The 288,358-nt window shown below is 44.3% G+C and overlaps 1 protein-coding gene and 2 pseudogenes across 7 annotated transcripts; 2 read left to right on the top strand and 1 right to left on the bottom strand.

Annotated features, from left to right (window-relative positions):
• The first annotated feature begins 3,695 nt into the window (after window positions 1-3,695).
• LOC141735424 (BDNF/NT-3 growth factors receptor-like) lies at window positions 3,696-215,116 on the top strand. Of its 7 annotated transcripts, none has more exons than XM_074568144.1 (17): window positions 3,696-4,533; window positions 4,856-5,244; window positions 32,462-32,536; window positions 32,779-32,850; window positions 37,353-37,402; window positions 42,427-42,495; window positions 50,632-50,786; window positions 62,386-62,522; window positions 65,246-65,378; window positions 66,863-67,162; window positions 78,272-78,304; window positions 127,199-127,387; window positions 161,695-161,825; window positions 175,906-176,147; window positions 183,783-184,017; window positions 209,609-209,767; window positions 210,611-215,116. In XM_074568144.1, exons 7-17 carry the CDS (start codon window positions 50,672-50,674, stop codon window positions 210,794-210,796), a joined length of 1,860 nt encoding a protein of 619 aa, XP_074424245.1. In that variant the 5' UTR covers window positions 3,696-4,533; window positions 4,856-5,244; window positions 32,462-32,536; window positions 32,779-32,850; window positions 37,353-37,402; window positions 42,427-42,495; window positions 50,632-50,671; the 3' UTR covers window positions 210,797-215,116. The 7 variants fall into 7 exon arrangements, with proteins under 7 accessions (XP_074424245.1, XP_074424244.1, XP_074424246.1 ...); XM_074568143.1 differs by lacking the exon at window positions 3,696-4,533 and adding an exon at window positions 4,583-4,752; XM_074568145.1 differs by lacking the exon at window positions 3,696-4,533 and adding an exon at window positions 4,583-4,752 and having other exon boundaries at window positions 4,859-5,244.
• A 9,343-nt stretch (window positions 215,117-224,459) lies between these two features.
• Window positions 224,460-227,989, bottom strand: LOC141735626 (uncharacterized; annotated as a pseudogene).
• Window positions 227,990-263,552: 35,563 nt separating this feature from the next.
• Window positions 263,553-268,381, top strand: LOC141735627 (beta-1,3-galactosyl-O-glycosyl-glycoprotein beta-1,6-N-acetylglucosaminyltransferase 4-like; annotated as a pseudogene).
• Window positions 268,382-288,358: the final 19,977 nt, after the last annotated feature.

Here is a 288,358-nt window from a genome sequence, read left to right on the forward strand (position 1 = left end):
ATGGATGTGATTAACAAAATAACAGCTATGTCCCCACCTACTAACAAAAAGGAAACACAAGCCTTCTTAGGTGTTGTGGGTTTCTGGAGACTGCATATTCCAGGTTATAGTCAGATTGTGAAACCTCTTTATGAAGTGACTCAAAAGAAAAATGAGTTTACGTGGGGTCCTGAGCAATGACAGGCCTTTGAGCAAATTAAACAAGAAATTGTGCATGCAGTAGCCCTTGGAGCAGTCCGAACAGGACAGGACATTAAAAATGTGCTCTACACTGCAGCCGCGGACAATGGCCCTACCTGGACCCTCTGGCAGAAAGCACCAGGGGAGACTCGAGGTCAACCCCTAGGGTTTTGAAGTCGAGGATACAAAGGCTCCGAGGCCAGCTATACCCCAACTGAGAAAGAAATCTTGGCAGCATATGAAGGAGTTAGAGCTGCTTCAGAGATAATTGGTACTGAAGCACAGCTCCTCCTGGTGCCCCAATTACCAGTGCTGGGCTGGATGTTCAAGGGTAAAGTTCCTTCTACTCATCATGCCACCGATGCTACCTGGACTAAGTGGGTTGCCTTAATCACTCAGCGAGCTCGAATAGGAAACCCAAATCGTCCAGGAATTGTAGAAGTGATCACAAACTGGCCCAAAGGCAAAGACTCCGGAATGCCACTAGAGGAGGTGGTAGCTTGTGCTGAGGAAGCCCCACCATATAATGAACTCTCAGATAATGAGAAACAGTATGCTCTGTTCACTGATGGATCTTTTTCTATTGTAGGAAAACATCGAAGGTGGAAAGCTGCTGTATGGAGACCTACACAACAAGTCACAGAAGCTGCTGAAGGAGAAGGTGAATCGAGTCAATTTGCAGAGGTAAAAGCCATCCAGCTGGCCTTAGACATTGCTGAAGGAGAAAAGTGGCCAATACTCTATCTCTATATTGACTCATGGATGGTGGCCAATGCTCTGTGGGGGTGGTTAAAGCAGTGGAAGCAGAGCAACTGGCAGCGCAAAGGTAAACCCATCTGGGCTGCTGAATTATGGTGAGATATTGCTGACCGGCTGGGGAAACTAGTCGTGAAAGTACGCCATATAGATGCCCATGTACCCATGAGTCTGGCCACTGAGGAACATCAGAACAATTCGCAAGTGGATCAGGCTGCTAAGATTTTCCAGACAGATTTGGACTGGGAACATAAAGGTGAACTATTTTTAGCTCGGTGGGCCCATGACACTTCAGGTCATCAAGGAAGGGATGCAACATATAAATGGGCTCGTGATGGAGGGTTTGATTTAACCATGGATGCTATTGCACAGGTTATCCACGATTGTGAGACATGTTCCAAAATCAAGCAAGCTAAACAGTTAAAACCTTTGTGGTACGGGGGACAACGGTTAAAATGTAAGTATGGGGAAGCTTGGCAAACTAACTATATCACACTCCCTCAAACCCGCCAGGGTAAGCGTTACATGCTTACAATGGTGGAAGGAAGCACCGGATGTTGCACTGAACACTAACAGTGCTCAATAAGTGTTTTTCAGGATAACATAGATCAAGTGGCGTCCAAGCAAACTCTTTGAGGTGGAAATGCTACCCGTGGGCACAAACCACAATTAATTTCATACCATCTTTCCTGCCCTGAGAATCTACTATGATAGATGAAATCCTGCAGCTATGAACTATACGGACTTAACCAACTTTTTTGGAGAAAGTTCAATTATAAATGAGTGACCTGTGTGTATCTGTATATATATGTATGTATTGATTTGATAGACAAAAGTAATAGTGAACTGAGCATAGAGAAAATGGTATGGAATAAGGGGTGGAATGTCCTGGTTTGAGGTAGAACAGAACCAATTTTCTTTTCAGTAATTTTACTTTTCAGCAATTTTACTTTTCAGCAATTTTACTTTTCAGCTAAGCCTCTTCTAACTCTCTGAAACTGTCTGAAATTAACAGCATATTGTAGAGAAACTGTTCACTCTCAGAGTGATAAGACTTATGTTTATAGTGAATACCAAGGAATGGTATGCAGAGAGGCTCTTGCTTATACTTATTGCTATAACAACCAAGGTCAGCTAACTTTGTTATTTGTCCCGTTGGAGGGTCTGAAGCAGAAAAAGTGTAAAGGGGTCGCATCTGCGACCAACAGGGGTATTCCATCCCATCTGCCCCATGCTCCATATAAAAGCTGAGGGATCAAAGGGTCAGCCTTCTTTCTTCAATGGCCGGCGTCTGAGGAGGACCCTGTCTGTTCATCTGCCTTTGATCCCGATCTGTGCATTCCTGATTCCAGATCCAGAATCCAGTTCCCACCCGTCGCTGAGTCCAGTCTGGGATTTCCCCAGTGCCTGCGGGTGATGTCATCCTGGGAGCTTGATACAGTTTTGCATGTACTGTATCTATTTGATTATTTCCTTTTTATTTTATTATTAATATTTCATTGAAGTAGTTTAGTGCCTTCTAAACTCATAAATCTCTTTATCTCTCCTCCTCTTCTCCTTGAAGAGAGAGGTGGGGGAGAGCATGTCGTCCATCATTGGCCAATCCGGCCTAAATCACGACAATGGCTCTGTGTTTATCTAAAAGTGCAGCAAGAAGTTATCATGCAAACATACTTTATGAATTGAGTTGTTTTCTTGTTAGAAAATTATATAATAGCTGGAATGACCAAAAAGGAGGAACCTCTCTCTACAGACAGAATTTGCACAGCATGCGATGGAAGAAATTCATCCAGGGTCTGTCCAATTCTGCATGAACATGGGGTTCCAAGCATCTAAATGGATGTGAGATTTACTTGTTATCTCTATTCCTCTTCTTATTCTGTCTTATTAAAACAGATATTTTATTAAGCCATTTGTTGTCGTGCCTTTCTTATTGAGATCCAGAAAGAACACCCCCCCCCCCTCCGGTGCAAAACACCAGCAAATATTGGGGTGGTTGAATTCCCCCATGAGGAACAGGGCCCACAAATGTGAGGCTACCTCTAGCTGTTTGTAGAAGGCCCCATATACTTGTTCTTACTGATCAGGCAACGTAAAGCAGACACCCACTACAATGTTGCCTGTATTGGTTTGCTTTTTAATCCTTAGCCATAAGCTCTCGGTTCATCATCCATCCCTAGACAGAACTCCATGCATTCCAGCAGCTCTCTCACATAAAGGGCAACTCTCTTGTTCCTCATCTCTGTCTTCATCTGTCCTTGTCTCCCTCTCTCACCTCTGCTCTCCTTCTCATGCTGTCTCTCCCTCTCTCCATCTCTCTCGTGCTCTCTAAGTCTCTTTCTCTCTGTCTGTCTCCATCACCCCCCCATGTGTCGCTTTCTCTCTCCCTGTCTGTCCCCCCCTCTGTTCTCCCCCTTTCTGCCCCGTCTCTCTCCTCATCTCACTCCTTCCCTCTCTCTGTCTCCTTCTGTCTCTCTCTCGCTGTCCCTAATCTTCTTTCTCTCTCTGACTGTCTTCCTCTCCCTACATTTCTCTCTCCCCATCTTTCTCGCTCCCTCTCTCCCCATCTCTATGTCCCTCCCCTTCTTTCTCTCTCCATCTCTCTTGATTTCCCTCCCCATCTTTCTCTGTCTCTCTCCCCCTTCCTCCTCTCTTGCTTTCCATGTCTCTCTCCCCCCATCTCACTTCCTCTCTCAGTGTCTTTCTCCCCCTCCCTTTCTCTTTCCTTCTCTCTTCTCTCTGCCCCCGTCTATCTCCCTCTCTCGCTTAATCTCTCCCTTTCTAGATCTCTGTCTCTCTTGCGGGGTTTTCCCTCCCTCTACACCTCTCTCTTCCATTGTTTCTGTCTCTCCATCTCTCTGTCTCTCTCTCTCCCCATCTCTCTCCCTCTCTATGTGTCAGTGTCTCTCCATATCTCCCTCCCTCCCTTTTAATTTGTCTCTTTCCCTCTCTCCATCTCTCTCACCCCCCATCCTCCCCTCTCTGTCTCTCCATCCTCTTTCCCTCTGTCTCCTCTCCTCTCCCTCTCGTTCTGCTTCTCTTCCTCCTGTTTCCCCTCTGCCTTTCTCCACCTGTCTCAATCTGTATCCCATTTAATCTCTCCCGCTGTCTCTCCTCCATCTTTCCCCCCATCTCTCTCCTCCCTCTCTTTCAATCTCGCTCTCCCCCTCCCTTGTCTCTCTTTCTCCATCTCTCTCCCACCATCTCTTTCTCTGCCCCTCTTTCTGCATCCCTCTGTCTCTCCCTCATTGTCTCTCTCTGCCACCTCTCTCTCCGTCCCTCTCTCTTTCCCTCTGTCTCTGTCTTTCTCCCTCTCCTCCTCCTGCTCTTCGTCTCTGTCTCTCTCTCCGTCTCCCCCCCCTTTCATTTTCTTCTCTCTCACTTTCTCAGTTCCTCCCTCCTCCCCGCCTTGTTGCTTTTGTCTTTCTCTGACCCTGTTTTTTTGTTGGTTTGGGTCTTTTTAGATTTCAGGCTCATTTTGCGAAGTTTTTGCCCATCTTTACGTCAGCCTCACATCACTTTGCCGGCAGTTCCCGGACTTGCACTGGAGCAAGAGCCGCGGCTGCTTTATTATCAAGCCGGAGGGAGGAGGATACGGTGCGTAAAGCGTCAAGCACAGCGCCCCGCGTTCCGCTTCCGCCGCGACCTACGCGGTTTCTTCCATTCCTTCTCTACCGCGGGCAGCGGTCGGCTGAGCCCCCGCAGGCAGAAGCGCTGCCTCTGCCACCTGTCTTGGCCGCTCTGCGCGTTTTGCAGCATCATCGGGAACCGCCGCGAGTCAGGCGGCGCCGCTGTCCGCCCGTGGGGCCAAGGCAGGTACTAGGGCGGGACGCATCACGCCGTGCCGTGCCGTGCCGTGCCGTGCCATGCCGGCGGCCCCTCTCGCCTCTTATCACCCCTTTCTGTCTCTGTCCTGCAGCAGCACCTGGTCCCGCCGCCCCGCAAAGCCTCCCGGGCGGCTGCGGTGCGTCCATGTGAACCCTGGCCGCGGGGTGCTCGCCCGCGGTTCCGAAGGCTGCGCACCCTCCGGTCGTGCTCCCCGGAAGTGGTGGTAGGTGGAGGACGTCGAGGCAGCTCTGGAGTGAGCGGGGGCGGCATGGCGTCCTGTTGGTGAAGACGGCCGGGGCCCGGCTTGGCGCGGCTATGGGGCTTGTGTTGCCTGGTGCTGGGCTCCTGGTGGGGCGCGCTGGGCTGCCCCGCGTCCTGTCACTGCAGCTCCTGGCGGATCTGGTGCGCGGAGCCGGCGCCAGGCATCATCTCCTTCCCCGTGCCGCAACGGAGCACCGAGGGCGATAACGTCACCGAGATGTGAGTACAGCCCGGCCCTAGCCCCGGGCGCGGAGGTGGCGGGGATGGAGCCGCCGGAGCGACGTGGGGCCAGCGGGCAGTGGGGAAGTTCCCTGCGCTGAAATGCACTTGCTCCGCGGACTGATGTTCTATCTGGAAGCCTAAAAGTCCGGTGTGATTTAATTTGGACTTGACTTCCCAGAGATATCATTTCGAACCCATTTAGATGATAAATCCTAGTTGCTCGCGATGCGTTTTCCTGGGAGCGGTACGGGCAAGTGAAACGGCACAGCGGAAGGTCAGCGCGGAGGTCGCGGGTCCGCGGAAATACCTGGGGTCGCAGAAGCGCGCAGCCGAGCTGCCGCCCCCGGCCCTTGCATCTGCCGGGGGGTGGGGTGGAGTGCGCGCCACCCAAATCTCGCTTCTGCATCGGCAGATATGGAAAGGGTTTTTTTATTTCTCTTTTTTTTATATATATATTTTTGCTCCTTCCGTTTATTCCTGCGAATGGAGAGTTTGGTGGGTGGCCTTCCCCCCTCTCAGATCTCCACTTTATATTCTTTTTCTATTTAAAAGAGGGGGGAGGGGGAGGAGAAAGCGATGCAACACATTCTGATAGAAGGAAGAGCAAACTAGCTTCTCTGCTCTGGCCAAGAGAAGAGTCTGCTTTGCTCCCTAATAAGGTGGTTGGAAGGAGAAAATACTGTTTGCAGGAGAATGAACATTGTGCTGTCTCTCAGCAAGTGTTGTAGCATTAGGAAACCCTCATTAGTAGTGAGGAAAATGGAAGGGGTTTTTTGTTGTTTTTTTTTTTCCCCCCCTCTTACCCATGTGTCATTTCCAACCTTGTTTGACTGCAAATTATTTCAGTAAAGGAATCCAGTAGCTTTTTGTGTTTGGTCCTGCATCCTTTTTACAGCTCTGTGGAATCTACATACTTTGCCTGAGAAAAGCTGCAAAGACTTGCTGAGCAAAAATTTGGGATACCAGATTTGTAGATGATAGATATGGGGAAAAAAAAACCCTCTACAGCTATTTTGTCCATTTCCATCTTCCCCAGCACCTGCTGTTTCTGCATTGTTTCCCATTACATTTTTAATATAAAAGATAACAGAATATTTTCCTCCAAAATATATACAGATTTCTAACTTTCTCCCTTCTCCTTCTTTCTCCTCTTTTTCAGTTTCCTTTAGAAACAATGTGGAAATGTCATTAAATTTGGTGTGACTTCAGATTAATTATAGCTCTTGGGTTACCTTTCTGCAGTTTCTTATAGTCAGTTTGCTGCATTTCCCCATGTATGTGTAGGTAAAAAGCTTCTTCTACTCATATAGGGCCTACCTTTGGTAGATTTTTTAGGACCTGAGAGAATGAACTAATCTTTCTAAGTTGTTACAACCGTTATTGTTTCAGATGTTTGTTTAATATTCTGTGGATTGCTTAATTAAAAAAATTGCTTCAAGCTATGCATCATTGCTCATTTTTCTAAGCTTTGCTACTCGTTATCCAGTATGTTCAATTTGGAGGTAACTCAGCAGTTTCTTCCTAGAACTTGAGCTCTGTTTAAAAGATCAGAGAAAAAATGCATATGTAAATATATATGTTAGACGTGATCAACTTAAAATGTGTCCAGTCATTTTGCATTGATATTTTTAGGTTTTATTCCTTTCTGTGTTTTTTCAGCATCACTGTTTATCTTTACATTTCTTTTCATTTTTTACTATATCATTCTGTGACATTGCATGTTGTGTTAGATGATCTAAAAATAATTTGGACTACTGAATTTCTCAGGAGATGCTATTGCACGTATTTAAGATGCTCTTTTTTAACATAAAGCATGAAGGCCTTTTAATTAGTTCGTAGACATAAATTAAAAATTGGATTCTTGCAGCTGCCACATTATTTCATTGTGTAAACTCAGCAAATAATAAATATGTAAGGAAGCATTTCTAATATGGTAGATACAGAATGTGAAAACATATTTTTTAACACTGCATATCTTGTTTATTCTAGCTAAGCAACCAGTTTAAGAGGCTGTAGCATGCATTTTATTTAGGAAGCCTGAGGCCTGATTTTTCTTTTATATGTTCTGTAGTTACAGGAACACAATTCCATTGATTTATAGTGGAATTACTCTTGGAACAAATGAGAGTGAGAAGAGTATAAGACACTTAGTTTCTTGTAATATATTCCTTTATATTTCCTGAATGTCTTTTGAGACCAATCCTTCATTTATTGCTTATGTCCTGCTCTTGATTGGAGTGGGTCCCAAAACATCCACCGGCTCCCTGGGAATGTTGCCTGAGTAAAGATCCACATCTGGGAAGAAGGCCATGTGCACTGGGAATTTTGCAGGTGGGATACTGCATGGTTGGGTTGGGCATGTGAAACCCATGGTGGTACAAAGGGTTGGCCGTGAGCCAGGTGGATGACACTGAGCAGGCAGGGTATGAGTAGGCAGCAAGGGTTTCCCCTTGGCTCCAAGAAGTGGGGAGAGAAAGCTGGAGTGATGCTGGTAGGAATAACAGCTGCAGTTTCCCATGCATTGAACAGCCTCCACCACTTGGTACCTAGGTGCCTTGGCTCTATTTTGGCCCATAGATAAATAGCACTTTAGAGCTTAATAAACACTCTCTTTCCAATCCAGGTATTACTTTATTCCTAGTTGGATCACCATCCAAATTCACTGAAATCAGCAGAAAGACCTCCAGAGCACTTTTGCATCATCCCTGTGAGACTCAGCTGATGAAACTTGGTATGGAAGGACATAGGAGTACTTCTGCCTGGTGCTTTTCTTAGTTATCTTCCTCACTCTTCCCCTTCCTAGTTGTTTTTGCACAGTTTTCTCTTCTGATGGATAAAAGACATATTTCCAAAATCCTGTGCCTCTAATAGAATCATAGAATCATTTAGGTTTGAAAAGACCCTTAAGATCATCGAGTCCAACTGTAAACCTAACACTGCTAAGTCCACCACTAAACTATGTCCCTAAGCGCCACATCTACAGGGATGGTGACTCAACCACTTCCCTGGGCGGCCGGTTCCAGTGCTTGACAACCCTTTCAGTGAAGAAATTTTTCCTAATATCCAATCTAAACCTCCCCTGGCACAACTTGAGGCTGTTTTACTTGGGAGAAGAGACTGACACCCATCTCACTACAACCTCCTTTCAGGTAGTTGTAAAGAGCAATAAGGTCTCCCCTCAGCCTCCTTTTCTCCAGGCTAAACAACACCAGCTCCCTCAGCCACTCCTCATAAGACGTGAGCTCTAGACTCTTCACCAGTTTTGTTGCTCTTCTTTGGATGTGCTCCAGAACCTCAATGTCTTTTTTGTGGTGAGGGGCCCAAAACTGGACACAGTATTTGAGGTGCAGTCTCACCAGTGCCGAGTACAACGGGACAATCACTTCCCTACTCCTGCTGGCTACACTATTTCTGATAGAAGCCAGGATGCTGTTGACCTTCTTGGCCACCTGGGCACACTGCTGGCTCATATTCAGTCGACCAACACCCCCAGGTCCTTTTCCACTAGGCAGCTTTCCAGCCACTCTTTCCCAAGCCTGTAGTGTTATATGGGGTTGTTATGACCCAAGTGCAGGACCTGGCACTTGGCCTTGTTGAATCTCATACCATCGGCCTCGGCCCATCAATCCAGCCTGTCCTCATCCCTCTGTAGAGCCTTCCTACCCTCAAGGAGGTCAACACTCCTGCCCAACTTGGTCTTGTCTGCAAACTTGCTGAGGATGCTCTCGATCCCCTCATCCAGATCATTGATAAAGATATTAAACAAAACCGGCCCCAGTACTGAGCTCTGGGGAACACCACTCATGACCGGCCGCTAACCGGATTGAACTCCATTCACCACCACCCTTTGGGCCTGGCCATCCAGTCAGTTTTTTACCCACCGCGGGCTGGGGCGTCAGGGGTCCGGTCGGTGAGCGGGTCCGGTCGGTGAGCAGCAGGGAGCAGCAGTTCCGTAATTGTCTTTGTATATTCCTCTATCCGTGTTATTGTTGTTGTTTTCTTGTTCCCTTTGCTGTTCTGTTAAACTGCCTTTGTCTCAACCCAAGAGTTTTGCCTTTTTCTTCTGATTCTTCCCATATTGGGAAGGCCCGAGCGAGCGGCACATGGTTCTTTGTTGCCGTCTGAGGCTAAACCACGACAGTCCTTTTTGGCGCCCAACGTGGGGCTCGAAGGGTTGAGATAACGACAGAATCCAACTAGAACATGGAAAAAAAACCGGTTTGGGTTTTTTTTTTTTTGTATGCATTTATTTTATTAGGTAAATAGTCACTGGTCATCATGTTGCTTGGTTTGTTCTCATGGCTGTGTTACATAAATTCCTATATGGCTTATGTACTCCCTGCGATGCTGTCTACCATGTCTGGAAGAGGGATGAGGATTGTCATTCTGCTGTCCTGTGCGATATCTGTTTATGGTATGATAACATCACTGTTCAGACGGTTATTTTGGGGTGTTTATGTGGTTTTGCTGTCCTGTCCGTACATTGGACACCGTCTCTCAGAATTTGTTAATAATTTCCCCAGCCCTTTTGCCTCCCTTTTCTCCTTCGGGTCAGGTATGACAGCTTTTGAGAATTTTGAATATCCTTGGGATACTCAAACCAGCGTGTTCCTAGTGCTATGTCTCCTGAATACGTTCCAGGTCTTGTTTAGGGTTAAGCGACTATTTAAGACTACCACCCGGAGATCTGCTCCGAGGCTGGATAGTCAGGGGTGGCATGGCATGTGGGAGAGCATGGGCAGGTACCTAGAGAACTACTCACCTCCAATGGTCTGGGACTTCACCCCTGAACAATTACAGGACCCTGATAAAGTGGTAGAATATTTGAAGGGAAAATGCTGTGGCTATTCTAGAGAGGCACAACTCACCGCGCTGTGCTGGGCCCTGGCCAGTATCTACCAGGCACTGCTCAGAATTATGCAGCACCCTCAAGGGGAAGAGATGGAAACCAGACCAGCAGCCCCTGCGGCGGCCCCTGCGGCTACTGCAACCCCTGCGGCAGCCCCTGCGGCTACTGCAACCCCTGTGACGGACACTGCGGCTACTGCAATCCTTGCGACAGACACTGCGGCTACTGCAACCCCTGTGGTAGACACTGCAGTTACTCCAACCCCCGTGGTAGACACTGCAGTTACTCCAACCCCCATAGCAGCCACTGCCACTGAACCAGGGAACCAACCTGTGCCGGTATCAGTTGCCCCCATACAGAAGAAGAAGTACACAAAGAAATCAGTTCGCTCAGTAAGAGATGATGATGAACCAGGGCCATCACGAGAGCAGGAGGAAGAGGCAGAACCAGAGATAATTACTCGATCCCTATCCTTGAGTGAGCTGCGGGATATGCGAAAAGATTTCAGCCGACTTTCAGGCGAGCACATTGTCACCTGGCTGCTCCGGTGCTGGGATAATGGGGCCAGTAGCCTGGAATTAGAGGGTAGGGAGGCCAGGCAGCTGGGATCCCTGTCTAGGGAAGGCGGCATTGACAAGGCGATTGGGAAGAAGACCCAAGCCCTCAGCCTCTGGAAACGACTCCTGTCAGGCGTGAGGGAGAGGTACCCCTTCAGTGAGGATGTTGTATGTCAGCCAAGCAAGTGGACTACCATGGAAAGAGGTATCCAGTACCTGAGAGAATTAGCCGTGCGGGAGATGATTTATTATGACTTGGACAATGCAGACTTACCCACAGACCCTGATGAGGTGCGATGCACAAGGCCCATGTGGCGGAAGTTTGTATGGAGCGCACCATCGTCATATGCCAACTCCCTGGCAGTAATGGAATGGAAAGGTGAAGAGGGACCAACGGTGGATGAGGTAGCTGGCCGGCTCCGGAGATATGAAGAAAGTCTCTCTTCCCCCCTTGTCTCAGCTGTGGAGAAACTGTCGCGGAAGGTCCAGCAACTTGAAGAGAATATGTTCTACTCCCCACCTGCACAGGCCAGCATCTCAGCTATTAGAAGCAGGCATTTCCCCACTCAAGAGAGAGAGTACAGAGGGTACACACCATGAGGCACCCTGTGGTTCTACCTGCGGGACCACGGAGAGGACATGAGGAAGCGGGATGGACAACCTACTTCGATCCTGCGGACACGGGTACAGGAGTTGCAAGGAAGGACAACCACAAAAGGGGATCCCTCCAGGAAAAGTGCCGCCCCAGTTTCCAGTGGGCCGTTCCCCAGACAAAGCAGAAGGCCTGATCTTGCTTCTGATCCTCTTGAAGGAACTTCCAAGTCATTTATGCAAGAAGTGAGTAACGGATACTCTGACCAGGATTAGAGGGGCCCTGCCTCCGGCCAGGTGGAGGAAAGGGACAACCGGGTTTATTGGACGGTGTGGATTCGATGGCCTGGCACATCAGACCCACAGGAGTATAAGGCTCTAGTGGACACGGGTGCACAGTGTACTTTAATACCATCAAGCTATAGAGGGGCAGAACCCATTTGTATTTCTGGGGTGACAGGGGGATCCCAAGAGTTGACTGTACTGGAGGCAGAAGTGAGCCTAACTGGGAATGAGTGGCAAAAGCATCCCATTGTGACTGGCCCAGAGGCTCCATGCATCCTTGGTATAGATTACCTCAGGAGAGGGTATTTTAAGGACCCAAAAGGGTACCGCTGGGCCTTTGGCATAGCTGCTTTGGAGACAGAGGAAGTTAAACAGTTGTCTGCCTTGCCTGGTCTCTCGGAGGATTCTTCTGTTGTGGGGTTGTTGAGGGTCAAAGAACAACAGGTGCCGATTGCTACCACAACGGTGCATCGGCGGCAGTATCGCACTAACCGAGACTCTCTGATTCCCATCCATGAGCTGATTCGTCAACTAGAGGTTCAAGGAGTGATCAGCAAGACTCGCTCACCCTTTAACAGTCCCATATGGCCGGTGCGAAAATCTAATGGAGAGTGGAGGCTAACTGTAGACTATCGTGGTCTGAATGAAGTCACGCCACCGCTGAGTGCTGCCGTGCCGGACATGCTAGAACTCCAGTACGAACTGGAGTCCAAGGCAGCCAAGTGATATGCCACGATTGATATAGCGAATGCATTCTTCTCAATCCCTTTGGCAGCAGAGTGCAGGCCACAGTTTGCTTTCACTTGGAGGGGCGTCCAATACACCTGGAATCGACTGCCCCAGGGGTGGAAACACAGCCCCACCATTTGCCATGGACTGATCCAGACTGCACTGGAACAGGGTGAAGCTCCAGAACATCTGCAGTACATTGATGACATCATTGTATGGGGAAACACAGCAGAAGAAGTTTTTGAGAAAGGGAGTAAAATAGTCCAAATCCTTCTGAACGCTGGTTTTGCTATAAAGCAAAGTAAGGTCAAGGGACCTGCGCAGGAGATCCAGTTTTTAGGAATAAAATGGCAAGATGGACGCCGTCAGATCCCAATGGATGTGATCAACAAAATAGCAGCTATGTCTCCACCAACTAGTAAAAAGGAAACACAGGCTTTCTTAGGTATTGTGGGTTTTTGGAGAATGCATATCCCAGATTACAGTCTAATTGTAAGCCCTCTGTATCAAGTAACCCGGAAGAAGAATGATTTTAAATGGGGTCCTGAGCAACGACAAGCTTTTGAACAAATCAAACAGGAAATAGTCCATGCAGTGGCCCTGGGGCCAGTCCGGGCAGGACAAGATGTTAAAAATGTGCTCTACACCGCAGCCGGGGAGAACGGCCCTACCTGGAGCCTCTGGCAGAAAGCACCAGGGGAGACTCGAGGTCGACCCCCAGGGTTTTGGAGTCGGGGATACAGAGGATCCAAAGCCCGCTACACTCCAACAGAAAAAGAGATATTGGCAGCATATGAAGGGGTTCGAGCTGCTTCGGAAGTAGTTGGTACGGAAGCACAGCTCCTCTTAGCACCTCGACTGCCGGTGCTGGGTTGGATGTTCAAAGAAAGGGTCCCCACCACACATCATGCAACCGATGCTACGTGGAGTAAGTGGATTGCACTGATCACGCAGCGAACTCGAATGGGAAACCCCAGTCGCCCAGGAATTCTGGAAGTGATCATGGACTGGCCAGAAGGCAAGGATTTTGGAATGTCACCAGAGGAGGAGGTGACGCGTGCAGAAGAGGCCCCACCATATAATAAACTGCCAGAAAATGAGAAGAAATATGCCCTGTTCACTGATGGGTCCTGCTGGATTGTGGGAAAGCATTGGAAGTGGAAGGCTGCTGTGTGGAGTCCTACACGACGGGTTGCAGAAGCCAGTGAGGGACAGGGTGAATCGAGCCAGTTTGCAGAGGTGAAGGCTATTCAGCTGGCTTTGGACATTGCTGAGCGAGAAAAATGGCCAGTACTTTATCTCTACACTGACTCATGGATGGTGGCAAATGCTCTGTGGGGGTGGTTACAGCAGTGGAAGCAGGGCAACTGGCAGCGCAGAGGCAAACCCATCTGGGCTGCTGACCTATGGCAAGATATTGCTGCCCGGATAGAGAATCTGGTTGTGAAAGTACGCCATGTAGATGCCCATGTACCGAAGAATCGGGCCACGGAGGAACATCAGAACAACCAGCAGGTGGATCGGGCCGCTAGGATTGAAGTGGCTCAGGTGGATCTGGACTGGCAACATAAGGGTGAACTATTCATAGCTCGGTGGGCCCATGACTCCTCAGGCCATCAAGGGAGAGATGCGACATATAGATGGGCTCGTGACCGAGGGGTGGACTTGACCATGGACACTATTGCACAGGTCATCCATGAATGTGAGACATGCGCTGCGATCAAACAAGCCAAGCGGTTAAAGCCTCTTTGGTATGGAGGGCGATGGCTGAAATACAAATATGGGGAGGCCTGGCAGATTGATTATATCACACTGCCACAAACCCGTCAAGGCAAGCGCTATGTGCTCACAATGGTGGAAGCAACCACTGGATGGCTGGAAACATACCCTGTGCCCCATGCCACTGCCCGGAACACTATCCTGGGCCTTGAAAAGCAAGTCCTGTGGCGACATGGTACCCCAGAGAGAATTGAGTCGGACAACGGGACTCATTTCCGAAACAGCCTCATAGACACCTGGGCCAAAGAGCATGGCATTGAGTGGGTGTATCACATCCCCTATCACGCACCAGCCTCTGGGAAGATAGAACGATACAATGGACTGTTAAAAACTACACTGAGAGCAATGGGTGGTGGGACCTTCAAACATTGGGATGCACATCTAGCAAAAGCTACCTGGCTAGTTAACACCAGGGGATCTACCAATCGGTCTGGCCCTGCCCAATCAAAACTTCCACGTACTGTAGAAGGGGATAAAGTCCCCGTAGTGCATATGAAGAATATGCTAGGGAAGACAGTCTGGGTTAGTCCTGCCTCAGGCAAAGGCAAACCCATCCGTGGGATTGCTTTTGCCCAAGGACCTGGGTGCACTTGGTGGGTGATGCGGCAGGATGGGGAAGTCCGATGTGTACCTCATGGGGATCTGATTTTGGGCGAGAATAGCCAATGAATCAGATTGTGTGCTGTTAATTGCTAAGTAACACTGTCACTGTGTGTCCTCATTGCTATAATTGCTATCAGTTGTACTACAAGTAAGGCACAGGGATGATGGGAGAAGAACTGATCTCAGCAGCTGGCGCCCAGCAGTTTCCTCAAGATCTACATCTTCAGCCCATGGACTGCGTGCATGAGCCACACCAGGTGCACCAGTCACAAGCTCCGAAAAATACAGCATGCAACAGACCAGCACCACCCAGCATCTCACCTGCCCTGAGAGACTGTTCTAACAAATGGAGCCCAAAGCCATGGATTAAAAGAACTCAACGGACACTTTGGAGGGATGGCCCATAAACTAAGGGCATTATATGTGTGTGTATATATATATATATATATATATAACAGGGGAAAGTGGTGGCAATTCATTGGAACCTGCTGGGCATGGCATAGATGGTATGGAATAAGGGGTGGATAATGTCCTGGTTCCGGTGGGGATAGGGTTAATTTTTCCTGGTATTCCATGCCATGTGAGCCACGCCCACCCTGAGCTGCCAGGGGAGGGGGCAGGAAGTTGCTGCTTAAAAGCGGGCTGGGGCGTCCCGGGTCCGGTCCGGCCGGCGAGCGGCGGGGAGCGGCGGTTCCGTAATCGCGTTTGTATATTCCCCTATCCGTGTTGTTGTTGTTGTTTGCCTGTTCCCTTTGCTGTCCTGTTAAACTGCCTTTGTCTCAACCCAAGAGTCTTGCCTTTTCTTACGATTCTTCCTGTATTAGGAAGGCGCGAGCGAGCGGCACGTGGTTCTTTGTTGCCGTCTGAGGCTAAACCACGACACCCTGTAAAAGAGAGGCGCTTGTGTAGTGTATACATTTCAAAACCACAAAGTAAATTTCTAATGCAGATATATAAAGCACTCTAGAATTGTTAATAAATAAGACAGGACAAGTAATTTACAGAGTAAATTATTTAACAAGTCATATGAGCCTGTGCTAAAAAAAAGCATGTTTAAATTCATATGAAGCTCGGTGCTGTTGTGTATTTTGGGGGGGTCTCATTTTAGAATTTTAGACTCTGTTGTAGATTAAATATATTATAAAACTGTCAACAGGGCTTCTCAACCCCCATCCCCTTCCTCCTGAAAACACTTTTGGCTGTGCAGGATGGCATAGCTTGGCTGGATTTAATGTTTATTTCTGGTGTTTCGTATGATATAGTAAAATACAGGGCATCGAGCTGCAAATTATTAAAGGGATTTTGGACAGTTGTGATACAATAGCTCCTTTTAGGAATCTGTCTGTTTTTTTTCATCTTCCTTTAAAGATCTTAGTTGCTTATGGTGAGTTGAAAGTAAGCATTATGAAAATCAGTTTTGTAATTTCCAGGCTCTAAAAATACCCCAAATATCACAAACCATAGGGTTTTACATATTCTGGTTTCTTTTTGCTCTCAGCTAACCTTTTGCATCCCTTGTTTTAATCCTTGTTCTTCCAGTCAATGAGGACTCATGGGGCTCCTTGGGAATTTATCTGGGGTTGTCTCTGGCATGCTGAGACGGGGCAAGCTGGCTTTTGCTAGAGGAGGGCAGCATCCTTCAGGTGTTCAGTGTTGTGCAGGATTGGGCTGTCAAGACACTACCTGTAGTTCTATGTCTTTAGTCGCTCAAGAGTTTTAAGAGAGGTTTGGGATTTATTTACTAAAATTAAGGTAATTTGTATGAATTTGAGACTTTGGTCTGGAGTATGTTGTTTTCATGAAACTTCCACTTCTTTCCATACTAATGAGAAAACAGAAGGCCTAGGAGTCCAGCTTCCAATATCTTTAGAATGTCATTTACCAGATTTTTCAGATTCTGTTTTTCCTTTATTATTTTTATGCTGAAAGTATAAGAGAGAAAGCAGCCTATTGAGATTCTAGATCTCGAATCACTCTAAATCCAAAAAATTTCCATAGCTAAATAAAGGTTTTATTTCTCCATTTTGAATTAGTTTTAAAGTAAGAGGGGGGAAAAATAATGCACTTTTTGGTTGCAGTACTCTCTCTCCAGTGTTTGTCACCTTTCACTGCAGCAATATCTAACATGTCAATAAAGGTGGCTCGTAGAATTTCTTTGCCCAAGCTGGATGAGTATAGTAGGTAACGAAGCATAAAAATCAGTATTGACTGATGATTATTGATAGCAGTTATAGCTGAAATGATTAAATATATTTAATACCAGATCAGCTACTCTTGTTTCTGACATTCTTGAATTCATGACAGAATTCATGACAATATTCCTTAGTTCTAAGCAGGGCCTGAAGAAACAAAATTTTTTTACAGAACTAAGAGAAAGTAGAACAAAGCAGACACAAGACCCAAGACATTTGTAAAAACAGTTTAAAAGATCATACTCTCTAAATGGTGTTATTTGAACCAGCCTTTTGCTAAGCCTACTGGTCCTGATCCATCAAGATACTTAGATGCCTTTTATTTTAAGGGCTCAGATTCTGGCCTTGTTAAAATTGGTGGCAAAATGTCAATGGAATTAGTATTTCACCAATGTAGAGTAGTTTAGAGGACATATGCTAAGGACGAAAAGAACTTTGATTCAAGCATTTTCTTGCCTTTTTTTAAAATAAATTTGGAAGAGAAGGGATATTCTTGAGGTCTATTAATCCATCATGTGATTTATTTTTGGCTTGGGGCTTTTCTTGGATCCCAAGTGTTTTCCTATTGTGTGAAGACTAAATATGTTGAGGCAAGAGGAAATTGAGATTGAGCATTTTAGAGGGGTGTTTTACAAAGTTTAAAATAATTCCATATTTAAATGAACCTGCACAGTAGTTCCATGTGCAGAACAATGGCAGTTGCAATCGCTACAGAAGCTTGTACTAGATTCACAAGTTCACTATATACATTTGTCCAATGTGTAAATAAAAGAAGGACAAGCAATTAATTAAAGTTAGTCCATTGCCGAAACAGAAACAGTGAAATGGTAGCGCTTCTAAGCTTCTTATGGGAGAATCTGTTGATAGAACTCTAATTGGGGCTGGGCAAATTATTTATTTATTTTTCATCTTGGTTTGTCAGTTAAGACAACAGAAATCTTTTGGGTTTAGATGTAAACAAAATATTTTTTATCTTTTTAATTTCTGAACCATACATATAAAAATAATTAGGGCCATATTAAGCAGATATCCTCTGTAACATGCATATACTATATTACATAGTCAGATGCTGTATTCAGTATGAAGAGCATATAGGACGTGACTTTTCCCCATACTTCTGCAACAACTGTCTGATTTTCTAAATGCCAGACTGCACAGCAAGCATATGCAGATAAATCATGTGTCCATACCGGGCATGTCAGACTTATTGGGCATGCATGGGGGACTTTTCACAGCATATGCCATTAGTGTCATATGCTGGACTTGCTAAGCATGTCTGGGACTGTCCCAGACCTCAGCATTTAAAATCTGGCAAGTCTCCATGAACTGCGTAGCAAAGGCACTTAACTCAGCTGGCTACTCTCCTGCCAACAATGGAGAGTCCGCCTCTTCCAGGAAGTGATTCAGAAGGCCTAAATTAGATTCTTACTGCAAATCTACTTACTTATCTGATGTAAGCGTCCTCCTCTCTCCACTGACTATAAGAAAACTTTGGGAACTTAGTTCACTGAGTGGGAAAAGCAAGACCTCCCTTCTAGCAAACAGCATCATGCTGTGGAGTAAGCTGTTTGTGTGGTCCAAAACAAACCATTTCAGCAGAGTATTGTGCAGGGTTGCTCTGCTTGATTCAGAGCATGGGTTTGAATCAAGGTCTTGCATGTCAGCATCTTAACTACCATCCTATATGGCATACAGATGTGGATTTGTCTTTATTCTTCCCATCAGAGTTGACTAAATTCACGTGGAATACTTAAATATGCTCTTGGGTCAGAGCGCAGAACTGTCTGTTTAGCTAAGTGGTACTTAGTTGTATAGTGAGACAGCTGAATCGTGTTCCTGCTCCACTGAATGTTCAATTATGACAAAAATTATAACAGCATGAACAGGTAAGGCTGAGACTGCCCTCTCTGATGGCTTTATGGTATGGTATCTTCTGGGAGACTGGGATTACAGTCCCTCAGGAAGAGGGAAGAATTGAACCTGGTATTCCTGGATAATAGTTGAACATTATTTCTAGCATTTCCTCCAAATCTGTGGTCTTCTACCTCACATAGACATGTCTTTTTCTATTTATTTTTTTATCTTTTTTTTTTTCCCAGCTGAACCTATTCAGTGAATATGGGTCTGTTTAAGGAAGCTAAAATACCTTTTCTGGATAGAGAGATGAATAATCTGTTGCTTTTTCATTTCTTACTTCCCCCTCAAGTCTTGTCTCTTCCTAATTTTTTTAAAATTAGTTTTGGAATACAATATGCATGCAGTGATCCTTGGCTTGTAAACACATATATTAAACTCTCCTACTAGGAGTAGTTCTGTTAACTTCTATGTGGCTAACTATGCAGTATACTCAAGCATATGCCAAAGTATTTTCAAGTTTAGAGTAGTAGCAATGTAAGTATATTTTGAATACTGTATATGCCTCATGTATTTATATGTGTACACAAAAGTTTGAACTTTTCACGTTAGGTTCAAATAGTTTTACAAACATTTTGAATTGGCACAAATCCATATGTAGCATAAAGATACCAAAGAGGAAAAATTAGTGCTGGATAGAACTTTTGGGGTTTTTTCAGCACTAGACATCACTGCAGATTCTGGACTGTGTTTGTGTGCAGTGGCTGTCTTGTTGCCCAAAGCCCATGCTTTTTGGAGGGCATGGACCTAGGTGGCACAGCTACAGAAATAGTTACCACTTGTCCTGGAGGTGGGAGGGGGTGGAAGAAAGATCGCTTTGATCTTCCCTGCCCTGAACATTTCTTGCAACTCTCCATGGCGTTCATGTCTGCATGGAGACAGGGCAGTCATTCCCTCCTCTTCAGTATGCTTGTATGCGCAGTTTTTGCCTGCTGTACAGCACTTTGCATCTTGTTATGATTTTTAATGAAAGTTTATCTTGAAGCAGTTGGTATCTAAAGTGAAGATGTCATCTAGGAGATGACAACCCTAAAGAGCTGCAGTTATCATTGAACTGGCAGCTCGATCTGATGTAATTGCAGGTGAACTCTTTACTCATCTTGAGGGTTGAGGTAATGCTGGAAAGTGTGTGCAACAGTGTTGCATAATTAGGAAAACCATAATGATAAATAGGCTGGAGGATGAGAAAAATATTAGTCTGCTCTTAAGCAGTGGCAGAGACAAAAACTGTAAAGGTAAATGAAGAATGTCATGAAAATTGTGGTGGGTAAGGAGAAGGCAGCTTTTGCAGAAATAGTGAAAAAGTTTGAAGACCATTGTACCAAATAATACCTTATGAAAGAGGTACATGCAGGATGAAAATAAAATTTGAAGGGAAAACAATAGAGAAGATGGTCAAAGACTTAACATGATGTCAAAATGGAAACACTTACAAAAGAGTTCATTTTCATGAAGTATAACAACAAAGTCAATTTGATCCTGCTCTAGAAAAGGTAATATGTATATACCAAGCAGCAAAACAAACAGAAATACAAATAAAAACTTGGATGAAAGACACAAAACATTTTACTGTGTGTACCACTGCAAGGGAGAATTTCCCAGAAATTAAATTGACTGAGTAGAGGAATATGAAAAGCTATGGAAACAGTGACAGCAATATGTCAGTCAGCATGAGTCAGAAATGCTCTGTTAGTGACAAACATGCAGAAAGTATGATAAACACATCATTATGTTAAAATATGCAATGCAAGCAAGAAACTGCTTGTATTAAGTGAAGAATGGGAATTGTCAAGTGAAGGTGAAGTGCTGTTTTTAGGAATACTAGTGGAAGAAGCTATCAATTAAAAGGATTGGCCAATTAAAATGAGCAGAAATGGACTATACAGGACAGAGAATGGAATGGAAATAAATATGATAACAGAAAGTGAAATAGGAAACTGTAAAGAGCACATAAATGTGGAAGAATAAAGAGTGCCTCTGAAATGCTTTAACAGAGGAGCAATTTTAATGCTGTTGAAATGTTCTCCAATAATGTATCAGTTAAATATAAATGGTAAAAGAGGTGTTGATATGCAGAAGGTGGAAACCTGTTCTGGGTCTTGAAAGCTGAGGTAAGCATCAAGAGAGTTAATATCATGGAAATTCAGAAAGACAACCTGTATCCCTTTTGGAATGTTTTAGTAACATAATATGAAGATTAAATATCTTCCATTAAGAGACAAGATATGGCTTGGAGATGACACAGATCTGTGGTCAGGGCTACACAGAATGTTTCAGAAGTCTTGAGAAAGAGGCTAGTGAGTTGTGAACTAAGGCAGCAGATGGCATCATTTGAAGAACAAAAAAAAAATCTACAAATTGAGTTCTCTCTTTAATAATTGCAGAGAAAAAAAGAATGGAGACTATGACCATATGTAGACTCTTCAGACAAATAAAAACAGAAAAAGGAACACTTTTGCTGGCTTATGGAAAGGAGAATGTTGCTTGAGATGTCAGGAGTCAAATTATTCAGCAAATTTAATGCATTAACAGGATATAGATGGATTTTTCTGGATAGATGGCTTTAAGCTTTGCAGTTTCATTCCGTCATTTGGAAGTACTACCTTTTGATCTGTTTGGCTTGAGGTATATTGCATGCAGTGAATGAGACAATGGAAAGTGTAGCAGGTACGGACATATGTCTTGATGATTCAGTGAATATTAGAAAAGACTGAACAGAGTATTTAACATTACAAGCGATAGTAATTTTTAACTGAACAAAGCTACATTGGAAATACTATACTTGGGAGGAAGACTAGCTTCAGAGGGAATTTCTGAAGGAATTTCTTCTGTTGAATCAAATAGTCAGGGAATACTGAATGTATCAAAACTTGAAGATAGGAAGAGGACTTAAATGTTGTAAAGCACACTGAATTATGTCAGCAAGTGCTTATCTAACTCTTAAGACATCCCTTCTACAAAGTCACTCCCTGAACATGAGTGCCTGGGAAAAAAAGAATTCAAAGGTTTTGACATCAAACAAGATGCTTTAATGTTTTGATTCACTGAAAGATCTGAAAAGATGCGTCTAAAGGATGGTTAGGATCAGTCTTACTGCACTATTATGGAACTGATGTTTTGTCAGTCTCATTTGCATCAAGGCCAGTGACAGCTACAGAGGTGGTATATGCAAGTGTTGAAAAAGAGATTGTGTTACTAGTCTCTGAAAAGTCATCACACTAGGTGACTCTGTATGAGAAAGAATTGTCACATATATTTCTTTGTATTTATTCATTCCAGGAAGATGTCCTTTCTTCCTAGGAAGCCAAATTTAAAAGAAAATTTTTTAACTCTTATGTCTACTCTCTGTCAAGAACTAATAAACAGCCACATTCATTGCTCTCCTTTTGTATGTTTATTTAATGTGTGATTTTTTGTCTATATATTATAAAGGGTCCAATTTAAGCCCCTTCCTGTCAGTCTGCAGAGATTATTTTATACACCGTGGAGGGAAATGTGTTTTGTAGAAAAGTATAAGGCCAGCATTTAAGATATGCCTTTATAAATAAATTCTTTGTCGTCTGGACAGCTGATACTTCTTTCTGACTGTTGCGTTAAGGGGCAAAGTAGTTTTGTCAGAAAATAAACCCCCTTGCGTTCTAACACTCCTCACCAAGGTGGGAGGCTAGGTGCGGCTAGGTTTAAATTCTGAGTGACGCCCAATTCAGCACTATCAGTCCAATCGCGTTTAATATGTATTAAACTATTACGATTTGGATACACTAATAGTGGACTGCACCTTCAGTCTAGTTGTGCTCATGAACTAGCACGGCCACTCTCGAGTCTTTGGTCACGTTCAGTGAGAAACCAAAATGACTAGCTACTTAAACAGTACAGTTTATTTAAGCAACAGACGTATAGGTTCTTATGGGTTGCCGGTGATAAATACACTGTCTGCAAAACACATGCAAATAAAAGTATTGTTACAGATACAAAATGCGCGACAAAGTTATAAACAATACAGCCTGGCTATAAATATAGGAAAGAGATTCTCTAGAGAGATTCTAAGTTTCTCGAGGAAGCACTCGGTGTAATCGAAGTCTTACCCAAAGGTGTCCCTATGAGGGGGAAGAAAGGCTCAGCCCGTCGACTGATCCTGGAAGTCAAAGGCAGTCTGTGACAGAGTCCTCCTTGACTTGTTCACAATGGTGTCTTCCCTGATATTCCCCCTTTCTTGGTCTATTTTTATACTATTTTTTATCTTCAAGGTGGAGTTTGAGTGACTAGTCATAAATACCTTTATTATGATTGGTGTAAAATTCTCTCGCTTCACATTTAAAGGTATAATTTACAAAAAATTCAGGGCGCAGACTCAAGGAGGAGTGTTCGCACCTTGGAGGCGGGTAGTCTTCGGGATGGAGGTGTGTTTTAGTATTATAATGACATTACAATGAGCAAAGGACAGCATTTTGTCAAAATTTGACAGATCGTTGGCTTAGGGTAGTAAGTATGCAACTTATCAGTTCCATAGTACCATCTCGTTCCCATATCTGCTGTATTATCACAGGGAGTGACCGTGGACTCTCCATTCCACTCTGCCCCCCATGTTGCTTTGCAAGCAATGTTGTACAGGGAATCGCAGATGTAGTGGATTTTTTGCATACCAGCTGCGGCTGTATTCTACCCTAGAAGCTTTTTGATTTTATACCTTTCCTTAATGTGTGAACAATGCTGTATTTTTGATCATTTTAGTAATTATTCTACACTGACTATATCAAGGGATATAAGCATTTCCCAAAAATATTTGCTAAGGAAAAGATAGACTATAGCTGTCACCTGTCCTCTGGAGAAGTGTTAAAAATCGATATCTTGGTGAATATCAAACATATGAACTTCATAGAGCTCGGGGGGAGGTGACAGGAATAGAGAACCTAATGGAGAAAATACGCAAATAAGCTTTGCATTCATTCTGGGGAAAGTAATTCTGAAGGTGTTGCTTGAGGACGTGAATCCCAAATCTGGAGAGCTGCCTGAAATGTCTTGAGAGTTAGCTTGATTTGGTACAGTGCTACTTGAAAAGAACAGAACACCTTCAAGCCAAACCAGATAAACAAGTAAGCCCAAGGATGCATTACATTTCATATTCCCATTTTATAAATATAGTAACTGTTTTCTTAAATTCTACATTGTGGTCATATTAATTTATTTTTACTTTTGCCTTAATGTTTGCATACTGTAAGGAGTGAAATAAGGTTAGCTGGCAAACCATGGGCTTTCCACTTCCCAGGGAGTTGCAGACTTAAGCAAGAGTGTGGATCTGCTCCTGCAGTCTCAAAATAAGACTGAGATCTCCGCTTAATGCCAGCTTTCTCCTGCTTTAAGCTGGTGGATTGGTGCTAATTGTTCAGAATGTCAGCTTTCGAGAAGCAATTCCCAATGGCATCTGCATGCTACTAATTGGATAATCATAGCATCTTGGTATGGAGCAGAATGACGCCTGGTGTCTCCTTGCAGTTGAAACAGCCACAGATCAAGAATAGGGAGTTCTTGAAGCTAACTATAATCTGTGACCTTGTCCTTTGTTCCAGAACAGTACCTTATCTGGATGTGGGATATACATAGTGAAGAATTTGCTCCAAAAAAGTGTGTGTCAGTGGTTGCAAAGAAAGGTCCAAGAGTTAGTTCTGTCAACTCTAGAACTGCTCTAGATGGAAGCCACTTTCCATCATTTATCAGCAGTCCTGGCTAACTGGAGAGGTCCCAGTGGACCGGAAGTTAGCAAATGTGATGCCCATCCACAAGAAGGGCCGGAAGGAGGATCCGGGGAACTACAGGCCTGTCAGTCTGACCTCTGTGCCTAGGAAGGTTATGGAACAGATCATCCTGAGTGCCATTATGTGGCACATGAAGGACAACCAGGTGATCAGGCCCAGTCAGCATGAATTCATGAAAGGCAGGTCCTGCTTGACAAACCTGATCTCCTTCTATGATAAGGTGACCCGCTTAGTGGATGAGGGAAAGGCTGTGGATGTTGTCTACCTGGACTTCAGTAAAGCCTTTGACACCATTGGCCTCACCTCCATCCCTGGAAAGATGATGGAACAGCTCATTCTGGGCCTCATCTCAAGGCACGTGGAGGAAAAGAAAGCTATCAGAAGTACTCAACATGGATTCACCAAGGGCAAATCATGACTGACTAATCTGATAGCCTTCTATGATGGCATGACTGGATGGAGAGATGAGGGGAGGGCAGTGGATGTTGTCTACCTTGACTTCAGCAAGGCTTTTGACACCGTCTCCCACAGCATCCTCATAGGGAAGCTTAGGAAGAGTGGGTTAGATGAGTGGACAGTGGGGTAGATAGAAAACTGGTTGGAAGACAGAGCTCAGAGGGTAGTGATTAGGGGCACAGAGTCTAGTTGGAGGTCAGTGACGAGTGGTGTCCCCCAGGGGTCAGTACTGGGTCCAGTCCTCTTCAATATATTCATCAATGATCTGGATGTTGGGATAGAGGGCACCCTCAGCAAGTTTGCTGATGACAACAAGCTGGGAGGGGTGGCTGACACACCAGAAGGCTGTGCCGCCATACAGAGAGACCTGGACAGGCTGGAGAGTTGGGCGGAGAGAAACTAATGAAACTCAACAAGGGCAAGTGTAGGGTGCTGCACCTGGGGAGGAATAACCCCATGCACCAGTACAGGTTGGGGGCTGACCTGCTGGAGAGCAGCTCTGTGGAAAGAGACCTGGGAGTCCTGGTGGGCAACAGGATGACCATGAGCCAGCAATGTGCCCTTGTGGCCAAGAAGGCCAATGGCATGCTGGGGTGCATCAAGAAGAGTGTGGCCAGCAGGTTGAGGGAGGTCATCCTCCCCCTCTACTCTGCCCTGGTGAGACCACACCTGGAGTACTGTGTCCAGTTCTGGGCTCCCCAGTTCAAGAGGGACAGGGAACTGCTGGAGAGGGTGCAGCAAAGGGCTACCAAGATGATTAGGGGACTGGAACTCCTCTCTTATGAAGAAAGGCTGAGGGATTTGGGTCTCTTCAGTCTGGAAAAAAGACGACTGAGGGGGGATCTTATCAACGGTTATAAATACTTAGGAGGAACTTCTTTACTTTGAGGGTGGCAGAGCACTGGAACAGGCTGCCCAGAGAGGTGGTGGAGTCTCCATCTCTGGAGACATTCAAAACCCGCCTGGACACTGTTCCTGCGCAACCTGCTCTAGGTGACCCTGCTCTGGCAGGGGGGTTGGACTAGATGATCTCCAGAGGTCCCTTCCAACCCCTACCATTCTGTGATTCTCACAGCATCCTCCTGGAGAAAGTGGCTGCCCATGGCTTGGATGGGAGTACTCTTTGCTGGGTAAAAACTGTCTGGATGTCTGGGCCCAGAGAGTGGTGGTGAATGGAGTCCAATCCAGTTGGCGGCCGGTCACAAGTGGTGCTCCCCAGAGCTCACTGTTGGGGACAGATCTCTTTAATATCTTTATCCAAGATTTGGGCGAGGGGATCGAGTGCACCCTCAGGAAGTTTGCAGGTGACACCAAACTAGGTGGGAGTGTCGACTTGCTTGAGGGTAGAGAGGCGTTGCAGAGGGACCTGGACAGGCTGGATCGATGGGCTGAGGCCAGTGGTATGAGGTTTAATAAGGCCAAGTGCTGGGTCCTGCACTTGGGTCACAGCAACCCCATGCAGCGCTACAGGCTTGAGGAAGAGTAGGTGGAGCGCTGCCTGGCAGAAAAGGACCTGGGGGTGTTGGTGGACAGCCGGCTGAACACGAGCCAGCAGTGTGCCCAGGTGGCCAAGAAGGCCAACAGCATTCTGGGCCTGTATCAGGAATAGTGTGGTGAGTAGGACTAGGGAAGTGATTGTCCCCCTGTACTCAGCACTGGTGAGGCCCCACCTTGAGTACTGTGTCCAGTTTTGGGCCCCTCCCTACAAGAAAGACATTGAGGTGCTGGAGCGGGTCCAGAGAAGGGCAGCAAAGCTAGGACACAAAGTATAGAATTACAAGTCATTCTTTATTCATGCGCATGAGGTGTCCCACTCAAATTGGGGCATCCCAAATGCGATTTTACACAGGGTTCTTATACCTTTCAAGCATTCAGGTACAACATGATTTGACCAATCACTACTTAAGTACACACATGCTACTGTTTTGCAAAGCAACTATAATTCTATGGTGTCATCATCCATCTGCTTCTTTCTTAATCTAGACATCCTTGGAATCGGTCTTGCTGCAGTTCCTTATTTATGATGACAGATAATGGGAGGGTTTCATAGAGGTGTTAGAGGGGCTAGGATGCTGGCGTGATCTTAGTAGTCCAGGGGCATCTTTTCTTCTTTGTGGCTGGCTTTAAGATTTCAAGAAACAAAGGTCCGTATCTTCAAGGTGGGGGCTGTCCTCCTCCTTGCAGTGAACTGGGGCCCTTTAGTTATGCTGAATTAACCATGGTTATGCAGTATACAATGTAAAATATATATCTCTTAAAAAGCTAATACAATTTCATACTATTAAGACCAATTGGTACAATAGTTAGGGAATGAGATTTTCCTAACAGTTTCAACGTGACTGCAAATGAAACCCATTTGAATCTGCTAAGTTCAAATATTTTGTCCAGCCTACAAGGTTTTAATTATTTTTATGCATAACCATAAATCAGCCCAGGTATGCTGCAAATGTCCGTAAGCTTTAGCATATCTTTTGATGAACTTAATTTGATATTTGAGTTTGTAAGAAAATACAGCACTAAGGAATTTTGCAGTATTTAATTGTGGATGTTACATAAAACATAAAGCTCTCACAGTAGTGTAGACTAGGGACATATGTGACTTGTCATTAAATGATAACTCATCTACTGACAGTTCAGTGTCTGGAGCGTACTGCCTTTTTCCCAAAAAATCTGGTGAAAAAATATCTCAGAATAAAAAGGTTTCCTACAGTTCGGAAACATTTCACCAGGGAATGTTTATTAATTTTCAGAACTGTTTTTTCATAGCTTTATGAATCAGGGCTAAACATATAATTGATTTTTTTTTTTTGAGTGTTAAGAAAATATTTTTCCCATAAAGGGAGTTTTCTGGCAACAGAAATATTTCTGGAGCTGAATTACAGTGTTATTTGCTTATATCTGTCATTGATACTAGCATGTGGCTGGTTTTCCAAGTGGAGAAGTATACCTTAATGTATGTAAATCCAGAGAAAACAGAGTAAATGAACTATGTTAGGGAGACATAGTTCTGCTGACCAAATGTTTTCAGTTTAAGAAAATGGACATGTCAGATTTGAAAGTTAAGAGTGAATTCTTCTTTTGAGCTGTCGAAGCACAAAAGAATCTAAACTGTTTTAAAGTACAGAAATGGCTTCCATTTCTTTTCATGCTTTCATAATTCAAAAGTCGCTTCACTGACTTTGTACAGACAGGTTTTTTTACATGTGCAATGCACGAAAATGAAGACCATTCTCTTAAAAAAAAGTTATTTGAAAGAGTTAAATCTTTTACCATAGGTTTTTAAAATATCCTTTCCGGAATGTTGCAGAAGTGGTGAAATATGAATATGTGATATTATTCAGTAGTCAAGTTGTTGAAGTGTGTTCAGATGAGCATGTTATTGTAGGTTGCAATGTGCAGTTGGTAGGTGTATGATTCTGAATGCTTTTATGAGAATGAATCAGTAGTTTACAAAGGGGACATGAAATTAAAGGTATAAAAAATAGTTTACTGATGACTCATTGAAGGAGAGACATAGTATAGAGCTATAGTATAATCAAGTGAATAGTATTGTAGACAGCTGAGGGTCTGGTTTAGAGGCAATAATTGGTATTTGTGAGCTGATAAGTGTGATCCCATTGGGTAATATCCTGACAGATTTCAGTGGTGCTACACTTTGTGGTGTGTAGTGGGAGCTTCCAAGCTCCTCATGTGACTTCAGACAGCCATGAGTCAGGATGTTTTTCTTCTGTGCTACAATAAAAAATGTTCAGTTAAAGAACAGGATGGATATTCTTAAGGACAAGCAGGCAAATTGCATTTCTCAGCATCACCCACTGCAAGTTGGAGCTTTTAGAGTATTAATGTTTGATGAGAAATAACATCAGGGTAGAATAGTTGTGAAGAAGTTAAAAATAGACTTCACTTAGAGATTTTATTTCAAACCTCTCTAAATTAAACAAAAGAACAGCTGCCCTTTGAAGTGTACAGCCACAGTCATTGTACTTTCTTTCTCACTGATGTGAAATAGCTGCAAAGATTTAACTTTAAAAAAGATCTGTTAAGCAAGTAAGGAAGCATAGGAAAACCTGACCTGCTTGTGGTAATTTACATCTGTCTACTCTTCAGGGATTTCCAACTGTGTAAAATTTTCTTTACTGTCATGTTCTGTACTAAGTGGGTCATATACAAATGTATTGAATAACAGCTATTATTTTGAGTAATTTGTAGTTGCACTTAGCCAAAATTTCTTCTGAGTCCCTATTTGAAGCACAGTTATGGAAAGTCAGAAATCATTCACCATAAGCAGCCTAGTACCAGCTCAGAGTAAAGTGTGGAACTTTTTGTTATTATTATTTTTTAAGGGATGCAATAAGAGAAAGGTAGGGGAGGAAATATTATGAATTTATGTTGCTTCATCATTCCAAATGTTGTCCCTTTGGTTTGTTCCCTAATGGACCAATACTGATTTTTTTTTAATATTTTACCTTTTATAGATGGTCTGCTCATACTCAGATCTTAATCTGGTGTAAATTCTGGTTGCTACATTAACTTCAGTAGAGCTGAGCTCTTTTACACTGGTTGAGATTTACCACAGAATGCAATAAACTAATATATTTCTATGTGACACTATAAGTTATGTCAGTTTTTTAGCTTCTCATAGTGGGAGGTTCTGGTTAAATTTTTATGATTAAAATTGCAATGTCAGATCTGGATCTGTGATAAATGTGTTTAAGTGATGGAGCTGGGTTATGGTAGTGCTTGTCAGAGAATTGTTGCTCAGTTTCTTCTCTTTTACTCTTCTGAGTCCCTTCTCCCTCTGTGTTTCTCTGTCTGTTTTCCTTCATTCCTGCTCTTCTGCATTTGCCCCGTTTCCTTCTGGTCTTGCAGGGTGCTCATTGGTTGAATGTTGAGAACCGAGTGAGGAAGATACCTTTGATATTTCTTGCATAACTTAATTTTAGCAAGATGAGGTCTAAGTGACAGATAAGATGAGACTTAATTAAATCCCCTACTCTTCTTCAGGGCAAATTCAGAGGCAGTAGGATCATCCACTTACAGGACTCTCAAATGGAAAGACTGATAGCCTTTACTAGACTTCTTCATTGTTTTTACTTGGCAAAACCAACAAATGAAAAATAGATTAATAAACCACAAGAGATCAAATCAAATTCATTTAAAAATCCAACAAAGGGCACAAAACATATAGGAAACTTACCTTACAATGGGTGCACCATGTTAATCTTAGTCTAAGAAGCCCTTCAGAGCAGTCATTGATGTCATATGATGCTGTGGTAACGTGTTTTGTCCAGTATCATGTGTTGTCTTTTGTCTGCCTTTATTTTTGCCAAGAGACAATGAAACCAATTAGGGGATTTTTTTTTTGCTTTTCCTGATGCTTGGCAAGACCATAGCCTAAGTCAGCTTTGCAGCTTGGAGGGAAGCCCATCCCACCTCTTGGGATTCTCAAGCTTCTGTTGGGATGTGGGCGCACAAAAGATTTCTCTAAAACACCAACTACAGTAGATTTTTATCATCTTTGGGAAAAGGATACACTTTCTTCTCCAATTCGCCAGAGTTCCTTTAAATACAAGAAACACTTAAAGTTTTATTCTAGCAAAATAAATACTCCTTCTGTTTATGAAAACATACTGTATTGTGGCTTTGCTTAATTCTGGATGCTTATGAAAATACAAGTGAATCTCAGTTTCAATTTGTCTGTCACTGGGGTTATCTTTTGAAATGCATGGACTCTTAGACAGGGTGATTTCCCACATCAGGCTTATGTCTCTGCTCATAAGGTCAGTTGAATTGCACTTTCCTCTGATTCCTCCTTCCTGGACAGCATGATTTGCACTGTGAAACTTTTTTCTGACAGTACTGACAGTACTTTGGTCTATTAGGACAGTTTCTCTTCTCTTAATTTCCACTTCTGTATGTAATATAATGAAGCGTAGCCTCCCTTTTTTCTGTTTTCCTATCACCACAACTTAAAAAATAAAATTGCAACTACTTTGGGAAAGGGAGAAAATTAATTTAATGAGTGATTAAGTTAAGAACAACATGAGGGAAAAAAGACTAGGGCAGGCCCCCCCAAATGTAAATGGGAGCAACTATGTTACTACTATGGAAGTTGGCCCTTTTCCTGTTGTAAAACCCATGAAGCAGTGTCCTGGAATACAGTGACACTGTAATGTATTTTTATTTATTGTGTCTTCAGGGTGACTTCTTTCCTTGATGAACTCATTTCCCCTGTGCAAAACTCAATTGTTCCTCCTCCAATCCCGTGCCACAATAATAAATGTTGGGGAAGATTTTAATGAGCACTTTTGCTCTGCAGTTGCTTTAAGTAGAGCTCAGTGTTAACTGCATGTGGTGAGTTGACTTTGGCTGACCACCAGGTGCCCACCAAGCTGCTCTATCACTCCCCCTGAACTGGACAAGGGGAAAAAATATGACAAAAAGCTCATGGGTCAAGATAAGGACAGTGAGATCACTCAGCAATTACCATCATGGGCAAAACAGGCTCGACTTGGGGAAATTAATTTAATTTAATACCAGTCATATCAGAGTAGGATAATGAGAAATAAGAAAAAAAATCTAAAATACACCTTCCCTCCACCCCTCCCTTCCCAGGCTCAACTTCCCTCCCCACTTCTCTACCTCCTCCCCCTGAGTGGCACACAGGGATGGGGAACGGGGGTTACAGTCAGTTCATAATGCTTCATCTCTGCAGCTTCTTCTTCCTCATGCTCTTCCCCTGCTCCAGCATGGTGACCCTCCCATGGGATACAGTCCTTCACAAACTGCTCCAGCATGGGTCCTTCCCACAGGCTGCAGTTCTTCAAGAACTGCTCCGGCACAGACCCTTTCCATGGGGTACAGCCCTTTAGGAAAGGACTGCTCCAACATGGGTACCCTGCAGGGTCACAGGTCCAGCCAGAAGACCTGCTCCTGCATGGGCTCTTCATGGGGTCACAGCTTCCTTCAGGGCACATCCACCTGCTCTGGTGTGGGGTCTTCAATGGTCTGCAGAACGGATATCTGCTCTACTGTGATCCTCCATGGGCTGCAGGGGGAACAACCTGCTTCTCTATGGTCTTCACTGTGGGCTGCAGGGGAATCTCTTCTTCAGCACTTGGAGCACCTCCTCCCCCTCCTTCTTCATTGACCTTGGTGTCTGCATCGTTGTTTCTCTCACATATTCTCACTTCTCTCTCCCAGCTGCTGTAAATATGTTATCACAGAGGTGCTACCAGTATCACTGATTGTCTCAGCTTTGGCCAGCGGCAAATCTGTCTTGGAGCCTGTAACTGTCTCTGTCTGACATGGGGGGCAGCTTCTGTGAGAAGATGCCAGAAGCTGCCCCTGCAGCCCTTCCTGCTATCAAAACCTTGCCACATAAACCAAATACAGTGCAATAGGTCAGCAACCACTGTTGGCTTTCAGACTTCATTGCTGACTTCTGATCAATCAAAGCTGTGGAAGTAGCCACTTTCTTACTTTGTTTTTTGTCTTTTTCAACAGTTACATCGCAAACCAGCAGAAATTAGAGAGTATCAATGACAATGAAGTTGGATTTTATGTTGGACTTAAAAATCTGTGAGTATATGGGATAATTATATTTCTTTATTTCTCTTGCAGAAGCATTTACAGACCTCATGAGAGAGCAGGGCTAACTTTTTGCATTATAGAAGACAGCTGTAGAGCTTGCAGTTCAACCTAGTTGATATTTCATCCACATTCTTATTTTAAACATTATCATTATTATTTTAAACATTATCATTATTCTTTCAATTTATTTCTTTTAAATGAACTATTCTAAGTTTTATATACTTTCACAGGACTGTGGTGGATTCAGGCTTAAGGTTTGTGTCCCATCAGGCATTTGTGAAAAACGTCAACCTACAATACATGTGAGTAAGGATAGCTTCTGTTTTATAAGTTAAAATTGTCCAAACCTTGTTAACTCCCTTCTCTCTCTTCCTGTTTCCTTAATATAAAATGTTTTAACTTCTAATGGCCTCCTGTCATTAATGGGCATGAAATAGGACATGTATGATAAGGAATTAGTAGATCATAATGGCATAATGTGTAATGGCAAATATTACATAATGTGTAATGGCAAAAAGACCCATGCAGCTTGTTATCCCGTTTCTAACAGTGGTCACCAGCTGTGTCTCTTTTAGTAAGGGAGTGAATCTCTCTACTGAGTCATTTGGTGGTGAGAGTATGATGTCCACGCTATGTGCATCACACTCAGTGACATGGGTTTGACTTTGGACTAGCACTAGACTGATTCAGTGGGCTGAACATGTTTTAGCAGCTAGAAGTGCATTTGGTCCATGCATGGAGCACATCTTCTAATGTAGTTTGACTAGTTTACATTCCCCGAGACTCTACCATGCCTGTCAACTCAAGTTTTGTAAGTGAGGATGATCAGAAGATTCACTTCAGCTCAATTCTGAGCTGAGCTGATGCACCCAAAGCAGAATATAAGAATGCAGTTATTTTCCCACCCAATTGTACTTTGCAGTTCATGAACGTCAGGAAACAGATTTCATGCCTGTGCAGCTTTTTGACTGTGTTTTTCTAGATTAGTTTAGATTTAGCAAAGTACAGAGAAAAAATGATCAGTTATAAAGAAAGATTTTGTGGGTTTTTAGTTTAAATACATATCCCTGAAAGATTGGAGTGCCTTTCAGTGGCACTGAATCTGTCATTCGTCAGTGGCCAGTCTGGCCCAAATCATGACAGCGGGACAGACAAAGAATAACTCATTCCTGCTACTTATATGGAAAATTGTGGTTCCAGTCCTACAAAACATTGAGATCATGTGTGTGGCTCACTGTTTTAGCCAAGTATTCAAGTGTGTGCTAAGTCTATCCATCTAGAACTCTCGCTGGACTACGAGGGTTACGTATTACTTCATATAGTCCTTAATAAAGTAAATTGCTTTTACTATAATCAGTTGGTGAATAAGGGAAGTATCTTCCAGAATGAGTTTCTGTTGTCTACCTGTGTGTCAATTTCCCAGTGAATTATGATTGTATAAGATGAAATTCCATAAAGTCAAGTGCATATGCAATGACTGTGGAAATTCACAATGCGAATTTATTGGCTAAGTTGGCACAGTTGCTGAGAAATGTTTAGTGGCTATATTGAAACAGAATCTCAGCATGATGCAGCAGAACAAAGCAAATTCACTCTATGATCAGAAGTAATTTTGTATTAGACTTTTGCATCTTCTCCCCATTACTTCAGTTGCTGGGAAGGCATTGAATATTGTATACAGATTAGGACACCGGATCTACTCATCTAGAAAGATATTTGAGAACAACAACAGAGCTATAAGGAGGTTGTAAAGCAAATCATTTCAGGATAGGCTGAGAAGTCCTACTAAATTTGTTCAATTTCACAGAATCACAGAATGGTAGGGTTGGAAGGGACCTCTGGAGATCATCTAGTCCAACCCCCCTGCCAGAGCAGGGTCACCTAGAGCAGGTTGCGCAGGAACAGTGTCCAGGCGGGTTTTGAATGTCTCCAGAGTTGGAGACTCCACCACCTCTCTGGGAAGCCTGTTCCAGTGCTCTGCCACCCTCAAAGTAAAGTGCCTCCTCATGTTTAGGTGGAACTTCCTATGTTCAAGGTTGTGCCCGTTACCTCTTGTCCTGTCCCCAGGCACCACTGAAAAGAGCCTGGCCCCATCCTCCTGACACCCACCCTTTAAGTATTTATAAGTGGTGATAAGGTCCCCCCTCAGCCGCCTTTTTTCCAGACTGAAGAGACCCAAATCCCTCAGCCTTTCTTCATAAGAGAGGTGTTCCAGTCCCCTAATCATCTTGGTAGCCCTTTGCTGCACCCTCTCCAGCAGTTCCCTGTCCTTCTTGAACTGGGGAGCCCAGAACTGGACACAGTACTCCAGATGCAGCCTCACCAGGGCAGAGTAGAGGGGGAGGATGACCTCCCTCGACCTGCTGGCCACACTCTTCTTGATGCACCCCAGCATGCCATTGGCCTTCTTGGCCACGAGGGCACATTGCTGGCTCATGGTCATCCTGTTGCCCACCAGGACTCCCAGGTCTCTTTCCACAGAGCTGCTCTCCAGCAGGTCAGCCCCCAACCTGTACTGGTGCATTGGGTTATTCCTCCCCAGGTGCAGCACCCTACACTTGCCCTTGTTGAATTTCATAAGGTTCCTCTTTGCCCAACTCTCCAGTCTGTCCAGGTCTCTCTGTATGGCGGCACAGCCTTCTGGTGTGTCAGCCACCCCTCCCAGCTTGTTGTCATCAGCAAACTTGCTGAGGGTGCCCTCTATCCCCTCATCCAGGTCATTGATGAATATATTGAAGAGGACTGGACCCAGTACTGACCCCTGGGGAACACCACTCGTCACTGGTTTCCATGTGGACATTGAGCCATTGACTGCAACCCTTTGAGTGCTGCCATCTAGCCAGTCCTTTACAGGGAAGACAGGCCAGTGAGGCAAGGTGGTGGAATTGCTCTTTATGTGAGAGAGCAACTGGAATGCATCAAGATCTCCCTGGGGGCGGATGAAGGGAGAGCTGAGAGCTTGTGGGTAAGGATTAAGGGGCAAACTAATATGAGAGACACTGTTGTGGGTGTTTATTACAGGCTACCAGTGCTGTTTAACATCTTTGTCGGTGACATGGACAGTGGGACTGAGTGCACCCTCGGCAAGTTTGCTGATGACGCCAAGCTGTGTGGCGCGGTCGACACGCTGGAGGGAAGGGATGCCATCCAGAGGGACCTGGACAGGCTCGAGAGGTGGGGCTATGCGAACCTCATGAAGTTCAACCAGGCCAAGTGCAAGGTCCTGCACCTGGGTCATGGCAATCCCAGGCACAAATACAGGTTGGGCAGAGAATGGCTTGAGGGCAGCCCTGAGGAGAAGGACTTGGGGGTGCTGGTGGACAAGAAGCTCAACATGAGCAGGCAATGTGCACTTGCAGCCCAGAAGGCCATTTGCATCCTGGGCCGCATCAGAAGCAGCATAGCCAGCAGGTCGAGGGAGGTGATTCTACCCCTCTACTCTGCTTGGGTGAGACCCCACCTGGAGTACTGCGTCCAGCTCTGGAGTCCTCAGCACAAGAAGGACATGGACCTGTTGGAGGGGGTCCAGCAGAGGGCCACGAAGATGATCTGGGGATTGAAACAACTCCCCTATGAGGACAGGCTGAGAGAGTTGGGGTTGTTCAGCCTGGAGAAGAGGAGGCTCTGAGGAGACCTTATAGCAGCCTTCCAGTACCTGAAGGGGGCCTACAGGAAGGATGGGGAGGGATTCTTTATCAGGGAGTGTAATGATAGGACACGGGGCAACGGCTTCAAACTGAAAGAGGGTAGATTTAGATTGGATATTAGGAAGAAATTCTTTACTGTAAGGGTGGTGAGGCACTGGAACAGGTTGCCCAGGGAGGTTGTGGATGCTCCATCCCTGGAAGTGTTCAAGGCCAGGCTGGATGAGGCTTTGAGCAGCCTAGTCTAGTGGGAGGTGTCCCTGCCCATGGCAGGGGGGTTGGAACTAGATGATCTTTAAGGTCCCTTCCAACCCAAACCATTCTGTGATTCTGTGACATTGCCATCCATGGCAGCGTTCCAGTCATGTGAGCTGTCCCACCACATCTCAGTAACTGCAATGAGATCATGGCCCTGTGACCAAACACAGATCTCCAGCTCTTCTTGTTTATTCCCCATGCTGCGTGCATTGGTGTATAATTTCAGAGAGGGAGTTGTGTGTGTAGTTTTCACCCTTGAGATGTGGTAGGCCTTCTGGCTCTCAGAAATACTGGCATGCTCCCCTACAAGTGCTGAGCTACTACACCTAGGCACCTCACCAGCAAGCCCAGTACCATCCCCACCCCACTTTGAATCTAGTTTAAAGCTCTCTCAATGAGCCCCGATAACTCTTGTCCTAGAACCCTTTTCCCCCTGCAAGATAAGCTATTCCTGCCCATTACCAGCAGGCCTGGTGTCTTGTAAATCAGGCCATGGTCAAAGAAACCAAAGTCCTGCCGGTAGCACCAGGCTTGGAACCAGGCATTGATCTGCTGGCTTCTCCTATTTACCCTCTCATCATTCCCCACAACTGGAGGGATAGAGGAGAACACAACTTGTGCTCCCGATCCCTTGACCAGTCATCCCATGGTCCTGAAATCTCTCTTCATTGCCCTCAGACTTCTTCTTGCTATCTCGTCGCTGCCTACCTGAAAGATCAAAAGGGGGTAATAATCTGAGGGCCGTACTAGGGAAGGAAGCTTCCTCTTCACATCCTTGGCCTGGGCCCCAGGGAGGCAGCAGACCTCCCTATGTAGCGGGTCTGGTCTGCATATTGGGCCTTCTGCTCCCTTCAGTAGTGAGTTGCCTATGACAATGACCCATCTTTTCTTCTTTACCGCAGAGGTTTTGATGCAGAGGGTGGTCTGACTAGACCTCGCTGACACCTCCAAGGTAGGAGAACTATTGTGCTCATCATCATCCAGGTTCCCTTGCAGAGCACTGTACCTGTTATACAATGGCATCTGGGAAGGTGGGGTAGTTGCTGGGCAGTCACGACTGCAGCACCTGTTGCGCCAGGCAGGAAATTCTTGCCATTGCCCCCTGTCCTCCAAGTCACCACATTCAGTTGGGCAGAGAGAGGACAGGGAGTTCTCTGCTGCAGGGGTTCTGTCTGCCTGCTAGGTTTCTGTTGTGGGATGCAGGGTGCTACTCCAAGCATCTCTCTCTCTCTCGCATTCCCTGATGGCCCTCAACGTGCTTACCTCCTCCCTGAGCTCCATCACTAAGTGGAGAAGCTCCTCTACCTGGGCACATCTCCCACAGTGCCCACCACTGCCATCTGACACTGGCATAAGAGCAGGGCACACCCTGCAGCCTGATGTCTGTGTGCCAGCATGTTCCCACAGGAGCTCCGTCTGGGAAGCTGCATCAGAGCTGGTGGGTGCAGAGCTCATGGATGCCATGGATGATACATTGTATACTTACAGATCTAGGTATTAGAATGCGTTCGTATCTCTAGGCTGATTTGGTTTAGGATAAGTAGCCAAATGTAACTATTTGAGACCTAGCTGCAGATTTTCCCTCACATGTGCACAGGCAATACAGGGCTGGCTAAACCGTAGGCAGAGCAAGAGCCTGTAGAGGGAGACTAAGTATAGCAAAATGGCCATGACCATTTCTTAAACTCTTCCCTCCCATTCTCCTGAGACCTGTTCCCTCCTATTCCTTCTTGCCTCTCCTTGCCAGGAGCAGTGTAGGCAGTATAGTGGCATAGTGACTGTTGTGGGTTAACCCCAGTAGGCAGGTAAGCACCACACAGCCACTCATTCACTTCCCCACCCAGCCCCCCAGTGGGATGGAGTAAGAGGAACGGAAAAGTAAAAGCAAGAAAACTTTGTGGGCGAGAGAAAAATAGTTTAATATGTGAAGGAGAAGTGGAAGAAGACAGAAAACAAAACAAGTGATGCACAGGCAATCACTCATCACCTCTCGGATAGACTGATGCCCAGCCAGTTCCAGAGCAAAAGATGGCTAAATTGCTAAAACCCCTCCTCTCCCGTTTTATTGCTGAGCATGATGTTATATGGCATGGAACATCTTTTTGGTCAGTTCAGGTCATTTGCCTGATTGTGTCCCCTCCCAACCTCTCATGCATCCCCAATCTATTCACTGGGGGGGCAGAGTGAAAAACAGAGAAGGCTTTGACACTGTGCAAACGCTGTTCAACAATAGCTAAAACATTAGTGTGTTATCAGCAGTGTTTTGGTCACAAATCTAAAACACAGTGCCATACCATCTGCTATGAATAAAATTAACTCCATCCCAGCCAGACCCAGTACAGTGACATTGCAATGTAAAGCTGCACCTGTGTTGCTAGCTATGTGAATGTTTATGCAGCTGCTTAGGCCACTCTTGCATTCCCTATTTTGCCACAGGTATGCTTTTAGCTGTATTAGGTCTAGCTACTTTAAAGTGGGCTTGATATTCGTATGTAAAATACAGTCGTGCTTTTGAATCGTCTTTGGGCTGCTCACCACAATCTTTGTGTGTGTCTGTATGCACACATGCATGCGTGTGCACACGTGTGTGTGTAATTGAATTCGTGAACTAATTTATATTCTCTTTCCATGGAAGTGGATGAGTGGTCATTGCCTACTCTGCAATAAGTTGGTCCATGTTTTTTCACTTAACATGGATTAAAGAGACCATAGCAGGCATCTCTATAATCAATATAAAGTGCTCAGTTTATGAAAAATATATATAACAGTAAATTTAATGTCAAAGTATAGTTTAAGGTAATAAATCAATAACAGTGGTCTGAAAAATTTCTGTTGAATTACTCACCAACTTGAAAAACCTTAAGGTGCTAAACTACATGGAGGAAAAGGCTACAGTCATAAAGTACTAAATGTGTCAACCTATGACCAAGAATATAGGAACAGGATTTTTTTTGTTACTGTTTTTACTGCTTCTTACTACCTTTGTCTGGTATATAGCAAACACAACTGGTAAAAATCTGAAAAGACAATTAAACTTATTGAGTACTTTTGGTTTTTCACAACTGGATTTGTTAAAAATAATAATTCTTTATTCTTTTGATAATTTTGCTTGAATTAATAGTTCTAGTTCCTCACTGGCTCATGCAGTCATTTATACCTGCATCAAGTGTTCAGAAAGTAACATACTCACTGATATTTGGACAGTAAGTCTGGCTTATGAATTTAAATCAAGTAAGGGCTATTCTTATGCCTAGGGGGTTGTAGTAATTCTCCAAAAGTGATGAGTGGCCTGAAGCTAAATGACAACAAAATGCAATTATGGTAACACTGAACAGTCTGCTGTCCAGTTTTGCTCTGTTCTGGTTCTGGTGGGGATAGGATTAATTTTCACAAGGATGTGGCATGGGACACAGGTATTCCATACCATGTGAGCCATGTCCAGTCTATAGTGGAGGAGCTGGCCAGGAAGCTGACCGAGGAAGGAGCAGAAAGTCCATGCTTGGGAGCAGGCTGGGAGGTTCCTTGGTCTGGTCGGTGAGCGGTGGTACATTAATCGTGTTTTGTACATTCCTCTATCAGTGTTATTGTTGTTGTTTTTTCTCTTTTCTTTGCTGTTCTGTTAAACTGCCTTTATCTCAACCCACGAATTTTGCCTTTTTCTTCCGATTCTCCCAGACAGCTGTGGGGAGGTGAGTGAGCGTCCACATGGTTCTTTGTTGCCAGCTGAGGCTAAACCACGACAAGCTCCTGTCTCTGAATGAGGCAGCTCAGATCCTCACAGAGAAATGGAGAATTAGATGGCCATTAGTAAGTTAAGGAAGGAAGCATGTAACCAGCCAGGAGGAAATCTGTAGGAAAAATGGGACTTCAGTCCTGTTCAGTTCCGCTCATGAAGTAGTTAGGCTCTTATGTCCACTCCAGCTTAGCAACAAAAAACCCTTTCCTGGAGTCAGTCTTTTTTTTTTTTAAAAAGATTTTCTTAAAAGATATATTTTTTTTACATTTTTATCTTCTTAAGAGAAAAAGAGAGAAATACCATCTCATAGGATATCTGGGGCTCTTACGTAGGATGTTTAAGGCTCATTTTCAGATCTGTATTGTGATATTCTGTTATTTAGAAAGTGGAAGAGGGGCGATTTTCAAAGCCCCTTCTATTTGTCTTGGTCTGAAGTCAGAGCTTGAGCCCGGGCTTTCCCTTTTAGGGTGTCAGGAAAGATCCCATGAAATGGAACAGCTTCAGCTGGACAGAGATTTCCCTGAGGGATCCATCATTTGATGGTTAGGGAGTCCTCCTGGTGTGGAAGAGAAGGGTCTTCTGCTGTGCAGAAACCAAGATTTAAATCTTGTCTTCCCATGACCTGAAATATGTTGCCTTCCACTATACTAGTAAGTGGCATCCCACTAGACTAGTAAGTGGCATGGGTACCTATCTGCAGGTAGAACCCACTGTATATCTGGTTGTCTTTCAGGGATGGTGGGATTTAGTCACTGTGCAGGTAAGAGAAGCAGGCACTTGTCTCATTTGGGAATACCATGGGTGCATCTGTGTGCACTGCTCAGAAGCGTCAGGACTGAATGGACTTTTTTTGATGAGTGAGAATCACCTGTGGAGGGGTAAGATTTGACATGTTTTATGTTGTCTCAGTGCTGGAGAGAAGAGCCCAATTTCATAGGAGGATTTAACTTCTTCCTTTCAACCTCCCAACCTATTGTTTGTGAATATTAGGAAAAACATCATATTAGTTAACATATTGACCGGTTTTTACTTAACCACTTCTGTCCTACGTGCAAATTTTGCTTTAATTTTGACCATCGTGATCCACATGAGATGTTTCCATCAGCATCTACTGTAGGGCAGCTCAGTTGACCTGAGTAATGAAAGAGTAGCTCACCCATTTTGTTCTCACACATTAGGACCAGTCAGCTTGCAAACTTCAGGCCATTGTTTGCTAGAAGGAATCAACAAAAGTATAGTAAATAAAATCTCTTAAAGATTCCATTCTAAATGTTTATAAAAGATGCAACTTGTATCCCCATAATTTCTCTGAAAATTATCTTGTACTCAGAGATCAAGGGCTAAAAGTAGGGGGAGTAAATACTGTGTTTTTTAGTCAGGGGGCAGGGTACAGAGGTTTAATCCCTGTTTTAAATGCTATGCAACTTAAAATATGGAGCCCCTGTGGCACCTCTAAAATACCACATAAAACTCGTGGTATTTTGGTTCATAATGCTGATTTGCACTACACTACTGGCGGTTTTACAGTTTACTGCTCTCACTATCTTTAATTTGTGGACTGATAAGACTATAGAAAATCAGCATTATTTGGGTTTGGAGAAAGCATTTTTGTAAGCCTAGGAAGGGAAGCATTTCTGATTCAGATGAGCATTTCTTTGCTCTGCATAATGGGAGAAGACCTTTCACTTAATTACCACTGGAAACTGTAAATGCTTAACTGACATAAAAAAGCCCAATATAGGCATTTTACATTTTTGCTGTTGATCTTTCCTGTGTGTGCATATTGCACGTGTAATTTGAACATAATAACTAAAAGTCTCTGATGTGGATGTGTGCTAGTATGTGAGTACAGAGTTTGGTGCAGTATCAAAGAAAGGGATACAACCATTTCACTTATGAATAAATTAAGCATATAATTAACACCTGGACTTTACATAATACTTGTGAAACACAATTAAATCTGCTGCTTTTCTGTAATGAACACAAGTGCTTTAAGTGAAAATATTAACTCCATGTTGAGTTTGATTTTAAAGACACAGGCTGGATTCAAATCCTTGAAACCCATCAAACTATAAAGCTGTAAAAAGAGACTGGGCACTATTCCATTCCCACTTAAGTTAAAGGAATAAGAGCTTTTTAGAGCTGATTTGGGCACTTCATTTTTTTTGAGAGACGCAACCTGTATTGGGAGTGTAAGAAGAAGCAGCCCTAATTAATACAATTTTTCTGTTTTCCCGTAGCAATTTATCCAGAAACAAGATCTCAACTTTGTCCAAGAAGCCTTTTCGCCATCTGGGTTTGTCTGATCTGTGAGTTGTCATTTTTTAAAATAAATTTTATTTGTGGCTAGCAATGAAAGAACAGGACTTTGTTCTTTTGAAGCTACAGGTCCATCAAAGATTAGAAATTAAATTCTGATCCAAAGAAGGCAGCAAATATGTTGCCAGTGACATAAGTGCAGAGAGATTTTAAATCCAGGCCTTCAGAAAAGATTGTGTATGTTTTAACATAAATCTATAAACCAAAATAGCCTTCTCCCTTCAACTATAAAATACTTTTTATGAGATTATTTCACACAAAACTACTAGTGGTTCTATTTGAGCTAATAAAAAATACAGCCATCTGCAGAACATAGAATCATAGAATGGTTTGGGTTGGAAGGGACCTTAAAGATCATCTAGTTCCAACCCCTATGCCATGGGCAGGGACGCCTCCCACTAGGCCAGGCTGCTCAAAGCCTCATCCAGCCTGGCCTTGAACACTTCCAGGGGTGGAGCAGCGACAGCTTCTCTGGGCAACCCGTTCCAGTGTTTAACCACCCTCACAGTAAAGAATTTCTTCCTGATATCTAATCTAAATCTACCTTCTTTCAGTTTAAAACAGTTACCCTTCGTCCTATTGCTATACTCCCTGATAAAGAGTCCCTCCCCATCTTTCCTGTAGGCCCCCTTCAGGTACTGAAAGGCTGCTATAAGGTCTCCTCGGAGCCTCCTCTTCTCCAGGCTGAACAACCCCAACTCTCTCAGCCTGTCCTCATAGGGGAGTTGTTTCAATCCCCAGATCATCTTCGTGGCCCTCTGCTGGACCCCCTCCAACAGGTCCATGTCCTTCTTGTGCTGAGGACTCCAGAGCTGGACGCAGTACTCCAGGTAGGGTCTCACCAGAGAAGAGTAGAGGGGCAGAATCACCTCCCTTGACCTGCTGGCCATGATTCTTTTGATGCTGCCCAGGATGTGGTTCACTTTCTGGGCTGTGAGCTCACATTGCCTGCTCATGTTGAGCTTCTTGTCTACCAGCACCCCCAAGTCCTTCTCCTCAGGGCTGCCCTCAAGCCATTCTCTGCCCAACCTGTATTTGTGCAGGACCTTGCACTTGGCCTGGTTGAACTTCATGAGTTTTGCATGGGCCCACCCCTCAAGCCTGTCCAGGTCCCCCTGGATGGCATCCCTTCCCTCCAGCGTGTCGATCGTGCCACACAGCTTGGCGTCATCAGCAAACTTGCCGAGGGTGCACTCAGTCCCACTGTCCATGTCACCGACAAAGATGTTAAACAGCACTGGTCCCAGTACTGACCCCTGAGTTACACCACTCGTCACTGGTTTCCATGTGGACATTGAGCCGTTGACCGCAACTCTTTGAGTGCGGCCATCTAGGCAGTTCCTTATCCGCTGAGTTGTCCATCCATCAAATCCATGCTTTTCCAATTTAGAGACCAGGATGTCGTGCAGGACAGTATCAAACACTTTGCATAAGTCCAGGTAGATGATTCGGCTGCTCTCCCCTTATCTACCAATGCTGTGGCAACATCATAGAAGGCCACCAAATTTGTCAGGCATGACTTGCCCTTGGTGAAGCCGTGTTGGCTGTCACCAGTCACCTCCTTATTTTCCATGTGCCTTAGCAGAGATTCCAGGAGGATCTGCTCCATGATCTTGCCAGGCACAGAGGTGAGACTGACTGGTCTGTAGTTAGAATTATAGAATCATAGAATCATAGAATTGTTGAGGTTGGAAGGGACCTTTAAGATCATCGAGTCCAACCTTTAGCCTACCCTGACAAGAGCCACTTCTAAACCATGTCCCTCAGTGCCCCATCTACCCTTTTTTTAAACACCTCCAGAGATGGTGAATCCACCACCTCCCTGGGCAGCCTATTCCAATGTTTAATAACCCTTTCAGTGAAAAAATGTCTCCTAATATCTAATCTAAACCTCCCCTGACGTAACTTGAACCCGTTTCCCCTCGTCCTATCACTTGTCACCAGGGAGAAGAGGTCAGCCCCCATCTCTCTACAACCTCCTTTCAGGTAGTTGTAGAGGGTGATAAGGTCTCCCCTCAGCCTCCTCTTTTCCAGGCTAAACAACCCCAGCTCCCTCAGTCGTTCTTCATAAGGTTTGTCCTCCAGGCCCCTCACCAGCTTTGTAGCCCTTCTCTGGACACACTCCAACACCTCAAGTTGGTGTTGTCCAACGCCTCCAACCCAAGTTCCCCGGGTCTTCCTTTTTTCCCTTTTTGAAAGCATACTGGAAGCATACTGGTTAGGGGATGTGGGCAAGGAGGGAGTTCACTTGCCTCCCCTAGTACGGACTAGCCTCCATTCGCTAGCCTCCTTTTGGCCACTGCTCTCAGTCTGGCAGGGAGAAGGTACCAGATCTCCTTCAGCTCAGGGTTTTTTTGGTGGCTCCCTGTGTGCTCCTGATGCCGTGAAATGCCGAAGTTAAGACTCAATAGCCTTGGTGACTATTAAGCAGGTATTCTTTATTGCAGCGCCGGGTGCACAGGGGATTGCTCCACCTAATGTGTGCGCTAACTGATTTAGATGTACAGTTTAAATACATACTATCTATGCATAGTCACTAGTTTTCCAAGAAATGATTACTTATTCATTAACTCATTATTACAGGTTACTGCCCACTCCCACATGCACACTAGAGTCTCTCAGTGGTCTTCAGAGACATCTGGTGGTCATTTACTTCCTCCACTCCTCTTCATCGTTGTGACCTCTGGGTCAACTGCAGGCCTCTACTCCTTTATTCTTGCTGGCACATCAAAAGTGTTAGCTTTGACTAGTCTCTGCATTCCTCAGTAATCCTGGGTCCTTAAGCTTCTACTACAAGGTTGTATTGTCCTAAAGCATTCTTTCTTAAAAAATAGTAGATAACTTCTGACATTTAGTACTACAACTGTTGCATCTGCTCTTTGTACAGCCTTAAAGGACCCAGTCTCCTAAATTAAGCTCCTACTTCAATTAGTTTACAGCTTTAATATATCAAATCCTACTTCACTCCCTGTGTGCTCCCTGGGCTTGTCCCAGCCTCAGAAAAACTTGGGAAAAGCCCCTTTTCGCCATGATCGCCCGACTCCGCTGCCGACATGCCAACACCTCAGCTGTTTGTCTCAGCAAGTGACTGAGTCCCTCTCACTGTAAGTGAAGACAAGTTTCATAACCACCCGAGGAACCTGAACATACACAAGTCTATGGGACCTGATGAGATGCACCCCAGAGTCCTGAGGGAATTGGCTGATGTAGTTGCCAAGCCACTCTCCATGATATTTGAAAAGTCATGGCAGTCAGGTGAAGTCCCTGGTGACTGGAAAAAGGGAACCATCGCACCCATTTTTAAAAAGGGTAGAAAGGAGAACCTTGGGAACTACCGCCCTGTCAGCCTCACCTCTGTGCCTGGGAAGATTGTGGAACAGATCCTCCTAGAAGCTATGCTAAGGCACATGGAGGACAGGGAGGTGATTCAGGACAGCCAGCATGGCTTCACCGGGGGCAAGTCCTGCCTGACCAACCTGGTGGCTTTCTACAATGGAGTGACTCCATCAGTGGACAAGGGGAGAGCTACAGATGTTGTCTCTCTGGACTTCTGCAAGGCCTTTGACACAGTCCCCCCCAACATCCTTCTCTCTAAGTTGGAGATATATGGATTTGATGGGTGGACTGTTTGGTGGATAAGGAACTGTCTGGATGGTCGCATCCAGAGGGTGGTGGTCAATAGCACCTCTCCTACAAAGACAGGCTGAGAGAGCTGGGGTTGTTCAGCCTGGAGAAGGGAAGGCTCTGGGGAGACCTTATAGCAGCCTTCCAGTACCTGAAGGGGGCCTACAAGAAAGCTGGGGAGGGGCTGTTTGCAAGGTTATGTAGCGATAGGACGAGGGGCACTGGTTTTAAACTAGAGCAGGGTAGGTTTAGATGAGACATTAGGAAGAAGTTCTTTACAATGAGGGTGGTGAGGCACTGGAACAGGTTGCCCAGAGAGGTGGTGGAGGCCCCATCCCTGGAGACATTCAAGGCCAGGCTTGATGAGGCTCTGAGCAATCTGATCTAGTTAAAGATGTCCCTGCTTCCTGCAGGGGGGTTGGACTAGATGACCTTTAAAGGTCCCTTCCAACCCAACACATTCTATGATTCTATATATTTGTTGATTGTTTTAATATTACTTTTTTATTCGGTGCTTTTTCAAGCAGAACTTCTATATTGCTATACATTCCAAAATCACATAATTAAAGAGTAAAAAAGGGGGAAAGAGGATGTAGCATGCCTGCGTGGCAGATGTTGTTGCATCTTATTTGTTTTGTTAAATTTGGGGCTCACAGAAAAGGTAGAGTTTTTGAATGACTTTGTGATTGGGGGTATTAGCACAGATAATAAGGCAGGCAGATTTTCTTTTGTATAAAGCTCTGATTAGTGGTTCTTCGCGCTGACTTCTCTCAGAAGAATTTCTAAGTCCTGGAATTGGGCTGCTGTGTTAAAAATGTAAGAGAAATGGTTGTTTTGTGCAGTCTTTGCTTATATGTGGGACTGCACAGAGCCCACAAGAGCTTTAGGAGGGACAGAGTTGTGGGGGGACAAACAGGCTGCTCTCCTAGAGCTCAGAGCCAGGTCAGAAATAGCCTGAAGCACCAGCCCAGGAATTGCAACGCCAGCCTTGAAATCTTCAGCCTTTTCTGGTGTATGTTGTTATTTCAGCACGTGAGAAATTAAGTGAACAAATCCCAGTGCTGCAAACAAGGTTATGCCCCTTAGGTATGTTTTGTTGATAATTAAGTTGGTATAATTATTTTCTTTGCATCCTAGGAAACATTGTTTGCTGGAATTTTCTTTTGTAACTTGGTGATTGCTGAGCACTCTGATGGAAAGACTAGCTAGTTGCAGAGCACTCCTGTTGCCATATGCCCTGCATGGGTTTGTTTCTTCTGAAGTCCCAGTTTCTTCATATGCCATATCCAGTCTGTGCCAAAAAGCAAATGTGATTGTGTATTTGGCTGTAACTTCTATAGTTTGTAGTTGTATTTGCTCCCTGGACTGCAGAAATATAAGAGTGAATATGCTCTAGCTCAGGAGATGTGTAAAAAAAGGAAGTGACAGCATTTTAAAAGGCATATTCTACTCTCAGTTCTGTTGGTGTTTTCTTGAAATTAGTCTGCTGTCTTTAAAAGATTTAGTCTGAAGTACAGATCAGGCTGTTCTTGAACCTCTCCATCTCAGGTGAACAGTTTATTTTAGGTTGTGGGTGAAGTGGGTGCTTATTAGATTTTTGAAGGAGAAAAAAGTCAAATCCCTACATATCTATTCACTGAGATGATGTAAGAAATTGCTGATCTTTTTGAAGAGGTTGGTTTGCTCCTGGGCGGAAGGAAATAAAAAAGGACTTGGGACAGAGAATGACAGAATCAAACATTATAAATATGTGACAGGAATCATGGGAATTAATTTGATGAGGTAGGGAAATAGTATTTATTGGCAAAACATCTGGCTGATGCAGAGTAGGTGCAAATACATTTATATTGTTAATATCGGAATTTAACAATGGACATTCAGTGTCATGGGAGTAGATGCAGAGGAAATGGTTACTGGGAGTGATCAAGGCATGGAAAAATGGATGTTGTGAAGACTAAACTGATTAATATTTGAGGTATGGAGGCAATATGTGATGGGGCCCAAGTTAAGAGAGAGAGAGAGGATATAAAACTGAGATAGGGGCTTGGGAAAGAGTGGGACAGTAGAGATGAAAAAACACATGAAAGTTAGGAAAGTTATGCAAACAAAGATTACAATAAAGTGGGATAAATAGAAGTGAGGGAAGGGAAAGGGGGGGTGGAGCTGAGCCTGAAGGGTGGAAAAGCAGGGATAAAACCAGAATCAGTTGAGTAATTCTGTTGGTAAGAGGAGGGACGGAAGAGTATTGGAGGGAGAATCTAAGAGGGGAATGATGCTATAAATAGCTTCTGAGGAGCTTGTTCTAAATCTGACAAGCATCTTGTTGGTAGCACACTTTTAAAGCAAAGTGGATGAAAAGTTCAGACTAGGGTGAGGTAGGAAAAATTCTCCAGATACTGCAGAGAAGGAGATGACACTTTGAAAGGCTTCCTCTTTTAGGATAAACCAGCTACAGATGTAAAATTACAGCAAACAAGATAAAGTCCTGTAATTTCCTTCTACTAAGTCAGGTTTTTTTTTTTCACAAAAGAGTACGTGGAGAGCCATCATAGCTCTATCCAGCATCCTGCCTATGATGTGCCTGGCTCTTTGGGTGGGGTTAACACAATTTAAAACAATGGAAGAAAAGGATTGCTCAGACACATTTCAAGGGAGATTTCTCCTTTAAAGGGAAGTTATTGATGAAACAGAAAATCAAAAGTAAATCTTGTTGTTTGGAAAATGCCCGTTGTAGGTTTTGACCCACTGGATCCTAATGTTCATATTCTGTCTTGCTATATTGGGTGTACATGGCAAGGTTTTGGTAGCAGGGGGGCTGCAGGGGTGGCCTTTCTGAGATCAGGCCAGTGGCTGCCCCTGTTGCCTGACAGAGCCAGTTCCATCTGGCTTGGCAACGAACCCACCGTAGGCCAAAGCTGAGCCAATCAGCAAAGCTGGTGGTGTCTCTGTGAAAACATATTTAAGAAAGGGCAAAAATGCCAGAGAGGCAGAAGAGGAGAGAAAAATAAAAAAAAGGTGAGAAACAAACAGCAGTGTGAACACCAAGGTCAGAGAAGAAGGAAGGGGAGAAGGTGCTCCAGGCACTGGAGCAGATATTCACCTGCAGTCCATGGAGAGGACTACAGTGGAGCAGGTATTTCCCTGCAGCCTGTGGAAGAGACCATGCCAGAGCAGTTATTCACACTGCAGCCCATGGAGGACCCCCCCCACTGCAGGAGCTGGATGTTTCCTGAAGGACTTGCAGCCTGTGGAGAAGCCATGCTGGAGCAGAGTTTTTTTTCCTGAAGGAATACAGCCCATGGAAAGGACCCATGCTGGAGCAGGGGAAAAATGTGAGGAGGAAGGAGCGGCAGAGAGGAACTGTTATGTATTGACTGTAACCCCCCCCATTCCCTATCCCCCCTGTGACGCTTGAGGCAGGGTGGGTAGAGAAGTTCTTGTCCATGCAGTAGTGCTGTAAAAGTCCAGCAGGGGAACAGGTTGCATCTCTACAAAGCTGAGTATTTCATGATTATTTGCACACTCATATCCTCAGGAGGCAGCCCCAAGCATTTATGAGTACAGATTTTATGAGCAACTTGAATTTAGTTTCTGTACATCAAAAACATTTGTGAAATTTTGGTAAGAATAATTGTTCTTATAATGAGATACCTCAAGCAGTCATACGCACAGGCTTTATTGGACTTCATCTATGCTTTTAGGAGAAAAAATGAGATACTGGGTCATTTGTTAGCTAGGTATTGGGATGTTTCTGTTCATATTTCACTTGGGCTTTTTTGCATTACATTTGTTTTAATTAAATTTTAAAAATAAAATTGGATAAATTTGCTAATCAGTGATTTAAATTTCATACAGCATACTATATAGCTAGATTATACTATACATTTCTGTTTCAGGGCCATTTTTTCAGTTAGTGTTTCTTCATGACATTACTTAGTGCTTTTACTGTGAGATTTTTCCAGAGTGATATACATGATGAATCTTTAAGGTTGTGTAAAAATCCTTTTTTATGATTAGAATTAGAATTTGCCTATAATACATAACTGTTTGGCTCTATAAAGAATTTATCCACTTAACATCAATAAACCTTTTCTGGAGTGGTCTTTCTGAGATAGCTGAGCAGAGTCTATCATACAAGGGAAGAATTTCTGATGTGTTTAGCTGCCATGAAATAAAATGGATCTTAGTGGAAAGCCCAATTCTCCAGGCACTCCTGATTTACGCCAGTGAATTGGAGTCAGGAATTGAGCCCCCTGTGTGATCTCTCTGATCTGTGGCAGGATGGATTCTTAGTTGATGCAGACAGGGCTTCATTTTCTACAAAGAAACCATATCTTTTTACAGTTTGCACTGCACTGAGCTCTTTGATCCATACCTTTTTAAAGTGGAGTTCAACTTTTAGTTAAAGTAGAATTCAACTTTTAGTTTTACCCACGAGTGCTTTGAAACTTTTTTCTATATGCATTATATGTTTTTAAGAAATCGTTTGATTTTTGCTGTAGGATATTGCTGGACAATCCATTCAAGTGTTCCTGTGAAATTATGTGGATCAAGAAATTTCAAGAGACCAAGTTCTACAGAGACACTCGGGATTTATATTGCATAGATGACAACACCAAGAGGACAGCCTTGCTGGATATGAAAGTCCCAAACTGCGGTAATACTCTTTTAACATAAAGTTCTTACTAAGATATTGTGAGAAAGGAAAAATAAACATGCTTTTTGACAAGATACCTATCAAGATGACAACAGTGCTGCTAAAGGAAAAGGTTTTGGGGGGAAATATTAACCACTCACCGGTCTTTCATGCCACATGGAATAATTTTGTGAGCTTCACATAAAGCCTTTTTTTTTTTCTTGAACCTTTAAAAACATACTGTTAGTCAAGTGCAGGAAAACAGAACATCAATTACAGACAACAGACAAGAATTATCTAAGATGCATGTGCCTTTATTGAACAAAATAGTAGTGCTTCCAAGCTGAACAGACACAAGATTTTGCTTCCTTGAATTTTTTTTCAGATATGTGAGGTTAATGAAATCTTTCTTTTCCTTCAAAAATACAGACTCTACGGCTAGGACTACAGGAAGGAAATTCAGAAAAAAACCCATGCCTACTGAAAGAGAAAAAATTAAATATCTAGTTTTCACACCGATAAAACTCTTTGCATAGGCTATGCAAAAGAGAATGTTTCTGATGTGATGTGAAGCCTATTCAAGTCTGGAGTTGTCTTAGTGGGATGGGGTGCTCAGGAGCAGGCAGATAAGAAGAAAAGAGCAGAGTTTCCTCACGGAGAACTGATTTGGATTGGGAAAGCTGTAAGTAAAGGTGAATGTCAGGAGGAACAAACAAATTATACCTTTCTTCCTTCCATCATTGCTGACTGAGTGCCCTTCTCTCCGCTGGCTATACGGAGGGTGCAACACTGATTGCAGCTGCTGGCGGGTTAGAGCCATGGAGGAGACCTGCTGCAGACCCAATGTGTGCTGTGTTTAATGACGCTAATGCATAACCTGGTTTGGTGGTCTTATGTACTGCAGGGTCTGATTTACCTGAAATGGGAGATGATACTGAGTTGAGCTAAATTGACCTGACCAGCTGCTCTGTCTGGATGGACTAGAAGGTAGATTCATCTGCCAGGTGTTGAAAGGTCTCCTGGTGGATTGAAATCAATCGACACAAAATGGGAGTGACAGCATAGCCTCTTTTAATGTCCTTGTCTAGCATGTCTAGAAACCACTAGGGTAGCTAGGATTATCCTTTGAAAATTCTCAGTGTTAAATTCCCAGAATTAAATGTGTGAGACATTATTTCTTTCTTTTGAATTCTTTAGAATCTGCAGCCCCAGCAGACTTGTTTCTGACCTCTTGATGCTATGTGGATGCATGTATGTACACATGTGCATGTCCTGTGGACATATTAAAATACTCAATTAAAATACTTGGCATGAGAAGGGAAGGTGGCACTTCAAACTAGAGGGGGAAGAGGAGGAGGAAAGATGCCCTTGTCTGAGCATACATGACATTCAAGCTGAAGTATCAGTATATGGAATTTTGCATATGAGGAATGCGCCTTTTGCTGAAGAACTGTGTGAATGTTAGCACAGACCTGCAAATTATTCCCACATTTGGTTTAATGTTAATTTACAGGATTTATGCACTCTGTTTCTTTTTCTTCCCCCCCGCCTCTTCTGGTGAGTTTTTCCCCTTAATTTACCTTTTCTGGTATGAACCAATGTAGGACATAGCTTTTTAATTAGAAGAGGTAGATGAAAACACAGCCATTTCCTAGAGACAGAATAGGAAATCCTTGGTGAAAACAAATGACAATCTTCATGAGCATGGCTTGTGTTCTGGAAGATATCTAAAAGATCCGATGCATGGCTGGCATGGCTGTTGCTTTCAGCATTTCTGTACATATTTTTCTTTGTTTAAAAGCACAAGACAGTTTCAAGAAAACCCACTGATGTAGTTGGTTTATTTAATGTCTAGCACAGTCTGAGAGGCTAGTAAGTATAACTGAAATAGAGGAAGAAGCGCCTTTTAGCTCCTTTGGATGTCAGGAGAAATTTTAGGCATGCAGGCCTTTGTGAATTTTGTTAATGAAACATTTTCTAATTTTCTCTACTGATTAAATGGTTCATCCCATGTGTGGTTTGTTGATTTTTTTAATCTTTTTTTTTTTAGGAACTAAGCAAACATACTCTTTTTTTTTTTTTTCTTGCAGATGTTAATTACTTCATAATGTAGTAAGTAGCCTGTACAGTTGTGGTTTAACCCCAGCCAACAGCTAGGACAATGCAGCCACTCACGCAGTTCTCTCCCCCTTCCCCCAGAATGGCAAGGAGTAGAAGGAGAAAAGGAGGGGAAAGAGAAAGGAAAAAAAATTTGTGGGCTGAGATAAAGACACTTTAATAGAAACAATAACAGAAAAAGAAAAGAACAATAACAATAATAACAATAATAGTAATGACACAAGTCACACTCACCATCTGGTGAATTGGCACCATCCCGAGCAGTGATTGTGGATTCCCACCCCCCGGACAATTTCCATTTACATACTGAGCATGACATCTATAGTACGGAATATTCCATTGGCCATTCCATTGTTCTGTCTAGGCTCCTTTTCAGCTTCTATGGGAAGCTGAAAAAAGTCCTTGAAAAATATAAATAACACCTGGCAACAACTAAAACAATATGCATTATTGACATTCCTTTCATACTAAATCTGAAACACAGCAACCACTAGAAAAAAAAATTAACTCTGCCCCAGCTGAAACCAGGACAGTAGTAAAAGTCTTGATAATAGGATGCCTCTCTAATGAATCTCTTCCTCTGAAGTTGGAAGAGACCCCTGTGATTTCTTGGTCAAAAGGCTCTGCTTTGTAGATAATTCATGTGAAAATTAGGAAGATAATTTAATTACAGTTTATATGGTAGAAATCATAAAATCAGAATGGTTTGGGTCAGAAGAGACCTTTAAAGATCATCCAGTTCCGACCCCCCTGCCATGGACAGGGACACCTCCCACTAGACCAGGCTGCTCAAAGCCCCATCCAACCAGGCCTTTAACACTTCCAGGGATGGGGCATCCACAACTTCCCTGGGCAACCTGTTCCAGTGTTTCACCATCCGCATCATAAAAAAATGTCCAATTTAAATCTACCCTCTTTCAGTTTAAAACCATTACCCCTTGTCTTGTCTCTACAGGCCCTAGTAAAAAGTGTCTCTCTCTCTTTCTTATAAGCCCCCTTTAAGTATTGAAAGACTACAGTAAGGTCTCCACGGAGCCTTCTGTCCTCCAGGCTGAATAACCCCAACTCTCTCAGCCTGTCCTCATAGGAGAGGTGTTCCAGCCCTCTGATCATCTTCATGGCCCTCCTCTGGACTCACTCAAGCAGGTCCATGTCTTTCTTGTACTGGGGACCCCAGAAATGGATTCAGGATGCAGTACTCTGGGTGGGGTCTCACCAGAGCGGAGCAGAGGGGGAGAATCACCTCCCTCGACCTGCTAGCCACGCTTCTTTTTATGCAGCCCAGGATGCTGTTGGCTTTCTGGGCTGCGAGCGCACATTGCCAGCTCATGTCCAATTTTTCATCCAACATTATCCCCAGATCCTTCTCTGCAGGGCTGCTCTCAATCCATTCATCCCCCAGTCTGTATTGATAGCGGGGATTGCCCCAACCCAGATGCAGGACCTTGCAGCTGGCCTTCTTCATGAGGTTCACATGGGCCCACTCCTCGAGCCTGTTAGGGTCCCTCTGGATGGCATCTCTTCCCTCAAGCGAATCAACTGTACCACTCAGCTTGGTGTGATCCATAAACCTGTTGAGGGTGCACTCAATCCCACTGTTTATGTTGTTGCTGAAGATATTAAATAGCATTGGTCCCAGTATGGACCCCAGAGGGACACCCCTTGCTACTGGTTTCCACTTGGATGTTAAGCCATTGACCGTAACCCTTTGGATGCAGACATCCAGCCAATTCCTTATCCATCCAACAATCCATCTATCAAACCCATATCTCTCCAATTTAGCAGTAAGGATGTTGTGGGGGGACTATATCAAAGGCCTTACAGAAGTCCAGGTAGATGACATCCATAGCTCTTCCCTTGTCCACTGATGCAGTCCCCACATTGTAGGAGGATCTGTTTCATGATCTTACCAGTAACAGAGATGAGGCTGACTGCTTGGTAGTTCCTAGGGTACTCCTTTTTAGAAATGAGTGGGATATTTCCCTTTTCTCCAGTCGCTGGGGACCTCGCCTGACTGCCATGACTTTTCAAATATGATGGAGAGTGACTTAGCGACTACATCACACAGTTTCCTCAGGATCCTGGGATGCATGTTGTTGAGTCCCATGGACTTGTGTATGTTCAGGTTCCTCAGGTGGTCTCAGACCTGATCTACTCCTATGAAGGAAGGAACTGAATTCCCCCAGTATCTGCCTTGAGGTTCAGGGACTTGAGAGATGTGGGAGATTACCAATGAAAACTAAGGCAAAAAATTTGTTGCATACTTCAGCCTTCTCCATATCAGTTGTCACTAGTTCTCCTGTCTTATGTACCCCCCCCCCTTAAATTTTCTTTAATCTTCCTTTTCTGTCCAACATACCTGTTGAAGCTATTCTTATTATTCTTCATATCCCTCGCCAAATTAATCTCCAACTGTGCATTAGCTTTCCTGATCCCATCCTTCCATATCCAGGCAGTGTCCCTATATTCTTCCCAGGATACACATCCCTGGTTCCACTGCCTGTGCATTTCCTCTGAGCAGGAGGTCCTTACTGAGCCATGCTGGTCTCCTGCCTTCCTTGCTGACTTCTTACACATGAGAATCGAGAGCTCTTGTGCTCTAAGAAAAATGTCCCTAAAGAGCTGACAGCTCTCTTCTGCTCCTTTGTCCCTGACGGCAGTTTCCCAGGGTGTCCCATCCACTAATTCCTTAAACAACTGAAAGCTCACTCTCCTAAAATTCAGGGTCTTGACTTTACTCTTCACCTGGCCCATATCCCTCAAGTCTCTGAATTCCACCAGGGCATGATCATTGCAGCCCAGGCTGCCACCAATCTTGACCCCTCTAATTAGTTAATCTGTGTTGGTAAACAACAGGTCCAGTAATGCTTCTCCTCTGGTTGGGCTGTCTATCACCTGGATTAAGAAGTTATCCTCGATGCACTCCAAGAGTCTCCTGGACTGCTTACAGCTTGCTGTGCTACTTTTCCAGCAGATGTCAGGGTGACTGAAGCTCGCCAGCAGGTTCAGGGCCTGTGAGCATGATGCTTCCTGTAGTTGAAGTAAGAATGCTTCGTCAACAGGCTCCCCTTGATCGGGGGCCTGTAGTTAAACACCAACCACGAGGTTTCCTTTGTTGGTGTGTTCCTTAATTTTTACCCATAAACTCTTGACCTGTTCATCGCTGTTTTTCAAAGACAACTGTGTGTGGTTAATCCATTTTTTTACAGAGGGCAACCCCTGCCCCTCCAGCTCCTCCTGTTTGTTACCCAGCTGTGCATGGTGAAAATATGAGTCATTGCCTAGCAATGCTTGACAGTTTAACTGTAATATGTCCTCAGCCATCAGTTTGCACTAATGATGGTCTGTGAAAGTAAATAGCCCACCTACTTAGATTTTTTTACTTCTAAAGCCTAACATAATATTTAGAGAGACTCAGTTGATGTAAATTAGTTCCCCCCCGCTTGCCTTTTGTTGTGTCCATTTGTGCTGTAGTGAATGGAAGTGACTGCTTATTCTGATCCAGAGCTGCCTATTTCCTGGAATAAAGCGTTATTGATTTGAATATGTGTTGTGGTTAAATCTGTCCGGCAGCTAAGTCCCACTCACTCACTCCTCCCACAGTAGAATGGGGGAGAGAATCGTAAGGGTAAAAGTGAGGAAACTCATGGGTTGAGATAAAGACAGTTTAATAGGTAAAGCAAAAGCAAAATAAGGAATTCACTCATTTCTTCCCATCGGCAGGCAGGTGTTTAGCCATTTCCAGGAAAGCAGAGCCCTATCGCAAGTAAAGGTTACTTAGGAAGACAAATGCCATAACTCCAAACGTCCCCTCCCTCCTTGCTCCTCATGGCTTTTATTGCTGAGCATGACATCATATGGTATGGGATATCCCTTTGGTCAGTTGGGGGTCAGCTGTCCCAGCTGTGTCCTCTCCCAACTTCTTGTGCACCCCCAGCCTACTCGCTGACAGAACAGTGTGAGAAGCAGAAGAGGCCTTGATGCTGTGTAAGCACTGCTCAGCAATAGCTAAAACATTAGTGTGTTAACACTGTTTTCATCATAAATACAATACAAGCTACTGTGAAGAAAATGAACTCTATCCCATCCAAAACCAGGACAATATGAAAACAGATGTTCTCTATGCAGTGAAATAGCATAGCTATTATACACCTATACACAATGAAAGTGTACACTTGTTATACATCTCCTTACTAAACTGCATAACTCTCTATGTTAGAATTTAAAATTCTTAGTAGCAAGTTCTGTCCTCCCTTTTTTGAAGAGATTGAAAAGCTTTGGACAGATTATTGAGAAAAAAGGAGACATGAGAAAAATAAATAAAACTAAGTGGTCTTAAGAAGATCATTCAGAAAATTTCTTTTCCCTATCTTAGCAGAACAGGGAATGAACAATGAATTTAAACATAGACGAATTTCAGAACTGATATAAGGAAATACTTTTGCATGCAGCCTGGATAATATGCCTGTGAAACTCATTGCCCCAGAAAGCTGAAAATTATGTCATGGCTATCTTGCGTGGTCTTCTTATGCTACCATCTAAACTTACTGTGCTGGTGTCACAGATGGAAGCGACGTACTTCACTCGTAGAGAGAAACAGCAATACATTTATTGATATAAAACAGGGATTTAACAAAGTTTGATGATAAATACGACAGTGTTTTAACAAGATTCGAGATGGTGAGGCACACTTGGTTATTTACTGCACAGAGGACAAGGTCAGACAGAGCTGTCAGGGAGACCCTCCTGTTGAGTCACGAGGTTCAGAAAGGACCCCCTTGCTTTCTAAACTCCTTCTCGGAGTTGAGCCTGGTGTAGCCATCACGACTACATGCACCCATTGTGACCACCAGGGGAGCAGGGTCACCTAGAGCAGGTTGCACAGGAATGTGTCCAGGCGGGTTTTGAATGTCTCCCAAGATGGAGACTCCACCACCTCTCTGGGAAGCCTGTTCCAGTGCTCTGTCACCCTCACAGTAAAGAAGTTCCTCCTCACGTTTAGGTGGAATCTCCTATGCTCAAGTTTGTGCCTGTTACCTCTTGTCCTGTGGCCGGGCACCACTGAAAAGAGCCTGGCCCCATCCTCCTGACACCCGCCCAGATTCCTATAAATGATCTCACACTACACTGAACATACTACCTTGACTTCAGCAAGGTGTTCAACATGGTCTCCCACAGCATCCTCATAGGGAAGCTTAGGAAGAGTGGGCTAGATGAATGGACAGTGGGGTGGATTGAAAACTGGTTGGAAGAGAGAGCTCAGAGGGTCATGATTACAGGCACAGAGTCTAGTTGGAGGTCAGTGAGGAGTGGTGTTCCCCAGGGGTCAGTACTGGGCCCAGTCCTCTTCAATATATTCATCAATGACCTGGATGAGGGGATAGAGGGCACCCTCAGCAAGTTTGCTGATGACAACAAGCTGGGAGGGGTGGCTGTCACACCAGAAGGCTGTGCCGCCATACAGAGAGACCTGGACAGACTGGAGAGTTGGGCGGAAAGGAACCTTATGAAAATCAACAAGGGCAAGTGTGCTGCACCTGGGGAGGAATAACCCCCTGCACCAGTACAGGTTGGGGGCTGACCTGCTGGAGAGCAGCTCATCTGAAAGAGACCTGGGAGTCCTGGTGGACAACAGGATGACCATGAGCCAGCAATGTGCCCTTGTGGCCAAGAAGAGTGTGGCCAGCAGGTGGAGGGAGGTCATCCTCCCCCTCTACTCTGCCCTGGTGAGGCTGCATCTGGAGTCCTGTGTCCAGTTCTGGGCTCCCCAGTTCAAGAAGGACAGGGAACTGCTGGAGAGGGTACAGCAAAGGGCTACCAAGATGATTAGGGGACTGGAACACCTCTCTTATGAAGAAAGGCTGAGGGATTTGGGTCTCTTCAGTCTGGAAAAAAGACGGCTGAGGGGGGAATCTTATCAATGCTTATAAATACTTAAAGGGTGGGTGTCAGGAGGATGGGGCCAGGCTCTTTTCAGTGGTGCCCAGCGACAGGACAAGAGGTAATGGGCACAAACTTGAGCATAGGAAGTTCCACCTAAACATGAGGAGGAACTTCTTTACTTTGAGGGTGGCAGAGCACTGGAACGGGCTGCCCAGAGAGGTGGTGGAGTCTCCGTCTCTGGAGACATTCAAAACCCGCCTGGATGTGTTCCTGTGCAACCTGCTCTAGGTGACCCTGCTCTGGCAGGGGGGTTGGACTAGATGATCTCCAGAGGTCCCTTCCAACCCTACCATTCTGTGATTCTGTGATATGTTTTTGTTAGGGAACATTGGAGCTTTTTATATGCAATTATTTTGTCAGTACAGGTTTTGCTGCTTGGTATCACTGCTTTACACCTAAGTCCAGTGTATCACCTTTTCTAGATATGTCTTATGCTAATATCTTCTTTTTCCAAGCAGAGGTCATCTAGTGTGTGTTCTGCTGTGGCGCACTCTGGGTACCATTTGAAATAGAAGCCAAAATGGTCTTGCATTCACCAACACAAAATATCCAACCAGAGAAATGAATCCCAAAGCAATTATTTTATGTGTTTCTTTCTTACCCACCTCTTATGACTCGGAAAGGGAATAAAACGCACACTATAATGTGATTATTATTGTTATATCTCTACTTTTTTTCTGCAATAATTTTTTGCAAGATCTTGCGGTTTCTAACCTAACTTTACAACTCTATAGAATAATAAGTGTCATTATTTTATAACTTCCTGGCAGTATACAAGCAAAATATAGTTGTTTCCCTCAGAGATAAAACACCAAAATATTAGCAGAAACTGTGCAGACTTGCACAGCAAGCAGACTTAGTCCTAAGTAGTAGTGCCAGGAAGAATAGGGGAGTCAATCTCTTTCTAAGTTTGGGTCTGGCAAGAGCAGTTGGAACAGTTTTCAGAGGTGATGTGGAAGGGTAACTTTATAAAGCAAATGTTCTCATTACTTCTCTCCCTGTTCCCTAATTAATAATTAATAATTAACAGCTGAATGTTCCCTAAGATTTGTTTTATTTCTGATGAGATTTGAATTCACAGTAGGTGAGAGCAGATGGCTACCTTTGCTAAAAGATTACTGCATGAAGGCCTACAAACCATCCAGCTTTGTCTTAATAAAGTTCAACATATGATTTATAAAGTGAACATAATATAAGAAATCCGTGACACCTATATTGGAAATCACATTACAGCACCGCTTAAAGCACTAGAAGTGCTGAAGCAGTTATTGTGTATTTGTGCCAATTTTCAAATCTTATTATAGGCAAGAAAGCATGGCATGGCAAATGATTTGTCTTTTCTTGGGTATTACTTCCTCTTATTTCAATTTATTGAACTAATTAAACTTAAAGAGAGATTTCCAGTATATATAGCTTTTATTGAACTAGCAAACATATTAACATGTTACAATTTGTACTAATCAGACAGTTAATTGTATGGGACTTTTTACATTAAAAAAAATAAATCCCTTTGTTAAACTTCTAAACCTGCAAGTAGATGACGAAACTACTATACTCTAATTTAAAAAAAAAAAGTGGGGGTGGGGGGGGAGAAAGAGAAGCATTGTTTCCGGAAAAGTCATCAAAAGATAATACATTAGGGTGGGTTGACCTTGGCTGGCCATCAGGTGCCCACCAAGCTGCTCTATCACTCCCCCTCCATAAACAGGACAAGAAGAACATACGATGAAAAGCTCATGGGTTGAGATAAGGACAGGGAGATCACTTACCAGTTACCGTCATGGGCAAAACAGACTCTACTTGGGGAAATTAATTTAATTTATTGCCAATTAATTGTAACAGAGTAGGATAGGGAGAAATGAAACAAAACTAAAAACACCTTCCCTCCATCCCTCCCTTCTTCCCAGGCTGAACTTCACTCCTAATTTTTCTACCTTCTAACCCCGAGGGGTAGAGGACAGCCTGCTTCTCTATGGTCTTCACTACGGGCTGCAGAGGAATCTCTGCTTTGGTGCCTGGAGCACCTCCTCCCCATCCTTCTTCACTGACCTTGGTGTCTGCAGAGCTGTTTCTCTCACATTTTTTCTCAGTCCTCTCTCTCACAGCTGCTGCACAGCGTTTTTTACCCTTTTCTTAAATATGTTAGCACAGAGGCATCACCATTGTCACTGCTTGGCTCAGCTTTTGCCAGTGGCAGGTCTATCTTGGAGCCAACTGGAACTGGCTCTGTCTGACATGGGGGCAGCTTCTGGTTTCTTCTCACAAAAGCCACCCCTACAGCCCCCCACTATCAAAACCTTGCCACATAAACCCAATACATACATACATACATACATAGATATCCAGCACAGCAAATAAGTTCTGTTATTTGACAGGATAAATTGCAAGTCAAACTTTCCTGGAATTGTTGATGAGAAATGCCTCATAATTGAGGGTAAGTATTCTTACAATTTGTAAGAGCTCCAAATGATGGTACAGTATCTCTGAAGGAATATTCAGCATGTTATGTAATTATTTGCTATGCGAATAAATATGATGTCAGGTCTTGCATGCCTAAAGTCTTTTGACATTCTTGGCAATATTTTTGAGGAGGGTTAGCTCCAAAGTAATCTATAACGTGTTGGGTTTTTGGAAGCACTCAGCATATTGGTGCTATTACTCTTTTGAAAGTTCCCATTGCTTTGAGCACTGAAGAATGAGAAAAATGAGATATGAAGTGGTTTACAGCTTTGTGAGATGGTGGGTAAGTCCTGGCTCTTGCAAAAGCTAGGCTGGCTTACTGGTGAATGGTACCATCTCGCAGCTTTTCTTCTTTCCCTCTTTTTTGAGGGCAATAGCTAAGTCTGCTGAAGCGCCCTGGATAGCAGCTCTGCGCAGTCGCTGATCCTTTCTTCTGTTCTTTCTCTCCTCTGGTTTGATCTGTTCAGGGCTTTGGTTGCTTCTTGTGTGCTTTGTACTTGAAGATCTAGGTTTTGCTCTGCTGTCTATGAGCTCTCTGTATGAGAGGGAGGGCTTCAATCTCTTATATGATACCATGAGGTAATGGGATTTTCATGTTAACTGTAGTAGAGAATTGTGAGAATACCACAATGTGAATTAGTCCCTGGAAAATAGAGATTTCATTGCAACTGCTACAACAGAGATAAATTAAATTTCCTGTGTTAAAAAATGGAAGGATTTTTTTTTTTGGAAGTTAAAACCTGAAGTTAGGATAACTACTGTTTGCCCACCTGAAACATTTCCCTCTATAATTAGCTTAATGTATTTCCACATGCTAGAATGTTTCCTTTTGATGTGAAATGAAGGAGGCACAAAAAATTTTATGTAGCAGTTTAAGGATTATATTTATATATCTCCAACAATGCTGTTTGTACTCCCTTCCTGAACAATAACTGACCACAGTGAATTTTAAGTAAGCAAGCAAGCAGTGGTTTTGATTGCATTTATACATTTCCCATAAAATTGAGCAGTATCTATTTCTGGCAAACACAAATATCCATGTGGTGGTTTTTTTGGGTGTGTTTTTTTGTGTTGTTTTTTTTTTTTGCCTATATCATAGACTTGCCCTCAGCAAACTTAAGCAATTACAACATCACCGTGGTGGAAGGAAAGAGCATCACATTGTACTGTGATACTACTGGAGGGCCACCCCCTAATGTATCCTGGGTGCTCACTAATCTTGTTTCAAACCATGAGGTAAGTTTCGTATTCAAATATGTTGCAATTCAGGGACAAGACATCTGCCAAAGGATAAATAAAGCCTTGTCTCTAATTAACTTTTTATAAAAATTATGAAATAGAAAACTAATGTTAGGATTACATTTATTTTCCAATTACTTTCAATCCATGGTGACTGCTACAGTGCTTTTGTAAAATGGCAAACATTCATTCCTTGAGAAACTGATTTGCACTTAAGTTTTTGGATGTTCTTTCGTAAATAAGAATGTTGTAATTTCATGGAAGTAATGTAACAAATCAGGATACTGAAGCTTAAGTACTTTTTTATTATCACAAATACCTGCATAGAGAGAACAAGTCCAATCTACTCTAATTGTGAGAAAAGCTTTGTCTCTCTAATTTTCTTATATTTTTAGGCCAAAAGCTTGGTATGCTGGAACTTTGGTTGTAAATATTAATTACTTTGTAGTTTGTTTCATTTCCCTTTAACAAAACAAAATAACAAGAGAGTCATGAAAGTCAAAGTCAAGGTTTTACTATGGCAAAATTTTCTTATGAAGTATGAAAATGTTTCCTCAATAAACCCATCCAGACAGTGGGAATTTTGTTTCCTGAGATCCCGGTATTCTGTGTACCTGCCTTAGACTGTGTGTGCAGTGGAAATGTACTGATTAAGTTCTTTCTGATGGAGATGTTGATAAGGAGAAGCACTTAAGCAGTTCTTAAGCAGCTGTTGACCTCCTAAATTGCCATTGTGTACACTGTGCAAGATCCTCTGTTATTTACAATTTTATGGCATTGGCTCCCCTTCATTCATGAGAGTACAGACTGCCTAAAGCTTTCTGGTCTGTACAAAGTGCATGATGTGTACTTCCAAAACTGTTCCTGCAGTATGGAAGAGACAGGACCTCTGGGGTCTCTTAACCTCTGCACTTTCTTCACTGAGGTCATTACATTCGACTTATGTAGAATTTGACTAGCTTGTCTTTCAGCTTTCATAAGAGCTTTGAAGAGCTCTAATTTTATTTTTAAACTTTTCTCTAATGTGTAAAACTACCCAAATGCATCAGTTATCAACAAGAACAAGAAATTAAAACAGTTTGAAGAATTTATGCAGTTGTGGTTTTTTAATTTTTTGATTTCTTTTGAGTTGTGAGCCAAGATAAATGTGGGATACTGTTCAAAAAGTAAAATCACCTAATTTTTTAACCTTCCTGTATTTCAAATGCCATGTTCGGTTTGCTTTGAGCTTTCCTGAAAAGCTTTTTTATCCTGACGACTTTGTGAGAGAGGCTTATAATATAGTTGTGGAGCATAGTAGTCTTTTCAGTAACAGAAGAATGAGTGCCTTTTAAAGCTCATTTGTCATTCACCACTTTCCTTTCCTGTGAGTGATGGTTTTGGTTTCCTTTTGGTTTTTCCTTTTTCATCCTGAGCCTGCAATTGAAGCCCTGTGCTTTGACTCCTGCTTTGAGGATTGCTCACTGCTGAGAGCTGCACATGGAGAAAGGTGCATTGGGATGTTGTCTTTTCCACTCCTCCTGCCCTAGTGTCACAGTGAAATCAATGGAACATTTGACTTAAGTGGATTTAAGGTGTCATCTCTATGTTTATAATTCTGGTCCTGCAATCCCGTATGCAAGAGTGTTCCCACATGTCCCCATTGTCTACCACTGGAAGTCACTGTGGTTTTACAGGTGCAGCATATCATTTGCTTGTGTTCTGTGCAGCATCAAAGCATATGTGTACAATAAGTACCCCATAAGGCATTTTTTAAACAATCATCATAATTGTTGTTTATTTTCTAAATTTGTTTTGGTTCCTTTCCTTTTTAATAAAATAATCTTGCATTTTATGAAAAATTCAAGTATGGAAATAGTAATTATTTGGCTGTTTTTTTAAGGACCTCATTTAAGATAACAGAGGCTTTAACAATTAGCTTTGCTAGCTGGTATTATTTTTTTTTAAATCTTTGTAATTACTTTTTGCTTTGTTTTTGTAATTAATTTTTGTATTTTACTTTATGCAGTGTAGCATAGCTGCATATTTAATATAGCATTTAATGCACTGAATTTTCTGTAAATCATAATTCTTACCTCAATTAGCCTGTGCTCAAGCACAGTAAAGCAGCACTTGGTCAGTAGTTCAGTTAGTAGAAGGGACATACTCTCTTGTGGAAGGTTCCATGATAGCAAAAAGCTTTTAAGAGACATTTGGCTAAGGACGAGGGAGAAGACATGTTGTTGTCAAGGTGCAGTAGAGCTCAGAAGGCAGTAGTAGAAGAGATGTCAAGCTAAGTGTAAATGAAAGAGATAAAAGGAAGAGTAAAGCGAGGACTGAAAAAAATATAGGAGGGAATAAAAAAATTAAAAAGATTAGAGACAGACCATAGAAATCAATCATGAAACTGAAGAGAGGGATAAGCAGGGGAATGGGTGCAGAAAAATAATTTGTGTAGAGGGGTGTCAAAAGAAGGGAGAAATAGAAAGTGACATGGTGGAAAAATGAATGAGGTTTTGGGTCTTTGAATCCACCGCTACTGATGGTTACAACTGGTTCTGTAGGTGTTTTTCATCTGTTTGTATAAGACACCAAAGTAATGCTTTGCTTAATTACAGTTTGATACAGCTAAAAGGAAGGCAAAATGGAAAATGCTGTTGAACTGTGGCCAATGGTTCCCCCTCTCTCCATTGATTCTTTATGCCATATTTGGCGCATCCATATTTTTTGATCATTTGTAGAGTGACACAAGTAAGAATCCTGCCTCCCTAACCATAAAGAACGTTTCATCTGTGGACAGCGGACTGTGGATTTCTTGCATAGCAGAGAATATTGTGGGAGAGGACCAAGCCTCTGCCAAGCTCACAGTATTCTGTACGTAAGCAGGCTAAACCACATTGGCAATAACTATTTTGGGTATAAATATTCGTTGGGCACACAGGTTGTTGAAATAGAAACACCCTTTAAGCATGTGAACTATCTGTTGCAGTTAATTCTGGGAATAGCCCAATGAGCAGTTGTTATTTTTACCTTTTTCTGCTCTGAGTTCTTCTGCAAACATTATGTTTCTAAATTCTTTATCTTCCAGTCTGAGCAATCTGTAAGTAAATGTCTGAAACCCCAAATACTCAGTGGTACTGTCAGTGTGAACAGTTTGTAATGGTGTGCATATACATACACACTATCTTAGGAATTAAGAAACATGAATGCATCAAAAGTCATAGAAATTATTTGTAATAAACTACAAATTTAAAAGATTTTTTTTAACTAAACCAACAATTGTTTTGTTCAAAAATTAACACGCATCATTTGTTCTGCCAGATGTAAATTTATTTGTCATAGCTTTGAATAATTATTTGTCAGGGCCAAGGAAGGGGGAAGAGACATGTAGTATAGAAGCATTGGCTTCTTAGATCTGAGATTACAGCCTGAATTAATTTTATGTGAAATGTTTTCACAGGTTGCAACCCTCTGTTTAAATGAAGATGGGAATGGAACACTTTGTAGATGGAAAATTTTTTTCAGCATGTGCTCATGACAGTAAACCTGAGAAATCACTCTAGAAGCACTTAAAATGTTTTGTAGGTGGAAATTAGGGATGTAATATCTATGGAAAGGGACATAAACTAGAAATGTTTGAAAAGTGTAAATGAGATTGTGAGATTGGCACTGTTATGAGTGATAAAAGGGAGTATAACTAGATGAAATTGGATGCAGTTAAGAATGAATATCAAGGAAAATTTCCTAACAGTGAAATAATGTGCAAGGTATTGGAATAATCTCCTGAGGGAAACAGAAGTCTGTAAACTTGAGACATTTAGCATGTCTGAACAAAGAATGAGAAAATGTATAGTAGAAAATGGTCCTTCCCTGACAGAAGAATACAGGGAATGAAATCAGTTGTTTTGGCTTTGATTCTTTTAAAGAATCACCTGAAAGTTTGGATTCCTATCTGAATATATTTCCAGTACTACTTGCTTTTGGTTGACTTTTAAATATTTTTAATACTGTTTTGTTCCTTTAGCACTCCTCTGTGCCATTTTTTCAGCACAGTACAGCTAAAATTTCCCTATCTCCCTTCTCAATGATCTGGTAACTGAACTTTACACACCTTGGAGAGTAAGTGATTTAACGGGGGTTCACATTTTGTCTGAAACTAGTTTGTTTTGTTTCTTTCTGAAGAATGGCTTCATTTAAGTTGTGAACACAGTACCCAAGGCAGAGCAGGTGGGCTTCCTGTGTGAGTATCCTCCAAATAGGTATAATTCCTTCAAGTAGCGTATTTTAGCACTGATAACCCGAGAAAAAAAGATGTTTGGGATATTCTGATTTTCTTCACTCTTTTTTTCCCAATATAGTTGCACCAAATATCACATTTATTGAATCTCCAACCCCGGACCACCACTGGTGTATTCCATTCACTGTGAAAGGGAACCCTAAGCCCACATTGCAGTGGTTCTATGAAGGGGTTATACTGAATGAGTCTGAATACATCTGTACTAAAATACATGTTATCAACCAAAGTGAATACCACGGCTGCCTTCAGCTGGACAACCCTACCCATCTGAACAATGGTGCTTATACCTTACTAGCAAAGAATGAGTACGGAGAGGATGAAAAACGGGTTAACGCTCATTTCATGTCAGTGCCTGGAGATGGTGAGTATAATTTTTTTTAATGTTAACAATTGCAAATTGACAGCAATGTGGAGACAGTGCTCCTGGCTAGCTTACCTATTTTGGAGGAAGCTTTTTATATGCATGTTTTTTCTCTGAATGAATGTCTTCAATATTAGTTATAAACCAATTTTTTTTTAACATTTTCTTCTTGTTTATTGCTTTTCAAGGGAGGCCATGCTAGTGCTCTTTAAATCCTCCCTTTGAGTAACCATCCTCAGTGACAGTTAAGGCTAGTAGAAGATTGCTATTTCTGAAGTGTTTTCTTTAGCCTCAGTTCTGATCCTGGAAAGCACTGAGTACCAATTCAGTCACTCTGCAAGTTTTCTATCTCTGTGTACAAGTGCAACTAGGCAGTGTATCCAAGGCACAGGGAGTATGCCTACATAGCATCTAGTGCAATGATACAAAATCAGTAATGCAGTCCAGTGAGTTGATGATAATATATTGCATAGGACACTAGAGGGAGGTGGATAGAAAATAAGTAACCCAGAGGCAGGATGGACCAGCTCTCAGGTCCTCACAGGCATTTAGACATTCATTTTGGTGAAGGTTGGGCATCTGCATGCCTAGGATTATCTGTGCTCAAGATGGTTATCTTCAAATGTATGCATCTTATGCTGCTCTAAAGGCTCCAGGTCAGACCTCCTAAATGCTATGTGAGCAGTCTCGAGGTGGACTAATTCATTGAACTGCAGGGACTACAGTAAGTACTTAATGTACATTGTGGTTTGATCTTTTCCCACATCTTCAAAACCATATTTGAAGTGACTGTAAGAATATTAAGGCGTACATGTAAGTGCATTGCTGTATGTGAAAAAACTGAGTGGGCCTTGAGTGGAAATATAGCTGTGGTTTTGTGCAAATAATTGCAGAATCATATCTGAAAATATGACCATGTGTCTACCTTTGGCTTTTAAACCATGGTATAGAAATAGCCTCCCTCTTTTTTGGAACAGCAATATGCAGTGCTAATGTTATGTGATAGAAAAAATATGAATATTTAAATTCCCTCTCCTACATTGTAGGCTACAGACAGTAAAAATATGGACTGTATTTAACATTTGTTCTTATCAGCTCAGCCTGTTACAGGGAGAGAGATGGCAAGTCTTTTTCTTTCCCACCCTTAGAAAGAGAAGGTGAAGAGATGATATAATTGGGCTCTATTTTCTCCTGCTGTTCTTAGTAGCTCCTCTCTTCTTTTTTCTCTACAGTCCTTTCTTAAATAGACTCATTACAGAAACAGCTCATGGTTTCAGCTACTAGCATCCTTTAATACTGCATTATAACAGTTCAGTAAAACAGTTCACCTCATTCTGTATGCAATAGAAGTTCTCTTGCACTCTGATTATTTAATATGAATTTGGCTTCATTCTCTTAACAGAATAAGTTCCTTTAATACATTTATATGAATTTATCATTGTTTTCTTTTAATGTTCTATTTTTCTTTTATACTTGTCCCCTGTAAACTGAAAATTTCCCAGTTGTTCCCTTTTAAATTAAAGGTATTCTTCCAATTAGAAAGACAGTGTCCTGGTTCCGGTGGGGATAGGGTTAACTTTTCCTGGTATTCCATGCCATGTGAGCCACGCCCACCCTGAGCTGCCGGGGGAGGGGGCAGGAAGTTGCTGCTTAAAAGCGGGCTGGGGCGTCCCGGGTCTGGCCGGTCGGCGAGCGGCGGGGAGCGGCGGTTCCGTAATTGCGTTTGTATATTCCCCTATCCGTGTGGTGGTGGTGGTGGTGGTGGTTGTTGTTGGTTGTTGTTTGCCTGTTCCCTTTGCTGTTCTGTTAAACTGCCTTTGTCTCAACCCAAGAGTCTTGCCTTTTCTTACGATCCTTCCTGTATTAGGAAGGCACGTGCGAGCGGCACGTGGTTCTTTGTTGCCATCTGAGGCTAAACCACGACAGTCCTTTTTGGCACCCAACGTGGGGCTTGAAGGGTTGAGATAACGACAGAATCCAACTAAAACGTGGAAAAAAAACGGTTTTGGTTTTTTTTTCTCTTGTATGCATTTATTTTATTAGGTAAGTAGTCACTGGTCATCATGTTGCTTGGTTTGTTCTCATGGCTGTGTTACATAAATTCCTATATGGCTTATGTACTCCCTGCGATGCTGTTTACCATGTCTGGAAGAGGGATGAGGATTATCATTCTGCTGTCCTGTGCGATATCTGTTTATGATATGATAACATCACTGTTCAGACGGCTATTTTGGGGTGTTTATGTGGTTTTGTTGTCCTGTCCGTACATTGGACACCATCTCTCAGAATTTGTTAATAGTTTCCCCAGCCCTTTTGCCTCCCTTTTCTCCTTCGGGTCAGGTATGACAGCTTTTGAGAATTTTGAATATCCTTGGGATACTCAAACCAGCGTGTTCCTAGTGCTATGTCTCCTGAATACGTTCCAGGTCTTGTTTAGGGTTAAGCGACTATTTAAGACTACCACCCGGAGATCTGCTCCGAGGCTGGATAGTCAGGGGTGGCATGGCATGTGGGAGAGCATGGGCAGGTACCTAGAGAACTACTCACCTCCAATGGTCTGGGACTTCACCCCTGAACAATTACAGGACCCTGATAAAGTGGTAGAATATTTGAAGGGAAAATGCTGTGGCTATTCTAGAGAGGCACAACTCACCGCGCTGTGCTGGGCCCTGGCCAGTATCTACCAGGCACTGCTCAGAATTATGCAGCACCCTCAAGGGGAAGAGATGGAAACCAGACCGGCGGCTGCTGCAGCCCCTGCGGCGGCCCCTGCGGCTGAACCAGGGAACCAACCCGTGCCGGTATCAGTTGCCCCCATACAGAAGAAGTACACAAAGAAATCAGTTCGCTCAGTAAGAGATGATGATGAACCAGGGCCATCACGAGAACAGGAGGAAGAGGCAGAACCAGAGATAATTACTCGATCCCTATCCTTGAGTGAGCTGCGGGATATGCGAAAAGATTTCAGCCGACTTTCAGGCGAGCACATTGTCACCTGGCTGCTCCGGTGCTGGGATAATGGGGCCAGTAGCCTGGAATTAGAGGGTAGGGAGGCCAGGCAGCTGGGATCCCTGTCTAGGGAAGGCGGCATTGACAAGGCGATTGGGAAAAAGACCCAAGCCCTCAGCCTCTGGAAACGACTCCTGTCAGGCGTGAGGGAGAGGTACCCCTTCAGTGAGGATGTTGTATGTCAGCCAAGCAAGTGGACTACCATGGAAAGAGGTATCCAGTACCTGAGAGAATTAGCCGTGCGGGAGATGATTTATTATGACTTGGACAATGCCGACTTACCCACAGACCCTGATGAGGTGTGATGCACAAGGCCCATGTGGCGGAAGTTTGTACGGAGCGCACCATCGTCATATGCCAACTCCCTGGCAGTAATGGAATGGAAAGGTGAAGAGGGACCAACGGTGGATGAGGTAGCTGGCCGGCTCCGGCGATATGAAGAAAGTCTCTCTTCCCCCCTTGTCTCAGCTGTGGAGAAACTGTCGCGGAAGGTCCAGCAACTTGAAGAGAATATGTTCTACTCCCCACCTGCACGGGCCAGCATCTCAGCTATTAGAAGCAGGCATTTCCCCACTCAAGAGAGAGAGTACAGAGGGTACACACCACGAGGCACCCTGTGGTTCTACCTGCGGGACCACGGAGAGGACATGAGGAAGTGGGATGGACAACCTACTTCGATCCTGCGGACACGGGTACAGGAGTTGCAAGGAAGGACAACCACAAAAGGGGATCCCTCCAGGAAAAGTGCCGCCCCAGTTTCCAGTGGGCCGTTCCCCAGACAAAGCAGAAGGCCTGATCTTGCTTCTGATCCTCTTGAAGGAACTTCCAAGTCATTTATGCAAGAAGTGAGTAATGGATACTATGACCAGTATTAGGGGGGCCCTGCCTCCGGCCAGGTGGAGGAAAGGGACAACCGGGTTTATTGGACGGTGTGGATTCGATGGCCTGGCACATCAGACCCACAGGAGTATAAGGCTCTAGTGGACACGGGTGCGCAGTGTACTTTAATACCATCAAGCTATAGAGGGTCAGAACCCATTTGTATTTCTGGGGTGACAGGGGGATCCCAAGAGTTGACTGTACTGGAGGCAGAAGTGAGCCTAACTGGGAATGAGTGGCAAAAGCATCCCATTGTGACTGGCCCAGAGGCTCCATGCATCCTTGGTATAGATTACCTCAGGAGAGGGTATTTTAAGGACCCAAAAGGGTACCGCTGGGCCTTTGGCATAGCTGCTTTGGAGACAGAGGAAGTTAAACAGTTGTCTGCCTTGCCTGGTCTCTCGGAGGATTCTTCTGTTGTGGGGTTGTTGAGGGTCAAAGAACAACAGGTGCCGATTGCTACCACAACGGTGCATCGGCGGCAGTATCGCACTAACCGAGACTCTCTGATTCCCATCCATGAGCTGATTCGTCAACTAGAGGTTCAAGGAGTGATCAGCAAGACTCGCTCACCCTTTAACAGTCCCATATGGCCGGTGCGAAAATCTAATGGAGAGTGGAGGCTAACTGTAGACTATCGTGGTCTGAATGAAGTCACGCCACCGCTGAGTGCTGCCGTGCCGGACATGCTAGAACTCCAGTACGAACTGGAGTCCAAGGCAGCCAAGTGGTATGCCACGATTGATATAGCGAATGCATTCTTCTCAATCCCTTTGGCAGCAGAGTGCAGGCCACAGTTTGCTTTCACTTGGAGGGGCGTCCAATACACCTGGAATCGACTGCCCCAGGGGTGGAAACACAGCCCCACCATTTGCCATGGACTGATCCAGACTGCACTGGAACAGGGTGAAGCTCCAGAACATCTGCAGTACATTGATGACATCATTGTATGGGGAAACACAGCAGAAGAAGTTTTTGAGAAAGGGAGTAAAATAGTCCAAATCCTTCTGAACGCTGGTTTTGCTATAAAGCAAAGTAAGGTCAAGGGACCTGCGCAGGAGATCCAGTTTTTAGGAATAAAATGGCAAGATGGACGCCGTCAGATCCCAATGGATGTGATCAACAAAATAGCAGCTATGTCTCCACCAACTAGTAAAAAGGAAACACAGGCTTTCTTAGGTATTGTGGGTTTTTGGAGAATGCATATCCCAGATTACAGTCAAATTGTAAGCCCTCTGTATCAAGTAACCCGGAAGAAGAATGATTTTAAATGGGGTCCTGAGCAACGACAAGCTTTTGAACAAATCAAACAGGAAATAGTCCATGCAGTGGCCCTGGGGCCAGTCCGGGCAGGACAAGATGTTAAAAATGTGCTCTATACCGCAGCCGGGGAGAACGGCCCTACCTGGAGCCTCTGGCAGAAAGCACCAGGGGAGACTCGAGGTCGACCCCCTAGGGTTTTGGAGTCGGGGATACAGAGGATCCGAAGCCCACTACACTCCAACAGAAAAAGAGATATTGGCAGCATATGAAGGGGTTCGAGCTGCTTCGGAAGTAGTTGGTACAGAAGCACAGCTCCTCTTAGCACCTCGACTGCCGGTGCTGGGCTGGATGTTCAAAGCAAGGGTCCCCACCACACATCATGCAACTGATGCTACATGGAGTAAGTGGATTGCACTGATCACGCAGCGAACGCGAATGGGAAACCCCAGTCGCCCAGGAATTCTGGAAGTGATCATGGACTGGCCAGAAGGCAAGGATTTTGGAATGTCACCAGAGGAGGAGGTGACGCGTGCAGAAGAGGCCCCACCATATAATAAACTGCCAGAAAATGAGAAGAAATATGCCCTGTTCACTGATGGGTCCTGCCGGATTGTGGGAAAGCATCGAAAATGGAAGGCTGCTGTGTGGAGTCCTACACGACGGGTTGCAGAAGCCAGTGAAGGACAAGGTGAATCGAGCCAGTTTGCAGAGGTGAAGGCTATTCAGCTGGCTTTGGACATTGCTGAGCGAGAAAAATGGCCAGTACTTTATCTCTACACTGACTCATGGATGGTGGCAAATGCTCTGTGGGGGTGGTTACAGCAGTGGAAGCAGGGCAACTGGCAGCGCAGAGGCAAACCCATCTGGGCTGCTGACCTATGGCAAGATATTGCTGCCCGGATAGAGAATCTGGTTGTGAAAGTACGCCATGTAGATGCCCATGTACCGAAGAATCGGGCCACGGAGGAACATCAGAACAACCAGCAGGTGGATCGGGCTGCTAGGATTGAAGTGGCTCAGGTGGATCTGGACTGGCAACGTAAGGGTGAACTATTCATAGCTCGGTGGGCCCATGACTCCTCAGGCCATCAAGGGAGAGATGCAACTTATAGATGGGCTCATGACCGAGGGGTGGACTTGACCATGGACACTATTGCACAGGTCATCCATGAATGTGAGACATGCGCTGCGATCAAACAAGCCAAGCGTTTGAAGCCTCTTTGGTATGGAGGGCGATGGCTGAAATACAAATATGGGGAGGCCTGGCAGATTGATTATATCACACTGCCACAAACCCATCAAGGCAAGCGCTATGTGCTCACAATGGTGGAAGCAACCACTGGATGGCTGGAAACATACCCTGTGCCCCATGCCACTGCCCGGAACACTATCCTGGGCCTTGAAAAGCAAGTCCTGTGGCAACATGGTACCCCAGAGAGAATTGAGTCGGACAACGGGACTCATTTCCGAAACAGCCTCATAGACACCTGGGCCAAAGAGCATGGTATCGAGTGGGTGTATCACATCCCCTATCACGCACCAGCCTCTGGGAAGATAGAACGATACAATGGACTGTTAAAAACTACACTGAGAGCAATGGGTGGTGGGACTTTCAAACACTGGGATACACATTTAGCAAAAGCTACCTGGCTAGTTAACACCAGGGGATCTAACAATCGGGCTGGCCCTGCCCAATCAAAACTTCCACGTACTGTAGAAGGGGATAAAGTCCCCGTAGTGCATATGAAGAATATGCTAGGGAAGACAGTCTGGGTTAGTCCTGCCTCAGGCAAAGGCAAACCCATCCGTGGGATTGCTTTTGCCCAAGGACCTGGGTGCACTTGGTGGGTGATGCGGCAGGATGGGGAAGTCCGATGTGTACCTCATGGGGATCTGATTTTGGGTGAGAATAGCCAATGAATCAGATTGTGTGCTGTTAATTGCTAAGTAACACTGTCACTGTATGTCCTCATTGCTATAATTGCTATCAGTTGTACTACGAGTAAGGCACAGGGATGATGGGAGAAGAACTGATCTCAGCAGCTGGCGCCCAGCAGTTTCCTCAAGATCTACATCTTCAGCCCATGGACTGCGTGCATGAGCCACACCAGGTGCACCAGTCACAAGCTCCAAAAAATACAGCATGCAACAGACCAGCACCACCCAGCATCTCACCTGCCCTGAGAGACTGTTCTAACAAATGGAGCCCAAAGCCGTGGATTAAAAGAACTCAACGGACACTTTGGAGGGATGACCCATAAACTAAGGGCATTATATGTGTGTGTATATATATATATAACAGGGGAAAGTGGTGGCAATTCATTGGAACCTGCTGGGCATGGCATAGATGGTATGGAATAAGGGGTGGATAATGTCCTGGTTCCGGTGGGGATAGGGTTAACTTTTCCTGGTATTCCATGCCATGTGAGCCACGCCCACCCTGAGCTGCCAGGGGAGGGGGCAGGAAGTTGCTGCTTAAAAGCGGGCTGGGGCGTCCCGGGTCCGGTCCCGCCGGCGAGCGGAGGGGAGCGGTGGTTCCGTAATCGCGTTTGTATATTCCCCTGTCCGTGTTGTTGTTGTTGTTGTTTGCCTGTTCCCTTTGCTGTCCTGTTAAACTGCCTTTGTCCCAACCCAAGAGTCTTGCCTTTTCTTACGATCCTTCCTGTATTAGGAAGGCACGTGCGAGCGGCACGTGGTTCTTTGTTGCCATCTGAGGCTAAACCACGACAGACAGCATTATTTATTTGTTCCTTCCTTTTTATAAACATATGCATAATAAGTCTCCAAGATAATCTAAATTGTGTTCAAATTGGACTATGTACAGACAGGATGTAACTGCATTAGAAATCAGGTTTTGTGTCACCAAACCAGTCTTAAAAATTAACAGCAGGGGAAATGACTTATCTAGTTAGCCTCCTTGATGTTGTTTTTATTAGTGGGGCTTTTTCCTGTAAGACTTATGGTACTGAGCTTTTGAATATTCCACAACATTGTTGTCTCCTCCATTGAAGCTATTGAAGCTGGCATGAAAGTAAATGTTAAAAAACTAGCATCCTCTATGCATTGTATTACTTTTTTTCTTTTTATTACTATTTAAAGCACTGCCAGGATCTTTCAGACCCTTAAAAGGCTTTTTCAACACTGTTGTTACTGTGTAGTATCTCCTTTTGTCCCACATATCGTACAATGAATCATAAAGATTAGGCCCATGCTCTGGTATTATGTTAATTTCCATGCCTTCATGACTGAATTAAATACCAGCCCTGATGTTTCATGGGGTATCCTGACTGAGCTTTGAACTGATTCTCTGGTTATTAAATCACTTACAGGCAAATGCACTGAAGATAAAACCAAAAGCAAATTAAAAAAAACCCTTCTCCTATAAACTATATGTCTATTTAAAATAAATACAGCAAAGTCTGAAGCATGTTGTATCATCAACAGCCTAGTACTCTACTTTCAAAGTTGCATCGAGCATGATGAAGACAGGATTTGTGCTAAGATGCTCTCAGCTTCCAGCATGCTACTTACAGAATATTTTTCAAGGGACAGAGTATGCAAGCATAAAGGAGAGGAAAGCATGTACCACAGTGGGATTTGGATCAAGTTAATGATATCACGGTTAATGTTATAAATTAAAAGTTTGTTTAAAATACTAAGGTCTGGGGGAACAAATTTCACATTCTGTTAGCTAGATTTTTAACTAGTTTTAATCTACTAATCTTCATGGATTCCAGCGAAGCTCTTCTTGCTGAGGATAATTTGACTATTTGAGACTACATTGCAGCAAATGCTAAGCAATAAACAGCTGTGTTTTATTCCACAGGCTGTTTCCATAATTGATCCATAACAGCTAATGAGTGCTGGAGAGATTTTTACCGATAATAACTATTTTTAAGTAAAATCATTCATCTACCAGCCTTCTACTCTAAAATTCAGCTAAAGGAATTCAAGTCATGTAGCATCTTGTCAAAGTATATGTTAGATATGCCTTAGAAGTAGCATCCTGCTGGTTTGGCATAATAACATGTGACTGTGTTGCACGAGTATTTTTGGGGGTTGAGTCTTTTGCTGCTGCTTTATTTTTAAAATGTCAATTTTATAAAGAAAGAAGCAAGCAAACCAAATGTAGTTGAGTCAATTTACAAAGATGAGTGAATAGGATATGTCTGTAATATTTTATTTGCACAACAACCTGTTCTAACAGGGACCAAAACAACAATGCTGTTCTTTGCGTTAAAAATAATTGCATGTAAACATGCAAAATTACTGTGGTAAACTTTCATGTTAAAATAGATTCAATCAATGTTTTGATGATGGTTTTATGTAGGGAATACTACATCGAAATTTGGGGTTGGTCCAACTTCTTGATTTTTTCAACTTTATTTCAAGTGAAGTATTTAGTTATATAAAAGGTATTTGAATGGAATAGATTACTTCCTGGTTTGTATGCCCCTAGCAGGAATTACAGGTTATACCAATCTGATTATTTTATCCCATTTCCAGTAAACAGTAATAAAAATGTTGTTGTTTAACTCAGGAATAAAACCCTAGGAAGTTTGGGGGTTTTTTTCTTCAGATTATGAGAAGTATGACTCATACAGAAGGTAAACTGGTTCTTTCATCAGCTGAATGTTTTATACTGGAAAACCTGAATCCATGAAGGTTTATGGACAAAAAAACCTGGTCAGAACTTGCTTGAGGATAGGTAGTAGTACACATTTATTTCACTTGTTATTTATTTCTGCAGATTGACATGACCATTCTCATGTGGTCTCTTAATCTATATCTCTTGGTACTAGAATATCTTCAAATGCGTTTAAAAACTAACCTAATTATCTGCTGCCATTTTGCAAATAGGTTGCAACTCTTATTTTATATTTTCAGCACAGATTCTCATGCTGTTGAAATAAGCAGAAACAACTGTGTTCTGGTCATACTTCACAGTGGCTTTATACCAGTGTAATTTCACTGGTATGGAATTACTGTATGGTACTATAAACAGATTTATGCTTTTTGAAGTTTGAGTCATCTTTAGAGGTTTTACTTATCCATTAATTTTATTACCAAACCAACAACAAAAAAGAGTAAATATCCTACATAAGGCATGCTATAAATACATTATAGACCAGGATGAACGGGATGTTGAAATATAACACAAGTATCTTTCAAAGCATGAATAGACTCTAATAGTATACTAACTTCGGTGTGTGTTATACTCACATATGCTTAGCCTTACATATGTGCAGTAATTGGAAAAAGCTGCAAACTGGAACTAGTAAAATTTAGAAAAATATATACTAGACAGGTATCCACTTTGCTTGTGTAAAGGCTGGCTTCTCTAATTTTTTTGCATATGAGAAATCTTATTCTTTCAATAAGAGTTCTGTCTGTGGATCAGGTGTGCAGCTGGCTTCTTGGGAGCATCCTCTAACAGCATCCTCTAGCTTTTAATTTGCCACAGTGCTGCAGCTCTAAACCAGTTTGCTCTCTCAGGGATTTAACTGCAAATTTCTTGACCAGGTAAAAGTCAGTTATTGTAACTCTCACTGAAGTCTGCTTCCACTTAATGTCAGGGAGAATTTTAACATTGATTTTCAACAAGAATAGTTACTGTTGCACTTATTCCAGATATACAGTAGCAGCAGAGAGCAGAATTTTGCCCATTTGGTAAATATGCCAGCTTTTACTAGAGCAAATGCCCTGTGTATTATCTGTTTCACATGAAGCAAAGTGTTAACGTTTGGGATAGCTCTAAAATAATTGTAAATTATAGTACAATATATTGATGTTGCTTTGCATTTGTGTAGGTACTGAACATTGCTATTGCAAATAACATGTAAGCTCTTAAAAAAAATCCTAAAGAAACTCTTATTCTTCCAGCATTTGCAATCTATTTACAAAGGCTTTTTCTTTCTGTTTTTTTTGTGTGTTTTTTTTTCTCTTCTCCATGCACAGGTAGTGGCCCAATTGTGGATCCAGATGTTTATGGTATATATTTGATTTTCTTTTCCTTTTCTTTTAATGATAGAAATAAAGGAACTCAAACCACTGAAATATTGAATGTCAGGCTCAGTTAAACTGAAATGGCACATATTATAACACAATTCTAAAAGGCACTTTGTATTGTTGGTTCTTTTCCTGACTTATATTAATTAAGATAAATGAGGGCAATTTTTACTTACGCTGCTGCTTTTGATTCAGATTAGCATAAATCCACTGCTACTGATGGTTAAAATTGGTACTGTAGGGTGATGACTGTCTGATATAGCACACAGGCATGAGATTTTTGTGAACCTTCCAGAGGCATTTCTTGGAGGAAAGAAAGTTCATGATTTCTCCTTATATAACTTTTTTTTTTCCAGGGATGATTCCATACTTGTTTTGCCTCCAAAAATGTACCCCTAAATTCCCCTTAAAAATGAGTTTGGCATAAGTGAGTTTTCCTGTAGGTAATTTTTCTCTGTCCTCTCATTTGTACCTTCTTCCTTTATTGTCTCTTGGATAAGCAGAACATCAACTCAGTGATATCTGAGAGAAGATTTGATGACACAATGTTCAAGTTACTTTTTAGTTAGGCAAAATATTTTAGGCTATACCTATTGAAAGCCAATGTGCATTATAATAGAAGTTGCAAAATGAAAAACAACTGGCTAGTTTTACATAATATTTCTGCTATACTTCTGCTGAGCATGAAAGTACATCCTAACCAATGCATCCAAAACACCCTTTAGCTTCCATCAGAAGCTGGATCCTGTTTGGAGTACTTTTATTTGGACAAAATGGCCCATGAATCAAGTTTCCTTAAGCTGATATAAATGTTATTACTCTGATTCCATGTCATTAAATTTTAGCAAATGTGCATTTGAAGCCTCAATTTGGCTTTAAGTGTTTAGAAATACTAAAGCATAGCTTCCCCTCCCTCTCTTCCTCTTTTTTTTTTTGGGGTGGAGGGGAAGTGGTGATGGTTTGCACAGTTTCCTACATGTGTTGTGTTACATATGTTGTATACATGAAGATGTTGAATCTGAGCTCTTTATCAAGGTCCTGATGCATGTGTATGAGCACTGTAATTCAGTTGACTGGTAGCTTTGGTTAAAATGTGTGCTTTGAGTTGTGCAAGTGAATCACAGCCTGCAAGATCTAGTTCTTATGAAAACAATATTCCTTTTTGTTTCTGTCTTTTCTTTCTACTTTTTGAAATTGCTGCCTTTGATCTTTGTTTCAGTGACTTAGTGCTTGCTTAGTGCAACACTTTGTAGTCCAGAGTGTTTCCTTAATTATTCCAAATTCACAAGTCCAGTTGGTGAGATGAATAAATAAGGCTAAAAAGTCTAGAAACTGTTATACTTCTTGGGAAAACCACTGTATGGTTGATTGTGGAACCACACAGGAATTAGCTCCTCCTAGAGACTGAGAATTTTCATGACTTCTTTTCAGACCCTTCAATCTGTATGCGAATTTATTTACCCCCAGTTTAGATTATGTTGGAAGCAAGATTTAAAGGTCTCCTTCCCCACCTTCCTCCTTCCTGCTGTTCTCCCCTTTAAAATATTTTTCAGACTCCTATGCTAATCATGCTGCAAATTTGCACTGTGTAAAGGGTAAAGACAACTGCAGAGGTTTTGATCCTACAGCGTGTTACACAGTATCTATGTGTTTGTCAGTGGCTTGGGTCCTGGTAAAGTCAGGGTGCTTGGATGATGCCCTAGTGCTGTAAGGTATTTCTCTATAAGTGTCAGGGCACTGCAGTTCTGGTGACTTTTGGGGGGGCCAGGTGCAAAGGGTATCTTCAGTCTTGCTGCTGCCTGTCTCACTGCCCCCAATGAGGGAGCAGGGTAGGCTGTGGGGGCAGCTGTGGGCAGTCTCCAGCCAAGGGCATCAGGCACCTCTGTGGGGATGAGGCTCGGCTGTGGCCAGGATGGGCTGTCAGCCCATGAGTGGGGGTCAGGATCAGGACCAGTGAGGATAATCAGGGTCAGATACAGCTCCAGGATGACAGGGTCATGGGGATGAAGACAGGCTGAGGTCAGGCCAGGATGTGAACATAAGTATTCGGCCTGGCTCAGCAGGACCCATGACAAGGCAGGGCAGGGCTGTGGCAGAGCTAGAGACGAACACTCCTATGGTGTCGCTGGGGTGGGGATTGATGGTCCTGTACTGACCTGAAATGAGGCCCATGGGCAGGGGTGGGGGAGGCCCCAGGGGAGGCTGGGCAAGGCCAATAAGGCTTGTTAGTACTCTCAAGGCCCTGACAATGGACTGGACCTTCACAGAACAGGTGGGTGTTTCTCCCCACCTGAATATATGCAGGAAGAAGATGGAATGTGACTAGGCAAAAATAAATTGGAACAGGGTATGAAGGGTGGCCTTTCACTTCAAAGGAGCCAAAACAGACTAGAGAGACTAATCATGATATTTCAACCAAATAGAAAAATTCCAGACGAAGAGAGAGCACCCCTATGTGCTCCTGAGAAAAGGTTTGTGATAGATTTTCACAGCTATTATTGGGCTGGAACTTGGTCTCTGCAGTGCCTGTGCACCGCCTGAGTTCCTTTAGCCAGCAGGATGTGGTTAGGAGCTTGTGTAGGATGGTTATGGCCTTCATTGCTGTGCTTTGCGTGGGTAAGCAGGGTTTGGCTGCATGGGGACAGGGGTCTTTAGCCTTGAATACCCTTCTGCATAGAGCAAAGCCCTTTGTAGTGGTAATTTCCAAATGTTTTCCATTATATGTTCTAGAAATACTATGGGAAGAACCGATGAGCTCACAGAAGTATGCACGATGTTATGTTTGTTGGGGGAATTCTATCCACATTGTACTTGAGTGTTTATGGGTAAGGGTGAAGGGGAAGGCTAACAAAGGTGATTTTGTGCTGGGACTCTGCTATAGACCACCCAACCAGGATGAGCAGGTTGATGAAGTATTCTATAAGCGGCTGGCTGCAGTCTCGCAAACGCCAGCCCTTGTTCTAGTTGGGGACTTCAACTTACCAGACATCTGCTGGAAATATAACACAGCAGAGAGCAGGCAGGCTAGGAGGTTCCTCGAGTGTATGGAGGATAACTTCCTGACGCAAATGGTAGGTGAGCCTACCAGGGGAGGTGCCTTGCTAGACCTACTGTTCACAAACAAAGAAGGGCTAGTGGGGGACGTGGAGGTCGGAGGCCGTCTTGGGCTTAGTGACCATGAAATGGTTAAGTTTTCCATCCACAGTGAGGTAAGGAAGGGGGTTAACAAAACCTCCATCTTGGACTTCCGGTGGGCAGACTTTAGCCTGTTCAGAACCCTGGTTGGGAGAGTCCCGTGGGAGGTAGTCCTGAGAGACAAAGGAGCCCAGGAAGGCTGGACGCTCTTCAAGAGGGAAATCCTAAAGGCCCAGGAGCAGGCTGTCCCCATGAGGCGCAAAATTAAAGGGCGGGGAAAATGGCCGGCCTGGATGAACAAAGAGCTCTTGATGGGACTTAAGGAAAAAAGGAAGGTTTACCACCTTTGGAAGAGGGGACAGGCAACTCAGGAGGAGTACAGAGATCGTGTTAGGTCATACAGAGAAAAAATCAGGAAGGCAAAAGCCCAGCTGGAACTCAACCTGGCAATTAATATAAGGGACAACAAAAAAAGTTTCTATAAATACATCAACAAAAAGAGAGTGACAGAGAATGTCCATCCCTTACTGGATGCGGGGGGAAACCTTGCAACCAAGGACGAGGAGAAGGCTGAGATACTTAATGCCTTCTTTGCCTCTGTCTTCAATAGTCAGACCAGCTACCCCCAGGGTGTTCAGCTTCTTGGGCTGGAAGATAAGAATGGAGAACAGGACAACTCCCCTGTAATCCAGGAGGAAGTAGTTAATGATTTGCTTATGCACCTGGACACGCATAAGTCTATGGGGCCGGATGGGATTCACCCAAAGGTTCTCAGGGAGCTGGCAGGAGAGCTCACCAAGGCTCTCTCCATTATCTATCAACAATCCTGGTCAACAGGAGAGGTGCCGGATGACTGGAGGGTGGCCAATGTGACGCCCATCTAAAAGAAGGGCCGGAAGGAGGATCCTGGAAACAACAGGCCTGTCAGCCTGACCTCGGTACCGGGAAAGATCATGGAGAGGATCATCCTGAGTGAGCTCTCAAGGCAAGTGCAGGGCAGCCAAGGGATCAGGGCCAGCCAGCATGGGTTTATGAAAGGGAGGTCCTGCCTGACCAACTTGATCTCTTTCTATGACCATGTGACCCGCCTTCTGGATGCGGGGAAGGCTGTGGATGTTGTCTACCTGGACTTTGGTAAGGCCTTCGACACCGTCCCCCACAGCATTCTCCTGGAGAAGCTGGCGAATCATGGCATAGACAAGTGTACCCTCCGCTGGATAAAAAACTGGCTGGATGGCCGTGCCCAGAGAGTTGGGATTAATGGAGCAAAATCTGGTTGGCGGCCGGTCACCAGTGGTGTCCCTCAGGGCTCAGTTTTGGGGCCAGTCTTGTTCAATATCTTTATTGATGATCTAGACAAGGGGATTGAATGCACCCTCAGTAAGTTTGCGGATGACACCAAACTAGGTGGGAGTGTTGATCTGCTTGAGGGTAGGAAGCCTTTGCAGAGGGACCTGGACAGGCTGGATCGATGGGCCAAGGCCAATGGGATGAGGTTTAATAAGGCCAAGTGCCGGGTCCTGCACTTGGGTCTCAACAACCCCAAGCAACGCTACAGGCTTGGGGCTGAGTGGCTGGAAAGCTGCCTGGCAGAAAAGGACCTGGGAGTGTTAGTGGACAGCCAGCTTAACATGAGCCAGCAGTGTGCCCAGGTGCCCAAGAGGGCCAACGGCATTCTGGCTTGTATCAGGAATAGCGTGGCCAGCAGGAGTAGGGAAGTGATGGTGCCTCTGTACTTGGCACTGGTGAGGCCTCACCTCGAGTACTGTGTTCAGTTTTGGGCCCCTCACTACAGGAAAGACATTGAAGTGCTGGAGTGTGTCCAGAGGAGAGCTACCAGGCTGGTGAGGGGTCTGGAGACCAAGTCATATGAGGAGAGGCTGAGGGAGCTGGGCATGTTTAGCTTGGAGAAGAGGAGGCTGAGGGGAGACCTCATTGCCCCCTACAACTACCTGAAAGGAAACTGTAGAGAGGCAGGGGTTGGCCTCTTCTCCCAAGGGAATAACGACAGGACCAGAGGAAATGGTCTGAAGCTGCGGCAAGGGAGATTTAGATTAGATATTAGGAAGAATTACTTTACTGAAAGAGTGGTCAGGCACTGGAACAGCCTGCCCAGGGAGGTGGTGGAGTCACCATCCCTGGAGGTATTTAAGAAACGTGTAGACATGGCTCTTCAGGGCATGCTCTAGTGCCCAAGATTATTGGTTTGTGGTGGGGTGTTGTGTGTGGGGTTGTGGGTGTGGAGTTTAGTAGTTTTGTTTTTTTTATGTGGTTGGACTCGATGATCTCAGAGGTCCTTTCCAACCACTAAGATTCTGTGATTCTGTGATTCATATGCTTGAAGCACAGAGCATTCAGTCCCTAATAACTAATCCCCACAGAATCCTGTGGAAAAGACAAATAAGAGATATTATCACAGTTTTGTATGAGAGGTAACTGATAAAGAAAAATAAAGTGACTTGCCCAGGGCTGAGCAGGAAATCAAATGCAAAGATGGCTTCTATGGCCCCTGATGGCAAAGCATTGCCATGCTTTTTCTAATGTGGTCATGAAAATGAGAGAGACAATATGCCCCATAAAACTGAACTCCCAGTGATATTTTGCAGAATGACTCCCTGGTACTTATGACAGTGCTCTTGTCTGGATCCCAGCTGCTTTTCACCTTGTTTATAAATCAGCTGCAGAATGCTCCCATGCTTTAGTTGTGATTTACCTCAGTTGGTGTAGGAATATATGACTGCATAAGTTAGTAGACACCAGAGAATCTAGCCCTGAAACAATACAAGTCCCACATAGAATGAGTCAAGAGGCATGACCCTGTCTGTATCAGAATGCTATGTGCCTAATCAGAATTTCATAATAAAATGAACAAGAATTCATTTAATTCAGAATTGCCTGGATTTTGCTGAATAACTGTTGTGCATGTTTTCCTTGCCTGGCTCACCCATTTCAAAAGGCTTTGAAAATTTGACACTAATTCAAATGTAAATGGTTCACAATTATGCACTGGGAAATGGCAATGCAACACTGATGTACTGAAGTGGCCTACTTTATCCCTTGCCCTTTTTAATAATACTGCATTCAGAGGATTCATAGACCTGGACCTGAAATACTTTGCATAGTTCTCATTAGTCCTTCAGGGTATGATTTCCAGTATCATAGTATAGAAATGAACACAAACAGAACTGCAAATAGCTTCAGCTTTTGCCCCCCACTATTCACAGGTAAAATTAAAAGCAAAAAATTCCCTCTTAAAAGTTTGTATTATGGAGACAGAACAGTGAAGGCTCTTAATGTTTGTTTTCTATATTGTTTCTATTATAAAACTACTGTAAATAAAAGGTTGGTCAAAACTATCTTAGTGCAGACATTGCCAGAAAATTGTAAATGAAGCCAAATCTTATAGCTTGAGATACATGTTATAAACTGGGTTCTTCACTGGTCAGTAGTATAGGTGCTGCCTGCAGATGAATAAAACTGAAGTCTCCCTCTCTGCTGTGGCAAAACTTGTCTTCACAGTAGCGGATGGTCTGCACAGAACCTTGTCTCAGTGTCCAGGCTGTTTCTCCAAGTGGGGAATTCAGGTAGGATTTATCTTGCCTGGAGTAAGGATCTTTTGCCTTTCACTACTATTTTAACCTTGCTGCATAGGAAGCTGTAGACATAGGAGTGCAATGCTGAGTTGGAGAATATAAATGATAAAAGGCCAGGAAATAAAATTTGGTTTCTCATGAAAGCTCTGTAGACTAAATGTGTATTTTGGCTTGCAAAAATTCTATCCTTTGGCATGTATGGTGTTAGCTAGAGTAGACTTTGTGAGTTGATTAGAAAACCTGACTGGAACAACTGTACCACTGGTGGCAGAGGTAGCTGTATTGGTTCATATACGAAAAAATATGCAGCCTACTGAGTGCTTTGCAGAAAGAAAATGTGTTTGTGCATGCATGAAGATCAAAGAATCATAGAATGTGTTGGGTTGGAAGGGACCTTTAAAGGTCATCTAGTCCAACCCCCCTGCAGTAAACAGGGACATCTTTAACTAGATCAGATTGCTCAGAGCCTCATCAAGCCTGGCCTTGAATGTCTCCAGGGATGGGGCCTCCACCACCTCTCTGGGCAACCTGTCCCAGTGCCTCACCACCCTCATTGTAAAAAACTTCTTCCTAATGTCTCATCTAAACCTACCCTGCTCTAGTTTAAAACCATTGCCCCTCGTCCTATCACTACATAACCTTGCAAACAGCCCCTCCCAGCTTTCTTATAGGCCCCCTTCAGGTACTGGAAGGCTGCTATAAGGTCTCCCTGGAGCCTTCTCTTCTCCAGGCTGAACAACCCCAACTCTCTCAGCCTGTCCTCATAGGAGAGGTGTTCCAGACCTCTGATCATCTTCATGGCCCTCCTCTGGAGGTTGGAAGGGTTGGAAGGGACCTTTCAGATCATCTAGTCCAACCATCAACCTAACTCTGACAAAAAACATCACTAAACCATATCGCTAAGCACCGTGTCTACCCATCTTTTAAATACCTCCAGGGATGATGATTCCACCATTTTCCTGGGCAACCTGTTCCAATGCTTAATAACCCTTTCAGTGTAAAAATTTTTCCTAATATCTAATCTAAACCTCCCCTGGCACAACTTGAGGCCGTTTCCTCTTGTCCTATCGCTTGTTACTTGGGAGAAGAGGCTGACCCCCACCTCTCTACAACCTCCTTTCAGGTAGTTGTAGAGAGTGATAAGATCTCCCCTCAGCCTCCTTTTCCCCAGACTAAACAACCCCAGCTTCCTCAGCCGCTCCTCATAAGACTTGTTCTCCAGACCCCTCACCAGCTTTGTTACCCTTCTCTGGACACGCTCCAGCACCTCAATGTCTTTTTTGTGGTGAGGGGCCCAAAACTGGACACAGTACTCGAGATGGGGCCTCACCAGTGCCGAGTACAGGGGGACGATCACTTTCCTAGTCCCACTCACCACACTATTCCTGATACAGGCCAGGATGCCATAAGATGACTTGAGTCACTGTAGGGAAGTAGAAGATAAAAAATTAAATTTATTCTGGTAAGAGTTTGATTACAAATATTTGGCAACAATCTATGCTGTATGCAAGAGATACTTCAGACAGTACTGTAAATGCTGCCTTGAGGTGATAGATTGTATTGAGTCTAGCTGGGATGGATTTAACTTTCCCTATAGCAGCCCTCATAGTGCTGTGTTTTGTATTTGTATCTGGAAAAGTGTTGATAACACCAATATTTTGGCTGCTGCTGAGCAGTGCTGGCACAGTATCAAGGCTGTCTCTCAAATTCCCCCCCAGAGGTCAGTAGGCTAGGGATGGGCAAGAGGATGAGAGGGGACATAGCCAGGACAGCTGACTCAAACTGGCCAAAGGGATATTCCATACCATATGATTTCATACTCATCAATAAAAGCTAGGAGAAAGGAGGAAGAAGGATCAGCAGAGATGAAGCGTTATGAACTGACCACAACTCCCATTCCCCATCCCCCTGCACCACTTGGGGGATGGGGAAGGAGGGCGTAGAAGATTCATGAGTGAAGTTGAGCCTGGGAAGAAAGGGGTCTGGGGGGAAGTTGTTTTAGTTTTGTTTTTATTTCTTTCTATCCTATTCTGTTATTAGTTTTCAATATATTAAATTAATCTTCCCCAATTTGAGTTGATAGAGCAGCTTGGTGGGCACCTGTCAGCCAGCCGACATTAATTCACCACAGTTTGTTCTGGAGCTGAAGAAATTAAAGGTAAGGACAGTAATTGGGAGAGACAATGGGCAAAACATGGACTGGACATTGCCAGAGAGCAGAATGATTGTGGAGAATTTTTGTTGTTGCAATTGTGGTGTAAATTGTCCACTTTTGTCAGCTTTGTGATGATGTTCTGATTTTGGTGTGGGAAATTATTTTTGTTGATGCAAGTGAAGTTTGTGAAGACTGTGTGATAATGGATATTTTAATGATAATTTTTACATGTGTTTCACACAAGCCATCCCTGCAGCCTCCTCCACTACCAAAACTTTGCCATTTAAACCAAATACATTGATTCAATGGCAAGAGGGGAATGTGCATTTGCAGTGCATCCTGTCACACTGGTGCTTTCTCACAGATACATTTTCTTGAGCCCGTGTGTGGAAATGGCATCTGGAAAGAGGGGCAAATGCTCAAGTCCCTGTGGAAGGGGAACTGTCAGCTGTTTATTTATTTATTTATTTAATTTACAGCCAGATGGAAGTACAGGCAACACAGAGGTACATGTAAGAACTCCAGTATGGTATTATTGTATTGATCTCATCAGTCTGTGTCTAGAGATGTTAGTGGAATTATATTTAAAAAAACCCAACAGTCGCCCCTCCAACCCAAAAGAAAAAAGCCCTCCCCCCCCTTGTTATCTTGTTGAGAGGCCCAGAAGGTGCTTTTCTGTGTGCTAATGGAGATGAGCTTTTAATCTTAAGATGTGTAGTTGAGGATCTGTGGAGAGAGTGGTAAGTTATTTTTGGTACATTCCTGTTAACCTTATGTCCTTCCTCTTACTCATGCTTATGATACAGTACCACGGAAGATTTTTCCCCATAGTTGTATATTTTGATGATTCTGACTTGTTCTTGACAGTGCTCTTTTCAGAGATATCTACTGTATGTTTGGTATTTGTATATTCTGTGTAGAAGAGAGTTCCTAGAACAGATGAAATTTGAACAGAGTAGAAATGTAGATAGTACAGATTAGCTCACTAGGATGGTAACCTCCTTTTCTGTCACCTCCTTCTGATATGACACAGTCTTTGGTCTTTGGGGTAGCATTAAAAGAGGACAGGCATTGTGAAATGTCCTGAAAAACAACATGGAGCCTGTGGGAGAGAGCTAGAAAGTTTTGCTCAAAGACTAGAAAAAAATGTCTAGAGCTGAACAGCAGCTCAGTGGAAATTTTCTTTGTGGCTGAAGCTTTCTGAATTGCATTTAAAGACCTGAAAGAAATGAAACTAAATGAGAGCAATGATAGGAACTGTTTGATGTTTGGGATTTAAAGCTGAATGCTTGTTAGGTTTTTTAAAATTTGTGTTACAGATTTCAAGACAGCATTGTTAGAAGAACTAGGAAGTAAACTCTGTCATGAGGGAGAATGAACAAAACTGTATTTTTCATGTTAGCATAATAAGTTACCTTCTGGGTAGCTCCTTACATGGTGGTTGTTTTTCAGTATCTTCAATTAGAACTTCTCTCACATAAATAATGGTCTTGCATTATCAGTAAGTTTGACTTCAGTAGTTTTCTGTTGTGGAATTGGCCATCTAGATCATATTTGAGTAAAGATGCATTTTGGGGGGAATAACTAGCTGAAATTATGAAAAGGCAGCAACTGCATCTATGGAGTTTATTTTTTCCTGTTAATTTGACCAGTGATGGTTAGCAAAAGCAGTAAAATGACTTCACTGTTCGGGTACGCTCCTTCAAAAACTTATCACTGGCGTGGTATGTGTGGTAATGGTGAAATGTCACTGTGAGCTACAAATAACCCCTGAATCAGAAAGGAATGATGTTCAGTTGTCCCTGAAATGAACCTCAAACTTCTCCAAAGTTTACAGTCATGTGTGAGCTTTGCAGTATGGGTCTACCTATAATCTATCCATAATCCAAAGTCCCAGAAACACTTTCACAATTTATCATCATCAATGTTATTGAATTTATTTTAAATCAATATTTAAAGACCTGAGATTAGAACACCATATTGATATCATAGAATCATAGAATCATAGGGTTGGAAGGGACCTCTGGAGATCATCTAGTCCAACCCCTGATAATACTCAGACTGATAATAAAAGAATGCCTGCTCTGAAGAGCTGGCAACATAAGCATATAATGAGAAATAGTGAATGAAGATAAACAACCTGGGATATTTGAGCACAAGGAAAATAAAGCCGAGGTGAAGAGATTTTTTTACAGTCAGTATTGGTCAGTATAATACATTTAAAATGTGTATCTTGGAAATTCTGGATAAAAAGATCAAAACAGCTATCTGTGAACTCTATGAGTGGTTTTCCATGGAATTCAGTGAGTAAAATTAGCCTCAACTTAGCGTACAGACATCATTTTATAGTTGGTGCAGCTTGGTACGTGCTCTTAGTAGGGAAATATGAGGGAATAAAATACCTAAAAGGCCATGGAAAAATATTTATAAAACAAGGTAAATCAAATCTTCCCCAAAATGTGAATGAATATTTTGCATTCATGAGAAGGAACTTCCTGAGTTACATGGGGTAGAGATACACAAAAGGCTTTACTTCATTTTTCTGTTATCTTGTGAAAACACAATATGATCACATCAAACACCCTGTCATTAAACATCCCCCCACTCTTCCTCAAACAATAGTTTAGAAAAAACCAAAGTAGTCACTTGATAACTGGAGAAGTAAAACTGGCACTCAATGGTATTTTTCATGTTACTGTGCACTAAGAGGGGAAAAATTTCCTTCTGTGCTTAAAGAGCTTGAGCATGGTTGGAGAACTGAAAGTAACTAGTCTCACCAGAAAGAGATGTGGAATAAGTAGCTGTGATCTGAACTATGCTGTATCAGAGATGGCCATACCTGGAAGCACTTGCACTGCAGCTGAACAGCTGCAGAGACTGCCACAGAGCTCATATATCCCCATTGTCTTCTTTCCATGACTACCTGAGCAGAAAAGAGTCCAATTTAAACAATAGGGAGCTCCTGGTGCTCTGGGGGCTTCCAGTATATTTGCTGTACATTTGCATCTCTTATTGAGATGTGTTGAAGAGTTGTGTAAAGATAACTTACCCTCTCTTTTGGCTTCTCTCTTCATTTTGTATATCTAAGATGAGGGGACAGCTTGTGATACGTTCATTTCACACTGTTACCTTTCAAAATTACAATAGTATAGTGCTTTTGCAGATAAAGAAGACAAGCAAATCAGATCATCAGTTCACCACCAGTAACAAAACTAGAACATTTTGTTTGCGATATCCTGGATTCTGGTTGAAGTTGGGTTGCATCATACATGGCAATTCTTGTCCAATTTTTGCAAAACCACCCATTAGTATGCTTTTATCAAGAGCTTCCTTTGATGCATCTGAAAATGCCTTTGTTTTCATAGTATATACATTCTCATAGCATTACACTCCTTGGATCTGGATGTTTGGAAAAGAATATAAAAAAATAGATTTTTTTTGCAAGTTCTATGGTACTTCTTTTTTCTGAATGAACAAGTAATGCTGTAAAGCCATTGTTGTTGTAGCAGTGCTGTTGCTGCTTAGGAAGAAATCAGGAAGTACAAAAGTTCACAGGAATTAAGAATAAATGAAGACCAAGGGTATCCAATCTGTTTGAATGTCTTATAAAAAGAACACTTCAGATTTTGTTTCAATTCTGGTCAAAAATTCAAATAAGATTGTTTTATTTGAATGAATGGCCCCTCTTTTTCATACACACTGATGCACGTTTATCATCTCCCTATAACCCGGGGAGCAGCTTTGTCCTTCTCCTTCTATCAGTCCCTTTCCTTCTTGCCCACTCTGAACATTAGCTGTATAATAATCCAGAGCTGACACCTCTGAGAACTCAAAAACAAACTTTTCCCCTCAGACTGTTTTTGTATTTTCAATGTGTCGTCTTTATGGAGTACCAGGAGGGAAGAAGATAGCCACGGTTGTGACACTTAGCACAGCTGGGCCTGATCTTTGCACTGCCATAACTTTTTGTGTTCCAAATTCACAGATCTTTTACTTGTTCCATGCTTCAGTTTCCCCATCATTGGAAAAGAAATAATAGCTTTTTGCTTTCTGTTAATTGCTTAACCTTTTAATACTGCTACAACTGTGAGGTGCTCAGATGCTGCAGAGCACGGTGTAAACCATACTTAATGGTACAGCTAGTTGCAAATTTGGAAATCAGATAGACTGTGTGTAAATGCCTGCAGAGAGTATATGGAAACTTCTGCAACTAGAGAGGTTATTCATAACACTAGTGAGGAATGCCTATGTTCATGGATCCAACACTTGTGTGTGCAGATAGTAATTGTTACAGCCTTCCTTATGAACTGGGTTTCTATTAATGTATATTTTTTGTGGTTCTATGGGGAGCTGCTTTTTCTGCAAAGCTTCTATTTCTGAGTCTGAGCAGTTGCTTATTCATACTCTCTTTTTTACTTTAACCTGTCCCTGAAATAGAAGCTGTGCACTCACTAGTTCTCACAGCTGGTGGCTTGAGTTTCAGGTTTTAATATCCTTGACTCATTAATCACTAGCAAGCAGAACAAATACAGCATCAGCAGCAGTACTGTGAAAGGAAACATCTACTGGATATGGTGCTGGAAAAAATGAGGGTAATGACTCTCTTTGAGAAAGGTGCAGTATAATCTCCTTAAGAATGCTGAGCACAAATATTTCAGTTTCTGATGCCTGCTAGTAAAACAAGCTCATCTTCCAATGCATCATAGAATCATAAAATCATAGAATGGTTAGAGTTGGAAGGGACATTAAAGATCATCTAGTTCTAACCCCCTGCCATGGGCAGGTATTACCTTCCACTAGACTAGGTTGCTTAAAGCCCCATCCAGCCTGGTCTTGAACACTTCCAGGGGTGGAGCATCCACAACTTCCCTGGGCAACTTGTTCTGGTGTCTCACCACCCTCAGACTAAAGAATTTCTTCCTAACATCTAATCTAAATCTACCCTCTTTGGCTTTCTGGGCTGTGAGTGCACGTTGCCGGCTCATGTTGAGCTTCTCATCAATCAACATCTCCAAGTCCTCCTCAGGGCTCCTCTCCAGCCATTCTCCACCCAGCCTGTATTTGTGCTTGGGATTGCTCCGCCCCACATGCAGGACCTTGCAAGTTGAACTTCATGAGGTTCGCACAGGCCCACCTCTAAATCCTGTCCAGGTCCCTCTGCACGGCATCCCTTCCCTCCAGCGTGTGGACCGCACCACACAGCTTGGTGTCCTTGGCAAACTTGCTGAGGGTGCACTCAATCCCACCATCCATGTCTCCGACAAAGATGTTAAACAGCACTGGTCCCAGTACTGACCCCTGAGGAATGCAACTCATCACTGCTCATCACTGGGACATCGAGCTGTTGACTGCAACTCTTTGAGTGTGGCCATCCAGCCAATTCCTTATCCACTGAGTGGTCCAGCCATCAAATCCATGTCTCTCCAGTTTAGAAACAAGGATATCGTGCGGGACAGTGTCAAATGCTTTGCACAAGTCCAGGTAGATGATGTCAGTTGCTCTTCCCTTATCCACCAACGCTGTAATGCCGTCATAGAAGATCACCAACTTTGTCAGGCACGATTTGCCCTTAGTGATGCCATGTTGTCGGTCACCGATCACCTCCTTATTTTCCATGTGCCTTAGCAGAGTTTCCAGGAGGATCTGCTCCATGATCTTGCCAGGCACAAAGGTGAGACTGACCGGCCTGTAGTTCCTTGGGTCTTCCTTTTTTCCCTTTTTAAAAATGGGAGTTATGTTTCCCCTTTTCCAGTCAGTGGGAACTCCACCAGTCTGACGCAACTTCTTAAATACGATGGATAGTGGCTTAGTAACTTCATGCCGTGGATGAATCTCATCAGGTCCCATGGACTTAGGCACCTTCAGGTTCCTCAGATGGTCCCAAACCTGGTTTTCTCCTATGGTGGGGGGTTCCTCATTCTCCCAGTCCCTGCCTTTGCCTTCTGCGACTTGGGTGGTGTGGCTAGAGCACTTGCCATTGAAGACCGAGGCAAAAAAGTCATTGAATACCTCAGCCTTGTCCATGTCCCTCACACCACCCTCACCGTAAAGAATTTCTTCCTAATATCTAATCTAAATCTACCCTCTTTCAGTTTAAAACTGTTACCCCTCGTCCTATTGCTACACTCCCTCATAAAGAGTCCCTCCCCATCTTTCCTGTAGGCCCCCTTCAGGTACTGAAAGGCTGCTATAAGGTCTCCTCGGAGCCTCCTCTTCTCCAGGCTGAACAACCCAACTCTCTACAGACCCCTGAGGAACTCCATTTGTCACTGATCTCCACTTGGACATTGAGCCATTGACCACAACTCTTTGAATGTGACCATACAGCCAATTCCTTAACCACTGAGCGGTCCATCCATCAAATCCAGGTCTCTCCAATTTAGAGACAAGGATGTCGTGCAGGAAGACCACCTGAAGAGCAGCATGAAGGAAATGCAGCCACTCCAGCCAGTAAGTCAACTACATCGGACGCCCAGCTGAAGTGCCTCTATGCAAACGTGCACGTAGCATGGGAAAGAAGTAAGAGGAGTTAGACGTGCACACACTTCCAGGGCTATGATCTCATCGGCATCATAGAGATGTGGTGGGACGACTCCTATGACTGGAGCGTTGGAATGGAGGGATACAAGCTCTTGAGGAAGGACAGGCAGGGGAGATGAGGAGGGGGTGTTGCCCTCTATGTCCCTGAACAGCTGGAGTGCATGGTGCTCCGCCTGGGGGTGGATGAAGGCCCAACAGAGAGCTTATGGGTCAGGATTAAAGGGAACGCAGGGGCAGGTGATGTTACAGTGGGGGTCGCCGAGGAGACCAGCTCCAGTGCAGGTAAGGCCTCACTGGGGAAGGGGATCGCGGCGGATAAGGCCGGCAAAGGGCTCTTTTGAGGGCTTTCGTAGCCGGGAAAAGCAGCTAGCTCCTGCCGGAACTGGCAGCTCGGTGGTGGGCTGCTGACGTGGCAGGGGCGGAGACAACGTCACACGCGGCAGTTCTAAACGGGCGGTCCCGGAGCCAGCGCGCAGGTAGTCGGTGGGCGTCACACAGGGTGTCATTGTGGCACCGCAGCGGGAGCGGGTGAACAGGGAGGTCACTGAAAGCCTTGCGTCTAAGCTGAGCGCAAGCAGAGGAACATCGGCGTGCAGGGGCACGGACTCAGGGCGTGCAGGAAGCTGACAGCAGAGATTCGTCACCTCCCGGCACAAGAGAAGAACATGGCCGCAAAACGGTCAAAAGCCGCTGCAAGAAAGAATGTGGGAACTCAGACTGAGCTCCTTTGCAAGCATGTGGCTGTGCAGGTCTCGGGCTGCAATGAGTGCCTGAGCCTGGCACTGCTCTCTCAGGGAGCCAGAGACACTGCTTGTATACGGTGTGATCAAGTAAATGATTTGCTCAGGCAGGTGGTTGAACTGAGGGAAGAGGTAGAAAGGTTAAGAAGTATTAGAGACTGTGAAAATGTAATAGATTGGTGGAGCCATACCCTGAGGCAAAGGCAGCAGGAAGAGGCTCTATCAGAAGTGGATGATCCCCTTCCCTCCTGTCACCAGGCAGAAGGAGAGGACTCAAGGGATAAGGGGGAGTGGAGTCAGATCCCTCCTCGGAGAGGCAAGCGAAACCCTTCACGGCCCCCCTCACCACCCCAAGTGCCCTTGCATAATGGGTATGGGGCTTTGGAAATTGAGGACCAGGCGATTGAGGATGGAGAGGATGATCCATCCAGTGAGTTGCCCAGTGCTAGTCACTCACCCCCATGCCTCAGGACTTCCTCAACCAAGAAAGAAAGAAAGGTAATTGTAGTAGGTGACTCCCTTCTGAGGGGAACAGAGGGCCCTATTTGTAGACCAGACCCATCCCACAGGGAAGTCAGCTGTCTCCCTGGGGCCAGAATTAAGGACATATGGAGAAAACTCCCTTCCCTGGTCCAGACATCAGATTACTACCCACTACTGATATTTCAGGTAGGTGGTGACGAGGTAGGTACCAGAAGTCTAAGGGCAATGAAGAATGACTTCAGGGCCCTGGGACGGCTGGTTAAGGGATCAGGAGCACAAATAGTGTTCTCCTCTATCCCACCAGTTGCAGGGGTTGATGAGGTGATAAATAGGAGGAGCCAGCAAATTAACTCCTGGCTCCGAGACTGGTGCGTCCGGCAGGACTTTGGCTTTTTTGATCATGGGCTGATCTACAGGAAACCAGGCATGCTGGCAACAGGTGGGGGAAGCCTAACCCGAAGGGGAAGAAAGAGACTGGGACAAGAATTAGCAGGGCTCATTCATAGGGCTTTAAACTAGGTTTGAAGGGGGATGGGGATGAAACCAGGACTACAAAAGTGGTGCCTGGGAGCAGCATACCAGTGCTTCTGGGTACAAGTGTTAGCAAGGTCTTGCAGTCTGTCTCAGTGATGGTGGGGGATGGTGATTTGTGTGGTAGCAAAGACATGAGGGGTAGTGATAATTTGGGAACTAGAGAAGTGTCTGAGCATGATCAGGTGCGAATTAGGGCTTGTCCCCCCAAGGAAGTAGCAGAACAGTTAGCCCAGCTGAAGTGCATCTACACTAATGCACGCAGCATGGGCAACAAACAGGAGGAGCTGGAGGCCATTGTTCAGCAAGGAAACTATGATATAGGTGCCATCACAGAAACGTGGTGGGAAGACATGCACAAGTGGAGTGCTGTAATCGATGGCTACCAACTTTTCAGAAGGGATAGGCAAGGAAGGAGAGGTGGTGGGGTGGCCCTCTATGTTAGGGGCGGTTTTGAATGTCTGGAACTTAACAGTGTGAATGACAGCGTTGAGTGTGTATGGATAAGAATTAAGGGGAAGGCCAACAAGGCAGACATCGTGATGGGAGTTTGTTATAGACCCCCCAACCAGGATGCAGAATCTGATGAAGTATTCTATAAGCAGCTGGCAGAGGTCTCACAATCATTTGCCCTTGTTCTTGTGGGGGACTTCAACTTCACAGATGTCTGCTGGAAATATAACACAGCAGAGAGGGAACAGTCCCGGAGGTTCCTGGAGTGTGTGGAAGACAACTTCCTAACGCAGCTGGTGAAGGAACCAACTAGGGGAAGTGCCCTACTGGACCTACTGTTTGTTAACAGAGAAGGTCTTGTGGGGGATGTAAAGGTTGGAGGTCGTCTTGGGCACAGTGACCATGAAATGGTAGAATTTTCAATTCTTGGAGAGGCAAGGCGGGGAGCCAGCAGAACTGCCACCTTGGATTTCCAAAGGGCAGACTTTATCCTGCTTAGGAGCATGGTCGAGAGTGTCCCTTGGGAGGCAGTGTTGAAGAGCAAAGGTGCCCAGGAAGTCTGGTCATACTTCAAGCAGGTGCTCTTAGATGCACAGGAGAAGGCCATCCCCATGTCTCGAAAAACAAACCGACGGGGAAGACGACCAGCCTGGCTAAATAGAGAGCTTTGGCTGGACCTCAGGAAAAAAAGGAAAGCTTACATTCTCTGGAAAAAGGGATTGGCAACTTATGAGGATTATCAAGATATAACGAAGCTATGTAGGGGGAAAATTAGAAGGGCCAAAGCTCAATCAGAACTCAGCTTGGCCACTGCAGTTAAAGACAATAAGAAGAGGTTCTTTCAGTATATCAATAGAAAAAGGAAGACTAGGGAAAATATAGGTCCACTGATGAATGAGACGGGTGCCCTAGTGGTGGAAGACACAGAGAAGGCAGAGCTACTGAATGCCTTCTTTTCTTTGGTCTTCACTGACAAAGCTGCCTCTCACGAATCCCGTACCCTGGAGGCAAGGGGGAAGGTCTGGAGAGAGGAAGATTTTCCTTCAGTTGAGGAGGACCGGGTCAGAGACCACTTGGCCAATCTGGACATCCATAAGTCCATGGGCCCTGATGGGATGCACCCGCGAGTGCTGAGAGCACTAGCAGATGTTATTGCTAGACCACTCTCCATCGTCTTTGAAAGGTCACGGAGAACAGGAGAGGTGCCTGAGGACTGGAGGAAGGCTGACATCACTCCAATCTTCAAAAAAGGCAAGGAGGAGGACCCAGGGAACTACAGACCGGTTAGCCTCACCTCTGTCCCTGGGAAGGTAATGGAGCGACTCATTCTGGATGTCATCTCCAAACATGTTGAGGAACAGGAAGTCATTGGAAGTGGTCAACATGGATTTACCAAGGGTAAATCATGCTTGACCAATCTGATAGCTTTCTATGATGTTATAACTGGTTGGCTGGATGAGGGGAGAGCCGTAGATGTCATCTACCTTGACTTCAGCAAGGCTTTTGACAGTCTCCCATAACATCCTCCTTAGGAAGCTGAGGAAGTATGGGCTAGATGAGGTGACAGTGAGGTGGATCGAGAGCTGGCTGTGTGACAGAACTCAGAGGGTTGTGATCAGTGGCATAGAGTCTAGTTGGAGGCCTGTAACCAGTGGTGTCCCCCAGGGGTCAATACTCGGTCCAATTTTGTTCAGTATATTCATTAATGACCTGGACGATGGGACAGAGTGTATCCTCAGCAAGTTTGCTGATGATACCAAGCTGGGAGGGGTGGCTGACACTCCGGAGGGCCGTGCTGCCATCCAGCGTGACCTGGACAGGCTGGAGAGCTGGGCAGAGAAGAACCTAATGAGGTTCAACAAAAGCAAGTGCAAGGTCCTGCACCTGGGGAGGAAGAATGCTAAGCACCAGTATAGGTTAGGGGCGGACCTGCTGGGAAGTAGTTCTGAGGAGAAGGATCTGGGGGGTCCTGGTAGACAGTAAATTATCCATGAGCCAACAATGTGCCCTTGTTGCCAAAAAGGCCAATGGAATCCTGGGCTGCATAGGGAAGAGTGTGGCCAGTAGGTCGAAGGAGGTCATTCTCCCGCTCTACTCTGCACTGGTGAGGCCACAACTGGAATACTGCATCCAGTTTTGGGCTCCCCAGTTCAAGAGGGACAGGGAACTACTGGAGCGGGTCCAGCGAAGGGCAACTAAGATGACTGAGGGATTGGAGCATCTCCCTTATGAGGAAAGGCTGAGAGAGCTGGGACTCTTTAGCCTGGAGAAGAGAAGGCTGAGAGGAGACCTTATTGTGGCATACAAGTATTTAAAGGGTGGGTTGAAGGAGGATGGTGCCAGACTCTTTTCAATGGTTCCCAGTGACAGGACGAGGGGCAATGGGCACAAGCTGGAACATAGGAAGTTCCGTTCAAATACATGGAAAAACTTCTTTACGGTGAGGGTGACAGAGCACTGGAACAGGCTGCCCAGGGAGGTTGTGGAGTCCCCTTCTCTGGAGGCTTTCAAGACCTGCCTGGATGCAGTCCTGAGTGATGTGCTCTAGGTGACCCTGCTCTAGCAGGGGAGTTGGACTAGATGATCTCTAGAGGTCCCTTCCAACTCTGAAGATTCTGTGATTCAGTCATTGGAAAAATCTGATCTGGAAAGGACTAATGTGAAATACAGAACCAAAACATTCTGGGAATTCCTGGACTCTTAATAAGTCAGAGTGTGTCCAAGTCTCTGTGTTTAACTCTTAGGTTTTCATTTGTTGGTCTTCTATCCATGCTTGTATCTCTAGATAAAAAAAAAAAACACATTTATTTTTATCATTAGAGTTTTAAAAATAAATGTGAGGTGACATTTTGTCCTCATTTTGCTGCAGCATTAGCCATCACTGCTCTTTGAAGCAATGGTTCAAGCAACAAAAACTAGAAATTAATTATTTAATTTATTTTTTTATTTGAAATTAGAAACCAACAAAATTGATAAGAATATCCTTTTAGGTAATGCAACTACATCTTTCTTTTCTTTACTTTCCTCCCTTTTACTCAGCAGTTTGAGCTTTCTCAATATAAAACACTAGAGAGATATGTCATGTTATATTTGATTGCTTCCAAGTTGGAAAAAGTAAAAATGCAAGCTGATTTTTGTTTCAGAATACTCTGTTTTGATCAAAGCCCCAAGTAACACTCTGCTTAGGATAAATCATATGTACTCAGTGAAGAAAAAAAAGCTTAATGAGGATTAACATCTTAGGAACTTTTAATTGCTCAACATTTATTTTGTTTGTGCTTTCCCTTGAATGTTTGGGTTTGCATATACAATCGCTAAATTTATGCAAGTCTTCAGACATTTAGAAACATATTTGGAGAGCACAATGTAAGTATATGAAGACTTAATTCTGAATTCACTTAAGTCATTGTTACAGGAAATTTATCTTCTCTGGAAGAGTTTAGATGAGATTTGTAATGACCAAGAAAGGTCACCTGTAGACCTCCAATTTACGTACAAATCATAGGAATATATTATTTCATATCTTTTTGGAGTAAAAAGGATCTCAGACAACTAAAATTTACTTTCTCACTTTATGAAAAAGTTCATAAGATGATGTCATGTCCCACTCAGAAAAGAGGGGGGGTAAGTGACTCAGATTTGCAAATCCCCAGCAGCATGGACTAAGGTGAGACAAATCTCAAGGTCCGTATACAAATATTCATTAGGTTAGTAACCAGGTCTTAACTTGGTCCATGATAATTAGTTAGATATATAACAAATTATGGCAAGTGGTAAGGTATGCATTGCGTTAATTAGCAGCAGGTATACAACAAACTATAGCAAGCAGTACTTAGTAACAGATATACAATGAATTATGGCAAGTGGTATGGTATGCCTTATGTTACTTATTTGAAAGGAAAGAGAAAGAAAGAAAAAAGAAAGGAAAGAAGCAAATGGATAGAGGAGAGATCGAGAGGGAGAGAGATAAAGAGATCACCAGTCCTGGTTACAGTGTCGCTGGTCCAGCTAACGGGGTTTGGTGCCATAAGATCCCTCTTCTGTGTATCCCAGGGAAAAAAAAAAAATCTCTTCAGGGTCTTTTCAGGGAAAAAATCTTCCCAGGCAAAAATCTTCTTCCCTTTAGGGAAAGTCTTCCCCCTTTTATGTTCGCCCACTCCTAGGGGCAGTTTCGTCTCAGGTTTCCCTCCTCCCCCCCCTCCCCGTGACATGTAGCATGATTTGGGTGGGGAGACGAGACCTACAGTCATAGATGTTTAGCATGATCTCAATAATCTTCATTAGTATATACAGGGGTGTGAACTTTAATATGCATTTCACGGATAATGAGGCAAAGGTCAACACTGGGCACAGCGTCTTTTTCAAAGAAACAGTTTGTCCTTCCCTGGAAAAAGAAGAAAAAAAAAAAAAACAAAACAGGGCTGTTCTGTTTCTTCTTTCACAAAAGAGATAAGCAGGTGTTAGCCTTATCAGTTCCTTGATCAGAAGGCGTGGTACTCCGAGTGTTTGAGACATTAAAAGTCTCTTCAGGCTGCTTTGTTTAGGAGGAATTACGAGTCCTCGCTTACAGATGACCATTTTCCTTCCTGAATGACTTGGGTGGAAGCTCATAGAATATATGGCCTCTGAGAAGGGGTGTGATGGAGATTGTTTGGGACTGTCAGAAATTGAGCAAATGGATACTTGACTATCCCCATACCAGTGATGCTTCCAAATCTGGCAATGAAATGCATTAGGTGTTATCATGCCATTAACTAACCAGATCTATGCTGTGTGCTAGTTGAAAGAGGAAAAAATAGCTTCTTCACATATAAGAAGAATCCTATTTATGATAGCCTCTTCTTTCAGAATGAGTTCAGTATGTAGAAATATATGGATTTTTTTGCTCTTATGCTTTTCTTTTTGTGAACTATGTGATTATTAAAAGTAATACAATGAATGGGAAGGCTGAAAGGAATCAGTCTCAAAGGCATTTTATCCAGCTCCTAATGAGAATAAAACCTTATGAAGTTACAGATCATCTAGTATGTGAGATACAGAACTGCAAAGCTCATGAAATAGTCAGCTGTGATACTTCCAGAAAGCCAATTGTCAGATTTAAAAAACCCAAAAACCTCACTGTTGGCTCAGCTGGATCCATATTAATAACACATTTCATTTTACACTTTACATAGCACATTCTCTTTGCAGCTGAGATAGATACATAATGTTCCCTTAGAAGATGAATGAAGTTTTGTCATTCATTGTACAGGGAAAATGGATAGCTTTTTTCTCTCGTCCACTTTTATTTTAAGATTTTTATTTTTATTCTTCAGTGTATTTTCTTCTGCAAGCGTGAATGGCAGCTTACATAACAGTAGTCTTTGTGGGTTTTTTAAAAAACTAATATTAAACTCAGAATCTAGTGCCATGGCAGCAACTCAAGCCAAAATCAGGTTTTGCCTCAAATTGCCTAACTGACTCCTTTTGAACTCTGAGAAGCCAATTTAGAGTTTGGCTGTTAAAGACATGTCAAATTGTTTTCTAACTATCCACTTCCCATAATATTTTGGTTATATTAGCTCAATTACTCCAAATAGTCAGAGAGCTAGTATACAAAGTAAGTCCAGATTGCCTGCTGCTTAATGGGTTTGTAGCTTCTTTTATTTTTTTTTTAATTTCCCCAGAATCATTTTTTCTAAAGTATTCCTATTCAGTTTATGCATCTTTACATTCCAGTCTTTTTTTTTCTTTTTCACCTTTCTCCTGTAAGAACCTTCCCCCTGCCTATTTTTTCTGTATTTCTGTGTTCTTTTCTTTTCTACATTCTTTACCTGATTGCTTTCTATGTTTTAGTGGATAAAGTCAATACCCTATTTATTTATGTTTTTACTTCTGTAAATAATGACTATTGGTTACTTCTGTGCAGGTTATACATTGAACCAAAAGACGCTGATATGAATAGAAATTAATTGGGGGTTTTTGTTTTGTTTTGTTTTGTTTTCCACACCAAGAAAGTTTATGCACCAAGAAGTTTCCAACAACTTCATTTCAGTCTCCACAGGCTTCATTAAACCCACACATAAGAAAATAAAAAAAAAATTTAAAAGCCAGATGCATAAAATTGGAGGAATATTCATGGTTTTTAGACAATAGTGCTTGGAGCACTCAAAAGGAAATCAAACTGGTCTCTTACATCTTGGATACACATACTAACCACTGGACATTTAGTACAAGTGCAGCAACTCTTCTGTCTTTGTAAATTTGGCCCCATAGCATTCATAGAATTGCCTAGGTTGGAAGGGACCTTTCAGATCATCTAGTCCAACCATCAACCTAACTCTGACAAAAAACATCACTAAACCATATCGCTAAGCACCGTGTCTACCCATCTTTTAAATACCTCCAGGGATGATGATTCCACCATTTTCCTGGGCAACCTGTTCCAATGCTTAATAACCCTTTCAGTGTAAAAATTTTTCCTAATATCCAATCTAAACCTTCTCTGGCACAATTTGAGGCCGTTTCCTCTTGTCCTATCGCTTGTTACTTGGGAGAAGAGGCTAACCCCCACCTCTCTACAACCTCCTTTCAGGTAGTTGTAGAGAGCGATAAGGTCTCCCCTCAGCCTCCTTTTCTCTAGGCTAAACAACCCCAGCTCCCTCAGCCGCTCCTCATAAGACTTATTCTCCAGACTCCTCACCAGCTTTGTTGCCCTTCTCTGGACACGCTCCAGCACCTCAATGTCTTTTTTGTGGTGAGGGGCCCAAAACTGGACACAGTACTCGAGGTGGGGCCTCACCAGTGCCAAGTACAGGGGGACGATCACTTCCCTACTCCTGCTGGCCACGCTATTCCTGATTCAGGCCAGGATGCTGTTGGCCTTCTTGGCCACCTGGGCACACTGCTGGCTCATGTTCAGCCAGCAGTCGACCAACACCCCCAGGTCCTTTTCTGCCGGGCAGCTCTCCAGCCACTCTTCCCCAAGCCTGTAACGCTGCATGGGGTTGTTGAGACCCAAGTGCAGGACCCGGCACTTGGCCTTGTTGAACCTCAGACCATTGACCTCGGCCCATCGATCCAGCCTGTCCAGATCCCTCTGCAAAGCCTTTCTACCCTCAAGCAGGTCAACACTCCCACCCAACTTGGTGTCGTCTGCAAATTTACTGAGGGTACACTCAATCCCCTCGCCCTGATCATTGATAACGATATTAAAGAGAACTGTCTTCAGTAATACACTCATTCAGATGAAGACAGTTCTCATAGACATCAGTGAGTAGCTTTACCTTGACTTCATTAAGATCTAGACAAGCTTCCCAGGCCAATATTCATCAAAGACCTATCGGCACTAAGGTGCTCACTGCTGCAGTGACTGAGATGTTGAAAACTCAGCTCTGGCTGGCAGTAAAAATTTTAAGGTTGCAGGCTATGTTTAATGTACCTTGTTAGGCTGCCTATCACATTTTGCAAGAACTAGTGTTTAGATGGTTGTAGGGGAGCCTTACATGTACCACAAATGAAAGCCAAAAGGAAGGACTCTGTTGTCAGAAACATGGACTTAAGGACTGGAAAGCTGCTGTTAACCACCCCAGTGAAACTGGGACATGGAGCCTGCAGCCATATCTCTTTTTACTGATGTTGTCCTTTGTTCCATCCTGAAGGACTTCCCAGCATAGGGGAAGGGGAAGTTACTACTTATAAAAAGTATCCATTTAGAAACTTTTCTATTTTATATTATTGCATTTAATTTCTTGTATCAATAAACATCTTTCAGTCTTGTCATCTTAGTAGCAGTCAGTTCCAAACAGAATACCCTAATGTACACAAAAATATGTTGCATTATGCTAACTCATTACATGAGTCAGTAGGTAGTAGTATGCTAATACAATTTGACCATCGACTTTCTAAGCTATTCCAGTATAATACATTTAGTACACACACAACTATTGTCAATATATGCCAAATCAGCAACATTGCACCAATTTAATCAAGAAAAATGAACAAAATAATGAAATGAATAGAATATGCAATAGCAATATGCTTAGGCTTTTTAGAACTCAATGAAATGATTTCACAGCATCTTTCTATGACCATATCACAGATCTCGGTCATCCACTTCTTAACAGCTTTTCTCTTCTTCCAAGAACTGATTAGCTTATACTTGCAGTCATAGAATCATAGAATCATAGAATCGCTGAGGTTGGAAGGGACCTTTAAGATCATCAAGTCCAACCATTAACCTACCCTGACAAAAGCCACTTCTAAACCATGTCCCTAAGTACCACATCCACCCTTTTTTTAAACACCTCCAGGGATGGTGAATCCACCACCTCCCTGGGCAGCCTATTCCAATGTTTAATAACCCTTTCAGTGAAAAAATGTTTCCTAATATCCAATCTAAACCTCCCCTGACATAACTTGAACCCGTTTCCTCTTGTCCTATCACTTGTCACCAGGGAGAAGAGGTCAGCCCCCATCTCTCTACAACCTCCTTTCAGGTAGTTGTAGAGGATGATAAGGTCTCCCCTCAGCCTCCTTTTCTCCAGGCTAAACAACCCCAGCTCCCTCAGTCGTTCCTCATAAGGTTTGTCCTCCAGACCCCTCACCAGCTTTGTAGCCCTTCTCTGGACACGCTCCAGCACCTCAATGTCCTTCTTGTAGCGAGGGGCCCAAAACTGAACGCAGTACTCGAGGTGGGGCCTCACCAGTGCCGAGTACAGGGGGACAATCACTTCCCTAGTCCTACTCACCACACTGTTCCTGATACAGGCCAGGATGCTGTTGGCCTTCTTGGCCACCTGGGCACACTGCTGGCTCATATTCAGCCAGCTGTCCACCAGCACCCCCAGGTCCTTTTCTGCCGGGCAGCTTTTGAGCCACTCAGCCCCAATCCTGTAGCGCTGCATGGGGTTGTTGAGACCCAAGGGCAGGACCCGGCACTTGGCCTTGTTGAACCTCATACCACTGGCCTCGGCCCATTGGTCCAGCCTGTCCAGATCCCTCTGCAGAGCCAACCTACCCTCAAGCACATCAACACTCCTGCCTAGTTTGGTGTCATCTGCGAACTTACTGAGGGTGCATTCGATCCCCTCATCCAGATCATTGATAAAGATATTAAAGAGAACCGGCCCCAGCACCGAGCCCTGGGGGACACCACTTGTGACTGGACACCAACTGGATTTAACTCCATTTACCACCACTCTCTGGGCACGGCCGTCCAGCCAGTTTTTTACCCAGCGAAGAGTACACCTGTCCAAGCCATGAGCAGCCAGTTTCTCCAGGAGAATGCTGTGGGAAACAGTGTCAAAAGCTTTGCAAAAATCCAGGTAGACAACATCCACAGCCTTTCCCTCATCCACTAAGTGGGTCATCTTATCATAGAAGGAGATCAGGTTTGATAGGCATGACCTGCCCTTCACAAACCCATGCTGACTGGGCCTGATCACCCTGTTCTCCTGCATGTGCCGTGTTATGGCACTGAGGAGGATCTGTTCCATGACCTTCCCAGGCACCGAGGTCAGACTGACTGGCCTGTAGTTCCCCGGATCCTCCTTCTGGCCCTTCTTGCGGACGGGTGTCACATTTGCCAACCTCCAGTCAGCTGGGACCTCCCCGGTTATCCAGGACTGCTCATAAATGATGCAAAGTGGCCTGATGAGCACTTCCGCCAGCTCCTTCAGTACTCTTGGGTGGATCCCATCCGGCCCCATAGATTTGTGCACCTCCAGGTGCTGAAGCAGGTCCTTCACCATTTCCCTTTGGATTATGGGGGCTTCATTCTGCTCCCCATCCCTGTCTTCTAGCTCAGGGGTCTGGGTACTCAGGGAACAACTGGTCCTACTGCTGAAGACTGAGGCAAAGACTGCATTAAGTACCTCAGCCTTTTCCTCATCCTTGGTCACTATGTTACTGGCTCCATCTACTAGAGGACAGAGATAATCCTTAGTCCTCTTCTTATTGCTAATATATTTACAGAAACTTTTTTTGTTGTCCTTGACAACAGAAGCCAGGTTTAGTTCTAGCTGGGCTTTGGCACTCCTGATTTTTTCCCTACATAGCCTCACTACCTCTTTGTAGTCCTCTTGAGTGGCCTGCCCTTCCTTCCAAAGGCCATAGATCCTCTTTTTCCTTCCCTAAGTTGCAACACTAGCTCCCTGTTTAGCCAGGCCGGTCTTTTTCCCCAATGACTTGTCTTCCGGCACATGGGGACAGCCTGCTCCTGCGCCTTTAAGACTTCCTTCTTGAAAAATATATCACTGCAGTTATAAGGCAAAGAACATCCACATTCTGGAATTAGTTTGTTCAGCAAAATTGGCTTAAACTTAAAACCATTGGCAGAGACCTTTGGTGGTAATCACCTAGGATTTCCTTGAAATATTCTCCTTTGCTACTGTGGTAGGTTGACCCTGGCTGGCATCCAGCTGACCACCAAGCTTCTCTATCACTCCCCCTTCTCAACAGGACAGGGGGAGAAAATACAACTAAAAGCTCGTGGGTCAAGATAGGGACAGGGAGATCACTCACCAATTACTGTTGTGAATTACAGACTCGAATTGGGGAAATTAATTTATTTCCAATCAAATCAGAGTAGTATAATGAGAAATAAGAACTAAATCTTAAAACACCTCCCTTCTTCCCAGGCTCAGCTTCACTCCCGATTTCTCCACTTCCTCCCCCCAAGCAGCGCAGGGGGATGGGGAATGGGGGTTGTGGTCAGTTCATCACACATTGTCTCTGCCGCTCCTTCCTCCTCAGGGGGAGGACTCCTCGCACTCTTCCTCTGCTCCAGCGTAGACTCCCTCCCACAGGAGACAGTCCTCCATGAACTTCTCTAACGAGGATCCTTCCCACGGGCTGCAGTTCTTCACAAACTGCTCCAGCATGCAGTCCTTCAGGAAGAGACTGCTCTAGCGTGGGTCCCCCACGGAGTCACAAGTCCTTCCAGGAGCCTGATCCAGCACGGGCTCTCCATGGGGTCACAGCCTCCCTTGGGCATCCACCTGCTCCAACGTGGGGTTCTCCATGGACTGCAGGTGGATATCTGCTCCACATTAACCTCCATGGGCCGTATCACAGAATCACACAGAATAATAGGGGTTGGAATTTGCAGAGTTTGAAGAAGAGTTTACCTACGTTTATAGAAATTAACAAGTTGCCAAATAAAAGTTGTTCCAGTTATACTGATCCTGGCTGGGAAAAAGTAAGTTATTGGTATGTGGAATGTCCTGTCACTTTTGGTTATACGTTATAGTTGAATAGATACGATAAGATTTTTTTTGTGCCAATGAGCACTTTAATATGTGATTAAAGATGTATTTATTGTGATTAATTCTCATACCTTTAATAGGACTTGCAGGACTCCCTTGTGGACTTGTTGACTCTTATGGACTACTCAGGTCCTAGATCTGATTCTCTTTCCTTACTGGTTTTAGACGTTGCTTTTGGCTACTAGAGTAACTAATATGCATGCTGATGTAACTAAGAATATAAGCAGAGCTATTGTCTACCTGTGCTTTGCATAGTGCTGTACACTTAATAGAAGTTCATCAGTTAAAAACTTCTGAAATCAAAATTCAGAAGTGACTTTAAACACAACATTCTGGTTTCACTGTGATTGCACCACACCAGGTAAGGAACAAACTCAGAGGCCAGAAAGCCTTCACTTGCAATGATTTGTCTCAGTGTTAAGTGCAGCGTAAATTTGTATGTTTGTGTAAATATATATAGATGTCCTTTGACTTACTCTCCAAGAACGTATGCAATCTTGCAGATTTAAGAAAACAAAAAATCCATAGAAAGGGTCTGAAACACCTAGCAAATCTGAAGGGAAGGTAGCAGCCATGCAGTAGCTTTAAATGCTAGACTACCAAAACTGTGATGATAATTCTCTAACCCCTAACTTCCAAACATCCTTCAGAAAATTACCTAGGAAATAATAATTAACCACAGCCACTTAGTAAAAATATGGCATAAAGACCTAGAAAAGCCTATCACCTTTGTACAACATGTAGAAATAGATCCTCAATCTTCCTCAAACTCTGTTCATAGAGTTTGAAACATGCATAGACAGTCATGAAGGTCAACATACTTTACAAGTGTGCATTTTTCTTAATATTACAGTAGACTTTTAGGGCTGTGTTGTTAATATTCTGTGTGATGACCTGGATTTTCAGTGGTATGGTTTTGAATTCTCCTGTTGGGAATTTCATGGACCCACAGTATGGCAAAGGTGTATTAATTCAATTTAAGATATTTTATAAAGCAGTATAACTAGCAAGAGCACCAATTCCAACAATAACATAGTATTCCTTACAAGTTATTAAGATACTCATTACTGCATGTGGATATAACCTTACAAGACTCATCTTGTAAATATCAGTCTATCCTAGAGCCTTCCTCTCTAGTTAAAACAGTCCCTGTGCAGAAGCCTAGCTGTTCTGAAATGCTATACATTTGTATTGATATTATATTTTTGTCTATGAATTAATCAAGTCTTGTTGGTTTTGTTGGTGTCTTACACTAGATCCTATCAATTTTTTTGTAGAAAAGGAATTTTGCCCACACCCTTTTGGAAATGTGCAGTGGCTCAAAGCTAGTACATTTCATTTCTGAATATGCCATTACCTATTTGCAATGTGGAAGTACTAGGAGTGCCTCAAGGTTTAAAACGAGTAAGAAAATGCAATGTAAAAGAATTACATAATTACTAACAGTCAAATTCAATTTCTCTTGAAACTGGTAGCAGAACTCCCATTGACTTAAGGCAGATCAAGATTTGGCCCTGAATGGAATGGAATGGAATAGTTTAGTTGGAAGGGACCTACAATGATCACCTAGTCCAACTGCCTGACCACTTCAGGGCTGACCAAAAATGTTAAAGCATCTTATTAAGGGCATTGTCCAAATGCCTCTTAAACATTGACAGGCATGAGGTATCAACCACCTCTCTAGGAAGCCTGTTCCAATGTCTGACTACCCTCTCTGTAAAGAAGTGTTTCCTGATGTCAAGTCTGAACCTCCCCTGGTGCAACTTTGAACCATTCCCACGTGTCCTGTCACGGGATACCAGGGAGAAGAGATCAGCACCTCCGTCTCCCACTTCCCCTCCTCAGGAAGCTGCAGAGAGCAATGAGGTCACCCCCTCAGTTGTCTCCTTTTCTCCAAACTCGAAAAGCCCAAAGTTCTTAGTCAGTCCTCATAGGACATTGCTTCCAGCCCTTTCACCAGCTTTGTTGCCCTCCTCTGGACACATTCAAGTACTTTAATATCCTTCTTAAATTGTGGGGCCTAGAACTGCTCACAATACTCAAGGTGAGGCCACACCAATGCTAAATACAGCGGGATAATCACCTCTTTTGACTGGCTGGTTATACTGTGTTTGATGCACCCCAGAATGCAGTTTGCCCTCTTGGCTGCCAGGGCACACTGCTGACTTCTATTGAGCCTGCTGTCAACCAGCACCCCCAGATCCCTTTCTGCAGGGCTGCTTTCCAGACACTCCTCTCCCAGTATATACTTGTGCCCAGCATTACTCCGTCCCCAGGTGCAGAATCAGGCATTTCAACTTGTTAAATTTCATCCCATTAATCATTGCCCAATGCTACAATCTATCTAGATCCCTCTGCAAGGCTTCTTGGCCCTCGAGAGATTCAACAGCACCTCCCATTTGCTAACGGTGCATTCAACTCCTGCATCCAGATCATTGATAAATATGTTGAACAGAACTGGCCCTAGAATTGAGCCCTGAGGAACACCACTGGTGACCAGTAGCCCCATTCACTACAACCCTTTGAGCCCCGCCCTTCAGCCAGTTCTTCACCCAGCGTACCGTGAACCTGCTCATCCCACAGCTGGACTGTGAAGGACAGTATCAAAAGCCTTCCTAAAATCCATAAAAACTACATCCACCGCCTTCCCTTCATGCACTAGGCAGGTGATCTTATCATAGAAGGCTATCAAATTAGTTAGAGAGGACTTTCCCTTTGTGAACCCATGTTGACTGTGCCTGATGATTGCATTGTCCTTTAAATGCTTTTTAATAGCACCCAGTATTATTTTCTCCATAATTTTTCCAGGTACTGAGGTGAGACTAACAGGTCTGTAGTTCCCTGGGTCTTCCCTCACACCCTTCTTCTAAATTGGAATGACATTGGCTAGCTTCCAGTCAGCAGGGACCTCCCCAGACTCCTAAGACCTTTGGTAGATGATCGAGAGGGGTCCTGCCGTAACATCCACTAGCTCCTTCAGTACTCTGGGATGAATCCCATCAGGCCCCATGGACTTGTGAACATTCAGCTGATGCAGCTGGTTCCTTACAATTTCAGTGTCCGCAAATGGAAAGTCACTATTCCCACACTTGCGGTACTCTGACTCAGAGAACGAGGCAGCCCAAGACCTATCGGTATTATTAATGTCTGAGGAAAAAATAGCATTGACTGCCTTTGCTTTTTCTTCATCCCTATTTGTTAGGTGACCATCTTCAACAAGTATCAGTCCAATGTTTTTTTTAGACTTCCTTTTGCTATTAACATACTTTTAAAAGCCCTTCTAAGAAGATAACAATCTGACAACACTGGCCAGTTTCAACTCTAATTGCGCTTTGGCCTTTAGTGTCTTCTCCCTGCATACAAGAACCACAGCTCTGTAATCTTCCTGTGAAGCCTGACTTTGCTTCCAGAGATCATACAATTTCTTTTTTCCTCCTGAGTTCCAAGAGGAGTTCCCTGTTCAGCCAAGCTGGTCTTCTGCCCCGCTTACTTGACTTATGACACAATAGGATTGCCTGTGCCTGTGCTTTTAAAAGGTGGTTCTTAAACACTGACCAGCACTCATGGACTCCTAAGCCCTCAAAAGCAGATTCCCAGGGGACACTGCTAAGTAGCTCCCTGAGTAGCTTAAAGTTTGCTCTCTTGAAAGCCAGGGCAGAAACTCTGCTGACCTTTTTTCTCATTACACTGAAAATTTTAAACTCAACCATTTTGTGATCACTGTGGCTAAGACACCTACCATCACATCTCCCACCAGTCCTTTTCTATTCACAACCAACAAGTCTAGGAGGGCATCTTTCCTAGTTGGCTCACTGAGTGCTTGTGACAAGAAGTTATCATCTTCCACAAACTTCAAGAATTTCCCAGACTTGCTCATCACAGCAGTATGATATTCCCAGCTGATATTTGGGAAGTTGAAACCTCCTATAAGGTCAAGGGCTACGGATCCAGAGATTTCTCCTAATTGCCTGTAGAATAACTCATCAGTGTTAATATCCTGGCTGGGCAATTGGTAGTAGACACCCACTATGACATCTGCTTTGTTTTCCATCCCCCTAATCCTCACCCAGAGGCTCTCAACCACATCATCCCTAACTGTAAGGGCTGTACAGTCAAACCTCTCCCTTACATACAGAGTTCAACTCCTCCACCTCGCCTGCCCTTCCTATCCTTCCTGAACAGCCTATAGCCCTCCATCCCAGCACTCCAATCATGGGACTCATTCCACCAAGTCTCACTAACACCAATGACATCATAGCTCTGGGAACTGACCAACACTTCCAGTTCATCCTGTTTGTTTCTCATACTGTGTTCATTGGTGTACAAGCTTTTCAGATGTGCTCCTGAGCCCTCTGTGCTCCCTGGAGCAGTGTAAATGTTCCCATTAGCATTGCCACCCTCAGGCGATTACATGCGGATCCTTGGCTTACCTACTGAAATCCTGTTGGTATCCCCTTCCCCCATCAGTTCTAGTTTAAAGCCCTCTCTTGATCAGTCCCGCCAGCTTACGCCCAAAGATGCGTTTTTCCCCATCGGGACAGGTGGATCCCATCAGGCCCCCATATACCTTGTGCCTTGAAGGCTCCTCCATGGTTTAAAACCAAGTTTTGGTGGAGGCACCGGTCCTGGAGCCAGGTATTGATGTCTTGGGCATGCCTGTTTCTTACAAAGCCTCCCCCCATTACTGGAAGGCTTGAGGTAAACACTACCTGTGCTCCTGAATTTTTTAGCATTCTTCCCAGGGATCTGAAATCTCTTTTGATTGACCTCAGACTTTTTGTTATGACATCATTGGTACCCACATGAAAGACCAAGAATGGATAATAGTCTGAAGGTTGTATTAAGCCTTTCAGTCTTGTATTGATGTCCCTAATTCGGGCCCCAGGGAGGCAGCAAACTTCCCTGAAAAGAGGGTCCAGTCTGCAAATGGGTGACTCCATTCCGCACAGGAGGGAGTCACCTATGACCATAACTCGCTGCTGTTTCTTCTCGGTGCTGGTCTTAATGCAGCTCTTGATGAGAGGGGTTGGTCTCTCTGGCCTTGGAAAGACTTTTTGCATAGGTTCCTCCTCTATCTCATTATGTGCTTCATCTACCATACCCAGGGCCTCATACCTATTCTGTAAGGGTATCTTAGAGGGTAAGGAGAGTTAAATCTTAGTTTCTTTAGTGTGATGTGGAATACAGATAAGCTTTCAGCTGTTTATAAACATTGTGAACTTACTAAACCAAGGTTAAAAACAAGAACATAACTTAATAACTAAAATCCTTGCCCATAAGCTAGAGACAATGTTGTCAGGTTCATAAATTCATGTACATTTTTTATTTAACATTTTATGTATGCTTTAAATGCCTTTTATGTTTGATTGTCAAGTATTCATTTGTGTTTGGACCTTTGTATTATTTTTTTCTTTGACCTTTTTTTTAAGCATGAATTCTCATCTTTTATTTCATTTCTTTTAGGTTTTGTTTTATTTCATAAGATTCCACTCGATGGGTAAATGAAATAAAGAAAAGATAGGGAGAGGAGCTGTTGAGCTTATTTATGGAAGTTGCATGCTACACACTAGGGAGTGGACAGTGTTCTTACCCGGTGAAGTGCCACCTCCATTGGACTTCTCATTTTGACATTGGTTGTGTTGGAGAACTCTAGAAGTACATTCAAATCAGTATCTGGTTTTGCAACAGCAGGGTGAAGCCAATCCCTGATGCAGCTATAAAACTCAAGAAAGTCCAGAAATAAACTATCACACTTTTTTCTTTCGCCTTGTTCTTACTGTCTTTTCAAAATTACATTGAGAAGAAATTATGTTATGTTGTTTCCTCTGACAACTTTTTTTCTGTTTGAACTTAACTGGAAAGATGATGTTTTTTATAAATAATGTCAATGGCAACAAGAAAAGCATCTATAGGTATGTTGGTGACAAAAGGAAGACTAGGGAAAATGTGGGCCCTCTCTGGAAGGAAACGGGAAAGCTGGTCACCCGGGACATGGACAAGGCTGAGGTATTCAATGACTTTTTTGCCTCGGTCTTCAATGGCAAGTGCTCTAGCCACACCACCCAAGTCGCAGAAGGCAAAGGCAGAGACTGGGAGAATGAGGAACCCCCCACCATAGGAGAAAACCAGGTTTGGGACCATCTGAGGAACCTGAAGGTGCCTAAGTCCATGGGACCTGATGAGATTCATCCACGGCATGAAGTTACTAAGCCACTATCCATCGTATTTAAGAAGTTGCGTCAGACTGGTGGAGTTCCCACTGACTGGAAAAGGGGAAACATAACTCCCATTTTTAAAAAGGGAAAAAAGGAAGACCCAAGGAACTACAGGCCGGTCAGTCTCACCTTTGTGCCTGGCAAGATCATGGAGCAGATCCTCCTGGAAACTCTGCTAAGGCACATGGAAAATAAGGAGGTGATCGGTGACCGACAACATGGCATCACTAAGGGCAAATCGTGCCTGACAAAGTTGGTGATCTTCTATGACGGCATTACAGCATTGGTGGATAAGGGAAGAGCAACTGACATCATCTACCTGGACTTGTGCAAAGCATTTGACACTGTCCCGCACGATATCCTTGTTTCTAAACTGGAGAGACATGGATTTGATGGCTGGACCACTCAGTGGATAAGGAATTGGCTGGATGGCCACACTCAAAGAGTTGCAGTCAACAGCTCGATGTCCCAGTGATGAGCAGTGATGAGTTGCATTCCTCAGGGGTCAGTACTGGGACCAGTGCTGTTTAACATCTTTGTCGGAGACATGGATGGTGGGATTGAGTGCACCCGCAGCAAGTTTGCCAAGGACACCAAGCTGTGTGGTGCGGTCCACACGCTGGAGGGAAGGGATGCCGTGCAGAGGGACCTGGACAGGATTGATCCACCCTGCATGTGGGGCGGAGCAATCCCAAGCACAAATACAGGCTGGGTGGAGAATGGCTGGAGAGGAGCCCTGAGGAGGACTTGGAGATGTTGATTGATGAGAAGCTCAACATGAGCCGGCAACGTGCGCTCACAGCCCAGAAAGCCAAAGAGGGTAGATTTAGATTAGATGTTAGGAAGAAATTCTTTAGTCTGAGGGTGGTGAGACACCGGAACAGGTTGCCCAGGGAAGTTGTGGATGCTCCACCCCTGGAAGTGTTCAAGACCAGGCTGGATGGGGCTTTGAGCAACCTAGTCTAGTGGAAGGTAATACCTGCCCATGGCAGGGGGTTAGAACTAGATGATCTTTAATGTCCCTTCCAAGGACAGGCTGGGCGGAGAATGGACTGAGAATAGTCCTGAGGAAAAGGACTTGGGGGTGTTGGTGGATGAGAAGCTCAACATGAGCCAGCAGTGTAGCTGGCTACTGTGGAATAATTACTAAATTGGCCAAGAATACAAAAATACAGCATTGTTCACACATTAAGGAAAGTCATAAAATCAAGAGGCTTCTGAGGTAGAATACAGCCGCAGCTGGCACACAAAGAACCCAACATCTGCGATTCCCTGTACAAGGTTGTTTGCGAAACTACATGAGGGATGGAACGGAACACGCTTGTTCCGTGGCCTTCCCTTGTGACGAATAGCAGATATGGGGACGAGATGGTACTACGGAACTGATAAGCGGCCTACACGCTACCCGAGCCAACATTTCGTCTAATGTTGATGAAATGCTGTCCTTTTGTGTGAACTTTGCTCACCACAATGTACCAAAACACACCTCCATCCCGGAGGCTATCCGCCCCCGAGGTGTGAACACTCCTCCTTGAATACATTAATCATAATAAAAGTATGTATGACTAAAGTCACTCAAACTCCACTTTGAAGATAAAAAAATAATATAAAAATAGCCCAAGAGAGAGGGGATGTCAGGGAAGACACCATCGCGAAGGATTCCACCGCTGATTTCTGGGATCAGTCGACGGGCTGAGCCTCTCTTCCCCCCCATAGGGACGCCTTTGGGTAAGACTTCGATTACACCGAGCGCTTTCTCGGGGACTTAGAAATTTCTCTAGAGAATCTCTACCCTACATTTATAGCCAGGCTGTATCGTTTATAATTTTGTCGCGCGTTTGTATACCTAGCAATATCTTTATTTGCACGTGCTTTGCAGACAGTGTATTTATCACCGGCAATCCTAAAGAACCTGTATATCTGTTGTTTAAATAAACTGCACTGTTTAAGTAGCTAGTCGTTCCGCTTTCTCACTGAACGCGACCAAAACTACAGAGAGGCCGTGCTAGTTCAGGAGCACGACTAGACTAAAGGTGCAGTCCACTATTAGTGTATCCAAATCGTAGTAGTTTAATACATATTAAATGCGATTGGACTGATAGTGCTGAATTGGGCATCACTCAGAATTTAAACCTAGCCGCACCTAGCCTCCCACCTCGGTGAGGAGTGTTAGAACGCAAGGGGGTTTATCTTCTGCCAAAACCGCTTGGCCCCGTTTCACGCAACAGAATTTGGCGTAGTCGGCAGGATTGCCATGGATAAACTGCTGCAAAAATATGATTGTGCCCCTTCCCAGGCTGGGAAGGAGTGGGCCCAAAAATTTTGGAAGGATGAAGAGAAAGTGGTGGAACGTATTGAAGAGTGTCGGGTTTCACAGAAGCTCAGAGCGGGGAAAGGCAAGGGTGTGATTTGTGCTGTGTTAGGCGCCTGTTTATCTTGTGCACAACAAGAAGCTAGAGAAACCCCTGCTCCTAATCTGATTTCAGCTGTAGAATATGCAACCCTGAAATCGGAGAATGAGGTGCTGAAGTCATCATTAGCCTTGCAAAAGGAGACAGGAGAAAAATTAAGAACTCAAGTTGATAAGCTTGTGAGCGAGAATGAATGTTTAGGAAACCGGAATGCTCAACTTGGGAGTGAAAATCTCCAACTTAAAATGTTATTGGAAAGGGTGACTGGGCTCTTAGATAAAATGCAGCCCTCGACCCAGGTCCAACAGATTCGTAAGTTAATGTGTTATCCAAATTCCGGAACCCAGACCGGAGATTTTTTGTCTAATAGTGAGGATGACGAAGAAGATGAGGAGGAAAGGACTTTTACTTTGAAATCCCAAGTTTTTCCTTTACGTCCTCTGGTTAAAACTGAAACTGTGGTTGATGACGATGATGAAATTCACACCACTGTGCGTACCGTTCCATGGACACCAACCGAGTTAACAAAAATAAGGGAGAAATATTCGAGGCGACCAGAAGAGTCAGCTGTTGAGTACGTGTGGCGAGTTTCTTCTGAAGGGGGGGACAGAATTATGCTGAGTGAGGAAGAAGCAGGAGATTCTTGGGGACCAGGAGTGTTTTTAACAACTATTCCTGGTGGACCTCGCTGTCTTTTTAACCCCGTCGGTCAAGTAAGACCGAGCAGATTCCCTTTTCTTTTGTGTCTTACAGGATGGTCAGCATGGTTAGGCCGGCGAACTGTTGCCACCTCACAACGACTGAAGAGAGACGTGACTGGTATCTTAGGAACAGGACTGGGAGTCTTAAATAGTATAGATGCTGAGATACTTGCAAACAAACTAGTCACAACTACTAGTGATCTAGACAAATTAAAACATCCTCTACAGTCCTCTCTATCAGCATTGGGAAATCACCAATGGCTTTTATCGAATATATTGCCTCAGTGGGAAGAAACGGGTGAAAAAGACCATCAGCTGATCACAAATGCACTTGGTACAACCCAAAACAATGTTTCCTTGGCTCTTAGTTGTATCCAAGCCCAATTGTGGATGCAATCTATGACAGCCGCAATTATAAGGGAAGGTGAAGAAGGCACCTTGCCCACTGAAATTCGAAAAGTAATATGGGATAATGCAATTGAGTTTGAGAGAAAATTTCAGTCCTGGTGGTATCTGGTTAATTTCACCTATGATCCCACTGAGAGCAAAGCCACAGCTTTTGTCTTAACGATACGCAATGCCTCAGTATACACCATATACCCAATCATCACACTGGGGTTGAATCACCATGGAGCTATACTCCATCCGGTAGAGCATAGAGTGTGGGCACAACAAAACGAGAATAAATGGCAAACTGTTGATGTTGAAGCATGCATTTCACGAGATCAACAAGGATTCATTTGTGAGAGTAATACTCTCAAGGCACAAGGCATTTGTCTTGACACCAACCAGAATGTTTGTCATTTTGAGATACAACCTGATGAAACCCCAGAAACTGTGCTTGTATATATTGGGAAAGGGTGTGTTTGCATGAGGTCTCCCTGTACTTTTGTATTCGTAGATGACATAGCAGTAGATATAAGTAATAACTCAAATCTTTGTGTTTGTAACTTTACTAACATCATTGGATGTGACTTCAGTTATTCAGCTCCTGTTACGTCTTTTCAATTGCTACAATCTAATTATACATTGATTCGAGATTTGCTGCCTACCCCTATCGGAATGAATCTCTCACTAGTGAAGAAGTTGCTACAACACGATGAATTGAAGCGATTGTTGAAAGAGGCCCAAGAAAATGGACAAAGAACTCTGATTACTGTCCATCATGATGTTGAAGAAATACACCATGTACTGGAAAGGGTCAAGAGAGACGGAGGACATGAATGGGGGGACACCCTCTTTGGATGGTCACCGACAGCTACAGGACTTTTTAACAAGATGCTCCATCCTGTTGTTGTTCTACTAGTACTCACTGTATTGTGCTTTGCTTTGACAATTGTTTTGTATGTTAGACTTTGGATTATGATGAAACGCTTAACTCGCTTAATCACCCCACAAGAAGTATTTGCACTTGATATCCCTCGCCATAAGAGGACATGTGATATTCCCCATCAGTATTGATTATCGTGGAGCTTGAGTGACTGTAGTCACGGGGTGGATTATGTGGAATAATTACTAAATTGGCCAAGAATACAAAAATACAGCATTGTTCACACATTAAGGAAAGTCATAAAATCAAGAGGCTTCTGAGGTAGAATACAGCCGCAGCTGGCACACAAAGAACCCAACATCTGCGATTCCCTGTACAAGGTTGTTTGCGAAACTACATGAGGGATGGAACGGAACACGCTTGTTCCGTGGCCTTCCCTTGTGACGAATAGCAGATATGGGGACGAGATGGTACTACGGAACTGATAAGCGGCCTACACGCTACCCGAGCCAACATTTCGTCTAATGTTGATGAAATGCTGTCCTTTTGTGCGAACTTTGCTCACCACAATGTACCAAAACACACCTCCATCCCGGAGGCTATCCGCCCCCGAGGTGTGAACACTCCTCCTTGAATACATTAATCATAATAAAAGTATGTATGACTAAAGTCACTCAAACTCCACTTTGAAGATAAAAAAATAGTATAAAAATAGCCCAAGAGAGAGGGGATGTCAGGGAAGACACCATCGCGAAGGATTCCACCGCTGATTTCCGGGATCAGTCGACGGGCTGAGCCTCTCTTCCCCCCCATAGGGACGCCTTTGGGTAAGACTTCGATTACACCGAGCGCTTTCTCGGGGACTTAGAAATTTCTCTAGAGAATCTCTACCCTACATTTATAGCCAGGCTGTATCGTTTATAATTTTGTCGCGCGTTTGTATACTTAACAATATCTTTATTTGCACGTGCTTTGCAGACAGTGTATTTATCACCGGCAATCCTAAAGAACCTGTATATCTGTTGTTTAAATAAACTGCACTGTTTAAGTAGCTAGTCGTTCCGCTTTCTCACTGAACGCGACCAAAACTACAGAGAGGCCGTGCTAGTTCAGGAGCACGACTAGACTGAAGGTGCAGTCCACTATTAGTGTATCCAAATCGTAGTAGTTTAATATATATTAAACGCGATTGGACTGATAGTGCTGAATTGGGCATCACTCAGAATTTAAACCTAGCCGCACCTAGCCTCCCACCTCGGTGAGGAGTGTTAGAACGCAAGGGGGTTTATCTTCTGCCAAAACCGCTTGGCCCCGTTTCACGCAACAGCTACATTAGTAGCTCTGGAAAACTCTTCCAGATGTTTAATTTGAATGTGTGTGTGTAATTCCATTGATTTCAATGGGAAGACTCGCATACTTAAAAGTTAACTTCTTTTGTATTTTCAGAATATGGCCTTAAATCCTAAAGCAGTAAATTGCAGAGTTGGCCCTGCAAATCTTATTTATGTATGTGGCTCCACTGACTTTACCAGAATCATTATGGATAGCATGAATTGTATACATAAAGGGGGCAATACTGTGTGTTAGTGCTTTTGGGTTTTGAACCACTGTCATCACTTACACATTCAGCTAGCAGTATTTACTCAATATATTCCATACTTTTGGTAAGAGTACAAATCTTTAGTAGGCTGAAATGCTGAGTCTGATCCAAGAGCAATAATAACAAACTATACTGTTGGTCCTGCAGACTATATACTTACACGCATACTTAACTGCTCAGAGGAGAGTACTATAATGAGTAAATTTAAACAAAGGTACAAGCATTTTGCAAGAACAGGGACTGCATTTAGACATAACATTACACATTCATTTTCATGATATTTACTTCTCCAGCCTTGACTTTATAATTTGATCTTTTTGATTTATGAAATTGTTATAAGAAAGATGATGGCTTTTGGTGGTGGTGGGGTTTTTTTTAACATAAAGTTAGTTACGAAGACTAGCAGCAAAAGACTGAGATAAACCTATATATTTCTATGAATTTGGATTACATTTCTGTGATGTGATTTGATTCTAATTCCTTACAATTATGTTGAGTAAAAAAGAAGAGAGGATATTGCCTTGTTTCTTTTGTGATTGCTTTTCATTGTTTTTGCTTTTTAATTCCATCCATTTTCACTCTTCCATTGTCTTTTTTTATTTTTTGCAGAGATCTTTTTCAGCATACACTGTCCTTCTCTTTCTACAGTACTGTATATTGTGTTTTTTTTCTCCTGTCCTGATTCTTGTTCTTTCTCCATAAACTTACTCTTGCTTCACCTTTTAAGACTAGCAGTCCTTTGACTTTTTCCTTATATTTTCTGCAGTCTCTCACATCCAAACTCTTTCTTCCTGCTGTCCTCAAGTTTTGAAGATCTCCTTATTAGTCAAAAATATGTCCATATTTGCATTCTTCTGGGCCAGTGTAGTGAGATATTTCCTGTAAGTGGTTAGGGAAGGGGAGCTGCAGGTGCTACAGTGCTTTCTTCCCTTCTCCAAAATCTGTCCCAAAGATGTGTTCTTTAAAGAAGAGGGCAGAGCTGTAAGTCTAGTGGTGACCTAGGAATCATGGTGTCTTTGGTCACTCTGCACATAGCATGGTGATTTGAGGAGGGATGGCAGCAATTAAGGACATCCATCATAGTCACTCTTTGAAGTTAGATGTCAACAAGTGTTTTGCTGTTCCTCAGAAAAATATTGGGAACGTCTGCCTTTTTTTCCTCCCTAAGTCTATGTGGAAATGGTCTTATTTTATAGAGATAATAACTTTCTCTTCTGCTCACCAATTCTCTTTTAACTTTCTTTTAATTATTTTTTTTCAGACTTCTCGCTTATCGATAAATCTCCCCCCCCCCATTTAAATAACTTCTGATATCAATGGTCTGGCTCTAAATCAATAATGAATCATTTAGATCAGTAATATGTGAAGTAAAGTAAGTGAAGGTACATGGAGCATAAATCGGACCCTGAGCAGAGCTTGACACAGTAGCCCAGATTCCAGTCTTATGTTATGCCGAGACAAAGTCAACATATTTCAGTTATGTATTAATTTTTGTTTTAGCAGGGAAAAGACAAACTTGCAGAGTTGGAATTTGTCAGATGATTTTTGAAACATTTCATTTTATAAGGTAGTTCTTTCTGATTCATAACATTCATATGTACAAATGTGCACAGTTAATGATTTGGGATTTTTACACAATTTGTTTCTTGTAATTTATTTTGTAGTACTTTGCAGTTCATCTATATGGTATAGGAGTAAGTAGGTTTGACCTTCCAATATTTTAGCATGTACTGACACGGTATTTTGTTTTTTATGTAATCATGGAGGTAAATTTAATAAACCACAACTGATTTATGCACCACTGAAATGCATATATTTATATATATATAAATAAAATTAAAAATATAATGTCCTTATATTTTTGTACTATATCTTTTTTATATTAGCCATTCAGTGCACTATTACTTAATGCAAATATTCTCAGAACCTTATGGATTACAGTACATGTTTTGTTACTAATTATGTCTCAATGAAGATGTTTAATGCTTGATGGAAGAAGACTGTGTGTTCCTAAAATGTTTTCTTTTCAGTATGTGGGCAGAGTCTCTTAAAGCTAAGGGAGCTAAACTTTAACATGGAGATTATAGTACCTGCTAGCTCCTGTTTTTCAGCTTGATTGTAAATGGCATTACTTATAACTGTAGAGATTCTGATCTGCCCAAATGATGTTGGTTTACAAAGGGCTCAGTTAATTAAGAATTCCTGACCTCTAAAATAAAGTGAGAATCAAAGTAAGAATCATGCAGGAATCATTAAGATGGTAAAAGTTGCTGAGCATCCAGGATTTTATATTAAAAACTTTTTTGTTTCACTGAGCAGTAAAGAAGTCTATGAAATGTTTAAAGGCAGAGGGTATTTTGTTTTTTTAGTTTGCCAGACATAAATGCATATTTCTAATGTTCTACTAGAAAGGATTTATTTATGCTAGAATTTACTTTAAATTGAGACAAGATGTTGAGCAGTTTGATAGGCAGATTAACTTTCAAATGGCTTGTAAAGTTGCAAGTCATTATCAGACAAATAAAAAATGTGTTCTTTCTGAAACCTTTCAAATTCAGCCCTCCTTTTCCTGTTGTATATTTAATATTTGCAATAATTTGAAAATTATTCATGGATTGGGCAGCTAAATATTTTGTTTAAGTTCATTTCAAAAAAATACCCTAAAAGCTTACCTGATAAGCAATGTCTGGCATGCTGGCTTGTCCCCATCACATCCATCCCTCCCCTGCAAGTCTATGTGATTGCATGAGTGAAAGGTTGAAAGATCAAACTCTTGCTAATTTTAATATCCTCAGCAACACTGCTATGAAAACCTAGCTTAGATAGCTTTTACATCTCTGGTAGAATGCAGCTAATCATACTGTCTTTAATCCTCTCCCTGGCAAAACTCCCATTGACTTCAGTGGGAGTTTTGTCTGAGCATGATCGGAGTCGGAATTTCAGGTTTTGGTCCTATATTAATTTCTCATTGAGAAAGAGAAATGGATTTTATAGATTTTCAGTTAACCATTAGGACTACCTGAAAGTCTCATTTTCTATAACACAGTGATATGAATATGGGCATTTACCTTTTTGTCATTGCCTCTTGGAAATAGTACAGATTTATTCCTTTAACCCATTCCTAACACAATTCATATGTAACTATATATTAGAGATACTGCCTTTCAGTGACAGAACTAAGTGCCACAGCAGCTCAAGACTTCATTTTTCAAAAAGGATGTCATCATTCTTAATACAAAGACATGGGTCCTGATTCATAGGGATTTTGCACCATTGTGATTATTTTCAGTTGACTTTAAGATGAAGAGAATTAGACTCTTGGTATTGCTGTTTCACATTTTCTGTTCATAGGATTTCATGCTTTATACTTTGTTTCACTTTTTCACCTCATCCCCAAATTTTATTTTATTTGTATTTTTTATCAACTAGCTAGTTGGAGCTCAGCACTCTATTCTGGCTTTTAAAAAAAACAACTGAAAAGCCTCATCAGATAAAATGAGTATGCTGTAGAAAAATCTTCAGAGAAAATGGGTCCTTTCTAAAGACTGTGAAAATTAAAAACTTTTAATTTATTGAAATCGTAGTATAAATGTGTACATCCCAGAGCAGGGAGTACTAAGTGACTATGTTCCTGCACTGAAGTCTGATACTTGGATATTTAGTATGGGTGGGTGTGCATGAAGTAAGGACATGCATTTTTTTGTGCATGTGGGAAGTGCACATCTGCCTCTCACAGTCTAGTCCTTTGCAACCCATTTGTATGTGACTGTTGCAGACTCCAATTTTGAATCCAGTCCAGTGCAAGAAAGGATGGTGGCTGTGTACGGTTTGTTTTGTTTTGCAGTCTGAAGACAAGATTCTTTTTAGACATACACTAATTAGAAAAGTTCATAGAGTCTTTTACATCAGTCAGTGCTAATGCTCTGCATGTGTTCATTAGATTCATATAGAATTACAAAACCGTTATACTCTGTATTATAGTATTTGCCTCTAATGGCCAGGAATAAGGCTGTATTATCAGCTTCCTTTATGAGGTCCTTGTTGAGAGTATTTGATTTCCATGTAAATCTGTTCTGATGAAGTTGTTGCTAAGAAGCAACCATGACTGAATTTTTTGTAAAAGACAAAGTGACACTCTGAGAACAAATGTCACCCTGAAATACTTGAATATAACAAGTACTAATGCTATTTTATGTGAACATATAAATTGCAGCACCACAGGAGGCCATGCCCAGAATTGTGACCTGAATGTACTAGATGTTGCAAATCCAGGGACATGTTAGAAAAAGAAAGGCTAGACAAGCCAGAAGTGGTCAAGAGAGAAGTTATTAAGGAGAGAGGTAAAACTCTTCAGAAAGGAAGAAGGTAGTAAACGAGTAGAAGGGGCATATCAGAAAAAAAATCAACCGAGAATACTTGTTAAAGGTCTCAATCAATGTAGAAATTATTTATGAAAATATTTCATACACCATCTTGAAAATAATGAAACATTGCTTTATTTAGAGCCCCGCAAAATAAAAACTATCATACTTCCAATGTTTTAGCAAAACCTCATTGTAGTTTTGTGGCTATCTCCAGGATGGCTGACCTGCCTGGTATGGTACAAGCAGTGTTCTATGTAGGGCATTTTCATGCTTGCCATGGAAACAATTGCAAGGAAACCTGGCAGAAGACAGGTGGCAGGACGGAATCTCCAGTAGATGAGGCATCATGTGGCAGGGAGGAGGAGGAGGTGTCTGCGAACATCAGTAGAGGACCAACATCTAGAGGCAAGTCAGCCAACTTGTGGAGCTAATCCTATAGCTTGTGAGTGACACTGCTGGGACATGCCAAAATTTGAAGTGATGCCTTTCTATGCACAGTTGCCCTTTGCTCTGCTGTAGTAATTTTTAGGTGTGCATTTGAAGAGGATTTTGAGTATTTGATGCTTCACTGCTTGGGAAAGAAGTGTGTTGTTCTGAGGCAATTCTGTATTTTTGATCTGAAGCTGTATTGGCAGGGATATTCTTCCAAACAGTCCATCCAGCTCCCTTCCTTCTTCAAAGCTGAGTTATTTTTAAACAATGTCCCAAAAGATCTAGTTGAGCACAATCCTAAAAAGCTATAACCATGTTAAAGCAAAGTAATTGCTTTTCTTCCCTTTATGATTTCTTATAGATGCAGACACTGAAATAGACGCAGCTGCTGAAATGATTTCTGTGACAGACACAAAAGGAATCAGTTTCACTATTGCTAAGTAATTTAATGTCAATTGGGGAAAAAAATATCAGGGACTATACTCTGGAAAGAAAGAAAGAAAGTTGCCACTTGCTTTGTGCTCACTGAAGGCCAGTTTACGACAGCCTCTCTTCTGTGCTGAAGCTTCCTGCCTTTCCAGCAGCCCTCTTCCAAAAGCCGAATGCTGCCTCCCAAGCACATGCGAAATTTAAGTCATCAAGACCCAAAGCCTGTTTACAGGAAAATATCGCAGTGCTTGGCAAATAGTTGGTGGACTGTTAGTTCACCGGCTTCCCATGTCCTCCTTTTCAGGTGTAGATGGGCCTTGGGATTTTGTTTTGAAAGCCTGTTTTCAAGGCTGGGGAATGCTTAGAGATGAAGAGGGTTGTGAATCAATGCAAGTCTGAGAAATCTTTAGTTGGGCTGTAGGATCATCTAAATAAGAGTTGAGTAAACAGTGATACTACATTTCTGCAGACATTGTTTATAATTTGAGCATGGTATGTGAGTTTATTTTGTGTAATCATTCAATTTTGCTTCTGTGCAGAATGTCATGTTTAAGGTTAGCTAGTGTGGATTAAAAAAAAAAAGCAGCCTTGGTATTAGTATTCCATTTGATAAATTGCAGAGATCTAGGCTTCACTTACATTTGTCAACAGTGACTTTCCAGTGAAGTACAAAGCATTTGAAAAATTGCTTCTAATGTTTCAAGCCAGTGGAGGAAGTACTTTTTCAAACAATGAGACGATTTTCCGCATGCACCGTTAAAACAATTAGGGAGAAAAGAAAGCAGGTTAGGGGGTGGGAGTATGCTTGAGCCTCTAAAGCAATGGTTGAAATAGCCACGTGCCAAATTATTTACGTTTTATTCATAGAATCATAGAATGTGTTGGGTTGCAAGGGACCTTTAAAGGTCATCTAGTCCAACCCCCCCTGCAGTAAGCAGGGACATCTTTAACTAGATCAGATTGCTCAGAGCCTCATTAAGCCTGACCTTGAATGTCTCCAGGGATGTAAGTCATGCTATATAATGATAAAGTGCTCTTGTTATGATATTGTGAACCACAAAAATGTAAGAATCTAAGTTTCTTTTCTTTAATGCTGCCCTTTCTTGGCCGATGTGTCTGGGCCTGTCCTGGTTCTTATCTTGTTCCTTAATTGTGTGTGTGTGGTATATCCTCCCCATCTTTTCTCCTGCCTTCCGTGAAGCATCCACAAGATCTGCTGTTGGTCCCCATCCTCTCTCCCTCTGCATCCCCCAACTTTCCTGCAACCACAGATGCCATCTATGTGCAGGTGATACTCAGATCCCCATCTTGCCTCTGCAGTGTCCTCTTCTGTTCAACCTAAAACCTGTCTGGGGCTCCAAAGGAGTGGCTGTCAACTCAGAGTAGACACAGCTTTTTGTCTTCCCCAGTCGTCTCTGCTGCTCCCTTCTTTGATTGCTGTGAACGCTGCTGTCGCCCTGCCTGTCACTTTTGCCTGCAGGACAAACACAGGTGTCATCTGAGGATGCCGTTCTAGGAGACGTGAATACTATGCCAAAATCCCTGGTTAGCATGGATGGAGAATGATCTGAAAACTAATATTTGTAGTGTCTGTCAGCTCTTCAATGGCAAATTAGGCAAAATGTCATTGTTTAATGGTGATGCTGATTTTCTTTGAATTCCGAATGTAAACTGGAGGATATAACATAGAATTAGCTAGCAGGGGTTAAATCACAAGAGTTCAAATGTTATCTGCTCTGATCTTGGTGTTAGATCAAAGGTCCCTGTAGCTCTCATTAGTGGAACTCTGCTAAGCAGGTTGGTTATTTTTACCCATTTATAAGGTTTTATCTCCATGGTGTTTTCATTAAAAATACAAAGCACAAACTGAGAAAAAGCTGAAAATTGTCACTAAATTACTGATCAAAATAAACCTCTCCTTCTGGAGGTCACTAGACTTGGGTATTGATGGGGCCTCATAAGGCAGAGAAATGTTCCCCTGGGCTGGACAAGCCCCTGTGAAATGACCCCAGATGTCACAGTGATGTGGGAAGAGTGTTTCCCACTGCTCTTCTGAGTGTCTGCCTTGCACCTACTGGGACTGTGCAAATTGTCCTCTGGATTTTGGTGCTCAGCCATTTTGTCCTTCAGGAATCATACAGCTTCACATGTTAGGATGAACCCATCTCCTCCATGTCTGTTATGTTATAATGTCACCTCAAATGGAAGGTGGATGTTTGCCAGCTTAGTGGGAAAAGGAATTATTGCAGTGTGATGAGAGTAGGGCGTAAGGTTAAAAAGTGTGTATTTTATAGCTTATTTCTGAGAATGATAGGATTTCATCAAATTTTGAGATCTTTCCCAGTGACACAGTATGCTAGACCCTGATGTATTTAGTCTAGGTGATCTCTATTACAAAAATTTGTATCACATTCCCACTATTAATGACCAGACGTATAAAATTCCTGAGGTAAAATCAGCAAAGGACATAAAGAGAACTCTTGACTACTGGGATGGAGGACAAAAAAAGGAGAAAAAGAATTGTCTGAGGGAGAGAAAATGTTCTGAGTTACAGGAGAATCTTTGTTTCTATCTCTAGGTCCTTCTTCAGTTATCAGCAACGATGATGATTCGGCAAGTCCCCTTCATCACATCTCAAATGGCAGTAACACTCCATCTCCTTCTGAGGGGGATCCTGATGCAGTCATCATTGGGATGACAAAGATTCCTATAATTGAAAATCCCCAGTACTTTGGAATTGCCAAAAGTCAGCTCAAGCCAGACAACTGTAAGTACAAATGCCTATATGTAGTTCCGTCATTCTTTTTTTTTTTTTTTTTGGTGCAAGTGCTGGGGCTCCTTAGCAGTGCTAATAGAAAAATGGTGTAAAGTCCTGGGAGTAGAAGGGTGGAGTTAAAATGTATGCAATTCATTAAGGAGTACTTTGGTACATGGGATGAACTGATTTACATCTGTCAAAGCCAAATTCAGCCCTTGTGATGAATGAATGAACTCAGCAGTGTTAGACTCAAAGCCCAATCTGTATTCCATCAAAGTCACTGGTAGTCATTCCACTATTTTCAGTGGTCTTTGTCCAGTCCTATGCACCTAATGTATTCTTGGGGTAAAACACATCCTGGGTCAGAACCAGAAGTCAATATTTGCATTTGCGACTAAAACAGTGTTGATAACACACCAGTGTTTTGGCTGTTACTGAACAATGCTTGTATAGCATCAAGGCTTTCTCTTCCTTCCCCCCCTTCCCCCAGCGAGTAGGCTGGAGGTGGACAACAGGTTGGGAGGGGATATAGCCAGGACAGCTGACCCAAATTGACTAAAGGGATATTTCATACCATATGATATTATGCTCAGCAATAAAAGCTCAGTGAAAGGAGGAAGAAGGGAGGATGTTTGTAGTTATGGTATTTGTCTTCTCAGGCAACTGCTATGTGTGCTGAGACCCTGCTTCCCAGGAAGTGTCTAAATATCTGCCTGCTGGTGGAAAATAGTGATTGAATTCCTCTTTTTGCTTTGCTTGCACACACAGCTTTTGCTTTCCCTTTTAAACTGTCATTATCTCAATCCATGAGTCTTCTTGCCTTCCTTCTATTTTCTCCCTGTCCCAGGAGTGAGCAAGAGCCTGTTGGCTGGGTTTAATGCACCACAATGTGAAATGCTGATTTTTGAAGCAGCAATCAACACTGAAGCAAATAACTGAAAAAATATCTAAAGAATATTGTAATTAATACTAACTGCACTACTTACTATTTTTCACCTGTTCATTAATGTATTTATTTAACTGTTTTAGAGAAGGTTCTTTCTACCTCTTTCTGCTGTGAAATTGTGCATACATTTCTGAAGTGTTGCTGGAGCCTGATCTGCTTCTCTGAGAAGTCATTCTAAAGATTGCTAGTGCAGTTGGTGAGCATTGGATGTGCAACTAAGTGATATACATATCTGTATCCTGCCTGATTTAGCTTCACAGCACAAACTGTAGTTTAAGGGCATACAATCTAGATCAGAAACCTTTTCCTCCATCTTTGTATAGCTTAAATACTATAATAGGTGACTTCCTTGATCTGTGCATGGGTGCATGCATGCATATGTGTGTGCAGGACTTCAAAGGGTGTAAAGACTGATGCCAGGCTACCTATTTGTCTTGTGAACATTGACACTAATCCACATCTTGATATTTGCACTAAGCACAATCCACATAAGGATCTTCCTGCAGTGCAACAGGAGGCATTTTCCTGCATTTTTATTATACATTCCCGATGTTCTCTCTTAACATAATTTTGTTGTGTGGCACTATTTTTTAATTAGAAATAACCCATAATCTCTTCTACCAGAGGGCATTTGAATAATCTGACATAGCATAAGCAATGGAATGCATTAGTCACCGAATTGCTGATACTTGATCAGCACAAGAAAGATGTTATATAGATGCATTAATTCCTGTGAAAAACAGAAGCCACTAGGGAATCACAAATGGGCAACATGTCCACTAGAGCTCTCTAATGTTATATAAAAGGACATGCTTTTAAAAGAGGCTCCTGTACCTCTACTCCCAGCTGCATTAAACATTACAAACAAACAAATATCAGTGACTACACAGTATTTCACTTTCAGCATTAATGCTGAAACAACATACATGGTGTTCTGTGAAAAAAAATCAAACCCCCAAACTGTACCAAACACAGAATTCTCTCACATTTAGTAAGCTGCATATTAAATACAGAAGCATTAACTCACAGATGACTAGTACTAACTTGCGACGAGCGAGGGAAACAAGCAGTCGACTCAATATGAGTGATAAAGCAAGCTTCCGCTTTATTGCAGCTTCATCAGACTTTTATACTCTTATACTTAGATATGCCTATTTGTCTTACAACTATTGGCTGTGCGCTAAAGATTACATTATTCATACTCCTCCTACATGCGGTTTCTTGGGTCCAGGTTTGTTCCTGTTCTCTCACAGTCTACTTTCTCAAAGTTGTTTATCTGACTTAAGCAAAGTCAGCATGACCTTCAGCATCTTCCTTATCAGCGTAACTCGGAGTTTTCCATGCAGGCAGGCATAGCTTACTTCTGACAATCCTGCATGGCGCCGTGCCTGTTCTCATATAGCCATTCCTCAACAATTCCCCCTTTTTCTTTTTGTACTGATTGTACAATCAACACGGTATTGTTAACATGTAGTAGGTTGCGTAAAATACAATGATATGCAATTTTCACTACAATAATTATCGCTATCAAAATCAGTAAGCAAGCTAGATATGATTTCAGTTGTAAGGTTTATCTGTTTACTTGCCCAACACCCTATCTTATTCAGCATATTTAATGCTGTTGCTGTTCCTAGAGAAGGAAGAATACTTAGCCCTATTCTTTGTCTGAGATTCAAAAATGTTATATGGTCGTCACAGGAGGGAGTGAAGGTATGAACTGTTCTCTTGGCTCTGTGTTTACTGTGTGCTCTGCTCACTGTGTCTTTGGCTGTATGCAGGCCTCTGCTCGTAGATCTGCCACATCTCCCCCTTTTTTATTTAACACCAGACCATTTATTAACAAGGTCGCCATGACTTGTGCTTCTACTCGTTGTGACGCTCTTAGCAGGTTATATACTAAACACAATTAAAAACAGAATCAAAAAGAACCCTGCTAAGGCAATAAATACCCAGATTCCTAAATTTAGCCCAGAAAGCCAATTTCTTTGGATTTACCCATGAGAAATACTTTTGTAATATTTCAAATACATTGCGGTTGCTGACAGCACAAGCGACCCTGGAAAAACAATCGTGGTAACATTTCAATCATCATAGTTACTGGTTTTGAAAAGGTATGTGGCAAAAATACCCACTCTAACACAGTCAGGCTCTTTGCGAGTGCATCATCCCACTGTCCTATCAGGGCATAAAGTTGAAAATTCTTGTAGGAAGGTGTTCAATGTGTCTTGCAGCAGTAGTAGACTATATCTTATCTTGCAACATGCTGTAATGCCTTCGGAGCTGTTGGGGTTAATGAACATAGAACTTATGGGGGGGGTGGGGGGTGGGGGCAGACACAGTGCTTCAGGGCATCCCCTGTATCTTCAAAGTGCGCTCATGTCTCTCTCCCCCTCTCTGACCTGAGACAGCCCCCCTATATCCTGCACTGCATTGAGTGGAGAAGTACAGGCTAGAGTCGCTGCATGCATGGCCAGTGCATGCAGCAAGTCCCACCAGACTCTCCTGCACTGGATTGAGTAGAAAAGTACAGGCCAGAGTCGCTGCACGCGTGGCCAGCGTATGCAGCGAGTCTCACCAAACTCATGATCCAGCTTTGCTAACAGCGGCTGTCTGATACGTGACTACATTGTTGTAATCCCTTCTTGTTATCTTCTTCTGTGAAGGTCAGGTTCTCATGGATACACACATAGGTTTTAGAGCAACATATTCTACAACTCGTACAAGGGTACGATGCAAAGCGGCATCTACAGCTGATCGTATAATGCTTATTAAACACGGCAAACAGCATACTAAACATAACAGACAAATTCCTTACCCACAGGCAATGAGTATAATTTGCTTCAACCAACCCCACCCCCAAGTCCATCCAGCAAAGAGATTTCACCCAGTGGCCTCCACAAGTTGCTGGTTCGGTCGGTGCAGTTCTTGCAGCTGGGCATGGATGGATGTGGAGTGGTCACTTAGATTCATACAATACAGTCCTTTAAAATCTTGACAACCATGTCTGTGAGCTGAAAGCAAAAAATCAGTAGCAGTTCTGTTTTGCAGCGTCGCATATCAAATACTATCTACATCTAGCAATAACTCAGAAATAGCTGTACTAGTAGCATTGTTAAACTTATCCTTGGCAGCAAGAGAGTCCTTGTTATCACGAATCCTTGGCAGCAAAAGAGTCCTTGTTAGCTAGAGCGCATGCGAACTCCCTGTTCTTGCTGGTACTGTGCTTTGATCTTCTTCCACAACAGGCCAAGATTCTCAAGCAGCTGGATAAGGTGTCTGTGAGTCCATTACAGGCTTATGTCCTCCAAATGTTTTTCTTGCCAGCACCCGAGACTGAATAACAATTGGTGTGATATATGTGTTTTCCAGCACCCAGGTGCGAGTCCCTTGAGGGTATTTACAATCCTCCTCACCGATCTTCCGTTGCTTTCCCATATTCCACCCCCTTGCTCAAGACACCGCTTCTGCTGGGGTTCATTTTAGTCTCGCAGGGTATAACACAGAGCAATCTACTAAGGCATGCAATAACATATACACATATAGGAAAAAACCCAAAACATATCTCTGTGGTACTGCTTTGAATCAGGTGTCCTATTTCTCTTTTTCTGATGCTTTCTCATAATGCATATGGCATACTTTTGTGCTAACGTGGCACATTTCCCATCTAATTGTTCCTGTTTGGTTTCTTTTCTTTTTTTTTTCTTTTTTTTCTCTCTTTTTTTCTCTTTTTTTGTTTTTTCTTTTTTTCCTTTTTTCTTTTTTCTTTTTTCTTTTTTCTTTTTTCTTTTTTTTCTTTTTCTTTTTTTTTCTTTTCTTTTTTTTTTTTCCATCACTTATGACTGACATAAAAGTCTGCCTCTGCAACGAGAGCTCAGTTTCTCATTTTTCCTTCAGTTTCTCATTTTCCTACAGAGCATCCTATAGATTTTGGCTCAACTCCTTTTCCCAATCAACCATGATCTTATAGACAAACAACAAACAACCAGCGATACGCCCTGCACGGGCGAGCCGTTCCCGAGAGTGTAAACGTGTCGGCTGGTGAAAACTCCACCAATATTTCAGGACTTCCATCGGTTCTACAGCCCATCCTGGTGTATCTACCTGGGGCGCGCTCGCCTTACATCTAAACATTGTGTATATACAAACTTCTTCACTTGACGGAGTGTCAGCCCTAGTCGCGTACGAGAACAGTACCACACCGGGCAGAACACCTGCTCAAGGGGAGTCGCCTAACGACACTGCACACAACAAAAAGCAAACAGTAGCACACATGCTGATTAGCAGGTATAAGCTGGCGCCCACACACACTTACACAGCAGACATACAAAACCAGCACTTCTATCTCAGGGAGACGACTGGGGAGGGGAGGGGGCGAGGCGGGCAATGGCAGGAGCAAACAGCTCCGGCTCTGTCCTTCTCTGCTGACATTCTGCCTCCTCCATCGGCCTCAGGTGGAGCAGAGGGGATCAGCAGGGGATCGTCCCAGACCTTCGGACCTGGCCTGTTCGATCCCCCTCCCGTGGGTTGTAATGCTGCAAAAGCCCCGGCTGCCGTGGCTCGCTCCGCCTTCATATCTTGTAAGGTCGATAACACCAACCACCATGTCGTCGCTAACGGTGATGCCTCTTTGTCTCCTTTACTTATCACTTCCCACAGTTTTTTCCCAACAGCCTCCCATATTTCTGGTTTAAAAGCTGGCTGGGGCTCTGGTGCGAATCCGTTCTCTCTGCACCAGGTTAACAACCTTCGGAGCATACGCTCATCATATTTCACCCCTCTCTTAAAGAGGATATGCAGGAGAAGTCTTAATACAGCCCCTTCTTCTTTTGTTACTTGTTGCCCCATCTCCTGCCCCGGCTTAATCAGTTTGAGTAACAGTTTCGCTGGTGTTTCAATCCCTCTCTTAGACCATAGCTGCGCCTAAAGGGCTTAGTCCCCGCTTTTCTAAAAAGCGTTTTAAAATTTCGAAAGCTACCTCTCTATCCATCGCGCGTTGTGTAGACCTTCTTAATTATCCGGTCACTTGCGGCCTTTCCCTTTTGTGTAGACCTTCTTAATTATCCGGTCATTTGCAGCCTTTTCCCTTTGGTAGCCTTCACTCGGACGGCGAACCCCTTCTTTATTATCCTGGGTCCAAGCATGGATCAGACACGTCTTGTCACTGATCTTCTGCTCCCTGGTCGCTGCTACCAGTGCTTCTCCGAGCTCGCTGTCTGGTGGAGAACAAGGAGTGGGGTCCCTGTTCGGGCGCCACTTGCGACGAGCGAGGGAAACAAGCAGTCGACTCAATATGAGTGATAAAGCAAGCTTCAGCTTTATTGCAGCTTCATCAGACTTTTATACTCTTATACTTAGATATGCCTATTTGTCTTACAACTATTGGCTGTGCGCTAAAGATTACATTATTCATACTCCTCCTACATGCGGTTTCTTGGGTCCAGGTTTGTTCCTGTTCTCTCACAGTCTACTTTCTCAAAGTTGTTTATCTGACTTAAGCAAAGTCAGCATGACCTTCAGCATCTTCCTTATCAGCGTAACTCGGAGTTTTCCATGCAGGCAGGCATAGCTTACTTCTGACAATCCTGCATGGCGCCGTGCCCGTTCTCATATAGCCATTCCTCAACACTAACTGGGTCCTGATCCTGAAAATACAGAAGTCTATGTTTGGTTTTGTGTGCTGCAATGAAACCCACATGGTGTCAAGGAAACTAATCACGGTACATGAAGTTCAGCTTGTGCATAAATGTTTGCAGGATGAGGGCTCGAGACTTTGCTATGGTGCTCCTGGGAGATGTGCAGAGCTGATGCTCTGCATTCTGCTACATTGCCATGGTGGTCCAAATCTTTGTGTTTTTATTGTTTTAGCAAAGATAATCAGGTAAACAGCAGTAGTATATAAATTGAGTCAGATATCTTCTACCACACTGAGCATCTGTCCAATAAAGAGGGACATTTAAATTGTCAAGGACAAAAAAGGTCTTCCCATAAATAATTTCACATACTCTCTTTCTCTCTTAGTTCTCTTGCCAGATATCTGTTTCTGAATATAGTGTTTCAGGCTCGATTGCAAAGTACTGGAATTGCATGTGTTTAAAAGAAAATAAAAAAAATTAATGCAATCAATTTCATTTGAAATTCCATCAGTGTATCAATAAATCAGTACTTGTCACAGAATGGTTGAGGTTGGAAGGGACCTCCGGAAGTCATCTGGTCCAACCATCCTGCTCAAGCAGGGCCACCTAGAGCCCGTTGCTCAGGACTGTGCCCAGGCAGCTTTTGAGTATCTCCAAGGAGGGACACTCCACAAGCTCCCTGGGCAACCTGTCCTAGAGCTCAGTCACCCTCACAGTAAAAAAGTGTTTCCTTATGTTCAGACAGAACCTCCTGTGTTTCAGTTTGTGCCCATTGCCTGTCACTGAGCACCACTGAAAAGAGCCTGCCTTCCTCTTCTTTGCACCTTCCCTTCAGGTATTTATATACATTGATAAGATCACCCCCACCCTCCCAAGCCTTCTCTTTTATAGGCCTAATGCAGCCCCAGATACCATTAGCCTTCTTTGTGGCAAGGGCACATTGCTGGCCCATGTTCAACTTGGTGCCCACCAGGACCCATCAGGGCCTTTTCTGCAAAGCTACTTTACAGCTGGGTGGCCCCCAGCATGTAATGGTGCATGGGGCTGTTCCTCCCCAGGTGCTGGACTTTGCATTTCTCCTTGTTGAACTTCATGAGGTTCCTGTCAGCCCATTTGTCCAGCCCATTGAGGTGTCTCTGAATGGCAGCATGACCCTCTGACATACCATCCACTCCTCATAGTTTGGTGTCATCAGCAAACTTGCTGAGGGTACACTCTGACTCATCATCCAGATCATTAATGAAGACGTTAAACAAGACTGGACCCAGTATTAACCCCTGGGGTACACTGCTAGCTCCTGGCCTCCAACTAGATTTTGTTCCACTAATCACCACCCTCTGGGCCTGGTTGTTCAGACAGCTTTTGAACTACCTCACTGTCTGCTCATCCAGCCCATATACATCAACAGCTTCTCCATGAGGATCTTATGGGAGATGGTGTCAAAAGCCTTCCTAAAGTCAAGGTAGACAATATCCAATACTCTCTCTTCATCTACAGGGACAGTCATTTCATCATAGAAGGTTATCAAGTTGGTCAAGCATGACTTCCCCTTCGTGATCCCTCCCAATGGCTACCTTGTTCTTCATGTGGACATGGTTTCCTGGAAATGGTTTCCAGGATTAGCTGCTCCATCACCTTCCTAGGGATTGAGGTGAGTCTGGCCAGACTGTAGTTCCCTGGATCCTCCTTCCTGCTCTTCTTGAAGATAGGAGTGACATTTGCTTTCCTCCAGTCCTCGGGCATTTCTTCCAATTGCCACGATCAATCAAAGATTATCAAGAATGGTCTTGCAATGACATCAGCCAGCTTCCTTAGCACTCATGCACTCATGGGTGTGTCTCATCAGGGCCCATGGACTTATGTATGTCCAGTTTGCTTAAGTATTCCCTGACCTGACCCTGTTCCACTAAGGGTACATCTTCCTTACTCCAGACTTTCCCCCAGTCTCTGGGACCTGGGATTCCTGAAGGCCAATCTTGCCAGTAAAGACTGAAGCAAAGGTGGCATTCATTATCTCAGTCTTTTCTATGTCCTGTGTAACCAGGTCCTCTGTCTTGTTGTGCAATGGGCCCACATTTTCCCTAGTCTTCCTTTTGTCACCTATGTACTTACAGAAGCCCTTCTTGTTGTCTTTGACATCCCTGGACAGATTCAATTCCATTTGTGCATTAGCCAAATGGATGCTCGGGCATGCATCCCTGGATGCTTGGACAACATCTCTGTATTGTACCCAGGTTACCCATCCCTGCTTCCATCCTCTGTATGCTTCATTTTTCTGTTTGAGTTTGGCTAGGAGCTCCTTGTTCATCCACACAGGCCTCCTGGCATTTTTGCCTGACTTCCTCTTTATTGGGATGCATCGCTCCTGAGCTTGGAGGAGGTGATCCTTGAATATTAACCAGCTTTCTTGGGCCCCTCTTCCCTCCAGGGCCTTGTCCTGTGGTACTCTTCCAAGAAGAACTTTGAAGAATCCAAAGTCCAGGGTTGCGAGCCTGCTTTTTACTCTCCTCCCTGCCATCAGGATCCTCAACTACACCATCTCATGGTCCCTGCAGCCAAGACTGCCTTTGACCTTCACATCCTCAACAAGCTCCTCTTTGTTGGTGAGTATGAGGTCCTGCAGAGCACCTCTCCTCATTGGCTCGTCTGTCACTTGGAGGAAGAAGCTGTCATTGATAGACTCCAAGAACCTCCTGGATCGCTTATGCCCTGCTGTGTTGACCCCCCAGCAGACATCATGGTGGTTGAACTTCCCCATGAAGACCGGGATCTGCTTCTAGTAGGCTATAGAGGGCCTCATCCACTTGTTTTTCCTGGTCAGGCAGCCTATAACAGACACCGACTATAATGTCACCTTTACCGGTCATCTCTTTAATCCTAGTCCATAATCTCTCAGTTGGCTCCTCTTCCATCCCCAGGCAAAACTCCATGCATTCCAGGTGCTCTCACATATAAGGCAACTCCCCCTCCTTGTCTTCCCAGCCTGTCCTTCCAAAAGAGCCTGTATCCCTCCATTGGAACACTTCAGTCATGGAAGCTAACCAACCACATCTCTGTGATCCCAACAAGATTGTAGCCCTGCAACTGCACACAGATCTCTGTCCCCATCCTGAGTGCATTAGTATACAGGCACTTCAGAGATGCACCCCATCATGTTGAGTTCCTGAAGAGGGTTTAGGGGATTTCTGCATAACAGTGCCTTGTAGGCACTTTCTCACTTACATGCAAGTGCTGGAGGTGACCCCACCCAAGCCTCATTTTGCTGTCTTTGTGATCCCTTCCCATCACACCACCCCATGCCCTTTCCTCATTAACCCTGTCCATCGCTGCCTCACAGGACTGCTGGTCACCCTCTTCCTTCCCCATCATTCATAGTTTAAAGCCCTCCTTGTGAGGTCAGTCATCCTATTGGAAAAAATAGCTTTGCCCTGCCATCTCTCCCAAGCAGATGCTGATCTGCAAACAGGGTCCCATGGTTGCAGAACCTAAGACCCTGTCACCAACACCACTTCTACAGCTAATTATTGACTTGTTCTATTAGTGCCCTTCTCCTCACACCCTTTCCTCTCACTGGCAGGATTGAGGAGAACAACACCAAGGCCCCCATGCCCTTGACTACCGCCCCCAGAGGTCTGTAGTCACTTTTGATCCTATCCAGGTCTCCCCTGGCAGTATCATTTGCGCCCACATGGAAGAAAAGCAGGGGGCAGCAGTCAGAGGGCTAGACAAACTTACAATATCCCTCCACAATATCCTAGATCCTGAGCCCCAGCAGGCGTCAGACCTCTTTAGTTGATAGGTCAGGTCAGCAGATGGGTGCCTCTGTCTCCTGCAGCAGTTTCTTTCTTGTGGTCTTGCATGGTTTAGAGTTAGGTGGACCAGGTTCTTTGCTTGTAGGTACATGTGGGTCCTCTTCAACTTTGAGGGCACTGAGCCTATTCATAGAATCATAGAATCATAGAATGTGTTGGGTTGGAAGGGACCTTTAAAGATCACCTAGTCCAACCCCCCTGCAGGAAGCAGGGACATCTTTCACTAGATCAGATTGCTCAGAGCCTCATCCAGCCTGGCCTTGAATGTCTCCAGGGATGGGGCCTCCACCACCTCTCTGGGCAACCTGTTCCAGTGCCTCACCACCCTCATTGTAAAAAACTTCTTCCTAATGTCTCATCTAAACCTACCCTGCTCTAGTTTAAAACCAGTGCCCCTCGTCCTATCGCTACATGGGCTTGCAAACAGCCCCTCCCCAGCTTTCTTGTAGGCCCCCTTCAGGTACTGGAAGGCCGCTATAAGGTCTCCCTGGAGCCTTCCCTTCTCCAGGCTGAACAACCCCAGCTCTCTCAGCCTGTCCTCATAGGAGAGGTGCTCCAGCCCTCTGATCATCTTTGTGGCCCTCCTCTGGACCCCCTCCAACAGGTCCATGTCCTTCTTGTGCTGAGGACTCCAGAGCTGGATGCAGTACTCCAGGTGGGGTCTCACCAGAGCAGAGTAGAGGGGCAGAATCACCTCTCTGGATCTGCTGGCCACAGTTCTTTTGATGCAGCCCAGGATGCAACTGGCCTTCTGGGCTGCAAGTGCACATTGTTGGCTCATGTCCAGCTTTTCATCCACCAGCACCCTCAAGTCCTTTTCCACAGGGCTGCTCTGTATCACATCATCCCCCAGCCTGTATTGATAATGAGGATTGTCCCGACCCAAGCGTAGGACCTTGCACTTGGCCTGGTTGAACTTCATGAGATTTGCATGGGCCCACCTCTCTAGCTCGTCCAGGTCCCTCTGGATGACATCCCGTCCCTCTGGCCTGTCAACCACAGCACTCAGCTTGGTGTCATCTGCAAACTTGCTATTTTGCAATTGTAAGCCCTTAGGTGGGGCGGGAGCCTTCCTCTTGGTGTCAGAAGTCACCAGCTACCATCCTTCCCCTTCTCCAGAGGTTGTACTTACCATTCTACTAGGGGTGGACACTGCCTGCGTCTCTGCCGCAAATGGGGTGTGAGGCTCTTCAAGCTGCTCTATCTCAAAGAAAATCCTGTCTCCCTTCTCCATCTTCTCTGATGCTGTGCAGCCTGCTCACTTCCTCCCATGAATTGTAAGTAATTTCTGTGAATAAAGAGCACAGGGGAGAAAGATGTCTATCATTTATGGTAATATCTATTAAGGCTTTATAGAATATAATACATTTGTACTAGTTATCACCATAAAATTAACCAGGTACTAATTGTTTGGAGCTGCCAATTCAGCCTGCTTATGAGTGTAACACGCTTGTCATGTTCATTATACTGACACAGTATGTCAGATCCTGAATGAAGTTAATTCAGCCTTTTCTGACATTCTTCTTGTTTGCTCTAGTATGCATGTGTGCTGCCATTCATGGAGGGTTTACATCTCTGCAAATACAGCATCTGTGTGCTTTGACAAATACGTCTCTTAGGTATCTGCCCAACAGCCAGTTCTCCAAAAACAGTGGGCTGTGAGAAAGAAGAAAACACTCTCTCCTAGTGTTTTCCTCTTTCTTGGAAACTGACTGTGACAAAATGATCAAAGTTCTTTGACTCTTCTTCCCTTTCCTTCTTTTTTCTCTCTCTTTCTGTCTTTCAGTTCCATGTCTCAAAAGGCTGTAACTGAGTTAATTATGATGTGATAAATCAGCCAGTAAACTTCTATGCATTTTGCTTTGTTTGGGCAACTCCTGTTCCTTAGTGACAGCTGCTTAGCTCAGCATACTGTAATTATCAACTCAAAACCAAGATGCTTTTAGGTCCTGAAAGCCTAATGGCAGAGACTGAACTTTATCCTTAGCCTCATCATGGGCTACAGCTTTAAAAGGTCCTATTTGGTTGTTGTTTGGTTGTGTTTTCACTGTTATTACTGGAGCTCTGACAGTTCATTAACACGCTGGATCCTGTAGGAAGCTGTCATTACCCTAAAGTAGTATGGGTCTTTGTTATTCATTAGCTGCTGACATAACATATATAGTTGACATCTGTGTTTGTTCTTCTTTGCTAAAATAAAGTTTTATTTACTTGTGGAAGGGGTTTTATACGTCAGTGAAAATTTACAAAGCCCCTATTTAAACAGATGTCTGAAGGGAACTTTGCTGAGCAGCAGACCTGGTTTTCTATTGTCTGCAGTGGAACTGAGGATCCCTCTGCTACTGCTTTATGTCCCCTGCTTACCTGTGTTTGGCTTGCTAGCTGGACAGACAGGCTATATGCTAACTAGATGGCTGGTGCCTGGTGCTCTGCAACCGCGGAGACACAGATAGCATAGTGTTGCCTCTCATCTGCTAAGGGGCAAGTGGCCCTGGGCTTTATTTGGTGCACACCTGTTGCAAGGGGCTGTATGTTGTTAACACTATTGCTCCCTTGTCCAACTTATTTGACATTGTCCAACAGACTCAAAAAGTGAAAGATGTGCAGGTACTGTCATTATATAAGCTTCTCCACCTCAGGAATCCTAAAAATTCCAGTGGTATAGTGTTGCGTGAAAAGGGGCAAAGCGGTTTTGGCAGAAGATAAACCCCCTTGCGTTCTAACACTCCTCACTGAGTGTGGAGGTGGGAGGCTAGGTGCGGCTAGGTTTAAATTCTGAGTGATGCCCAATTCAGCACTATCAGTCCAATCGCGTTTAATATGTATTAAACTATTACGATTTGGATACACTAATAGTGGACTGCACCTTCAGTCTAGTCGTGCTCATGAACTAGCACGGCCACTCTCGAGTCTTTGGTCGCGTTCAGTGAGAAACCAAAACGACTAGCTACTTAAAAAAGTGCAGTTTATTTAAACAACAGATATATAGGTTCTTAGGATTGCCGGTGATAAATACACTGTCTGCAAAGCACGTGCAAATGAAAGTATTGTTACATATACAAAACGCGCGACAAAGTTATAAACGATATAGCCTGGCTTTAAATGTAGGAAAAGAGAGTCTCTAGAGAAATTTCTAAGTTTCCCGAGGAAGCACTCGGTATAATCTAAGTCTTACCCAAAGGCGTCCCTATGGGGGGGAAGAGAGGCTCAGCCCGTCGACTGATCCCAGAAGTCAGTGATGTAATTCTTTGTGATGGTGTCTTCCCTGGGTATCCCCCCTCTCTTGGGCTATTTTTATACTATTTGTTATCTTCAAGGTGGAGTTTGAGTGACTTTAGTCATACATACTTTTATCATGATTGGTGTAAATTTCTCTCGCTTCACAATTAAAGGTATAGTTTACGAGAAATTCAGGGCGCAGACTCAAGAAGGAGTGGTCGCACCTTGGAGGCGGGTAGCCTTCGGGATGGAGGTGTGTTTTGGTATTATAATGACATTATAATGAGCAAAGTTCGCACAAAGGACAGCATTTCATCAAAATTTGACAAAATGTTGGCTCTGAGCATCTAGCGGGCAGCTAATTGGCAGCTTATCTGTTTCATGGTATCATCCCATTCCTGTATCTGCTATACATCATAAGGTAAAGCCACGGAATAATTGCATCCCGTCCCGTACCTCATGTAGCTTATCAGGGAACCACAGATGTTGTGTCCTTCATGCCAGCTGCGGCTATTTTCTACCTCAGAAGCCTCTTGATTTTATACTTTTCCTTAATGTGTGAACAATGCTGTACTTTTGTATTTTTTAGCCAATTTAGTATTTATTCCACATAATCCACCCCGTGACTACAGTCACTCAAGCTCCACGATACTCAATACTGATAGGAAAGATCACATGTGTTCTTGTGGTGAGGGATATCAAGTGCAAATACATCTCGTGGAGTGATCAAATGAGTTAAACTTTTCATCATAATCCAAAGTCTAACATACAAAACAATTGTCAAAGCGAAGCACAAAATAATGAGTATTAGTAAAACAACAACAGGATGGAGCATCTTGTTATAAAGTCCTGTAACTGTCGGTGACCATCCAAAAAGAGTATCTCCCCATCCATGTCCTCCGTCTCTCTTGACTCTTTCCAGCACTTGGTGTATTTCTTCAACATCATGATGGACGGTAATCAAAGTTCTCTGTCCATTTTCTTGGGCCTCTTTCAACAGTCGCTTCAATTCATCGTGTTGTAGCAGCTTCTTCACCAGTGAGAGATTCATTCCGATGGGGGTAGGCAACAAATCTCGAATCAATGTATAATTAGATTGTAGCAATTGAAAAGATGTAACAGGAGCTGAATAATTGAAGTCACATCCGATAATGTTAGTAAAGTTACAAACACAAAGGTTTGAGTGATTACTTATATCAACTACTATGTCATCTATGAATACAAGAGTACAGGGAGACCTCATGCAAACACACCCTTTCCCAATATATACAAGCACAGTTTCTGGGGTTTCATCGGGATGTATCTCAAAGTGACAAACATTCTGGTTGGTGTCAAGACAAATGTCTTGTGCTTTCAGGGTATTACTCTCACAAATGAATCCTTGTTGGTCTCGTGAAACGCATGCGTCAACATCAACAGTTTGCCACTTATTCTCATTTTGTTGTGCCCACACTCTGTGCTCTATTGGATGGAGTATGGCTCCTTTGTGATTCAACCCCAGCGCAATGATTGGGTATATGGTGTATACCAAAGCATTGCGTATTGTTAAGACAAAAGCTGTGGCCTTGCTCTCAATGGGATCATAGGTGAAGTTAACCAGATACCACCAGGACTGAAATTTTTTCTCAAATTCAATTGCGTTATCCCATATTACTTTTTGAATTTCGGTGGGCAAGGTGCCTTCTTCACCTTCCCTTATGATTGCGGCTGTCATAGATTGCATCCACAATTGGGCTTGGATACAACTAAGAGCCAAGGAAACATTGTTTTGGGTTGTACCAAGTGCATCTGTGATCAGCTGATGGTCTTTTTCACCCGTTTCTTCCCACTGAGGCAATATATTCGATAAAAGCCATTGGTGGTTTCCCAATGCTAGTAGAGAGGACTGTAGGGGACGTCTTAATTTGTCCAGATCAGTAGTGGTTGTTACTAGTTTGTTGGCAAGTATCTCAGCATCTATACTATTTAAGACTCCCAGGCCTGTTCCTAAGATACCAGTCACATCCCTCTTCAGTCGTTGTGAAGTGACAAAAGTTCGTCTGCGTAACCATGCTGACCATCCTGCATAAGATGTACTCAGGAATGGTAAACAAGTGGGTTTGATCGCAGAGATTTTAATCTGCATTGACAATTCTACTCGTTTGAGGGAATATGTGGGATTAAACAGTATCTGTTGTTGACCTGTGTGTTTAATAACATAAGGGCCAATGTTGAAAATGTAAGGAGTTAGACTAATGGAGGGCTTAGAAGGTACACCTTTGAGAGTTTGTGGGGGTGTAGGTTCTGGATTTATTTCGGCAAGTTCAGGTGTATTTGAGTCAATCATAAATTCAAATAACAATTCTGTGCCCCTGTAGCCCCAAATACAATACACTATTGTAGGTTTGATAAAAGTGAAATTGTGCCAGCAATCTGAATTTGGCTCCATAATTTTGTATTTGTCTGGTTTGGTAGAGTCTACATAGATGGTTTTAATTACAGTTGGCCTGTGGTGAGTAGACCCATTGATAAATCGGCAACCAATGTGTATTCTCTTTCCAAGGGTGGCCTCGATTTTAGCCATTTGAAGTGAATCATTCCATCTCCATTTATCTCTGGAATATACTTCACTTCCTTGTATAACCAGAGTGGAGAGATTTAAACCCCTTTTGTTTCCTGGTGTTCCGGTGCTTGCAGTGTACCGTGACAATGCATTATCCCAAAGGTCAGGTGCTACGTCTATCTTGAATTCAAATAGCAGCGCTATTTCATCCTGTTGCCAACGACAAGTTACAAGAGTGGGTTCCACAAGAGTAAAATTATACCAGCAATCCCACTTGTCGGTGACACAGTGCTTTGTCGTCATTGAGCGTGGGTTCTGAGGGCGAAATATCTCTATTCTCATGGCCTTCTCATGGTTTGAGCCGTTGATCATTCTACACCCTACTCGGGCTTCCACCCCTGCCTTACCTTTCAGGACTGGGTACCAACTATTCCAGGTCCACTCATGTAACACCTCATTTTCCTGTAGAACTACAGTGGCCAAACTCAAGTCTCCCTTTCTAGTACCTGCCATCGCATTGTGTTTAACAAAGGCTTGAGACCATGGCCACTCTGGGTCTCTCTGACTACAAACAACAGGGAATAAAAAGGTAAAACTGAATAGCATCAATTCCATCTGCCAATTCGTCATTTTAGAATTTGGGCCTCCAGGTAGCCATACATAATAAAAATAGTATTATTGCCAGGATCAATGTCAGGATTCCCTGGAGACACTCAAAGGTAGTGTAGGCCAATCCGTCTGTACAGCTCATCCAAGGTTCCTGAAAGACACAAAGGAAAAGAAAATCTGCTCGGTCTTACTCGACCGACGGGGTTAAAAAGAAGGCGAGATCCACCGGGTGCTGATCCGGTGTATCTTCCCTGAACAGTCCTTGGCTTCCCATGCATAGGGATTTTTGGGAGTAGCTAGCACCATTGGTACTGTCCCAATTTGAGGCATTTTCACTAGCACAGGTTGCCCAGGGTGAAATCTTCCAGGGTATTTTCCCGGTTCATTGGGAGCCTTTGGAGAGATAATATTGGCAGATACACAGAAAGCTTTCATTTTAGGACAGCCGTCTCCACTCCATCTGTTATTTAATTGATAGATGGCATCGTCCAATCGCAAATGCCAACCAGGTTCATGAGTTTTTGCAAAACGCTTAACCAATCCATTGGTGCGTTCAACAATGCCATTAGCCTGGGGATAATAGGGAGTATGAAATACCCATCGAATCCCTTCTTCTTTGGCCCAATCTTGTACCACCGAAGCGGTAAAGTGTGAACCGTTATCACTTTGGATTTCCTCGGGAAGGGGAAGTGTGCTGAACCACCCTTTTAGGCCTTTCACTGTGTTGTCCCCGGTAGCTGATTTGAAACTGCTGGCCATACTGAGGCCAGAGATAATCTCCACTCCTACCAGGACATATCTTTTCCCACCTGATAATCTCAAGGGCCCAATATAGTCAATCTGCCATGAATGCCACAACGTTTTCTTGTCCCGAATGTGTAAGGGAGGCGCCTTACTCGGATGATCTTTGCTGAGTCGTAGGCGACATTGTGAACAGGCAGTTACTATTTGTTCGCACAGCTTAACTGACACGGGCCACCCCCGGGCTAGACCTTCCTGATACAGGTCAGCACGGCCTGTGTGGCCACGTTTAACATGTAACCATTCAAGTAAGCGTTCCCATTCCCGACCATCATCTACAATGTCAATTTGCTGTAGCCGCGTGAGGCTATCTACCTGTTGGTTGAATTGAGCAGTGATCGAGTTTGAACGATCATGGCCTTTTACCCAACCAATGTGCAATGTTCTCTGTTCTCCTATTTCCAACAGTTGCTTCCAACTGTCCGTCTCCCAAATTGGGACTCTGTTCACCTGCCAATCATTGGCTGCCCAGTGTCCTATCCATTCGGTGGCTCCTTTAAAAACAGCATATGAGTCAGTGTAAATGGAGGTGGCTCCATGTTGTGCAGCTAGTAGGACAGCTCTGAGTTCCCCTACTTGTGCACTACCCTCCCCTGTTTCAATCGCTCTTTCTCCCGTTGCTACTTCCAGTGCTACGGCCTTATATTTCCACTTATTGTTTTCACGGTGAGATGACACATCAGTAAACCACACTCCTGTAAGATCACTGCCTTCCTTCAAAGGAGGAGCTTCTTGGATCGGAGATGGTCTATTTGGTGGGGATTGGAACAATAGGGCACCATCTATATCCTTTTGCAGCTTGGATACTTTAACACTGCCTTCAGAGACTGGCATGATTTCATTAATGCCTTCTAAATAAGCATACCACTTTCGAACTGTAGGTTTCTGGGCAATGCCAGCTGGTGGTGTTGTCCCTTTACGGACCACGTCTAGGAGGCGAAAAGGTCCCCGAATGATCACACTCTGTTCTCTTCTTATCTGCTCTGTTCGTTGCAACGCTCGCACTAGGGACAGTAAACCCTTCTCAAGGTCTGAATATCTGCTCTCAGTATCATTGAAGGAGTGAGAGCTAAATTCTAATGGTCTCTCCGGTCCTGCTGGTCCTTTCTGCCATAAATTACAATGGGAACCATGTTCACTGAACCCCCATTCTACATGGACAGGGTCAGTTGGATGTATAGGACCAAGCTGTTGGAATAACCTTAGCTCCTTTATTAGTAATTGCAGAGCATTAGTGTGTTGTTTAGTCCACTCCCAGGATCTACCCTTTTTGAGCAAACTATAAAGGGGGCGAGCAATGATGGAAAAGCCAGGGATGTGTTTACGCCAATAACTTAAAGTTCCCAGAACTTGCTGTAACTCCTTCACACTGGATGGATTCTGTCCATGCTCTATTTTTTCCAGGGTATCCTGAGGGACAGAAGCAGCTCCCTTAATCCACCAGACCCCCAGGAATTTAACTTCCTGTGCAGGTCCCTGACACTTTGAGTCTGGAATTTCCAATCCTAAATCAAGTAATGTTTTTCGGATGTTTTCCATCATGTCTTTTACACTTTCTTGGTTCTCTCCCCCTATTAGGATGTCATCAATATATTGGTATACCGTACATCCCTGTGAAACAGGAATCTCTGATAGCACTTTAGCTAAAGCATTATGAGCAATAGTGGGGGAATGTTTGTATCCTTGTGGAAGTCGGTTAAAGGTATATTGGACTCCTTTCCACGTGAATGCAAACCGCGCTTTGTCCTGCTCAAGGAGGGGAATCATAAAAAACATGTCTTTAACATCTAAGGCAGCCATCCAAGGATGGGCAGCTCCTTGTATCATTGTCACAATTTCCGTGATATTTGGAACTGCGGCAGTGAGGGGTGCAGTGTTGGCATTCAATTTTCGGTAATCTATTGTGAAACGCCATTGCCCGTTTGGTTTCTTTACCGGCCACACTGGTGAATTATAAGGCGAGTGAGTCCTCTTGATGATGTCTCTTTTTTCTAAATCTGATACCACCCCGTCTGCTCCTGCAAGCGCAGCTGCAGGCAGTGGATACTGCCGGACATTAGTGACTTTAGAGGGAGGTAAAGGCATGGAAGTTTCCAAGAGACTCAATTTCACTGTGTCTATTACTTTTTCACATCCTGCAAAACTCCACACAGTTCCATCTGGGAATTTCCACATTCACCCACGCAGCACGTCAAATCCTAGGAGGTTAGTACGCGAGGCACCCACTAACACTTCCGCCCTGGTCATTCGCTGCTCTCCTGGCAACCAGAGGTTAATTTTTGCAACGGGGCATGTTTTTACCACACCATCAATTCCTGCGTAGTTGACTCTGCGTCTGGTGGGATTTATACCTAGAAGTTGTGCCGTTTCGTTAGTGATTGCAGACATTTGGGCTCTGGTATCAATAATAAAGTTTACTGACATCCTCCGGGGTCCGACAGGAATGGCGATAATAGGTTCAGAATCTTTATGAGAGAGCCATTGAATAGCTAGTACCCGCCGGACAGGGTGGCTCACTGCCCTCCCCGGGGATAGGAGTTTTTTGACTGGGACTCTGACAAATCAATCAAATTACGCTCCGGTGCAGAAGGCACAATTTTCTCACAGCTTGGGGATTCTCTGGTTAGACTTTTCTCCCCAGCCAAATTATTCTTTCTAGTTAGAGATTGGACCAGTGTACGGAGATCTCCCGTAGGGACACCGTGCAAGAATTGTCGGGGCACCCCTAATTGTAGGGCTCTACACCACAACTCATTCCGGTCCTTATCAGGCTTAAACCTTTCCACCGGTTTGGGCTTTTGAGTGTGAGTTCGGACTTGGCGAACCTTTCGGGGGTGTTTGGAGGATTTTTCGCTAATTAGGCTGGCCCAGCCCATTCGGCACCCATATTGGTCTATTTCCTGTACATATTCATTCCAGGTGGGCATGTAGCGACGCCGGCCCCGCCCATGAGCATCCCGAGCCTCTCGTATACGATCTTGAGTACGAACAACAAATGGCTTCAGGCAATCGGGAAGACCACGGATGAGAGGGGCTAATCGATCAGGGTCGATAGCAGCTGACATTGGGGATTTCCGAAATTCCTCTCTGTCATACATGGCTTGCAGACAAGCTGCTTTCCGTATCGCCGCAAACAGTTCAGAGTAGCCTGTAGCTCTAATCTCTAATGGCTCTCCCCTCTCTCGCGGATCCATACCACCTGCCCAATAGGCTGCTCGAGCGGTTAGGGAATAATTATGATCCCCGTCCATTGTAGTTAAAAACACTCCTGGTCCCCAAGAGTCTCCTGCTTCTTCCTCACTCAACATAATTCTATCTCCTCCTTCAGAAGAAACTCGCCACACATACTCAACAGCTGATTCTTCTGGCCGCCTCGAATATTTTTCCCTTATTTTCGCTAACTCTGTTGGTGTCCACGGAATAGTACGCACAGTGTTGCGGACTTCCTCATCATCCTCATCAACTGTGGTTTCAGTTTTAATCAGAGGTCGTAAAGGAAAGACTCGAGATTTCACAGTAAAAGTCCTTCCCTCCTCATCTTCTTCCTCATCTTCACTATTAGACCAAAAATCTCCGGTCTGGGTTCCAGAATTTGGATAACACATTAATTTACGAATCTGTTGGACCTGGGTCGAGGGCTGCATTTTATCTAAGAGCCCAGTCACCCTTTCCAATAACATTTTAAGTTGGTGATTTTCACTCCCAAGTTGAGCATTCCGGTTTCCTAAACATTCATTCTCACTCACAAGCTTATCAACTTGAGTTCTTAATTTTTCTCCTGTCTCCTTTTGCAAGGCTAGTGATGACTTCAGCACCTCATTCTCCGATTTCAGGGTTGCATATTCTACAGCTGAAATCAGATTAGGAGCAGGGGTTTCCCTAGTTTCTTGTTGTGCACAAGATAAACAGGCGCCTAACACCGCACAAATCACACCTTTGCCTTTCCCCGCTCTGAGCTTCTGTGAAACCCGACACTCTTCAATACGTTCCACCACTTTCTCTTCATCCTTCCAAAATTTACGGGCCCACTCCTTCCCAGCCTGGGAAGTGGCACAATCATATTTTTGCAGCAGTTTATCCATGGCAATCCTGCCGACTACGCCAAAATTCTGTTGCGTGAAACGGGGCCAAGCGGTTTTGGCAGAAGATAAACCCCCTTGCGTTCTAACACTCCTCACTGAGTGTGGAGGTGGGAGGCTAGGTGCGGCTAGGTTTAAATTCTGAGTGATGCCCAATTCAGCACTATCAGTCCAATCGCGTTTAATATGTATTAAACTATTACGATTTGGATACACTAATAGTGGACTGCACCTTCAGTCTAGTCGTGCTCATGAACTAGCACGGCCACTCTCGAGTCTTTGGTCGCGTTCAGTGAGAAACCAAAACGACTAGCTACTTAAAAAAGTGCAGTTTATTTAAACAACAGATATATAGGTTCTTAGGATTGCCGGTGATAAATACACTGTCTGCAAAGCACGTGCAAATGAAAGTATTGTTACATATACAAAACGCGCGACAAAGTTATAAACGATATAGCCTGGCTTTAAATGTAGGAAAAGAGAGTCTCTAGAGAAATTTCTAAGTTTCCCGAGGAAGCACTCGGTATAATCTAAGTCTTACCCAAAGGCGTCCCTATGGGGGGGAAGAGAGGCTCAGCCCGTCGACTGATCCCAGAAGTCAGTGATGTAATTCTTTGTGATGGTGTCTTCCCTGGGTATCCCCCCTCTCTTGGGCTATTTTTATACTATTTGTTATCTTCAAGGTGGAGTTTGAGTGACTTTAGTCATACATACTTTTATCATGATTGGTGTAAATTTCTCTCGCTTCACAATTAAAGGTATAGTTTACGAGAAATTCAGGGCGCAGACTCAAGAAGGAGTGGTCGCACCTTGGAGGCGGGTAGCCTTCGGGATGGAGGTGTGTTTTGGTATTATAATGACATTATAATGAGCAAAGTTCGCACAAAGGACAGCATTTCATCAAAATTTGACAAAATGTTGGCTCTGAGCATCTAGCGGGCAGCTAATTGGCAGCTTATCTGTTTCATGGTATCATCCCATTCCTGTATCTGCTATACATCATAAGGTAAAGCCACGGAATAATTGCATCCCGTCCCGTACCTCATGTAGCTTATCAGGGAACCACAGATGTTGTGTCCTTCATGCCAGCTGCGGCTATTTTCTACCTCAGAAGCCTCTTGATTTTATACTTTTCCTTAATGTGTGAACAATGCTGTACTTTTGTATTTTTTAGCCAATTTAGTATTTATTCCACATATAGTCACTTTAGTTTGTATGCCTAATTTTACATCGCATTGGAACTGTCTGAACTGAAAGGGGCAAAATTAGATAATGTTTCAAAGAAACAATATAAAAGATCACAGAAACAGAGGGGCATACAGCTTTATAGGAACCTGCTGTCTTTGACTCTGCTACCATGTTTGTCGTGGTTTTGGCCAAATTGGCCAATGGCTGGCGACAGATGCTCTCCCCCACCTCTCTCACACAGAGAGGAGGAGGAGAAGAGATAAAGAGATTTACGAGTTTAGAAGAAATTAAACTACTTTAATGAAATATTAATAATAAAATAAAAAGGAAATAATCAAATAGATAGGGTATATACAAAACAGTATCAAGCTCCTAGGATGACGTCACTTGACTCAGCGACGGATGGGAACTGGATTCCACAGCTGGAGTCAGAAACACACAGCTCGGGATCAAAGGCAGATGAACAGACAGGGCTCTCCTTGGACGTTGACCATTGAAGAAAGAGGGATGACCCTTTGATCCCTCAGCTTTTATACTGAGCATGGGGCAGATGGGATGGAATACCCCTGTTGGTCAGTTTTTGGTTACCATCAATCAAAACCCCCAGATCCCTTTCTGCAGGGCTGCACTCCAGCTTCTTGTCCCCCCAGTCTATACGCACGTTCAGTATCACAGCATCCAAGATCCAGAATCCGGCATTTGTCCTTGTTAAATTTCATACGATTGGTGGTTGCCCAGCACTCTAATCTATCAAGATCTCTCTGTAAGGCCTCCCTACCCTCAAGGGAATCAACGGCTCCTCCTAATTTAGTATCATTGGTAAACTTAGTGTGCACTCAACTCCTGTATTCAGGTCATAGATCAAAACATTGAAGAGAACTGGCCCTAAAATTGAGCCCTGGGGAACACCAGTAATTACTGGCCGCCAACCATATTTTACCCCATTTAGTACAACTCTTTGAGCCCCACCCTTCAGCCAACTGTTCACCCATTGTGTTGTGTACATATCTAGCTGTATGCTAGACATTTTGTCCAGAAGGATACTGTGAGAGATCGTATCAAAAGCTTCGCTAAAATCCAAAAAACCCACACCCACTGCCTTCCCTTCATCCCCTAGGTGGGTAAGCTTGTCATAAAAGGATATTAAGTTAGCAAGGTATGACTTTCTCTTCATGAACCCATGTTGGCTTTGACCAATGACTACATTGTCTTTCAGGTGTTTTTCAATAATTCCCAGAATAATGTTGTACATAATTTTACCAGGCACCAAAGTGAGACTGACAGGCCTATAATTACCAGGGTCTTCTTTCTTGCCCTTCCTGAAAATTGGAATAATATTTGCTAGCTTCCAGTCAACTGGGACCTCACAAGAGTCCCAAGACCATTGATAAATAAATGAGAGAGATCTCACAATAACATCAGCCAACTCTTTCAGTACCCTGGGATGAATCCCATTCGGCCTCATAGACTTATGTGCATTCAATTGCAGCGGCAAATCCCATACAAATTCAAAGTCAACTGGGAGCTTATCCATAACCCCAGTCACAGTCCTCCAACCCAGGGCTCTAGAGGTCCCAGGGCCTATCATTGGTCTTAAAGACAGAAGCAAAGGTGGCATTAAATGTCTCTGTTTTATCTTCATCCCTAATGTCAGCTGAAAGATAACACTGTCAACTGAATGGAAGGAGATTGATCATATTCTCTGCTAGTTCTGACAGTATTATATGAAAATACATGCAAATCCAAGAGGGGAGAAGAGAAAATATGTCACATTTTTTGCAAGGGAAATGATCTGGGAACGTCCTGGTGTTCCCACTATCAAGCTACAGTTTGACTATACCTCAGTCCCTGAAGTATATATGAAGTTTCTTACAAGTCCTGCTTCTCAAACTGGGATCCTAGGATGCTTTTCAGACTATGCCCATTTCTGAAAACAAAGGCAGAAAAGAGTTAATACTTTGAAGCCAGTATGTTTATTAGCCCCTGCAAGTGTCTATCCTAGGATATAGATGACACAGTACTTCTACATCCTTTGCTGAGTGCTTCTGTTTCTGCAGCACAGAAGATCACAAAAGATTAGTATCATGCTGAGGGAAAGGATTTCCTGCTCTGAGCTAGGAGAAGGGTGCTGGTGAGAGCAGTGTCTCCAGTTAACTTAAACATGGAAGAGGGACCACAGTAAAATAACATCAGCAAGCATTTTCTATAGCAACTCGTGTGCAATAGCCTTGAAGTTCTACAAACAGTAATCTTTTCAAAGCAGCACATTGATATTCACATTTACAAATAAATTGCAAAGGCAAAGGATGGTTAAAAATTCAGCACAGTTTTCTGCTTAGAGTTGATTTACCAAACTGTGTCGGAAAGCTGGTAGTGGGCTGAAAGCAGAAAAGAGAGAAAATGCAGACTGAATAATATCTGCCATTTATTTTGAACATAATGAGCCAAATTTAGCTTTCCATTATTCTGATATATCCCAGTTGTTTCAGCAAATAATAGATCAAAGCTACATTTAATACATACTTATCACTGAAATCAAAACCAATTTCAAGTTACTAAGGCTCGAGTGCTTTGCATACCTTAGTATTCTTATGTAAGGTCAAATTCATTCCTGAAAAAAATGTCAACTTCAGTATTCTTGTTTTCCTGAAAGGTGAATTTAGCTCATAATGCTCATGCATTTAAACAATGAAAGCATTGTTATTCTAATTTATTATTAAGTAGTTCCTCTTTGATTTTAAGAATCTAACAGAGCATGGCAATATGCCTATCTGTAGCCAAAAACTGAAAGTATCTCAACCAAATAAAATAAATAAATTACTGTATCAAAAGGGTGAGATAATACCCCTCACCAGAAAACAAATATAAAATCTAAAAGACAGCAAATACTAAGTTTCATCCAGAGAGGTGCCAATCTAGCTACAGCAAAATTAATTTACAGCAGGCAAGAGCTGTGGTGCTCCCACCACTATGGGGGAGAAGGACTGTGATCTGGGCATCCTCCCATAAGTTGCAGTGCTATATCACAGAGGGAAGCCTAATTCTCAGTCAAGGCAACAAAAACTTTGGGGTTTAAAATATAGATCCTGGCAGGATTTAAGTTGTAAACAAAGCATCTGAAAGGTTTAGCTATAACAATACAAATTTATCAGATTTATCATCAGATGTAGCTCTTGACAACTAGGAAATCAATACAGGTTTTCTTCTCATAGGTGTCTACAGTTCTTCTTCCAGGAAGACCACTGCCCATGGAAGCGCCTTCTTCAAGTCACCCATTAAACATCTCTAGTGTTAGTAGTTCAGTGAGCAGTGCTGATGGAGCCCGTTTCCTGTGGCTCTTACTGTTCATCAAGTATTGAGCCCCTGCTGCAGCCAATCCATAAGGACAGAGATCTCTCCTCTGCTCTGCTACGTTCATAAGGTATATGGGAAAACATCTGAAACTTCTAGCACTTGTGATATTGTAATTGAGTGAGGTGTTAAGATGAGACACACACACAATTGCATAATTTTCATGCTCTTTAGGAAACCTAGCCTTAAAAGGACTAGTGTGATCTTTGGACGTGCAGAGAAGTAGGGGACTGATTTTATGTTTGTGTTACAGCCTTGTGGAGAATGATACAAGAATGCGGTTTGCAGTTGGAAAAAAACAACTGGAAACAACAATTTTCTAAAGAATATTGCAAATTTTCTGAGAGAAGAGCCATAAAAATGACTGACAAACTGGAGAAAATACCTTCCAGGGAGGGGCTTCCATCTCTTTGCCTTACCAAGAAGGCCAAGAAGTATGCTGATTCCTTCACAGTGAAAAAATAGAAGACATAAAAGGGGTGTTTAAACTAGTAGAGAAAGTCTCCTAAAAGCCAATGAGGGAAGTGAAAGCCAGACAAGCTGGAGAAAAAAATAGCACAGACTTTCAAATCAAGACTGGCACAACCCCTTTCTGGAGGTATTCTCCTGTCAAATTCAAGCCATTTCACTCAATACTATGCTCCATGTTGTGCAATAGGTCAGCTTAGATGGTTTAATGGTCACGTAGGGAACATCTATGGATGTCAACTACCTGGACTTCTGTAAGGCATTTGCTACGGTCCCCCACAACATTCTGGCCACTAAATTGGAGAGATATGGGCTTGATAGATGGACTGTTAAATGGATAAGGAATTGGCTGGATGGCCACGTCCAAAGAGTTACGGTTAACGGATCAATGTCCAAGTGGAAACTAGTAACAAGTGGTGTCCCTCAAGGGTCCATACTAGGACCAATACTATTTAATATCTTCATCAATTACATCGACAGTGGGATTTGCATGCATGCTCAGCAAGTTTGACAACACCACCAATCTGTGTGGAGCAGTCGATATGCTTGAGGGAAGGGATGCCATCCAGTGGGACCCTGACAGGCTTGAGGGGTGGGCCCATGCAAACCTCATGAAGTTCAACCAGGCCAAGTACAAGGTCCTGCATCTGGGTCGGGGCAATCCCCAACACCAAAGCAGACTGGGGGATGAATGAGAGCAGTCCTGCGGAGAAGGACTTGGGGATACTGGTGGATGGAAAATTGGACATGATCTGGCAATGTGCACTCACAGCACAGAAAGCCAATTGTATCCTGGGCTGCATCAAAAGAAGTGTGGCCAGCAGGTCACGAGAGGTGATTCTCCCCCTCTACTCTACTCTTGTGAGACCCTACCTGGTATATTGCATCCAGTTCTGGGGTCCCCAGTACAAGAAGGACATGGACCTGCTTGAGTGAGTCCAGAGGAGGGTCACAAAAATGGTCGGAGGGATGGAACACCTCTCCTATGAAGACAGGTTGAGACAGTTGGGTTGTTTAGCCTGGATAAGAGAAGGCTCCAGGGAGACCATATTGAAGCCTTTCAATACTTAAAGGGGGCTTATAAGAAAGATGGAGACAGACTTTTTACTAGGGCCTGTAGCGACAGGACAAGGGGCAATGGTTTTAAACTGAAAGAGGATAGGTTTAGATTGGACATAAGGGAGAAATTTTTTACGATGTGAGTGGTGAGACACTGGAACAGGTTGCCCAGAGAATCTGTGGCTGCCCCATCCCTGGAGGTGTTCAAGGTCAGTTTGGACAGGGCTTTGAGTGGCCTGATCTAGTGAAAGATGTCCCTGCTCATGGCAGGGGGTTTGGACTAGATGATCTTTAAAGGTCCCTTCCAACTCAACCCATTCTATGATTCTTTTATTCTATGTGGCGGTAAAATGTTTAGACCTATTTTTTTGTGACCAAGGAAAAAGCACTTTTACACTGTCACCACATTTCACTTTTTAATTAAGCACACTAATCTATTTAGATTATACCATTGAATGTCTTGCTGTCTGTGGCTGAAATCAATCATCACATCCAACTCAGTGAGGCAGCTCAAAGGCAACCATTTAGAGCCAAAAGGAGGAAGCTATATAACGTCCCTTTGTACATTTGTGTATCTTTGCTTGTGATAAAATGTTATGAGACCATGTCTTTGGTAATTCAGTTATGCCACCTCCTTGGCCAAATTCTGCTTTGTTTCTTCAGTGTAAATCCAGGATTATCCCTTCGACTTTAACAGAGATAATTTGCTGTATCCTGATATTAATTGAAAGTAGATTTTGACTTGAATTTTTGAGTGTATCCACTGCTGGAATAATAGAATCATAGAATGGTTAGAGTTGGAAGGGACCTTAAAGATCATCTAGTTCCAACCCCCACTGCCATGGGCAGGGACAACTTCCACTAGATCAGGTTATACAAAGCCCCATCCAGCCTGGCCTTGAACACTTCCAGGGATGGGGCATCCGTAACTTCTCTGTACAACCTGTTCCAGTGTCTCACCACGCTCACAGCAAAGAATTTCTTCCTAATATCTAATCTAAATCTCCTGCCACTGATGACAGTGTCATTATAGCTTGGCCCTGAGTGTGCTAAATGGATTTTTTTTCCTTAGCTCATATTTCCATCACATCACATGTGTTTGATTTACTTACATTTTTCTTCTATTTAATCTATGCCCATTTAGACACATTTGCTGTTATTTTTTATTTATTTAGTAACTCTGTTCAGCTCAGAAAGTTAACGGGGATGTATAGAGTGTTACAAGTTGCAAACATTCTGTACAGATCACTTCTGTGGCTTGCTATGTTTTGCATTTGACAGTTTGGTATGGGAAAGGCTGTTTATTTAAATGCTTGGTTTATATAAGAGCATTTAGTAGCAGCTGTAAGTGTACTGTACAGAAGTATTTCATGATTCCTATTTATTTTTCCTCTACATTGTTTGTGAAGTCCTCCAGAATCTTGACAAAAAAGTCTCTTTACCACTAAGATAAACATCAATGCCATTCTGTGTTCAAAATGGAGAGGACCCAGACAAAATTTAAGTGGTTGAGTATGTTTATCACCATGTCTTTGATGTTGATATTAAAGAGAACGAAATGAAAACCTGCCTCTACTGGAGTTTTGCTGCTGACTCCAGTAGGCCAGGATTTTAGCCATGCTCTCTGCCTACGAAAGTTAATGGGGTTTATGAGCATTTTAAAATTATGACACTTGTCATATGGAGCTAAACTCCTCTCTCTAGTAAAGGAAGGCAGACCACCTTGTAGTGCTGTGGTGGCGTGCTTTCCCCTTTTCCCCCTTTCCCCGTTCTCCAGCTCCTGCTCAAGCCATGGCCATCAGCGGGAGTTGCACTTGAACTTTGGGAGATGGCTGTCGACACAGCCAAAACACTGTCTGGAGTGGGGACCTAGGTATCTTGCTCCCATGCGAATATGACTATAGGTCAATTATCTTACTCCATAAATAGTGGACAGCCCAAGAGCCCTTTGAGCTCTCCTGCACGGCAGCGGGCTGCACAACAGGATCTCCCCTTGAGTGGGGACGCTTGCTTAAGGTTCTTCTCCTCGAGGTTGAGAGATTCCTTGCTGCAACAGATCCTTGGTAAGTGACTGAGAGCATGCTAAACTTTGAAATCTTAGCTGAGTGATATAAAGGATTGATTGTGCATATATAATCCTTTAGACATAAACCGGTGACCAAGTCTGGGACTAGGATCGGATCCAGCCGCACCTAGACTCCTCTCTGAGAAGGAGTTTAGAAAGCAAGGGGGTCCTTTCTGAACCTCGTGACTCAACGGGAGGGTCTCCCTGACAGCTTGTCTGACTCTGGCCTCTATGCAGTAAATAATCAAGTGTACCCTGGCATCGAATCTCGTAAAACACTGTCGCATTCACTACTAACTTTGTTAAATCGCTGTTTTATGTTAATAAACATTTCGCCACTTCTCTCTTACAAGTTAATCACTCCGCCCATGACAAATGCTACTGGGGAAGTAGAGGGAAAGAGAATTACCCAAAGAGGCAGAACTGAATGACAGTTTTGGCTGAACATGAACAGGAACAAAACAGGACCTCATGGTTTCAGTCTCTGCCCTGATGAGAACAGCTGATGAAAGGCAAGTTCTAATGCTGGAAAAAATAATGGTTCATTTATTAGTAAGCATTTTTTAAAGTACAGGTCACAGTGGACTCGGGTGGGAAGGAGTCCTGCGTCGCTAGTAGAAAAGAAATCTTCAGAATTGTTCACAATCTCCATCTCCTCCCACTCAAATGGACTGGTCTGACCATAATTGGATTCCCTCGCAACAACCAAATATAATTACAGTCTGTCAACTTGCCACACTTTTCTAATGCAACCATAGGGAAACATTTGTAAAACTGTAATCAACCAAAGAGTTTTGAATGGCTTTCATTTAAAAAATAATCCCTGCATCTAGTCTAGTTGGGGCACAGAGTCTAGTTGGAGGTCAGTGACAAGCGGTGTTCCCCAGGGGTCAGTACTGGGTCCGGTCCTCTTCAATATATTCATCAATGACCTGGATGAGGGGATAGAGGGCACCCTCAGCAAGTTTGCTGATGACACAAAGCTGGGAGGGGTGGCTGACACACCGGAAGGCTGTGCCGCCATACAGAGAGACCTGGACAGGCTGGAGAGTTGGGCAGAGAGGAACCTTATGAAATTCAACAAGGGCAAGTGTAGGGTGCTGCACCTGGGGAGGAATAACCCCCTGCACCAGTACAGGTTGGGGGCTGACCTGCTGGAGAGCAGCTCTGTGGAAAGAGACCTGGGAGTCCTGGTGGACAACAGGATGACCACGAGCCAGCAATGTGCCCTTGTGGCCAAGAAGGCCAATGGCATCCTGGGGTGCATCAAGAAGAGTGTGGCCAGCAGGTCGAGGGAGGTCATCCTCCCCCTCTACTCTGCCCTGGTGAGGCTGCATCTGGAGTACTGTGTCCAGCTCTGGGCTCCCCGGTTCAAGAGGGACAGGGAACTGCTGGAGAGGGTGCAGCAAAGGGCTACCAAGATGGTTAGGGGACTGGAACACCTCTCTTATGAAGAAAGGCTGAGGGACTTGGGTCTCTTCAGTCTGCAAAAAAGACGGCTGAGGGAGGAATCTTATCAATGCTTATAAATACTTAAAGGGTGGGTGTCAGGAGGATGGGGCCAGGCCCTTTTCAGTGGTGCCTGGAGACAGGACAAGAGGTAACGGGGACAAACTTGAACATAGGAAGTTCCGCCTAAACATGAGGAGGAACTTTTTTACTTTGAGGATGGCAGAGCCCTGGAACAGGCTTCCCAGAGAGGTGGTGGAGTCTCCTTCTCTGGAGACATTCAAAACCCACTTGGACGCATTCCTGTGCAACCTGCTCTAGGTGACCCTGCTTTGGCAGGGGGTTTGGACTAGATGATCTCCAGAGGTCCCTTCCAACCCCTACCATTCTGTGATTCTATGATCTTTAGCTGTAATTTAAGACCTCTGTTAGTATTAGGGACTGTTTACTTACTTATTTCCTGTGAGTTGAGAAGCTGAGATATGAATAATTAGAAAAACTGAAGGAAAGCAGAGCAATTCATATGATATTGCACAATGGCAGCACATTTCAGGCCTGATGTGTGCCATGATATCTGCACCCTCTGCTTAAATTATGGTTGAGATTGTCATGGTTTAGCCTCAGATGGCAACGAAGAACCACGTGCCGCTCGCTCGGGCCTTCCCAACACGGAAAGAATCAGAAGAAAAAGGCAAGACTCTTGGGTTGAGACAAAGGCAGTTTAACAGAACAGCAAAGGGAACAAGAAAAACAACAACAATAACATGGACAGAGGAATATACAAACACGATTACAGAACCACCGCTCCCCGCTGCTCACCGACCAGACAAGGGACGCCTCAGCCTGCTCCCAGTGTGACTTCCTGCCCCCTCCCCCGGCAGCTCAGGGTGGGCATGGCTCACATGGCATGGAATACCTGTGTTCCTGCCGGAGCCTGGGGAGAATTAACCCTATCCCTGTCGGAACCAGGACAGAGATGTATATCACATATCGTGTATTTAGGTAACACTCCAGGACAGTGATTCAACCTTGATATTTGTTTTGTTATGAATATTAGTAAAGGTGAAGTAAGCCAGTTAATTTGCATCTATGAGGAAAAGATGCATTTTCATTGAGGCCTGTCTCTTGTGCTAACTGTATTTTGCACTTTATTTAAAAAGCCAGTGCTGAGAAGGAAATTAAAATAAAGTGTATATTCCTATTGACTCTAGGGAAGCTGCTCAGCATTTGAACAGCTGGCAAAAAAGTTCTGTGTGTGTGTGTATCTTACCATAATATAACTTAATTTTGTAGTAGACCAGAGTTTGACAAGAATCAAAAATGTTTGTAACTTGTGGTCTCATTTAATGTCTATTTTGCTATTATTTCAAAGCATGGCTTCTTAGTTTTAATGATAGATCTGTCATACAAAGAGGACCGTTTTCATAATTGCCTCACCCTGCAACCACAGCAATGGTAGGAACGGGTTTTTTTCGGCCTGGAACTTTGTAAATAACCACTCTTCTATACTGTGCTGTCCAACAGGCTGACTGTTATATGAAATGAATGTGATCACAGCAAGTCTGTCTGTGTCTGATAGTGTTGGAGCCAAAGGGTATTGGCATGGGAATACTGGGATCCAGAGGGCTTAAAGATACATATCACCCAAGTACAGAGTACATTGAGTACTCCTGTTTGCAGGCCATGCACTCTAGACGTTGTCAAAATGGAAGCTGAAATATAAATAAATATTGGCTCTGTACCCTCTACAGACCCATGCCCCCAACCTAATTTGGGAGAACCCTACAGCAAAGGCCTTGTTCATGGCTTATCTTTTGTTATGGTTTGAAAATGTCAGCACTTAAATATTTAATAGTCTCTCCCCACCCTTTGAAAACAGCACATTTAGTCATCACCCTGGAAATAAGAGACGGAGTGGCATGCTGGCCTGTGAGAGGGTAGCTGGGCATTGCACCTCTGGCACTACTGAGCCCTGCAGGTGAGCAGTGGCACACTGGGAGTGGCTAGCTGGGAGCTCAGGGCCCCACAGCATCCCTTCATGGGATCAGAGCATGTGCAGTGAGCCTGTTTACATGCTGGCAGTGGGGTTTCTGGCACCTGGTTGAGTGTCAGCTGAGTCTTGTGGAGGTGCGCTTCTCAGGCGTGCTGCCTTCCTGGTAGGCTTATGTTGGAGGTGGCTCAGGGCATCCCGAGTCTCTCTTCCAGTTTATTCTAGCACCAGGCTCACCTCACACAGGTACACTTTATTATTAAGTATATATGCAGTGTTCTGAGGTTGCATCTTCATAAACTTATGATTTGGAACGTATGTATTTTCCTTTCATGGACTGTGGCCCCTTTCCCTAAAGTTGGTGATAGCAAGGGGGACAGGCTGTGTCATTTCTCTCCACTGCTGTTAATAGCAGCACTCCTTTTTACATTCTTTAGTAATGGAGATAAGATAGTTTCTAAGTAAATGGACACCCAGTTTGGAATATGCATGTGGTCAAGCACGGAGCCTGAGGTTGGTCCACACAGAATCATAGAATCATAGAATGTTTTGGGTTGGAAGGGACCTTAAAGATCATCTAGTTCTAACCCCTCTGCCATGGGCAGGGACACCTCCCACTAGACCAGGCTGCTCAAAGCCCCATCCAGCCTGGTCTTGAACACTTCCAGGGATGGGGCATCCACAAATTCCCTGGGCAACATCTGAATATATCATCATAGAATCTTCATGGTTGGAAAGGACCTTTGAGATCATCGAGTCCAACCAAACAACCTACAACTTTGGATTGTTTACCCAGCAGTATTCACTGTTATGTATGCTCTACAGCACTCATCCAAGTGCAATGATAAATAGCTTTTTCCCAGATGACTCTTAATTCTAGGTCATCTTCTTATCCAGCAAATGCACTATGTTCCAAATATAAATATATTAACACATTCTTTTTTGGACAAAGTGCTAATGAATGACATATAGGCACATTGATTCTTTTCATGATATGCACTGCCCTGTACAGGAAAACCTGTCTCTGTGTGGCCGTAAGCACAGACCCCTTCCTGTTGTGGCCTTGCAGTTCACTTCTGACCTCCATTTTGTGTTCTGTTCACAGTTGTTCAGCACATCAAGCGCCACAATATTGTTCTTAAAAGAGAACTCGGAGAAGGAGCCTTTGGGAAAGTCTTTCTGGCTGAATGCTATAACCTCTGTCCCGAGAAGGACAAGATGTTGGTGGCAGTGAAGGTAAAAGAGTGTAGGGTTTCCATTATTAAGTCATGGTTGCAACTAATGCTATTTTATTTGTAAATGATCATGTTTGCGTATTCTGTAGCCCCATGTAACTCCTCTAATATATGTGGAGAGGTTCACAAGACTAACGGAGCATTAAGAGAACATGAAATTTGATCTTGCTGTGGATTATAAAATGAGAGCTGAATTTTGTAAGGAAAGGAAAAAACTGACAGTGTCACAAAAGGGCAAAATCTTTTATGATCTAAGATATGATTAGTGAAAAATAACATTTAAGTCATTAAAAATACATGTGACATTGGTATGTCTAAAAAAATAATCTATAACCAGATAAGTGAATAGGCTATGTGTTTAACTGCTAGTGAAAGAAGGCTGATTTTTCCATGAACTGTGCAAAACTTTTAATCAACCATTGAAATTGTCTGTGGGTAATTGTCATTAATATGGCTACCAGGAATGTTATAAAAAAACTTGTAGATAATATTCTCATGTGCTGTATGGAAATCCAGAAGTCATGATATTTCAGACCCTGAAGAGTGATTCTTAATTATTCTCCATTCAACCCTCCCAAAATACAGTCCAAAGGGAAAGGAAACTATGTGAAAAAAACCATAACCTTGGACTTGCCAGTATTCAGAATAATTCTCATGTTTCTGAGGGGGAAAAAAGGATTTCTTTGTAACCCTGGAAGTGCACAGACTACATGGCACATTGAGAATCTACCAAGAAGTAAGAAGATTTCCATCATGATCTTTAGAGCTTGCACACCAGATTTGTTTCACCATGCCAAGCCTTTCTGTTCCTCAAAATGGAACCACTGAGGTCGATTGCCATCCTCAGCTATGCATGCACACTAGAAGACAAAATCAGTGAAACCATACTATACTAAGGGCTTGCCAATTCTCCCTGCCAACAGTCTTCTGTCTCTATCTATGTTCTGCTGAAAGCTGAACAAGGTGTTCAACGTTTGAAGTATCTCATTTAAGGCGGTGAGAATATACATTTTAGAATCTGGGCTACGCTTAGGGAACAGAAAATAATACTATCTGTCCACCATACAGTAAAAGAATCCCAGGAGATAATCTTTTTGAAATTGTAAAAAAGAAACAAGAGGTTTGGATCTGTCAGTGAGAGAACACAAAAAGAGAATGGACTTGTTGAATCATAGAATGTTTTGGGTTGGAAGGGACCTTAAAGATCATCTAGTTCCAACCCCTATGCCATGGGCAGGGACGCCTCCCACTAGACCAGGTTATACAAAGCCCCATCCAGCCTGGTCTCGAACACTTCCAGGGATGGGGCATCAACAGCTTCTCTGGGCAGCCTGTTCCAGTGCCTCACCACCCTCACAGTAAAGAATTTCTTCCTAATATCTAATCTAAATCTGCCCTCTTTCACTTTAAAACCGTTACCCCTCATCCTATTGCTACACTCCCTCATAAAGAGTCCTTCCTCATCTCTCCTGTAGGCCCCCTTCAAGTACTAGAAGGCCACTATAAGGACTCCCTGGAGCCTTCTCTTCTCCATGATGAACAACCCCAACTCTCTCAGCCTGCCTTCATAGCATAGGTGCTCCAGCCCTCTGCTGGACCCGCTCCATAGAATCATAGAATCACAGAATCATAGAATCATAGAATCATAGAATCTTCATGGTTGGAAAGGACCTTTGAGATCATCGAGTCCAACCATACACACACCAAAAAAAAACCAAAAAAAAAAAAACCCCAAACAACCAACAATCTCTGCCACTAGAGCATGCCCTGAAGTGCCACATCTAGACGTTTCTTAAACACCTCTAGGGATGGTGACTCAACCACCTCCCTGGGCAGGCCGTTCCAGTGCCTGACCACTCTTTCAGTACAGTAATCCTTCCTAATATCTAATCTAAACCTCCCCTGCTGCAACTTCAGACCATTCCCTCTGGTCCTGTCATTATTCACCTGAGAGAAGAGGCCAACACCCACCTCTCTCCAACCTCCTTTCAGGTAGTTGTAGGGGGCAATGAGGTCTCCCCTCAGCCTCCTCTTCTCCAAGCTAAACATGCCCAGCTCCCTCAGCCTCTCCTCATATGACTTGGTCTCCAGACCCCTCACCAGCCTGGTAGCTCTCCTCTGGACACGCTCCAGCACTTCAATGTCCCTCTTGTACAGAGGGGCCCAGAACTGAACACAGTACTCGAGGTGAGGCCTCACCAGTGCCAAGTACAGAGGCACGATCACTTCCCTACTCCTGCTGGCCACGCTGTTCCTGATACAAGCCAGAATGCTGTTGGCCTTCTTGGCCACCTGGGCACACTGCTGGTTCATGTTAAGCTGGCCGTCCACCAGCACCCCCAGGTCCTTTTCTGCCGGGCAGCTCTCCAGCCACTCTTCCCCAAGCCTGTAGCGTTGCTTGGGGTTGTTGTGACCAAAATGCAGGACCCGGCACTTGGCCTTATTAAACCTCATACAGTTGGCCTTGGCCCATCGATCCAGCCTGTCCAGGTCCCTCTGTAGAGCCTTCCTACCCTCAAGCAGATCAACACTCCCACCTAGTTTGGTGTCATCTGCAAACTTACTGAGGGTGCACTCAATCCCCTCATCCAGATCATTGATAAAGATATTAAACAAAACTGGCCCCAAAACTGAGCCCTGAGGGACACCACTGGTGACCGGCTGCCAAGAGGATTTCACCCCATTAATCACAACTCTCCGGGCATGGCCATCCAGCCGGTTTTTAACCCAGCGAAGAGTACACTTGTCTATGCCATGATTCGCCAGCTTCTCCAGGAGAATGCTGTGGGGGACGGTGTCAAAGGCCTTACCAAAGTCCAGATAGACAACATCCACAGCCTTCCCCGCATCCAGAAGGCGGGTCACATGGTCATAGAAAGAGATCAGGTTGGTTAAGCAGGACCTCCCTTTCCTAAACCCATGCTGGCTGGCCCTGATCCCTTGGCCGCCCTGCACTTGCCGTGAGAGCTCACTCAAGATGATCCTCTCCATGATCTTTCCTGGTACCGAGGTCAGGCTGACAGGCCTGTAGTTCCCTGGATCCTCCTTCCGACCCTTCTTGTAGATGGGCATCACATTAGCCACCCTCCAGTCATCTGGTACCTCCCCTGTTGACCAGGATTGTTGATCAATGATGGAGAGGGGCTTAGTGAGCTCTCCCGCCAGCTCCCTGAGTACTCTTGGGTGAATCCCATCCGGCCCCATAGACTTGTGTGTGTCTAGGTGCAGAAGCAGATCACTGACTACTTCCTCCTGGATTATGGGTGGGTTGTTCTGCTCTCCATCCTTATCTTCCAGCTCAGGAGGCTGAACCCCCTGGGGATAGCTGGTCTGACTATTGAAGACGGAGGCAAAGAAGGCATTAAGTATCTCAGCCTTCTCCTCGTCCTTGGTTGCAACTTTCCCCCCCCCCCGGCATCCAGTAAGGGATGGAGATTCTCCCTGGCTCTCTTTTTGTTGATGTATTTATAAAAACCTTTTTTCTTGTCCTTAATGTTAGTGGCCAAGTTGAGCTCCAGCTGGGCTTTTGCCTTCCTAATTTTCTCTCTGAATAACCTAACGAGATCTCTGTACTCCTCCTGAGTTGCCTGTCCCTTCTTCCAAAGGTGGTAAACCCTCCTTTTATCCCTAAGTCCCATCAGAAGTTCCTTGCTCATCCAGACTGGCCATTTTCCCCGCCCTTTAGACTTGCGACACTTGGGCACAGCCTGCTCCTGGGCCTTTAAGATTTCCTTCTTGAAGGGCATCCAGCCTTCCTGGACCCCTTTGCCCTTCAGGACTATCTCCCAAGGAACTCTCTCAACCAGTGTCCTGAACAAGCCAAAGTCTGCCCTCTGGAAGTCCAAGGTGGAGGTTTTGCTAACCCCCTTCCTTACATCACTACGAATTGAAAACTTGACCATTTCATGATCACTAAGCCCAAGATGACCTCCGACCACCACATCTCCCACTAGTCCTTCTCTGTTTGTGAGCAGTAGGTCTAGCGAGGCACCTCCCCTGGTAGGCTCACCTACCAGTTGTGTCAGGAAGTTCTCTTCCATGCTCTCGAGGAACCTCCTAGCCTGCCCGCTCTCTGCTGTGTTGTATTTCCAGCAGATAGCTGGCAGGTTGAAGTCCCCAACCAGAACAAGGGCTGGCGATTGTGAGACTTCAGCCAGCCACTTATAGAATACTTCATCTGTCTCCTCATCCTGGTCGGGTGGTCTATAGCATACTCCCAGCACAAGATCATCTCCCTTATTTGCCTTCCCCTTCATCCTTACCCATAAACACTCTACTTTATCATCACTGGACTCTAGCTCTATCCAATCAAAACATTCCCTAATGTACACAGCCACACCCCCGCCCCTCCTTCTTTGCCTGTCCCTTCTGAAGAGCTTATAGCCATTCATCGCAGCATTCCAGTCACGACAGTCATCCCACCACGTTTCCATGATGGCGACTACATCATAGCTGTCCTGCTACACAATGGCTTCCAGCTCATCCCGTTTGTTGCCCATGCTACGTGCATTCGTGTAGATACACTTGAGCTGGGCTACCGATTTCACCCCCATCCTTGGCCCTTTATCCCTAGGCTCATTACTAGTGGGCCTGGTTTTATCCCCTTCCCCCTTCATTTCTAGTTTAAAGCCCTGTCCACGAGCCTTGCTAACTCTTGGCCTAGTACCCTTTTCCCCTTTTGGGATAGGGTTTCCCCATTCTTAGCAAGCAGGCCCTGGTGTCCTGCAGATCAAACTATGATCACAGAACCCAAAGCCCTGCTCGTAGCACCAGTTTTGGAGCCAGGTGTTGATCTGTCTGATTTTCTTGTTTACCCATTCGTCAGTCCCCAAATCTGGAAGGGCAGAGGAGAACACAATTTGTGCTCCCGAACCCTTGACAAGCCGTCCCACAGCCCTGAAATCTTTCTTCATTGCCCTCAGACTTCTACTCTCCAGCTCCTCATTGTCTGCCTGTAAGATCAAAAGAGGGTAATAATCTGAGGGCCATATCAGGCCAGGAAGCTTCCTGGTTGCATCCTTAACATGGGCCCCAGGGAGGCAGCAGACCTCCCTGTGGGAAGGGTCTGGCCTGCATATGGGACCCTCAGTTCCCCTCAGAATGGAACCCCCTATGACTATTGCCCTCCTCCTGCTCTTCACAGAGGCAGTCTTAATGCATGGAGCTGGCTGCTTTGACAACTCCCTGGATGGGGCTTTATCAGCATCCTTAGTTCCCTCCTCATCTATCTCCAGAGGCCCATATCTGTTCTGTATGGGCACCTGGGGGGGGGATGGGGGGTCTGGAGGGGGCTCTCCTGCTGCCCTGAGCAGGTACCTGCTTCCATTCCCCCCATCCTCTCCTAGTTCCCCTCCTTCTGCCTGGTGACAAGAGGGCAGGGGATCCTCTGCCTCTCGTGGAGCCTCCTCCTGCTGCTTTTTCCCTAAGGATGGCAGGGTGTGGCTCCACCAATCAATCTCCCTTTCACACTCCCGAATGCTCCTCAGTCTTTCCACTTCTTCCTTAAGCTCAGCCACCAGGCCGAGCAGATCATTCACCTGGTTGCAGCACACACAGGTACTGTCTTTGCTGTCCTCCTGCCAGAGTGACAGACATTCCATGCAGCCCGTCGCCTGGACAGCTGCATGTCTCTCCATCACATCCATTTGGGTTGCTTTATTCCTTCTGGCTTTGGCTACAGACCGAGTGGAGACCATGTTTTCTTTGTAGTCGACCTAGCCTGCCTGCCTGCTTGCTCTCCTCTTGTTCCTCCCCTCGCAGTCACCCATCCCACACCGCACTCTGCGGTGGCTGCCCGCCGCTGATGTCACCTTGCCGATGTACACCCTCCTCTGGTGATCCCAGGTGGTTCCACAGGTGACACCCAGGGAACGCCCACTCACTGCTTGTTTGCTCAGTGCGCAGCGACTGAGTCGCTTGGAGTCTTGAGGACTCCAGAGCTGGATGCAGTACTCCAGGTGGGGTCTCACCAGAGCGGAGTAGAGGGGCAGAATCACCTCCCTCGACCTGCTGGCCACGGTTCTGTTGATGCAGCCCAGGAAACAGTTGGCTTTCTGGGCTGTGAGCTCACATTACTGGCTCATGTTGAGCTTCTCATCCACCAACACCCCCAAGTCCTTCTCCTCAGGGATGCTCTCAAGCCATTCTCTGCCCAACCTGTATTTGTGCCTGGGATTGCCATGACCCAAGTGCAGGACCTTGCACTTGGCCTGGTTGAAATTCATGAAATTTGCATGGGCCCACCCCTCAAGCCTGTCCAGGTCCCTCTGGATGGCATCCCTTCCCTCCAGCGTGCCGACGGCACCACACAGCTTGGTGTCATCAGCAAACTTGCTGAGGGTGCACTCAATCCCACCATTTATGCCACCAACAAAAATGTTAAACAGCACCAGTCCCAGTAGTGAGTGACCCCTGAGGAACACCACTTGACACTGGTTTCCACTTGGACATTGAGCCGTTGACTGCAACCCTTTGAGCGCGGCCAACTAGCCATTTCCTTATCCACCGAGTGGTCCATCCATCAAATCCATGCCTTTCCAATTTAGAGACAAGGATGTTATGCAGGACAGTGTCAAATGCTTTGCATAAGTCCAGGTAAATGACATCTGTTGCTCTCCCCTTATCTACCAATTCTATAGCACCATCGTAGAAGGCCACCAGATTTGTCAGGCATGACTTGCCCTTGGTGAAGCCATGTTAGCTGTCACCAATCACCTCTTTATTTGCCATGTGCCTTAGCAGAGATTCCAGGAGGATCTGCTCCATGACTTTGCCGGGCACAGAGGTGAGACTGACCGGTCTGTAGTTCCCTGGGTCTTCCTTTTTTCCCTTTTTAAGAATGGGGGTTATGTTTCCCCTTTTCCAGTCAGCGGGAGCTTCACCAGACTGCCACGACTTTTCAAATATAATGGAAAGCGGCTCAGCAACTTCATCCACCAGCTCCCTCAGGACCTGTGGATGGATTTCATCCGGTCCCATGGACTTATGCACCTTCAGGTTCCTTAGATGGTTGCAAACCTAATCTTCTCCTACAGTGGGCAGTTCTTCATTCTCACAGCCCCTGTCTTTGCCTTCTGCAGCTTGGGCAGTGTGGTTGGAGCCCTTGCTGGTGAAGATCAAGGCGAAAAAGTCATTCAGTACCTCAGCCTTCTCCATACCCTGGGTGACCAGGTCTCCTGTCTCCTTCCAGAGAGGGACCACATCTTCCCTAGTCTTGCCTTTACCCCTGACATACCTGTAGAATTTTTTCTTGTTGCCCTTGATGTCCCTGGCCAGATTTAATTCTATCTGGGCTTTAGCTTGCCTAATCTGCTTCCCGGCCACTCGGACAGTTTCTCTGTATTCCTCCCAGGCTACCTGTCCTTGCTTCCACCCTCTGTAGGCCTCCTTTTTGCTTTTGAGCTTGTCCAGGAGCTCCTTGTTCATCCATGCGGGCACGCACACACACAGAGGACACTGACACAGCAGGTCACATAGACTGCTGCAGACAAGGCGCTGCCTTCAACAGCACCTACATACAGGACTCACATCAATCATAAACATAGACAGCCAAGTCCCCTCCTCCTCTTTGGTTGGTAGAGATAGAAATTCACTAGTGAAAGTGTTGCCCAAAGCAGGGTCATTTACCTAGTGTGCAAGATGCCAATGTACACACAGAGCAGAGGTACTAAGGTACATCAAAAGCATACACACAACACTCTCTACATAAACAAGCACACACACATTCACAGATCCCTCGAGTACTGGCACAGCCCCTTTGTCTGCCCAGCACCCCTGCCTGGATCCTGGGCCCCCTTACTCGCTTCACTGGTTCCCTACTCACCAGCTAGTCCATCTTGATGCTCGCTAGCAAACATGCATGCACTCACACACCTATCCCTCATGCACTCCACGTTTGCAACTACCCCTGGGTGTACCAGCACAGCTACCCCACCTGCCTGATACCCCGGCCCAGACACAAGGCCCCCGTACTCACTGGCTAGTCCAGCTTAAAGTTTGCTAGTGCATATACCCCACACACAACAGGTTTGGGGAAGATACAGACACTCGGCCCTCCCCAGCAGCCTGCACCTGAGGTCCTGCTCCACCCACAGATGCAGAGCCCCTCACCCACCTCACTCATGCCAGTACCCCCCAGTAGCTGGTTTGGGGGGGACACACCATTCCTGCCCCAGTGGCTGGAGGCAAAAGACCCCCACTCGTTGACACCAAAGGCCAGGGGTGCCTGGCCCCATGTCTGACTCCAGTAGCTAGCACCAAATTCTACTCACGCACATACAAGTCTCACCAGAAGCTGGTACTTAGTCCTTGCAAGCACACATACACATGGGATAGAGAGTGAGATTATGCAGAGAAATAGTTAAGAAAATATTTAATAAGAAAATATAAAATTATAGGACAGACTGCGGTGATCAAGGCAACTGTACTGACTGCCCCCGTTATTCATGTGACTTTTATACCCTTTTATGTCTACCCCTTTCTTTGTTCCTTCCTGATCTCCCCTTCCCCTGCATGTCCCCAAGGGTTTGTACAGCTCTATCAATTTCCAAACTCTTCCAGTCCAGGACCCCCCTTCCCCCCTTCTGTTTTACAGCCTTATCAGTTGCAAAATCCAGGTTGGTTTTACTTGAAGTGACACCTGTGGTTTCTTGATAGTCCATCAGTTACTGTGACTGGTGAGGTTTGTTTCTTGTCATTGTCTCATGTTTGCTTTTTCAGGTCTGGGTCTTAGTGTATTTTGGTTTCTGGCTTCCATCTTTTCCCTTGGTTTCCCAATTGACTATATCCCTGATCAGATAACCTGCTGGAATAAACATTCTCACACTCTCACAGCCCTCATCAATTAGTGTGACTGACCAAGTTTGGTTCTTACCATCTCCCTTATCATGTGTCAGTCAGGTTTCTGGCCCTGAATGTTCTTGTTTATGGCTTCCTCCTTTTCTTATTTTTCCTTGCTGCACTGAAAAAAGGTCCTTGACCAGACACCCTTAAAGGAGCAGACATGGCCCTTTCACATACCCTTACACTGCCCACTTGCACCAATTCTTGAAGATCTGATTCTGGTCCCTGTCATAGAGTGAGTTTTTAGCTAACTAGATTATTGGATTGATCCCTGTATAGCCAAGTGGTTAATCACCTGTCACTTCCTGGCGATTCTCTTTTATCATGGTACAAAGCATAGCTCATAGTTATGCTCCAGTTAAAATTGAGGGTAGTACTCTCACTGATCAGGGATGGGACTTCACAGGCATGTAGAGACTGAGACAGATGACTGTGTCCAGTCCCCCTGTTGGGCACAGAGTTTGACCCAGTGAAAATATGAAGATAAATATGAAATCCCTTGGGAGGCTGCCCTGAAGGATATAAGAGCCCAGGAAGGCTGGACATACTTCAAGAGAGAAGTCTTAAAGGCACAGGAGGAGGCTGTCCCCGTGTGCCGAAAAACAAGTAGGCGGGGAAGGAGACCGGCCTGGCTAAATAGGGACCTTTGGCTGGACCTCAAGAACAAAAGGAGAGCCTATGACCTTTGGAAGAGGGAGCAGGTCTCTCATGAAGACTATAAAGATGTAGTGAAGCTATGCAGGGAGAAAATTAGGAGAGCCAAAGCACAGCTAGAGCTCAACGTAGCTACAGCTGTTAAGGATAACAAAAAATGTTTCTATAAATTCATTAACAACAAAAGGAGGATTAGGGAAAACCTCCCTCCCTTATTGGATGCAGAGGGAAACATAGTCACAAAGGATGAGGAAAAGGCTGAGGTGCTCAATGCCTACTTTGCCTCAGTCTCTAGCAGTGGAACTAGCTGTTCCCTGGGCACCCAGCCTCGTGAGCTAGGAGACAGGAAGGGGAAGCTGGACGAGGTCATCACAATTAAAGAGGAAGTGATCAGTGACCTGCTGCACCGCTTGGATGCGCACAAGTCTATGGGACCGGATGGGTTACATCCAAGAGTGCTGAAAGAGTTGGCAGACGTGCTCGCCAAGCCACTTTCCATGATCTACCTGAAGTCATGGCTAACTGGGGAGGTCCCAATGGACTGGAGGGTAGCAAATGTAACACCCATCTACAAAAAAGGCAGAAAGGAGGATCCAGGAAACTATAGGCCTGTCAGTCTGACCTCGGTAGCAGGGAAGGTCATTGAGCGCCACCTTGAGTGCCATTACAAGTCATATAATGGACAGGCAGGGGATCAGGCCTAGTCAGCATGGGTTTAGGAAAGGCAGGTCCTGCCTGACAAACCTGATCTCCTTCTATGACAAGATGACCCGATTATTGGATGAGGGAAAGGCTGTGGACATTGTCTACCTAGACTTTCGAAAAGCATTTGACACTGTCCCCCATAGAATTCTCATGGAAAAACTGGCTGCTCATGGCCTGGATGAGCATACGATCTGCTGGATCAAGCACTGGCAGGATGGGCGGTCCCAAAGAGTGGTGGTCAATGGAGTTAAATCCAGCTGGCGGCCGGTCACAAGTGGTGTCCCTCAGGGCTCGGTGTTGGGACCATTTCTGTTTAACATCTTTATTGATGACCTTGATAAGGACATAGAGTGTATCATCAGCAAGTTTGCAGATGACACGAAGCTAAGCGGGAGTGTTGATTTACATGAGTACAGGGAGGCTCTACAGAGAGACTTGGATAGATTGGACCGATGGGCCAATGCTAATGGAATGTGCTTCAACAAGGCCAAGTGCCGGGTCCTGCACTTGGGCCACAACAACCCCATGCATCGCTACAGGCTTGGGGCAGTGTGGCTGGAGAGCTGCCTGGCAGAAAAGGACCTGGGGGTTCTAATTGACAAGCGGCTGAACATGAGCCAGCAGTGTGCCCAGGTGGCCAAGAGGGCCAATGGCATCCTGGCTTGTATTAGAAACAGTGTGACCAGCAGAAGGAGGGAGGTGATTGTCCCCCTGTACTCAGCACTGGTGAGGCCACACCTTGAGTATTGTGTCCAGTTCTGGGCACCTCAATACGAGAGAGATATCGAGGTGCTGGAGTGAGTGCAGAGGAAGGCAACGAAGCTGGTGAAGGGCCTGCAGAATAAATCTTATGAGGAGCGATTGAAGGAGCTGGGACTGTTTAGTTTGAGGAAGAGGAGGCTGAGGGGAGACCTCATCGCTCTCTACAACTACTTGAAAGGACATTGTAGAGAGGTTGGTGCTGGTCTCTTCTCACAGGTAATTAGCGATAGAACAAGAGGGAATGGCTTCAAGCTGCAGCAGGGTAGGTTTAGGCTGGACATCAGGAAAAAATTCTTCACAGAAAGAGTGGTCAGACACTGGAATAGGCTGCCCAGGGAGGTGGTGGAGTCACCATCCCTGGATGTGTTTGAGACTTGTTTAGATGTGGTGTTAGGGGATATGGTGTAAGGGAGAACTTTGTAGAGTGGAGTTGATGGTTGGACTCAATGATCCCAAGGGTCTTTTCCAACCTAAATGATTCTATGATTCTACGATTCTACATGGAGTTGTCTCTCAGTTCCTACTCAGAAAAAAACTCCCATGGACTGGTGAGAGTACTTTGCATGCTAAAGCTTTTGTTTACTTAATAATAATTAATAATAATAATAATTCATATGTTTTATATCTCTTGTGGCCTTACAGTTTTATTTGGTTTTATTTTTCCCTTGCACTGAGAACATGCTAAATGCATTACTCTCTCATGTCTATGTAAATTCTGTGTGCTTATTAATTTTTGTTCTTTTCACTTTCCTCCTTACCTGACTATGTAAGCTCTCTCTCACGCATTCTGACTATTCTGTGTGCTGCATGAAATAATGAGAAGGGACTTGGCAATGTTGGGTAACAGAAATTTCAGTCACCCCTTGGTAGCAGAAACCCTGTTTGGGTTTTACCTGGGTTTAGACCTTTCTGCATTTTGTTGTTTGACAGAAAATATGTAATTGCCATGGAAACTACTCTGTCATATGATAATTTTGCTGTTTCTGTGAGATAAAAAGTGCTTTCCGAAATATACAATATGCGAGCCTCACAGGACAAAGTTTTCGGCATTTTTACTGTCTTTCCAGGGAAAGAGTATGTTGGAAAGAGTATGAACCTATGCTTCTCCCTGTCATTTTTTTTTTCCTCCAGGTTGCTATTATTTAAAAATGTATTTTATATTAATTGTTTTTCTAGTTCTGTTACTGAGAAGAATTACAGTCCAATTGCTTTATATATGAAACCAGCAGAGGAAACTCAAATGGCAACAGAATTCTCAATGGCGATTCCATTATATAATGTAGATTGGACTGTGATTCAGTGCCTGTATCGTGTTAAAGGATCATCCCAGAGCTTGAAAAGGTTGGAAGACATGTTCCAATTCAGTTCTCACCTGGTTCAGATATGACTGTGTGAGAACCATAGGTGGGGAGATGATATGATAGCCACCTTAGAGAATATAGCTCTGTGTGCTCTATCATAGTTTGTGAAGCAGCCAAAATCCTTATTACATCATTATTGGTAAAACTTGTGGAAGAGGAGCTCTGTGCCAGAAAACACAGGAGGGTCCCTCAGAGAAGGGGTGTTTGTGGCGTGACAGATTTTTATTGCTTCTGGGATCTATAGAACCTGAAATCCACAGGGAAAAAAACCTCAGTTTGGTAGGTGGCTGTTCAGTTTGCCCTGTTCCTTGTCCCACCATTTTGACCTTATCATGGTAACTGTTCATTTTTGGAGACCTATGTTGCACTTTCATAAGTAAAGCAAGTGTTTTCTCTGACAGTTGTCTTTTAGCCCCTCATTCACACATGCATACGTATAATACTAGAAAAGTGGATAGAATTGTGTCTGTTGAAGAAAAACCTTTAACAAACCATGACTTTGTTACAGCTAAGAACTGGGTTTGTTGGCAGAACCATTGCATTATATCAACTTGTTCTGTATCTGTTCTCATGAGTGTGGTTGGTCCCATGCTCCCTATATGAATTGGGGATAGAAAATAACGTGACTAGATGACCAGGAAAAAACATCTTTAGTTAAGGCAAAGCAACTACTTTTTTGTCTCATCTTCCTTCACATTGAGTCTAATTGTAGTTAAAATACAGAGATAGAGAGCCCAGCCTTCACTTTCTGTGAATAACAATTTGTGAGCATTGGTAACCTGTTACCATTCTCTTACTATTTAAAAAATATTATTTGAATCAATATAGTGCAACCACTGTACCTTTTGAAGGTAGAGCATAGCAATGGTTTATTGCTATTTATGACTATTCCTTACTTAACTGGTGTCAGAATTGGGTTTTTTTGGTGCATGAAAGTATTTCCTTGCTCATGAAGCATAGTTCTTGAGTTGAGGAGAGATCTAAAACTGTCTTTGTGGGGGAGTTAAATTAGCATTATTTCATTATGCAATATTTAAGCCTCACATTTGATCCAGTGTTGATATATTTCCTGTAAAATGAAGATATGCAAGATTTTAAAGCTGTATAAATGGGGAAAAAATAAAATTACACCCCCCCAATTCTGTTCTGCATCTACTTTCTCTCTGTCCATCAATTTAAGATTGATCCTCCAATTGTTTATGCATATGCTTAATCTTAGACATATGAGTAGATTTACTGAATTCTAAAGGAGTTTCTGGATGAGGTCTCAGGTTGTGAGTTCTGGTCCAGGGATGTACCCTTCTATAAATCTACCTAATGTATAGCACACTGCAACAAACATTAGCAACAACATTAATAATAAATAACAAATGCATCTATATTCCTGCTAAGCATTTTAAGCAAACAAAGCTTTACTTTAAGGAACTTACAACAAAGGTAAATACTAATAGGATACCAGAGTTTTGCTTGAGTTAAATGCTAAAGGCCATAGATCAGCTGTATACTAGTACGATGTTTTTCAGATAAGATTAATTTCTTTGTTCTGTTTTTGGAAAACACTTGTCACAGTAAGATCATGAGTATTCCTGCATCCTCTTACAATAAAAATCGTTGTATGGGATGATGTGCGGCAGGGGAATGAAAATTGTATCACTGTTATTTAATTGCAATTGCATCACATCTACATTGCTAAAACAGTTACTAAGAATGTACTTTCTCCATCCTTTACACAGTAGTGTCCTTATCTTACCCTTACAGTGCCTTCCCACATGTTTGCTGCCTTCTGCGAACATCTCTCCTTCCTTACATATTCCTTTCCTCCACCAGACACTGAAGGATGCCAGTGACAATGCCTGCAAGGACTTCCACCGTGAGGCAGAGCTGCTGACTAACCTGCAACATGAGCACATTGTCAAGTTCTATGGTGTCTGTGTTGAGGGTGATCCACTCATCATGGTCTTTGAGTATATGAAGAATGGAGACCTTAACAAATTTCTCAGGTAAATCCACCAACATTGTGTTGCGGTGGAAAGTCAGAAGTGGGCAGAGAAGGTAGGTATTGCTGGTACTTAATGCCAAATTAACTGCTCTCACTGAAAAATGCAGACACCTAAGAGTGAAAATCTTTGCAACACTCTGCTGATTCATCTTGTGTACTGTGATGTGGGGCTTATTGTTTCTTTACCTATTTGGAAGTACTATTAATTTAATCCTTACACTTTCCATCAAAAGAATGGGAACCAAAGGAATAGTGTTTTCAGTATATTTCAGCATATTCTGAAATGTTCGTTTATAAAACTTGCAGTAGTAATTGTTTCCTTGACTCTTTTCTGCCAGCACTTGGGAAGATCCCACTCAACACCTATCTCTATCTGTAGGTGTCTAAAAGCTTTTGAGAATCTACTTCCCTCCTCTTGGTGTTCTGAAAGGGTACCATTAATCTGCAGCAAGAAAACTTTGAGCCTTGGAAACTTCAGTGCAATGGAAATTACTACATCTTGGGGGCTAGTTTGGGGCTTTTTTTAAAAAACTATTCAGGAACGCACATCTGAAATTGAAATTTGGTAGTGAAGCAGTCATAAATAAATAGGTGATACCTAAGATTCACAAGAATAGATAACTCATTGTTATGGTTTGAGAAAACCCATAACAATTTATTGTCGTTTAGACAATTATTCTATCACCTGACAACCCTGCACCTGGTAAGGCTCGAAAACACTGAGACCTTGAAGCCCACATAGCCTAGCTGGCTATAAAGTCAATATTTTCACAAATTCAGACACCAGAGTCTTCCAAAAGTGGAGTTTTCCCCAGCAGTAGAAGAGAAATTAGTCCTGTGTTGCTCAACCCAGGACACTCATGAGCCAGTAAATTATGTCCAGTGGTCTTGTGCACGTACAATTTCTTCTAGCCTGCACTTGTTGACATAAAAATGAACAGTTAAGAGATAACGTTAGCACCTACATAAAACATTTGCATAAGGGACTGTTCATTCAACGTCTCCTATGACGTTTCCATCAAAGGGTATATGCTGGTTTTGGCTGGGATAGAGTTATTGTTCTTCATAGTAGCTAGTATGAGGCTATGTTTTGGATTTGTACTGGAAACAGTGTTGATAATATAGGGATGATTTTGTTATTGCTGAGCAGCGCTTACACAGAGTCAAGGCTTTTTCTGCTCGCGTACACTATCCCACCAGCGAGTAGGCTGGGGGTGCACAAGATATTGGGAGGGGACACAGCCGGGACAGTTGACCCCAACTGACCAAACGGATATTCTATACCATAAGACATCATGCTCAGCAATAAAACAAGGGGGGAGGTTGTCAGGGGGGTGCTGCTTCAGTACTGGCTGGTCATCGGTCGGTTGGTGGTGAGCAATTATTTTGATTTGCATCACTTTTCGTTCTTGGGTTTTATTTCTGTCTCTTTATTATTTACCTTTTCATTACAATTTTTAGAATCATAGAATTATCTAGGTTGGAAGGGACCTTTCAGATCATCAAGTCCAACCATCAACCTAACTCTGACAAAAAACATCACTAAACCATATCTCTAAGCACTACGTCTACCTGTCTTTTAAATACCTCCAGGGATGGTGACTCAACCACCTCCCTGGGCAGCCTGTTCCAATGCTTAATAACCCTTTCAGTGTAAAAATTTTTCCTAACATCCAGTCTAAACCTTCCCTGGCACAACTTGAGGCCATTTCTTCTTGTCCTATCGCTTGTTACTTGGGAGAAGAGACCGACCCCCACCTCTCAACAACCTCTTTTCATGTAGTTGTAGAGAGCAATAAGATCTCCCCTCAGCCTCCTTTTCTCTAGGCTAAACAACCCCAGCTCCCTCAGCCGCTCCTCCAGACCCCTCACCAGCTTTGTTGCCCTTCTCTGGACACGCTCCAGCACCTCAATGTCTTTTTTGTGGTGAGGGGCCCAAAACTGGACACAGTACTTGAGGTGGGGCCTCACCAGTGCCAAGTACAGGGGGACGATCACCTCCCTAGTCCTACTCACCACACTGTTCCTGATTCAGGCCAGGATGCTGTTGGCCTTCTCGGCCACCTGGGCACACTGCTGGCTCATGTTCAGCCGGCAGTCGACCAGCACCCCCAGGTCCTTTTCTGCCGGGCAGCTCTCCAGCCACTCTTCCCCAAGCTTGTAACGCTGCATGGGGTTGTTGAGACCCAAGTGCAGGACCTGGCACTTGACCTTGTTGAACCTCATACCACTGGCCTCGGCCCATCAATCCAGCCTGTCCAGATCCCTCTGCAAAGCCTTTCTACCCTCAAGCAGATCAACACTCCCACACAACTTGTTGTCATCTGCAAATTTACTGAGGGTACACTCGATCCCCTTGCCCTGATCATTGAGAAAGATATTAAATGGAACTGGCCCCAATACCGAGCCCTGGGGAACACCACTTGTGACCAGACACCTACTGGATTGAACTCCATTCACCACCACTCTCTGGGCCCAGACGTCCAGACAGTTTTTACCCAGCGAAGAGTAGTCCTGTCCAAGCCATGGGCAGCCAGTTTCTCCAGGAGGATGCTGTGGGAAACTGTATCAAAGGCCTTACTAAAGTCCAGGTACACAACATCCACAGCCTTTCCCTCATCCACCAAGCGGGTCACTTTTTCATAGAAGGAGATCAGGTTTGTCAAGCAGGACCTGCCTTTCATGAATTCATGCTGACTGGGCCTGATCGCCTGGTTGTCCTTCATGTGCCGCACAATTGCACTCAGGATGATCTGTTCCATGACCTTCCCAGGCACCGAGGTCAGACTGACTGGCCTGTAGTTCCCTGGATCCTCCTTCCAGCCCTTCTTGTGGATGGGCGTCACATTTGCTAGCCTCCAGTCAACTGGGACCTCCCCGGTTTGCCAGGACTGCTGGTAAATGATGGAAAGTGGCTCGGTGAGCACTTCCACCAGCTCCCTCAGTACCCTCGGGTGGATCCCATCTGGCCCCATAGACTTGTGTATGTCCAGGTGTTGGAGCAGGTCCCTCACCATCTCCCTTTGGATTATGGGGGCTTCATTCTGCTCCCTGCCCCTCTCTACTAGCTCAGGGGTCTGGGTACTCAGGGAACAACCGACTCTACTACTAAAGACTGAGGCAAAGAAGGCATTAAGTACCTCAGCCTTCTCCTCATCCTTCACCACTATGTTACCGCCTTCATCTGATATAGGATGGAGATTCTCATGAGTCCTCCTTTTGTTATTAATATATTTATAGAGACTCTTTTTATTGTTCTTAACATCCAAAGCCAGGTTAAGTTCTAGTTGGGCTTTGGCCTTTCTAATTTTCTCCCTACATAGCCTCACAACATCTTTGTAGACTTCCTGAATGGCCTGCCCCTTTTTCCAAAGGCCATAAACTCTCCTTTTTTCCCTGACTTGTATCCATATCTCTCTGTCCAGCCAGGCTGGTCTTTTCCCCCGATGGCTCATTTTATGGCACATGGGGACAGCCTGCTCCTGCACCTTTAAGACTTCCTTCTTGAAGGCCTTCCCGGACTCCTTTGCCCTTCAGGACTGCCTCCCAAGGGACTCTGTCAAGCAGGCTCCTGAAAAGACCAAAGCTTGCCCTCCGGAAGTCCATGGTGGCAGTTCTGCTGACCCCCCTCCTTGCTTCTCTGAGAATCGAAAACTCTATCATTTCATGATCACTATGCCCAAGACGGCCTCCAACTGTCACATCCCCCACAAGTCCTTCTCTGTTTACAAACAGCAGGTCCAGCAGGGCTCCTTCCCTAGATGGCTCCCTCAGCAGCTGTGTCAGGAAGTTATCCCCAACACACTCCAGGAACCTCCTGGACTGTTCCCTCTCAGCTCTGTTGTGTTCCCAGCTGATATCTGGTAGGTTGAAGTCTCCCACCAGGACAAGGGACAGTGATCTTGAGATTTCTCCCAGCTGCCTGTAGAATATTTCATCTGCCTCTACATCCTGGTTGGGCAGTGTATAACAGATTCCCACCATGAGATCTGCCTTGTTGGCCCTCCCCCTGATTCTTACCCATAAACACTCAACCCTATTGTTACTATCATTAAGTTCTTGACATTCATAACACTCCCTAACATACAGAGCCATATTATTATTATTGTTGTTGTTGTTGTTATTATCATCATCATTATTGTTATTGTTATTATCATTACCATTATCATTTAATTTCATTTCATAGAATCATAGAATCATAGAATGTGTTGGGTTGGAAGGGACCTTTAAAGATCACCTAGTCCAACCCCCCTGCAGTAAACAGGGACATCTTTAACTAGATCAGATTGCTCAGAGCCTCATCAAGCCTGGCCTTGAATGTCTCCAGGGATGGGGCCTCCACCACCTCTCTGGGCAACCTGTTCCAGTGCCTCACCACCCTCACTGTAAAAAACTTCTTCCTAATGTCTCATCTAAACCTACCCTGCTCTAGTTTAAAACCATTGCCCCTCGTCCTATCGCTACATGCCCTTGCAAACAGCCCCTCCCCAGCTTTCCTGTAGGCCCCCTTCAGGTACTGGAAGGCCGCTATAAGGTCTCCCTGGAGCCTTCTCTTCTCCAGGCTGAACAACCCCAACTCTCTCAGCCTGTCCTCATAGCAGAGGTGCTCCAGCCTTCTGATCATCTTCGTGGCCCTCCTCTGGACCCCCTCCAACAGGTCCATGTCCTTCTTGTGCTGAGGGTTCCAGAGTTGCACGCAGTACTCCAGGTGGGGTCTCACGAGAGTGGAGTAGAGGGGGAGAATCACCTCCCTCAACCTGCTGGCCACTGTTCTTTTGATGCACCCCAGGATGCAATTGGCCTTCTGGGCTGCGAGTGCACATTGTTGGCTCATGTCCAGCTCTTCATCCACCATTTCATTTCGGTTATTAAACTGTTTTTATCTCAATCCATGAGTTTTCTAACTTTTACCCTTCCGATTCTCTCCCCCCATCCTGCTAGGGGAGAGTGAGCAAGGGGCTGCGTGGTGCTTAGTTGCTAGCTGGGGTTAAAGCACGACAGGGTATCACAAAGGCACTTCAGTGTCCTGAGATCTCTTCTGCCTAAGGATAACTAGGGGACACCACCATTTTGGAAAGATATCTGTGTAATGCATGCTACCGACAAAGCTGTAAAGCAATCAAACTAATGTCCCTTTAAATGGGTTTGGATTTTGTATCTGAAATTGCTAGTGACTGGTAGCATTGCCATTTTTTTATAGCCTTGTGAAATGAGTTTGCTGTCCTTCTAATCTCCGGTGAACAAATAGCCACATCATAAAAGCAAAAGGCAGCAGCCAACATCCTCCCTTATTAGCAGAGCTGGCAGGGTTGACAGGGAGATGAGGGGCTGAACTGAGGATGCAGAGCAAACACTACTTTGCCTGGGATGATTATCTCTCTGGCAGAGGATTTAAGTCAGGGCAATACCGAGGCATTTGCATTTACCTCCTTGGACCTCTGATGTGGATCAGAAGAGAGCTTCAATTTTCAAAGATGCCAGCCCAGCGCTTTTTCAGAGCACTGAATTTCCATTAGAACAAGGCAAATTTGCAACTGATTCATTGTCATCGTGAGAAATGCTTATTCTTTGATTCTTTTTGATTGACCTTTTCTTATCTCCTAACTCTGGTTTTGAATTCTTGTACAGAAAGGTAGTTTAGCAGACAGTATATTTCCTACGTTAGCTCTTCTTTTTTTAAATTATTAATCAGCTCTTGTCTTTAGAATGTAAAATGATTATACTGGGACAAACTGTTTAACCTGAGCTCCAGTTTGTTATTCCTCTCACATTTGCTGCAGCTTGTGCTGCAGATCAGAGGTTAGTTGCAAACAGGCTGTAAAACTTGTATTTCTTACCCTGCAGTGCCACCAAAGTCTGCCAGGGAAAAATGAATATGAAATTTAAGCTAAAGGTGCTTGCTGCCTGTGTGCAGCCAGGGGCTTTCAGATCTAGGACTAAGCCTCAAAGTCACACCTGCTCTGTGCTTGTTCTGGCTAGCAGAGACTGATGTGGATCCAAAGGAATCTCTGTCAATGCTACTGGCTATTGCAGATACCGAGGAGCTCCTAATTCACAGCCAGCACCAAGAAGATATGCAAGATGCATTAAAATAATCCAAAAGTTTCATTAGATACAGACCATCTCATCAAGAAAGCTAGTGAAAGATGAAGAGTTCTCTAATTTAGCAGACTCAGAGCTTCATGCTTGAGAAAGGTCATTAAAATATCAGTGCAATAAAGAGGTACAATGCTTTTCAATAGGAATTTGCCTCTGAGTCTTGGTTGGGAATTTCATATCTTCCCTTTTATTCCCCCCACCCCCCCAGCAACAACTGTATGGCTGCCTGTGGCAGAACAAGTGCAGTTAACTTTTTTACCTAGTATCAGATGCAATCCCAGCAATGCTACACACCCTCCTTCATCTGTCACTTTGCTCAGAAAGTTCTTACCCTGGGGCAATTTTAATATCATATTTCTAATAGGTAGTGTCAGAATTGATCTCACAGATTTTGATTCATTTGCAGCTCTTCCAAACTCCTATGCCCTTCCCCAAGGGATAAATTAAGGCTACACCTCACCTCTATTGATTAGAAAGGTGACTCTGAAACTCCTCTTTGTAGGAAGGAAGGACTTTTGAGAAAAAATAAAAATCAGTTCTAGGGTATTTTTTCAAGAAAGTTCAGAAGACAAGGGGAGAGTTGGTCTCTGAAAGATTAGTCTGTGTGAATGGAATAAAAAAAGGCTTCTGTAAAACGAGAAGAATGTGATGGATAAAAAGGGCTATTCAGAATATTGTAGGGCATATCAAATGAGGAATAACTGTCAGATGACCTCATAAATTGGCTAAGTACTGGCTAGTAATGCTTGCTATAAAATGGTACATGTAGGCATACTGATATCTGAATCTTCAAGGTACCAGGATGTGACATATATATGTGACACTGTTGTGACATATCAATGTCACTGATGTGACACTGTTAAGATAGGTGAAGTACACATGTTATAGTGCTTTGTTGGGCTTTCCAAATGCAGAAGGGTTTTCTTTGCCCTAGAGTGTATAGGAGTTTCTCATGAGTCAGTTGATGAGTATATCTTTTAAGGGATTGCTAGATCTTTAAAAACTATTTTTGAAGTTGTTTAGTTGTTCCAACTAGACTATGTTTTCTGTCCTCCTCCCATTGTCGAGAATTCCTGTGTTGGGCGGAATTCGCCCTCAGTGGTGAAATCAGCAAAAACAGTGTCATGCTGTGCATATGGATAGGAAATTAGAACTATAAATCTAAAATTGCTGCAGTTGTTTCTCAGACAGCACCTGAGAAGGAAGTGCTAGGAAGTTAGTTACTGGAACAGAACAGGAGAAAGGTGGTGGATTAGGACTGAGACATATTGTTATAAACCATCTGCCTTTTTTCCCTAAGCAATATGTTACCCATTGTGTAACACTCTTTAAATCACCTGTCTTTCTCATCATGAAAGAAAACAGTAAAGGAAAAAAATTCAAGAGGCAAATTCTCCCCTTTTACACCAATGAGTTTGTAGCCCTTTTTGTCATTATATTTGATTGAGACAATTTTGTGGTTTAGGGGCCACTAATGCCTTTCACTTCTCTAGCTTACAAGTGGCCTATTACTTCATTGGCTTGTATTTTGGTGCAGGGCACATGGACCAGATGCAGTACTGATGGCAGAAGGCAACTGTCCTGCTGAGCTGACTCAGTCCCAGATGCTTCACATTGCCGAGCAGATTGCAGCTGGTATGGTTTACTTGGCATCACAGCACTTTGTGCATCGGGATCTTGCTACCCGAAATTGCCTGGTTGGTGAGAGCCTGCTGGTGAAGATTGGAGATTTTGGGATGTCTAGAGATGTGTACAGCACAGACTACTATAGGGTAAGTGAACTGCTATAATCAGTAATAACTGAGGTCTTGTTCAGTCATCTTACTGCATTCATGTGATTGATTCTACTTTTACACTGGACAGTGTCTGTGAGATGATTTAGGGGCTGGCATTGAGAAGCTGGTTCTAAGTAAATACCCATGGTAATTACTCACTTTTGGTATTAGTTTTGGTAAATTTAGAGAGAGTTAATCAGGATATGATTGGCATGTCCTATTGTTTATATATGTTGGCTTTCTTTTCTAATAATACCATACAACAGTCTTTTACTCTGGGAAAAAAATTGGCATGTTTGCTTGGCTTTAGTGAAGAAGCAGCAAATAAAAAGGAAGAGAGGGTAATCAAATTTGGCCCAACTCTCAGAAGATATTAAAACATGTTCTTATACATTTCTAAGACAAATGGAAATTGTAACTTTTAGTTATTGTATAATGTTTCAGTTTACTTAAATATATGTAATGGTCAACAGCACTGGATGGAACAGTTATTTTATTTGCTGACAGCAAGCATTTCCTGCTTTAAGCTAGTTCTTTAGTCTTACTGTTTATGGCTGAACATTTGTTTTGTGTCACTCTGGTAAGGGCTGTAACTCAGTGGTGGGTAAGGATAGCCCATGGTGCTTGTTCATATTCTGTCCCCGGCCATTTTCCCTGAGCTCGGTTGTCATAAAATGATCTGTGAAGTTTGCAAAAGGCTTCTAGGATCTCTAGGATAGACAGGACTGTGTACACTGATTATTGTTGTTAATGTTGGCTCTGTACTATGTGGCAAGTCATGTAGTTTACAGCATTTGCTGTTCAATACCATGTGTGTAACTTCATGGGTGGAACTGGAGTAAGAGTGGCAGCTATCAGGTTTTTGTAGCATGGGGGAGGCAACCCATGGCCAAGCTGTTAGTTTATAAATGCTAGAACTGCATCCTGTAACATAAGCTACTCAGAATCTTTAAACACATTCTCTGTACCTGCCTCACACATCCCTTGTTACCAGTGAACTCCTTCTAGATCAAATGAAGGCCTATTCCTTAGCCACCTTAATTGGGCTGCTGTGTCTATAAAAGAAGTGTCCCCTTAGCACCAGTGTTTCTGTGATGCCTGAAAAGAGATCACCTTTTGCCATGGGTTGACCTTGGCTGGTCACCAGACGCTCCCAGCTGCTCTCTCATTCCCCTTTCTCAACAGGACAAGGGAGAAAATAAGATGAAAGAGCTCACGGCTCAAAATAAAGACAGGGAGATCCCTTACCATTTGCCATCACGGGGAAAACAGACTCAACTTGGGGAAAATTATTTTTATTTATTGCCAATTAAAAATAGAGTAGGATGGTGAGAAACAAAGATAAAAACTGAAACACCTTCCCCCACCCCCTTTTTTCCAAGGCTCAACTTCACCCCTTCATTTCCAATTCCTCTACCTCCCCCCCCAACCCTGAGCAGCACAGAGGGGATGGGTAGTGGGCAGTTGTGGTCAGTACATACCAATTCCTTTCTGACACTCCTTCCTTCTCACACTTTTCCCCTGCTCCAGCATGGGTCCTTCCCACAGGCTGCAGTTCTTCAGGATAAACCTGTTCCAGGATGGGGCACTCCATGGGCTGCAGTGTGGATATCTGCTCTGGCTGGTTGTCTCCATGAGCTGCAGGAAAATACTTGCTCCACTGTGGTCTCTTCCACAGGCTGCAGGGGAATATCTGCTCCAGCGCCTGGAGCACCTCTTCCCCCTCCTTCTTCACTGACCTTGGTGTTTGCAGTTTTGTTTCTCTCACATTTTTCTCACTCCTCCCTCTCACAGCTGCTGTGCAGTGGTTTTTTTACCCTTTCTTAAATACGCTATCACAGAGGTGCTACCAGCTTTGCTGATTGTCTCAGCTTCGGCCTGGGGTGGGTCCATTGCAGAGCTGTCTAGAACTGGCTGTGTATGGCACTGGGCAGCCCCAAAGAGGCCACCCCTGCAGCCCTCCCCGCCCACTACCAAAACCTTGCCACATACACCTAATATACCTTTACATCTGGGTGAGGCTGGACAGGGAAGAGGAATCTACACACAAGAGTTATTGTTGAGTGTTGTTTCATTTAATAGCTGAGAAGTAGCAGTTTCTTTTCTTCTTTGTCCCTTCTATAAAAAAGCACAACTACTATTTAGTAAACATACAAACCAGGTTCTTAGGTTTTGTTATTTTTGAAATTCAGAACTTCAAGCTATTTCTTCAATGTAAAACAAGCATGACTTCATTTCATAACTTGGATAAATACACAGAGTAGTAATCTCTGGCTATATTTGTGTTTGAGAGGACATCAGTGAGCACCAAAGGCCAGGGTTTATTGATTTTGTATGAGCAATACTTTTGGGCCTGGGGGCATGTCTCTGTTCTGTATTTCAATAAGACTGAATTTATTTACCATGTTCATCATTATACTTAAGAATGAATGTTCATGCTTAATAGTAAATGTTTGCAAAGGCCTTGACAGAAAAAATAATGACTCCTTGCTGCAGAAAAATTAAATGCAAAAAAAAGGATGGAAGCTAGCTAATCCTAAGGGCTTCCTGAGGAAAATTGAAACCTAGCACAAGCATGTGGTACTGTACTGACTCTAGTGTCATCTCACCTGCTTATGTACCTCTGGATTTAGTCCTTGATTGTGGCACATGACCACTTGAGCAAAGCTTCCACCTAATGAAGCAGGAGTTTAGAACAAGGCCAAGATTTTGTCCTACCTGACAAAACGGAGAAACCAGGGGTTCATCAGAGGAAACTCTGGGGGATGGGATGGGGAGGGATGCTTGAGTGCCTCTCAAAGCCCCTCTTTCAAGTGATACACTCCATTTCTCATGTTTCCTTTCTCTCTGACTCCCCATCATCAACATTCATTCCTTTTCCCACATCTCCCTCTCTCTTTGTCTCTTTGTCTTCTCTTATCTAGAGGCTGAGTGGGGACCAGGGAGAAGAGAGAGAGAAGGAAAGGGACAGTGTGAGTAGTGAAAAGTGTACAATAATGGACGTGAGAGAGGGAATAAGGCAGGAAAGGAAAGTGGAGAAAGGTGTTAGTAAAAGATAAAAGTGTAGATGAAGGGAGAAAGAGGTAGACAAGTGCCTGAAGGGATGAATGAAAGTGTAAAGTAGTGGCTTCATCCAAGTTGATGGAGTAGCTTGCATAGATATGAAACTTGGGCTGTTGCTTGTTCTGCACAGTGAGAAAACCAAGAAGGACCATTTCTCCAGCCCCTCACAGTCCATCTGGCTTTTGGCTGGCACAAGAACAGGGACAAAGCCACAGCCTGCCTTGCCACCATCTTTCACACTCATAAAAGCTAGAAGTTAAGAGTCGAGCCTGTGAGATTTTGGCTTGCCCTGCTAGGGCCATATGTGGGCTAGTCAGAAGCTGGTCACGAAACAGTTAAGGCAATTATGACTTATCAGATGGTTGCATGGAGAATTATGTCCATGGCAGACTTAAGTAATGAAACTGTCATCAATGACACTGGGATGGTTCTGACCTACCATACCTGGTTGTTTGTAGCAGGATAAGTCTTTATAACTGTTCATGCTTAATCACATACATGGAAGCAATTTTCCCCCAACCTTGACAGCTTTATCTGATATTTATTGGAAGGATTTCTATAGCTCCAAAACACTCTGCAAGAAATGATTTGGTAGTTATGTTTATTAATACACTGGAATCAGTTTTCTGGGATTCTGCCTCCCTGTCAGGATGCTAAATTTGCCCAAGATGATTATTTATAGTTTGCTTCTGTAAGATAAGGATGATCCCCAATCCTTGTTCACTGTTAGATTGTTAATGACATTCTACATTGAATCAGCTCAGTCGTTAAGAGATGCTTCAGGGAAGAGGGGGAGAGAAATAACCTTTCATCTGTGAATATAGGTTTGAGGTTCAGTAGGGATTTTTACTTTGTTGATGTCTGGTTTTTGTCATTTAGACTCCTATCCCTCAAAAGTTAGAGTTTCCCATCTTTCCTTCAGACATAAAAATAATGTGACTCATCTGCACTTTTCAGTGGCTTAAAGTATTGACATTGAAGCATGAGAACAACTGCTTTGCTAATATTTGTTCTTGCATGCAGAGATACTATTTCAGACCCATTTTAGGCTTACAATTCAAGTTTGCAAGAGTGTGCTCAACATTTGGTCTTAAATACTTTTCTATGTTTCTTTATCATAAGCAAAAAGCTCAAAAAAAAAAAAAAAAAGCAAAGTCATCTCACCCCAGTACTTGGAAAAACAGGGATATGCTTTAAATATCCAGCCTGGTCAGCCAGACACAGGCTTGAACCAAGATTTTGAATGAAACTGTGATCTCAACAGGGTAAGCAAGAGCTTTGCCATCAAGTTCATTAGGACCACAAATTCACCCTTCCATTTCTTTATGTCTGTCCAGTGTGATTTAAATTTATGAAGCTAAGTTGTGTAATCTCTATTTAGCTATTATATAACTTATTTGCCTTTACATAATAGTGCAAAAAACAGTGGAGGAAATAAGGAGTCCTTGCCTCTGTTTGTACATACCATGCAAGGATCTGTTGGAGGCCTGGGGCTATTAGTGAGGTTTCCATCTTCCTTTAGGTCCAACTCGCCCAAAAGGGATGGGAAGGTTTAGAAGTCACTAATTCATTTCTTCCACTTCTGGCATAGATGGAGCAGAAGAACCCAAGGATATGGTTCAGCATAAAGTCCAGTGAGCTGTTTTTTCTTTAGATCTCCTGCATATTTTGTACTATGTTTGTTGTTGTTCTTTTACTATTTAAAGAGAGCAAGAAATGTAAGACTGGAAGAGGTGACACAAGTTACTGAGTCAAAGCCTTCCACTATTGCAGGAAGCCACGCATCAAGTGTTAAGGGCAGACCACAAGAACCTCAGGCCTCCTCAAGCTACATGGAAAATCTCAACACCTATTAACACTTTTATCCCCTTCTATATAAGGCACCAAAACCTATAAAAAGAAACATGATGCAGCCAATAAAACACTGATGTTCCCCTTTTCAACTTTCTCTCAGGTATACCACAAAACTGGGTAGCAGAAGTCTTGCGTCTCTGAAGCTTGAATTTGCAACTCCTGGATCGTTTCTGCCATGTCATACAGCCCCTTCCATTAGTTTATCAAGGTGTATGCTGCAAATAACTAGGATTCTGCTGCCAGGGCCTTGTCTGGAAGGCTGCTCCACACCTCGCTCTCCTAATGGTTGGAAATTTTCTTTTTAATCAGTAGCCTAAATTAACTCATGACCAGTATACACCCACTTGATCACATTATCCTCCAACAGAGAGCATTCTTCTCTCTTCCTGGAATTTTTGTCTTAAGTGTATTTAGAAAGAGTAATCCTGTCCCCTCTCAAACAGTTTTGGAGGGTTAAACAAGCCAAACTGTCAGAGATCTTCATTTTCCTTCTCCTCCTATACCTTCTCCACATTTATTTTAGTTTGAATATCTTTTTATGGTACATAAATCACTATAACTGTGAGCAGTAATTTCCAAATGAGATTTTTCCCATTCTTGGATTAGAGGTACTTCCCTGCCTCTAATGAAAACATGCCACATGATGCATCCTAGACTCCAATAGCCTGTATCATATTGGCACACAGTCCACAGTCACTTTATTGTCAAACGGTGCCCTGGGACACTCTCATCTTCTACTGCTTCCAAATGAAGAACACCCCCTGTGTGAGCTGACACAGGTAGGATGCAAGAACAACCACAAAACCACGGATGAAAGGCAAAGAACAAATTTAATCATCTCAATACCTCACAGACTGGGGAATCTTCAAAGCAGCACCCAGGAAGAGGCACACAAGCAGGGGATGCAGGCACCGCATAGTGAGAGAATCCTTGATAGCTAGAGTCTTTGTTAGCAAGAGAGAGAGTGAGAGAGTGTCTGAATCTGCTGTTCTCGCCTTCATTTCAGGGATTCAAGCAGGCGTAGTTTTCCACTGTGCTTTGATCTTCTCCGACAGCAGGGAGGGCAGGAATCTTAGGCAGGTGCCTCCGAGTCCATAACGGGCCTATGTTATCTAAGTGCAGATGTTCTACTTGTCAAGCACACAAGACTAAACAACGATTAGTGTGATATATGTTTTCCAGCACCCCATGTGTGAGTCACTTGAGTGTGTTTCCAATCCTCCTCACCAATTGTTATGGTTTTAGAAACCCACAACAATTTATTGTCATTTAGACACTTATTCTCACCCAATGACCCCTCCCCACCCAGGAAGGGGAGTAGTGGAAAAACAAGGAAACACGAGGGTTGAAATATAAATAGATTTAATAGGATAAGACTAAATAATTAACATTAATAATACTAAAGAACCAGTATATAAAATATACAAGGATTATACTCAGCCAATTATATTAGTAGGAAGCTATGCACCCCCAGCAGTGGGCAGCAAATGTTGGACACTGTGAGCGCTATGGCTTCAGGAGGAAGGGAAGGCCTCAGGGGTCCGGCACCAGGGCAAGAAGTTCTCTGGACCACCACCATCAAGGGAGAGAGAAACTGCGCAGCAAACTTTCTAATTCATATTGAATGTGACGTTCATGGTATGAAATAATCCTATTGGCCAGATTGGGTCAAGTGCCCAGGTCTTGCTCCTCCTCCTCCCTGCACCTGGCGAGCTCGAAAACACTGAGACCTTGAAACCCACATACCATAGCTGGCTATAAAGTAAATATTTTCCCGAATTCAGACACTAAAAGTCTGAATTCAGACTTCTAAAAGTGCAGTTTTCCCCAGCATTAGAAGAGAAATTAGTCCTGTGTCGCTCAAACCAGGACACCAATCTTCAGTTACTTTCCCACAACCCCCTTTATTGAAGTGTTTTTATTTCAATCCCTAAGTGAAATACTGGCATATTTTGTACCTCTAGTGGTTGAGAAAGACCGTTGTCTTTTTTTTATTTTTTGTTTCTTTGGGGGATGCTTTTTTTAAAAAAGAAATTAAAATTAAGGTCTTGTCTAATTTGGTGACGAGTAAAGAACTAAAGAAACAGAATCATCAGACAAAAAAGTAAACAGATGAGGGAGTGAAAAAGATTTGTAAATAAGTTTCCTCATTTTTTGTGGCTTTGTTTCTTTGTTTTGTTTCTTGTCACTTCTATTTAATGTTAACGTTAAATGAATATTGTGTAAAAGGATATCTTTTTGAAGCATGGAGGTCCCATGCACTTTCAGTTAAGATATGAGAAGTTATGCTTCTCAGTCTCCCAAGAAGAAAAACTAAGGATTACACAATTTGATATTCCAAGCAAATTTTAAAATACCCACTTTACAGACCTTCTCACTAAATGCTAAGGGCAAAAACTCTTTTGGGAAACCATTTTGACCCTAGAAGTATTACAGTTCTTAGCAAATAGGCCAGGTTCTGTTCTCCACTGTTGCTCAGTGAATACAGAGTAGCAGCTTTGAAGACAGTACAATAACATTAGTATTAGAGTAGTGAAAAGCCAAAGAGCATCTGGCCCACTAGGCACAGTTATTCTTTCATCTATGAGCCTAATGCCTAATATTGTACAGTGCTGTATTGTGGCAACACATAGTCCAAGGATGATTAAAAGAGACTTCAGGGCCTTGGGAAGGTTAATAAGGGAATCTGGGGTGCAGGTTATCTTTTCTTCTCTTCTTCCAGTTATAGGCAGTGACAATGGAAGAAGCAGACACGCTCAGTCTGTTAATACATGGCTCCGTGGCTGGTGTCACTGCCACGGTTTTGGGGTTTTTGACAATGGGGTGGCCTACACAGCATCTGGCTTGCTGGCGTCAGCTGGGGTTCATCTTTCTCAAAGGGGGAAGAGGGTCTTTGCTCATGAGCTAGCGAGGGTCATTGACTGAGCTTTAAACTAGACTTGATGGGGGAGGGGGGTTATTATCAGGCTTGCTCGTGACAAGCCAAGGGATAACACATCAAGGTTTGAGGGATGGGTCACTAGCGAGGGCCCTCAACCTGTTGCTCTGAGATGTGCTGGGTACACTGCAGCACACTCGAAGTCTTATGGAGATGAGCTAGGGGTTCTTGAGGCAAAAGGAGCCAATGGGAAACACGGTTAAAACACCTCAAAGGAAGGCCACCTGGACAGCAACACAAAGGAATTGTTGCCACTCCAGCCTGTCAGTCAGCTTAATCAGGGACCCAGCTGAAGGGCCTCTATGCAAACACACATAGCATGGGGAACACACAAGAGGAGTTAGAGATGTGCGCACGCCTCCAGGGCTATGATCTCATTGGCATCACAGAGGCATGGTGGGACGACTCCTGTGACTGGAGTGTTGGAATGGAGGGATACAAACTCTTGAGGAAGGACAGGCAGGGGAGATGAGGAGGGGGTGTTGCCCTCTATGTCCCTGAACAGCTGGAGTGCATGGTGCTCCACCTGGGGATGGATGAAGACCCAACAGAGAGCTTATGGGTCAGGATTAAAGGGAACGCAGGGGCAGGTGACGTTACAGTAGGGGTCTGCTACAGGCCATCTGACCAGGATGATGGAGCAGATGAGGCCCTCTATAGACAGATAAGGAGCCGCATCGTGTTCACAGACCCTGGTCCTCATGGGTAACTTCAACCACCCAGATATCTATTGGAAGGACAACAATTATCTGCTGCTGCTGTTTCACATGGGCACCTGTGATGCAGCCGGTAGCAGCCTGAAGGCTATCAAGGACGATTATAGAGCCCTGGGAGTAGCGGTCAGGGACTCCTGGGGCACAGGTAGTTTTTTCATCAGTCGTCCCAGTCAAAGGGAAGGGGGTTGATAGGGACAGTTGAATCTGGCAAATCAATAAATGGCTACAGGACTGGTGCCACAGCCAGGGGTTTGGCTTCTTAGACCATGGGACTTGCTTTGAGAAACCTGGTCTACTGGGGCCTGATGGTGTCCACCTGTCAGAGGAGAGGAAGAACATCTTTTATCAGAGGCTTGCCAAGCTCGTGGAGAGGGCTTTAAACCAGAGATGCTGGGGGAGGGGAACTACAATCCATCCCACTCCTACCAGTATGATGCCAGTGACAGCAATAGATGCCCAGAACCTGGAGAAAGGTCACAGGTCAGCAGGAGAGCACCTGGAGTGCAGCATAAAGGAAAACTAGCCACTCCAGCCAGTAAGTTAGCTTCATCGGGGCCCAACTTAAATGCCTCTATGCAAATACATGTAGCATGGGAAAGAAGTAAGAGGAGTTAGAGATGTGCGCACGCCTCCAGGGCTATGATCTCATTGGCATCACAGAGATGTGGTGGGACGACTCCTGTGACTGGAGTGTTGGAATGGAAGGATAAAGGCTCTTGAGGAAGGACAGGCAGGGGAGATGAGGAGGGGGTGTTGCCCTCTATGTCAATGAACAGCTGGAGTGCATGGTGCTCCACCTGGGGATGGATGAAGACCCAACAGAGAGCTTATGGGTCAGGATTAAAGGGAACGCAGGGGCAGGTGATGTTACAGTGGGGGTCTGCTACAGTCCACCCGGCCAGGAAGACCAAGTGGATGAGGCCCTCTATAGACAGATGGGAGCATCCTCATGTTCACGAGCCCCTTCCATGGAAATGTTCAAGACCAGGCTGGATGGGGCTTTGAGCAACCTGGTCTAGTGGGAGGTGTCCCTGCCCATGGCAGGGGGGGTTGGAACTAAATGATCTTTAAGGTCCCTTCCAACCCAAACCATTCTATGATTCTGTAAATGCTTTGCACAAGTCCAGGTAGATGACATCTGTTACTCGCCCCTTATCTACCAATGCTGTAACATGATCATCGAAGGCCACCAGATTTGTCAGGCATGACTTGTCCTTGGTGAAGCCATGTTGCCTGTCACCAATAACATCCTTATTTTCGATGTGCCTTAGCAGAGATTCCAGGAGAACCTGCTCCATGATCTTGCTGGGCACAGAGGTGAGACTGACTGGCCTATAGTTCCCCAGGTCTTCCTTTTTTCCCTTTTTAAGAATGGGGGTTGTTTCCCCTTTTCCAGTCAGTGGGAACTTCACCAGACTGCCACGACTTCTCAAATATGATGGATAGTGGCTTAGCAACTTCATCCACCAGCTCCCTCAGGACCCGTGGATGGATTTCATCAGGTCCCATGGACTTGTGCACCTTCAGGTTCTTTAGATGGTCTTGAACCTGGTCTTCTCCCAGCCCCTGTCTTTGCCTTCTGCAACTTGGTCGGTGTGGCTAGAGCCCTTACTGGTGAAGACCAAGGCAAAGAAGTCGTTGAGTACCTCAGCCTTCTCCATATCCTGGGTGACCAGGTCTCTTTTCCTTCCAGAGAAGACCCACCTTTTCCCTAGTCTTCTTTTTTTCAGCAACGTACCTATAGAAGCTTTTCTTGTTGCCCTTGACATCCCTGGCCAGATTTTACTCTATCTAGGCTTCAGCTTTCCTAACTTGATCCCTGGCTGCTCAGACAGCTTCTCTGTATCTCTCCCAGGCTACCCATCCTTGCTTCTACCCTCTGTAGGCTTTCTTTTTCTGATTGAAATTGTCCAGGAGCTCCTTGTTCATCCATGCAGGCCTCCTGGATTTTGTGCCCGACTTCCTCTTTGTTGGGATGCATTGCTCCTGTGCTTGGAGGAGGTGATCCTTGAATATTAACCAGCTTTCTTGGGCCCCTCTTCCCTCCAGGGCTTTATCCCATGTTACCCTTCCAAGCAGATCCCTCGAGAGACCAAAGTCTGCTCTCCTGAAGTCCAGGGTAGTGAGCTTGCTGCGCATCCTCCTCGCTGCCCTACGGATCTTGAACTCTATCATCTCATGGTCACTGCAGCCAAGGCTGCCCTTGAGCTTGACATTCCCCGCTAGCCCCTCCTTGTTGGTCAGGACAAGGTCCAGCATAGCACCTCTCCTCATTGGCTCCTCTATCGCTTGGAGAAGGAAGTTATCATCGATGCATTCCAGGAACCTCCTGTGCTGTGTTGTCCCTCCAACAGATATCGGGGTGGTTGAAGTCCCCCATGAGGACCAGGGTCTGTGAACACGATGCTGCTCCAATCTGTCTATAGAGGGCCTCATCCACTTGGTCTTCCTGGCCGGGTGGCCTGTAGCAGACCCCCACTGTAACATCACCTGCCCCTGCGTTCCCTTTAATCCTGACCCATAAGCTCTCTGTTGGGTCTTCATCCACCCCCAGGCGGAGCACCATGCACTCCAGCTGTTCAGGGACATAGAGGGCAACACCCCCTCCTCATCTCCCCTGCCTGTCCTTCCTCAAGAGCTTGTATCCCTCCATTCCAACGCTCCAGTCATAGGAGTCGTCCCACCACATCTCTATGATGCCGATGAGATCATAGCCCTGGAAGTGTGTGCACGTCTAACTCCTCTTACTTCTTTCCCATGCTACGTGCACGTTTGCATAGAGGCACTTCAGCTGGGCGTCCGATGTAGTTGACTTACTGGCTGGAGTGGCTGCATTTCCTTCATGCTGCTCTTCAGGTGGTCTTCCTGCACGACATCCTTGTCTCTAAATTGGAGAGACCTGGATTTGATGGATGGACCGCTCAGTGGTTAAGGAATTGGCTGTATGGTCACATTCAAAGAGTTGTGGTCAATGGCTCAATGTCCAAGTGGAGATCAGTGACAAATGGAGTTCCTCAGGGGTCTGTAGAGAGTTGGGTTGTTCAGCCTGGAGAAGAGGAGGCTCCGAGGAGACCTTATAGCAGCCTTTCAGTACCTGAAGGGGGCCTACAGGAAAGATGGGGAGGGACTCTTTATGAGGGAGTGTAGCAATAGGACGAGGGGTAACAGTTTTAAACTGAAAGAGGGTAGATTTAGATTAGATATTAGGAAGAAATTCTTTACGGTGAGGGTGGTGAGACACTGGACCAGGTTGCCCAGCGAAGTTGTGGATGCCCCATCCCTGGAGGTGTTCAAGGCCAGGTTGGATGGGGCTTTGAGCAACCTAGCCTAGTGGAAGGTGTCCCTGCCCATGGCCGGGGAGTTGGAACTAGATTATCTTTAAGGTCCCTTCCAACTCTAACCATTCTGTGATTCTAGAATACCAGGAAGTTTACACAGTCAGCATCACCCACAGCTAACACAAGCTTTTCTGTTGAAAAAGCTCTTAGCACAGGTGTTCATTAACTTTAAAAAAGTCCTTTAAAAACTACATACACAAAACTCAATCATTCTCAAAAATAGCCACACATAGGGATATAAATTGCAGGAAACCAATGATTCAAACTTTGAAATTAACTTGAGCAGTGGCAGCAGCAGCAGATGTTGCTGCGTGCCGCGAGGAGTGTGAGGCTTGTGAGGTCCCCGGGGCTATGTCTGAGAGGGTTCTAGGCCCCTGTCACCCTTGGGCTGTGTGTGTAGAGAGACCAGCCAGCAAACGACAGGTCTTGCAAGAAAGGTGGGTGAGAGTTGGGCGGTGACAGCATTCCCTGCAGACAGTTCAAACCAGGAGAAGCCACATATAACTGGCCCCTAGGGAGCACCAGCGAGCAGGGTGCCCAAACAGGGAATGGTGTCTGTTGGGAACAGTGTTGGCAGTTTGCATGGAAGGGGACCACACTCTCAGTTATTGGTCTGCTGCCTGCTTTGCTCACCAGCAGGCTTAGGCTGCAGTCCCAATGGTAATACCAGCTAGCTGGTGGCTGTGCAAGCCTACCTGGAAGCTTGAGGTCTCCTGGGAATTAGAATTAGAAAGATGGCATCTTTCAAAAGAATTACCATTTTATAAGTGAGACATTTTTTTCCTGAGACCTACAAGGAGACTGTGACTTGCTGAAAGAAAATGGTGTCCACTTGCTGCAACTGCAAGGCTGAGGCTGAAACCCAAACAGAAGCACTACAGCCTATCTATGCTGATGTCTCCACCCAAACAGACCTCCCAAGGACTGAAATAGCTGTCCAGACCTTAGACTGCATGGAGCTCCAGCACCTGGAAGTCCCCCTAGCACCTGAAGGTAGTGGTGGATGTCATAGCTACAAGCGTGCCTAGCTAGAAGAACTCTTGAAACAAGTATCTATGTTGCAAGAGGAGCTCAACAGGCAGCGCAGTATCCAGGAATGTGAGCAGGAGATCGATACGTGGTATAGTGTGCTGTCCCAGGCTGAGTGACAGCCCTGCCTTACGGCTGTGCAAGGGGAAGAGAAGCCCAAATTCAGCATCAAGCTGACTGACACAAATAACTCATGAGATGAAAGAGACTGGACCCTTGTCTCTCTTCGGGGCAGAAGGAAGAATCTTTCCCCTTCCCATGAAGTGCCCCTATGTAACAGATATGATGCTCTGGGGGTGGAGAATGAAGAGCACAAGTAACGGACAGGATCCAAGAGAAGATGATCACGCAAAGTTGATCCAATGACCCACCTGCATGAGAACCAGTGCCACCAGAAAAGCATGTGAAGTATTGCTAATTGGAGATTTCTTACTGAGAGGCACTGAAGCACCCATTTCCTGTCCAGACGATTTCTCTGGAGAAGTCTGCTGCCTACTAGGAGCTAGTATTCATGACATCACTGAGAGGCTGCCGAGCCTGGTGAACCCTACAGATTATCATCCACTCAACTGTTCCACGTAGGGTCTAATGATACTGGGATGAGGCAACTTAGAACCATCAAAAGAAACTATATGTCCCTCGGGGCAATGTTAAAAGGACCTGGAGCACAGGTGGTGTTCTCTGTCCTCCCAGTCAGAGGAAGAGCTTCAGGAAGGAGGAGCATCCTGGTTTGAGGTAAAACAGAACCAACTTTCTGTTCAGTAATTTTACTTCTTAGCTAGGCGTCTTCTAACTCTCTGAAATTAACAGCATGTTGTGTCGAAAACGGTTCGTTCTCAGAGTGATAAGACCAATGTTTACAGTTTGTGCCAAGGAATGGTACGCAGAGAGGCTCTTGCTTACACTTATTGCTGTAACAACCAAGGTCAGCTAATTTCATTACTTGCCCTGTTGGAGGGTCGTAAACAGAAAAGCGTAGAGGGGTCCCACCTGCAGGGAGGAGCGGACAGGACAGGTGACCCAAAACAGACCAACATGGGGTATTCCATCCCATCTGCCCCATGCTCAGTATAAAAGCTGAGGGATCAAAGGGTCAGCCCTCTTCCTTCAATGGCTGACGTCCGAGGAGGACCCTGTCTGTTCATCTGCCTTTGATCCCGATCCGTGTGTTCCTGACTCCAGCTGTGGAATCCAGTTCCCACCCGTCGCTGAGTCCAGTCTGGGACTTCCCCAGTGCCTGCCGGTGACGTCATCCTGGGAGCTTAATACGGTTTTGTATATACTGTATCTATTTCATTATTTTCCTTTTTATTTTATTATTAATATTTCATTAAAGTAGTTTAGTTCTTTCTAAACTCTCCCCCTCCTCTCCGTGCATGAGAGGCTGGGGGGGAGCATCTGTCGCAGGTGGCAGCCTGGGCTGCAATGATCATGCCCTGGTGGAATTCAGAGACTTGAGGGATATGGGCCAGGTGAAGAGTAGAGTCAAGACCCTGAATCTTAAGAGAGCAAACTTTCAGTTGTTTAAGGAATTAGTGGATGGGAAACTGCCGTCAGGGACAAAGGAGCAGAAGAGAGCTGTCAGCTCTTTAGGGACATTTTTCTTAGAGCACAAGAGCTCTCGATTCTCATGTGTAAGAAGTCGGCAAGGAAGGCAGGAGACCAGCATGGCTCAGTAAGGACCTCCTGCTCAGAGTACAGCGTAAGAAGGAAATGCACAGGCAGTGGAACCAGGGACATGTATCCTGGGAAGAATATAGGGACGCTGCCCAGATGTGTAGGGATGGGATCAAGAAAGCTAAGGCACAGTTGGAGCTGAATATGGCAAGGGATGAGAAGGATAATAAGAAGGTCTTCTACAGGTATGTTGGGAAAAAAAAAGGCAAGATTAAAGAAAATGCACTATCCCCTGATAAAAAAGACAGGAGAACTAGCAAAAATCAACATGGAAAAGGCTGAGGTACTTAACATTTTTTTTGCCTCAGTTTTCAATGGCAATTACTCTTCCCACATCTCTCAAGTCCCTGAACCTCAAGGCCGGTACTGGGGGAATGAAGTCCCTCCTGTTGTAGGAGAAGATGAGGTTCGAGACCACCTGAGGAAGCTGACGTGGGAAAATAATGGAAGATTGGCGATGAAGACTGTAAACATGCTCAAGTGACCTGCAGCTGAGGTGTCGAAAAACACATATATCACACTAATCGTTGTTTAGTCTTGTGTACTTGACAAGTAGAACATCTGTGCTTAGATAACATAGGCCTGTGATAGACTCAGAGGCACCCTATCAAACATGCTTGAGATTCCTGCCCTGCTGTCGGAAAGATCAAAGCACAGTGGAAAACTACGCCTGCTTGAATCCCTGATATACAGGAGAGAACAGCAGGTTCGAAAACACTCTCTAGCAAGGACTGACCTCCACGGTGCCTGCGTTCCCACTTGTGTGCCTCTGCCCGGGTGCTTCTTTGGAGATCCCCTGTTTCGTGAGGTATTGAGATTAAATTTACTCTTTGCATTTCATCTGTGATTTTGTGGTTGTTCCTGTGTCGGCTCACACAGCTGAACATACACAAGTCCATGGGACCCAATGATATGCATCCCAGAGTCCTGAGGGAATTGGCTGATGTAGTTGCTAAGCCACTCTGCATCATATTTGAAATGTCATGGCGGTCAGGCAAAGTCCCCAGTGACTGGAGAAAAGGGAAATATCCCACCCATTTTTAAAAAGGGTAAAAAGAAGGATCCTGGGAACTACCAACCAGTCAGCCTCACCTCCATGCCCGATAACATCATGGAGCAGATCCTCTTGGAAGTTATGTCAAAACATATGGAAGACAGGGAGGTGATTAGTGACAGCCGACAGCCAACAGGTCTTCACCAAGGCCAAATTGTGTCTGACTAATCTAGCAGCCTTCTACGATGGAGGGACTGCATCAGTGGACAAGGGAAAAGCTACAGATGTCATCTACCAAGACTTTTGTAAGGCCTTTAATACGATCCCTCACAACATCCTTGCTGCTAAATTGGAGAGATATGGGTTTGATAGTTGGACTGTTAGATGAATAAGGAATTGGCTAGGTGGCTGCATGCAAAGTCTTACAGTCAACGGCTCAATGTCCAAATGGAAACTAGTGATGAGTGGTGTCCCTCGAGGGTCCGTACTGGGACCAATACTATTTAATATCTTTATCAACGATATAGACAGTGGGATTTGAATGCACCCTCAGCAAGTTTGCAGATGACAGCAAGCTAAGTGGTGCAGTTGATATGCTTGAAGGAAGGGTTCCTTCAAGCCCCCCATCCAGGGGGACCTTGACAGGCATGAGGAATGGGCCCGTGTGAACCTCATGAAGTTCAACAAGGCCAAGTGCAAGGGTCTGCACCTGGGCCGGGGCAATTCTCAATATCAATACAGGCTGGGGGATTAAGGGATTGAGAGCAGAGAAGGACTTGGGGATACTGTTGGATGAAAAACTCGACATGAGCCCCAATGTGCGCTCGCAGCCCCAGAAAGCCAACCGTATCCTGGGCTGCATCAAAAGAAGTGTGGCTAGCAGGTCAAGGGAGGTGATTCTCCCCCTCTACTCTGCTCTTGTGAGACCCCACCCGGAGTACTGCGTCCAGCTCTGGGATCCCCAATACAAGAAGGAGATGGACCTGTTGGAGTGAGTCCAGAGGAGGTCCATGAAAATTATCAGAAGGCTAGAACACCTCTCCTATGAGGAAAGGCCGAGAGAGTTGGGGTTGTTCAGCCTGGAGAAGAGAAGGCTCCAGGGAGACCTTATTGCAGCCTTTCAATACAGGATTATAAGAAAGACGGAGAAAGACTTTTTACCAGGGCCTGTAGAGACAGGACAAGGGGCAATGGTTTTAAACTAAAAGAGAGTAGGTTTAGATTGGACATAAGGGAGAGATTTTTTTTACGATGGGATGCTGGAACGGGTTGCCCAGAGAGGTGGTAGATGCCCCATTCCTGGAAACATTCAAGGTCAGGTCGGACGGGGCTTTGAGCAACCTGATCTAGTTAAAGATGTCCCTGCTCATTGCAGGGGAGGTTGGACTAGATGACCTTTAAAGGTCCCTACCAACCCAAACTATTCTGTGATTCTATGATCTTCAACTTTCATAAAACTACATATAAGTAGAGAAGGAAGTTTGTATAGATGAGGTTGAAAGGGGTAAGATAATAATTCAGGAAGACAGAAATATATCAAAAGGTCAGTGATTTGTAAATTTCTGCAGATATTCTGGAGGAACTTTTTTATAATGTCAGTCTACTTTATTCTCCTCTATGTTTGCATTTGGCAATTTGGAGGGCTATGAGATTGAAGCAGTATCTGGTTATTGTGAACTTGCCTTCGTTGACTGTGGGACACCCTAGAAAGTGAACGAAAGAAAACAAGGGAATTGCAAGTGCAACTGGAAAGTTTGGAGACCTGGTTGTACTCGGATAAAATGGAAGCCTAGGTAGAGGGGGAGACCCTAGAAAGTGAACAAAAGAAAACAAGGGAATTGCGAGTGCAACTGGAAAGTTTGGAGACCTGATTGCATTTGTATAAATTGGAAGCCCAACCACAGAGGGATATGCTAGAAACCTAAGTACACACAGTGAGGAAGGGGCAGAGTGCCCGCACTGGGCGATGGGGGCATAAGGTTTGAGCAGTTAGTTACCCCAGCGATTACTGGGATGGTGACAGCTGGGATTCCTCTGGGGAGAAATGGACTGAAGGGTCCAAGGATGATTATGGTGTGCCATTTAGTTATTAACAAAGCAAAAGGACCCCCTGGGGTGCTGCAGCATACAATATCAGTGCAAGACTATACTCAGGCCAAGCTCCAGAATTTGATGGACTTGTATTGGCAGGAGTCTGAGGAGAGATTATGACAATGGTTACTGTGAGCATGGGACCAAGGAGGGGACAGTGCACATCTAACCCTCCGAGAAGTAGCACATCTGGGAGCAATTTCCCAAAATCCAGTGGTGACACAATGATTAAAAGGGGCTCAAGCAAATGAAATGCTAATTATTCTCTGGTTGCAGAGGGCAGTAAAGCTACAGCACCCTTCCCCATTTGGGGATGATTGCCTGGTGACATGGAAGCATATAAATGAGGGGGGGGGCGGTATTGGAGAGAATTAGCTATTCTACAGGGTGTTTACAACCATACCTTCACTAACCCCCAACTCAGGAAAGCAATCCAGGCTGTTAGCCAGGACACCTTTTAATCTTAAAGGGGCCATCATATCACTTTTGGGAGCTGCCCAGGGGAAAGTGGTTGGGGATGTAATTCTAGCACTAGGGCTATTAGGAGAGTACCAAGCCAAAAGGGGAAGAGAGGAAATTATGCTTTGTAGATAAACTGCAAACAGAGAACAGTCCTGCAGAGAAGGACTTAGGGATACTGTTGGATGAAAAATTGGACATGAGCCAACAATGTGCTGTCGTGGTTTGGGCCAGGTTGGCCAATGACAAGACAGCAGATGCTCTCCCCCACCTCTCACTCCAAGGAGAGGAAGAAGAGAGTTATCAGTTTAGAAAAAACTAAACTGCTTTAATGAAATATTAATAATAAAATAAAAAGGAAATAATGAAATATATTCAAACATACACAAAACCATATCAAGCTCCCAGTGGATGTCACTGGCATGCACTGGTAAAGTTCCAGACTAGACTCAGTGACAAATGGGAGCTGGAACACACTGACTGAGACCAAAGGCAGACAAGCTTACAGAATCCTCCTCAGATGTCAATCACTGAAGAAAAGAAGAGCCAACCTAACCCCTTTGGTCCCTCAGTTTTTATACTGAGCATGGCAGATGCAATGGAATACCCTATTGGTCAGTTTGGGTCACCTGACCTGTCCCCTCCTCCCCACAGGTGGGACCCCTCCACAGGGTAAACAACCAAGTCAGCTGACCCTGGTTGCCACAGCAACAAATATAAGCAAGAGCCTCTCTCACTGAACAGAAAGTTATGTCTGCTCCACCCCAAACCAGGACATGTGTGCTCGCAGCGCAGAAAGCCAATTGTATCCTGGGCTGCATCAAAAGAAGTGTGGCCAGCAGGTCACGAGAGGTGATTCTCCCCCTCTACTCTGCTCTTGTGAGACCCCACCTGGAGTATTACATCCAGTTCTGGGGTCCCCAGTACAAGAAGGACATGGACTTGTTAGAGCAGGTCCAGAGGAGGGTCACAAAAATGGTCGGAGGGATGAAACATCTCTCCTATGAAGACAGGTTGAGACAGTTGGGTTGTTTAGCCTGGAGAAGAGAAAGGGAAGATATGCCAAGACCAAGTAACTACCCCTGTCTTGCCGCAGTTGCTCACTGGAAAACATACAAACCCCATATGGATGTACTAGATTTCGATTCCCCCCACAGAGTGCGACAGGTGTTGTGAGCCCCACAGAGAAATAACAGACTGTACATTCCCCTGACAATACATCGGGGCTATCATAATATTTACTCACTATCTATATTCCTCTTTTTATTCTATCGTATTAAAACAGCTATTTTATTACACCATTTGTTGTCAGGCCTTTCTTATTGAGATCCTGAAAGAATCCCACACTGCATCTCTTTCCCCCCCCCAACAACCTGGTGCAGAACATAGAATCATTAAGTTGGAAAAGACTCTTAAGATCGAGTCCAACTGTTAACTTAACACTACCAAGTCCATCACTAAACCACGTCTCTAAGCGCCATGTCTATACATCTTTTAAATACTGCCATGCCAGTCTGTCCCAGGCCTACTGACCTGCACATCTGTCCTTGCATCCTGTAGATCTCATGGCTTTCAGTGAGCAACTTTAAATCATAGAATCATAGAATTGTTTAGGTTGGAAGTGTGCGAAATAAGTTCCGGTCCGAATGAAATAGGCTCAGGCAGAATCCTCTGTGAAGCACGTTTTTATTCACGTTCTTGCAAGAGCGGGTGACCTAGCAAGTAGGCACCCTTCCAGTTCTTGAAACACACCTTTTTATGCCCTAATCCTGGCCGAATTTTTCCCTCCCCTGTTTCCCATTGGTTAGGTACTCCAGGGTTCACAGTCTGTCCGAGGCGCCTCAAATCCTTCTCGGATGTCCTGCCTCTGTTTACTTCTCTTTATGCTACACCTAAAGGGATTATCTGACTAGTTTATTTCTTTCCTTTTTGGTAAAAGATTGCTCAATGTCATTAGCCCCGGTTAAATGTTTGACTACCCTTCTAGACACTAATCCAGTAGGAATCAGTTTGTCCTGTTGTCTGTGTGATAAGAGATGTTCTACAAGCCTTTGCTGGAGCCTCTTTGTCTTAGTCATTCCCTTATCATGTCACCTCTGATGGAAACGGCTTTTCTCCTCTGCAAAAGCAATACCTGCCTTTCTTACAGAAGGGACATTTAAGATCATCAAGTCCAACCATCAACCTAACACCACCACTAAACTATGTCCCTAAGCACTATGTCTACCTGTCTTTTAAATACCTCCAGGGATGGTGCCTCAACCACCTCCCTGGGCAGCCTGTTCCAATGCTTAATAACCCTTTCGGTGTAAATTTTTTTCCTAATATCCAGTCTAAACCTCCCCTGGTGCAACTTGAGGCCGTTTCCTCTTGTCCTATCGCTTGTTACTTGGGAGAAGAGACCAACCCCCACCTCTCAACAACCTCTTTTCATGTAGTTGTAGAGAGCAATAAGATCTCCCCTCAGCCTCCTTTTCTCTAGGCCAAACAACCCCAGTTCCCTCAGCCACTCCTCATAAGATTTATTCTCCAGACCCCTCACCAGCTTTGTTGCCCTTCTCTGGACACGCTCCAGCACCTCAATGTCTTTTTTGTGGTGAGGGGCCCAAAACTGGACACAGTACTCGAGGTGGGGCCTCACCAGTGCCAAGTACAGGGGGACGATCACCTCCCTAGTCCTACTCACCACACTGTTCCTGATTCAGGCCAGGATGCTGTTGGCCTTCTCGGCCACCTGGGCACACTGCTGGCTCATGTTCAGCCGGCAGTCGACCAGCACCCCCAGGTCCTTTTCTGCCGGGCAGCTCTCCAGCCACTCTTCCCCAAGCTTGTAACGCTGCATGGGGTTGTTGAGACCCAAGTGCAGGACCTGGCACTTGGCCTTGTTGAACCTCATACCATCGGCCTCGGCCCATCGATCCAGCCTGTCCAGATCCCTCTGCAAAGCCTTTCTACCCTCAAGCAGATCAACACTCCCACACAACTTGTTGTCATCTGCAAATTTACTGAGGGTACACTCGATCCCCTTGCCCTGATCATTGAGAAAGATATTAAATGGAACTGGCCCCAATACTGAGCCCTGGGTGTGACTGTTCACTCAACTCCTGCTTAGATTTTGGTTAAGCCAGCTCATTCTAAGGTGTGATGTATGCTGGGAGCAGCACCATTAGGTCAAAGCAAGAGCACCAAGTAGGCAGGACAGGTGGCCAGGAAGAGCCTAAAGGCCACTATGCATCCATGATCACCTGAGAATTGCTGTCTCTGGCAGACATTATCTTTTGCCTGGCAGTTTCCTCAGAATCCACTAACTTATGGAAATGGTATAGACCAAACCTCCATGCTGGAGGGTATAAAACATCAGCTTACCCAAAAAGCTTTTGAAGTGGATCCAACAGCAGCTGGACTGCTGAGACTTTCATGCTTCCCATTGTGATACAGGGGATGCCCGCACTGTGACGGAGAAGGAAGGATGAGCACTCTCACTGTCAACTAGATAACTAATTCTTTTCTTTTGCTCATAGGTGCATGATATTAAGCATTACAGGTTATACGTTATGAAACCTTATGGCTTGACTGGTGAATAAGTGAATTCATGTGATAGATTAGTCTGGACAAAAGGGGATTGAGCCCCTGTTCGTTATGTTTGTTTATTATATTTCTTAATGAGCTCATGAAATAGAGTTTAAATCACAGAGTATGTCATCCTGTAAATCTGAGAGATCCAAATGGGCCTTGACACTGGGGAACACCAAGCAAAACAATGCAACAACTTGCTCTGGATTGGCTTGAGAAGAACACTTCTAAGGCGAAAGCTTCTGGGTATCAGAGGCAATCAAGTGGGACATAAGTGCTTCTTACCACTGAATAACAGGGCTGGAAAAGTCCTCACTGGTTCGTGTAGTCCACCTCGAGGCACCCATGCAGACTATCTGTAGCTATGTTATTAATAGCATAGGCCTGGCCACCTTGCTCTAAGAGATATCCAGAGATAGACATTTCACTGGCTCCCTAGATTAAGCTCTTTCTAATGTATAAAATGACATTTCTGAGCTGCAGCATGGAGTATAGATCAGCTGCTTCCCCACTGTAATGGACACCTCATAATTTCTCCTAAACAAAGCAGCTTGAAGAGACTTTTAATGTCTCAAACGCTTGCAGTACCAGGCCTTCTGCTCAAGGAACTAAGGCTAACAAGGAACTGAAAGGCCTTATTGCAGCCTTTAAATACTTAAAGGGGGCTTATAAGAAAGCTGAAGAGAGACTTTTTACTAGGGCCTGTAGAGACAGGACAAGGGGCAATGGTTTTAAACTGAAAGAGGATAGGTTTAGATTGGACATAAGGGAGAAATTTTTTACGATGTGAGTGGTGAGACACTGGAACAGGTTGCCCAGAGAATCTGTGGATGCCCTGTCCCTGGAGGTGTTCAAGGTCAGTTTGGACAGGGCTTTGAGTGGCCTGATCTAGTGAAAGATGTCCCTGCTCATGGCAGGGGGTTTGGACTAGATGATCTTTAAAGGTTGGAAGGGTCCAATCCAAACCGTTCTATGATTCTACGAACTTTATGAACCAGAGTTTTGAGCACTTTGCAGAACTCTGATTGTAAAGTCAGCTCATTGCATGTGAGTAGCAGCCCAGGCATATGAAGCCTTCTTTGCACGTGCTGCCATTATTTTACTGCTATTTAGATGTTTAGCACATAACAGGGCCTTGTCCTCAATTCCAACCCTGTTCACGATTTGTGAATAGGGAGCAATTTGTGAAGAAGGGAAGCAGCGTGTTATACTGCATGTTATACTCCAAGTCACTTATGTCTTCATTGCTTTCTGGGTCCTTCAGCTATCTTACGGAGAACCTGGTCACCCAGGCAGCTTACATCAATGTGGAGGTAAAGGGAAGTCATTAGCAGGGACTTAGGGCAATCTGTGTCAGTTGGCCTCATTTCCAGAGAACAATCTATACAATCAGTTGCTTGTGTAGTTGTAACCCATATGCCCTTTTGAAGCCTTTTCAATATTGGACATTATGAATGGTATTAAAATTCTCGACAAGCTGTCAGGACAGCTTTCTAAGCTTGCCAAAAGATGGGGACCCCAGATCTGAAATGATTTAGTATCTTGCAGGCTCAAGGATTTTAACCAAGATAACTTGGCTTTGCATTATTATAGTCTTATATAAAATGGAGCCAAAACTTCACCTATGAATTGCTGTGTCAAGCTACTAGCTATGACCTAACTTTTAGAAAGATATAAAGGCTTGACTTAAGGAGAATGAGGGAAGAAGCATCTGATATCAAGGATAGATAAAAAATTTAGGAAAGCTCATGGTGACTCAAATGATTCTGTCTCCATCAGACAGGTAAACAAATCTGCAGGAAAAAAAAAAGCCATGAGTGGGAAGTAACTTCCTTCTTCCTAACACAGAGAAATGCTTTCAAAAGATGAATCTAGTTTAATACCCTTGAGTTCACTTTTAGAAGTTACTATATGTCCCTTAATGGCACTCTTGCAAAGCTGCTGTCCACCCATTGATAATTTGAAGAGCTTGCATTAAATTTGATTTACAGTTAGTTCATGCCCCTCTTCTCCAGCTCACCTCATCTTGAGCCTGCTATTTCAATGGTGATATTTCATGTCTTTGCTCTAGAAGCATTGAAGTGTTCAGATAGGAAGTTTTGAAAACTGTTTCATTGCATAATCTTGCATCTCTGAATTGTACAGGAATCTGTATCTTTGCAACCACGGGGTCATTCGTTTGCTCTCCCTCCCCCCCACCCCCCCACAGTGGGATGGGGGGAGAATTGGAAGAAAAAGGCAAAGCTCGTGGGTTGAGATAAAGGCAGTTTAACAGAACAGCAAAGGAAAGGGGAAAACAACAATAACACTGATAAAGGAATATAAAAACACAATTAATGTACAACTGCTCACCGACCGCAACCCGGAAAGCCTGGTATTGAATACCCCTTTGGCTAGTTTGGGTCAGCCGACCTGGCTGTGTCCTGTCCCAGCTGAGGGGTGACCTTATTGCTCTCTACAGCTTCCTGAGGAGGGGAAGTGGAGAGGGAGGTGCTGATCTCTTCTCCCTGGTATTCAGCAATAAGACGCATGGGAATGGTTCAAAGCCGCATCAGGGGAAGTTCAGACTTGACATTAGGAAGCTTTTCTTTACAGAGAGGGTGGACAGACATTGGAACAGGCTTCCTAGAGAGGTGGTCGATGTCCCATGCCTGTCAGTGTTTAAGAGGCATTTGGACAATGCCCTTAATAACATGCTTTAACATTTTTGGCCAGCCCTGAATTGGTCAGGCAGTTGGACTAGGTGATCATTGTAGGTCCCTTCCAACTGATCTCTTCTCGCTCAGCTAGTTAGACTATTTTAAAACTACTTGAGTGGATTTATTCATTTATGTGATCGAGTGAGAATGTGACACATTAGGAACAGTAAGTTGTTTAGAAACTAGAATGAAAAGCAAGAGTTTACTTTTTTATTTACATTCAGCTTAAGTAACTCAATTTTAAGAAAGTATAGCATTTTGGGGAAAACAAAAAATGTGTTGGAGACTTTCAGAAAGGCATTAATTCAGGAAAAGATTCCTGAGGAATTCATCATGTGATGATTTGGGACACAGAGTCCATGTCTTGCAAGTTATTTATTATCAAGTGTATATATACAAAGGACTGAAAATTTGGAAAGCTGTGTAGAACCGAGTAGTTAATTTTGAACAAAATAATTTGATGCATTGATTAACTTTGGAAATTATCCACAGACAATAGCATTGCTTTAATTAATTCATAATAGATTAATAGATTAAACCACATAGATCCTGATCCTTCTGTGCCATGCAGTCACTGTGTCTTCATGGATTTCAGATGATATCTGCAGATTTCATTGCATGAATCTTTTACAATTTTCTCAGTCTTAAAATGGAGAGTAATACCGGCCTAATTTATAATGGGTTGCCCAGAGAAGTTGTATGCCCAGAGTAGTTGTGGATGCCCCATCCCTGGAAGTGTTCGAGACCAGGCTGGATGGGGCTTTGAGCAGCCTGGTCTAGTGGGAGGCGTCCCTGCCCACGGCAGGGGTGTTGGAACTAGATGATCTTTAAGGTCCCTTCCAACCCAAACCATTCTATGATAGGTTAATCATTAATTTTATAGAGCATTCAGTTTCTTGTGTAGGGGGTGCAAAATAAATGTAGAAGAGTTTATACTTCAGAAACAATTTCTTTGGAGAGTCTATTGAGAAATCTATCATGGTAGTGATCACCATTTGGGAGAGAGGAGGTTGGATCACAGCTCCCTGCTTCTTCTGAGCTCTTTAAAGTGAATGGCAGCAGATGGAAAAAAAGAAAATGTGGATTTCCTTGGTTTAGCATCTCAATACTCTTCCTGGAGGAATTATTTCTGACTCTTTCTTTTTTTTTTTTCTCAGGTTGGAGGTCACACAATGCTGCCTATTCGTTGGATGCCTCCAGAAAGTATCATGTACAGGAAGTTCACCACAGAAAGTGATGTCTGGAGCCTGGGGGTCGTATTATGGGAAATCTTTACCTATGGCAAACAGCCATGGTATCAGCTCTCAAACAATGAGGTGTGTGTTATATTTTAAAATTGCATAACGAATGGTGGCATTTTAACTGATGATATGGCTTATCTGGGGAAAGGACAATAGCAAACTTATTTAGTAAAAGCAATAACCCTGATACCATGTATTTATGGTGTTGTCGCAAATTTTTGTGGTTGAAGTTCTTTTTCACCCTTTTCTCCCCAAGGTGGACAGAAGTTATTCAAGTAGGACTATACCGAGTTGGGATGTAGCTTCCTCCTTTGTATACAATAGCCTGCTCTGGGTGTTAAGAAAGACCATGAGGCAATAAAAAGGAGCTTACCTGTCTCCCAAACTGGCATTGGGTGATTTCAGTTACTCATCAGGAAATGTCATTGTCATTAAGTTGTTGTTCTAAAACATTCTTGAATAGATTGAAGGAATCTGGAGATCTCTTCGTACCTGGGAAATCAAAAGTAATCCCTTTCCAGAGATTAGTCACGGTGGTACTCATAAAGTGTAAGGAGGGAGGGAGAGGTGCTCTATGTGAGATGATTGAAACAGCTTACTTCTGAGATGAGGTGAGATAGATTGATAGGCAGGTAGGGTATTGCTTCCCTACCACCATTCCCTCATGAATGGAAGGGTTAACATGGGTTAACATAACATCAGTCAAGGTATTGCTCCTTGACATCCTACATTATGGTGATTTTTTCAGATCATATCCCATTGCCCGTACATCTACCTAGAAATGCAGCTCTTCTGCAGAGGTGGCCAGGTGACTGCCGCCAGTGAGGCTGCTGTGGCTATTAGCAGCTAGCTCTTCCATTGGTGAGGCCTACGTAATTGGCATGGCTACACTGATCCTTTCCTTGTGATTTCTCGTAGGTGATTGAGTGCATCACTCAGGGTCGAGTGCTGCAGAGACCTCACACGTGCACCAAGGAAGTATATGAGTTGATGCTGGGCTGTTGGCAAAGGGAGCCTCACATGAGGCTCAACATCAAAGAAATCCATTCCCTCCTCCAGAACTTGGCTAAGGCATCTCCAGTCTACCTGGATATTTTAGGCTAAAACATCCTAGCATTTCTTCTTATGGTCTGTGTGAATGAATGTGTTCAACTGCCACTGAACTCCATTAAAATGCATTCTTAACTTTGACAGTATTAATGACAAAGATATGGAGAAGCTTTCAAAGGGCAAGCAATGTGCACTTCTCCATCTGTAGACACAGTATTGACTTTTGGGGCATTACTGAAACATCACACTCTCTCTTTCAGTTTCTATCCTTTTTCCTCTCTCTAATCAATTTGGCTTCTGCATTATTGTAACTCTGCATGGACAAAGGCCTTAAAAACTTGATCTGTTATATCAGCAGACAATTTGATGGAAGGCAAAAGGTGGTTTAGCACTTTCCTTGGACAGTCTTTCTGAGGAGTAAAGGGATTTTTCAAGGAGATGCATGGCCAGCATTTTTCATTGCCAGATACAAGTCTATGGTAAAAGGGAAAAAGATATTTCTGTACTACACACGATTATGTTACAAAATTATGAATAAAACATGTGCCCTTATTTTGTCTTCTGGTAGGATATTGGCATGCCACTGGTATAAAATTGTTCTCCAGCTAGTCTTTGGTAATAAAGGCTGAAGCTAGGCTTATTAATGTACAGGATTAATTACAGGATCAAGTGTTTAAACTAAGGATTTTGTTAAGATAAGGCAAGCTATAGATGCCGGGGCAGGTGTATCTTATACGGGGCTTGTCCAGCAGCATATTCCTTCCTTCCTCAATACTTTTTTTTTTTTAATTGTGCAAGCAAAACTGTGCATGGTATTTGTTGACTAATGCCCTTTGTGCAGAAATTAATCTCTCATCTTGTATTGCACCCTTGTACTATCTCATATATATATATATATATATAAAAAACCCACCTCATATACCTAACTCATAATAGCATAACTTATATTTCATTAGAAGGGGATAATGGAGGATGCATTTACAATGCTACAGATACAATAGACTGATATTACATGAATAATCTAAAGCACAGATATCACTGGTTATGTTTGAGCCATGGTGGGGGATAGAGTGAGATCCCTGGACAAAATAAATAAGACTCTGAGATTATGGCTTACTATTTGGAGTGCAAAGACCCTGAATTCAGCACCATATTTGTGTCGATGCTAGTGCTGTCATTCCCAACATCCACTTTTTAAAAAATTATTTGTTTTTGATTGGACAGGCATTATACATGTACAGCATTTGCATGGCCACTGTGTTGATGACAAATGAATGGGTATATCTGTTGTTTTTCAAACCGAAAGTTGAAGACTTCAAATTTAGAGGTAGGATTATTTTTAATATGAATTCTTACAAATTAAAACCTACCTAGTCCTCAAGACTTTTGCCTCCCTCTGTGAGGGGGAATTGTCAAAAAAAAAGTGATCTTTCTTCTCTTTTTCTCTTTTTGTTGTTTGTTTTTTTTCTTATTGACATGGGCCAGATCAAAATAGTCCTTCATCTTTGTGTTGCGAGTACTGTATTTAATAAATTAAACATTTTATTTTTGCAAGTGTTCCCATAATATTCTTAATATATAATTTGCTTGCATATATTATTTATTGAAGTACTTTAGGTTTTTCCTTTAGAGGTTTTTAGAGGTTTTTCTTTTAGAGATAGCTCATAAATATTTTGAACATTTTCAAAAGAAAACAGTTCACTGGACAGTGGTGGATTTTTACCTTACCGCTTGCCATAATTTGTTTTATACCTAACCAATTATTGTGGACCTAGTTAAGACCTGGTTACCAACCTAATGAATGTTTGTATACGGACCTTGAGATTTGTCTCACCTTAGTCTGCGCTGCTGGGGATTTGCGAATCTGAGTCACTTACCCCCCGCCTTTTCTGAGTGGGATGTGATACCTACTCCAGCAGCACTTATTTCAAAACTGCCATCACTTCTTCTTCAATCTTTTCCTTGGCCTTTCCTGCTGTTCGTGTTTTCTGCCATACTAATGATCCTCCTTATTTGCCTGTGAGTTCTTATCAGTCAGTTATCATCACTGTGGTGGTGTGTGGAGCCCAGAAGAGGAAGATCCATGTCTTGGTCAGATATACAGCTGGGGATTGCACCTATGTCACATGCTGTCACAGCCTTGGTCTCACACCTGCATAAATACTAGTTGCTTTTCTAGTTGCTTTTGAATGCTTCCCATCTCAGGGAAGGAAACCTGGCTGAGTTCCCTCTGTCTGGCTTAGTGCAGTGTGTCCTGGCCTCATGAGATCTTTGCCCCGTGGCCCGCAGTGCTTAGCAGACCAACCAGGAATACCAACCAGGAATACCAACCATGATCTGCTGCAAAATAAAACATAGCCTTAAAACCTCTTTAAAAAGTTCACACTTCTATGAGAATATAAGCCTAATCCAGCACCCAGTACAGTTAGGGGGAGATAGATCATCGTCTCCATGAAGAGCAACCTTGTTAATGGCTTTAACTTAACAACTAGATCTCTGTCTTTTTAATTACTCAGCAATTCTGTTCTGTTCCTTCCCAATTCCAGTTTGAAGAATTGTTTTCCCGTAATCAAATGAAAAAGATGTAGTCACAGCCCTCTGCACAAATTCCTACCCAGTGAATGCAGAATAATGTATTATAAGTGGTACTTTATTCTATTTGTTGTACAGGCATTGATGTGTGTTGAATTTGTTCTATTTTAGAGACATTGCCATGGTGACTAGTCTCTCTTGACAAAGGCTTTATGTCAGAGCAGAAGTGGAATACACAGAAACTGAACTTCGGGTAGCCAGTGAGATGAAGGCTGCTAGCATTAGGCTCACCAAAGCATCACCAGAAAATAAGCTAGTATGTCTCTGTCCTTTTGAATGTATTGCTCACTGGGGAATCATGGATTACTGCATGAGAACAGAAGCAAAGCAGAAGCTGACATCTCTTTTTGCCCTTTTCAATGTCATTGAAAAGGCAGCATAACAAATAAACATGAGAATATAACTATAAAGCCATACTCATTTTTTCTTTAATAAACTAAATGTTATTTCTTAACCAGTACTGAACTAGAAGCACACAAAAAGTCTAAGGTAGATTCCTATAAAATCGGCCTTAAAATTTTACTAGACTGTCTTAGAAGTTCACATAGAAAGCTAGATAAAGACTGAGCATCCAGTGAAATTCATTCTTTTGAGAATCTGATTTTTATGTCTTAAAGGAATTTGCAAATAATTTTCAACATAGCAGCAGTGGAGAAGGAAGGTGTCAGAGTCTGTTGATAATGTGCAGTGGGAAAGGGTTGCAGGTGGTGGAGTGGGAGGTGTTAAGCTTCTGCATGCTGTATTCTGTCTTAGTTTCTTATGAACTTAAGGAAAAGGCATCTGGGATGTTTCTGTTGCAATGCAGGCTCCAGCCTGAAAGCAAACACGTGGGTTTTGCAAGCACTGAAAGAATGTATACTCCCAAAAAACCCAACAAAAATCAAACCTAACAAACCCCTGAAATTGTACTTATGGCATCTTATTTTTTATTTACTAGTGAGACTATTAGAGTCATTTTAGGGAATAGGTAATGTTACAGTGCATTGTGCAATAACATAGCAGTATGTTAAACTTCTAAAGGACCAAATGTTCTACAAAGCCACCAGTATGGATAACCTTAAGCTATATCATTACTCTTCTTGATTGTGCATAAAAGGTATAATCAGAGTAGACAAGCTATTAACTGTAGTTATATATATTTTGCATTTTTTCATGAAAAGGTAATATATATGTATAAATTTACATACATATACATAACTACAAATTATAATTAGTGTTATTAATAAATTAATAAAGTCTGCTGAGTGACCCAAATAAATTTTTTTCCTTTTTATATTTATTTTTCTGTGTTTGTGAAATTCAACTTTTTAAACTGGTGTGCAGCACAGGAAGTGCTAGAATGCAAGAGGTATAACAACAAGCACTTTTTTCCCCAAATGACTGCTTAAAAACATTTTTTCCATTCCCATCTCACTTGGTAATTTATCACAAGGAAATGAACTAAGCTCCAAAAGTAGTTTGATTTACTGTCATTTCTGGGTTTGTGATATTGCTTTTTTGTTGTCCTAGAATAACAGTCGAGCTTCATTAGCATTTTATAATTGTCTGCAGCAATGAAATCATTCCAAGACTATTCAGACTGCAGCACTACTTGCAGGACAACGATGAGAATGCCAAAATTCATCAGTAATAATAGCAGCATTTGTGCACACTCTCTTTCTCCTCCCCCTCCGCACCTTTTTGAGAGATTGTTTATGTTGTGGCTGATGGAAAGGAAAGGAAAGGAAAGGAAAGGAAAGGAAAGGAAAGGAAAGGAAAGGAAAGGAAAGGAAAGGAAAGGAAAGGAAAGGAAAGGAAAGGAAAGGAAAGGAAAGGAAAGGAAAGGAAAGGAAAGGAAAGGAAAGGGAAAGGGAAAAGGGAAAGGGAAAGGGAAAAGGGAAAGGGAAAGGGAAAGGGAAAGGGAAAGGGAAAGGGAAAGGGAAAGGGAAAGGAAAAGGAAAAGGAAAAGGAAAGGAAAGGAAAGGAAAGGAAAGGAAAGGAAAGGAAAGGAAAGGAAAGGAAAGGAAAGGAAAGGAAAGGAAAGGAAAGGAAAGGAAAGGAAAGGAAAGGAAAGGAAAGGAAAGGAAAGGAAAGGAAAGGAAAGGAAAGGAAAGGAAAGGAAAGGAAAGGAAAGGAAAGGGAAATAACCCAATGAAATGATCAGGTCACTGGATGACTAAGGTACAATGGGAATGTGTTAGAACAAGACTGTCTCTGGGTTGTTACAGCCTGTAAATTAATTCAAATGCTGCTATAAAATATGAGAGAGGGGAAGGGCAGGGGAATAGATAAGAGTTTCTTATAAAACATGAAGATTTTGATAGCTCAGGAAGTTGTATTTTCTTGTTGTCAGGGCTGGGATGAACCAGTGCTGCTTTGAATCAAGAGGTCCTTGAAGAGCCTTAGTTAAACTTGTGGGTTGTTTTTTTTTTAGGGGGGGGGTACTATAATTCATCACAAATATGAAGCAAAAATGAAAAGTGTACATGTTTCAGTGAAAACACTGTGAATGTCACAACAGCAACAAAGTGACTATTTTGCCATCTTTTAAACATATATCTCAGGAGAAGAAAAAGGAAATGCTAGGTACATTATTTTACCGTCTATACATTCTAGACCAGGTCTATGGGGGTTTTTTTGTTTGCTTGTAGAAGGCTCTGAGTGACAACCAGCTGGTATTTTATAAACACTGAATACTTTGGGCAAGGATAATAGAAGCTGCTAGCAGTGGGGCTGTTTAATAGAAATATGTAAGAAAACAGAGATCAAATCAAATCTTTACAGAGGCCTATATCTTGCATCTTATGTGTATCATTCTATAACTTAAAGAAAAGCAGCTAAGAATGTTTTATATATAGGCAATTTAATTCAACACTGATGTTTAATTACATCACCAATAGAGATAGAATCAATTAATTATGAAATATTTGTCCCAGCCCTGCTCTCCACCTATACTTTATGTATATACATATATTTCTAGATCTCTCTTGCTTTGTCACTTGACATAGAGAGAGAAAGATATCTACATATAAAAATAGATCTCCATATTGTCACCTAACTGTGACCTGGTGTGTAGCGCTATCTTTCTCCTTTCTTTTTTCTTTTTCTTTTCTTAATGTGATGTCTCTGTGCAAATATTTAGTGGTTCTCACTTTGCAGTTTGCTATAGCAAGGCTGATTTTGAAGTGATGCCTACGTATCAGTGTTAAAAGTTTTGTTTCTGAATCATGTGACCAGCTTCTCTTGACATGACATGGAAAGTCTCTTGTGTTATAGTGTATTTAATAAAAATGATGTCTTACAATAAATGTCATCCAAAAGAAAGATACAATTACTTTAAAAGACATACAATTTTCATGAAGTGCTGTGTGCTATTTTCATTTTTTAAATGTCATTTTTTACCTCTATTCCTTTTGAAAAGGATAAAATTAAGATATAGTTTAGTATGCTTAGAAGCAAGATATATTTGCACTCTAAAACCCTGAATAAAAACTAGATCACTGAATTCCTAGGGGTGGAAAGAAGAGTTCCATAATAGTAATAGGAAAAAGAAATATCCAATCTGAATGTAATCTGTTAGACTCTTTTTTATTCTTTTTTTTCCAGAGGACTGATGTGTAGGCTGCCCCTGTCTCTTCTTCTTGGACCTTTTCTAGCTGCCTTGTGCAGCTGCTCATCTTGTCCCCAGCCTGGGCACCTAGTAACAGAGGAGCCAGGACTGGGTCTCACCCCCAGCTCCCTAGACCCGGCTGCTTGCCTCCTCTCTGCTAGAAACCATCTAGCCTTTGCTTGACGTGGCAACTAATAAATCACCCAGTGACATAGTTTTATTGTTTTAACGATCTTGAAATTAAAACACTGAAATATCTGTCTGTCCTGGTTTTATTGCACTGATTAAATCTTCTCACAAAAGAAGAGTCAATCTGCATTGTTGCAGAGACTATTTAAATACTCCTTGGAGACATATACATTCACATCACCTTTCACTCATTTATCTTGCTCAGGTAACCAAACTGGCTGGTGCCAGGACCATGTGAAGAGATGTAAATCCATTCCCTTCTACCTTTGATACCTCAGCTCCCAGGCATGCTTCTGACCTTGTCTCTATCGTCCTGAATGCTGTCCAGAATTTGCAGATTCCTGGCACGTCCTCCTTGAATCGCCACCTTTCCACTACTTTTGCTGCAATATACTTTGGGAATTGGCATATATGCACATATACAAACCAATTAATGGGTGTATTGCATTTACGTGGCAAGGTTTTGGTAGCGTGGGGTTCCAGGGGTGGCTTCTGTGAGAAGATGCCAGAAGCTGCCCCCGTATCAGACAGAGCCAATTTCAGTGAGCTCCAAGACCGACCCACCGCTGGCCAAAGCTGAGCCAATCAGCGATGTTGGTAGTGCCTCTGTGCTAACATATTTAAGAAAGAGTAAAAAATGCTGTGCAACAACTGTGACATAGAGGAGTGAGGAAATGTGAGAGAAACAACCCTGCATGTACGCAAAGTCAGTGAAGAAGGAGGGGGAGGAGGTGCGCCAGGCGTTGAAGCAGATTCCCATGCAGACCATGGAGGAGACCATGGTGATGCAGGTTGTCCCCCCACAGCCCATGGAGGACCATGGTGGAGAAGATATCCACACTGCAGCCCGTGGAGAACCCATGCCAGGGCAGGCTCCTGGAAGGAACTGTCCTGTGGAAAGCAGGTTTTCTGGCAGGACCCATGCTGGAGCAGTCCACTCCTGAAGGACTATACCCCGTGGAAAGGACCAATGCTGGAGCAGTTCTTGAAGAACCCACGCTGGAGAAGTTCATGAAGGACTGTCTCCCATGGGAGGGACCCCACGCTGGAGCAGAGGAAGAGCGTGAGGAGGAAGGAGCAGCACAGACAAAGCATTATGAACTGACCGCAACCCCCATTCCCCATCCCACTGTGCCACTCAGGGGGAGGAGTTAGGAGGTTAGGAGTGAAGTTGAGACTGGGAAAAAGGGAGGGGTGGGGGGAAGGTGGTTTTAGTTTTGTTGTATTTCTCACTATCCTACTCTGATTTTGATTGACAATAGATTAAATTAATTTCCCAAGTTGACTCTATTTGCCTGTGATGGTAACTGTATGTAATCTCCCTGTCCTTATCCCGACCCACAAGCTTTTTGTCGTATTTTCTCCCCCTGTCCTGTTGAAGAGGGGAGTGATAGAGTGGCTTGGTTGGCACCTGGAGGCCATCCCATCACACTGGGACCCCAGTAAGTGCAGAAAGGATAGAAATATAGTCTTTCAGTCTCCTAGCAACAGGGTGGGTAAAAATGAAAGCCGGAGACCTGTTTCCCTGCCAGTATTCTGTGTGTAAGATGTGCATTTTGCTTTTGTTGCCTCTGATCTTGTTGCTATTTCTAAACTGACTTTTTTCAAATTGAGTGATTTTCAGCACTTGAATTATTCTATGAAGAGCACTGCTCACATTCCCAGTTACTGTAATTAACATTTTAAAAAATCACAGCTGGGAACTGCAAGTCTTTCGGAGACAAAATAGAATGAACATATGTGTTGTGGTTCAGCCCCAGCCGGCAACAAGAACCACACACAAAGAACCACACGGCCGTTCGCTCTCTCCCGCCCACTAACGGCGGGATGGGGGAAGAATCAGAAGAAAAAGGCAAAGCTCGTGGGTTGAGATAAAGGCAGTTTAACAGAACAGCAAAGGAAAGGGGAAAACAACAACAATAATACTGATAAAGAAACATACAAAACACGATTAATGTACAACCGCTCACCAACAGGAACCCGGAAAAGCCCAGCCTGCTCCAGAGCAGTGATTCCTACCCCACACTGGACCAGCTCACCAGACTACATACTGAGCATGATGTCACATGGTATCGAATACCCCTTTGGCTAGTTTGGGTCAGCTGACCTAGCTGTGTCCTGTCCCAGCTCCTTGTGAAAATTAACCCTCTCCCCACCAGAACCAGGACATTATTCCCCCCTTATTCTATACCATCTATGTCATGCCCAACTATTTGTAACTGTAGACAAAGGGGCTGCATTAGGAATATTAACTCAAGAATGGGGGGATAAACGACAGCCAGTAGCATATTTGTCAAAGCTCCTAGACCCAGTTTCTCGAAGATGGCCTGAATGTGTGCAGGCAGTAGCCGCTACTGCTTTATTAGTAGAAGAAAGCAGGAAGCTTACCTTTGGGGGAATGATAGAAGTTAGCACCCCTCACCAAGTCAAAACCATTTTAGCCCAAACGGTGGGAAAATGGCTAACTGATTCAAGAATACTGAAGTATGAAGCAATGTTAATTGAAAAAGTATGATTTTATTTTAACTACCAGCCCTTGCCTTAACCCAGCGAGCTTTTTGTGGAAAGGAAAAGTAGAGGCAAAGGATGAAGAACTTACACACGAATGCTTAGATGTAATTGAGTACCAGACTAAGATGCGACCTGACTCAAGGGAAGAACCCCTATCTGGGGGGTCTTCATTTGTTTGTAGATGGTTCTTCAAGAGTGATAGAAGGAAAGAGGTGTAATGGATATGCAGTGGTGGATGGAGTGAGCCAACAAGTAAAAGCATCTGAAAAATTACCTAGTCCATGGTCCACTCAAACGTGTGAGATATATGTCTTAAACCAGGCACTAAAATTAATTGGAGAAGGGGAAGGAACAATATTTACAGACTCTCGTTATGCCTTTGGGGTAGTGCATACCTTTGGTAAGATTTGGGAAGAACGAGGACTAATAAATAGCAAAGGGAAAGAACTTGTACATGAAGAGCTTATAAAACAGGTGTTGGCAAATATACTAATACCAAGTGAAATAGCAGTTGTACATGTTAAACGTTGCCAGAAAGGCAATTCAATTACCACAAGGGGAAAGAGATTAGTGGACAAGGTGGCAAAAGAGGCAGCCTTGGGGCAGGAGACAATTAAGATTTATAATCTTGTTCCTCAAGTACCGACAATAACGACCCCGTTGATATTCACGGAAAAAGAAAAAGAAGCAATGACAGAAGCAGGGGCAGTGGAGAAAGATGGTAAATGGATTCTGCCTGATGGAAGGGAAATGGTCAACAAACAAACTATGAGAGGAATAATGGCAGTGTTACTTCAGGGAAGCCATTGGGGAACGCAAGCAATGTGTGATATAGTTTTGTGGAAATATGGATGTTTTGGCATTTACACGGTAGCAAAGCAAATCTGTGAAAGGTATATTATTTGTAAGAAAATAAATAAGAAGACCCTTAGAAAACAACCCCCAGGAGAATGGGAATCGGGGTTAAGGCCATTTCAAAGTATACAAGTCAATTTTACTGAACTACCACCGATAGGCAGGTTTCAGTACCTCTTAGTCCTGCTAGATCACCTCACTGGATGGGTGGAAGCTTATCCTTTAGTCTCCGCAACAGCTGCAGGAGTGATAAAAGTAATGCTAGAGAAAATAATTCCTAGGTATGGAATAGTGGAAAATGTGGATTCAGATCGAGGAAGCCATTTTACCTCCAAGGTACCACAGGGAGTGATGGAAAGTTTAGGGATAACATGGGATTATCACACTCCCTGGCACCACCCATCATCTGGAAAGGTTGAAAGAATGAATCAAACCATTAAGAGGCAACTATCTAAATTAGTTCTTGAGACAAAATTACCATGGATTAAGCACTATTGAGAATCCGGACCTCCCTGTTGCGTGAAAAGGGGCAAAGCGGTTTTGGCAGAAAATAAACCCCCTTGCGTTCTAACACTCCTCACCGAGGTGGGAGGCTAGGTGCGGCTAGGTTTAAATTCTGAGTGATGCCCAATTCAGCACTATCAGTCCAATCGCATTTAATATGTATTAAACTATTACGATTTGGATACACTAATAGTGGACTGCACCTTCAGTCTAGTTGTGCTCATGAACTAGCACGGCCACTCTCGAGTCTTTGGTCGCGTTCAGTGAGAAACCAAAACGACTAGCTACTTTAAAAAAGTGCAGTTTATTTAAACAACAGATATATAGGTTCTTAGGATTGCCGGTGATAAATACACTGTCTGCAAAGCACGTGCAAATGAAAGTATTGTTACAGATACGAAACGCGCGACAAAGTTATAAACAATACAGCCTGGCTCTAAATGTAGAAAAGAGAGTCTCTAGAGAAATTTCTAAGTTTCCCGAGGAAGCACTCGGTATAATCTAAGTCTGACCCAAAGGCGTCCCTGTGGCGGGGGGAAGAGAGGCTCAGCCCGTCGACTGATCCCAGAAGTCGGTGATGTAATTCTTTGCGATGGTGTCTTCCCTGGGTATCCCCCCTCTCTCGGGCTATTTTTATACTATTTGTTATCTTCAAGGTGGCATTTGAGTGACTTTAGTCATACATACTTTTATCATGATTGGTGTAAATTTCTCTCGCTTCACAATTAAAGGTATAGTTTACGAGAAATTCAGGGCGCAGGCTCAAGGAGGAGTGGTCGCACCTTGGAGGCGGGTAGCCTTCGGGATGGAGGTGTGTTTTGGTATTATAATGACATTATAATGAGCAAAGTTCGCACAAAGGACAGCATTTCATCAAAATTTGACAAAATGTTGGCTCTGAGCATCGAGCGGGCAGCTAATTGGCAGCTTATCTGTTTCGTGGTATCATCCCATTCCCGTATCCGCTATACATCATAAGGTAAAGCCGTGGAATAATTGCATCCCGTCCCGTACCTCATGTAGCTTATCAGGGAACCACAGGTGTTGTCCCCTTCATGCCAGCTGTGGCTGTTTTCTACCTCAGAAGCCTCTTGATTTTATACTTTTCCTTAATGTGTGAACAATGCTGTACTTTTGTATTTTTAGCCAATTTAGTATTTATTCCACACTCCCCTAGAAGGGATAGTGGTCTCTCGCCTTATGAAATGCTTTTTGGACCACCTTACACTGGAGGTAGAGACGGTGTGCCCACATTTGAAACTAAGGACATGTTCCTTAAGAAATATATACTGGGGCTGTCGTCTTCTCTCTCTTTCCTCAGAACTAAAGGCCTTCTTGCTCAAACTCCGCCATTGGAATTTGTCATCCATCTGTATAAACCAAGGGACTGGGTACTAGTCAAATCCTGGAAGGAGAGTAAGCTCCAACCAGAGTGGGAAGGACCATTCCAAGTACTCCTCACTACTGAAACGGCAGTAAGGACAGCAGAAAAAGGATGGACTCACTACACTCGGCTAAAAGGAGCAGTTGAACCCCCACCAACAGATCCGGTAGAACAGTGGACTGTACATTCTGCTGACTGCGAGTAACCCTAAAAAGACAATAAGCTGTGGGTTGGGGCGGGATGATCCAGTCGAGAGACATAAATCTGTGTACGCCATGAATTTTAAGAAGCATTTTGCGATGATACTGGTCGTAGGGGCGGTGTTGTGCTTCCCACTAGGAAGCTGGAGTGTACGCCCAGATCACATACGAAGTGCACACCCAGATTACCCGGTTAGACCTGCCATAAATATCACTAAAGGAAATACCCCACAGACCGTATGCTTTGATGCCTGTCAAGTACTGAAGTGTGGGGATCCTAGAGGCCCAAAGATGGTTGAGTGGTGAAAACAAGTACCTGTGCCCAGAAATTTGGAGGGTCGCAGGGAGATATCCCGAGGCTGCACCTTGTGAACAATGGAGTGAAGTGTCATGGACCACCCAAATTGGAGGGTGGACCGTTGATGATAGGTGGATCAAGTAACCTAATATATGGAATAGGAGCCGATGTGTCTGGAAGAGATCCAAGGGGAAGATTTAGAATAGACATACTGGAAAATAGCAGTTAAGCAGAAGGGACAACTATGACTACTAAACTCCCGGTAATACAACAGTGGGAACCACTGAATGATCCAGTTTTGGTAACGGTTACTGAGATTAAAGATCTTAGACAAACATTTGGGATTGAGAAAGGGTATGGTGAGACAAATGCTTGGGTAAGGATGGGTAAAATATACTGTTAGTAGTTTGAACCAAAGCAATCGCTATGCTTGTGCCTCAGGAAGGCCCACAGCACAGATCGTCCCTTTTCCCTTAGGGTGGACGAAAGATTCCGTAGGGATGTGGTGTATGATAGCATTATACCAAGAAAAGACCGCCTGGGGAAATGAGACTTGTCATTCACTTTCCTTACTGTTTCCTGCCTTGGAGTCTAGAGATGTTAAAGTGCCACCAGTATTTTCCACAGCAATTGGTAACCATCCAGCGTGCCTCTCATGGCAGGGTGTGAATGCTACCAAACCTGTGGGGGAATTTATGCACTATGCACTGAAACTCTGAATGTGACCAAGGATGTGAAAGGAAACTACTCAGCGATACGAGTGCCTCGGGCGGATCTCTGGTGGTATTGTGGAGGGAAGACCTTGCGATCTGTGTTGCTGGCTAACTGGAAAGGTACATGTGGAATGGTACAATTGGCAATACCATTCACCCTAGCATTTGAAAAAGGAACAGGATCCCTGAGCTCAGGCAATAGAGTAAGAAGAAGCTGAGGTGTATCCTTTGATGAATGGATATATATATAGATCCCATTGGAGTCCCTAGAGGGGTCCCAGATGAACACAAAGCAAGGAATCAGACAGGAGCAGGATTCGAATCTGTCCTTTTCTGGTGGGTAACTATAAACAAAAATGTAGATTGGATAAATTATATTCACTATAACCAGCAGAGGTTTATTAATTATACCAGAGATGCATTGAAAGGAATAGCTGAACAATTGGATGCAACCAGCCAAATGGCATGGGAAAACAGGATCACCCTGGACATGATCTTAGCGGAGAAGGGAGGTGTGTGTGTAATGTTAGGGAATCGGTGCTGTACCTTCATCCCCAACAATCCAGCTCCAGATGGTACTATAACTAAAGCCCTTCGAGGGCTCACCACTCTAGCTGATGAGTTAGCTGAGAACTCTAGAATAGGCACCTCACTGACAGGTTGGCTGGATTCCTGGTTTGGGAAATGGAAAGGTATGGTGGTATCAATATTGACTTCTCTTATAATAGTAGCAGGAGTATTAGTGGCTGTAGGATGCTGTATCATTCCCTGTGTGTGAGGATTAGTTCAACGATTAATTGAAACTGCCCTAACGAAACGAATGGAAGTAGACCCTCCCCCATACCCTGGGAAAATGCTTCATCTAGAAGAAAATAAAAACTCTCAAGAGGAATGTAACATCGTGCTGTCAGCCCTAGAGGCCTCATGTGGAACCATGCCCTAGAAATGCAAAAGACAATAAGATTATGAAAAAGGAAAGGGGGAAGTTGTAAGAAAGGCAAGTATTGCTTTTGCAGAGGAGAAAAGCCGTTTCCATCAGAGGTGACATGATAAGGGAATGACTAAGACAAAGAGGCTCCAGCAAAGGCTTGTAGAACATCTCTTATCACACAGACAACAGGACAAACTGATTCCTACTGGATTAGTGTCTAGAAGGGTAGTCAAACATTTAACCGGGGCTAATGACATTGAGCAATCTTTTACCAAAAAGGAAAGAAATAAACTAGTCAGATAATCCCTTTAGGTGTAGCATAAAGAGAAGTAAACAGAGGCAGGACATCCGAGAAGGATTTGAGGCGCCTCGGACAGACTGTGAACCCTGGAGTACCTAACCAATGGGAAACAGGGGAGGGAAAAATTCGGCCGGGATTAGGGCATAAAAAGGTGTGTTTCAAGAACTGGAAGGGTGCCTACTTGCTAGGTCACCTGCTCTTGCAAGAACGTGAATAAAAACGTGCTTCACAGAGGATTCTGCCTGAGCCTATTTCATTCGGACCGGAACTTATTTCTCACAAAAGGAACGTCGTCTTCTGACTCGCTATCATCAGGATCACCCCAAATGTTTCCGTCCCAATCTTCAAGGGATACTATCAGTTTCCTAATCTGTACAATGTCAGGGGGGTGGGGACCCTGTATAAGCATCATTTCGACCTTTTCCCCCAATTTCTGCCTTTTCTTCCTGCAATTGTTTTTGCAGCTGTTCATTTTTAAAAGATAGCAGTAACTCAGTTGCCTTCCTGCTCTCTCCTATTTCTATTCTCCCTGTCTCGGCACACGGCTTCTAAACAAGTACCTAACGTCTTGCAGATGACTCCCTTATCTTCTTCCATCCTTTGTACGGCCCCTAATTGCTTTTAAGTGCTCTTCAACGACTTCCCAATTGTGCCAATTATCACGAGCCCATTCCTCTGAGAATTTGGGGCTCGGGTTCACTCCATGCCTCCGTAAATAATCAGTGATAACTCCTGACATCCTGCCGACTACGCCAGGTGTCGTGGGCGGAGTGATTAACTTCACTTGTAAGAGAGAAGTAGTGAAATATTTATTAACATAAAACAGCGATTTAACAAAGTTAGTAGTGAATGCGACAGTGTTTTACGAGATTCGATGCCAGGGTACACTTGATTATTTACTGCATAGAGGCCAGAGTCAGACAAGCTGTCAGGGAGACCCTCCCGTTGAGTCACGAGGTTCAGAAAGGACCCCCTTGCTTTCTAAACTTCTTCTCAGAGAGGAGTCTAGGTGCGGCTGGATCCGATCCTAGTCCCAGACTTGGTCAATGGTTTATGTCTAAAGGATTATATATGCACAATCAATCCTTTATATCACTTAGCTAAGATTTCAAAGTTTAGCATGCTCTCAGTCACTTACCAAGAATCTGTTGCAGCAAGGAATCTCTCAACCTCGAGGAGAAGAACCTTAAGCGAGCGTCCCCACTCAAGGGGAGATCCTGTTGTGCAGCCCGCTGCCGTGCAGGAGAGCTCAAAGGGCTCTTGGGCTGTCCACTATTTATGGAGTAAGATAATTGACCTATAGTCATATTCGCATGGGAACAAGATACCTAGGTCCCCACTCCAGACGGTGTTTTGGTTATGTTGCCAGCCATCTCCCACAGTTCAAGTGCAACTCATAACAACTCCCGCCAATGGCCATGGCTTGAGCAGGAGCTGGGGGGGGGAAAGAGGGAAAAGGGGAGAGCACACCACCACACTCCACCCCGTGACTATAGTCAATTCATCTTACCTTCACAGAGTGGTGGTGCGGTCACCTCTTGCCTCTGTGCCATAAATAGTATGCTAATAGTTTGTGCGCTTAGAGATTCACAGTAAGTAGACAGTAAAGCACTGCTATTTGTTATTTGTTAATTTGTATGTTTTGGGTGGTTGGAGTTGGGTTATTTGTTTGGTCAAGTACCAAACTTTTATATACAACATAACTATAAGCAACAAACATATTAAAATTAGAACTAGCAAGATCACAACTGGATGAAGCATACAATTAAACAGTCCCGTTGGTGACCACCCAAGGAGAATTTCCCACCAATGGTGTTCTCCATCCTTCTTCACTCTTTCAAAGACACGGTGTATCTCTTCTGTATCATGCTGAACAGTGATTAGAGTTTTGTGTCCATTATTTCAGATTCGTTCTAGCAGCTGACACAGGTCATCATGCTGTAGTAGTTTCTTCACCAATGTAAGATTCATTCCAATGGGGTAGGCAACAAATCTTGAATCAATGTATAAATAGATTGTAGCAACTGATAAGACGTAACAGGAGCTGAATAATTGAAGTCACATCCCATAATTTTAGTAAAGTTACAAACACAAACATTTGAGTGATTACTTGTATCTATTATGTACGAATATAGTATTACAAAGGGTTCTCATACAAACACATCCTTTTCCAACATATATAAGTACAGTTTCAGGATTTTCATCGCGATGTATTTCAAAATGACAAACATTCTGTTCAGTGTCAAGACAAACCTCTTGGGCTTTGATGGTGTTACTCTCACAAATAAATCCTTGTTGTTCTCGTACAACGCAGGCATTAACATCAACGGTCTGCCATTTGTTCCCATTCCATTGGGCCCACGCTCTATGTTCTAACGGATAGAGTATAGTTCCATTGTGATTTAATCCTAGTGCAATGATTGGGTATATGGCGTATACCGAAGCATTGCGTATTGTTAGGACAAAAGCTGATGCCTTATTGTTGATGGGGTCATAAGTGAAATTGACTAAATACCACCAGGACTGGAATTCCCTTTCAAATTCAGTTGCATTATCCCAGATTACTTTTCGAATTTCAGTGGGTAAGGTACCTTCTTCACCTTCTCGTACAATTGCTGCTGCCGTAGATTGCATCCACAGCTGAGCTTGGATACAACTAAGAGCTAGAGAAACATTGGTTTGGGCTACACCAGGTGCATCCACAATCAACTGGTGATCCCTCTTATTAATTCTTTCCCACTGAGGCAATACATCAGATAAGAGCCATTGGTTAGTTCCCAGTGCTAATAGGGAGGATCGCAATGGGTGTTACAATTTGTTTAAATCACTTATTGCTGTGCTTAGTTTATTTGCAAGTACTTCAGCATCTATGCTATTTAAGACTCCCAGTCCGGTCCCTATGATACCAGTCGCATCTCTCCTTGTTCGTCTTGGAGAGGTGAGTGTTTGCCCACGTAACCATGCTAACCACCCTGCATAGGATGTACTCAGGAATGATGAACAGGCCGGTTCGATGGTAGAGATGTTAATTTGCATCACTAATTCTACTCGTTTAAGAGACCATGATGGATTAAATAACACTCGTTGGTGGCCTGTATATTTGATCACATATGGTCCAATTTCAGAAATTTGTGGGGATAGAGTTTCCTCATCATTTACAATCGGTGTGGAAGTTGTCATATGAGGCTCAGTAATGTCAATTTTGAATTTAAATGATAGCTCCACACTATGGCGAGCCCAGAGACAGACTACAAAACCAGGTTGTACTAAGGTAAAATTGTACCAACAGTCCAATTTTTCAGAGGCGCACTGTTTTGTACCATTGATTATTGGGTTTGATACAGTGCTATACACTGAAATCTGAGATGCTTTCTCATGGGTAGACTCACTGATCATCCGGCACCCTATTTGAATTCTTTTCCCTGCTGTTCCCTGAAGTTGGAGAACTCCATTAGTTCCATCTGTATCCCAGCTCCATTCCTTTTCTAAGTATACTTCGCTTCCATGCGTGACCACAGTGGAAAGATTTAAGTCTCCCTTCCTAGAGTGTATTCCCATACTCCCGGTATACTTAACACGAGCTTGAGACCATGGCCACTCTAGAGTTCTTCGACCACAGGTTAGAAGCAGCATTGCTGAGGTTTGGAATATTAACACGAACACAGCACTTCCATTTGCCATCCTGCAGGCTGCTGTAAGAGAAAACAAAGACTTGTTTTGGTGGGGAGAGTCCGAATGGGTTACCCCATTAAAAGAAGGAAAAATCCATCGTGCACTAATTCTGTGTTTTGCACCACTGCTATCGGTAGCTTCCCAGGCACGTGGGCCACGAGGTTTAGTTAAGGTCGTAGGCGCAATACCTAAAATCCAGGCACATGTTTCCTCCAATATCCTAGAGTTCCCATTAATTGCTGTAACTCCTTCCTTGATTGGGGCATTTGCAGCTCTTTGATTTTTCTTAAGGTATCCGGAGGAATCACAGCACTGCCCGATATCCAGCAAGTACCTAAAAATTTTACTTCTTTACTTGGTCCCTGACATTTTCCAGGTGGAACCTCAATTTCTGCTTTATTTAGTGCTTGCCATACTGCTGCTGCTGCTTCCCCCACTGTCTCAGGAGAAGTTCCTCCAATCAGAATATCATCTATATATTGGTACAGTTTTACACCTTGGGGGAGTGAGACTGTCTGCAAAAGTTCGGCAAGCGCGGCATGAGCAACTGTGGGTGAATGTTCATAGCCCTGTGGGAGTCTGTTAAAGGTATATTGTATTCCCTCCCAAGTGAAAGCAAACTTCTCTTTATCTTCCTCCTTCAAGGGAACCATAAAGAACATATCCTTTACATCTAATGCCGCCATCCGTGGGTGGGCAGCTGCTTGCAGAGTAGCTGTTAAAGTTGCAATGTTTGGTACAGCGGCCATTAGCAGGGCTGTATTAGCATTTAGACGGCGGTAATCGACTGTTAAATGCCACCTTCCATCAGGTTTCCGAACCGGCCAGATGGGTGAGTTATACGGGGAGTGGGTTCTGGAGATAATTTGTCTTTTCTCTAAATCAGCTATGACTTCAGAAATGCCCTTTCGTGCCTCAGCAGCGATCGGGTACTGCGGTACATTTGTAATCTTTGACTCGGGGAGTGCAGGGGCTGAGCGCAGCACCTGCACTGCGGCTTCCCAGTTTCTGCACGGGGTAAGGTCAGTGCTTGAGCCGAAAGACCACACGCTGCCATCCGGCAGACACCAGGTTCGGCCGTTTAAAATATCGAAACCTAAAATATTTTCATGATGAACTGTAATAAATAGCCAGAGCCCTTAAACAGAAATGGCACTTATTTTATTATAGGGACAAAGTCAATAAAGCAAAAGCACAGCGCTGGGTGCATGACTCAAGTCAGAGGCACACCAGCTAACACTTCAACCATGTCTTATATACATTCAATATTGCATATGTATTCACTCTTTTGGACAGAGTAATTGTTTGTAATGATTGATTATTATTAGTCCTTTTTCTCTTCTATTTGTGTGTTTCCTTCTGAATTGTTTCTGAGGATCGATGATCTTCAGTTCCCTTTTCCCATGCATGTGTTTCCTTCTGGTAGGATCGATTATCATCAACTCCCTTCTCCTATGCATCTGTTTCCTTCTGTTAATCACTTGTGGAGTCTTTTGGAGAAGTTCTCTTTTGTTTCTCTCGGATGTTTTTCTTCATGATGTTTTTCTTCATAGCTGCTGTTAGTTGTTATCTTTGAGGTTTCTCATGTTTCCTAATTTACTAAAGGTTAGTTATCCTTATAAGTCAAAGATTTATAGCCTTGTTATTATGGCGAAAGCCAACAATACCTTCACTATTTTTCACAATTCCCCCTTTTTGTCTTTTATACTACATTTGGCTTGAGCCATAACTTTCATTTTGCTTAATCCATTTGTTTTGTTCATAGATCGATTCTGCTTCTTCCAATTGTTGTGGAGTATTTCTTATTTTCCTTAATACCATTATCTTTTTAGTTGAGCCTGAGGCTGCCAATTTTGGATTCTTGGGTATGGAAACTTCTTGCATGCTTTGGACTACTGTTATAATTAAGCATATAAAACAAGGGATTAAGCAAGGAAGAAATAATAAACCAGCAATTGAACATAAGAGAATGTAGCCTAGTTTCTTCCACCAGGTTCCCTTAAAAACATTATTCCACCAATTATCATTTAACATAGATTCCCATTTTTGAACCGGTACATGCGCAATTTTCCGGATTTCTTCTGTTATTTCCAATATTGCATCCCCATTATCATCTACCTTTAAACAACAATCTGAAGTGTTCCATTTTCCACAAATGTCCCCTTCTTCCACCAGTAAGTAGTCTAAGGCTAATTGGTTTTGGTAGATAGCAGCCCTCACTATTTCGGCTTTTATCATATCTTGTACCCCACCTCCGTCTGATATGTCCCAATGCCCGGCTTTAGTAAAGCAGAGCCATTGCTCCCCTCTAGGACAATGTACTCCTAGTCTTGTTCCGCCTATTCCTAAATTCTTCCCAACCCAATATTCATGTTGGTCGTATTTGCACACTGTTAACTCATGGCAGTTATAACAGCGGCTGTTGATATGCGAATGCACTGTCATAGTGGAAACCATCTTCCTATTCCAGAAGACCTGCTGGTAACACTTCATACATTCGTTACTGGATACTAAGGATACCGCTAATAACAATACGAGGAGTGGAGGTCCAGTATGGCTTATACTCCTACCTCTCATGCCTATTGAGGTGCTTCCAACAGCCGAGAAATAATTCTTCTTGGCAGCGAGTACGGTGGCCAACCTGGTCTTGCCCTCCATCCTCTTTTGATTCGGTATCCCTGGCTCTTGTAGCAGGTAGGGTTCTTATCTCTTTTTCCAAGCAAAATTGTTTTTTACAGTTAGAGACCACTGTTTCCCACCATTCTTCAGGAATTTCCCACAGAACCGGCACTAGCAATTCCCACCCGCAAATTAATGTTACGATATTGGTATATCGTATCCGAGTTTGAGCCAAACTCGTATTTTGCTTCTGGCAATTTAAACAGCAGGGATGTCTTTGGGATGAATGGTAATACCAATTTTGCTTACAACCTAAACATTCGCACTTTACCCAACTATGATGTCTAGCACAGGGATGTATCAGACAAGGTATACTACAGGGTACTGGAGGGGGCTGTAGTTCTTCCTCAAGGTTAGGATATAGCCGACTATCTTCTTTATATAAATCACATGCAAGTGCAAACAGAGAGTTTTCAGTTTTATACAACCCTGACCCTCCTGTCTGTAACGGGAGTGCTCTTCCTCAAGGAAGATATCTAATTTTCCTTAAGGTTTGTCCCGGCCGTACCCGAAACCAACGATAAAGTTCTGGTTTCACTCCCCAAGTTTCTGTGATTTCTAAGTTGTTATTCAGTTCCTCTCCCATACATCACTGCGTTGGTTGGCGTTTTAAGGTGAGTCTGGTGTCCCCGGGAGTTGAAGTCAGAGTCCAATCTCTAGGTTCTTCTACTAGTCCTTTTATTCTGCTGGCGTGAGTCCACCCTTTTTCCTTCGTCCGTACTGCAGCTTCCGTAGTCAACAGCACCTGAAAGGGACCTTCCCATTGAGGAGTTAAAGATTGCTCTCTCCATGTTTTTACTAAAACCTGTTCTCCAATTTTACTGTTATGGATCTTAAAATCCAACAGGGTAGTTTGTGGGAGCAACCCTTTATTTCTTAGTTGTTCCAAGTTCTTTGCAATCTGCATTACATATTGTTTAATACTAGCCTCCCCTCCTTCACAAGTGAGTGATTTGAGTTTTCGGAGGGGTGTGAAAAGATTGTAACAGCTCCTCCAGAGCCTGTCCAAACAGGTTGGGAGACTCCGTAAACCCTTGAGGTAGCTTTGTCCATCTAAGCTGCTGTTTACGTCCGGTGTTTGGGTCCTCCCGTTCAAAAGCAAAGATATCTCGACTTTCCTCAGCCAGGGGACATGCTCAAAACGCATCTTTTAAATCCACTACACTAAACCAGCTGTGTTCCGGGGGAACTTTGCTCAGAAGGATATAAGGGTTTGGTACAACAGGGTACCAAGTCAAAGTTCTCTTATTCACCTCCCATAAGTCTTGCACCAACCTATATGTCCGCTGCAGCCCAAACCTGCTGATTAATTTTGGATTCGTCCTCCTGACTTAATATTTTTGCAATCATTTTCCCCTCTTCGGGGATTACTCCAACCCCCAGCTGGATCTGCAAGTCTCTTCCCAACAGATTGCACCCAGCTCCAGGCACTAACAAGATGTTCCCTACACCTATTTTGTCATTACCTTCAAAAACCACCTGCTTGATCACCGGGGCTTTAAAACTTTCCCCCTTTGCTCCCATTACATTAATTACTTCTTTACTTATAATGCATCCTTTAGGTATGTTACAAACACAAGTTCACTCAGCTCCTGTATCTACTAGAAATTCTAATACTTCCTCCTGGGGGCCCACTCTTAGGTTTATCAAGGGCTCAAGGTGATAACTATCCCCCAGGAGGTAGAGCCCCTGACACCCCTAATCCTCAATTTCTTTAAACATTTTCTGATCTTTATCCCTTTGAGGACATTCCTTCTTAAAATGCCCAAGTTTCCCACAATAGAAACATCCACTTCCTTCATTCCTTTTCTCAGTTCCCGATGGTCCCCTCCTGGGAGGGATCTGATTCCGTCTAAAAGTCTCCTCCCGCCTCTCAGGATTCCATCCCATCCCCCCCATCACCCTGGGATTTTTCTGAATATTTCCTTCCCTCATGGTGGCTACTATGATTTTAGCTTTTGCTTTAGCCTTCTCCTCATCTCTTCGTACATATACTTTCTGAGCTTCCCTCAGTAATTCATTCAGGCCCCGATCCTGCCAGTCCTCTAGTTTCTCTTAATTTTCTTCGAATGTCTGGCCAGGCGTGTGTAACAAATTGAACTCTCAGTAATGTTTGCCCCGCGGGACTCTCTGAATCTCTTCCTGAGTACTGTCTCGTGTCAGGTCGCAGCCTTTCAGGCCATTCGGTTGGGGTTTCCTCCCTTCCCTGCTGCCCATCAAATGCTTTGGTTACATTCTGCCCTCTAGGAGCGGCTTCTTTTATACCTTTAATAATTAAATTTCGATAATCACTCATGTTCCTACGACCCTCTACATCATTTTGATTCCAATTTGGGTGTACTATTGGCATCTTCTGGTCCCCAGGTGGGCCTTGCTGATTTTCCCTTTCCCAAATTCTCATCCCAGATGTTCTAATCATTTGCCGTTCCTCGGGAGAAAATATTATACTTATTATCGACTGCATTTCCTCCCAGGTATAAATATTAGGGCCTAGGAATTGGTCTAATTTTTCTGATAGGCCTATTGGATCTTCCAGTAACCCTTTTAATTCCTTTTTAAAGTTCCTGACTTCAGTGGGAGTCAAAGGAACGTTTACAAATCCTGTCCCCCCTTGTGCTCCCCCCAGGGGTACTTCCCTTAAGGGGAATAAACTAACTCCTGGTGTTTCCTGCACCGTGTCTTGGTCTTCCGATTCCTTTACTTTAACAGAAGTTTTCCGCCGTAACCTAGGAGAGTTTGTAAGTGATACTTTTTCAGTTAACCTCTGAGACCTGTCCGACCTTCTCCTAGCACTAGGTGTCAGCTCTTTTCCAGGAGAAGGGGGGGCTGTTGGAGGGAGGCGGTGGGGAGGGGGCAGAATTTCCAGAGGATCCCACCGCTTCTCCTTTTCTTCCCTTGAGATCTCAGATATTTTAAAGGCACTAACTCCTTTTGGCCAAATCTCCCCTTTCCAGCAGGAGGCGTATTCACTCTCCTCTGGGCTGAAGGATTCTTTAGAGTTTACATAAAGGTTTAAAGCCTGGCACATCCACCCTTCAAAGGGCCCATATCTAGGCCAATACAAATGGTCTGCTCGTATAGGTTCCTTTGTCCATTCTATCATACAATACTGAATCATTTTAACTTTATCCTTATTTTTAGTATCCGGATCAATATTCCAATTAGGCAATTTTATCCCCAAAGGACTGTCTTGGGGTATATCTGCTGGCACTTTCCCGCTCCCCTTTTCCCTGGGGCTGTCTTCCGCTCACCACAGCAGTCAAGCACACAGTTTTCCCGGGGCTGTCTTTCACTCAGTCTCTGATGCTTCGTCTCTTCACCGGCCAATTCCCTCGTGGGAGATTGGAACCGCGGTTAGAAAGACTCCACACTCGCTCCCCAGATCCGGACTGTCCAATCCGAGTTCCACACACACAGCAATCAAGCCCCAAACCCACCCAACCAGGCAGTACTTACAGTCCTGTTTTCTTGCCTGGGTCTTCGTGCACAAGAATTATGGGCTACCGCGGTTTTTCCTGGGGAGACTTACCCCTTTTGCTTTATGAGTCCCTCCTCTCGTGGGATTATCAGCTTGGAGTCTCAACAGGCACCGGGAAGTCCTTCAAGCAGGCCGCCGAAATCGGTGGGGTGCGCCTCCTGCTCAGGGTCTCGGAGCCCACTGGGACCAAGTGAAAAATCCCAGACGAGCCCCCAAATTGTAATAAATAGCCAGATCCCTTAAACAGAAATGGCACTTATTTTATTATAGGGACAAAGTCAATAAAGCAAAAGCACAGCGCTGGGTGCATGACTCAAGTCAGAGGCACACCAGCTAACACTTCACCCATGTCTTATATACATTCAATATTGCATACGTATTCACTCTTTTAGACAGAGTAATTGTTGATAATGATTGATTATTATTAGTCCCTTTTCTCTTCTATTTGTGTGTTTCCTTCTGACAATTGTTTCTGAGGATCGATGATCTTCAGTTCCCTTTTCCCATGCATCTGTTTCCTTCTGGTAGGATCAGCTCCCTTTTCCCATGCATGTGTTTCCTTCTGGTAGGATCGATTATCATCAACTCCCTTCTCCTATGCATCTGTTTCCTTCTGTTAATCACTTGTGGAGTCTTTTGGAGAAGTTCTCTTTTGTTTCTCTCGGATGTTTTTCTTCATGATGTTTTTCTTCATAGCTGCTGTTAGTTGTTATCTTTGAGGTTTCTCATGTTTCCTAATTTACTAAAGGTTAGTTATCCTTATAAGTCAAAGATTTATAGCCTTGTTATTATGGAGAAAGCCAACAATACCTTCACTATTTTTCACATGAACTTTAATTGCAAAGCGAGTAGACGATATGCGCTTCTCACCTGGGAGCCATAAACTAACCTTAGCAGTTTGACATACATCAGTTCCCCCATTCGCACCTGTAATTCTAACTCTTTGCCATCCAGATCACACGCCCAGCTTCTCGGCATCTTGTTGTGTTAATATTGAAATTTGTGCCCCCGTATCTATTAAAAACTTTACTAATTGTCTTCGAGGACCAACTGGAATTAATATGTATGGGCCATCATCACTTATCCACTGATAAGCCTCCACTTTCCGGACAGGCAGGCCCAATTGCCTTCCAGACATCACTCATTTTTTGACTTCGTGTCCTGCAATTCCTCCTTAAGAGGGAGAAAAGGATTATCCTCCTTTAATGAAGTTGAAATACAGTCTCTGTTTCCACCGCTATCTCGTTTCAGGAATGCTTCAATCAGACTCAAGATAATGCCAGTAGGCCGACCTTGAATCGCGGCTCTGGGAATGCCTAGTGCTAATGCTTTCCTCCACAATTCATTCCTCTCTTCTCGAGACTCCGTGTGCAAGTTTTTATTTCCCTTTGATTTAATTCCTGTTCCCCGTTTCACGGGTCTTACTTTGTGATCTCCTCCCCGGGATTTCTGGCTTTGTTTTTCAACTGCTGCACCGTTGTCCCAGCCCCTTTCACAGCAGTAGTTAACAATGCTGCGCATTGATTCTGCCCAGGTAGGGATTTGCCTGGGAGGACGATTGCCCTGTGTATTAAATTTGGTATCTCTTCTAATCTCATCCCCTTTTGCAGCTAGATGATGTTTAAGAACTGCTGGGGCTCCTCTGACCAGTGGTTTTAATATTGCAAAATCTACTGTAGCAGATAGTGGGACATCATGGCGTCCTCGTTTGTGCATGGCTTGTATGCAAGCGGCTTTTGTGATGGCTGTGGATAACTCACTTAGAGATTTTATGGTGATTATGGAGGGCTCACCCCGCTCCATGGTGTCGATTCCTCCCGCCCAATAAGCTACTTGGCTGGTGATAGAATGGGGTGTATCTGCCAGGTCGGGTCCTAAATTTAAGAAAACTCCTGGACCCCAGTAACCACTGGCTTCATCCCAGCTTAACATGATTCGGTCGCCGCCAGTTAAGCACACTCGCCACAAGTATTCAGTTTCACCGGGGTTTCTGCTATCTCTCTCTTGCCAATTTGTCAATTGCAACAGATCCCAGGGGCTGGTTCGCGTAGTATGCCGTGGATTAGCACCCCGAGGTCCCGCAGTTACTTCTGTTTTAACAGTGGGTCTGGCTTCATATTCGGGAGGATTTGTGGGGAACAAAGGAACATCTTCTTCTGACTCGCTATCATCAGGCTCACCCCAAATGTTTCCGTCCCAATCTTCAAGGGATACTATCAGTTTCCTAATCTGTACAATGTCAGGGGGGTGGGGACCCTATATAAGCATCATTTCGACCTTTTCCCCCAATTTCTGCCTTTTCTTCCTGCAATTGTTTTTGCAGCTGTTCATTTTTAAAAGATAGCAGTAACTCAGTTGCCTTCCTGCTCTCTATTTCCTTCTCTAGGTCCTGCTCTCTCCTATTTCTATTCTCCCTGTCTCGGCACATGGCTTCTAAACAAGTACCTAACGTCTTGCAGATGACTCCCTTATCTTCTTCCATCCTTTGTACGGCCCCTAATTGCTTTTAAGTGCTCTTCAACGACTTCCCAATTGTGCCAATTATCACGAGCCCATTCCTCTGAGAATTTGGGGCTCGGGTAAATGATCAGTGATAACTCCTGACATACCCTGCTCGCTGTGCCAGGTGTCGTGGGCGGAGTGATTAACTTCACTTGTAAGAGAGAAGTAGTGAAATGTTTATTAACATAAAACAGCGATTTAACGAAGTTAGTAGTGAATGTGACAGTGTTTTACGAGATTCGATGCCAGGGTACACTTGCTTATTTACTGCATAGAGGACAAGGTCAGACAAGCTGTCAGGGAGACCCTCCCGTTGAGTCACGAGGTTCAGAAAGGACCCCCTTGCTTTCTAAACTCCTTCTCAGAGAGGAGTCTAGGTGCAGCTGGATCCAATCCTAGTCCCAGACTTGGTCACCGGTTTATGTCTAAAGGATTATATATGCACAATAAATCCTTAAGTGCAGGAGAACTCAAAGGACTCTTGGGCTGTCCACTATTTATGGAGTAAGATAATTGACCTATAGTCATATTCGCATGGGAACAAGATACCTAGGTCCCCACTCCAGACAGTGTTTTGGCTGTGTTGCCAGCCATCTCCCACAGTTCAAGTGCAACTCATAACAACTCCCGCTGATGGCCATGGCTTGAGCAGGAGCCGGGGGGGGAAAACGGGAGAGCACACCGCCACAGCTACGCTCTGTAATACTGCTTCTCCTTTCTGCCTTTTCTCTACTTCTGCCTTTACTCTATTGCTCATCTCAGTGACTATTGCTGGGGAATAACAATAAACCTGCAGTGAGCGGCATCTGGCCTCATTTGTGTCTTAATCTCATACTTGGAATCATTGCAAACCTCTCTTGGGCCCAATGTAGTTGGACCAGGACGTAACACAGCTGTAGAGATTGAGGGCATTACACAGCTGTCTACCTTACCTGGCCTTTCAGATGACCCTTTGGTTATGGGACTGCTGAAGGTTAAAGAACAGCAGGTGCCAATTGCTACTGCCACAGTGCATCGGTGACAGTATTGCTCCCTGATTCCCATCCAGAACCCGATTCGTCACCTAGAGACCCAAGGAGTGATCAGCAAGACTCGCTCACCCTTTAACAGCCCTATATGGCCAGTGCAGAAGTCTGACGGAGACTGGAGATTAACAGTAGGCTTATCGTGGCCTGAATGAAGTCACACCACCGCTGAGTGCTGCTGTGCCAGACATGCTAGAACTCCAATATGAACTGGAGTCAAAGGCAGCCCAGTGGTATGCTACAATTGACATTGCTAATGCATTCTTCTCTATTCCTTTAGCAGCAGAATGCAGGCCACAGTTTGCTTTCACCTGGAGAGGCATCCAGTACACCTGGAATCGACTGCCCCAGGGGTGGAAACACAGGCCTACTATTTGCCATGGGGTGATCCAGACTGCACTGGAGAAGGGTGGAGCTCCAGAACACCTGCAGTACAGTGATGACATCATTGTGTGGGGTAATACAGCAGAAGGAGTTTTCAAGAAAGGTAAGAAAATAATCAAGATTCTTCTGAAAGCAGGTTTTGCTGTAAAAAGAGGTAAGGTCAAGGGATCTGCACGAGAGATACAGTTCTCTGGGAAGGGAGAGACTGTTGAGGGGATCAGGACAGAGGTACAGCAAGACTAGTTGGTGCGGAACAAGGACAGCCAAATCACAGCATGATAGTATTGGTGTCCAATTCTCTACTGTGATATTACTTTCTATCACATGCATTTAGAATCCATGATACAATCAGCAAATCAGCATGTAGTCGATCACCGATATGAGTAAGCCTTGACAGCTACAGACTCCTACAGAGGCCAGCGAGGCTCCACACATGCTTTTCTAGCAGTGTTTCTTCAAGGAAGTTTTGTTGCTTTGTTGCTATACAGGTACAGAAGCACAAGAAACTGAAGAGAACGTATGAGGCAAAGATAGCATGACTAGAATGACTGTCATGGTTGAACCCCAGCCAGCAGCTAGGACCACGCAGCTGCTCACACAGTTCTCCCCCTTCCCCCCAGAAGGGCAGGGAGAAGAGGGAGAAAAGGAGGAGAAAGGGAAAGGAAAAAAACCTCGTGGGTTGAGATAAAGACAGTTTAATAGAACAATAACAGAAAAGGAAAATAACAATAAAACCAGCAACAACAATAATGACACAAGTCACTCTCACCACCCATTGAATTGATACCTTCCTGAGTGGTAATCATGGATTCCTCCTCCAGCCAATCCCCATTTATATACTGAGCATGATGTCTATGGTACAGAATATTCCATTGGCCATTCCATTGTTCTGTCTATGCTTCTTCTCAGCTCCTATGGGAAGCTGAAAAGAGTCCTTGAAAAGTATAAACATTGCCTAGCAACAACTAAACCAACATGCATTATTGACATTCCTTTCACAGCAATCACTAGAAAGAAAATTAACTCTTTCCCAGCTGAAACCAGGACAATGAGAAAGGCAAAGTAACTTACAGCCACTAACAAATATGATTTTATTTTTTTTGCTCATTTTTCTTAGGTGAGAGATATATTTTCAAAGGAACAGATAGAAATGGAAAAGTATCAGTAGTATCTCTCCCTGGGCCAACTAACTGAAAATGTGATGATGCCTCCTTATCTTCTGTACATTCATGTATCATGTGAAAAAAAAGATTATATGCTAATTAGTTAAAAATAAAATGTTCACTGTATAAATAATAAACAGGAAACTAAATGTAATTTGGCATGTATCTCATTACTGTTGACAAATAGCTGTTGCATTAGCTGCAGGATATTTGCAATACCCTCACAATGGTGAGGATGATGGTTCATCTAGGTTTGAGGTGTCGCCGAGGCTGAGTCAGCCTACGCCCTGCATCAAAACCACTTCCATAAAGAAAAAGAGACAGGTCATTGTCATAGGAGATGGTCATAGAAAGGGATGTGAGATGCTACTATATTTGTGCACCTGTGGTTTTTGATCTTTTATATATATATATATATATATATATATATATATATGGGTTGTGGTCCAGTTCTTGTGCATTTTTCTGTATGCTGCCCACCTGTAAGGGCATTTAAAGATCACTAACAACACTGGCTAATGCTTTTTGATGCATGATTAATATAAATGAGCAATTCTTAAGGACTGCAACTTTTTGAAAAGTAGTAATGGTGATAAGGGAAGTTCGGCTATGTTTTGGATTGCTGGGGTTGGTACAGCCCTTGTGCTGGGATTACAGTGGGGATGCAGGAAAGGGAACCAGACACTGAAAACTGCTTGTGTTCCAGTTCTCTAGATTTTGTGGATGATAACCTATACTGCGCATGCTATTTTCTGACCTAATATATGCAAATTAGGCTAGTCAGTCACCAGGCTGTCTGTGATCATCTTAAAAATACCTTGTTGGCTGAGACTAGATCTCTGAAATTCTAAAGAAGTAGTCCAGGTGAGCTGGGAAGGATCAACCAAAGGTAAAATTCAAAAAGTACAAAGGGTCAAAGCCGTATGCTATCATTAGGTATAAAGAAACCAGTGAGTGCTGATGTGTAGGACTCAGGGTAGCCCAGAAAATGTTGAAATGTTGGTTGAGAAGAAACAGGTAAGTCCAGAGATTGTTGATCATGAAGATCTTGTTAGCATGGCAGCTATTTAGCCTGGCCAGATGTTACCGAGGGCCTCACTGGGTGTCCACAACATACAGTATGATTTCAAGAAACTTTATATCCATTAACAGGACAGAAACAGAGCATTTTCAGACTTCAGCAGAAAGATTTCAGGAAAGGGAGATACAGGGATTTTTGGAAACATGTTAGAAGTGTGGGCTGTCCTGATGTGTGCTGATGAAGTGAGTTTGGTCTCGCTGATAGATGATGTGAAGAGGACTTTAGCAGGAGCTTATGGTGTTTGCCTTGCTGTTACAGCTATGAAAGGCATCAGGGATCATTCGGTGACTCCAGCGTTTGAGGTGTCCCAGGAAATATCAATAAAGGAACTAAGAGACACAGCAGTTGAGTCACAAAAAGCTCATTTCTGTAACATAAACTGGAGGGTGCTAAATCCAGCAAGGGAGGTAAGTTTTGTGTAACTCTGTCAACAAGTCAAGCCTCATCAGATCCCTTGCTGAAAAACTTAAGGAGGATTCACCGGGATTTGCAACGTGACAAAGTGTGATGCGAAGGTCCCTCTGCTTCAAGTATGAGAGGGACAATTGTGAAGAAAGAGGAGTTCTCAAATTGTATGATGTCCAAACAGGTGCATCATTAAGCAGATGATGGGGTACATACCAGCCCACTGTGAGACCCAGACATCCTCATGCTTTGTTGTATTGTTTTATCTGCAATGTGGCTTGCATGGTGCGTCAGGAAGCTAGTTGCAGGCCCAGGCAGGAAGCCCTGGTGCTAATAAAAGACCTTTGCCTTTTGGATTGACGTGTGCGGAGCTCAGTTGGCCTGCGTGCGTTTTTTGTAGTGCAGCATTGTTTGATGGGGGGTGGTCTTTCTGCATGCTTCTTTTTCAGGCAAGGACAAGTTGGGACCCTAAATCTTGTGCAATACATGCAAGGCTCTGCAAGTGGAACCAAACAATGACAAGGACAATGGTTCATCTAGGTTGGAGATGTCACCGAAGTTGAGTCGGCCTATGCCCTGCATCAAAACCACTTCCATAAAAGAAAAAAAGACGTGTCATTGTCAGAGGAGACCCTCTCCTGAGGGGAACAGAAGGCCCGATATGCTGACTGGAACCACTTCTCAGGGAAGTCTGCTGCCTCCCTGGGGCCCAGGTTAAAGATGTGATGAGAAAACTTCCTACCCTGATACGGCCCTCGGATTATTATCTGTTATTGATTTTCCATGTAGGCAGCAATGAAGTTGCAACAAGAAGTCCGAGAGCAATCAAGAGAGACTTCAGGGCCTTGGGATGACTGGTTAAGGGATCAGGAGCACAAGTAGCGTTCTCCTCTGTCCTTCCAGTTGCAGGGAATGATGAGGGAAGAAACAGGAAGAGCCAGCAGATCAATACCTGGCTCCGAGCCTGGTGTCACTGGCAGAATGTGGGGTTTTTTGATCATGGGTCAGTCTACATGATACCAGGCCTGCTGGCAACAGATGGGGTACACTTGTCTCAAAGAGGGAAAAGGATCTTTGCACAGGAGTTAGCAGGGCTCATTGAAAGAGCTTTAAACTAGATTTGAAGGGGGAAGGGGATAAACCCAGGCTCACTAGAGATAAGCCTGGGGGCAGCACGCCAATGTTTGAGGGACAGTGTGCTAGCGAGGGCCTTTGGTCTGCCATCTCAGTGGAGGTAGAGGATGGAGATCCACGAGGCAGCAAAGACACAAGGGTTATTGATGTGTTAGAAACCATGGAAGCGCCTGCGAACAGTCAGGTAGGAATTAGGGCTTCTCCCCAAAAAAGGTGGCAGGATCAATAGCCCAACTGAAGTGTATCTACACCAACGCACGCAGCATGGGCAACAAACAGGAGGAGCTGGAAGCCATGGTGCAGCTGGAAAACTATGATATAGTTGCAGTCGTGGAAACGTGGTGGGATGACTCGCACAACTGGAGTGCTTCAATGGATGTCTATAAACTCATCAGAAGAGATAGGCAAGGAAAGAGAGGCAGTGGGGTAGCCCTGTATGTTAGGGACTGTTTTGACTGTCTAGAGTTTGAGAATGGTGATGAAAGGGTTGAGTGTTTATGGGTAAGAATCAGGGAGAAGGCCAAGAAGGCAGATATCATGGTGGGAGTCTGTTATAGACCACCCAACCAGGATGAAGAGGCAGATGAAATATTCTATAAGCAGCTGGGAGAAGTCTCACGATTGCTAGCCCTTGTTTTCGTGGGGGACTTTAACTTACCAGATCTCTGCTGGAAATACAATACAGCGTAGAGGTTCCTGGAGTGTGTGGAAGACAACTTCCTGACACATCTGGTGAGTGAGCCAACTAGGGAAAGCACCCCACTGGACCTGTTGTTTGTGAACAGAGGAGGACTTGTGGGTGATGCGATGGTTGGAGGCCATCTTGAGCATAGTGATCATGAAATGATAGAGTTTCCGATTCTCGGAGAAGTAAGGAGGGGGGTCAGCAGAACTGCCACCTTGGACTTCCGGAGGGTGGACTTTGGCCTGTTTAGGAGACTGGCTGACAGAGTCCCTTGGGAGGCAGTTGTGAAGGGCAAAGGAGTCCAGGAAAGCTGGACATTCTTCAAGAAGGAAATCTTAAAGGTGCAGGAGCAGGCCATCCCCATGTGCCGAAAGACGAGCCAGCAGGTAGAAGACCGGCCTGGGTGAACAGAGAGCTTTGGCTGGAACTCAAGAAAAAAAGGAGAGTTTATGACCTTTGGAAGAAGGAACAGGCAACTCGTGAGGACTACAAGAATGCAGTGAGGCTATGCAGGGAAGGGCCGAAGCCCAACTAGAGCTTAATTTGGCTACTGCTGTAAAAGACAAAAATGTTTCTTTAAATACATTAGCAACAAAAGGAGGGCTAAGGACAATCTCCATCCTTTATTGGATGCGGGAGGAAACATGGTGAAAAAGGACAAGGAAAAGGATGAGGTACTTAATGCCTTCTTTGCCTCAGTCTTTAATAGTAAGATCCGTTGTTCTCAGGGTACCCAGTACCTTGAGATGGAAGACAGGGATGGGGAGTAGAATGAAGCCCCCATAATCCAAGGCGAAATGGTTAGCAACCTGCTACACCACTTAGACACACAAGTCTATTGGGATGGATGGCATCCACCCAAGGGTACTGAGGGAGCTGGTGGAAGTGCTCACCAAGCCACTTTCCATCATTTATCAGCAATCCTGGCTAACCGGGGAGGTCCCAGTTGACTGGAGGTTAGCAAATGTGACGCCCATCCACAAGAAGGGCTGGAAGGAGGATCTGGGGAACTACAGGCCTGTCACTCTGACCTCAGTGCCGGGGAAGGTTATGAAGCAGATCATTTTGAGTGCCATCATATGGCACGTACAGGACAACCAGGTCCAGGTGATCAGGCCCAGTCAGCATGTGTTTATGAAAGGCAGGTCCTGCTTGACTAACCTGATCTCCTTCTATGATGAGTTAATCCGCTTAGTAGATGAGGGAAAGGCTGTGGATGTTGTTTACCTGGACTTCAGTAAAGCCTTTGATACCATTTCCCACAGCATTCTCCTGGAGAAACTGGCTGCTCATAGCTTGGACGAGTGTACTCTTCACTGGGTAAAAAACTGGCTGGATGGCCAGGCCCAAAGAGTGGTGGTGAATGGAGTTAAATCCAGTTGGTGGCCATTCACAAGTGGTGTTCCCCAGGGCTCAGTTCTGTTTAATATCTTTATCAATGACCTGGTTGAGGGGATTGAGTGCACCCTCAGTAAGTTTGCAGATGACACCAAGTTAGGTGGGAGTTAACACCAAGTTAGGTCCTGCACTTGGGTCACAACAACCCTGTGCAATGCTACAGGCTTGGGGAAGAGTGGCTGGAAAGCTGTCGGGGGGGGGGGGGGGGAAGGACCTGGGGGTGTTGGTTGACAGCTGGCTGAATATGAGCTGGCAGCGTGCCCAGGTGGCCAAGAAGGCCAACAGCATCCTGGCTTGTATCAGAAATAGTGTGGTGAGCAGGACTAAGGAAGTGATTGTTCCCATGTACTTGGCACTGGTGAGGCCACGCCTCGAAAACTGTGTTCAGTTTTGGGCTTCTCACTACAAGAAAGACATTGAGGTACTGGATGGCATCCAAAGAAGAATGAAGGTAAAGGATCTAGAGAACAAGTCTTATGAGGAGGAGCTGAGGGAACTGGGGTTGACCCAATTGAGGGGGGACCTTATCGCTCTCTGCAACTACCTGAAAGGAGGTTGTAGCAAGGTGGGTGTCAGTCTCTTCTCCCAAGTAACAAGCGATAGGACGAGAGGAAATGGCCTCAAGTTGTGCCGGGGGAGGTTTAGATTGGATATTAGGAAAAATTTCTTCACTGAAAGGGTTGTCAAGCATTGGAACAGGCTGCCCAGGGAAGCGGTAGAGCCACCATCCCTGGAGGTATTTAAAAGATGTGCAGATGAGGCACCTAGGGATGTGGTTTAGTGGTGGAGCTGTTAGTATTAGGTTAACAGTTGGACTTGATGATCTTAAAGGTCTTTTCCAACCTAAATTATTCTATGATTCTATTCTACCCAGAAATATTCATCACTGTTCTGGAACAGAGTTTTACTCTCAATATTAGAAGGCGGATAAGTTTGTGTAGATATTAATTTTACTGTCCTTGTTTCTTAATCCAGTCAGTAGTTTGTTCACAAGGATTATTTGGAACCCTAATTTCTCTTCGCATAAAACCCTCTCTTTTTTAATCACCTGTGTAATCTATGTATCTTACATTTTATAGCTGGCAAAATGGTCTGTGACAGAAGCGTTTCAGTCTCTTTTCTCAGCCAGCCTACATGGTTTGCTGTAGAACTACCTGAAAGCTGTACACCATGGCTTTTACATGACCAAATGAATACTGCTCACAGGAGCAATATGTAGACATCCTCATCAGATGGCCTACAAGCATACATTGAACACAATGCCATATTGTTAGCTGAGCACTCACCACATGACCAGCATTCCGATAGTCCCTCTCACAAGGAAGCAAAAAGAGGCTTTGTAAGAGCTAGCAGCAGGAAGCACTCCCAGCTCACCTTTGAGAGGTACTCACAAAAAAGAACGTCTGTAAGCATGCTGCAAACTATTGCTCTAAATAGCTCTTGTGGGCTGTTGGTTGATCACTCCCAATCTAGGGGTGCTAAAGAAGTAGAACAGGAGGCAGGAAAACTAAAGGTAGTGTCTGAGTTTTTACTGCTTTTTTTCCACGATGCTGCAAAAGTAATCTAATTGTTCAGTACCTCCATTACCTAATTTCTACTGGAACAGGCTGTCCAGGGAAGTGGTTGAGTCACCATCCCTGGAGGTATTTAAAGACATGTAGATGTGGCACTTAGGGATGTGGTTTAGTGGGACTTGGCAGTGTTAGGTTAATGGTTGGACTTGATGATCTTAAGGGTCTTTTCCAACCCAAATGATTCTATGATTCTAAGAGTTATCTGCGGACCTTTTCCAAATTTGCATGCGCTGGACGTTTTTGTCTCACAGGAAGTTCCTGTAATCTCTAATTTCTACGTTCCCAATTTTTTTATTAATTAATAACATTTGATACCAATGCCCACTGTACCCCCCATCACACTGAAAAGGGGCAAAGTTGACTCCAGTCAGTTACTGTCTTGCAACAGTGTGTGTCTTATGCATACAGGAAATGCCAAATATCAAGCAGGGAATTCGGAGACTGTTCTGGCTGTATGAATTTGCTGTGCTTGGCCCATCAAACTAAGGCAGGACTGCATGATCCTGTGGATCTGCAGTACCCAGACCTCTCTTTGGAGGTTATGAGATTCAGCTATGTCTGCCCCTGCCACACGAGAACGGAGCACACAGAGATGTGTGGTTTATAAATCCGTATGAACTGGAAGGCTGATGATGAAAAGGAGACTGGTGTGCACAATAATTTGGTCAGAAGGTGGATGGAGAGGAGGAGAATGCTACACATGCCTTAAGAGTACCGCTGCTGTGCTTTCCTCAAGGGAAAATACTGTGGTATTTGTTTATGGTACATGCAAATAGTACAATGTATAGTTCCTCAAATTTCTTTGTAAGCATTTGTGGGAAAGTAACAGAAGATCGGCAAGGAGGACTGTAAACATGCTCAAGTGACTCGCATGTGGGGTGCTGGAAAGCACATATATCACGCTAATTGTTCTTTAGTCTTATGCGCTCAACAAATAGAACATCTGCACTTAGATAACGTAGGCCTGTGATGGACTCAGGGGCACCTTATCGAACATGCCTGAGATTCCTGCCCTGCTGCTGAAGATCACAGAATCACAGAATGGTAGGGGTTGGAAGGGACCTCTGGAGATCATCTAGTCCAACCCCCCTGCCAGAGCAGGGTCACCTAGAGCAGGTTCCACAGGAACGCGTCCAGGCAGGTTTTGAATGTCTCCAGAGACAGAGACTCCACCACCTCTCTGGGCAGCCTGTTCCAGTGCTCTGCCACCCTCAAAGTAAAGAAGTTCCTCCTCATGTTTAGGCGGAACCTCCTATGTTCAAGTTGGTGCCTATTACCTCTTGTCCTGTCCCCAGGCACCACTGAAAAGGGCCTGGCCCCATCCTCCTGACACCCACCCTTTAAGTATTTATAAGCATTGATAAGATCCCCCCTCAGTCATCTTTTTTCCAGACTGAAGAGACCCAAGTCCCTCAGCCTTTCTTCATAAGAGAGGTGTTCCAGTCCCCTAATCATCTTGGTAGCTCTTTGCTGTAACTTCTCCAGCAGTTCCCTGTCCTTCTTGAACTGGGGAGCCCAGAACTGGACACAGTACTCCAGATGCAGCCTCACCAGGGCAGAGTAGAGGGGGAGGATGACCTCCCTCGACCTGCTGGCCACACTCTTCTTGATGAACCCCAGCATGTCATTGGCCTTCTTGGCCACAAGGGCACATTGCTGGCTCATGGTCATCCTGTTGTCCACCAGGACTCCCAGGTCCCTTTCTGCAGAGCTGCTCTCCAGCAGGTCAGCCCCCAACCTGTACTGGTGCAGGGGGTTATTCCTCCCCAGGTGCAGCACCCTACACTTGCCCTTGTTGAATTTCATAAGGTTCCTCTCCGCCCAACTCTCCAGTCTGTCCAGGTCTCTCTGTATGGCGGCACAGCCTTCCGGTGTGTCAGCCACCCCTCCCAGCTTTGTGTCATCAGCAAACTTGTTGAGGGCGCCCTCTATCCAGGTCATTGATGAATATATTGAAGAGGACTGGACCCAGTACTGACCCCTGGGGAACACCACTCGTCACTGACCTCCAACTAGACTCTGTGCCCCTAATCACGACCCTCTGAGCTCTGTCTTTCAACCAGTTTTCAATGCACCCCACTGTCCATTCATCTAACCCAGTCTTCCTAAGCTTCCCTATGAGGATGCTGTGGGAGACCGTGTCAAATGCCTTGCTGAAGTCAAGGTAGACCACATCCACTGCCCTCCCCTCATCTATCCATCCAGTCATAGAAGGCTATCAGAATAGTCAGATATGATTTCCCCTTGGTGAATCTGTGTTGACTACTTCCGATAGCTTTCTTTTCCTCCACATGCCTTGAGATGATGCCCAAAACGAGCTGTTCCATCATCTTTCCAGGGATGGAGGTGGGGCTGACTGGCCCGTAGCTCCCCGGGTCCTCCTCCTTGCCCTTTTTGAAGACTGGAGTGACATTGGCTTTCCTCCAGTCCTCAGGCACCTCACCTGTTCTCCAGGACCTTTCAAAGATGATGGAGAGCGGCCCAGCAATGACTTCCGCCAGCTCCCTCAGCACTCGCGGGTGCATCCCATCAGGACCCATGGACTTGTGGATATCCAGTTGACTTAATTCGTCTCTCGCTTGATCCTTCTCAACCAAGGGGAAGTCTTCTTTCATCCAGACTTTCCCTGTTACTTTCTCCAAAGTCTGGGACTCCTGAGGGCTGGGCCGAGCAGTAAAGACCGAAGCAAAGAAGGCATTCAGTAACTCCACCTTCTCCGCATCCTCCGTCACCATGGCTCCTGTCTCATTCAACAGCAGGCCCACAACTTCTCTAGTTTGTCTTTTGCCTCCAATATACTTGAAGAAGCCCTTCCTGTTGAGCTTGACATCCCTTGCCAGGTTTAATTCCAAGGAGGCCTTGGCTTTCCTTGTTTCGTCCCTGCATGCTCTGGCAGCATTCTTGTAATTTTCCCAAGTGGTCAGTCCCTTCTTCCTCTTACTGTAAACGTCCTTCTTCCACTCGAGCTTTTTCAGAAGCTCCCTGCTCAACCATGCAGGTCTCCTGCGTCCCTTGCCCGATTTCTTCCTCTTAGGGATGCACCGATCCTGAGCTTGGAGGAAGTGGTCTTTGAATACCAACCAGCTCTCTTGAGCCCCTTTGCCGTCCAGAGCCCTAGCCCACGGGATCTCTCCAAGCAGTTTCTTGAAGAGGTCAAAGTTAGCCCTCCTGAAATCCAAGGTTGTAATTTTACTTCTTGTTGATGTTTTGTGGATAGTACCCATGATCCTGAACTCTATCTTCTCATGATCACTACAGCCTAGGGTGCCCCCAACCTTCATGTCCTCCACCAGTCCCTCTTTGTTTATCAGTACTAGGTCCAGTGAAAAACTATGCCTGCCTGAATCCTTGAAATACAGGCGAGAACAGCACGTCTGAGTTCTCACTCTCTCACTCTCTTGCTAACAAGGATTCTCTCACTAATAAGGACTCTCACTTGCTCTGCGGTGCCTGTGTCCCCTGCTTGCATGCCTCTGCCTGGGTGTTGCTTCAGAGATTCCCCAATCTGCGAGGTATCATCCGTGGTTTTGTGGTTGTTCCTGCATCCTGCCTGCATTGGCTCACTGTAACCGGTTCTTTTTTAAAGATTCCAATGTACAAACCGGAGCCCACACAAAGGAAAAAAAAAAGGGTTAACTCTGCTTTATTGTGAAGCCTTGCTACAGAGGAAAAAACCAGTGAATTCAGCTTCATTGCGAAGCCTTGCTAAGCAGTTCCCAAATGTCCCAAAAGTTACTTCAGAGAGTCTTACCACCCCATAGATCGTAGTAGTACCGCTGAACAGCAAGATAACAAGGAGACCCATCGGTACGGCAGAGGGAGGTAGGCACGGTCCTTGCTGAGCAGTTCCCAAATGTCCCAAAAGTTACTTCAGAGAGTCTTACCAACCCAGAGATCATAGTAGTACTGCTGAGCAGCAGGATAACGAGGAGCTACATCGGTACGGCAGAGGGAAGGCAGGCACAGTGCTTGTTCAGGGCGTCCCCTGTATCTTCAAAGTGCGCTCATGTCTGTCTCCCTCCCTCCGGCCCGAGACAGCCCCCTTATATCCTGCACCGGATTGAGTGGAAAAGTACAGGCTAGAGTCGCTGCACGCGTGGCCAGCGCATGCAGTGAGCCCCACCAGACTCATGATCCAGCTTTGCTAACAGTGTCTGTCTGATACCTGACTACATTGTTGTAATCCCTTCTTGTTATTTTCTTCTGTGAAGGTCAGGTTCTCATGGATACACACATAGTTTTTGCAGCAACAGTACCGAGGTCCTTTTTCTCAGCACGTATACTGGGTTTGGTTCAACTAGTAATTTTACATTGTGTCTCACTCGGACCATCCTCTATTTTCCCTAACACACTCACACACCATTACTTGCATGAAGCTTAGGTATAATAGCACAAAAATATATTTCTTACCATATAAGAGACATCGTATATCATATGAGGTATTTATATATAGGTGAACTCTCAATGCAGATCATCATGTCCAAACAGAGTTTCAAAAAATATCACCAGGACTGTGGGAGTGATACCAGTAGCCCAAATTTCTGGCCTTGGCTCAGTGCCAGAGCTATTTTATCTGTGGAGTGAGCAAGGCCTCTGAGACTTGAAGTCGACAGATGTGCGAGGCTGGAATTGAGCCCTCACGCCAATATTGTGGCTGACTTGAGCTCATAGGTAGCAGCAAGCTTGGACTGAATGTGATTTTCTAGGACAGAGCGTCCTAAAGAACTCTGCAAGGGGAAGAGACCAAAGCAAGGTCCAGGAGGTGGGTCTGCAGCTCTCCTTGAAATGATGTTGCTGATTTGAGAAGCTGTAACTCTGGCGATGAAGACTTTGACTCAGGAGGAATTGACTTGAAGGGGGTGATTTACAGCGGGGGCTCATGGACAATAGTCTGCAAGCAGCTTGTTGGAGAGGGGAAGGAATATTTCCAGCTGTTAATTAGAGCTTTTCTGTGGCACGATGCAATTTCTCCTGCCTCCCCGTCTAACAGGAAACTTCCACCCTCTTTTACAGTGATACTGCTTGCCAATGTACACAGGTTCTAGCCCTTTGGGCCTGACATTTATGTTATGCGGTAGTTTGGGGGTTAATGTTAACCCTCATTCCACCGTAATAGTATTATTATTTTAAACTGTCATATGAGTCGAAGAGAAGCTGTTAAACTCTAGATTGCCCCAAATTAGAAGTGAGCAGATGCTATTAACCTGGGTTATTTATTTGATTTTTTAAAATTATTTTTTGAAATTTATTTATTTTTATCTTGACTCCTACCTTTATGGTGCATTAAGTCCTTGGCAAACATGGATACTCCCATCTCTTAGAGAATTTAAATACTCAACGTATAAGCAATCAAGCTTGAGAATTTCCATGGCTTTCTAAACATGTCCTTGTTTTAACAGGGCTGCAAATCCTCTGGCTGGCAGGACAGATTAGTTTGGGACATACCAAGGGATTTGCTGATAGATTTTTCTTTTCAGGCATCCACCAGAGCTTCCAGCAAAAGTTATTGTAAAACAGTTGTGTTGGATCTGGCTGGGATGGAGTTAACTTTACCCATAGTAGCCCTCATAGTGCTGTGCTTTGTAGCTAGAAAGGTGTTGATAACACACCAGTGCTTTGGCTACTGCTGAGCAGTGCTCACACAGTATCAAGGCTGTCTCTCCAATCCCTCCCACAAAGGCTAGTAGGCTTGGGGTAGGCAAGATTTTCGGAGGGGGCATAGCCAGAACAGCTGACCAAAACTGACCAAAGAGATATTCATAGAATCATAAATGGTGTTGTGGTTTGGGCCAAACTGGCCACTGAGATGAACACAGAGTCCTCCTCGGACATTGGCCATTGAAGAAAGAGGGCTGACCCTTTGATCCCTCGGCTTTTATACTGATCATGATGCAGATGGGAAGGAATACCCCTGTTGGTCAGTTTTGGGTCACCTGTCCTGTCTGTTCCTCCCCACAGGTGTGATCCCTCTACCGTTTTCCACTTCCGACCCTCCAATGGGGCAAATAACAAAGTTAGCTGACCTTGGTTGTTATAGCAATAAGTATAAGCAAGAGCCTCTCTGCGTACCATTCCTTGGCACAAACTGTAAACATTGGTCTTATCATTCTGAGAATGAAGAGTTTCTGCACAATATGCTGTTAATTTCAGAGAGCTTCAAAGAGTTAAAAGAAGCTTAGCTGCAAAATAAAATTACTGAGCATAAAATTGGTTCTGTTTTACCTCAAACCAGGAAAAACGATTTATGTTAGAAGGGACCTTAAAGATCATCTAGTTCCAACCCCCCTGACATGGGCAGGGACACCTCCCACTAGGCCAGGCTGCTCAAAGCCCCATCCAACCTGGTCTTGAACACTTCCAGGGATGGGGCCTCAACAAGTTCCCTGGGCAACCTGTTCCACTGCCTCACCACCCTCACTGTAAAGAATTTCTTCCTCATATCTAACCTAAATCTACCCTCTTTCAGTTTAAAAACGTTACCCCTTGGCCTATCGCTACACTCCCTCATAAAGAGTCCCTCCCCATCTCTCCCATAGGCCCCCTTCAGGTACTGGAAGGCTGCTATAAGGTCTCCCTGGAGCCTTCTCCTCTCCAGGCTGAACAACCCCAACTCTCTCAGCCTGTCCTCATAGGAGAGGTGCTCCAGCCCTCTGATCATCTTCGTGGCCCTCCACTGGACCTGTTCCAACAGGTCCATGTCTTTCTTGTGCTGAGGACTCCAGAGCTGGATGCAGTACTCCAGGTGGGGTCTCACCAGAGAAGAGTAGAGGGGTAGAATCACCTCCCTCGACCTGCTGGCCATGATTCTTTTGATGCAGCCCAGGATGTGGTTCACTTTCTGGGCTGCAAGCACACATTGCCTGTTCATGTTGAGCTTCTCATCCACCAGCACCTCCAAGTCCTTCTCCTCAGGGCTGCTCTCAAGCCATTCTCCGCCCAACCTGTATTTGTGCCTGGGATTGCCATGACCCAGGTGCAGGACCTTGCATTTGGCCTGGTTGAACTTCATGAGGTTCACACGGGCCCAACTCTCAAGCCTATCCAGGTTCCTCTGGATGGCATCCCTTCCCTCCAGTGTGTTGACCGCTCCACACAGCTTGGTGTCATCGTCAAACTTGCTGAGGGTGCACTCAATCCCACAGTCCATGTCGCTGACAAAGATGTTAAACAGCGCCGGTCCCAGTACCAACTCCTGAGGAATGCTGGTTTCCACTTGGACATTGAGCCATTGACTGCAGCTCTTTGAATGTGACCATCCAGCCAGTTCCTTATCCACCGAGTGGTCCATCCATCACATCCATGCCTTTCCAATTTAGAGACCAGGATGTCATGCGGGACAGTGTCAAACACTTTGCATAAGTCCAGGTAAATGACATCTGTTGCTCTCCCCTTATCCACTGACACTGTAACCCCCTCATAGAAGGCCACCAAATTTGTCAGGCATGACTTACCCTTGGTGAAGCCATGTTAGCTGTCACCAATCACCTCCTTATTTGCCATGTGCCTTAGCAGAGTTTCCAGGAAGATCTGCTCCATGATCTTGCTGGGCACAGAGATGAGACTGAGCGGCCTGTAGCTCCCCGGGTCTTCTTTTTTACCCTTTTTGAAAATGGGGGTTATGTTTCCCCTTTTCCAGTCATCAGGAACTTCACCAGACTGCCAATACTTTTAAAATATAATGGAAAGCGGCTTAGCAACTTCATCTGCCAGCTACCTCAGGACCCGTGGATGGATTTCATGAGGTCCCATGGACTTGTGTACCTTCAGGTTCCTTAGATGGTCTTGAACCTGATCTTCTCCTACAGTGGGCAGTTCTTCATTCTCACAGCCCCTGTCTTTGCCTTCTGCAACTCAGGCAGTGTGGTTGGAGCACTTGCCGGTGAAGACTGAGGCGAAAAAGTCATTCAGCACCTCAGCCTTCTCCATATCCTGGGTGACCAGGTCTCCTGTCTCCTTCCGGAGAGGGCCCACATCTTCCCTAGTCCTACCTTTACCCCTGACGTACTTATAGAAGTTTTTCTTGTTGCCCCTGGCCAGATTTAATTCTATCTGGGCTTTCGCTTGCCTGTTCTGGCAGTTCTGTGTCTGTTCTCAGACAGTTTCTCTGTAGTCCTCCCAGGCTACCCGTCCTTGCTTCCACCCTCTGTAGGCCTCCTTTTTGCTTTTGAGCTTGTCCAGGAGCTCCTTGTTCATCCATGCAGGCCTCCTGGCTTTTTTGCCTGACTACTTCTTTGTTGGGATGCATCGCTCCAGAGCTTGGAGGAGGTGATCCCTGAATACTAACCAGCTTCCTTGGGCCCCTCTCCCCTCCCTCCAGCGCTTTATCCCATGTTACCCTGCCAAGCAGATCTTTCAAGAGGCTGAATTCTGCTCTCCTGAAGTCCAGGATAGTGAGCTTGCTGCGCACCCTCCTCGCTGCCCGAAGGATCTTGAATTCTACCATTTCATGGTCACTGCAGCCAAGGATCCCCTTGAGCTTGACGTTCCCCACTAGCTCCTCCTTGTTGGTCAGGACAAGGTCCAGCATGGCTCCTCTCCTCGTTGGCTCCTCTACCATTTGGAGAAGAAATGTGTCATCGACACAACTTCCTGGATTGCTTCTGCCCTGCTGTGTTGTCCCTCTCTTGTGGTTTAGCCTCAGATGGCAACAAAGAACCACATGGCCACTCTCTCAAACTCCCCCCACAGGGGGAGAATCTGAAGAAAAAGGCAAAACTCTTGCGTTGAGAGAAAGGCAGTTTAACAGAACAGCAAAGGGAACAAGAAAAACAACAATAATAACACGGATCAAGGTATGTACAAACACGATTACAGTAGCACCGGTACCACTGCTTGCCGACAAGACCCAGGATGCCCTAGCCTGCTCCCAAGCGGCGACTTCCTGCCCCCTCCCCTGGCCAGCTCCTGGCTACAGACTGGGCATGGCTCACATGGGATGGAATACCTGTGTTCCTGCCAGAGCCTGGGAAAAATTAACCCTATTCCCACTGGAACCAGGACATTATCCACCCCTTATTCCATACAATCTATGCCATGCCCAGATCTTACAGTTTTCAATTAATTTCCACCACTTTCCACCTGTCTTTTTTATATATATATATATGCACATATATATTCATGCAGATATAATGCCCTTAGTCTATGGGCCCTCCCTCTAAAATGTCCGTTGAGTTCATTTAATCCATGACTTAGGGCTCCATCTGTTAGAACAGTCTCTCAGGGCAGGTGAGATGGTGTGTGGTGCTGGACTGGTGCATGCTGTATTTTCGAAGCTTGCAGCTGATGTATCCAGTGTGTCTCATGCCCACTGTCCATGGGTTGAAGATGTAGATCTTGAGGAAGTTGCTGGGTGCCAGCTGCTGAGGTCAGTGCTGATCCCATCACCACTGCACTTTACTTGTTTTTTCATCAAAGTCCATCTGTCATTAGTTTGGGTGATTCTTACTGTAGTAAAACTGGTAGCAATTATAGTAATGAGGGCATACAGTGACAGGATTATTTAGCAATTAACATCATACCATTTGATTCATTGTCTATTCTCACCCAAAATCAGATCCCCATGAGGTACACATCGGACTTCCCCATCCTTCTGCATCGCCCACCAAGTGCACCCAGGTCCTTGGGCAAAAGCAATCCCACGGATGGGTTTGCCTTTGCCTGAGGCAGGACTAACCCAGACTGTCTTCCCTAGCATATTCTTCATGTGCAGTACGGGGACTTTATCCCCTTCTACAGTACGTGGAAGTTTTGATTGGGCAGGGCCAGCCCGATTGGTAGATCCCCTGGTGTTAACTAGCCAGGTAGCTTTTGCTAAATGTGTATCACAATGTTTTAAAGTCCCACCACCCATTGCTCTCAGTGTAGTTTTTAACAATCCATTGTATCGTTCTGTCTTCCCAGAGGCTGGTGCGTGACAGGGGATGTGATATACCCACTCAATGCCATGCTCTTTGGCCCAGGTGTCTATGAGGCTGTTTCAGAAATGAGTCCCGTTGTCCGACTCAATTCTCTCTGGGGTACCATGTTGCCACAGGACTTGCTTTTCAAGGCCCAGGATAGTGTTCCGGGCAGTGGCATGGGGCACAGGGTATGTTTCCAGCCATCCAGTGGTTGCTTCCACCATTGTGAGCACATGGCGCTTGACGGGTTTGTGGCAGTGTGATATAATCAATCTGCCAGGCCTCCCCATATTTATATTTCAGCCATCGCCCTCCATACCAAAGAGGCTTCAAACGCTTGGCTTGCTTGATTGCAGCGCATGTCTCACATTCATGGATGATCTGTGCAATAGTGTCCATGGTCAAGTCCACCCCTCGGTCACGAGCCCATCTATATGTCGCATCTCTCCCTTGATGGCCTGAGGAGTCATGGGCCCATCGACCTATGAATAGTTCACCCTTATGTTGCCAGTCCAGATCCACCTGAGCCACTTCGATCCTAGCAGCCCGATCCACCTGCTGGTTGTTCTGATGTTCCTCCGTGGCCCGATTATTCAGTACATGGGCATCTACATGGCGTACTTTCACAACCAGATTCTCTATCCGGGCAGCAATATCTTGCCATAGGTCAGCAGCCCAGATGGGTTTGCCTCTGCGCTGCCAGTTGCCCTGCTTCCACTGCTGTAACCACCCCCACAGAGCATTTGCCACCATCCATGAATCAGTGTAGAGATAAAGGACTGGCCATTTTTACTTGCTCGGCAATGTCTAAGGCCAGCTGAATGGCTTCCACCTCTGCAAACCGGCTCGATTAACCTTGTCCTTCACTGGCTTCTGCAACTTGTCGTGTAGGACTCCACACAGCAGCCTTCCACTTTCGATGCTTTCCCACAATATGGCAGGACCCATCAGTGAAGAGGGCATATTTCTTCTCATTTTCTGGCAGTTTATTATATGGTGGGGCCTCTTCCGCACGCGTCACCTCCTCCTCTGGTGACATTCCAAAATCCTTGCCTTCTGGCCAGTCCATGATCACTTCCAGAATTCCTGGGCGACTGGGGTTTCCCATTCGAGTTGCCCTGTGATCAGTGCAATCCACTTACTCCATGTAGCATCAGTTGCATGATGTGTGGTGGGGACCCTTTCTTTGAACATCCAACCCAGCACCGGCAGTCGAGGTGCTAAGAGGAGCTGTGCTTCTGTGCCAACTACTTCCGAAGCAGCTCAAGCCCCTTCATATGCTGCCAATATCTCTTTTTCTGTTGGAGTGTAGCGGGCTTTGGATCCTCTGTATCTCCGACTCCAAAATCCTAGGGGTCGACCTCGGGTCTCCCCTGGTGCTTTCTGCCAGAGGCTCCAGGTAGGGCCGTTCTCCCCGGCTGCGGTGTAGAGCACATTTCTAACATCTTGTCCTGCCCGGACTGGCCCCAGGGCCACTGCATGGACTATTTCCTGTTTGATTTGTTCAAAAGCTTGTCGTTGCTCAGGACCCCATTTAAAGTCGTTCTTCTTTCGGGTTACTTGATACAGAGGGCTTGCAATTAGACTGTAATTTGGGATATGCATCCTCCAAAACCCCACAATGCCTAAGAAAGCTTGTGTCTCCTTTTTACTGGTTGGTGGAGACATAGCTGCTATTTTGTTGATCACATCCATTGGGATCTGACAGCGTCCATCTTGCCATTTTATTCCTAAAAACTGGATCTCCTGTGCAGGTCCCTTGACCTTACTTCGTTTTATGGCAAAACCAGCTTTCAGAAGGATTCGGACTATTTTACCCCCTTTCTCAAAGACTTCTTCTGCTGTATTGCCCCATACAATGATGTCATCAATGTATTGCAGATGTTCTGGAGCTTCACCCTGTTCCAGTGCAGTCTGGATCAGTCCATGGCAAATGGTGGGGCTGTGTTTCCACCCCTGGGGCAGTGGATTCCAGGTGTACTGGATGCCTCTCCAGGTGAAAGCAAACTGTGGCCTGCACTCTGCTGCCAAAGGGATTGAGAAGAATGCATTAGCTGTAGCAATTGTGGCATACCACTTGGCTGCCTTGGACTCCAGTTCATATTGCAGTTCTAGCATGTCCAGCACGGCAGCGCTCAGTGGTGGCGTGACTTCATTCAGGCCACGATAGTCTACGGTTAGCCTCCACTCTCCATTAGATTTTTGCACCGGCCATATGGGACTGTTAAATGGTGAGTGAGTCTTGCTGATCACTCCTTGGGCTTCTAGCTGACGAATCGTGTTCTGGATGGGAATTAGGGAGTCTTGGCTAGCGCAATACTGTCACCGATGCACTGTGGCAGTAGCAATTGGCACCTGCTGTTCTTTAACCTTCAGCAATCCCATCACAGAAGGGTCCTCTGAAAGGCCAGACAAGGTAGATGACTGTTTAACTTCCTCCATCTCCAAGGCAGCTATGCCAAAGGCCCACCGGTACCCTTTTGGGTCCTTAAAATACCCTCTCCTGAGGTAATCTATACCAAGGATGCATGGAGCCTCTGGGCCAGTCACAATGGGATGCTTTTGCCACTCATTCCCAGTTAGGCTCACTTCCGCCTCCAGTACAGTCAACTCTTGGGATCCCCCTGTCACCCCAGAAATACAAATGGGTTCTGCCCCTCTATAGCTTGATGGCATTAGGGTACACTGTGCACTGGTGCCCACTTAGAGCCTTATACTCCTGTGGTTCTGATGTGCCAGGCCATCGAATCCACACCGTCCAATAAACCCGCTTGTCCCTTTCCTCCACCTGGCCAGAGGCAGGGCCCCTCTAATCCTGGTCGTAGTATCCATTACTCACTTCTTGCAGAAATGACTTGGAGGTTCCTTCAGGAGGATCAGAAGCTAGATCAGGCCTTCTGCTCTGTCTGGGGAAATGCCCACTGGAAACTGGGGCGGCACTTTTCCTGGAGGGATCCCCTTTTGTGGTTGTCCTTCCTTGCAACTCCTGTACCCGTGTCCACAGGATCCAAGTAGATTGTCCATCCCACTTCCTCATGTCCTCCCCATGGTCATGCAGGTAGAACCACAGGGTGGTGTGTACCCTCTGCATTCTCTCTCGAGTGGAGAAACGCCTGCTCTGAGATGCTGGCCCGTGCAGGTGGGGAGCAGGAGATATTCTCTTCAAGTTGCTGGACCTTCCGTGACAGTTTCTCCACAGCTGAGACAAGGGGGGAAGAGAGACTTTCTTCATATCTCCGGAGCCGTCCAGCCACCTCATCCACCGTTGGTCCCTCTTCACCTTTCCATTCCATTACTGCCAGGGAGTTGGCATATGACGATGGTGCGCTCCGTACAAACTTCCGCCACATGGGCCTTGTGCATTGCACCTCATCAGGGTCTGTGGGTAAGTCTGCATTGTCCAAGTCATAATAAATCATCTCCCGCATGGATAATTCTCTCAGGTACTGGATACCATGGTGGTCCACTTGCTTGGGTGACATACAACATCCTCACTGAAGGGATACGTTTCCCTCACGCCTGACAGGAGTCATTTCCAGAGGCTGAGGGATTGGGTCTTCTTCCCAATTGCCTTGTCAATGCCGCCTTCCCTAGACAGGGATCCCAGCTGCCTGGCTTCCCTACCCTCTAATTCCAGGCTACTGGCCCCATTATCCCAGCATCAGAGCAGCCAGGTGACAATGTGCTCTCCTGGAAGTTGGCTGAAATCTTTTCGCATATCCTGCAGCTCACTCAAGGATAGGGATCGAGTGATTATCTCTGGTTCTGCCTCTTCCTCCTGTTCTCGTGATGGCCCTGGTTCATTATCATCTCTTACTAAGCGAACTGATTTCTTCGTGTACTTCTTCTTCTGTATGGGGGCAACTGATACCGTCATGGGTTGGTTTTCTGGTTCAGATGCAGTGCCTGCCGCCAGGGTTTGCGTAGCTGCAGTGTCTGTCGCAGGTGTTGGGGTAGCTGCAGTGTCTGTCGGTCTGGTTTCCCTCTCTTTCCCCTGAGGGTGCTGCATAATATTGAGCAGTGCTCAGTTGATACTGGTGAGCTGTGCCTCTCTGGAATAGCCACAGCATTTTCCTTTCAAATATTCTATGACTTTATCAGGGTCCTGTAATTGTTCAGGGGTGAAGTCCCAGACCATTGGAGGCGAGAAGCTCTCTGGATACCTGCCCATGTTCTCCCACATGCCATGCCACCCCTGACTATCCAGCCTCAGGGCAGATCTCTGGGTGGTAGTCTTAAATAGCTGTTTAACCTTAAACAGGACCTGGAACACATTCAGGAGACATAACACTAGGACCAGGCTGGTTTGAGCATCCCAAGGATATTCAAAATTCTCAAAAACTGTCATACCTGGCCCGAAGGAGAAAAGGGAGGCAAAAGAGCTGGGGAAAGTGTCCCCCCCTGTTTCCACCATAGATTGAGTGTGATTATTATTAAATTTGAGAGATGGTGCCCGAGTTATGGGCAGTACAGCAATACCACATAAACACCCTAACATAGCTGTCTGAAGGGTGGTATTATCATATCATAAGTTGATATTACACGGGACAGCAAAGTGATAATCCTGATCCCTCTCCCAGAGGTGATAAACAGCATCGTGGGGAAACCATATAGGAATTTGCATAACACAGCCACGAGAACAAACCGAGCAACATGGTGACCAGTGACCATTAAACTAAAGTAATAAATGCACACAACAAATTCATTTTTAAAAGCTCTAGTTGGATTTGTCATTATCTCAGCCCTTTAAGCCCCACATTGGGCACCAAAAAGGACGGTCGTGGTTTAGCCTCAGATGGTAACAAAGAACCACGTGGCCACGCTCTCAATCTTCTCCCCCCCCCACCCCGGCAAAACTCGTGGGTTGAGAGAAAGGCAGTTTAACAGATCAGCAAAGGGAACAAGAAAAACAACAATAACACAGATAGAGGACTGTACAAACGCGATTACAGTACCACAAGCGGTGACTTCCTGCCCCCTCCCCCAGCCAGCTCCTGGCCTGCCCCCTCCCCCAGCCAGCTCCTGGCTACAGACTGGGCATAGCTCACATGGGATGGAATACCTGTGTCCCTGACAGAGCCTGGGGGAAATTAACCCTATCCCCGACGGAACCAGGACACCCTCCAACAGATATCGGGGTGGTTGAAGTCCCCCATCAGGACCATGGCCTGTGAATGTGATGCTGCTTCTATCTATCTGTAGAGAGCCTCATCCCCTCAGTCTTCCTGGTTGGGTGGCCTGTAGCAGACCCCCACTGTAATGTCACCTACCCCTGCCCTCCCTTTAATCCTGACCCATAAGCTTTCATTTGGCTCCTCTTCCATCCCCAGGCAGAGCTCCATGCACTCCAGCTGGTCATTGACATAGAGGGTGACACCCCCTCCTCATCTCCCCTGCTTGTTCTTCCTAAAGAGCCTGTATTCCTCCATTCCATCAATCCAGTCATAGGAGCCATATCACCTCTGTGATGCCAATGAGACCATAGCCCTGGAGGCATGTGCACATCTCTAACTCCTCCTGTTTATTTCCCATGCTATGTGCATTTGCATAGAGACACTTAAGCTGGGTCCTTGTTGAAGTTGACTTACTGGCTGGAGTGGCTGCAATTCCTTCATGATGCTCTCCAGGTGGCCTTCCTTTGAGGTGTTTTACTCATGTTTCCTGTTGGCTCCTATTGCCTCAGGAGCCTCTGGCTCCTCTCCATAAGACTTTGAGTGTGCTGCAGCGTACCCAGCACATCTTGGAGCAACAGGTTGAGGGCCCTCGCTAGCAACCCATCCCTCAAACCTTGGTGTGTCCTCCCTTGGCTTGTCACGAGCAAGCCTGATAACACCCCCCTCCCTGATCAAGTCTAGTTTAAAGCTCGGTCAATGAGCCCTGCTAACTGATGAGCAAAGACCCTCTTCCCCCATTTGAGAAAGATGAATCCCATCTGACACCAGCAAGCCTGGTGCTGTGTAGGCCAACCCATTGTCAAAAACCCCAAAATTGTGGAGCCATGGAGCCATGTATTAAGAGACCGAGCGTGTCTGCTTCTTCCGTTGTCACTGCCTATAACTGGAAGAAGAGAAGATAACCTGCACCCCAGATTCCCTTACTAACTGTCCCATACCACATGACATCATGCTCAGCATTAAAAGCTAAGAGAAAGGAGGAGGAAGAGGGGGGCATTTGTTATAATGACATTTGTCTTCCACAGCAACCACTACTCATACTGAAGCCCTACTTCCCAGGAAGTGGCTGGACAGTGCCTGCTGATGGCAAGTAGAGAATAAATCTTTTTGTTTTCCTTTGCTTCCATGAGTGGTCTTTGCTTTTTCTTTATTAAACTTCCTTTATCTTGACCCACGAGTTCTTTTTCATCTTATTCCCCCCCCATCCTGCTGAGGAGGGGGACCGATAGTGTGGCTTGGTGGGCACCTGGTGGCCAGCCAAGGTCAACCCACCACAGCAGTTCAGATTAGTTGTGGATGCAGAAGAGCCAGGTTCGCTTCTCTCTTGTGCTGCTGTCTTCTTGCACGACCCTGTAGAAGTTGCTTACCTCTTTTCCTGGCTGGAGAGCAGAGACAGACTTTCCTTACCTCGATATATCTCTGGGACATAGACATGCAGGACATAATGTTAGATAGTCTACTGTAATTATGGGGATCACCGATGTATTGGAGAGAACTAGAAAAGAACATTCAGCCTTTTCTAAAGAACATATAAAGGGTTGGGACTGAGTGGCAGACAGACAAGCAAAACAACTTACTGTCAGCACAGCAGGTTCTGTAAGGAAATGCAAATCTATGTATCCCATGCAATAAAGAGTCCTCATATTTAACACTGGGATAACAAAATCATTGTGAGACAGGACAAAGTCATGTGTGATATCCATAATTGCTAAATCTTTGCTAACCTGTGTTTCCCTTGTATCTGGTGAGAAGCTGTCTTTCCTCTTCCAGAAGCACAAAACAGGCTGTGGTAAACTAGATTTTTGTTGTTGTTCCTTGGGGCACTATGTTGTCTTAAGTCTTCAGGGTCTTAAAATTGGCAGACTTATCATTTAATTAGGCTTGGATCTAAAAGTAATGGTGTATTTTTCCACATCTTGAACCTCACAATTAGAGATCCATAAAGCAGCACGTAAGTAATTATAGTTAGTTACTTAGCTCTTTGGTTGTCCATCATTTAGAGGAAATCAAAGTATTACATCAGGCAGGCCAAAACAAGGGGGTGAGTTGCGTGGAACGAGGTTGGTAGTGGGTGCCACTATCTGTTACAGGGGCATAGGCTGAGGCTCCAGTGCAGGGAAAGTGGGTGGAAAACCAGACAAACTTGATAAAATCAACTTATCTAGATTTAATGCCAATAAAAAGTACTCCTACAATGTACTCCATAATCCCTATCAATAGATAAATTTGGATGAAAATAACCAGCTAGCAGCAGTAAATACTAGCACGTGAATAAATTAACTTTCACAGCTAGCAGCATTGAATGATCAAGTAGAATTAAAAATTTAACTCAGCCAGTTTACTAAAAAAAAAATAAATCACTTAGCAAAGCACTTCACTGCTTTTCTCCTTCCCCAACTTCCCAGGAACATCATCTCCTCTACCTTCCCCAGAGACCAACCAAGTGCCTTGATTTGTATAGAGTAGAGGGAAAACCAGAAGGAACTAACCATGTCTTTCTGCAAAGCTGGTAATGCAAACAACTCAACCAAGTTTGCATTGCGGTGGGAGCAGGCATGTATTAAGCAGAGATCTTTTATCAGGGAGAAAAGAGAGGAGAACTTTTCCCAAAGTGTTTTTGCCTGGAGGAGAGCTGAGATTTCTCACCAGTGCTCCTTAATTCCTTCCTCCATGGGGAATTCGAACCATGTCACCACAGTCTTCAGGATTTCTATGACCTCTTTATATGGCACAATAGTATCTTGTGGTTGGCAGTGCTGAAAACCATTGGAATATTCAGGCAGCTAAGTGCAAATCCTTTGCTCGTCTGCTGCGAAGAGGGAGTCCTCTATGCTTTCCAGGTGATTTCTTGCATGCCCTGGTCTAACTCCGGACCGCACAGGGCTCCAGTGGTCTAGATCGGTAGTTTCAGGCAGGAAAGCATATCGTGATGGCCTTTCGCCTTTCTGTTGGTTTACCTAGAAACAGAATGTTTGATGCTGGGTGGTAGTTGGGCAGGGCTACCATAGATAGAGGGGGTTTGGAGCAGTGGAGGATACACTACTTCCCCCCCCCCCCCCTTTTTTTTCCCCCCAGGTTCTCTTTTGCCTTTTTGAAGGAGATAGAGAGGAAGGGAAGATTCATTCCCTAAATGAGGTGATCCCTGTTCATCCGGGAGTGATACGGGTTGTCCTTGGTAGCCAAGGAGACCACCAGGCAGAGGCACAGAGTGGGATGCACAGAGAGATCATGCTGCACAGGTCTGCTTCCTCCAAAGAAAAAATGGGAGCAGGTTAGCCGCGTTCTCCTCCATAGGGCTTCTGTCACATGGCTTGAAACCTAGCTTTGGTTAGGAGCGACTTTTGAGAGTGAATTTTCTCCAGGCACATAGATACATGAAGGAAGTAGATAAAGGGGAGACCTGGATTAGACACTGAGCTGGGATTAGTTTGGAGAAGAAGTGAAGGCAAGCATGTGCTGGCTAAGGGGGAAGGTGGGATTTTGGCTTCATGATAATGGAGCAATGCGAAGAGAGATCTCTGTTTGTTAGCGTACATAAAGGCTGTTCATAAAACCTACAGAGAGCTGTCGAGCTCTGGCTTCTACAAAATAGGTATGTGTTGGCTCACCCCGCTCCCTTCCCCAATCTATACCTGGCATACCCGGGTGAAACAAGGATATGGCATTTCTTTCTCCTTTCTGTTGCCCCCAAAAGAGAAATAACAAGGAGAAAGGCACGGAGAAAGGCAGGGAGAACAGACTAATGAAGCAGCTCCATCTTGACAAGTTGAATTTTGGCTGTGAAGCTACTGCTTGCAAGACCTGACGTTGGTGGGAATGCTAAAGATGCCCAAGTTAGTCTTGCAGTAAGTGCTGCGTGCATACGTCAATACTTGATTTTACATGCGTATGTAGGGTCTGCAGCCACCTGAGCTGCTTCTGGTGGTCCCACCATTTTATTCCTGCCGGTAACTGCACCTGGAAACTGGGGAAGAGGAACATTTGGTTTGAAGGACTCTTTTTTGGTATTGTATGTGGAAGTAAAGTTCCTGATGAGGTTGGTACAGTTGAGGAGAATAAGGCACAGTGTTACATGCATTTGCCTTATGCTTGTTGCAGGAATTGAAGAAGGGTTGTGTTGAGTCATCCATCCACCCAGCTATTAGTTTGGACTGACTGGGGACTGTTTTGTCATGGCATCATCACCTGTTGTGTAGCTTCAGGAACCAGAGAGCACGTGGTGCTTTGTCTGTGTCCCCTGTCCTGCATCTGACATGGGGGAGGCAGGGAGCAAGTGATGTGGGGAGACCTAGAGACAAGCTGCCCACTGTCCAGGGAACCCCCTGTCATTGAGACTATGTACCATCCTCCCAAATCATCTATTTTATTTGCAAATTACTGTTTTGTAGCATTCTGTTCTGAATTGAAGCCTCTCTGACCTTGTAATGACATTGCATAATATTTACAGCAGGTTACATGAATGCTTCTGTTGATTGTGCACTTCCAAAGTTTCAAACCCCATAACAGGTCTGAACATAAGCTGACAAAGCTTCTTCTCAAAAGAAAATATTGGGAGCTGTTCAATTTAGAGAGAAAGCAGAGTTTAAACTAATGTCAACTCTGGTCTCATTTTAATTCAGGAATAGCAACAATGCTGCTTGCACTCAGCTGGTAAAGCAAAGCTATATGGAAAGAGAATCACTGTATTTAGCTTTTATTGTGGTAATACCTCAGTTGTTAAGTTGCTACACAGGAATGTTATTAAATACCCTGTTGCATAAAAAAGGGCCATGTCTGTGTTTTTGCAGTTGCAGCTGGGGTTGTGTCATGCAGCAGAGAACAGGATAGATGCACTATTGCTCACTGCTACCCCTCCTGCCTTCAGAAGGTTACATTATATACTCATTCCAGTGGATGCAAGTGCTATGTCTTCATCTGTCTCTAATCAGAGACAGTTATTAGCACTATTTTCCAGAAGAAATTTGGGCACAGAGAGGACCTTGGGCATGTCAGACTCTACTGGGAGAGGACAGGAAGGAAATTAATTTCCCCTTGGACATCTTCATGGGCTAGCCCCAGTGTTAGAGACAATGAGGATGCTCCAACTGAATTCTAAAGCTTGCAGTTTAATGCTTTATTTTTTTAAAATACTAATACCTACCATTAAGTACACAGTCTTTGCAGACTCAAAGAGATTCCCTTGCTTCTCGCGTTGAATTCCCTGGAGTTACTTGGGAAAATAAACTCTCCTTCCTACTCACTTAGAGGATAGTCATGTTTCTTTCAATGAAGGGGTTGCTATACTTCAGTTTGTGACTCATAAGAAATTAAAAAAAGGTTTTGAAAATAAACAGTAGGAGTCTTGTTCCAACACTCTTATTTAACTGGAAATTATCTGAAATTTGAGTTGTTTTATTGCCTTCAGTCAGCTAATACAGAGGAATGAAAACTTTGCCTATTATTGTGGCAAAATCTGTCTTTGAATTAATATGATGATTAAGAAGAATATGCAGATTTACAGTGCCCTGTCCTGCTAAGGTGGTGTTTATGCTGTAGCCAGACCGGTGTGCACATGTCTGTTAGAAGCTGGAATTGTCTCTGATGCATTGTTCCTGATTTAAAATACCATCATATCTCTGTTTTCTTACAGAATGAAGAGACGTAAGTGTCCCTGCAAATGTCCCGCAAGAAGGAAGATTCTGATCCTGTGTGTTATGGAGTGACTGATTGTACTGCTGAAACTCCTCCATATCGAAAGATACTTTTTTCCACCTAAGGACATTTATTTGGTTAAGTGTTTCTTGAACACTTCTTCCTATGTTAGAAACAGGTATTCCTATCTTAGAAATTACTTCCAGTATGAAATTAATTGTTCATCTATATACAAACAAGATCCCTGTGAAATTGGCAAGAGTTTAGAGATTAGAAAAAAAGAGATACTTGATTTAGATGATGAAGATGATGTAGCAATGACAAGTGATTGCCACGTGTATCATTCACGTAGGAAATACTACCTAAAACCAGGGGAAGAGAATTTTCCAATGGCCTATTCCTTGGTTGTTCACAAAGATGCAGTAATGGTAGAAAGGCTCATACATTCTCTGTACAGTCATCAAAATATTTACTGCATCCATTATGACCAAAAAGCAGCAAAAAGTTTAAAATCTGCTATGAACAATCTAGCTAAATGTTTCCCCAATGTTTTCATCTCATCAAAATTGGAGACAGTGGACAAGGCTGCAAGCAGATTTCAATTGTTTGTCTGATTTGATGGACTCTTCAGTTCCCTGAAAGTATGTTATTAATTTGTGTGCCCAAGATTTCCCTTTGAGGTCAAATTTCCAGTTGGTCACTGAACTGAAGAAACTTGGTGGAGGAAACATGCTGGAAACCGTAAAGCGAAGTAGCAGCAAAAGGGAACGATTTACTTATCACTATGAATTTATGAAAGTGCCTTATGAATACATGCAGATGCCTGTAAAAACCAACATTTCCAAGAATCTGCCACCTCATAATATTGAGATATTTGTAGGCAGTGCCTATTTTGTTTTAAGTTGAGCATTTATTTGATATACTCTTGAAAGCTCTCTTGCGAAAATTTTTTTTGAATGGTCAAGGGATATGTACTCTCTGGATGAACATTTCTGGGCTACTCTTATACATGTTCCTGGGGTCCCTTGAGAAATTTCAAGGTTGTCCCAGGATAGAACAGACCTACAAAGCAAAACTTGTTTGGTGAAATGGAATTATCTTGAAGATCATTTGTATCCTCCATGCACTGGTACCCACCTTTGCAGTGTCTGCATCTATGGGGCTGCAGGATTAAGATGGTTTATGAATTACGGGCGCTGGCTCATCAATAAGTTTGATTCCAAAGTAGACCCTGTCCTGGTAAATACTTGGCTGAAAAACTGACAGAACAACAGAAAGAGTGAGTTTATTTGTCCTCTGATAAATATTTTCTGCATATATATTCTGTGAATGCCTCACTATAGCAGTACTGTCTTCCCTGCTGTCAGTACTGGGTACTGTTATAGCACAGGGCCTGCAGTTCCTCTGCCTTTACCTGCTGCAGGATGTTAGCAAGCAAAATGATCGTTCTGTGTCAAGTTCAGGGCCCTGGAGAGCCAGGTGCCTGGACATTTATTTATGGAAAGTCATGCCTCTGATTGATTAACTGTTTTGTAACTTGCTACAATAATCCTGTAATTGTTCTTCAAGATGATTCTGAAAGGGTAAGGTTTGCTTTTGGAGGCTCTGGTGCTGTCTGTCCCAATGGAATGTTTCAGAAACACGTTTTACATCAATTGTGTTTGTGTCTTTCCTAAAAAACTCCAATGTGTCTGTCTGCCCCCTTTTCCTTCACTTTTGTTTTTCTTAAAGATGTGAAAAAAAGACCTCTATATCTGCTACCTCAGGAAAACTGGAAGTGCTCAGCTCACAGACAAAACCAAGAGAACAGCATGACACCAAATGAGCTGTGTGGCCTCACCTGAAGTCCCAAACTCCCCCTCTGTGGGAGCTAACAAAGATCTTTGCAATGAGAATATGACTGGATGATATAAGGGAAGGAAGATCCTTAGATACCACATTACACATAGCATTGTTCTCTTCTCCCAGCTCATCTGTGTGTTGTTTTTCTTTCTATAAAGTGTGTGTTCAGGCACTATGACATGCCTATGAAATTGGTCGTGGTTCATTGAAACAGAATCATGTGCTGTTATTCTTTGAAAGCAGTATATGGGTGTGTCCCAAGGGCAGCCTCTACAGCCCCTTTGGGTAGATATACATGCAAAAAGAGGTTGATCTTAATTTCTATCTCTGCCCATAGAAATCCTCCTGTGAAATCAGTCCTCTTGAGACAGTATTTCTACACGCAGTGGATAACAAATGCTATTGCTAATTAGTGTTCAACAGTGTGGTGCTATGTCGAAATGCAGAACATGTGAAGTTGAGCAGTAATCATAAGAATAGCCATATTGCAGAAATGAAGACCCTGTGTAGAAGTGGCTTTCTGTGCAAGTCTCGTGGCCTTGCGCTGCCACGATCCCAGGCTAATGGGTGCCTGAGCAAGCCCTGGTTCAGCTGTAGAGCAACTGTATTCCAACAGCCTCTGCTGCCCATAGCCCTGCCAGGCCTCCAGGTAGCAAAGTGGTCTGTGAGCCTCCTCGCAGCTGGGATCCCCACACTACAGCATGAGGGAAGTGTTTGTTAGTGATGGGGTCCCTGCAGAAACTCTCACAACTTGGAAATGCCCCTTGGCATTTTTTTGGTTTCTCTGGAACATTGCTCTGCCACCAGTTTGGTTTTGGTGGTTCCAGTGGACCCTGGGGTCTAGCTTGCTCTATGCTGCTGTCCCGTTTCTACCCATCAAGCTTTTATTAAGGGACCTCCTCCCCTGACTTTGGGATATCTGGTTTTATCGATTCACAAATTGCTGCAATAATGACCACATCCTGTACCTACAAAAAAGCTTTGTTTCTTATTTGAGTTGAAACAACCAAGTAATTTTTGGTCTCAGTTTTTTTTTATAAATTTAGTCATGGTCAAGTCATCTGTGGCTTGAGATTGGGTTTGAGAGTCAGGAGTCGCAGGCCTTTTCCCCCATTTGTGACGCTGATTTCCTATGAGACCTCAGACAACTCATCTGACTTTTCTGTTTCCAGCTGTAAAATGGGACCAACGATGTTCTAGTTCGATGTTTTTGCTAAGCACTTAGAAACTTATGGATAATGTCTGATGTGGGTTGGCTGCACGGTACTAATTGTTTATCGAACTATTTATGAAGTCTGTGAACGCACAGGTCAAGTATTTCTTTGATGTACTGTTTTTCAAATAAATGAGGATTATTTTTAAAGTGTGTGATGCTTACTTCGGTGACTTGCCATGTCTGCCTAGGGCTGTCCTGACTTGATGTGATTTATAGACACTTTGTAGAATATGAAATATGGACAGTATTTACAGATTCATACATCAGTACTTGTATATAAAGTAGAGAGTTCCCACATGGAAAAAGGTTAACAAAAGAGGATGTTAGGATGCCAGATGGCCAAGCCTCAGCCTTCTGTACACATAAATTGATGTTTAAGGATATATTTAATTTTTTTTATTTAGTTAAATCGGCTTTATATATGTGTATACACACATCCCCATTTGTGTTTACATTGAGTGGTTTGCTCTATCACAAGTTTATAAACAAAATCCACCAGCACATTAAGCTTAACTGAAGTAAATAATTTTAATCAACATGCGACTTTGTGCTACTTTAACTGAATTGGGTTGAACAGTATCTGCAATTTAACTAGCTTGAAATAAGGTAGCTCATGCTTCCTAGGTAATGAAAAAGTGGATGTGGAGTTGGCACAGTGTGGGGCAGCATCACCCATTACAGTGGTATGTTTGCTAGATGGGGAAGTACAAGTTGTACAAGCATAGTTGCAACTTTATGAAATGAAGATTTTTCTAATGAATTATAGATATTTCTGTTTTTTTTTAAGGTAACTTTAAAGGCTATTCAAGCTTGCAGAAAGGCAGTTCACAAAAATCATAGGATCACTCAGGCTGGAAGATCATCTAGTTCAGTGTCCTGCTCACGGCAGGGCCGACACTAAATTTGGGCTGGATTTCTTGGGCTTTGTCCCAGGGAGTCTTGCAAATCTCCAAGGAAGATTCTGCAGCCTCTTGGGACAACATTTTCCAATGCTTCCAGGTACAAGAATGGCCAAAATATAAGTTTCTTTCTTACCTTTTGAATCATTTTCTCTCTGTTTTTTGACTTTGCTTTCAGCAATATAGATGCTATATCAATGCCTGTATCTGTGGGAATAGAGAGCAGCATAGGTCTGTTCGACCTTGATGAGATAAAGCTGCATCCTTGAGAGAGGGCTTGAGAGAACAGAAAAACAAGTAAGAATCAGCAAGAAACAGGACGTGAGAATGAAGTTGTTGCTCCTCGTGAACAGACAGCAGAAACCAATCGGAAGAAGTAGAGAAGTGTGTGGCAGTCGACCTTCAACCTATCAGCAGGACACAACTTGCGCGTGGAGAGTGTGTATAGCTATAAAGCCTGTCAGATTGTTGCAATAAAGGTCTTTGGTCTGTACCCTGCCAGAGTCCGTGAATCCATGCTCCACAAATGGCTCCCAAACAGGGACAAAAATCGTAGGAACGTACGACCGGTGGAGTAGCCTGGCCGAACGAGAAAAAAGGCAGCGGGAAGGAGAGCTGCAGTCCGGACAAATAATCACCAGGAAAAGGTGAGCAGCCGGGGACGTGTGAAAATGGGATTGAAAATTTCCTCAGAGGAAAAGGCAATTGTATGTATATTAGAAAAGTTTTTAAGTAGAAGGGGTATTCAATACAATGAAGGAACTCTTCAACTTTTACTGGCATGGCTAAAAAGCAAGGGTCTTCCCGCTGATTCTACAATGGCTTTCCAATTATCAAGTTGGGAGCAAGCGGGCAAAACTTTATTTGAGACTGCAACAAAAGGGGATGCGACTGCCACAAAGGTTTTGACAACCTGGAGGTTGATTAAAGATACTTTACAGCAGGTAAAATCCGAACGAAATGCCACAGCAGCCGTCGTTGCAGCTATGGCACCAGACAGCCCGATTACCACTCAGACAGAGGGGGGGAAACCTGATCCCCCGAGCTGTCCGGCTGTGCCATTAGCACCCCCACTAGATGTGACGTTGATACCACCGCGGTCTCCTGTGTTACCGGGTTGGGGCAATTCCTTGCCAAGTCCGGCACCAAGTCTGGCGGTCACTGCAACTTATAATCCTGCTCAACACTGGCAGAATTTACGTAAGCAGGCATTACAGGACGGCGATATGGAAGCCACTACTGCCATTGCCTGTCTGGTACTGCTCAAACAAAACGGACCAAAAGCCTGGGAACCGATAAGGTGGGAGCTGGTTAGAGAAATGCAGAAAACAATTATGCAGCATGGACTAACCTCCCCTTATGCACAAGGACTATTAAATAACATTATGAAAGGACAAATACTAACTCCATTCGATGTCAAGCAGCTAGCCGAAGTTATTTCTACCCCAACACAGCAAGTTCTTTTTATGGGTAGGCGTATATTACAAGCCTTAAACAATCCAGGCTTAATAGATATGATAGAAGCTTGCAACCGAGTGGGATCTCTCTCTTATCAAACCGATTGGTGGCAAATTCTAGAGATGATACGGAAACAGGAGGATATCAGACAAGATGCGAGCAATAACGATGCTGCTCCATCTGGGGCAACCGCCGCACCTCCTAATTTTAAAGCAGACGATTGCCCCCCGGTCTTGCCAAGATCAGAACATGCCGAAGGGAAAGGAGGCACTCAAGTTCACTCTACCCTATTCTGTAATAGCCCTGAGGATGATCCTGGGAGCCCCTTTGATCCTGGTCCAATAAATCCAGAGACTGAACCTGATTTATATCCACCTTTAACCCCAGTTAAAGCTATGCCTGCATCTGCTCCAACTGCGGAGGAGATTTTACAGCAACAGCGACAAAAGTTGTTATCGCGCTCCTCCGTTCTTAACCCTTCTCCATTTGCGCCAGGTACTGCATCTGTTCCTCCTTATCAACCACTTATACGTGCGCAGCTGGAATCGGGGTATTGCGGTGTATTGTCAGAATGTCAGCGGAGAAGGACAGAGCCGGAGATGTTTTGCTCCTGCCACCACCCACCTCAGCCCCTCCCCTCCCCAGTCGTCTCCCTGAGATAGAAGTGCTGGCTTTGTATGTCTGCTGTGTAAGTGTGTGTGGGCGCCAGCTTATACCTGCTGATCAGCATGTGTGCTACTGTTTGTTTTTTGTTGTGTGCAGTGTTGCTAGGAGACTCCACTTGAGCAGGTGTTCTGCCCGGTGTGGTACTGTTCTCGTATGCAACTAGGGCTGACACTCCATCAAGTGAAGAAGTTTGTATATACACAATGTTTAGACGTAAGGCGAGCACGCCCCAGGCAGATAGACCAGGATGGGCTTTAGAACTGATGGAAGTCCTGAAATATTGGTGGAGTTTTCACCAGCCAACACGCTTACGCTCTCGGGAACGGCTCGCCCATGCAGGGCGTATCGCTGGTTGTTTGTTGTTTGTCTATAAGATCATGGTTGATTGGGAAAAGGAGTTGAGCCAAAATCTAAAGGATGCTCTGTAGGAAAATGAGAAACTTAAGGAAAAATGAGAAACTGAGCTCTTGTTGCAAAGGCAGACTTTTATGTCAGTCGTAAGTGATGGGGGAAAAAAAAAAGAAAAAAAAAGGGAAACCGAACAGGAACAATTAGATGGGAAATGTGCCACGTTAGCACAAAAGCATGCCATAAGCATTATGAGAAAGCATCAGAAAAAGAGAAATAGGACGCCTGATTCAAAGCAGTACCATAGAGATATGTTTTGGGTTTTTTTCCTATATGTGTATATGTTATTGCATGCCTTAGTAGATTGCTCTGTGTTATACCCTGCGAGACTAAAATGAACCCCAGCAGAAGCGGTCTCTTGAGCAAGGGGGTGGAATATGGGAAAGCAACGGAAGATCGGTGAGGAGGACTGTAAATACACTCAAGGGACTCGCACCTGGGTGCTGGAAAACACATATATCACACCAATTGTTATTCAGTCTCGGGTGCTGGCAAGAAAAACATTTGGATGACATAAGCCTGTAATGGACTCACAGACACCTTATCCAGCTGCTTGAGAATCTTGGCCTGTTGTGGAAGAAGATCAAAGCACAGTACCAGCAAGAACAGGGAGTCTGCATGCGCTCTTGCTAACGAGGACTCTTTTGCTGCCAAGGATTCGTGATAACAAGGACTCTCTTGCTGCCAAGGATAAGTTTAACAATTGTACTAGTACAGCTATTTCTGAGTTATTGCTAGATGTAGATAGTATTCGATATGCGACGCTGCAAAACAGAGCTGCTACTGATTTTTTGCTTTCAGCTCACAGACATGGTTGTCAAGATTTTGAAGGACTGTGTTGTATGAATCTAAGTGACCACTCCAAATCCATCCATGCCCAGCTGCAAGAACTGCACCTACCGAACCAGCAACTTGTGGAGGCCACTGGGTGAAATCTCTTTGCTGGATGGACTTGGGGGTGGGGTTGGTTGAAGCAAATTATACTCATTGCCTGTGGGGAAGGAATTTGTCTGTTATGTTTAGTATGCTGTTTGCCGTGTTTAATAAGCATTATACGATCAGTTGTAGATGCTGCTTTGCATCGTACCCTTGTACGAGTTGTAGAATATGTTGCTCTAAAACCTATGTGTGTATCCATGAGAACCTGACCTTCACAGAAGAAGATAACAAGAAGGGATTACAACAATGTAGTCACGTATCAGACAGCCGCTGTTAGCAAAGCTGGATCATGAGTTTGGTGAGACTCGCTGCATATGCTGGCCACGCGTGCAGCGACTCTGGCCTGTACTTTTCTACTCAGTCCAGTGCAGGAGAGTCTGGTGGGACTTGCTGCATGCACTGGCCATGCATGCAGCGACTCTAGCCTGTATTTCTCCACTCAATCCAGTGCAGGATATAGGGGGGCTGTCTCAGGTCAGAGAGGGGGAGAGAGACATGAGCGCACTTTGAAGGTACAGGGGATGCCCTGAAGCACTGTGTCTGCCCCTGCCCCCCCCCCCCCATAAGTTCTATGTTCATTAACCCCAACAGCTCTGAAGGCATTACAGCATGTTGCAAGATAAGATATAGTCTACTACTGCTGCAAGACACATTGAACACCTTCCTACAAGAATTTCAACTTTATGCCCTGATAGGACAGTGGGATGATGCACTCGCAAAGAGCCTGACTGCATTAGAGTGGGTATTTTTGCCACATACCTTTTCAAAACCAGTAACTACGATGGTTGAAATGTTACCACGATTGTTTTCCCAGGGTCGTTTGTGCTGTCAGCAGCTTTCTGCAATGGATCCAAGCCACATACACGTCCCCATCAAAAAGGATGACCTTGACATCACAAAGTCTTAACCTACAAATTGCCTTAGTACATTATATTGGGCAAATAAATTATTCTTTCCCCTGGCACAGACTATTACAGTCACTTTCACAAATTCCTTTACAGCCGCGCATCCTGCTAGCGCCAAAGCCTCTTGATGGCACCCGTACGGTGTTTGTAGATGGTTCAGGGACACAGTAAAGGCTTTTGACTTATTTCAACAGGAACTGTTAAATGTAGGCCGAATCTCAATATGTTACTGGTATTGTTCAAAGACTTGAAGGAGCATTTATAAAATAAGTAGAGAACCAATTGTTATTTAGTCTCTTACTGCAATTAATGTTGCTTTTATGAAAAAGACAGTTTCATTATTTTATTGTCCACATACGCTCTCATAGCTGTTTATTTGGTCCTTTAACTGAGGGAAACAGTTGCAGATTATCACACTGTTGGTAACAACTCCGAACATTATGCAGCAAGCTAAAATGTCGCATGATTTTTTTATCATCAAAATGCAAAGGCATTGAGGAAGCAATTTAACACAACAACAAGCACATGATATTGTGTGAACTTGTGCCAATTGTCAGCAGCTGGCTCCTCTGCCATCATTTGCAGGGGTTAACCTGCGAGGGCTTACACCTGATGAACTTTTGACACGTCATTGCAACAAATTATTTGTCCTTTACATGATCAGCTAAAAACTCAAATACTAAAGATTCAAGACTTAATGAACCACAATGTATTTGAAATATTACAAAAGGATTTCTCGTGGGTAAATCCAAAGAAATTGGCTTTCTGGTCTAAATTTAGGAATCTGGGTATTTATTGCCTTAGCAGGGTTCTTTTTGATTCTGTTTTTGATTGTGTTTAGGATATAACCTGCTAAGAGCGTCACAACGAGTAGAAGCACAAGTCATGGCGACCTTGTTAATAAATGGTCTGGTGTTAAATAAAAAAGGGGGAGATGTGGCAGATCTACGAGCAGAGGCCTGCGTACGGCCAAAGACACAGTGAGCAGAGCACACAGGAAACACAGAGCCAAGAGAACAGTTCATACCTTCACTCCATCCTGTGACGACCATATAACATTTTCGAATCTCGGACAAAGAATAGGGCTAAGTATTCTTCCCTCACTAGGAACAGCAACGGCATTAAATATGCTGAATAAGATAGGGTGTTGGGCAAGTAAACAGATAAACCTCACAACTGAAATCATATCTAGCTTGCTTACTGATGTTGATAGCATTCGGCATGCTACGTTGCAAAATCGAGCGGCTATTGATTTTTTGCTGTTGGCTCAGGGTCATGGATGTGAAGATTTTGAAGGTATGTGTTGTATGAACCTTTCCGACCACTCATCATCCATTCATAAGCAGTTACGGGAGCTGAAGGATAACACGTCCAAATTAGAAGTGGTCAAAAATGGTTTCGATGATTGGTTAAACTCATGGGGTATAACGGGATGGTTATCAGACTTACTAAAACAAGGGCTCATGCTATTGTTGGTTATATTATTATTGATTATGGTAGCCTCGTGTGTTCTCCGCAAAGTGACTGACATGATAGAAAATGCCATGCATAAGGTCTGGCTGGCTCAAGAAGAAAAAGGGGGTATTGTAGGAATGTGTCTGAGAGAAAATGGCCATGTGAGCCAGCCTCCCTACTGTGAGAGATTAGATTAAGGGCAAAACAGGTGGTAGAAGATGGAATTAGTACATGGGAAAAACGGGAACTGAGAAGGTAGAAAACATGTTGTGCTAATGACTAAGCAATTTACTATGTGAATTCTTGTAACCAACCTGATCTGTGAACGAACTGCATGGACAGCGCGTGGACAGTGTAACTAGCTAATCAGAAATAAGTGAGTCGCGTGTATGGCTACAACGCAGGGTATAAAAAATGATGATCTGTGCTTAATAAACGGCTTCTGTTGATTCACATTGGATCGTCTGGAGTCCAGTTATTTCTTCTCAGAGGGTTTCATTGAACTTCATGGAAACAAGATCTAGACAACAAGGGAAGAAGCAAGTAAGAGTACAAGAGTGGTTAAAATCAGCTTTAAAATATACATGAAATTGATGAAATCAAAAGTGGTGGGAGCCAAAGGTGTCTTGTTCACCTTCCTCTGAAATATTTGCTCCTTGATGTTACTTGATGGGTCTGTGAGGTTTTGGGGCCCCACCACAGAAGAAAAGAGCAGCTGTGTGCTCTGCAGCACCAACTGGTAGTCCTGCTCCTGCACAGGCAGTGCCCACAGGTGCCTCACCCTGACACGCAGTCAGTGTGGGCAGCCAAGGCACTGGCACTGCAAGGTGTACTGTGGCCAAAGCTTGCAAGGCACTCCAGATACCTGGCTGCAAAGCTCCTCAATCACCTACCTCATTTCAGGGATCAACATTTACAAAGAGCAGACAGGGACAGAACTGTGTCTGTGGGGAAATTCCCTCTGTGCAGGGACATTTAGAGACTCTTCCCTCAGCTCCTCACTGCATGAGTTTGGGAATGGGACACTGCTGATGCCAGGCAAGCCAGGGCAGACAGATAGGCCAAAGCTGTGCTTCTTGTACGGTGTGGCACAGAGTACAGATGGACAAAGCCATAGATATTTATTGTTTGTGTATAAGGAATCACCTCTGAGTCCTAGTGAAGAAACGATCAACAGGGTATTGTCAATGTGGCCTTTACAAGCAATGTTTATGTTGCACTGAAACAAAGAAAAACTTAACAGCTTGGCAACTTGTGGTGGGCTGACCTTGGCTGGATGCCAGGTGCCTACCAGGCCACTCTATCACTCCCCCTCCTCAACTGGACAGGGGAGAGAAAATATGACAAAAGGCTCGTGGGTCAAGATAAGGACAAGGAGAGATCATTCAGCAATTACGGTCACGGGCAAAACAGACTCGACTTGGGGAAATTAATTTAATTAATTGTCAATCAAATCAGAGTAGGATAATGAGAAATAAAACCATATCTTAAAGCACCTTCCCCTTCTTCCTGGGCTCAGCTTCACTCCCAAATTCTCTATCTCCTCCCCCTGAGCAGTGCAGAAGGATTGGGAATGGGGATTGCGGTCAGTTCATTGCATGCTGCATCTGCTGCTCCTTCCTCCTCATTCTCTTCCCATGCTCCAGCGTGGGGTCCCAATCACGTGAGACAGTCCTCCACGACCTTCAGCAACATGGGTCCTTTCCTTGGGATGCAGTCCTTCAGGAACAGACTGTTCCAGCGTGGGTCCACCACGGAGGTCATAAGTCCTGCCAGAAGACCTGCTCCAGCAGTTTTATTTCTGTTGTGGTTTTGGCCAAATTAGCTAATGGCCGGCGACAGATGCTCCCCCCCACCTCTCGCACACGGAGAGGAGGAGGAGAGATAAAGAGATTTATGAGTTTAGAAGGAACTAAACTACTTTAATGAAATATTAATAATAACATAAAAAGGAAATAATGAAATAGATATAGTATATACAAAACCATATCAAGCTCCCAGGATGACATCACCCGCAGGCACTGGGGAAGTCCCAGACTGGACTCAGTGATGGGTGGGAACTGGATTCCAGAGCTGGAGTCAGGAACACATGGATTGGGATCAAAGGCAGATGAACAGGCAGGGTCCTCCTTGGACATCGGCCATTGAAGGAAGAGGGCTGACCCTTTGATCCCTCAGTTTTTATACTGAGCATGGGGCAGATGGGATGGAATACCCCATGTTGGTCAATTTTGGGTCACCTGTCCTGTCCGCTCCTCCCTGCAGGTGGGACCCCTCTACGCTTTTCCGCTTCCAACCCTCCAATGGGGCAAATAATGAAATTAGCTGACCTTGGTTGTTATAGCAATAAGTATAAGCAAGAGCCTCTCTGCGTACCATTCCTTGGCACAAACTGTAAACACAGGTCTTATCACTCTGAGAATGAACTGTTTTCTGCACAACATGCTGTTAATTTCAGAGAGTTAGAAGAGGCCTAGCTAAGAAGTAAAATTACTGAACAGAAAGTTGGTTCTGTTTACCTCAAACCAGGACAATTTCTCATTATCCTACTTCGACTTTTGATTGGCAAACTTCTTTGTGACTTGAATTAAAGCCTTTTGAAGTCACTGAGGGCCTATGATGTCACTAGGAATAGGAACTGCAGGCCAGTCAGCCTCCCCTCAATCCCTGGGAAGGTGATGGAACAATTAATCCTGGAAACCATTTCCAGGCACATGAAAGACAAGAAAGCCATCAGGAGTAGTCATCATGGATTCACCAAGGCAGGCTTCACAAACTGAAACACGGGAGCTTCTGTCTGAACATCAGGAAACACATTTTTACTGTGAGGGTGACCGAGCACTGGCACAGGTTTCCCAGAAAAGTTGTGGAGTCTCCACCCTTGGAGATACTCAAAAGCTGTCTGGACATGGTCCTGGGCAACCGGATCTAGGTGGCCCTGCTTGAGCAGGAGGTTTGGACAAGATGACCTCCAGAGGTCCCTTCCAATCTCAACCCTTGATTCTGTGATTCTATGATTCTGTGATTCTGTGAATCATGGTATCCATCGCAGACAAACGACTTAGCCTGTTAGTGTCTCAATATATTTATTTTCAAAATAAACATATTACCTGCTTTGCAGAAGTACTATATTGGTTTTGTGTGCACTGGTGAAGTGTTGTGAGACTAGTAGTACAAAGTTGCTGATAACTTCTGTGCAGCTTTATTAGCATTAAACCAAGATCTCAGTGTGAGATTAAACTCTGCCGACTTTGTTGCTCCTATGCTTTAGTTCCTTGTGGGTCATCTTTGAAGAGTGTTAGGCAGTGTTTGGGACTTTCTGGGAACAGGTATAGTGGATATCTAGTAGGCGTAGTCCTTCTGAATGAACTGTCTCATAAATTTGCCCAAGTTTGTGGGAGACTGGCTTGATAGCCCTGACAGTCTCCTCCCATCTTATGTTCTTCTGTGGTCTCTCTGAGGAGAGGAGGGCCCTTGAACTCCTCCCTCCTGATGCATTCGTAGTTCAGGTCAATGTCCTGTGTCAACAGAGGTGACATGCCCCTTCTGGGAAGAACATCCATAGATGTGATGCCTAGATAGAATAAATTAGGGGACAGATATTTTTATAAAACAGTATTTCAGTGTTCTTTCATAGGATGTGAGGAAGCCAGCATTCAAAGTCAGAGACAAGGAGCTGGGTATCAGGAGCTGGGAACTACATACCTAAATATGTTTGGGGCCTCAGTGTTGACCTGATTTTTTCTGATTTTTTTTTTATGTCAACACTATTCTGGACTAAGTGCATTGGTTCAATATTTCAGACATGGAGAAATTGCATACTGGGAGACTTTCAGATGCATCTGAAGGATTTATGATCAGAACATAAGGTCTTCTGGAAGTCAATAGGGCTAAATCTTTCAGCTAGCTTTTAAACTCACTCCTGTAAACTGTAAATGGCCAGGGCAAAAGGAAGGAGCTTCTTGGCAGGTGTGTTAGAAGATCAGTGACTGTGCCACAGAGAGAGAAGCTACATTGATCGGTTGTGTGCAGAAACCTCTGAATACTTTGAGGCCTTTGCAGCTGCATTATTGCAGATTGCATCTCAGGAATTCTTTCAGTGTTGACCCACTGACCCTGTTAATTATTCAAGAAGTTATACAACTGACAAGGACTATATTTCTTTAATTGCTGTTATATGGGAATTCCCCAAAGTCAGCCTCTCTTGAGACAGAAAAGAAAAAGTTACCTGTCTCTCCTCTATGAGTATCTGTGCCATGGTCAGGTCAATGCGCATTGCAAGTAGGGCTCAGAATGGCTATTGTATATCCTGTTAGAAGGAAAAAAACAACTTCTGGGTTTAGAATTTATCTCCTGGCAATCTCAGATGACTGACTGATTGCAGGTAAGATAATCACACACAACCGCTGGAAACGGTGAGGAGCTTGTGTCAGAACAGCTGACACAAAATTATTGTCTGATGTAGCGAAGACAAAAGTTGCCTGGCCCAAACCATCTGCCATCAGTTTAAAGCTGCATGGAGCTTTTATTTGACTTGTAGCTACAGTTTCTGATGTTTTCTAAATTATTTTTATTCATTCAATTTCTCTTCATCAAAAGTATGTCCAGAAATCATGTCGTGGATGAAGTGATGCACTTCATTCATAGAGAGAAGCAGCGATATATTTATTGATATAAAACAGGGATTTAACAAAGTTTGATAGTAAATGCGACAGTGTTTTAACAAGATTCCATGGCAAGGCACACTTGGTTATTTACTGCATAGAGGACAGGGTCAGACAGAACTGTCAGGAAGACCCTCCCGTTGAGTCGAGGTTTCAGAAAGGACCCCCTTGCTTTCTAAACTCCGTCTCAGAGGGGAGTCTAGGTGCGCCTGGATCCAGTCCTAGTCCCAGGCTTGGTCAACGGTTTATGTCTAAAGGATTATATATGCACAATCAATCCTTATATCACTTAGCTAAGATTTCAAAATTTAGCATGCTATTAGTCACTTACTGTCAGGGGCGGCTAGCAGAAAAGTACAAGTATGCAAGAAATTCGAGGGCATGCCGACCTTGCAGACCTGAGACAAATAACTCTGAGGAGCCAGGGAACAACTGGCCTTGCAGGTCTGAGATAAATAACCTTGAAGAAGTAGGGAGTAGGCAACAAGTTATCACTGTAGCTTTTAGCACATTCCAAAACCGTAGCTTCTAGCATGTAGCGAAACCGCAAGTAGGAGGGATTATTGTAATGAAACATTTAGAGCTAAGCCAATTAGAAATGATAGAATTTGTGTAATTTATGTAACTGTTAAGTAGCTCTATAAAAAGCTTTCCGACGCTCTAATAAACCGACATCTTGCTTGCATCAAGCAGCGTCCCGTCTCTCAATCGCGGCAAATTGGTGACCCCGACGTGATGGGGTGGTGAACCGCCTAGCTGAGCGGCTTGCTGCGAGTCCCACAGAACTTTGAAGGAGCTGCTGAAAGGAAGCAGGAACTGGCCAGGAATCCCTCTGGATTTAAGAGGTGAGCTGTGGGAAACATGGGGAATCAGATGTCCCCCGCAGAGAGAGACGTATATGAAGTTATGAAAATGCTCCTCCGGAAACATAAAAAAGATATTTCCGGGCAGGACTTAAAGATTATGCTTAAGTGGGTACAAATGAAGATCCCCACTGTTACGGCCTCTAGTATTTTTACCCGGGAACTTTGGGACGATGTGGGGGTAAAGTTGTGGGACTCAGCGACGTCAGGGAATGCCGAGGCTCAGCGTTTGCTTCCGTGGTGGAGAAATATCTTTGAGGCTATTAAGGCACAGGAAAGGGGCCATAAAGACTCTCCAGATACTAAGGGGGAACCTCCACCAGCTCAGCCTTTGCTTCCCCCTCCGCTACCTCCGCGACGCGCTAAGTCGCCCGGACCCTTAAAGGTCTGTGCCGCAGGCTACCCTCCTGAGGAAGATCCGCTTGACCCGGGGCCCGTTGATCCTGATAAAGAGCCTGACTTGTACCCCCCTGACCCTCATGATACGTGGGCGAATATTAGACGTCAAGCTTTAAAAGAAGGTGACTTGGAAATAGCGCGAACGATAGTCGCCCCTGTTATTTATCAAGGCCGGGGAGTGCAGTGGGAGGCTTTGTCCTTCCCGGTGATTAAAGAGCTGCACCGTACCGTCACAGAACACGGGCTCTCTTCCCCATATTTTGCGAGCCTGCTGTCTTCTGTCTTTGATACATACGTTATGACTCCCCATGATTTAAAATCGCTAGCGCAATTGTTATTAACCCCTTCCCAGTATTCCCTCTGGGAGTCGCATTGGAGGGGGGGCCTTCAAACTCTCCTCACCAGCTACGTGGGTCATAATAATGCTGCTCTTGCCGCACTGACCATGGAGCACCTTATGGGTACGGGTCAGCACTCTGATCCAGCGGCACAGGCTCGAGATTGTCCACGAGAGGCCCTGGAAGCGATCCGCGAAGAAGCAAAAAAGGCTTTACTTAAAATACCCGATTCCAGTAAACCTCAAAAGGCATTCACCTCTATTACGCAGGAACCTCGGGAGCCGTACATGCAATTCATTGATAGACTTAAGCAAGCTTTAGAACGCCAAATAGATAATACCGAAGCTCGAGAAATTTTGCTATTAAAATTAGCAGTTGAAAATGCTAACGCCGACTGTAAAAAATTACTTAAATCTCTCCCTAACCCAGCTCCGACTTTGGTTGAAATGGTAGAGGCTTGTAATCGTATCGGTACTGTGGACCATAAATTTGAAGCGATGGCAGCTGCTTTCGCAGCTATGAGAGGCATGTCTGGGGGAGGAAATTGTTACGGTTGTGGTAAACCAGGCCATATCAAACAAAATTGTCTCGCTTCTAATGGGGGAGCTAAAGCCCAAGCCCCTGGGATCTGTCCCCGATGCAGGAAGGGGCATCATTATGCTGATCAATGTCGTTCTAAGTATAATTTTCAAGGGCAGCCGATACAGGGAAACCGCTTGCGGAGCACGGGGCAGCGACGCGCACAGACACAAGTATCGTCGCCGGTGGATCGAGCCATGCAGATGGGTGTGACCTCGCCACAAGTCTTCGCCCAGCAACAGCCAGTAGCGCCGGATTGGACCTGGCAACCTCACACGCAGTAACGTTGCTTGATTCCTCTGTTCATTTATTAGCAACTAATGTTTCAGGTCCTTTACCCCCGAAAACACAAGGGCTACTATTAGGGAGATCATCGGTTACCTTAGCCGGACTTTTTGTATTGCCTGGAGTAATTGATGCGGATACCGTTGGGGAAATTAAAATCATGGCCTGGACCCCATTTCCCCCTTGCACAGTACTACTGGGGATCCGCAGATTCTCTGGGTACAGTCCATTTCCCAGAAGCGACCACTTTGTCAATGTACTCTTATTCACGGCACTCAGCAAGTAATCCTGAATGGGATTATTGACACAGGGGCCGACGTTACCGTAATTTCACAGGCGAAGTGGCCTCCACAATGGCCTTTGGCAGCTGTGCCTCAGGCACTAGCCGGAATCGGAGGAGTTGGTAGAAGCCACCAATCCTCGGAATTGATCCAAATCAAAGGCCCAGAAGGACGAGTGGCTTCCGTCAAGCCTTTTGTGCTGCCTGTTCCTATGGTCTTATGGGGACGTGATGTGCTGTCACAATGGGGAACTTCCATTCAGTCGCATTTTTAGGGGGGGCCATTGAGGTGCGCGACACCCTGAAACTGACTTGGAAAACTCAGACGCCCATTTGGGTAGATCAATGGCCCCTACCACTCGAAAAGCTTCGCGCTCTCCAAGAACTGGTTACGGAACAATTAGCAAAAGGACAGATAGTACCTACTACTAGTCCTTGGAATTCACCTGTCTTTGTTATTAAGAAGCAATCTGGCAAGTGGCGCCTGCTCCATGATCTCAGAAAAATCAATGATGCTATGGTAGATATGGGAGCTCTGCAGCCAGGGCTCCCTTCTCCAACTATGATCCCCCGCAATTGGCATCTCACCGTTATTGACCTTAAGGATTGCTTTTTTAACATTCCACTACACCCTGATGACGCTGCCAAATTTGCTTTTTCAGTCCCAAGTGTCAATATGCAAGCCCCTGTGCAACGATATCAGTGGGTTGTACTGCCACAGGGAATGAAAAATAGCCCGACAATTTGTCAATGGTATGTCGCTAAGGTACTTAGCCCTGTCAGGGTTACGTTGCCTCAAGTTCTGTTATATCATTATATGGATGATATCTTGATGGCTGCGCCTCACCTTGAGCTCATGGAAAAGGCCGTAGCCCTTGTCACGGCCGCTGTCAATTCGGCAGGCCTCTGTATTGCGCCCGAAAAAGTCCAGAAAATGCCCCCTTGGACCTACTTGGGTTGGCGCATCAGGACCCAGACGATAGTTCCCCAACCTGTGCATATACAGGCGGACATTAAAAATTTGCATGATGTTCAAAAATTATTAGGGACCATTACTTGGGTCCGACCCTTGCTAGGAATCTCCAATTCAGACTTAAGCCCTTTGTTTGAACTCCTCAAGGGAGATTCCGATTTACGCTCCCCTCGTCGACTTGGTCCTGAAGCCGTTGCCTCATTACAAAAAGTAGCGGAAGCCATCGCCTTACGGCAAGCACACCGCTGTGCGCCTGAATTGCCCTTCAATTTAATTATTTTGAACCCTGCACATCAGCCATATGCTTTGATTTTTCAATGGGACCCTAACAATCCTGATCCCTTATTAATCATTGAGTGGGTCTTTTTACCCAACCAGCCCACTAAAACAATTTGGACGCAACATGAAATGTTTGCTTCCTTGATAATTAAAGCACGGCAGCGCTTGCTTGCCCTGTCAGGGATGGACTTTGTTTCTATCTGTTTACCTGTAACTAATATGTACCTACAATGGTTATTCCAACAGTCTGATGCTTTCGTGTTTGCCTTAACAGATTATTCGGGTCAACTAACCTCACATCCTCCGTCCCACAAGCTTCTACATGCTCATTTTAACTTAATATCCATACCAAAGAGATGTCACCAGCCCCTCCAAGGCCTTACTGTGTTCACCGATGGGTCTGGAAAAACACACAAGTCGGTGATTATCTGGTGGGATGACCGCTCTCAACAATGGGAGTCGGACGTTGAGACAGTCTCCGGGTCCCCTCAAATCGTAGAGCTTGCCGCTGTTGTTCGAGCTTTTCGTAAGTGGTCTACACCACTGAATCTTATTACTGATTCTGCTTATGTTGCAGGCGTCGTCGAACGGGCAGAGGCCTCGGTGCTGCGTCATACTTCGCATGCTGATTTGTTTGCTTTGTTGCAGGAACTTGTTTTCCTTTTAACCTCTCGAACACATCCCTATTTTGTTTTACATGTTAGATCGCACACCTCTTTATCTGGGTTTATTGCAGAAGGCAATTGACGGGCCGATATGCTCACTCTGCCGGTACACGTTTTACCTGACCGTATTGCACAAGCTAAGCTTAGTCATTCCTTTTTCCATCAGAATGCAGGGGGCCTCAAACGTCAGTTTGGCCTCACTTCTCAGCAAGCGGCGAACATTATCGCTGTCTGCCCTGATTGTCAAAAACATTCTTTTCCTACGGCACCAGGTGGGGTTAATCCCAGAGGCTTACAAAGCCTGCAATTATGGCAGACGGATGTCGCACACTATCCAGAATTTGGGAGATTAAAATACGTCCATTCCTCTATTGACACCTTTTCAGGCGCTCTATTTGCCTCCTGCCATGTGGGGGAGGCGGCGAAAGATGTTCGCAGGCATCTGCTGCGTGCTTTTGCTACCTTAGGCATCCCTGCACAAATCAAAACGGACAATGGCCCTGCTTATATCTCAGTTGCACTTAAAACCTTTTTTATCTCTTGGGGGATCACTCACATCACTGGGATCCCGCATTCCCCTACGGGCCAGTCCCTGATTGAACGCTCTCATCAGTCTTTAAAGCGCTTGTTGCAGCAACAGAAAGGGGGAGTAGGGACAGCCACCCCTGAAGAACGTCTACAGAAAGCCTTGTATGTTTTTAACTTTTTAAATTGTTCTTTAATAGATAACAACCCTCCGATCATTCGCCACTTTAACACAAACACTTCTTTCGAAGCCAGTGTAAAAGCTCCAGTCCTGATCCGCGACCCTGAGACAGGTAAGGTCTTGGGGCCATACCCCCTTGTCACATGGGGCAGAGGCTATGCTTGTGTTTCCACAGAACGAGGCCCCAGGTGGATCCCAGCGAAGAGCGTGCGACCTTTCCGTGAACCCCTACCACAGTCGGACGGCCACAACACCAATCCACAGCTAGATCATTCCCCTGAACAGCATACCGGAAAACATTCGGAGGACTGATGCAGTGCTTTTATGGACAATAGAGCAGAGACTCCAGTAGAACATATTCATTGCGTCGCCTGTGGTAATTGTGACCCTTAGGTTTTATGTGACTGCTATCGCTGTGGTAAGAGATGGTAGCGACGGTTAACATTGGCCAATAGATGGTGTGACAGTTGCCTAATATATGAAGTTAGCATTGTAAGAATTTAGCATTGCAAAAGAAAAAAAAAAAAAAAAAAGGGGGTGGGGGGAAGAGTCCTTCAGACATTATGATCCTGTTAACACTTTTTTGTATATGTGCGGCCTGGACACATGCCAATCCTTTGCCAGGGTACCACCCTCACCTTTTTGACCCCCGTCAAAATGTCTGGGTTACTCTGGCCAGGTCGCTCAATACAACTAGCTTTTGTGCCAGTCTTGCTACACCCAGCTCGCCCTTCATCACCTGCTTAGTAGGGGTACCACTGAATAACTTGACCTTTTTACTGTTTAATAACTCTATGACAACCTTACGGAAGCAGTACAGTATTTCTGGAAGGCTTCCTTTTTCATGGAAAAATCTTAAGGACCTTTTTGAAAAATACGATAATTGGGATGATAAATTACCAATAGGGCCCGAGCCACAGGAAATTGACTTAGTAGATTCTCTTAATGCTTCTCACTGTTTGTTTATTGGCCTTAGGTCATGGTCGGGGGCCCAAAAAGAGGGGCGCTTAGTAAAGGATTCTCCACCGACCGTCATCTCACCTATTGGTAATGCTACCCTCTGGCAACAACAATGGTGTTTGAGCATTGCTCGAGACGCCACTCACTCAGCCCCCGGTACCATGCTCCCTAGGCGGCTCCCCTTGGGGTTCTTTTTTATTTGCGGAAATAGAGCTTGGTCTGGGATCCCTTCTAACCCTAGAGGAGGCCCATGTACTATTGGACAGCTTAGTCTTGGCACTCCTCACTATCATCCAAGCCCAAAACAGCGGTTACGTTTTACTCGTGACACAACACAAGCATTAGAAAATACCTGTGACGATAATGTTAAGCTATGGAATCGCTGGGAGGTTTTTTTCGCCTCGCTATTTACCCCTGGGGTGGCAGCAGCGAGAGCCCACAGAAACTTAGATGCAATTGCCTGTTGGGTTGTTAAGCAAGCAAATGCTACCAGCCGCATACTATCTGAGATGGCTGAAGACTTGTCTACGGTACAACATGCAGTCCTGCAAAACAGAGCCGCTATTGACTTCTTGCTACTAGCCCACGGACATGGCTGTGAGGACTTTGACGGAATGTGCTGCATGGACTTAGAGGACCACTCTTCTTCGATACATAAGCAAATTACACAACTCCTCGCGCATTCACAAAAGGTGCAATCTGATACGGACTTCTTCGGATTGGGTACTTTGGGTGATTGGTTTGGGCTAAAGGGCTGGCTTAGGAGCCTGGTACAATCTGCTGTACTCATATTAGTTATTATATTGGTAGGCCTTTTGATTCTAAGCTGCGCTCTTTCCTGTGTTAGGTCTATGGTGACTAAAGTTGTTCGACATACATGGTTTAT

This window comes from Larus michahellis, chromosome W (assembly GCF_964199755.1).
Source record: "Larus michahellis chromosome W, bLarMic1.1, whole genome shotgun sequence".
NCBI lineage: Eukaryota > Metazoa > Chordata > Aves > Charadriiformes > Laridae > Larus > Larus michahellis.

Coding starts and splice junctions, on each gene's coding strand:
- LOC141735424 (XM_074568144.1), top strand. CDS start 50,672: ATGTGGATCAAGAAATTTCAAGAGACCAAGTTCTACAGAGACACTCGG. Junction 62,523..65,245: donor ATCTTGTTTCAAACCATGAG/GTAAGTTTCGTA, acceptor GATCATTTGTAG/AGTGACACAAGTAAGAATCC. Junction 161,826..175,905: donor AGATGTTGGTGGCAGTGAAG/GTAAAAGAGTGT, acceptor TTACCCTTACAG/TGCCTTCCCACATGTTTGCT.